The 288,358-nt window shown below is 43.0% G+C and overlaps 2 protein-coding genes and 1 long non-coding RNA gene across 5 annotated transcripts in view; 2 read left to right on the top strand and 1 right to left on the bottom strand.

The window, feature by feature from the left end:
- LOC144805509 (membrane-spanning 4-domains subfamily A member 4A-like) overlaps positions 1-141,270 on the top strand; it is a 157,928-nt gene extending 16,658 nt beyond the window's left edge. Inside the window, exons 2-7 of the mRNA XM_078672054.1 lie at positions 8,639-8,798; positions 14,840-14,950; positions 95,447-95,503; positions 134,055-134,216; positions 139,366-139,491; positions 140,582-141,270. Coding sequence (XP_078528180.1) covers positions 8,652-8,798; positions 14,840-14,950; positions 95,447-95,503; positions 134,055-134,216; positions 139,366-139,491; positions 140,582-140,809 — 831 coding nt within the window. The 5' untranslated portion in view covers positions 8,639-8,651 and the 3' untranslated portion in view covers positions 140,810-141,270. The remainder of the gene's footprint in view (positions 1-8,638; positions 8,799-14,839; positions 14,951-95,446; positions 95,504-134,054; positions 134,217-139,365; positions 139,492-140,581) is intronic.
- On the bottom strand, positions 96,887-134,048 carry LOC144805521 (uncharacterized). Its single transcript, XR_013605532.1, has 2 exons — positions 130,556-134,048; positions 96,887-97,957 (listed from the first exon to the last, which is right to left on the bottom strand). It is a non-coding gene; the product is annotated as an uncharacterized LOC144805521 (long non-coding RNA).
- A 4,416-nt stretch (positions 141,271-145,686) lies between the features above and the next one.
- LOC144805445 (membrane-spanning 4-domains subfamily A member 4A-like) lies at positions 145,687-280,398 on the top strand. Of its 3 annotated transcripts, none has more exons than XM_078672010.1 (7): positions 145,687-145,802; positions 191,467-191,626; positions 212,598-212,711; positions 222,767-222,823; positions 267,072-267,245; positions 269,312-269,437; positions 279,774-280,398. In XM_078672010.1, exons 2-7 carry the CDS (start codon positions 191,480-191,482, stop codon positions 279,984-279,986), a joined length of 831 nt encoding a protein of 276 aa, XP_078528136.1. In that variant the 5' UTR covers positions 145,687-145,802; positions 191,467-191,479; the 3' UTR covers positions 279,987-280,398. The 3 variants fall into 3 exon arrangements, with proteins under 3 accessions (XP_078528136.1, XP_078528125.1, XP_078528131.1); XM_078671999.1 differs by having other exon boundaries at positions 145,692-145,870; positions 191,419-191,626; XM_078672005.1 differs by having other exon boundaries at positions 145,700-145,828.
- The last annotated feature ends 7,960 nt before the right edge of the window (positions 280,399-288,358 follow it).

The raw sequence follows: 288,358 nt of genomic DNA, 5'->3' as shown, positions 1-288,358 counted from the left end.
GCGCCCCCAAATTTCATGCATGATTTAACAAAGGATATCTTCTTTTCCTAAGGCATACAGCTGCGACTAGAAAACTAGCAATATTAATAATATCCCATGTATTATTAAGCATTTGAAGATAAAGTAATGCTGGTCTAACCTGTAAAAACCCCTTTCCCCTCAATAGCGGGACCAAAAACATAGGATTTTAGTGGCATATTTATGAGAAAATGTCAGAGAGCGGAGCTTAGCCTAATTTGTCAGCACTGCGCTACAACATTTTTAAAATGCAGGGATGCACTGTACTCACAAGAATAAGGCGTACTCGAGTGTTTTTCCTAGCACGGCCGCTAAATGTAGTTATCTAGAGCCAATGAAGGGACCCTTGCACCATAGTGCAAGGGTGCCTGCATTGCAGGGAAGGTGTCCCTTTGTTGCAGGGAAGGTGTCCCTTCCTACACATAAACAATCACTAATGGCAATTTGTTACTTATGTACGCTGCATAGAAACAGCAAGTCATTATGTAATGATTGTTTATCTGCAGATAGGGATACCTTCTGCACATAAACAATAATTAGTGCCATTTTACGCCTTCTATGTGTGCGGCAGAATGCGGCACACATAGAAAAAGGAAAAAAAGTAGAAATAAAAGTATTTCTCCTTGTTACGCCATTCTAGTGCCTGCTCTTGCATGGTGCTTGTTTTTGGTGCTGCCTCAGATTTACACCTCCTTGTAAAAAATAAATTAAATGCAACGTCCCTGCTGGATTTAAAATCTGGGACAGCGTCAAAAGCAATGGGAGTTGCAACGGAATGCCCACAGCAACACCCATTGCACGCCTCTTTCACGCTAATGAAACGTGATGCTTCTAAAAAGGCCTTATTTACAAGGTGGTGTTAAGCCACAAAAAGTGGCTTAATGTTGCTTTGTAAATATGGAGAAGGGCATATGTAAATGTAAATGTATTTCGACTTATATAGCGCACGAATCACCCAGAGGTCTCAAGGCGCTTGCTTAGGGAACCCGTCCTGGTATTCCCCTGTGAGATACCCCGGCAGGGTATCCACAAGGTGAAAGCCAGGCATCCCGCCGCGAGGGGCTGTAGTGGAGATTAAGCAAGCTATTGCCCAGAGTCGCAGAGTGTGACCCCGTGAGTTGAGTAGGCACCGGAGCGAGAATTGTCAAGTCTGTGGAATTTTGAGCCCGAGACGGGGTATCGAACCCTGGTCCACGGCCGATCTCAGCTTCCGGGTCTGCCGCCTCTAACCACTGAGCCACACTTCTCCACGCATATTCACCAGAACATCGGTAAAAGTGTTGTTCTGCTGGCAATATCCCCTTGTAAATATGCCCCCAAGAGGCTCGTGTGCAACAGTAGTGATGTTGTGGGAGTGATGCAAGGAATGCAAAGCTGTGTGCAGGTGCCCCACAACCTTCAGATCTTTTTCTCAGACATTTACACTTTACGGTCCCAACATTGGCTACTGTTCCAGGGATATGAAGAGTTGTGTTCTCAAAAACATACACCTCATCACAATACACCCCGAGCCTTCTGCCTCATGATTGCAAATTTAAGAATGATATGAGTGAAAAAGTTAAGATTGGTCATGTGGATGCTATGATGCACAGTGAGGAGGGCGGATTACTGACATAATATCGGAGCCAACAATATTGTGCAACAGACGTATCGTGTAAATAAAAGCACTTCCAAAAATATTGTTTCCCTATCCATAAGATGCTAATTACATTAGGAAAAAAATAGTTTCACACAAATATGATTATTAACCTACCCAAATATTGTTTCCTAAGATATATATATAGTTTAAAGTAGTATATCTTAAATATTTTAATATATACAATTAATTAACTTGGGGGTGTTATTCGATCAAGCCTTGACTTTTAAACATCATGTCAACCAAGTTGCTGGCACATGCTTTAGGGCCATTGGACTATTGAAAAGGGTTTTCCCCTATATACCTGATAGTCACAGGAAAACCCTAGTCCAGGCACTAGTGATCAGTAGATTGGGCTACTGTAATGGCCTTCTATTGTCAGCTAATGAAGGCCAATTAAACAAATTACAAGTGGTCCAAAATACGGCGGCGAGGTTAGTCCTCAATGTTCCATCTAGAACTCCCTCCCGCCCTCTACTAGCCAAACTTCACTGGCTGCCAGTGCGGCAACGCACCAAGTTCAAAATTCTGTGTACCATTCATAGATGCCTGACAGGAAAGGGTCCCAAATATCTGACCAAAGCTTTTCAACCCTATGTTCCAGGCCGATCACTTCGATCGAGCAATCTTCAATTATTACAGGTCCCTAAAATAAAAAAATCTCGTCAGGGAGGTTGTGCTTTGGCACATACAGGACCTGCTCTCTGGAACTCCCTTCCCCTTAAAATCAAACTCATCACTAATCATTTATCCTTTCGTAAAACCCTTAAGACCCACCTTTTTACTATTAACTAATCAGCTTTGATTTACTACCTCTGTAAATGACCAGGTATGGAACAAATCTCCATATTTTAGAACAAGCGCGGAGATACCCCTTCAGGGATTTATTCAGGCGCTATAAAAGCACATAAATAAAATAAATAAAATAAAATATGATGTTAGTCAAATACATTTCACTAATATTTAATAGTATATATCACTATATACTTATATAAACAGACATACATACATGTGTGTGTAATACATAAATACCTAAATACATATACATTATATGTAACACAAATGTTATAAATATATATTTTACATTCGATTTTTTGTTGTTAAATTATTTACATGTACTATTATAAAAAGCACATCATATATATATATATATATATATATATATGTATATAAATATATATCTTATTTTTACATGATTCATAAAACATATTAAGAAATTCATAAACATTATGCAAGTTAATAACCAAATAAAATCAAAAAACAAAAAGACAGCTGCATAAAATATTAAACAAATTGAGAAAAAAACATAACAAATATTATAACATTAAAATTATGAACACATTAATCACCCTTAAGGGCCTCAAGGCGCTGGGGACTGCTGAGAAGTTTAAGCTAGCTATTGCCCAGAGTTGCATGGTGCTGGGCTGAGCTGCCCCCGGCCCCGGGGATCAAACCGCAAACCACGTCCTTTGGAGTCAGCCGCCCTGGCCGCTGCACCAGGGCAGCTGACTCCGCTATACTATGTTATGCTTTAACAATGTACAAAGCATCGATCTAAAAGTTGTTACCAAAATAATTGTTATGTACACATGTTAAATAGTTAAATATTAGTTAAAATATAAATAATTAATATTTATTTTTAAAACTTTGTAGTTAATTACCACCCCAGCCTTTATCCATACAAATTTATCAACACACTCCAAGTATATACATGTAAAAATTATTCTTTTCATCATTTTCATAATTAAATCTCAATTATACACGTATTATTAATAATTAATGAATAATACTGTATTAATATTTTATTAAATTCCCACCATTTACTCCTACAAATTCAACAACTGACATCTAATATATAATAAATAAAACAATGTATTTACATAGTTAACATACTTATTTATAATTTCTATAATTATTTTATTATTTAGTATAATTAATTTCCTACACACACTTTACACATACAAAACAACAACTCACACCCCAAAAAACAATTAATCTATTACACACTTTGCATAATTATTTGTGATTTAAAGAATTAATATTATTTAAAATGTAATTATAAGGAAAAAATGTATTACCAAATAATTCTAATTTAGGGCCTGATTATGATTGAGTAAATAAGCCCAAAACCTTTGTTCTAGCCACCGCCCTCTAAAAGAATCCCATCTTTCCATATTGGAAGTCAAAAGTGGAAGTAGTGGAGACTTTTCCCTACCCAGGGGTATCTTTTGACCATAAACCATCTTGGTCACACATGGTGAATAACAGGGCATTAATAATTGAGCAAACAATGGTTGCGATTTACAGTTATATCAAGGAATTGGGCTCAAAACCTATTGCCACCATAAACAAGATCTATAGTTCTAAAACAATCTAGGCCACAACATATGGGGCAGGTCTGTGGGGAACAGCATCATTAGATTCTCTCCTAAAGTTAGAGGTTGTTTTTTTCAAGAGGGTAGTTTCTCTCCCTGGTTCATTTTTTAACTATGTCTGCCACTTACAATTAAACTTACCCTAAGTGACTGACATTATAAGAATTGCCCCTATTATTGTATGGTACTCAATATGGAAAAGAGGCACAGTAGACCTAACTCAGACTATCATAAAAAAAATTCTGTTCCTGAATAAGGCACAGATAATATTCTGGTTGCAGTATGTTCAATCTACGCTGTTATCCTCAGATGTACCTGAATTGATTACAAATCAGAGTTCCTGCTCTAAATTTCCCAAAATTGAGTCAACGTACTATTACTAGCAAAGGGAGCTTATGAAAGAAAGGAAAGGTATCATGCAAAATCCAACTGACTCCGCACCCAACAGAGGGCGAGTTTTGAGGCATTTACAGCACAGATTCATTCTTATGAGGTTTCACATTAATTTAATTCCTTTGATGCTTGGTTTCCCTGCTATGAAGTACTCCTTTAATGATCTGACACCCTGCGTTTCTGATAATTCCACTAAACTATCCGACCTTCAAGTCCTTTTTTCTGTCACTTTTATAAATAACAAAGATCTAGATCTACTCTCCAGCTCTTAAAACAATAATATACATTTGCACAATGTCACATTGCCCTGTTTTCTTGAAAAAGCGTAATGATCACTTTGTCTGTTTCTCTGTCCCCTCATTTCTTTGGGCTTATAAAGCGAAGGAGAGAATCTATAAAATTAAGAGCCGTCTAAATTTAAATAACTAATTAACTGTGTAGTTTTATGATCTATGCTTTTTAACTAGATTGACTAAAGACGTTTTTGTGATTGTTGTCTTTGATAGTGGTTGGCCTTTTGTCCGACCGCCATCCTGGTGGGGAACGGGACCGCCTGACTAGCTCTCGGCATTCCCATAATAGTAATTACAATGTGACAGCCTTCAAGATAGTTGCAAAGTGTATCTTTTGTATTGCGGTGTGTGCTGCGGGCTGCAGCACACGCCGAAGTACAAAAGATACACTTTGTGCATATCCCTGCACTAAGTTGCAGGCACCATGTGGTGCATGCTAGATGGTGCAGGGATATGTAGTTGCCCCCAGGGGCCATTTCATGGGTCCAGAGTGGAAGGAGGGAAGGGGGCCCAGCCGAGTTAACTCGCATGAAACGGCCGGGGGAAAGGGACATTGTAATCCCTACGGCTGTGCCTGAGCAGGCATGACCACTGTTGTAGGGATACAACTCACTTAGATACACCAACAGGCTTCTTGACTGCCAGTTAGTCTCTCCTACCGCCAGATATCAGCCAGCCACAGCCCGCCATCCTAATATGGCGGGTGGTAAACACTATTACAATGGCGGTGGGACTGCCACCTGGTGGTCTCACCATCATCGTAATCAGGCCCTCAGTTACATCCCACCCTATATCCCATATAAAACCCACAACTCGCTCCTAAGATTTAACACAAAAAATTATTTACTCAATTAACATAAATAATTATCAATTAAATAATTACTAATAATTCAAAACAAATTATTATTTAATTGTAATTGAATTACTTCCCAACCTGTATCCTTATAAACCTGCAACCCGCTTCAGTACTGAATATCACAAAAATGTATTACATTTAATTGAATAACTACTACAAATTTAACAACTATATTAAAAAACATAAACAATAAATCTACAAAACATTTACAACATATGCATTCAATTATATACCAGAATGCTTAACAATAATTAAAAAACGTTATTAACAACTATATTTTTGTAAACAATATTAATGACTTAAATATTTTCAAAATCAATATTACTTACCTTAAATCGATATTCTTGTCAACAATATTCTTGCAGATGATATTTCCATATCACAATACTTTGGTGACACAATATTTTTGTTTCGATATTTTGTCTGAATACCCCCTTGCTTAATAAAATTATTTTGGTGGATTAGACGGTCTCTTTTGTAATAGTAGTGCTCTAGGTGGGAAGGATCTTGTTCAATTAGATTTTATATAGACAGCATGGATTCATTTGCTATTTACTTGCACTGGCTATATGCAGCTTGAGATGAGCAGAAAGTATTTAATGCAGCCCTGCCAAGTGCCACACATCCAGTGCTAAACTAACCCAAATTAGAAATATTTTTACCATTATTGTGTAAAATAGGTCGCACATATGAGGTGAGTTGAGCTGACAGTATCTGCCTCGTAATTCGGGCACTGGTATGTGGGATCATGTTCCCTTAGGGTGTCTTGTGCACTGCTGCTCACACCAAGGTGTGTGTTGTGACTATATCTCCCAATGCCAGCCACCAAATAGCACCTCAACTCAGAACCTATAACTCACCATGCACTGCACCAGCCAAGGTGAGGCTTCTCTGATCTCTCTGAGAGACCTCTACCAACTTGGCTGAGTCATGAAAGTCTTAAAACTTCTTTCCCCTTTCCTCTTTGGGCATCTAGGTTAAATGCAGACTTACTCACCACTGGGAAGGACTTCAGAAGGCTTCTCCTGGCTTAGCATATCTACACCTAAGATCCTCCATTCTCCTTGCTAGCTTGTAGACTGATGTGATCATTTAGTAACAGGTGGTACATCAATAATCAGCAGAGAGATCAGCTGGCAAACTAAGTTTATCTGACAATGTCTGGCAGCTATTCAGTGCAACAAGCATGTCAATACTAGTGCATGATGAGGTACTCAGGCCAAATCTCTAGAGTCACTTCAGTAACCACTGTTAATGTCCTTGGGGCCATATGCCAGTCCATCTTTATTTTGCATACCATGCAACCTCAGTTTGGACTCAGCCATATGCAAATCAGTCTTGACACTGCTTTAATTGGAACAGTGCAGCCCAAACTGCCAGACCAGGTCCACTGTGAACCGGAAACAAGCAACCCAAGACCAGTATCCCCTTGATTGAAGCTCTTGAGTGGGGTTAACTTGGTTTCAGTTGAGCAGGATCAAGATTAATTAGCGTATAGCTAGGTCTAATGTGAGGTGGCACGATAAGCGAAGAAAAGATGGACTGGAAGTGGCCCGAGATTAATTTAGGCATTCCATCTAACACTTTTTTGATGCTAAACATTGTTAAATAAAAAATACTTTCTGATTTATTCACCGCATGAAAAAGAGAAATGGGAAATACATTATCTATTGCTGAATGACATGCATTTCAAGTAACCTATTAATTTTCCAAACTTAAGGGGCCGATTATGATAGAGGATTTTCCGCCTCCTCCGGGCCGGCGGAAGCCACCTCCGGCCCGGAGGAGGCGGAAAATCCTCTGCGGAGTCACCAAAGACCCACCGCCGCATTACGATGGCTGGTGGGTCTTGGATTCTGTCCGCTGCTTTTCCGCCGCGGTCGGATTACAACCGCGGCGGAAAAGCTCTCATTTGGTTGGCAGTGTCTATCAGACACCGCCAGCCAAATTAGGAAGCATTAGTAAACATGCTTTTCCGCGGCGGTTTTTCCGCCATGGAAAAGCATGTGTACTTTTGCTTTTGGGGGCCCGTTGCGGGCCCCCAGGGCGTAGGCGGGTGGGGGGTGCACATGGGGGGTACCTATGGTACCCCCCAGCATTTACATGCACAAAGCGGCAGGCACCGCGCGGTGCCTGCCGCTTTGTGCATGTAAATGTTACACATGCACTTTTAACATTGCGGCAGGTGCTGCTTGAAGCAGCACCCGCCGCAATGTTAAATATCCAGGATGTGACCGCCAGGGTGGCGGTTACATCCTGATTTGCACGGAGGGACCTCCGCAGTCCATGCGGACGGTCCCTCCACCTCTGGGATGGCGGACGGACGCAAGTCCGTCCGCCATCCTAATCGGCCCCTTAAGTGACACAAAAGTAATGCTATATCTAGAGACACTGTGTGGGCGATGGGGGCAGGTGCCCTTTTGGGGAAATGTTACCAGTCCTGAAGAATTCACACTTGAATAGTTCTTGGTGTTGAAAAGGCAAGACCTATGCTATGGGGAAATTATGACATTTCACTGTATAGGTAATTGATTACATTTTCAATATAGGGCCTCATTACGATGTTGGGCGGCAAGCCACCGCCCGACAGTTGGAATTATGATTACAATGTTCACAGTTGGATTGTAAACCATGGGGTGCCTGCTACAGGGTGCAGGGTTTTACAGACAAACCTCAGTTCCCCATTGGAGCCTGCTTTCTCAGGCGGAACACGGGCTCCCCTAGGGAAAAATGGGGCTCTGACCCAACAGTGTTCGGTCGCATTGCAATCAAATAGGCGGTTCCCACATCCGAAATGGTGTTGGGCGCAAAGTTTCAGCCCAACATTGTATTTTGGCCCATAGTGTCACTCAATGTTTTACACCTAAGACAGGGAAATAGCACACGTTACCACAATTCATATAAGTGCCACACAAAGCAGCCTGGAAACTTGACAGCCCTTTGTGCATACATAAATGTGTACATTTTGCTCTTTGCATGCCTATCCATTGTTGTGAACTAATCACCTAGGTTGTGAGGAACCAAATATTTAAATAGGTTTTCACTAATGTTTTTATTCCTTTAATAGGATCCTTAACAAGATGGCAGCACCATCAGGCAACGGCATATTTGTGGTGACGCAGTACATCCCTGCTGCTAGTTCCAGTCCACTCCACCCGGGGTCACTGACGAGCCAAACACCATGCTTCCTGCAGAAGTTCATTAAAGGAGAACCAAAGGCTTTGGGAGTAATTTATTTATGATAGCCATAGCTCATTTATGCTTAGCAGAAAATGCCAACTAATTTAAATTGTTTACAAGGCAAACAACATACTTTAAATTACTGTTTTAAATATGCACTTGAAGCTTCCTCTTAGAAAATGTGGTCCACTGGCTTAAAATGTTCATGGTCTGGGCATGGTAATGTTTTACTTTATGTACTCTTTCCTCCCCTCTTTTAAAGAGCAGACATTGAAGCATTAGCTTTAGTCACTCTATGGTCTGTATCACTTGTGAGAGAGCACTGCAAGTTCTATACACCGTTTTAGAATGAGTCATGTCTTAAGTTGTTGAAGAGCTGGGGATGTGCTGTTTCAGTGCCTCTTGCAGTGGTAAATGGTTGCTTGTCTCTTGAACTTTAAAAGATTGTGCTACATTTAACTGCACATACAGCGGCATTTGTTGACGTACCTAAGTATATAACAGAACATAAAACGAAACCATACACACAGGAAAATAACAACATAGTTAAAACATGATACGGCAAAACACTACAGGAATCACTTCGCAACACAAGTTCAGACTTGGTGATATACAAATCAGTCTTGACCCTATGCCTCATAGGATCAGTCCAGTCTGAACTGCCACACCAGGTCTTCCCTGGACCAGAAACAAAGAAGCATCCTAGGACCAGTTTCAGAGTAGCATCAGTCATCAGCCAGGCTAGCTGGACTGCAGTGGCAAAGTGAGCAAGAGACCCATGTCTGGGTATACCCTGCCAACTTAGGGCAAACAAAGCAAACACAAGGAGATGATGAGTTTACTTTTAGAAAGTTGGTATATTCCTGCCATTTGGTGCCTGCGGCCTGTTGACTGGGCATAGTTGGCAGTTGGACTTTGTGACTTCCTCCCAGACAATCACACAATAGAGGGATTAGCTATTCCTGACTAGGCCATCTGCAATCAGGAAGGGCGGAGCTGGGCACAGCCCCAATTGCAACTGAACACACAAGGGGCTTGTCACCACCTCATTGCCAATGAAGCCAGCCTGGAGCCAGGGCAGGTGACTCAGGAAATTTGAATCACTTCAAAGAGAAACCTGTAGAAACTTCTTCAAAGAAAGCACCAAGTATAAAAATGAGACCCTCAGAGTTACTCTTCAGTTCAAATTCTGGACCTGTGGAAGGACTCTCAGAAGTCTGTCTGCGGCTGTGGCCTTCTGTGTTCTCCACAAGACTCATGTGCTGCACCAGGAAGGACTACTTTGCTGCCTTGAGTCTGCCTTGAACCCTTCACCCACTGAACCCACGACAACCAAAGTGACTCAAAGTGATAGTTTGCTGGCCTTCTGTTCAGAACCATAGGGACATAACAGGCACCAACCACCTTGAACCTAGACCTGGACTGAGTGAGTCATAACCCCCCAAGTGCTGTCCCTCCAGTTTTGGACCCTTGATGGTAGGGCTAAATTTGCCCAGATTGCCAAAATCCAAACCTTAGAATTTAATAAATTTTTTACTAAAAACTGCTCTGAGAACCAAGGGAAGACAATGACCAACCTCTTTGTCGATTTGCCAGAGGTGCATTGCCAGTCAGAATGACTTTGTGGTAGCTCCCACTACATTCTTATACACAGCAGCAAATCCTGTTTAGAAGTTCTACACCAAAGGGGGATCCTGCCTTCTGGTACTTTCATTGGCTACAGCCTCCTCCCTCATCCCTATGGATATTTTCTAATTCCATAAATGTGACGAAGTCCGAATGTAGAAATCTTCACTGCCACTACCAGTGGCTCCTCGGTGACGAAGCTCTGTCATTGGACAAGACCTGCAGCATTGCCCCGCTGAACGTTACCTTCTCAGAACATTTATCTTTAAATTCCTTCTGAGTCTAAAGGTAAGTGTCCACCTGCGCATCTACTTTTTGTATTGACACCACACTCCATTGTGGTCGGCCATATTTTTCGACTTTGACCCATTCTAAATTAGATGTCTGCAGTTGGCTCTTTCATCTTTTAGGCAATGCTTTTTGCTTAAAACTTTTTAAAAATTCTGCGGATTGGTTTCTTTTTGTTTTGGTATCAAATAATGCATTTTCTAAATTGGTGTGGGATTTCTCTTGTGTTCTGTTTTTACATTATTACTGTTTGTGTGCTGCTTAAATACTTTACTCATTGCCTCTAAGTTAAGCCTGACTGCTTTTTGTGCCAAGCTACCCACGGTTAAGCACAGGTTAATTTACTGACTTTCTGTGGTTCACCGTGTTAGGGACTGTGGCTGGTGCTTTACCAGGATTCGCACCCCAGTCAACTAACACCCATTTCCCACAGATAGATATTTCCACATTTTGCTGCACCCACTATGTTTGAGAAGCCGGACCCTGACCTTGGGGTGTCCTGCTAGGTTCCATCATATGTCTACTGCTATTCAATATCTTTATGATCCTACTGGCTTACTTAATCCAGCCATTTGGAATCAGCCTTTTCTATATGCTGATGGTACCCAAATAATTGATAGGGTTGCTGGGGATACTCACCACAAGGCTTGAGAATTGTCTAAGTGCCTCTCTAAAGTGGAATGCTTGATGTCATAGCCACCTAAATGGTGACAATAGCAAAATATTCGGTCCTATGGAACCCCTATTCAAACTGTGGCTTACATCCCTAAATCCCAAGCATACACTTGTGCTGGTTGTTAAAAATGTTAGGCATAAAAATTGGCTCAGCCTTGATCATGACCATGAGAGATCCGATTACAACAGTTGTCAAAGCATGTTACTTCCAACTTCATTCAGTGCAATGAATTGTTTTTCTTTTTTATTATTTTTTTGCAAAAATATACAGCTTTTAAATGAGCCAACAAGTGTGAGCTACTGCAATGCCATCTGCCTTTATCTACCTGCATATTTGATCCTTAAATTGCAGTGTATGCCTAAAGAATCAAGCAACCGCTGCACTGATGCTTCTTCAATCAATCAATCAATCATTTGCAGAGCACGCTACTCACCCGTAAGGGTCTCAAGGCGCTGGGGGGGGGGGGGGGAGGGACTGCTGCTACTGCTCAATCAGCCAGGTCTTGAGTAGCCTCCTGAAGGTCAGAAGGTATTCGGTCTGCTGCAGGAGGATGGGGAGGGCTTGCCTTCAATAAACAAATTGTTTTTAAGTCAATGTACCTGGGACAAACTGTGTTTTTACTCCTCATCAATTACTATTGAGCCATCACTAATACTGTCCTTACCATGAACTGAGTTCCAGCAATAAATTTCTGCTGGATGTACCTAGAGTTCCTTTAAAGGAAGCCTGTGGTCAAGCCTTGAAGTGGAATTCATCCCGTTCCCTTGTTCAAGTGTTTACTCTGCCTAAACCGTGCAATCAGAAACAAGAACCGTCATCTCTTCAGAAGGTTATGGAGATTATGTGTGACAATTCTGCACATATATTTTCCACGTTCAATAGCAGACTGACGCAGGCATTGATAAGTAGACCTGAGGTTCATGCTACAAAGCTAAATGCTCTTTGCTTTGGTAACGGGTGAGGGGCACTCATTACATGCTTCTTCTAGAATTCATCAGCAAGGAGGAATCACTCGAAATACATTGCAGTGATTTTGATAGAGGCTGATCCATTTGGCAAAGCAGCAATACAAAAATGTCATTACATTTAAGAAGCAACTAAACAAAAAAATCTGAGAGGGGTGCTCCATCAAAAGGATTTTCTACAATTGCGTTGAGGATGAAATGTCCTCACTTTCAACATTGCGGTGGTAATTCTCAGAAAGTCAATGTTTCATCCTCGACAGTCAAGTGGTTAAAAATGTACAAGATCGTAACTATATGTTGGAGCAATTTGGTCTGAATAATTAATTTAATAAGTGACCACTGGCGCTCACCTGAATAGGCGCAGGACATGTACAGACATAGCCCTGTGTCAGGGTCAACGTACTTTCATTTTGTATCACCTTGGATTTCATAATACAATATAGATTTCCTAACGCCAAAAGACACCCCTGCCCCAGGCACCCCACGGCCCCCTGTGCCCCATTCCTGGGTGTCCACCCCATCTCCAGCTTCCCAACTTACCTCTCGAAGTGGTGGTCGCACCTGAAGCATCTCTTTCCCGAGCCTGCAGCCTTTGTTCACTTTTCAAAATCTCCATTGGATAACATTGAGCGCCCGATGGCTCAAAAGCACCCTGCACCCAGATTCCCGAGCGCCCCTGGCCGTGCACCCTTGGTCCTATCCCACTTCCCCATTTGCCCTGAGCAAGTGACCAGGTGCCCAGCTCTCACAGCCACGTGGCCTGCTAGCCAGCAGCCACCAACTACGGCCCCCTGCCTCCCATTGGATAATATTGGACCTAACTACCTAGGCACCCGGCTGCCCCTGTGCCGCTGAGAGTGTACCAACTGTACCTACCTGACCCTGGGAGACCCCTCAGTCTATACCCAGCACCTTAACTCTGCCAGTCGAGTACTTTCCTAAAAGCCGATAACTCATTTTTCTTCCATAGGCTAACGTTGACTGTTTCACTCAGAAATCCTTCGAAGTGTGGAGTTTTGGAACTTTAAAATATACATCTAAAATCTGCAGATTAACGAATTCCAATGTACTCACCTGTGATCAGAAGAGAAGCCAGTACTGTGCCTTTTAGCCCAGAACTGAACCGCAAAAGTAATCCTAACGTGTTTACTGGTAACCTAAATTTTCTTCCATAGGAAACCATTTTCTGTGAAATTTCTTCTAAGTGTCGATTTTTGCAAACTACAAATATTCTTTAAAAATTGTACCAACTACTAAAACGTAATTACTTGCCAGTCTTAGGGAGGGGTCCCAGTGTTGAACTTAGGAGACCAGTACTGGATTACAAAAGTAACGAGAACGTACTTTACCTGTGATTTGAATTTCCTTCCATAGGATAACATTGCTTGGTTTTCACTGAAAAGTGTCAACTTTGAAAGTACATTTATATTCTTTAAAAATTGATACTGTAACTAAAACGTTTTTACCTAACTGTTTACAGCATAGGTCCCGGGACTGAATCCAGGATCTAGTCCTGGGGTACGAAAAGTAATCCTTAAAGTAATCTACTGCATTTATCTAGCAAAACCCATTGAGCTCAATGTTATATTGTGTTTGAAATTGTGTTGCCTATTTGAAACCACTGTAACTATTGCATTTACAAAGCCTATTGCCTTTCTGCAAAGTACTGACCTAAAGTCACTCATATTGGGAAAAGTATATTTTGATACCTTGATGGTTCTAAAATGAAACAACTATATCTTTTGATACAAAACAATTGGCCTAGAGTTCAGTTCTTGAGTGTGTGAAACCTTTTGCTGACTGAGTGGGAACAACAAATGCTTTGCATGACCTTCTGATACTGCCTTAATGCTCGACCAAGCTACCACTTTGGGGAGTAAGGTTATATCTAACTTTAAACTCTGCCATACCGCTGGGGACTGGGGACTCTATACACACTGTACCTTACTTTGGTCCAGAATATATAGAGCCACTTACCTACATCCTTGATACGACGTGCGATGTAATGCCATGGGTGGTAACAACGCGGACGATATAACGTCCAGGTTGTTATCAACCCACGTGGTATTGCCAGCGTTGTAAGCGCTGTCTCCCATCATCTAACCATATAATGACAGATTGCTCCTCTTTACCAGCTTTTGAGAGTTGCCCACTCTAGAGGAGATGTACAAACATCTGTAGACCCTTCTATAATTCCACAGTGTTGCAATGCTGTAGAAAGCAGGTACATGGGTGTTGTGATCCGAGGGCACTCAGTGTAATACAGCCCCTGTGCATTATCTAGTCATCGTGGGCAAAGCAGATCTGTAATTGCTACGTTTATTTTCACATAGACTCTAAGGATACCTTGGGAAATTGCCTTAGCACATTTCCAAACATTCTCATTTCATAGAGCTCACCAAATGTGCTTGCTGTGTGAATTACAGTGTTGTAGTTCCCAACAAAATGGCTGATCAACAATAGAGACACACCACACCCGGCACATGGTTTGGACCTTGCTATTTCTCTAACGCTCCCTTGTCTTCTCTCATAGGTGGTGCAGATCATGATTGGAATAGTCAGTATCTGCTTGGGTGGCATTCTGTCCACAAATTTTGCAGTGGTGATTGTTGTCAGCGGTGTACCATTCTGGGGTGCTGTGTTTGTAAGTATCTTTCAACCAGAACCTGTGTAAAGCTTCCTGAAATGAATTCTTGAAAGATACATTTTCATTTTTGACAGACCCCTACCACTAAATTCTCCTGATATCTAAATGGAATATTTTTTTTTTCCTTGTGGCAGACCTCTGGTCTGTAATTGGTTAGAACTAAATAGTGAAAATGGAGAACCTGGAGAAGCTGAGCTACAAGGTCACAGGAAATGTTTTCTTAAACACAGCTGGGTCCTTTAGGAGTCTATAACCCCATGGGAACTGAAAAAGGCGCATATAACAAAGTGTTGGAAGCAAAATAATAGTGCATACTCTAGTGTATGAAATAATACTCACAACAACCACACAATATTGTCAGGCAGAAAACCTAGCCCTCCTGTGGCCTGGAAGTGCTGCCTTTCATCCAACAGCACTGTGTCATGACTCTCTCCACCGCCCAAAGCCTCCATGGCTCCATTAGCCATCTTGACCATCAGCAGGAGCCTCTCGCTCACACAGAATCCATGGACTCATGTGTGAATGTGTGCTTGCTGATGTTGCTGACATGTCTCTGTTCCCCAGCACTGTCCCACCTCCATTCATGTAGGACAGGCCAGCTGACTTTCTGCCCCTATCTGAGATTTCCTGAAACTCCTTTTTGATGCATGGACTCCCTTCAAACATTTTAGGCACTGTTCACACTTTTGAATTCTGTGCTTTCTTAACCTATGCTCCCTACACACCGGCATGCAGTTGCATATTCCAGCTTCATGCCCCATTTCAATGGAGTGCTCATCTGCTCAATCTTAGAGCTACATATCCTCTCCTGCAACCAGAACTGTGAGTTTTCCCTTTATTAGCTTCCTACTTTTACTAATGTAATCTCATACTACTCCTCCCCACCCCTACACTTCCAAGAATCAAGGAATACTATATAATATATATCACCTTCATGGTAGTACTCTTGTGATCTATGATATTGACCCACTATTCTCATTATCTTCATTTACAGAGTTTCTGTCCACTTTCAGCTGAAACCATTCCTACTTAAAATGTATAATGAAAATACTATATTAGGTACAGAGCATCCTTTGTCAATTCTAAATTTACTACCAGATGCAAAATTAATCATTACGTGTACTGCAGAAGGTTTGCAGCCTCTTTGCAATAAAGAAAGCTTTAATACCATTAAAATCATTCCATCATAATGGTATACATTGCTCTCCAGTGAAAGTAGACTTCAATGTGAAGATTAACTCAACACAGATTGATAGTGAAAGAGAACTCTACATAGAAGTAATGTTACCCCAATCACCACCAATGCCAATTCATGATTCTGGCCCACGCCCACAAAGCCCTACACAACCAAGGAACAGCATACATCAACCACTGTGTGAGATCCAACAACTCTCAAGACTCCTGCTCTCTGCCTCCCTCTCCCTCGCTCACACCCTCCACAGAAGCAACAGTGGAGGGCACACATTCTCCTTCCTCATTGTACAGTCTTGGAACAGCCTCCCCCTCCATCCCCGGACCTCACCCTCTCATCAGGAATTCAGAATGAAACTCAAGACCTGGCTACTCTACTGATGCCACCAGAGCATCTCAGTGCATGGATACCCTGGGTGATTTTCTGCACTTTATAAATCCTATTTGATTGATTGACCACCATTACATCCACCATCATTATTAACACTATTACGACAATTTAAATTACCACCACAAGTGGCATAAAAACCATCAGATTTTTTTTATGAAGAGTACCACTAGCAATATCACTATCAGATCTTTGTAGTAAAGACTAAAGTAGCATGACTTCAGAGTAAAGAACATTCAAATTCAGAGTATAGTGTTCTCTAGTAGAACTTGGCAGTGAGGAATATCCTGAGAGAGCTTTACAATGAAGCGTACCCTAACAGATCTGTTCTGAATAAATGACGACTGGTCCATGTAGAGTTTAGGTTGGTTTATTAAGATAAATGTCATCATCTTGAGCCCCACCAGGAGCAGCCTTCCTGCTGCTCAGCCCGTCCTCCAACTGACTCTCACTCACTAACATTCCACAACATCCTCACACGCCAGCATTCCACCACCACAGGCACACTGGCTGAGCAGCAGGTATAACAAGATCGTAATAGAGCACACCAACAGATAACCTTACAATGAAGAGTATACAACCACAGCTTTATAGTAAATATTTCACTAACAGTGTAGTGTAGTTCCTATATTCCCAATAGGCTCTGCGCATTGGAATAATAAAAACAGCAGTGTAGACGTAGGACTGAGGTCGACTAGGTCTCTACTGACTATATTAGACTTAATTAGTTTTGCCAGCTAGCTCAGAGGTCACTAGAAAATTTCTCGAATAAACAAGGAGGAGTTTAACTTCCCTGGATAGACAAGAAGGGAATAGCTTCTGACAACCATTAAACATGACAACTTTGCTCCCTCAGAATAAGAGTGTATCTCTAGAGTCGTGTGAAAACAATAGACAGCTATTTTACTCAGTCAATCGTGCATAGTTAGTTTCACCAGAGTGCAGAGAAAAGAGAGACGGGCGTTTTCAATAAAAGGTGTTATTTATTGAGCAGTCTTCTTTCTCATGCAAGAGAAATGAATTGCAATACTTAGAGTAAAGTAAAGTGCGTACAGTAAAAGGAGTATTATGAAATAATACTGTAAAAGCATTGATATGGTTTCTTAGCCATATGTTACTTTAAAATAGATAAAATATATACATACACATATACATTGACTAACGTACTCAACTGGTGCTTCTAAATACGCCTACCTCGGTGTACCTGACCTAAGCCTAATACGTGGGAAGGAGTAAGTAAGTAGCAGTTTAAGTTAAGTTGGTTTTGCCAAGGAATCTGAATCAAGAATTCTCTTTAAGGGTTTAGTCAGCTCCGTACCTGGGTATTAGAAAACAGAAGGTCTGGTATCTCTCTCTCAGTACTCGATATCCCAGTAACCCGCGAGGGTATCTGGAAACACCGGAGCTGGATTTCTCAACAGGAGAAAAGACAGCGTCTCTCTCAGTGGGTCAAAGGGGAGGGGCGGCGTCCGTGGGCTCTCACATCAGCTGGGCTCTCGGGCAAGTAGATAGCCGCTCTGCTCTAAAACCACCGTGTGTTTGCTTAAGGCAACGTTGGTATATTTATACCTGAAAGGTGCCGGGTTTGACGTAAGGTTGGACATAAGACGTCAATAAAGATGTCGCTAAGAACTGGCCGTTCTTACAGTGCTCACAGGAGTTCTAGGACGAAATCAAAACAAAAGCAATGGGGTATTCCCAAGTTGCTGGAGGTTTGGCTTTTTTACAGAACTCGTTGTACTTTCTAGGAGCCTGGGGAAGTAGCCTTGCTTGATTTGGACAGCATGGGCTATGATTAAATATGGCTATGATTCTTATGCCTTTATAAGGATATTATTTATTATAACCACATAAGGGCATAAAACAGAAATATTGAATTAGGGTCCTAAATAGAATTACAACAACAGAGCTTTACAATTAGAGATACATTGATATTTTTAAAGGAAAATACTCTACCTCTAATGTAGTATCTTTGTTGAAACCTGGTAAGGACTCCAGGTCCCCCGGCTCTTATCGGACACGATTGCAATCTTGAACACAGATTATAAGATCCTGGCAAAAGTCCTGGCCAATCGACTGGCCCCTCTTTTCCCTGATTTAGTACATGCTGATCAGAGTGCCTTCATTCCACAGCGTACTACTGCCTTGAACATACAACGCTACTTGGGTGGCGGAATATGCCTCCATTGATTGGCCAATCTTGGGCTGCATTGTGTTGGACCTTGAGAAGACCTTCGATTCACTGGATGGAATTTCCTCTTTGCCGTTCTGGCCCGTTTTGGGGTTGGTCCCTACTTCCTTAGTCTAGTACGACTGCTGTATCGTAATTCATCTGTCCGGATTTGGATGGGCCCTATGTTTCAGACCCAATCCAGGTATGACGTGGAACCCCAAAGGGATGCCCATTGTTCCTGCTTTTGTTTGCGTTGGCAGTGGAACCGCTAGCGGTCCATGTTTGCACTCATGTTGACATAGGGATTAAGCTGGGAGATGGCACTCACACCATTTCGCTATATGCCGATGACCTGCTGTTATGTGCTCGAGACCTCCATAATATCCCCTCCTCACTTGATCGGGCCCCTAGCCATTTTTTACGTGCCTCTGGACTATGAGTAAATGCAGCAAACTCTATACAATCTCTATTTTTGAAGGATACTCCTGATCCGGAATACGTGCTGGGGGGACACCTGTTGCCTGGTGCATAGACCCGTTTTGCTATTTAGGGGTCCGAGTTTATCGTACCAGAGTTGATCTTTTCGATGGGAACATGCTCCGGCCAGCCACAGTGATTCGGTCACAGATGGGTTTCTGGAAGACTTTCCCATAGGCACTCTCTGGGAGGATTGCCCTTGTCAAAACGGTGGTCCTTCCCCGCCTCTACTACTTCACCACTCTACCACTCATCATCTCTCCCCCTTTCTTCAGACAGTTGGAAATGGTTGTGCGGGACTTCATATGGGGGACATCACACCACACAGTGTCCATGAGAAAATTTTAACTGCCTACCAAGCTGGGTGGCCTGGCAGTACCTAACTTCAAGCATTACTTCCTAGCCTTCCAAATGCAATGGATTGCCAGGTGGAATCCTCCCGTTACTTACCAGACACGGCTCCTTTGCAGCCTCCGCTGACGCAGAGTAGCCTTTTACACATTTTCCACCCTTGCTCCAAGTCCAGACCCCCAATACACTTCTACTCGTAGTGTACAAGTGCTTCCATAGGTGTCTTTTTCTCACTAGAACCACCATTCCAAATGCACCCGCGATCCCATTGCTGGGAACTCCACGACGGGACACCTACACGATGATGACTGAGTTGCATCACTGGGCCTCGGAGGGAATACAGGATGTGGGAGACCTTTTCCAGGACAGCACTCTCAACCCATACCAGGAACTCATAGCGGAAGGGAACCTGCACCCTGGGCAGTTTCTACTACATAGAACATTCATAGCTTCATTATCGTCTAAATGGGATACACTCACTCAGGAATTTCCCATGCACCCCACTTTGCAAAACCTTCACGTGATGGGCACAGGAAGACACCTCACGTGCTGGTTCGCATCTTCCCTCCAGCAACATACGGAGGTGGACCTCACTCAGCTTCAACATCATTGGGAGGGGCCCTGGGGAGGGCATTAACAGATAGAGAGTGGGCTGTCATCCTGGGCAGCCCGACCTACATTCCCTGTAATCAACAGTTCAAACAAATTCAATTCTTTGTACTACATTGGGCTTCCCTTACTCCAGCTCAAATCAACAGGTACTTCCTCCGCACAGATGCAGCTTGTCTCCACTGCCGGCAGTTAGATGCCGACATTCTCCATATGCTCTGGTGTTGTCCAGTCTTGATTGACTACTGGAACAATGTGACAAAAACCCTAGCAACTTACACCTCCCGAGCCATTCCCCCTAATTGGGAAGCCCATGTATTGCACCTCTTAAGCAGAAAACAAAAACTATAGAGCTGCCATACTATTTCTATTAATAAGGGCCAAATGATTGATCACCAAGCAATGGAAATCCCCTCTGTGCCTCATCCGTTTGCCTGGTGTAGATCCCTGCTTAACTGGGCTAAGGTGGAGGGTGTGGCTCTACGTAGAGAGGATCTACTTGGCATTCGTAAATTCCCCCTAGCACCTAGATATGTTCTATCGATTTAAAAAAAAAAAATATATATCGAAGTTAGAAATATCGAGTAGTTGATATCGACTGTTAAAATAACGTTTTTTTGTTAGTTAAAAATATTGAAACTTAAAATATAGAGTGTTAGAATATCGAAAGGCAAAATATAGAGTGTCAGAATATCAATCTCTGAAATATAGACTGTTTAGACAAATTTTATGTTTTAGGGGCGGGTTGTGGGTTTTTAGGGTAATAGGGTGGGGAGTGTTTTAAAAATGTGAATTTGGATTTTTTTTTAAATGGAATTATAAATATGTTTTAGTGGCGGGTTGTGGATTTTTAGGGGAATAGGGTGGTGATTTTTAAAATGTTTATAAAAAAATGTCTATATTTTAGGAGTGAGATGTGTGTTTTAGAGGAAATGGGTGGGGTGGGGAGTGTGTTAGAATATGTGTTTTAAAAAAAACACAATTGAAATTCGTTTTTGTTTTAGGTGTGGTATTTCTGTTTTTAGGTGTGTAGGGTGTGTATTTTCTTTAAATTTGAAATTTCATTTGTATTTTTTATTTTTTTTATCAAACAATTTTATTTAGAAATTTTAAATTTGGAAATGTGACTTTTAATTATAAATTAAAAATGTTTTCGCAATAATTTTTTTTAAAATAATTTAAAAATAAAATGTTGACATTTATTTGGGAGTTTTGTGTGTTTTTGTGTGATAGTGTATTTTTTTATTACATTTTCACATTTAATTTAAACATTTTTAAATTATAAATACTTTTAACAAAAATTAAAAAATTTAAATTATCAAATATACAAATTCATTTTAGTGTGAATAAAGTATTATGTTTTTAAGAATTGTGTAATAATTGAGAATAATTTAACATATTTATTTTTTTGTTAAGTTTTGAGAAAAAGAATCTTATTATGTATTTTAAATGTTAACAAATTTTACAATATTGTTTGTAATTAAATAAAGAGGTACAAAGTATTAAGAAATCATGTACAATTATTTGAAATATATTTATAAATATAATACAAATTATAATAATAATACAAAATTAGAAAATGTATGTTAATTTTTATTTTTAAGTGTGAATTTTAATTATGTTTAATATCTTTAAAAAATTGTGATTTAAGATGTATGTAATATTTATGAATGTTCATTATATGGGTACTTAGAGTATATACTTGGTGGAGTTGGAAATAGTAAATTATATGGTTTTACTGTCTAGCAGCTTACTAGAGTATATAGTAGTTGGAGTGGAAATACTAATCTATATGTGTTTACTATGTAGTACCTTTGCAGAGTTTATACATGTTGGAGTGGGAATAGTAATTTATATGGGTGTAGTGTCAAGCACTTTCTCAGAGTATATTCTTGATGTCAATTATATGGGTTTAGCGTCCAGCAGTTTCCCTAACTTTATACTTGGTGGAGTGGGAATAGTAATTTATATGGGTTGACTGTCAAGCACCTTGCCAGAGTATATACTTGGTGGAGTAGGAATAGTAATTTAAATGGGTTTAGTGTCCAGCACCTTCCCTGATTTTATACTTGGTGGAGTGGGAATAGTAAATCATATGGGTTGACTGTCCAGCACCTTCCCAGACTTCATACTTGGTGGAGTGAGAATAGTAAATTATATAGGTTGACTGTCCAGCACCTTCCTTGACTTTATACTTGGTGGAGTGGGAATAGTACATTATATGGGTTTAGTGTCCAGTACCTTCCCTGACTTTATACTTGGTGGAGTGGGAATAGTAAATTATATGGGTTGACTGGGCAGCACCTTGCCAGAGTATATACTTGGTGGAGTGGGAATAGTAAATTATATGGGTTTAGTGTCCAGCACCTTCCCTGACTTTATACTTGGTGGAGTGGGAATAGTAAATTATATGGTTTTAGTGTCAAGCACCTTCCCTGACTTTATACTTGGTGGAGTGGGAATAGTAAATTATATGGGTTTAGAGTCCAGCACCTTCCCTGACTTTATAATCGGTGGAGTGGGAATAGTAATTTATATGGGTTGACTGTCCAGCACCTTGCCAGAATATATACTTGGTGGAGTGGGAATAGTAATTTATATGGGTTGACTGTCCAGCACCTTGCCAGAGTATATACTTGGTGGAGTGGGAATAGTAATTTAGATGGGTTTAGTGTCCAGCACCTTCCCTGACTTTATACTTGGTGGAGTGGGAATAGTAAATTATATGGGTTTAGTGTCCAGCACCTTCCCTGACTTTATACTTGGTGCAGTGGGAATAGTAAATTATATGGGTTTAGCGTCCAGCACCTTCCCTGACTTTATACTTGGTGGAGTGGGAATAGTAATTTATATGGGTTGACTGTCCAGCACCTTGCCAGAGTATATACTTGATGGAGTGGGAATAGTAATTTATATGGGTTGACTGTCCAGCACCTTGCCAGAGTATATACTTGGTGGAGTGGGAATAGTAAATTATATGGGTTTATCGTCCAGCACCTTGCCAGAGTATATACTTGGTGGAGTGGGAATAGTAATTTATATGGGTTGACTGTCCAGCACCTTGCCAGAGTATATACTTGGTGGAGTGGGAATAGTAATTTAGATAGGTTTAGTGTCTAGCACCTTCCCTGACTTTATACTTAGTGGAGTGGGAGTAGTAAATTATATGGGTTTAGTGTCCAGCACCTTCCCTGACTTTATACTTGGTGGAGTGGGATTAGTAATGTATATGGGTTGACTGTACAGCACTTTGTCAGAGTATATACAATGATATTTACAGTATTTAAATACATAACATACAGTAAAATATATACAAACAATATGAATGATTTATTATAATTGACAGTAAGTGAAATTAAATTATTCATACTCAAAGCATGTTATAAAGATTTTATTATGTCCAAAGAGGGTAATAAAATGAGAAAATAATTTTATTGACATTTTTCAATGTTAATTACACATTTCTATTTTGATGATATATAGTGTAGTAACATATTTGCATTATAGTTACAGTTGTATATTGGTCACATTTTTATTGTAAACAAATTTTTAATACAATCATTTTTAAGAAAAGTATCATTTATTCAGTGTACATTTGTTTGTTTAATTCAGATTTATTACTGTAAAAATAAACATTAATTTTACAAGTCATATAGAACAATTTTGTTTTATAATTTTATAATACCGTGTTTGTATATTTAAAAAATTTTTAAGCAAACATATTTATATATATATCAGGAAAAAAAGTAGGTATTGTTGACATTGATATATAATTTACAATTGTATTTTTTTGCAAGAAAGGATTATTATTAATATATAAACTATTAATAATAATAATTTTTACAGCGGTAAAGAATTATTACCCAGATAATGTTTTTAGGTACATTATTTGTACATATAAAGAGTATATAATAGTAACATGTATTACAGTATTTCATATTCATACAGTCATGTAAGTATTGTTTATTAAAGTAAATGTTTGTTTAATTAATATAAAGTATTTCAGAATAACATATAGGACAATGTAAAAACATTTGATAACATTGTTAGATTTTCTTTTAATTAAAAAAATATAATAGTTAGATAATATTGACTGAAACATATATTAAAGAATTTTAGAATGTTATTTAATGTTAATATGAATGGGACTATTTGTTTGTGAGGGACTATTTTGTAACCGCGTTATGTTATTTTGGGTCATTTCGACTTGAAAAAGCTTGCGGTTGGAGGCTGCGTCGCGTATGGAAGGGTAAGTTTAATTTTAAGTATTTTATTTAAGTTAGATATATAGTTTGAGTGTTTGTGGCGTGTGTATAGGTTTTCTAGTGTTGGGTACTTGTAGGATGTGTGTGTTTTAGGTGGTAGTTACGGTTTTCGCTTGGTTCCGTTTTACTCATTTTGGGCCTACTACGTTGAGGTAGAAATAGGGTTAGAAATGTTAATTAAATATATATGTATAATGTTTAATAATGTTTGAAAATGTATGTTGGAGTGCATTGTGTGTGGGTGGGTAGAATATTATTTATTCTTTTTTAAACACGCTTTCTTACATTTTCACGTTTTCAAGGAGTGTTTCTTTAATTTTTAAACTATTTTCGGGTTTTTAATGGTTTATCGTTGGATCGATTTTGGAGAAGAATTGTTATGGATGTGTTTTTATTTTTACTTTTTACATCTGGTTTCCTTGGAGCATGTTTAAAATTGTTGATAACTATATTCGGGTTTTTAGGGGTTTTCGACTGGATGGTATTGGAGAAGAATCATTTTGGATTTGTTTGCATTTTTGCATTTTTTTATTGGGTTCTTTTGGATTGTTTGGATGGCTTACTACTATGGAAGGATTTATTCCGTTAGAAAGGTTTGTCTTCAGCAACAAAGTGAGTACGTTTTATTTATTTCTTTTTTGGGTGGGATTGTAATTTTATTTGTTTAATTATTTTATGTTATATGTTAGAAATTATAAGAAAACTGTTCAGATATATTTAAATACATTTTATTAAATATATTTGACAATTTTGTTACAGTTTCTAACATGTATCTAATATATATATTTTATGTTTAGTATTTGCTCAGTATAGGTATGTTAGATATGTTCAAAGAATTGTTTTTGTAATCATAGACAGATATTGTAGGCCTCTCGTAGTTGGGCATAGGGTTACTTGGTCTTGTAAGGTATTATACATTTTTTAGTTTGTTTAGTTAGCTTAGGGCCAATTAGTGTTACAGATTGCTCCATTCGGAGTTCTTGGTAACTGTGTTCCTTTTGTAATGATTGGAGTAGTTTCTGTAGTGTAGGGGTACCTCTGCCTGTAGTTGCTTGGAAAGCATTGTGCCATCCTTCAACTGCGTTGTTACTTTTAGCCTGTTTATTTAAGGTACTTAGGTAGACGTTCCACTAGGAAATTTGAAATTTAGGTTGTCTTCTGTGTCCTGATCTGTGTAGCCTTCCTTCCCATGTGTCTTGGAAGTAATCTAATAGAGGGCTTAATTTTGTTTCTTTTTTTTTATAATAGTAGGTTGTAATGTTCTGCTACATCTGTTACAGGACATAGGCTAGGGCAATTCATTTTTTTACCTGGTAGGCAAAAGTGCTGTCATTGCAGTATTGGGAGCTTAGGGCAGATTTTTGTATATGTTTCGATATACATTTGTTGAAGTGGTAGTAGCAACCTTGGGTTGCTGTGTGAGGGTAGGTTAATAGAATTGAATTTAGCATTGCTTTCTCAAAGTCAATGATAATTTTTTGTGGTAAGTAATTATTGGTTTGTTCTTTTATTTTATTTAGGAGCTCAACATAGGTTGTTTGCTGTTTGTTGGGTAGTAGGCTATATATGAATGGAATATTGCAGTTCTGATAGTGTCCATGGATGGTGTATAGTTGATAGAAAGGTTTAGGGCATACTGAGAATGTACCATCCATCATCCATGTTTCACATTGGTGTAATTTCACCATATTGTCTGCTGTAGCAAACATTATAATTCTTTTTTCATCAGATGCATTGTTGTATAGGATGAAAGGTTCGTCACTATGAGTTATTCTCAGTTCAGGGTGAATTTGGACTTGCTCAAAGGTTTTTGGGGCAGGTGGAGTAGCGGAAGTTGTTCTTTTTTGCCTAGCTATTGTCCTTTTTAGAGATTCGATGGAAGGTATCAATCAATCAGTGACACTTATAAAGCGCGCTACATACCCGTAGGGTCTCAAGGCGCTGGGGGGGGGGGTGCCGCTACTGCTCGAACAGCCAGGTCTTCAGCTTCTTCCTGAAGGAGAGGTGGTCTTGGGTCAGGCGCAGGTCGGACGGGAGGGAGTTCCAGGTCTTGGCGGCCAGGTAGGAGAAGGACCTTCCTCCTGTAGTCGCTCTTCGGATGCGGGGGACGGCGGCGAGGGCGTGGTTGGCTGATCGGAGGTGGCGTTTGGGAGCGTAGAAGTTGACTCGGCTGTTGAGGTAGCTCGGGCCTTGGTCGTGTAGGGCTTTGTGTGCGTGGGTGAGGAGGCGGAAGGTGATTCTCTTGTTGACGGGGAGCCAGTGAAGGTCTCTCAGATGTCCGGAGATGTGGCTGGATCGTGGGATGTCGAGGATGAGTCTGGCTGAGGCGTTTTGGATCCGCTGGAGTCTCTTCTGGAGCTTGGCGGTGGTCCCGGCGTAGAGGGCGTTGCCGTAGTCCAGTCGGCTGGTGACGAGGGCCTGGGTGACGGTCTTCCTGGTCTCTGTGGGGATCCACCAGAAGATCTTCCGTAGCATGCGTAGGATGTTGAAGCACGCCGAGGAGACGCTGTTGACTTGCCTGGTCATGGAGAGGGAGGAGTCCAGGATGAAGCCCAGGTTTCGTGCATGGTCTGTCGGTTTGGGTGCGGTGCCCAGGGCGGGAGGCCACCAGGAGTCGTCCCAGGCGGAGGGTGAGGAGCCCAGGATGAGGACCTCCGTCTTGTCCGAGTTCAGTTTCAGGCGGCTGGTCGTCATCCACTCGGCTACCTCTTTCATCCCTTCGTGCAGGTTGGCTCTGGCGGCGGCGGGGTCGTTGGTCAGGGAGAGGATCAGCTGGGTGTCGTCGGCGTAGGAGATTATGCTGAGGTGGTGTTTGCGTACGATGGCCGCGAGGGGGCTCATGTAGACGTTGAAGAGGGTGGGGCTCAGGGATGATCCTTGGGGGACGCCGCAGATGACTTCGGAGGCCTCTGACTTGTACGGTGGTAGGCGGACTCTCTGTGTTCTTCCGTCGAGGAAGGAGATGATCCATTCCAGCGCCTTGTCCTGGATTCCGACGTTGCTGAGGCGCTGTACTAGGGTGCGGTGGCAGACAGTGTCGAATGCCGCGGAGAGGTCTAGGAGGATGAGGGCCGCTGTTTCTCCGTTGTCCATCAGGGCTCGGATGTCATCGGTGGCGGCGATGAGGGCGGTCTCGGTGCTGTGATTGGCTCGGAAGCCGGACTGTGAGGGGTCGAGGGACCCATTCGTCTCGAGGAAGGCGGCCATCTGCTTGTTGACGGTCTTCTCGATGACTTTGGCTGGAAACGGGAGAAGCGAGATGGGGCGGTAATTCTTGAGGTCGGTGGGGTCCGCTGTTGGTTTCTTGAGTAGAGCGCTGAGTTCGGCGTGTTTCCAGCTTTCAGGGAAGATGGCGGTGTCGAAGGAGGTGTTGATGATGTCTCGCAGGTGGGGTGCGATGAAAGCGTCGGCCTTGTTGAAGACGTGGTGAGGGCAGGGGTCGGTCGGTGATCCGGAGTGGATGGAGTTCATCGTGCGGATGGTGTCTTCGGTGCTGATCGGGGTCCAGGCGTGGAGGGTGGTGGTGGGGGGGGGTGGCTGGTCGGTCGTGGTGTGCGTTGGTTGGTTGTTGAAGCTGCTGTGTATGTCCGTGATCTTGTTGTGGAAGTATGAGGCGAGGGAGTTGCAGAGGTCTTGCGATGGGGTGATGTCGTTGTTTCCTGCGCTGGGGTTGGAAAGCTCTTTCACGATGTTGAAGAGTTCCTTGCAGTTGTGTGCGTTGTTGTCCAACCGGTCCTTGAAAGCTGTTTTCTTGGCGGCGCGGATCAGCTGGTGGTGTTTCCGGGTGGCAAGTTTGTAGGAGGTCCTGTTGTCCGGTGTCGGTTCCCGTAATTGGCCTGATGCATGTTGGGGGAGAACGTTTAAGTCTTCTTTAAGGATAGTTGTAGAAGGTAGGTCTGTGCTAGTACTTGCTTCTTTTAGTGAGTCAAGCATTTGTCTAATTTCTATTCCTGTCACGTTGGGAGGGTGGTTATGTTCTTTTGTATTGGTTACAGTTGTTTTGTGTGTTATAGCTCGACCATAACATTTGTTAGAGTAATATTTGCTGCATTTCCAAAACACTTTCAGTTCATGCTGCTTTTCTTGTGTATATGTATAGCCCATATAACATAAAAGCATTTTTCCTTTCTGTGAAGTTATAAATTTGGCTCCTTCAGTCATTTTTCTTTTTTCTTTCTACAGTAAATAAATGTTGCATAGAGATATTTAGTATGGTTTCTAGGTTAATGATTTGCATTTATTAAATTTTAACTATATATTTACCTTTTTCTTAGTTGTTAGGAGGGCTGTACTGTGTGTTTGGATGCTTTACTTCTCTTTATTTTGTCGATGGTTCTGTTGGGAAAAGAAAATTAGAGTTATTGTATATGTTTTATTTTGTATTACTGGATTTCTTTGCATAAGGACGTTTTCTTGATAGTTTTTCCTTTAAAAGTTGTCTCTGTTATTTTAGTTTATATACTTACTTTTGTTTTAGAGTTGATAGAGTTGTAAAAGTTGGCCTTTTTTCGGTAATTTTGATATATCTGCAAGACATGGTAAGAAGGAAAGAAAATGTTTCAGTTGTTGTCTAATTTTTCATTTTTAGTTTTTAGTGCTAAGTTTAGTAGATATTATAAGGTAGTGGCACTTAGTTTTCTTATGTGTAGCCTTTTTTTGAATGAAGCAGGTATCTCTTCTGGTGAAAATCTGGCAGAGTTTCCCCTTCACGTTTTGTGGCGTAAGGTGTTATCTAGTTGTGTATTTTCTTTATTTTTTAGTGTTTTTATAATGTGTTGGTTGTTTTCATTGGTCTGCATAATTATTTGGTGTTTTTATATATGTGCTTTATATGGAAGATGCCAATTAATGTTTTTTTAGGTCTCGCTGGCGTTGCAGCGCGAAGCGCTGCGGCCAACGAGACTTATAGCCGCCTTGCTAGGTCGCAAGGGAGTCAGAGCTGTGCACGAGCCGCTCCAGACCTGGGCACGAGCCGACTCAGGTCTGTGAACGCCAACGTGCACGCTCACGGCGTCCTCCCGCGTCTCTTCCGAGGCGCGCTCCACGCTGACTTGCGGTATGCGTGCTCCAGCGTTTCTGTGGCCGGAGGTAGACGGCATCTGGTAAGTGAGGGCCGGGGGGGTTTGTTTGCTTGTTTAATTCAGGAAATTGTTTTATTGGCGCGCACCCGCCACCCCCTCCCGCTCCAACATAGCCTGTCATAAATTTGCTAAACATGTGAAATCCACGCCTGGGTTTTCAAATCACCCGGTTGAAGTAAGGAAAGCAGCCCTTTCAGCAAACGCCAGGTAGTAATGGTGGGCGTGGCTAGGACGACGTTCGTTGGATCCATTTTGACCAGTCAAGTTCAACAAACGCTGACCTCCCCGGCCACATCAGATGTTGGAAAACGCCTGTGGTTTCTTTGTCAGCCCGAAGGGTGAAGGTTGGATCATCTGCATATTGCACCTTGCTTTCATGCTCAAATGGTATCCAAAACGCTCCGAAGGCTTCTTTCTGTGTGCTGTTCCTGCATGTACTGCCTCTGATGTACGTCGCTCTTTAGAGCTTCCTGAAGCCAGACTTGGCTTTAACTTCAGCTCCAGGAACTCGAGTTAATAAGGGCTGCTGCACTCATCAGGTATGAATTTCCATTAATCGAACTGTCCTTGGCTGTTCATCTTCTGTTTCTTTGTAGCTCCTTTTACGCTCGTCGGCCTCTCTCCTTGCTCTCTTATGATGCTTCTGCCTCCCCTTGTACTTTACAATCCACGGGCAGCTGTTGCTTGCCTTGAGCTGGTTATGACAGCGTTCAGACTCGGCAGGGATTAAACACGTTTACTGAGTTTGAAGTGTCACCTTACAGCTGTAGCTACACCCGAGACCGGTGGTCAGTCTGTGAGAATTTTACACATTTAATGCAAACCTCAGTCATTAAGTATATCAGCAGTGTGAGAGACATGTACAGAAAAGTGTGTTGTTCCTCTTAAGAAAATCCTTTTAGCACCAGTCAGCCATGTTATCAGCCAATTCACTACCTATTTACATTATTCCAATCTAGATCAATTGTATATGCATTTGTTATGTGGTTTTGCGAAATATAAGGCATGGTTCCCGTCTACAAGGGTCAGAGCAGGACACTCTCAGAAACTAGAGATGGGTTCAGAAGTCAAACTGCTTTAAGTTGTTCTGTGACAGAGAAATGCCCCATTTTATCAGACCAACTATATTTCCAGTGAGGATTTCAACCATTTGAAAACAGAAGGCGGTGCTTTGAAATGTAATACTTTAATTAACTTAATAGTTTTGGCATTAATGGTTTTGGAGTATCTTTAGCACGCGATTTTCCACATGTCGGGCCTCTGTGTCTTTTTTTCCCATGTAGCAGAACTTTTGTACAGCTCATAATAGGCAGTTCTAGGTGCCTGGTCTTCGTCATTGTGTGATATGCCTGAGTGAGATTTCAGAAAACTCACACACGGCTCATGTTGCATGCTGTGTGAAACACAAGATTCTAGCCCCCATGTTTTAGGCCGTTTACAGATATAAACATTCGGTCAAAATAGGAGGTCTTGGGTTGAGACGCACGAGGTTCACTCATGACGTCCTACAACTGTCCACACCCTCATGCTCTTCCTCATTAAACCATCTGCTTATTGTACTGCACATGTGCAACTATTTGGTTAATTTTGAATACTTGAGCTCATTTCCCATATACATGTAAATGCAGATATTTTGGTTGTATTTTTAAGGTATAGTCTTTTGCCCCAATGGTGGTGGTGGTGGTCCAGCTTTACGCAGCTAGCCCTTTTCATCAGGCACCAGCGATGCTTCATCATTCATGCAGTTACATTGTTGAGGTGGGGGGCTTTGGTGGGGAGCCGATCTATGAATTTCTTTTTGTTATTTTTGTGCAGTATTTAACTTTTTTTTCTCTCACAGTGAATGTCTTTTTGGGGCAGTGAGTTCTGTAGCTATTAGCTTTTTCCCCATTAAGGGCTTTAAAGAGAGGATGACTTTCAGAGTCTGACCAATATCTTCAACTTTATTTCAGTTTGGCTGAGAATGTCTGTTGCAGAGGGTACTACTGAAGGATATTTGTCCAGTTTAGAAAACTCGATTGATGGTGAAGATGGGTTTCCTCCCCAAAAAACAGAGAGCATTGCCAGGAAGGAAGTGGTCAGACTATTAAGACGAAGATGTTGGATGACGCAGCAAAAAACATAACAAACTTTCAACCAGCTTGGGGTAAAGAGTACCCGATCTGTAGAAAGAATAATGATAATAATAATATGAAACTTATAATGCGCTCAGCTTACCCTGGGGCATCCCGGCGCAGCATCCCGACGCATGATCCGTTTTCATACAAGTGTCTTACTTGCCTAAAAATAATGAAATGTGGACATCAATGAGTCAGGGACGTACAAGTGCACTGTAGTTCGGAGGGTCATAGAAATCGAGTAACTGCAATGAAATCACAGCAAAAACTGCAACGTGGTGTTAGTGCGGCTGCCAATGACCTAGATAGAAAAGTACTCAGGCTGAAGTAAAAGTTGCATACAAACAGCAAGGAACTACAGAGGGAAACAATCCAACCAGGTCGCCCTCCACACAACGACCGATATCAATACATTAAGACCTGGTCTGCAAGGCACCTCTCTTGAGGCCAAACATATAAGCGGAGGTACGGATTCACAAACAATTGTTTCCCATATACGCCTCTTTTCTTTTACAAGGTAGTAACCTCCTGCTTTATTGCCCTAAACTTTTAAATTAGTCTCATTTTTACAAATGGTAGTCACCGCACTATGTTGCCCCTGACCAATGTACAGGAGTGTCACTGTGAATAGTGCATAAAAATTAAACATCACAATCAAAAAATGGCGAAAGGGCAAGATGATACCTCACATGCGCACCACAGGGGCGTAACACAGGCCCACGCAGGTTCCACGGTGCGGGATGGCCTCTAGCTCCAAGGGGCCCCCTCGGAACTGCACTGTGGCCCGGAGAGCTCCTGATTGAGCCGGAGAGGGCCCCTCTAAGTACAGTGCAGGGAGGCCCCCTCACTTTTCGTTACGCCAGTAGCGCACCACCAATAGAGCATGCTGGTTGGTACTCACCAGCTATGCCCACTTTTTTCATCATTGGTAGCTATCTTGCCTTAAAAAATAATGTGTAGTGTCCAAAACAAACACAAAGTGGTGCTGAGAAATAAGTGAAGTGAATAAATCACATCCCACAAATGCGACCATGTGAAAGTAAAATTGAAATAAGTTGCACTTTGATCGATACCAACTTTATTATTCACTGTGCACTTATTCAAATTAAAAACGGTTGCCAATCATGCATACTGCTTCATACTGAGCTGACATTTTTCATTGCCACCACAATTTCAATGCAATTTCATCAGGGCAGTGAGGTCGCCTGGCACCAGTACTGGACACTGAAATTATCTTTTTCTTTTACAGGGACATAAATGAGCCGCGGTCCTTCATACCAGCTCTTTTCTTATGTCACGCATGAGACACATCTCCATTCAGGAGTCCTCTCAGTGGGTTTATACTCGGCTGTAGTGTCAATCGCACAAGTCCTCGCTCCATGAGGCGATTCCGCTTGGCGATTCCCTTGCGGGAGCAAGGTTTGGTGCCATGTGTTAGCAATTATCGCTCCTGGAGCTGTTCGCTCACGCAAGGGAAACACTTTCACTTTTGCCGATACTTTTTACTTTTAGCGTGAGGCACGCACGCTTTGTTGCTCATGCAGAAAACTGGTAGCACGAGGCTGGATTTACCAGCGAGAAGTATCTAGAGAAGACCACATTTTACTTGGTAGATGACTAAACGCATATCTTTTTAAAGCAGAAATCAAGATTAACCCAATCCTGCCTCCAAAACTCTAAAAAGGTACACAGTTTAGGCTAGAAGGGCTGCAAACATAGGTTTAGAAATCTAACATTACTCTTGACCTAAGGTTACTCCCAGGGCAACGTATCCCCTAGTTGCTGATGCAGAAAACTGGTAGCACGGGGCTGTATTTACCAGCGAGAAGTATCTAGAGAAGACCACATTTTACTTGGTAGATGACGAAACGCATATCTTTTTAAAGCAGAAATCAAGATTAACCCAATCCTGCCTCCAAAACTCTAAAAAGGTACACAGTTTAGGCTAGTAGGGCTGCAAACATAGGTTTAGAAATCTAACATTACTCTTGACCTAAGGTTACTCCAAGGGCAACGTATCCCCTATCTTTTTCGTCATTGAATTAAGACGATGCACCCCCCACACTGGAATCCTGCGCGGAGCCTGACTCACCTCCCTGCTTGGCATCGTTCATTCTGCGCGCTCCTTGCAAACAGTCAAAAAGTCCAGGTTCAGTCAGTCAGAGCTGATTGGGATGCATCTGTGAATGGGCATGTGCGCCCTTTGCTTGCGGGGGCCCTCTGCCCCTGCTGTGTGTTCCAGAAGAACCGCTTGTCTCGCAGGGCAGTGTGCGCAGACCCCCTTTGTTGCAGCAGAGATAAGGCAGCAGCAGCTTCTCACAGTTAGTAAGCTTGTCTTGCATCCTCCCTCCTCTCCCCCCTCTCTCCACAGGGCTCCCTCATCGTACCTGCGTACACCCAATACACACAGGCCATGCTTCCAGACTCAGAGGGGATGGAAGGGGCAGTGAGGAGAGAGGGAGAACATCTGTGAGGGTGAGAGAAAACGCTTGTACTTCAAATTAATGTTCAGATAACCTCCACGTTCAAGAAGATGCAACTGGGGTGCTTTAGACTTTTTAATTTAGCGTGGACATGGCCCAATGGCATCAGAGCGCTTTATAACAGTAGCAGGACACATGGGTTACAGCGACTTCCAGTTACAGTCAGGGCTTTAAGTGTGATGAAAAAACTGGGGAGTCTCGCAAAGGAGCGAGGTCAATGTAATTAAGGGCATGGCTTAAAAACACATAGGCTAAAAGTTTGTGCTTAGCATAATGTGCCACCTGACTGGTGTTTTGCTGTTTCTGTCATTGCATCCAGATATATATGATACAACAAGTAACATGGCACCTACAAGTCAGGACTATTGGCTTTGTCAATAGTTGTTAGTTGCATAAGATAAATAAGCAGCAACTATGGCTTGTATATAATATTGATAAAGCTTCCTCTTAAAGCCCTGGTGACACCACGACAATGTTGCTGCTCCTGAGTTCCAACAAGCATTGGCATAGCCAATAGGTCTCCCTTTGGGAACTTATAAGTGATAAGTAATCCAGCACAATATCCTTGGTGCAGCAACATCAACTGTTGCATGACTAAACACGTATAAGGTCCCAAAGGCGAGACCTATTGGCTATGTCAATGCTTGTTTTATGATGGAGCCGTTTTTTTCCATCTTTTTTTTAATAATTATTTGATAGTGTGAGATGTATAATGTTTTATATAATAATATGATGTGAAAGTATTATATTTTCGAATTTTTAGTGTTTATAATTTTCTTGATGTTTATTTACTTAGTGATTATAATATATTTAATTTTATATAATAATAGTGAGTTATGTTACCATTTACCATGTTTTTTTCGTTATATATTGTGTTATTTATGACGTATGGAGAAGTCGATAGAATGTTTTTTGCAATATTTTAGTAGTCTACCTTTTTGTTTTCGATATTTTAGCTTATGTCTTTATATGTGTTGAAAGTCAATATATATTGTTAGCGAAATTTTTTTGGTTCGATAATGTTATCGATTTATTTTAGTTGCGATATTGTAAAGTCGATATTTGTGTAGTTACTTGTTTAAGTATTGGTAGTCGATATTTTTGTAGTCGATAATTTTGCTTCGATATTTTGGGTAGTCGATATGCGGTCTGTCAATATTGTTTCAGTGATCCGTTGATATCAATGGCTGTTCTCTATTTGCCTGGGATACCTTTAATGATCACCCACTCATTCTATGGGTTATTCACACTGGCAAAAATGGAAAAAAAATAAGCGCGGGCTCCCACGCTTCGTTTTTTAAAGCCCCTCGGGTGGGCCGGGTCCCGGGGGCAATCCTCATTATTGTAGTGGGGGCCTGCAGGTGCCCCCGCAGCCCCGGGGACCAACACCTCCCAGGGGCTTTAAAAAAAACTTATGTCCCACCCCCCACTACGCTGCCCCGGGGACCGCCACCTCCCTGAGACTTCATTAAATAAGGATGGGGGCCTTGTGGACCCCCACAGCCCCGGGGACTGCAACCTCCCGGGACTTCATTAAATAAGGATGGGGCCTCATGGGCCCCCCCAAGCCCCGGGGACCACAACCTCACCGGGGCTTTAAACAATGGAAAGGGGGCTGCTTGGCCCCCCACCTGGAGCCCTTGATGGCCCTGGGAACTGCCACCCCAGGGCCGGCTCCTGCAGTGTCCCAGGGTGCCCACCCCCGGGACACTGCTGTTTGCTCTGGCAGGGCAGGAGCCGCTCTGCTGTAGCAAACTCTGCTTTGCTTCATTGAACCGAGAGCAGGGAAACCTGCTCTCGCTTCAATGAAGCAAAGCAGGATTGTTTTTCCACAAGGGGAGCTGCATGTCAGCAGCTCCCCTTGTGGAAAACCAATGTTGGCTCCCGCAGGAGGCGAGGAGCAGGCAGGACTGTGGGGCATTGGGGCTCCCCCCACAGGCCCCAACACAAAGGGCCGGCCCCGGGGGATGGGGTCCCTGGGGCCTGAAGTGGCCCTCCATCAATAAAACTAAATAAATAAAAGTAAGAGGCACAGCCCCGGCGGATGGGGTCCCCGGGGCCTATAGAGCCCTCATGAGGGAGGCGAAGCAACCCCCCTCCTTAAAAAAAAAATATATATGTGGCCATGAGGGAGGCGAAGCAGCCCCCCTCCTTTAAAAAAAAATATATATATGTGGCCATGCCCCGGGGGATGGGGCCACCTTCCCTTTTTTTTTAAAAGAAAAAAATGGGTCAGGCCCTGGGGAATGGGGTCCCCAGGGCCCTAAATATTGTAAGAAAAGGGGGGCCACACAGCCCCCCATCTGAAAAAAAGAAAAAAGCTGGCATCGCTCCAGAGGCCCCGCTCCCTCCCTGCAGCACTCTGCTAACGTGCTCCCGGGTGCATTGTAAGTTGGGGAATGAATTCCCCTTGAATACTGAGGGGCCCTGGTGGCCAATTAGCCCACCAGGTACCTCCAGTATGCACCAGTGAGCTGCATTGCAGAGAGGTGGTCCAAGGCCATGCCCACTTTTTACACCACTCTGCAACGCAGCTCTGTGGCGCTTACTGGAGGTACATGGTGAGCTAGTTGACCCCGAGGACCCTCAGGACTCAAGGTGACTTATTCACCAATTTACAATGCACCAGGGGGCGCGTTTGCACAGTAGTGCAGGGAGGGGCCGGGCCTGATATTACAAGTGTGCAAACACACCCACTGGCGCTTTGTAAATTGGGGGATTTAGTCCCCTTGAATCCTGAGGGCCCAGGGGCCAACTAGCCCACCAGGTACCTCCAGTAAGCGCCACAGAGCTGCATCACAGAGAGGTGGTCTGAGGCCACGCCCCTATTTCACCTCTATGCAACGCAGCTCTGTGACGCTTACTGGAGGTACCTGCTGGGCTAGTTGGCCTTCAAGGACCCTCAGAAATCAAGGGACTTAATCTCCCAACTTACAACTTGCCAGGGGATGCATTTACACAGTGGTGCAGGGAGGGGGCGGGGCCTGATATTACAAGTGTGCAAACACACCCTTTGGCGCATTGTAAATTGGGCAATTAGGTCCCCTTGAGTCCTGAGGGTCCCTGAGGGCCTAGTAGCCCACCAGGTAACTCCAGTAAGCACCACAGAGCTGCGTTGCAGAGAGGAGGTCCGAGGCCATGCCCCTTTTTACATCTCTCTGCAACGCAGCTCTGTGGCGCTTACTGGAGGTACCTGGTGAACTAGTTGGCCCCCAGGGACCCTCAGGATTCAAGGGGACTTAATCCCCCAACTTACAACATGCCAGGGGGCGTGTTTGCACCGTGATGCAGGGAGGGGTGGGGCCTGATATTACAAGTGTGCCAACACACCCCCCTGGCGTGTTGTAAATTAGGGGATTAAGTTCCCTTGAATCGTGAGGGTCCCTGGGGGCCAAGTAGCCCACCAGGAACCTCCAGTAAGCGCCACAGAGCTGCGTTGCAGGGAGGTGGTCCGAGGCCATGCCCCTTTTTACACCACTCTGCAAAAGTGCCTTCTGGTGCACTGCTGGTGGGGCGATGAGGTCCTCTTGTGTCCTGAGGACTAAGGATACAAGTGGACTTCATCCATCAAGCAGCAGTGAACCAGAAGCTGCGTTTGCAGTGCGGTTTAAAAAGGGGCATGGCCTCTGAACACCTCTCTGCAACGCAGCTCTGTGGCGCTTACTAGAGGTACCTGGTGGGCTACTTGGCCACCGGGGGCCTTCAGGATTCAACGGGGCTTAATAGAGATGTTATAGTTATAAATTAGCATTTAAAAACCTTAGAAATTCACTGAAAAAAACATCGTTTTGAGGCACATTATAATTAGAAATTTTTATTTAAAAACCATTGAAATTCACTGAAAAAACATAGGTTTCAGGCTTTTTATAGTTTTATAGTCACGCTACGCAAAGCTCTACGAAATGGGAAAAAATTTGTGTGATCACGCAAAAGTTCCGCCAACACGCGGAATTGCTTGTTTCGCCCGTTCGCGATGCTTTATTCCTGTTCGCAAACGCTGTTTGTGTGCTCGGGTGGAAATATCTCGCGGACATGCTTTTCGAAAGCGCGCACAATTAAAAAATTCCGAGAAGCTGCGGATCACGAAATGTTTGGCAATTTCGTGTTCTCCGCAGAACGTGAAATTACCCAAATTTCGCAAATTCTGAAAGTGGAACAGAATTAACTGCCCAATTGTAGTGTAGTTCCTATTTTCCCAATAGGCTCTGCGCATTGGAATAATACCTACAGCAGTAAAGGCCTAGACCAGACGTTAACTAGGTCTACTACTGTCGATACTAGACTTAAGTTTTGGGTTTGCCAGCGTAGCTCAGAGTTCGCTAGAAACTTTCTCGAATGTTCAAGGAGGAAGTAACTTCCCTGATTAGACAAGAAGGGATTTAGTTTCTGACAACCATAGAACATGACAACTTTGCTCTCCCCTAATCAAGAGTCAATCTCGAGAGTCGTGTGAGCACAAGGCAATTATTTTACTCAGTCAGTACGTGCATTCTTAGTCTCATCAGATTGTAGAGAAAAGGAGGAGACGGGCGTGTTCAATAAAAAGGTGTTATTTATTGATCAGTCTCTTTTCTCGTACAAGAGAAATGGATCGATATTATTGCAATACTTATAGTTAAGTAAAGTGCATACATTAAAAGCAATAGTATAAAATAATACTGTAAAAACATTGATATGGTTTCTGAGCCATATGATGTTTAAAATGATTAAAATATATTTACATACACATATACATTTGACTAAACGTACTCAACTGGTGTTTCTAAATACGCCTACCCCGTGTACCTGACCTAAGTCTAATGCGTGGGCGGGAATAGAAAGTTACAGTTTAAGTTAAGTTTGTTTTTGCCAAGTGAATAACTAAAGAATTCTCTGTGAGGGGTTATTCAGTTCTGTACCTGGAAGTTAGGATGAATGAGGAATGGTATCTCTTTCTCTGCTCTCGATATTCCAGGCTGCCTGCGAGGGCTGCCCAGAAGCGCCGGTGCTGGGTCTCTCGGCTTGAGATAGCAGCGCGTCTCTCAGCGCGTCAGGAAGGCGGGGCTGCTGCCAGCGGGGTCTGCTCCTGCTCTCGGCTTCGGCAAGTGTGGCTGCTCCGTCTCGTCACCACGCGTGTGTTTGCATAGGGCAAGATCGGCAATATTTATACCTTAAAGGTGCCGAGATTGACGTAAGGATGGACATAGATACGTCAATAAAGATGTCATACGACTTGCTCGTTAGCACATTCTTTACTAAAGTTCTCTGTGAAATCAAAACAATGGCCGCACGGATTTTCCAGGTTGTCATAGGTTTGATTTGTTATGAGAACGTCGTATGCCTTATCAGGGGCTGGAGGAATGTCGCTTGTCTAATTAGATCTCAAGCGTTATGACCTAATCAGATAACACGTTCCTGTGCCGTAGTGTGACTGCGTCAGATAACGGTATTTGCATCACGGGGGCTTTTCTTGCCTCATGGGCTGACTGTTAGTTAACTTGATAGTTAGTTTAACCAGAATAGGGTCAGGAATAGGGGGATTGATTCAGAACCTATAGGAATACATGACACCCACTCCACGCTAACTATGGTCATATTTACTAATCTATGCATAGTATAACATAGTACAACATACTATAGAGTATAGTGTATACCTTACCACCCCAAAATACATAAATGCATTTTGAAATTTTCAAATATACTGAAAAATTGCAGTCATATATATTGTATGCACTTAAGCTATGAATTAAACGCTAAAGTAAACACGCATTTGTAGACATTATTGCTTATTCGGTATATGAGAAATACACATGAAATGGCTCTTAATATGGCTATACAGAAAGAAAGTTCGAGACCATTTCATCACATAATAAAATATTTGTGAACATCCCAGCGGGCAACTAAAGTTCATAAAGTATCTAAAAATAGAAATCTTAGTTCTCTAGGAATAGTTTCTTACTTTAAGCAGAAGATAAGTGTCCCGAAAAATTTGTGAAAAATAATTTGGGGCTGCTAAAAAATTGTTGTCCGTGAACTGGTGGGAAGAATTGTTCATGTGACTTTATTTTTAAAGTTGAAGGCCGAATTCAGGGAACGCCGTGTGCGAGCTTGCTCAAAAGTCTCTATTTCTGTTCCGGAGAGAACATCATATCATTAAGGCTTTCGAAAAAACTGTCAACAGCTTCATGGGAAAGTTCCACTAAGTCGGAAATAGGGGTAACCATGCATTCGTGCGCATGATTGTCTGCATTGACATTCTGTATCGCATTGCTGACAGAAGGTCGTACCTGTTCAATGCTGCTTTCATCTTGAACTTCACTACTCTTCAATCGTAGTGGTGAAGATTCCAGGAATGCCGTCATCAGGATTGGCAGCCTTTGAGGGCAGCACAAAGCGTGAACCTTGGTAGGAACCAACAATGTATCCGCATCCACTGGCGCATCCGATTGTAGCGTCAGACAGGTGTCTAACACGCATTCTTCTCCGCATAGCAGACATCTCAATACAGGTAAAACACATCTTTGCCACATTGGTCGAAATGATAGAAACCAAGTCATGTTCAGGTCTCTAAGCCGGGATAGTCCCAGGATTTTTGATATCCGGTCCCGGTATCCAATGGCTAGGATCGTTTCTTCCATTGTCGCGAGAGTTTGATCTGTGACATGGGTTGCCATAACGAAAAATAAGGACTAAGAATAGGATTCCTGCAATTAGTCCCAGGATCAGGGGAAGTCCGCCAAAAATCGAATGGACGAAATCTGGAAAAATACCCAGTATGGCTTTGAATGGTGTTAATGCCATCGAAAATACTGTCTTAAATACCTTTGAGACCCCAGTGGTATCAGAAATATTTAAGATTTCGCTCAGGATTTCCGCGAAATGTACGGGGGAATTAGTTGATAATAATGTATGTATCTCTGCAGTCGTCCTTGCGACTTGTAGATCATACGTTTCTTTTGATGACGTGAGCCTTGTCGGCGTCTGAAGAAGCACTGTTTTCATTCTGCTTAAAGTATCTATTCGAATAGAAGTAATTTTCAAACTGGGCCATGCCCTTGCCTCCCTGTCTGGAAAGGAGCTGGGGAATAAAGAACGTCCACAGCACTTGACCTTCGCCGTCGTAGTGACTAGATAAGGAGTCCCGGGCATAAGACTACAACATCTGCGGTCTACAATAAGAATGTAACTCCCATTATAGAGTCTTTGAAAGAATGGTTCTATTTCAGTTGCAGGTGCGCCTTGCTGGTGACATGAAAGGTTGTATGAATTCCCTTCACAGGCTCCATGAAAACTAATTCCGTTACACAGAAGCGTGCCGCTTAGTGACATAGCACAATTGTTGCCACTAAGAAACACTTTCTGTCCTTTATTACTGACACATGCATGTGAATAGGGCAGGTTCCAAGTTGTTTTAAGGTACCCCTTTCCCAATTTCTCGTACATGCCAGCCTGTATATATTTTTGGCAGTATTGAAACCTGAAGGTTGAGATTGGAATATTTATGATTCCGTGGATTATCCATTCACTGACAGGTCGTTCTGACATTGTCATTGGTAATCTTTCTAGTTTTTCAATGCTCAAGATTGTATAATCAGCACCCTTTTGCGCCATACCGATTTGTCTATCAGTAAGGTTAAAGATTTGGAATAGTGACGTTGTGTTGATTAAACGCCAAGGCACATAGCCTGAACGCAGATTTTGCAACGTCCAGCCAAGCTGTACAATAGAACGCAATTGTGACTGACCATGTTGTAATAACAGTAAGTCTTGCGATAATATATCGATTGCTGACGACACAATGCTGTCCAAAGAAAAAATTCTGGAGGACAGAGTCATTAACCCATTGTCCACTACAGAAAGTGATTTTTCCAAATTAATACGGTCAATTTCCCGTATTCTCTCTGCTGTTTCAATTTGAGTAACCTTCCAGGCCTCATTGTATGCTGCATATACAGAGGCTGCTATGAAACGCTTTTGACGCTGTTTGCGTGGTCCCATTATGAAATCACGCAAGTCAGCACCATCAGTAAGTAAAGTTAGGTGTTGCTTAATTTCGGACAGTGTGGAAGTTTGTAGCCATTGAAGGCATAATTTGCCCACACTGTAGGTTGTTATTATCCCTGGGTGATGTCTTTGGGGATATCTAGGGTCTGGCCTGGTCATTTTGAAACCCTGTGTTTTATTCAGGAATCTATCTTGACAGTTATTTGTATCTGTGGGCCAGATCAACCATTGTTTCCAATCAGGATGTGTTCTGTTTTGGTTTAATATATGGTTTACGTCCATCTCTTCATCTGTATCAGAGTTATTGCTAAACATTATTGGCTTTGGAATAGACGGTTTATTTAAATCTTTGATTTTGGCTAAGCCAAGACAGGTGGTTTGTTGAACAGTGTCATTTAAAAATATCATTTGTTCTGGGATCATGCAGGCTCTAAACAAAGCTTCTATACCCTGTACTTGCCAATCTTTTGTACCCCAAACACTTTTCAAATCAACATTTTTGTCCCAATAATCAAATCCAAAAGTATTCATTTTTTCGAAGAATGAATCTGAATATATCAACTTTGTGTTGGTTATCATGGTTTTCATCCCTGTCTTGTTTGACATTTTATAATAAAATGTTTCAGCATTACTTGTGTTAAAACCTGAAAAATATGAATATTTGTCGTAAACAGTTCTTGAGCTCCCTTTTGGAGGTGTTGCACAATGTTCCCATTGATTATAATTTAAAACATTTCTAGGTTGTGCAGATTTATGTAAAAAATGGTTACCATAGTGGTTATAGCAATACATACTATCATAATTTGTAGAACCTTGCAAATAATCATGTTTTGTAAATTTAGCAGACATTACTAGATCAGACATCATGTTGTTAATGCTTTCGAAGTCCCAATCATCAGCAAATGAGTTTGGTTTTGCAAAGTCACTCAAGGAGATCTTGATTTGGTGTGGATATTTCAGGATCTCGACCGGACCATAAATTTCATAGTCAGTGTTGTCCCATGCTACCCCACCAGGTATCGGATTGGCTGTGAAGTTGGCTGAAGAAAGTTCTCTTTTCACGACGTGTGAAGATGTGTGTGGTTTGAGGACCAAGTTGATGTTCTGGCTTGCTGTGTCCATTTTAGCATATTTTCCCTCAATGAAGCGTCCCAAAGTAAATACCATGATGAGCCAAAGTATGAGGATAAATGCACCAAAACCCACCCAAAATTCAATCCATGGAGAAATCAGATATGTTTCTTTCAGTTGTTTCAAAAGTTCCTTAGCTTTGTCTTTAAAGGATTTTGATGATGGCTGTGTCTTTGATTCACTGAAGCCTTCAGAGGAATCATCGAAGTTGATGAAGTACCCGGATGCAGTTCTGTCAATTGTTCCAATTGCTCAGGATTTTTGTTTCTTGCATTGTCACTTGGTACTTCATTGTAGATTGGTGTGTCTCTGCTAAATGTTTTTATTTGGGTTGTCAGAGGTCTGAGTTCTATTGCTTTGTTGCATAGTCCTTGTTGTTCTTCTGTAGGCGTCTCGAATGTGATGAGCCTCTTTGTTAGGACCTCTGTACTGGTAGCAAACCTTGGTGTTCTGCTACTTATTGGGAGTCCACTTGGCCTACTGTTTGTTATCGGCCACATGTTGTGGTTTTACCAGGTCGATGGATACAACTCTGTTCTCCTTTTTACCAGCAAGTGGCGGTAGTACAACTGATCTTGTCCCGTTGACAGACAAGACAGGAACTGCTTTTCTGTAAGAAGGCCCAAATTCCTTCTTTACCGCGATCTTCTCCCTGACTAGATCCCCTACTTTTGGAATCCAGACAGGTCTTGCTGGGACAGGTGGTGATTCTTCAGTGGTTGTTGGCTGTTGTTTCAACTGTATGTTGCTCAGGTCTTTTCTTGTTTTGTTTAAGTCCTGCAAAATAGCCAAACGGTCTTTGACATCAAAGCTTTTTTCTTTAACCACTGAAGTCTGACTATCAAGGTCAGAGATTATCATTCTAGTTCCAAATAATAATTCGTACGGACTGAATCCCTTCAGAGAATTTCTTGGCAAGTTATTTAGACTACGTTGGACACTTATTAGATGTTTGACCCACCCAGCTCCCGAACCTAATATCCTTTCCATTATAGATTGCTTTCTGCCTTGGTTTTTTCTTTACACCATCCCGTACCCTCAGGAAGGAAGTGAGAAGATTCCCGCTGGACTGTGCTCATTCGGCCATGTTTCCCCCCAGGCTGGTGGGCTTGAGTGAAAACAATGGTCAAACGTAACATGCTCTTAGCGTATATGCCATTTAGACTCGCAAATCTTTGTATAACAGTCCGGACGTCAGCCGAGTGCTGAGGATCGACATTATAAGTGGAAACTAGCCTGTATATGTTAATCGCAAGCCCTGCTTTTTACTGGTGATATTATCTGCCTTGATACGATGAGGTATTAAACTGTTTCTCTCCCCACTGCGATCTCTGTTGCAGTTTGGGCAGTTTTTTACAAACATGGTGTAATGCAGGCTCATGCCTGGCCACCAGTACCGTGATTGTAATTCTTCCAGAGAATCTTTCAGTTTGAGGTGTCTGAGACCCTCGCCCATATGTGCGTCTGCGATTAACAAGCTTCTCCTGTCCATGTTTGGAATCACTCTATCCCCCACTCCAGGGATTCGAGCAAAAGGGACGGAGTTTGCATCGATTATGTATGTATAATTGAGTGGATAGTTGATCGGTAACGCTGAGCAGTCGCCTTTTGATGACGTTTTCACCGCCAGCATTGTTTCACCGTCAATGTATTTTAATGTACGCTTTTTTCGATCTACGGGAGCCGGTATAGTGGCTGCCGCTGCGGCTGTTTCAGCCAATGAATTCCCTACAACGTGAACGCCATCACGCTGATGACTCAGTGAGTGTGTCACGTGAGTCTTTGGTAGTTCTTTTTGTAAAAGAGCTATTTGTTCCCAGAGCAATTTCTGCTTTATTGGTGCATCTGTGTCATCTTTGTAACCGTTCTGAATCCATGTCTGCAAATCCTTGTTATATGCTTTGACGCAGTAATATGAATCTGACACTATAAGTGTCGGGAATTCGCGATCCGCATTATCTAGCGCCATTTTCAAAGCTATTATTTCAGTTTGTTGTTCTGAATTAGTTTCTACTGAGTGCGATTTTGTTAATAGAGGTCTTAGTTTACCTCCGCGCCACACTTCTTTTGTAATCTCACATGTGGGGTTGTATGCATGTTCTCCCCAAACGGAGGGTTGAGCATGTCCGTCTGTATAGATTACACAGGCGTAATGTCGTAGAGGCAGAATGTCGATTGGCAGAGGATACGTCTTTTCATACTTTAGATTTTTTAATTCTTCTAGTTCTGGATCAAAGTAGTAGTATACTTTGTCCGTTGTGATTGAATTCACCCATTGTATCCATTCCGGATTCAATGTTGTTGTTGGTAAATTACACGGTGTTGTTAGTGCCTCAAAGGCTGATTCTGCTGTTCTGACTGTGATATGTCTACCGTCAGCTATGTCTTTTTCTCTAGCTATTGCGGTTTGAACTGCTCGAATGATTTTTTCTGTATTACTGAATTTCTGTTCAGCTTCTGTGTACAAGTGTGATTTGAATGCAATTGGTACCTTTTCTCCTTCATTAGAAGTCAGGTATGTGAATCCGCATCTCCCTGGGATGACTCGAATCACAAGATTGCGTGTGTTATCACGTGTTTCTAATTTTGTTTTAATTAGTATGTCTGTTTGTAAGGATCTCAAAATTTCTGTGTGTGTTTGAGTCCAATTGGATCTTTTAAAGTCTGGTTTAATTAGATCATAAAGGGGTTTGACCCTTTCTGCGTAATTTGCAATGTATGTTCTTCCGAAATTTAGGAAGCCTAGAATTGACTGTAGGTTTTTTAGTGTTTTAGGAGCTTGGATTACGGCACATTTCTCTAGGAAATTGTCTGCCAGGCTTTTACCTTCACTTGATAACTCATATCCTAAGAATAAGACTGTCAGATGGGCAATTCTGGACTTTTTAAAGTTGAATTTGTAACCCTCTGCTGCGAACCCAAGTATTATGGTGTTCACTCTTTTCAAGTGAGTATCCAAGTCATCATCTGTTAAGTAAATGTCATCGACATAAGATAATGCTTCATTATCATATAGCTGTAGTAATTCTCTTACTCTCGCTGAGAATACCCCCGGGCTGTTCTTGTACCCCTGGGCTAACCGACAGAATTGTTTTTGAGTGCCATTTACTGAGAATGCAGTTAAATATCTGCTCTCTGGTGCTATGTTTTGACAAAAGAATCCATTGGAGATGTCCAAGGTTGTTTTGTATTTTTTGCGCACTATGTTATTCATTAGTGCAGCACTGTGTGAGTTTTGCACTGCAAAGGTTTTGCAACATGTGTTAAGGTGTCGGTAATCCAAAACTAGACGATATGAATTGTCTGGTTTGGAGACCGGAAACAAAGGGTTGTTCATTTGTGAGGTGCAAGTTTCAATCACCCCCTGGTATTCTAGCTGATCTAGTATTTCATTTACTTGTTTTTTAGCTTCTTGCTTAATTGGGTACTGCCTTTGTGCAGTAGGTTGTGATTTTAACTGGATTTTGTGAGGAGGAGAATCCTCATCCCATCCTACATGATTTTTATATAAAGCAGGTGCTAAGGCCACTGCCCACTTTCTAGCAAGTGTGTATTTTTTATGAATCAGGATTTGATTCGAGAAGGCAGGCATAATTACTTCTTCGCCATGAGGGCACTCCCTGACAAACTCTGGTGGCCAGTCTGTTTCAGCTAGAAGGATATCATAGCCCTTGGAGAGGTTATCCCAAAATAGTCCCCTTATTTTCCTAGTCTTATCTCCCTCTATACGTAATGTTATCTCGTATATCTTGTGGGGCTTGCTAACTCTGGTGTCTGCAGTTTCCACTTGAAGGTATTTATTCGTGTCCACTGTCTCCAGATGATTCATAAGGACTTTGCGAGCTATGCTCACCTCTGCTGTGCTCTCTAGCATTGTCTGAGCCCATTCTCCGTTTTTCAGTTGTGTCCTCAGTATTCTCGGCATTTTTAACTACCTTGATACTGGCTACCTTCTTTTTTGGAAATTGTAATTTCTTTTTTAGCTGAGCAGGTTCCTTGTCTTTGGACTTGGTGTGCTCTTCTCTTTGTTCTGATCGTCCTCTTCTTTCCGATTTCTGCGAGGAATTCTGAAAAGATTGAGAGGGACGTGTATCAATGTCTTGATATCTATCAGGTTTTTTAATATTATCCCTATTTCTAAGGTTATATCTATTCCCACAGGGGTCACTCTGCGGTGACCTCTGTCTTCGGTTTTGAGATTTCTCCCTTCGCCTAGGAGACCTTCCTCGGGACTGGAATTTCTTTTCTTTTGGATTGGATTGTTTGTTTCCATCCCAGTTCTTTTTTGGTGAATTATTATTAAAAAATATTTTTTCTGGACTTTCAGTCAGTTGCGGTTTTACTGGTATTCCACCTAAACTATCTCTACCTAGTTCCTCATAGGATTTTTCTATGATTCTGGCAATTTCAGCTGGTTGGTCTGCTATATCTGTCTCTTTTAACCTCTGGCGGATTGCCACGTTTGCTGCTTCACCTTTTATGTTGGCTAATAATATAGCCGAGACCTGCTTGAAGTCTTTCAGTAATTTCATACCAAGAGTTAAAGCTGGTTCTGGACCGTATTCATCTTGAATTTGTTTTAGCACATCTGGTATCACCGAAATGGATGGAACACCGTGCGTTTTTGTGTAGATGGAAGCAAAGACTGTACCCCAAGTGTCACAGTCCTCTATGTGTGGTGCGATTCCCATTGGGAGACATATAATCAGAATCCTGTGTTTTTCTATCGAGGTGGTATCAGGAAACACCGCCTCTATTTGGGTGATTTTCTGTGCCAACCAGAATGGTATCTGTTCCCGTTTAGCCGTAACTTTACCTAGGCAGGATTGGATGTTCTGTGGTGTGATTTTATTTGTGTTCCCCTGGTGAGGGGTCAGCTGTGGAAGTTTAATCGCTGGCTGAATTGTTGAAGTCCGCATTACATACTGAACTAATTGTCTATGAATTTTTAGTAATTGTTTTAGCTGTATTAACAGCTCTCCTGTAGACATTCCTTCGATGTCTGGGCGTGGTGTGTATCCGGCCAAGACCGGCCACGTTGCTCCTGGTCTACCTAAAGGACCGAGCCTTGTAATGTGATTGTTATGTTTTAGGGCGCCATCAAATAAGAGCAAATGCTCTTGGAATTTGAGTGGTACTTCCACCTCCTCGAAAGGAGTGTACTCATTAGGAGGTTCCTCTATTTTGTAATAGTGGAAGTACTTTGTTACAGCATTTGCTGCTGGAAAATGTATCCATGAATAGTATACCTCTGTCTGCCGATATTCGTGTGCCTCAATTACGAATATGACTGTGCCACCTCTAGGTGTCAGTCCATTTTCTATAAGTTTTAGAGTTATAGATTTTCTTTTGATGACCGGAATGAGTATTATATCCGCGTCTGCTGCTTGCATGGTAGCATCAGCATCTGCGATTTCAGTTGCTAATCTAACTGCCTCTCTTTCTTCATCACTTTCTGACATTTTACTGTTCGAAAGGTTATTTTGTTTATTTGCAGATCAGGTTTCTCAATGGAATAAAGATTAGATGCACAATATTTTGGAACAGTGTATCCTTCAACGTTGACTAAACCAAGAACCTTACATAGGAGTTCCCTCCTGCGAGGTTTTGGAGGATATTACCTTTCACCCACTCCAGACGTCTTTGGAGTATTTGGGAAAAGGGGTCTGAGTGAGAAAGCACGACTGAGTTACTCTAAATGTCTTACGTTAGTTTTATCGCCCTTTCCAAACGCGTTGGGCGCCATGTAGTGTAGTTCCTATTTTCCCAATGGGCTCTGCGCATTGGAATAATACCTACAGCAGTAAAGGCCTAGACCAGACGTTAACTAGGTCTACTACTGTCGATACTAGACTTAAGTTTTGGGTTTGCCAGCGTAGCTCAGAGTTCGCTAGAAACTTTCTCGAATGTTCAAGGAGGAATTAACTTCCCTGATTAGACAAGAAGGGATTTAGTTTCTGACAACCATAGAACATGACAACTTTGCTCTCCCCTAATCAAGAGTCAATCTCGAGAGTCGTGTGAGCACAAGGCAATTATTTTACTCAGTCAGTACGTGCATTCTTAGTCTCATCAGATTGTAGAGAAAAGGAGGAGACGGGCGTGTTCAATAAAAAGGTGTTATTTATTGATCAGTCTCTTTTCTCGTACAAGAGAAATGGATCGATATTATTGCAATACTTATAGTTAAGTAAAGTGCATACATTAAAAGCAATAGTATAAAATAATACTGTAAAAACATTGATATGGTTTCTGAGCCATATGATGTTTAAAATGATTAAAATATATTTACATACACATATACATTTGACTAAACGTACTCAACTGGTGTTTCTAAATACGCCTACCCCGTGTACCTGACCTAAGTCTAATGCGTGGGCGGGAATAGAAAGTTACAGTTTAAGTTAAGTTTGTTTTTGCCAAGTGAATAACTAAAGAATTCTCTGTGAGGGGTTATTCAGTTCTGTACCTGGAAGTTAGGATGAATGAGGAATGGTATCTCTTTCTCTGCTCTCGATATTCCAGGCTGCCTGCGAGGGCTGCCCAGAAGCGCCGGTGCTGGGTCTCTCGGCTTGAGATAGCAGCGCGTCTCTCAGCGCGTCAGGAAGGCGGGGCTGCTGCCAGCGGGGTCTGCTCCTGCTCTCGGCTTCGGCAAGTGTGGCTGCTCCGTCTCGTCACCACGCGTGTGTTTGCATAGGGCAAGATCGGCAATATTTATACCTTAAAGGTGCCGAGATTGATGTAAGGATGGACATAGATACGTCAATAAAGATGTCATACGACTTGCTCGTTAGCACATTCTTTACTAAAGTTCTCTGTGAAATCAAAACAATGGCCGCACGGATTTTCCAGGTTGTCATAGGTTTGATTTGTTATGAGAACGTCGTATGCCTTATCAGGGGCTGGAGGAATGTCGCTTGTCTAATTAGATCTCAAGCGTTATGACCTAATCAGATAACACGTTCCTGTGCCATAGTGTGACTGCGTCAGATAACGGTATCTGCATCATGGGGGCTTTTCTTGCCTCATGGGCTGACTGTTAGTTAACTTGATAGTTAGTTTAACCAGAATAGGGTCAGGAATAGGGGGATTGATTCAGAACCTATAGGAATACATGACACAATCCTTGTTATAGTTAGAAATTAGCATTTAGAAAACCTTTCAAATTCACTGAAAAAAACAGGTTTCAGGGACATTATAGTTTTTTTTTAAAACTTTATTTACCAGTTACAATAATAACACATCGCCAGTTTCAGCTCCAATACAATACAGATATGAGAGTTCTTGTTATATCAATACCTTGCAGCAGAACTCTGGTGCAAAACCAGTCGCACAGCTTCTACAGAGCACGTCACAATCTTATTTTGATTAAAGTTTGCTTTTATTCTGTCGTTTTTTCACATATAATCAAGCTTTTCTTGCTTAAACACGATGAAAACAGTCCACATATCCTTTAGCTTCACATAAAATAGTTGTGCCCATCCAGGCCTTGTGCTACTTCACGTCAAGAACATGTAATTCATGAAAGACGGCTATCTTTATATTCCCAATGCATTTCGGGCCTTTTTTGGCCCTTCGTCAGGGGAAGCTGTTCAGATCAAAAAAATAAGAAAAATTAAGAAGAAGAAACCCCGTGTTAGTCCTCAGTACCACAACAGTTTCACTATTTATACCCCAATATCTTATTCACATTGTGATTTATAAATCTTCTAAACTTGCCCACCGAGCAATCAACAAACCCACTGTGTTGTTCTCTAAATATGCAGAGTTTACCGAACGCGATAACCTCCCCCACTCCTTCCTCGATGTAAAACCTGCCCGTATGTTCGCGTTACAAAGTAAACACTAGCTACCCCATTTGTATAAACAAAGCAAACATGCATTCACCTCACACCCTTTGTGCAAAACTGCTTAACCAAAATCCTCTCCCCAACACTCAACCTATTTCTTTATCCACTCGTTCCATCTCCCAGATTTAAAAGAAACTCCCACCTACCTCCTTTCTAACACTACCGGCACACCATCAGTGTTGCGACATTCGTCTAGCTTTCAAGCAGCGTTGATGCAGTTAGCTGTGTGATTTAAACACTCCTGTTCGCGCCACTCTCTCCAATTATGCTAATCACCTCGACTAGATCACTTCTAATTGAATGTTGGAAACCCGTGCCTCCTTCCGATGGCCTCACACTCCTTCCTATTTCCTTTCCAAAACTACACCTCCCATAATCCTGTGTTAATGTGCAAAACCCTATGAGCGATACAAGAATGATACAGAAATATATTGACATGACAAAGAAACAATTAATATGCTAAAATACTGTCATAATCAAATATAAACATGTGAATGATTCATGCTAAATAAAACGGACTTGCAAGGAAAATAATAAATGCATTTTCGTAATTGTACAAACTGAAAATCCAGTCATTGTTCGTATAGTTAATGCGTTGTGATAAAGTGAAACAACTTAATGTGGGTAAATTCATCAGTCTCTTATTTTCATCCATGAATGATCGTGATTTCCATCGTGTGGATGTTACTTTTCATTTTTGTTCAACTCGTTTCCTCGCGGGTGCATTCTGCTTGTGAGGCAAGCAAATCATTGAGAATGTACAAAAAGGAGCAGTTGCACACCTGTTTTTGTTATATGACAGCTCCACTTAACTATGTGTACCCATGACAACTGACATACTGCAAATCCCACACAATTCTCCTTTCTAACAATACATTTCTGTATCATCGCCAAATCCCAATGCAGGAAAAATGTACAAGCTATATGGTAAAATTCAAACTGCAAACACCTAAGTCATTGTTGCAGAAGTCAGTCAATACCGGCAGGTTCTTGCTCATGGGTTGATCATGGATGAGGTTATGAATGAGTGGTAGCCATGTATCCTTTAAAAGTGCCCCAAATATCCCGCGGACGGGATGCACTGGGCAGCGTGGTAGCGTATAAACCATAGTTGAGGTTGCAATAAGCCAGACTATTTAACCAGTCTTTGCATTGTGGCACTGCCCTCCACCCCATTTAAGTGCAATCTCCCTTTTTACCAACAGCAATTCTAAAGCCGTAAATTTCCGGACCGGTTTGGGGATGTTACTCACGTACCCCAACAGGGCTAAGGCAGGTGTTGGGTCAATGTCAAATTCAACCATGTCCCCCAGTGTGTGAAAAATATCAGACGAAAACCTTCCAATCGTGTGACAAGTCCAAGCCAGATGCGCAAAATCCCCATGTGGGGCCTTGAATTTGAGGCAGCAATGCGGTCTATCAGTGTCTATTTTGTGTGATATCTCTGGTGTAATGTAAACTCTACATAAGAATTTGAAGTGTAGAAGCTTATGGTGGCTGTTCAACAAAACCTCCGTAGTCTGTAAACAACATGCAGCCCACTGGTCATCAGTTATTGGATCACCTAGATCTGCCTCCCAAGCAGACTTTATCTTGGTGTCCTGGAGTGGAATTATCTCCACACAAGCCTTGTATAGCTTCGAGACAAGTTAGACCCCCCTGCTGCTATCTATAACCATGGACAGAGGAATAAAAGGGTCCAGTTCAATCGGAAAGCCAGGAACCTTAGCTCGTAAGGCCGCTCACAGATGGGTAAGCACAAATGTGTCCATAGAGGACGCATCTTGTAGCCTGTCCCCGCCAGAGACTGAGAAGGCCTGGCCATCTATGTAGAACTATTTTGGTCATGCCAAACCGATTAAGAGTGCGCTGCACTATTCTTTCCCTGGTTATTGGTATCCAGTGTGGATACGGATGCGGCAAACTTGGGGAATTCAGAAATGGCGATCCCAGCACCCTGATCAGTTTTTGCCAGGCCGAGCTGGTGGTGGAGACTGTTTGACACCCAGAGGGTTGTGTGGGAAGCCCAACGGCAACACGGTGCTCAATGTGGCCGACAGGACCAAGTCTGCCTCAGGTCTTAAATAGGGGATTCTAGTATTGGGATGAAACCAAGAGTGAGCATAACTGCACTGTGCAATTAAATAATATAACTGAAAATTAGGAACTCCTAGGCCCCCTCTGTGATATGGGAGGGTCATAACCTCCCAGCGGACCCTGGGGTGTTCACCCCCCAAGTCAGCCAAATAAGGTGGGGTTGTATAGTCTTGAAGAAGTAGTTAGTATGCAGAATAGGGATATTGTTAAACAGGTAAAAAAAATTGGGCAGAACGATCATCTGTATCTGAGCCCTTCGACACACGATCGAGTGTGGCAGCCTCAGCCACCTGTCCACTTCTTGTCCCAGATTGTGTATTGCCGTGCCATAGTTTAATAATTAAATGTTGGTGGAATTTATATGTACCCACAGGTATGTGACGGAGTTGGTACACCAGGTCAATGGATATTCGCAGTCCCATCTAGTTGTGCCTGAAGTAAGGGGAAACATCATAGATTTGTTCCAATTGATGCCCAAGCTGCCAAACCTGCCAAACTGAATTATTTCTCTGTTAAAGGGGGCTAAGTTGTTTCGAGGGTCCCTGACATACAGTATAACGTTGTCTGCATATAATGACACCAGTAATGGTCCCGTGTTAAATTGGATTCCCCTGTGTAGATGATGTTCCTGAAAGTGTCCTATGCGTGGGTCCATTGCTAGAATAAATAGCAGTGGAGGCAAGGGGCAGCCCTGTCTCGTGCCCTGGGATAATGTAAAAGAGCGGGAAAGTGTACCGTTTAAGCGCAGTCTTGCAGTTGGGGCCGAATACAGCAGCGCAGTAAAATTGGCAAGCCATACAGGCATGCCCAACCACCTTATAACCGTCCATATAAATGGCCACTTCACAGAACCAAACGCTTATTCTGTGTCTAGCAGCACTGCTGCTGCTGGTGTGGCCGGGTCAATTCGGTGCAAGACTGAGACGAGAGTACACAAGTTTAGGGAGGTAGATCTGTGGGGTACAAATCCCGACTGGACTGGGGATATTATTTTATCTAGTAGCAGGGCAAGGTGAACCGAGATCATTTTTGCTAATATTTTATAATCAAATTTAACAGTGATAGAGGTATATATGACCCGCCTTGTAAGGGATCCTTGCCACGTTTGGATAGTAAACAGATTACTGCTTCTCCTAAAGTTGGTGGGAGCTGATTACGCTCCAGAGATTTATGATATACTTCCAGGAGCTTAGGCGCCAATATATCTTTGTATCTTTATTAGAAATGGCCCGTAAAGCCATCTAGGCCAGGGGCAGATGCACCATTTAATGCATCGAGCGCATCAATTATTTTGCCCTTTGAAAATGGCTCCCCAAGAAAATCTTGCATATATTTATCCATATATACCAATGCGATTTCTGTAAAATAATCATCCCGCTCGGTGGCGGTGTGCACAGTTTTGAAAGTGTACAGCTGTTCGTAATACACCACAAATGCGTCTCGGATATCAGATGTTACCGTTAATTGGATTTCAGAGTCTGGACAAAAGGCTCTGACATAGGACTTGGAAGAGGGAGTCTCAGTAGTTGCGCTACCGTGCACCCGGTCCTTTCACCTTCGCCATTTTTTTCGTGCCACCCCATATTTGCTGAGGAAATGAGTTTATCTTTCTGCGGCTTCTCGAAATTCTACCAAACTGTAGTGTAGTTCCTATATTCCCAAAAGGCTCTGCGCATTGCAATAATTTAAACAGCAGTTTAGACGTAGGACTGAGGTCATCTAGGTCTCTACTGACTATATTAGACTTAATTAGTTTTGCCAGCTAGCTCAGAGGTCACTAGAAACGTTCTCGAGTAAACAAGGATGAGTTAACTTCCCTGAATAGACAAGAAGGGATTAATTTCTGACAACCGCATAAACATGACAACTTTGCTCCCTCAGAATAAAGAGTATATCTCTAGAGTCGTGTGAAAACAATGGACAACTATTTCACTCAGTCAATCGTGCATGCTTAGTCTCACCAGAGTGCAGAGAAATAGAGAGATGGGCGTTTTCAATAAAAGTTGTTATTTATTGAGCAGTCTTCTTTCACATGCAAGAGAAATGAGTTGCCACAGTTGTAAAACTTATCATGAAGTAAAGTGCGTACAGTAAAAGGAGTATTATGAAATAATACTGCAAAAGCATTGATATGGTTTCTTAGCCATATGATACTTTAAAACGGATAAAATATATACATACATAAAAACATTGACTAACATGCTCAACTGGTGCTTCTAATATATGCCTACCCCGGTGTACCTGACCTAAGCCTAATACGTGGGAAGGAGTAAGAAAGTTGCAGTTTAAGTTAAGTTGGTTTTTTTTGCCAAGAATCTGAATCAAGAATTCTCTTAAGGGTTTAGTCAGCTCCGTACCTTGGTAATAGAATGAAGGAGGTCTTGTATCTCGTGTCTCAGGACTCGATCTCCCAGCAACCCGCAAGGGTGACTGGAAACACCGGAGCTGGAATTTCTCAGCAGGAGAAAAGACAGTGTCTCTCTCAGTGCGTCAAATGGGAGGGTCGGCTTCCTTCAGCTCTCGTATCAGCTGGGCTTCGGGCAAGTAGATAGCCGCTCTGCTCCAAACCACCGTGTGTTTGCTTAAGGCAACGTTGGTATATTTATACCTGAAAGGTGCCGTGTTTGACGTAAGGTTGGACATAAGACGTCACTAAGAACTAACAGTTCTTTCTGGACTCCAGGAGTTCTTGTGCAAATCAAAACAATAGCAGGGGGAATTCCCGGGCTGCTGGAGGCTTGGTTTGTTTAAAGAACGCGTTGTACTTTTTAGGAGTCTAAGGGAGTAGCCTTGCCGTATTTGGACTGCATGGGCTATGACTAAATATGGACATGATTCGTATGCCTTTATAAGGATATGTTTTATTATAACCACATAAGGGCATGAATCGGGGATATCTAATTAGTGTCCTAGATAGATTCACAACAAAACAATGCCAAGCGTCTCTGCTCTCCCTCTGCAGCATCCTGGGAGTCAATCAGAGACACTTCCAAAGCAGTCAATTGCTGCTCAGTATTTGCTAGGGTGTCCCTTAGGTCTTGCAGTACCCTTGCATGTATTGAGATGGCAATGCCCCTAATGTATGCCTTAAAGGCCTCCCATAACTTAGCCCATGTGTCCAGTGACCCCGTATTTAATTAAAAATAATCTTCAATAGCTTCCCTAATTTCGGTGTCAAATAGGTCATCATTTAACGCCCTGCCCGGGAACCGCCACTGGTTCTCATGTCCCTGGGAATGCGTAGATTTAACAGGATGGGAGCATGATCAGAGTAAGTCCGGGGGAGAACCACAATGTCCTTGTACCATGTGTGTGGGATCGGGATGAGCAGCCATACATCCATTCTGGCCCAGGTGTTGTGTTGTGATGAATAATGAGTGTATCCCAGGTTCGCTGGATAGCGGACTCTCCAAATATCAGAGAGTTTGAATGACTCGCACGTGTGCAACAACACCTGATGAGCCCTGGGCTTGGAATCCGCTGCCCTAGAGGAGCAGTCTCTAGCACCGTCTAAAAGTAAGTAGAAGCCCCCACCCAGTGGTACACTACCTGTGCCTATACGTAAAAGCGCAGCGTCAAGCTCTTGGAAAAATTCAGGGCTGTCAGTATTCGGGGCGTAAACACATACATGAGTAACAGTGTGACCCATCAGTCTGCCCACCACTATTGTGTACCGGCCCTCTCAATCAGTGTGGCAGCAAGTCAAGGAGAATGTGAGTCTTTTATGTATTAAAACTGCAGTGTCCCGGGCATATGTGCTGTAGTTAGGAAATAATCTGTGCGCACCCCAACCCCCCATCTGGTCACAAAATGTGTGGAATCAGACCTGGGTAAATGTGTTTGTTGCAGGAAGGCAATGTCTACCATTTTTTAGGAATATTAAGTCCCCGGACATTCCAGGATAAGAGAGACAGATTCTCCTGCTCGGCCAAGTCAGGGGCAGTTGAAATAGGTGTTGTGCAGGAAAATAATGAAGGTGTGGAGCGTGAAGAGTGACAACTGGAAGGCCATGTGTGGCACTGGTAAAGAAATAACAACTAATAATTTGAGAAAATACCCCTACCCCCTCCCACCTCCCAACCTCGCGTCCCATTACGGAAGGCAAAACCCCATTAACCAATTACCTAATGCATTCCAATAACACTTCAATGGGAGAAACAGCGTCAAAGACTGATGCCCTATAATCTGAGAGTTCAACAGTGTGCTACTCACCTAGGGGGGTGGCAACACTGCAATGGCTCCCAGCATTACTGATACAGTACAAAATGAAACAATAGTCATGCTGTCTCAATTACTATAATAGCACAATTATTATACATTATCTATAATGTTGTGAAATAGAGCATAATAATTACAAAACGATATGAGGGTCATTCACAAGAAAAAAGTCCAACACTGGCATCAGAACCGCTATGGGGGAAGAAGAGTCATTACCAAAATCTCTCCGCTGATTTTCAGAGTTTTTATAGGATTTGCAAAAAGCTTGCGCTTTAGTGGGGCTATCAAAAATGCCGGACCGCCCATTCACATCTACCCTTAGCTGTGCCGGGTACAGCATGCCATATCTGAGGCCTAGATTTCTCAGTGCTGCTTTGACACCAATGAACTTGCGGCAGGCTTCCGGAACCATGATTGTAAGGTCTGGGAATAACGACACAGTGGAGCCCTGCCATGTGAGCCCGCCACGTTCTCAACCAGGCGTGGAGCCGTGTCTCTATCTTGAAAGTTCATTATGCGAATGATGATTGAGCAAGGCGGGCACCCGGGATTAGGACAGGGGCCTGCCGATCGATGAGCCCGCTCCACCACAAATCCAGAAGTGAACACTTCCTTACCAAAAATTTCAACCATCAGCAATTCCACCAAGGTATCCATTCTACCCGTGTTTGTTGACCAGTACCCCAATGATACGCAGTTTGTTGCGGCGGCTGCAAGCTTCCAAATCCTCGTTTTTAATAGCAATGTCTTTCAAGATCTTCTCCATGCGATCCAGGCGTTTTGTTGATTGAGCAGCGCTGTCTTCAAGATCCGAGATGAGTCCTTCTGCTGTATCTAACCATTTATCGTGAACGTCCAGTTTCCCCCCAAGTGAGTCCAAGCGCTTGTCAAGCGTGTCAAATCTGTTGTCAATCGATTTCAACCTTGACCAGAGTTCTGGCAGAAGATCAGTGTGAGAGGAAGCAGCCCCCAGCACCGCAGCCGGACCCTGGTAACCATCCGACAGAGTGACGTTACTATCCTGTGCTTTTTCTGTGGTGAGGGGAAGTGTGAGCACTCTCTGCTTGTGGTCTTTTTTGCCCATACTTGTGTGCCCGTGGCTAGAAGATTCGGGGGCTGCGACCCCAAACAGAAAAACAAGCAGAGATGAGGACACGTGATCTCGATGACAAAACTAGACTCAGAGGGGCACTCCGGTCTTCACATGGAGAAGCACTGGGCAAAGGCTGTTTGGGAACACTGCATCCACAGCAGTGACCAGTCGCTAATTCAGGCCCCCATCATAGCCACAGAGGCACCTGGATCAGGAGACCGTTGGAGATTGAACCTGCCTAAAATGGGCCTGATGGATCGGTTCCACAATAGAGTACTGGCCTGAGCAAAGGAGCAAGTCGCTGGCTGAGATCTCACAAAGTGCAGGAAGGGGCCGCTATGTCCCAGCCGGTCACAAAGCTATCCCCAATGCAGCTAAGGGCAAGGTCATCCCTTATAACGGAGTGTGACTCCCAGGCGATTATCACCTTTCATGCAGTGTAATCTGGTCACACTCGGGGCATCTCTAGGCCAAAGGCGAGCTCCAAAGACAGGCCCCCAGGCAGAACCTCTACTACCAGGCCTCCATCTGGCAGATTGTAGGGACATCAGCATTCTAACCCCCCCTCAGCCATCACCCACAGCCGGATGGCTGTCTCCCTGGCACACCCGAGGACTCTGATTCCTTGGGGGCTTACGGGAGCATCGACGGAGCAATATGCAGCCCCCCATCAGCCTGCAAAGGGGGGGTGACCCATGATGGCTGCCAGGGCAATTGACTGGGGGGGGTGATCAACCGAAGTACTCACCACTGCCCAAATTCCACAGCGGGGATCCTGTGTACCATCAGTGCACTCCCACAGGCCATAGGCTGGCTGCTCCAGCAGACCGCATCATAGGCCGCAGCTGGCTCTGCCCCCTCACATCTCTGAGTAGATTTCAGTGCGCTGGAAGCAGATTTAAGGGACAAAAAATATCACTGCTGCCGCTCCATCGGGTACAGTTCAATTGCCTTGTGTTGTGGAATGGTAACAAGACCGTTCAGCAGAGACAGCTGGATTAATGTCGGGCGAACATTTGAAGCCTCAATGCCGCGCGGCCATCTCAGTCCGTGGCTTGGCCACGCACCCCAGGGACATTATAGTTAGTTGGACATTTAACTCATACAAAACCATGAAAATTCCGCCGTTATAGTTAGTTCAGCTTACTATCACTCATGACCCCACAATGCACGTCTGATGACGTCACATATTACATCATTCATGCCATGGTCAGTGACATCACTGATGACATCACTGATGACATCTCAAATGACATCACACATCATTGATGACATTACTGATGACATCATCCAAGTGAAAATCTGATGCATCTCCTTACACTCTAATATAACCTTTGATACACCCACTGTAAAATACAGGCTACCATTTTCTAAACCATCAACACACCAATACCAGTTACTAAGTATGGGCGGATTTTGCGGATTGGCAATCCGCGAACTTGCGTATTTACGGATTCGCAATCCGCAAAATCCGCGAACTCCCGCGAATTTGCGGATTTTTTTTTTTTGTATTCGCAAGGGTTTATGCCAGTTCGAGAGGTTTGTGTACCAGTTCGCAATTGCGAACTTACTTGTCGGCTCGCAACGGCCGCGACTATGTTGTTTCTACGTCTGGTTCATCATCACAGGTTTGCGAAGTTACCCTAGCGGTCGTACATGGGCGCGGCCATCTTGTTTGCGTGACGTAATTCCGTTTCCGGGCGCTATGTGTAATCTCGCAAAGTGTGCGGCTTGCTAGTACAATTTCGCGTGTGATCGCGAGGAAAATCTCGCGCGAACTTACCCACGCGGTCGTGAACGGGCGCGGCCATCTTGTTTCTCATTCATTGCTATGGTTCTGGGCATGCTTTCTGTATCCTCTCTGAATCTCTGCCATCCTTTGCTTGTTTGAAGTTTTTTTTAATCTATTTTACTTATTATCTATCCCTCTATTTTTCTAGCTCTTTCTATTTCATCTTTATTATTTAGCTTCCTTTCTGCCCAGACCATGGTAAAGGGAGTCGGGAAGTTGCCCGCGAAGGGGAAGGGTCCAGCACCCTGTGCCCGGCTCCCGTGCGGGCGTTTGAGGGGGGAGAATGTCACGCCCCGGGAGATCTTCAGCGCGGAGGAGGTGGTCGCACTAGTTTTTTATGTTCAGCGCCGCCTCCCCAGGACCATCATGGCAGGCGGCAAGATCGCTAGCGGTTACGGGGTCCGGGAGCGCCGGAAGCGGTGGGAGAAGGTGTGCCGGTCCATGTACCAACAATCTCGGGTCCGGCGCACCTACAACCAAGTCACCCACCGTTGGACGGATATCCTGGACCGGGAACGCGATCTGCTGGACCTGCTCGGCTTTGAGATCCCCGGGCTTGGTGAGTAGTAGTAGCTATTTCTTTACTACTCTGTTTTCTCCTGCTCTGTGTGTTATCATCTTGCAAATTGTTGTTTTTTACCAAGAGCAATAATGCTGCTGATTACATTGTAGGTAAATTATATTTCAAAATCTTCTGTGCATTTCAGGTGCACTGCTCTCCTTCTCAGTAGCGCTGCTACTATGCTTATTTGTTTTCGATTTTGTGTTCATTTCATTGGCCTGTGAAATTATGCATGAGTGTAGTTTAAAGAACTGTGTAATGCTAGACACTAAGGGTCAGATATTTAATTACCGGCGCATCCCTGCAAAGAAGCAGGGATGCGCCAGTAATTGTGCGCCTCGCCACCACCACCCATGGTGCACCGTATTTACAATGCGGTGCACCATGTGCCCAAAACGTCACCGAAGCATTACGCTTCTGTGCCGTAAAGGCGGCGCATTGCTGGAGTTGCGTCGCAACGATGGTGCAGCTCCAGCAATGCTCTGGGGTGCTCTATCTCCCCAATGCTGTGGCAAGCCGTACGTCTGCTACAAGCAGGCGCAGGGTTTGAGTCACGCATCATTGTCCTCAAAGTGACCGATTAAAATCTTGTAGATGTCACTCAGCCACTTTTAGGATGCGTTCCTGCGCAGGAACGCCCTCCCTTGCGCCGGAATGCCCCCTGATGGCGCAGGGCTTTACAGCGTGATGCATCTCCCATATGCGTCACGTTGTTAATATACGCCGCACCATGGCGCCTCTTTTGTCCTGCCGCTGCGTCACAAAAGTCACGCAACAATGGAGCAAAAGAGCCGCAAGGGGCTTCTAAATCCGCCCCTACAGACTCAAGTCCAGTCCTTCCTTTGTACACATGGCGATAAGAAGAAATAGTGGTGGAGGATTGATAGTGTGAGTATTTTAATGACTGGTTAATGTAGTAGGAAACTTTTTAGTGTTGTCGCTGATCTGCAATCACGATGGACTTTGTCTGTCACTTTGCGTGCTGCGGACTGCTGCCTGCCAGTCCTAGGCGAACCTTTTTAGTAGTTTGTTTAGTGAATTACATAAGAACTTTCCAAGTCCACGGTCCGCAAATCAAGCAATACTAATAACGTAGTAGACCACATGGGATCGGTCAATATATCCCGTGGAATAGTTGTCTATTTGCTATTTCGCCAAAATATTTTGTTATTGTACTTTTGAAATGTTTGATTTGGTTGACAACAATCATCCAAGTTTTCGTGTCTTTCTTTCTTTCATGTTGTACATCAGCTCCCCCCAGGGGCAAGAGGACAGAGGAGGAGGTGGTTGCTGCTGCTGCTGTAGAAGGCCAGGATCGGCCAGGCGAGGGCTCCTTTGCTGGCACCAGTAAGTTTTCATTTTAATATAGAGTACCTATTTTTTCCTAGCGTTCCTCATTCGATTTTTTCTAAATCGTCTTTGATCTTCTTGTAGACTGTATCTAAATTCTTATCCTGCCTCGACTATGACTCCCTGTGGTATTACTAGATTATTCTTATTAGTCTGTCTATGTAGCTAACTAAGATTGCACATTTGGCAATTCCATTGGACTCCCATTCTAGTCAGCAATAGCTCTATGCACTGAGCCTTCCCTGGAAAAAGGAACATTTTTACTTTAGATTAGACAGTCACAAATTATTACATTGTTTTCTGGTTTTTTTCACATTTCTTTATTCCTAGACCAAATATTATATAGTAGTGAGTGGTGTATTCTAACAATCTTAAATGTACTTTGTAGGTGGAACATCTGGTGGCGGGGCCAGCGGGGAGGTGGTGGTACTGGATGAGGACAGTTCTGGGGAGGAGGCGGTGCAAGTGCCGGACGACACCAATGTGCCTGTGAGGGTTCACACGGTGGTGGCGGGCAGAGGTAAGCTATATATTCCTTACTTATTGAGATTGAAGACTGCAGAGTGTGCTTTCTGCACGGGTGTATTATAAATCAACTAGGTAGTAGCCTCCTCTAAATGTACTTCGACTTAGCTGTGAAGTTTTTGGAGAGAAGAATCCCAATCAGATCTGAGATGAACTTGATGGATGGGATGAACGAAAAGCGAAAGAAGGGTGTAAGTAAGTGTGGAAGGACGAGAAATTTAATGATGACTGGCAAAGAAGAATGATATGTGTTTGCTTAGTCCCCGAGGTGGCTGTGAAGGAAAGAATATGGTATGGTGCATGGCTGGGTGAATGATGAAGCAAGGATGGGTGGAAGGAGAACAGCCTTGGTGGGTGTAACAGAAACTGTATGTGTGCATATACTTTGAATGGATGGATGCCTGGAACATGGTACTATCTGACTCTTAGATAGCATATATGTATCTAGAGAGAGTAGATGGTCACTGGATGAACTAAGTGTTACTTTTAAGAGCATGTAACACCGCACCCGCACGTCCGTTCCAGTGTAGGAAAGGCAAGGAAAAGAATTTGTAATTTTGTCCAAATACTACCATGAATAGTAGCAGTAGTTTGTATTGCAACTGCAAGCACAGCATATATCCGGTTATTACGGTGGATACTCCCTACCTCTCTTAATAATTTTAGTTTAGTAGTAGTACGTCATTCATGTGTGGGTGTATCACCGTTCACTCAATAAAAAGCAAAGCAGCTAAAGTCATCCCATATGTAATCAAATACATCCCATGTGAAGTGATAGATAATCAGATTATTTAGTTTCTTCTTTTTCCTTCTCTAGTACTCATTTGCATTGTAGGGTGAAGGTTAAATTAATTAGGCAGTAGCCCTTTTAACAGAGTATTCTCAGTGCCACCTGTAATAGAAAAATATGAGCTTCACCACCTGCATGTACTGTACCGGTACAGTAACGCAAGTCTGTCTCACTCATCATGGTGTGCGTCTGTTTTTCTCGGGTGCAAGTTCACTGCGCTGGCATTATGCCGGCTTGCAGAAGATAACGTACCAATTTTCCTAAACAAGAGAGAAGAAGAAGAATAAGACTGGTGTACTGTCATAGTCGACTGTAATGGAAGTCCATAGTGCTCGTGGAATTTGTTCCTTAAACTCCCACTAATGTTAGAGCAAGGATGAAGAAGTGGGAGGTTAGATAGATACTGGCCTCAATAGTTATGTACTGTGCTTTCAAGTTACTAGTTGTACTGTGACACAACTTTCTGCTCAATCATTTTGTGTTAATCTTAAGAGCATTGGTTACAGACTATGTCTTTCTTTCTTTATATAGTTGCTCCTTCCAAATCCAACAAACCATCAAGGAAGGAGCAGGCTCGAATGGCCCGGCAACGGAGGCTGGATGCCACTGTCGCAGAATATCGGCGGCTGCTGGCCCTGGAGGAGGAGGACACGCAGTCTACTAGTACATCTACTGCGACAGCTGCATCCTCCTCCGGGCCCACACGGGCAGCCAGACAGCGCAGTGCTCCAGCGGTACGGAGCCGGGCTACCAAAACCCACCGCCACCGCCGAGCAGCAAAGACATCAGCTGCCCCCCACAGGAGTTGCAAGGCATGCCAGCGCCGCTTATGCCTCAGAGTGTCCTACCTGGAGCAGGAGGTCTTAACTTATAAGTACTTGGTGGAGGGCCTCCGCTCCGACCATGCCACCCTCCGCAAGGAGTATGATGCCCTGGCCGCTACAGTGAACAGCATCCTGCCGTAGTGTCCCTTGCCCCTTTTTTAGAAACTTTTGGGGGGTGGGAATTGGGAGTAGGGTTCTTTTTGGGACTTTTGAAGGACAATTGTTGGGGTTAGGGAGCGTCTTGCGGGAGATTATTTTGTTAGGGCTACAGAAATATACTTTTTGAAACTTTATCTGAGCATACCTGTTTTTTACTGCTTTTGAGTCTGGTGGGTGGGGGTTTAACAGTAAGTTTGTTTTCCTGAAACTTAAGTCTGTGTCATTTTCTTCCTTTAAATTTCAATGGCTAAATGTTTTCAACACTAAGTGCTCTCACAGAGTAAGTGATCCCCCCTTTCCCACCATGGATTTTCTTCAAATCACTTGCAACCAAAATTACACATTCCCACGAGTGCTCTAAGACCCCAGAACTCAGTTGCAAAAATCAAGAACACCCCGAAACACATGCAATCCTGCTGCTAGGGCTAACCCTAACGAACCCTACGTTACAAAAAGTGCCAAAAGGCTTTTCCTCATGGATGTTGTCCAAACCAGTTTTATCCGGTATTAGACCTCCCCAGCAATGGCCCCAGAGCCGTCAACCCAGGTGAAAACCAGTGGAAGACCCCCAAACAGCCAAAAAGCAAAAGTACTAAAATGTGGACTTTGTCACTTTCCTGAAAATTTGCAAAATCACTCAGTGCGCGCTCTGTAGCTAGGCCCTAACTCCCCTCTGCCTCCATGGATTTCCTTCAAACCTCGTGCTATCTAAACTATCCATACCCAGTAGTGCTCCCAGACCCCGAAACCCACCCACAAACACCAGGAAGGCCCCAAACAGGCCCCCGAAAACGCTACATTGAGCAAAATGTCAGAAAATGCAAAACCTTTTTCATCATGGATGTTGTTAAAAGCAGTTTTATCCGGTATTAGACCTTCCCAGCAATGGCCCCAGAGCCGTCAACCCAGGCGAAAACAAGTAGAAGACCCCCAAACAGCCAGGTGAAAACAAGTAGAAGACCCCCAAACAGCCAAAAAGCAAAAATACAGGTGATTAAAGTTTTAATTATATTAACTGTGCAAAACAAAGAAAGACAGAAACACAGGAATAAAAGTGAATAAGTACGAAAAAGAAAGTTCTTGATTCATTGGCTCATTTTCAGGGCTCGGTGTCAGGGAAGAAGAGTTCGTCCTCATACTGCGAATTCAGGCAGGAGTAGGTCAGTGTCACCTAACACAGAAGAAATTCCCTTGCTGTCCTGCTCGTCTTCTTCCGTCGTGTAATCTGGTACTTTGTAATCTGGTGGTATGAGGTGCTTATTCATCTTGATCATTGTTAACCTCTCCACATTTTTGGGCGAGAGGCGGGTCCGTTTGCAAGTTACAATGCCACCAGCAGCGCCGAAAACACGTTCAGAAGACACGCTAGCGAGTGGGCAAGACAAGTAATTTATAGCCAGGTTGGTGATCTCTTGCCACAATTCTTTTTTCCCATGCCAATGGGTCAGCATTAACATAGACCTCTGTTGAGTCATTCAGATAGTTCTGCACCATCGACTCAAGGTTCTCCACGGTTCCTCCACTTTGCTTACTTTTTGCTCGGACCTTTGGAGAACCAAACCCAAGCTCAGCTAGCCAATCCTCTTCACTATCATCACCCGATATTTCTGTTGTGTCTGGTGCAGATGATCCGTGACTTTAACGGCTGAGAGGTCACTTCTGCCACAGCCACAGGTGCAGAAGTGGAGTCTTTTGACTGGGGATGGTCTGCTGATGCCGATGTACTGCCTTTTCCTTCAATTTTCTGCCGTTCTCTTTCAAACCTCATGGCTGACAAGGCTAGCCAATGTTTGTACTTTGTAACATCTTCATCACCAAAAGGAAAGAAATAATGCACTGCCTGCCAGCGCCTTTTTGTAGCGAGGATGCAGAATAGTTGCACAAATGTAATGCTGTTCTGAGTGGATCTTTTGAAGACGTTCATCGCCAAGTAGACGCTCTAATAATTTCTCTGCCAAAACAAAAGCTTCTTGCTTTTCTTCATCTTTTTGAAACTTAGAAGACACCGCCTTCAGTTTGTGCTCCAGCATGCGCAACAATGGGATAGCTTTTCCCAAATTACAGTCCTTCCTGCTGACTGCACGTGTGAAGACCTCAAAAGGACGAAGCATGTCTGTCAGGCTTTTAACTAGCTCCCATTGCTCCGCATGTAACCTCAGGTCCTTCACAGCTGTACCCAGTGTAAGGAAATACTGATCGAGTACCGTAAACTGCTCATACAGACGCTCAAGCATGTAGAAGGTTGAGTTCCAACGTGTTGGCACCTCCTGGATGAGTGCTTTCACTGGCATTCGACGTTTCTGTAGCAGGCGCTTCAGATTCTTCCGAGCTTTAAAAGAATGGCTGAAATGGTTGCACATTTTTCGGCAGGTGACCACTAACTCGCATGCTGGACTGTCTTTATCCAAGAATTTTTTTACCACCAGGTTTATACAGTGCGCCAAACACGGCACTTTGAAATAGTTACCCAGATCCATGGCCTTAACTACATTGGCGCCATTATCCGTGGAAACATAACCAATCTCGCATTTTTTTGGGGACAGCCAGTGAAAGACCTTTGTGTTAAACTCATTCAAAATGTTTTCTGCTGTATGACGTTTCTCCAAGCCAAACATGGCTAGTGTTGCATGTTTCCGAGCATCTTTAAAAACTTGGTCCAGGTCAACACCTGCGTTTAGCTTTGCTTTAACCCCTGAAAAAGAGACCCAGTGTGCAGTGATGCACATGTAATCAGTGCCTGCGCCACTGGTCCACATGTCTGTTGTCAGATGTATAGTGTGAACAGCACTCTTCTGCAAAGCTGCCCCAATCACCTCCAGCAAATCTTGATGTAGTGCTGGAACCGCAACTCTGGCAAAATAGTACCGGCTAGGAACCTTCCGTTTAGGACAGAGCGCTGCCACTAATTCTAGAAAACCAACACCTTCTACAAAAGAAAAAGGGAGAAGATCCAGCGCTAGCATTTTAGCCAGTTTAGTGTTATACAGACGCGCCGTTGGGTGGTTGCGTTCATATGGCGCGTCTGAAAACAACATGGTTTTAATGTTGCCCTGGACCATTTTACGGGATGATGATGATGACTTCTTCGACCCAGTTACGCTCGCTGATGAACTTTTTCGCCTTGGTGTCTCACTCTGTCCCACACTCTTAGTGTGGCTCACAGGGGGTGTGCTGATAGGGGTACTGGGTGTAAATGAAGTGTGTGACGCTTCTTCCTCCTCGTCATCATCAGATGGAACATCAACGTTTGCTCGACTTGCAATTCGGGCTTCGTTGATCTCCTCTAGGTGCGCAAACCATTGGACAGTGTGCTGTCTCTCAAGATGACCTCTCTGGCCTCCAGTCCCATAGTTGGTACCAAGCTTACCACGACTAACTGCAAGCTTACAAATGCTACAAATGACTCGGTTTTCCTATTTTGGGCAAATACTAAAGAAGTCCCAAACTGCGGACTTGAAATGTCTGGGGGGGCCGGAGGAGGCGATACTGGTGGTGGTCATGCTGCTAATGCCAGATGAAGTGGAGGATGCGTATTGATGAACTTTACTACGTTGTGCACTTTGCCCACCACTAATTGAGGTCGAGGTGGATGGAGGTCCCTTCTGGCGAGGAAGAAATATGGAAGCGGTAGGTGGTGGTGTACTAGTTAACTTCAATGATTGTGGTGTTCCCATTGCCTCCTCGTCGACTTCATCATGACGCTCAGCAGCTTGTCGGGCTAGGGTCAAAATGTCTGTTTGCTGCATGCCCGCTGGGGCTTCAGTGACGTTAGTGATGACTGCGTCGTCGTCCTCAGAGTCATCAGCAGCAGGAGTATACGCCACTTCTTGTTGAGCATCATCACACTCCATAACTATGAGAGTTTCAACGACCTTCTTTTTACGCTTAGCTACCTTTGTCAGATCATGGTGTGCCTCAGCCTCACTCTCAGACGGCAGTGGTGCTGGTTCCCAAGTAAGATCCATATCATCAGAAGGAGGTGGGCTTGAAGAAGATGTAGACACCACCCTTGATCTTTTCCTTGCTAGGGATCTGGAAGACAATGAATGATCATCAGGAGGAGTGGCTTCCTCGAATGATACCTCGGCTTGATTGTCGATTTCCAGATGTGCCCCTACTTCTGGAGGAACAACTACTGTGGGCACTTGTTGTGCCCCTCCATGCACCTCTGCTTGCTCCTCTCCTTGCGCCGCCTCTCCTTCCACATGTACTTGGGCTTGTACTTGCACATGTGGTTGTTGTTGCGGCTGTGGTTGTTCAACACTCGTCAGATGAGTTACAACAACCTGTGTTGATTGAGGGACATTGCTGCTACTTTCTTGCGATGATCCAACATCACTGGTCGATGGTGATTGAACAAGTAGACTGGCTGCCTCTGCAGCACTCAAGAGCTTGGACTTAAGTTGGCGTGGGGGTGGTGGCACTGAGCCCAATGGAGCGGGGGTGCTGCTCCCAGCTTGGTCCCCAGCAGATCCCGCTGCTGCTGCAGGCGTACTTTTTTTTTATTCCCAAAAAATGTGGCGGGCAGCACACCACTTTGCTTGGTAACTTGCTTCTTCTGCTCCTTTCTGGCATCTTTCTTGCTAGAGGAGCTACGGGGAACTTTTTTTGGGGCCATCTTCTTCAGATGTCACTCAGAACAGCAGGCCGCAGTTGCACAAGTTGCAGAGTTGTCTGTGGCCACACGTGACGTTGTGCTGCACACACCGCAGCAGGACTTCTTCCTGGCACTGGTGGTTCTCTTGTGCACCTAAAAGCAATGGAAGACAGAGGAACATCAGTTATACACCCCAAAAAATTGTCAAAAACCACAAAATTCAGCACAATCCCAGCCCACCCATGCACTCAATGATGTTTAAATTCAAGAAGACACCCCACAGAAAGACTAGGCCCATGCACCACTCACTGCCCCTGGGCATAATGGATGAAAGCTATGCAAAATGGGTGCACCCCAAGCACATGTTGCCTGTACAAGCACTCAAAATGGCCACCACCACCCACATGGCCAGTCCCCATCAACAGTAGACCCCAAAAAAAATGAAAAACACACAAAAATCACCACAATCCAATGCCATCCAGGATGTTTACATTAAAGAGACCCCACAGACAGACTCAGTCCATGCACCACTCACTACCCCTGGGCAAAAGGTCACAACAGCAGCCCCAAAAAAATCGACAAAAACCACAAAATTCAGCACAATCCCGGCCCACCCATGCCCTCAATGATGTTTAAATTCAAGAAGACACCCCACAGAAAGACTAGGCCCATGCACCACTCACTACCCCTGGGCATAATGGATGAAAGTTATGCAAAATGGGTGCACCCCAAGCACATGTTGCCTGTACCAGCACTCAAGATGGCCACCACCACCCACATGGCCAGTCCACATCAACAGTACACCCCAAAAAAAACAAAAAACACACAAAAATCACCACAATCCAATGCCATCCAGGATGTTTACATTAAAGAGAGTGAGAGCCCACAGGCAGACTCAGTCCATGCACCACTCACTACCCCTGGGCAAAAGGTCACAACAGCAGCCCCCAAAAAATCGACAAAAACCACAAAATTCAGCACAATCCCGGCCCACCCATGCCCTCAATGATGTTTAAATTCAAGAAGCCACCCCACAGAAAGACTAGGCCCATGCACCACTCACTACCCCTGGGCATAATGGATGAAAGTTATGCAAAATGAGTGCACCCCAAGCACATGTTGCCTGTACCAGCACTCAAGATGGCCACCACCACCCACATGGCCAGTCCACATCAACAGTACACCCCAAAAAAAACAAAAAACACACAAAAATCACCACAATCCAATGCCATCCAGGATGTTTACATTAAAGAGAGTGAGAGCCCACAGGCAGACTCAGTCCATGCACCACTCACTACCCCTGGGCAAAAGGTCACAACAGCAGCCCCCAAAAAATCGACAAAAACCACAAAATTCAGCACAATCCCGGCCCACCCATGCCCTCAATGATGTTTAAATTCAAGAAGACACCCCACAGAAAGACTAGGCCCATGCACCACTCACTACCCCTGGGCATAATGGACGAAAGTCATGCAAAATGGGTGCACCCCAAGCACATGTTGCCTGTACCAGCACTCAAGATGGCCACCACCACCCACATGGCCAGTCCACATCAACAGTACACCCCAAAAAAAACGAAATACACACAAAAATCACCACAATCCAATGCCATCCAGGATGTTTACATTAAAGAGAGTGAGAGCCCACAGGCAGACTCAGTCCATGCACCACTCACTACCCCTGGGCAAAAGGCCCCACCAGCAGCCCCAAATAAATCGACAAAATCCACAAAATTCAGCACAATCCCAGCCCACCCATGGCCTCAATGATGTTTAAATTCAAGAAGACACCCCACAGAAAGACGAGGCCCATGCACCACTCACTACCCCTGGGCATAATGTGTGAAAGCTAGGCAAAATGGGTGCAGGCCTCAGACACTGCCTGTCTTCAAAATGGCCCCTTGCACCCCAAGCACATGTGGAGGGCCTGCCTGTACCAGCACTCAAAATGGCCACCACCCACATGGCCAGTCCCCATCAACAGTAGACCCCCAAGAAAACGAAAAACACACAAAAATCACCGCAATCCAATGCCATCCAGGATGTTTACATTAAAGAGACCCCACAGGCAGACTCAGTCCATGCACCACTCACTACCCCTGGGCAAAAGGTCACAACAGCAGCCCCAAAAAAATCGACAAAAAACACAAAATTCAGCACAATCCCAGCCCATGCATGGCCTCAATGATGTTTAAATTCAACAAAACAGTTGTATCATGCACCCATAACTAACCCTGGTCCTACTGGATACTGTGGCTACCCACAATATATTTTATTTAATGTTCTGAAAAAGTTCCAAAATTGTAGTTGCAGCAACTGTAATGCCCCAAACAAACTTACTTGTGAAAGTTGATTTCTAATCCAAAAGTGATCCAAAGAAAGTCAAAAAGGCCTTAAATCCAAATATCCAGCAGCATCCACAAAGAGTAATCCTTCCAGGTCAAGGTCCAAATGAAAGTGACCAGCACATGAAGAAAGCACTGGGAGGAGCCTGCTGGACAGGAGCAGGAAGTTGGAGACTGTGGGGCACTTCCTTCCAAAATCGACTCTTTGCTAAAAAAAGTGCAGGCAAATGTCAACCTGAGGAGTAATTCTGATAAAAAATCATCATTTTCTGAAGGTTTATGCTGTTTGCTGGTGGATTTCTTGTGCAGAATTGTAAAATCTGTATTTCGCGAGTGCGAGATTGTTGCTGCCTGCCGTACCTACGTGTTCGCAATTGCGAACTCTCGCGATGCGTGCTGTGCAAGGTGGCAAGGCGCGATGACGTAATCGCGGTCGACAAACTCCCGCGGGATCCCGCAGCAAGATCCAAAATGGCGCAGCACTCGCAAAATATCTGAAAAACAACTCTGTAAACGCTGAATGACGGAAAGTGAACGCCGCTCGCCGCAAAATTGTATCACCAAGAAGAAAAAATCCGCCGCGTGCCAATTTACGGATTTTCGGCAAATTCGCTAGCGTTCGGGGATTGCGAATTTGTCGAAAATCTGCAAATTCCGCGAGCGGAACGGATTTTACGCCCATGCTTACCAGTTACTACATACTCACTCATTGATTCCTAGGTCTACACACACATCCACTCATTCACCCATAAAATCATTTATTAATGCAGTTATTCATCATTACAACCCTATCATATGCACTCATACACCTATACAGACACTCACACACCACCAGTCATCCAGAGTTACTCACACACCTAGTCAGTCATGCAAAGAATCAATCACCCTTCCATTTACTGACCTATACAGTTATACACACAGCACATAACGTATTCTAACAGAAACAAACACATACTTACTCACTTATACAAACACTGATACAAGTACACACTCACCCATATAGCCACTCTCACAATGACTCTCACGTATAGTTATTCATATACTCCAACTCTCACATATACTACCTTTTGCATATGTAGTTACTTGGACACGTACCACTGAGACATCCATTCACTCACCAACACACCCATACACACACTCACCCATCCATATTGCTGTTTCCACAAGCACTTTTGAACCGAGTGAATCAACCACTCACATCTATGCACAATCACATACCTCCCACTCACCCACACACACACACTCAGGCACCCATACAAATACTCAGGCAACCAATCGATAACCCATATAGACACTCATGTAGCTACTGAGCAACCCATGCAGCAGCTTATACAACAAAAGAAAGACTGATACAGACATTTACACAGTTTACTCACTAACCTATGCATTCACTAGGACACATTTATTCTCTCTCTTAAACAGTCAGTCACGCACCTACTAAATCCAACATCTAGACACTTATACCCTCACTCATTCTTCAATACAACTTGGCATATTTATAATACATATTTAACATTATAAGAAACACACAGTCACTGGAGGATGTCATCAGTGATGTCATTTGAGATGTCATCAGTGATGTAATCAGTGATGTCACTGGCCATGTCATGAATTTTGTAATATGTGACATCATCAGCAGTGCATTTTGGGGGCGAGTGAAATGTCCAACGAACTATAATGTCCTTGAAACCTATGGTTTTTTCAGTGAATTTGTAAGGTTTTTTAAATGCTAATTTCTAACTATATTGTGCCTGAAACCTATGTTTTTTTCAATGAAAAAAAAAATATATATATATATATATATAACCAAACAATCATAAGGTTTAAAACCAAGCAGCCGGCTGGCCTGAACGGCGATGAAGAACTATATGTCCATTTATAATGCAGTAATACTGATAATTTTGAAAATGCTTGTCTGCTATAACAGTGAACTGTTATCGTTGAAATCATACCTGCGTTATTAATTAACTGCTTCTAGTGATAGACCGAAAATGTTGAATATGGGAACTTATAGTCAATGACTACATGAAAATACATAATGTGGGTCATGGCATAACAGCGGGGACGTAGGGCACTCAGCCCTAAATTGTAAATGGACATTATGTCCAAAGTTACGCACAAAATCAATCATCAGGTACTATGATTGTTGATTTAACATGCACGTGCGCAGCACGAGCGTCAAGAAAGCGATGGTTCCTTTTAAGATAGGCACGCTTTCCATGTAGTAACATATACAGTCCTCGCTGACATGCACAATCCACATCTTGTAATGCATGATGAAATGCATATCGGACTATCTAATTGTTGAAACTACAAGTTCCATCATGCCCTAGAAAATGAAAGGGGTGTGTAGTAGTATAAATGTAGAAAGGGAAAAGGGACTAATCACTAATACTACCGTGAACAGGAACTACGGTTCGAAACGCGTAGGAGGTGTTGTATCACGTTTGAATAAAAACTGCGAGAAAACTGAGAAGTGTGCCGCGATATTCTTCTTTTTTGTATTGGATATATATATATATATATATATATATATATATATATATATATATATATATATATATACTGGAGTGTCCCTGTGGCTGCAGTACGTGGGAATTACCAAGCTACAGGTCCACAAGAGGATACTCCAGCACATGAGGGCTATTAACAATGGTGATGTGACGTGCCACGTTGACAGACACTTTCAAGAGTTCCACACAAAGAAATCACAAGAGCTCATATATTCTGTTGTGGACTCTGTGCCACCACCGAGAAGGGGAGGTGACCCAGAGGCTCTTTTAAGGAAGCTCGAGACCAGGTACATATTAGAAATGGACTGCAAGACACCTCATGGTCTTAATTCTAGTGAGGATTTTTATATGTGCCTATTATACTCTGGTTTTTGAGCACTCATGAAATTGTTCAACTTGCCACCGCCTCAGCATTGTTTTTAACTTCATTATATATTTTTTATATGCACATTTGCACATTAGAACTTTTTTATGGTTCTTGTAGGTGACACTTTAGTTGCACTGTCACTTTATCAATATTAGGTGTGGAGTAACGGTCTAGGCCCACTTGGGCCTAATTTTTCGACCATCTGTTAAGATAATATCTTTGGTAATAGATTAGTTATATATTTTTTATGAACCCATTTATGTCTGGATCGCGCAATTTTACATAACAAAAAGTTTATATTGGTTTTACTTTTTAACCTGCATTTTATCCAGTACGATGGTTTTTCTAATCTTGTATCCAATTTTTGGTACCTTTGTATATGACAGTTGTATATTTATTTAAATATTTACTTATTTATTTACATATTTATTGATATTTATATCAAATACTGTTGCATATGCACTTTACTGATCTCTCTTACATTTTACTTTCACGATATCAATGTTGAAGTTGAGAGTCAGACCAAAACTCCTCTATGTCTATGATTGTTTTAGGTCACGTTATTGAGCACTTTCACTTTAAATGTTGTAGTCACTCCACCAGCGTGTCATGTGATCAAGGCCCATGAGGGCTGAAATGCGTTATGGCGGCGGTGCAGGGCACTAAATAAATGATTTGCACCATATCTTGGGTCCGCATCATCTGTTCCTGTTGAAAGGGAGTGCAAGGTGGATGTACCCAATATATATATACATATATAACTAAGCAAATCCATTTCAAATAAATAAACAGGTCCTAACACGCACAGGTTCACTTCTTCAGTTTATTGTGGCCTGGGGTGATGCGTTTCGACCGTCTCTGCGGTCTTTCTCACAACAATGCCCCAACATCATTTTGTGCATTAGATAACAACACAATCCTTAAAGTGACAGAGCAATTTTGTTAACATTCTCACCAACAATAAAGTTTTTCAATGTCAAATACACATCAACAAAAGTATTATCTGTTCCAAAATACATGGCCTAAAATTGCACTAGTTTGATCAAACACTGAGCTTAATTAATCACTCCAAATTAGACCTATAATAGCGACGTTGTCATATCCACCGACCTTGTCTCAAAGCAAATTTTGTGTTTAAAAAATCTGTGCATAAGCAAAAAATATATTATGATCTGTTGTTATTATGAGCTGCATTAGAGGATCGAAGTAGTAACATTCCAAGAATCAAGTTACACATATCAACTTGAGTAATAGCCCTTTGCACTATCTTTTTTATGAGGGTTAGAATGTAATCATATGTTAAAAAATTAAAGTAATATTGCCACATTCGAATATTTTTTTTTAAAGTGCATAGTGCCAATGAACCCATCTCGCATTTAAACCTGCTAATAGGGAATAAACACTGGATTCTCCTCATAACGGCCCAGTGCATTATCTTCAAGAATGCATAGTGTGTAATAACACATTTGTTTACCTCTAGATAAAAAGCAACCTCAATCACTGAAGTTCTATTGCACCTACAGATATTGCACCTATTGCTAGCAACCCTATGTTCTTCCTCGCAGAATCTGAATGTACACATCTACACATAAGTAAAGTGCCTATATCTGAATGTAAACATATACACATAAATAAAGTGCAGGTAGCAGAGTCTTGCGCAACAAAGTGCAATATGCAGGAAAACATTGTTGTAAAAAGCAATTATGAATTGGAAATAAATGTAGCGCTGCTAAAATAAATAGGTCAATGTGCTATCTTCTAAAAAGGTGGAAAGTATAAACTTCATATATTCGTTGGTATATTCGGCACGTGCCCCAAAGTGCAATGTGCCTTCTGTCTGTTACCTTTAACTGCTCTATTAATTCACCTTATTTCATCTAAAGTGCCCTGTGCTCAAAGTTAAAACCATTACCTCCTTCTCTTCAAATCGTTTTACGGACTAGCTTTACTATTGAGTTCATCTCAAAGAAATCCTGAATTAGAATTGACCGTGAAGGTCCTCTTCAATATTAATTCCTGCGGGAACCTTTGTGTTGAATCTTAGAATGTATTTTGACTCCGACTTTCTCAAACAGCGCTCCCTGCTTCTACCGCTGCTGCGAATGGGTACCTGATCTATGGCAAAGTACTGTAGATTATCCAAAATGCCGCCATGCACTTGCTCAAAGTGCCTTGACACTGGATACGTGGGGTCTTTGTTCACAATTGCTCTGATGTATTGCAGAATTCTTAGGTGCAAACTCAGAATAGTGCTAACTATATACAATTTCTGTCCACTGCAGCTAAGAACATAAACCACATGATCACTCATATATATATATATATATATATATCAGCCACGGCCCATGCAGTTAAGAGCGTGGGGCGGTGGGGCCGAGTGGGGGGGTGATTTCGATGGACGATGATAATTGAAAATGAAATAATGAATTAATTTTCCCTTGTCATGGAGTGGATGTTATGTTCAAGCTGCCTGTGCTGAAAACTGACACACCCTTTCATTCTGGTGCACCGCAGCTATGGGTTTTGCTGGACTGCTGTATATAATACATGCCGTGGAGCCCCCGACTAAGGAGAGTGAGTAGGGGTGGCGATGTGCCTGGTGTGTCCAAAGACCCTGGTGAGCACGCCAAGCTGCCCCTCATTATGTCAATGTATTGGGGAGAGAGGAAGGCTATATTGTACTTCACAACAGAAGCCAAAGTCAGCCACTGAAGACCTGGAAGCATTAATGGGTGTATAAGTGTTTGAATGGATGATTTAGTAAGTGCATGACTGTCTGTATAAGTGAGTAATTAAACGTGTCTCAGTGAATGAATGAGTTTGTCACTAAACTATGTAAATGTCTGCATCAGTCTGTCAGTTGGTGTGTAAGCAGTTGCATGGGTTGGTGAGTAACTAAATGATGGTCTATATGGGTTATTGATTGGTTGTCTGAGTATCGGTATGGGTGCCTATGTGGGTGGGTGTGGGGTGTGTGACTCCGTGCATGGCTATACAAGTGGGTGATTCAGTGGGTGTATGGGTTGAAGAGTGCATCTGTGAAGGGCGGTATGGATGGGTGAGTGTGTGTGTATGGTTGTGTTTATGAGTGAATGGATGTCTCAGTGGTACATGTGTAAGTAACTACATATGTGAACAGCAGTAAATGGGAGTGATAGAGTTTATAAATGAACTATATGTGAAAGTGAGTGATTGTGAGGGTGGCTGTATGGATGAGTGTGTGGTTGTATCAGTGATTTTATAAGAGAGTAAGTATGCATTTGTGTCTGTATGAATAAGGGAGCTTGTTTTTCAATAAATGTATAGGTGTGTGAATGGAAGTGTGATTGATCTTTTGTATGACTGACTAGGTGTGTGAGTAAAACTATGGATGAGTGGCGGTGTGTGAGTGTCTATATAGGTGTATGAGTACATATGATAGTGCTGTATTAATGAGTGACTGCATGTATGAGTGACTGTAGGGGTGAATGAGTGGATGTGTGTGAAGACCTAGGAATCAGTGAGTGGGTATTTAGTAACTGGTATTGGTGTGTCTATGGTTTCGAAAATGGTAGTCTGTATTTTAGAGTAGGTGTTTCAAAGTTTATATTAGGGTGTGAGGAGGTGCTTCAGATTATCATATGGATGATGTCATCAGTGATATAATCAGTGATGTAATTTGAGATGTCATCAGTGATGTCATCAGTGATGTCACTGATCATGTCATGAATGATGTAATATGTGACGTCATGAGCAGTGCATTGCAGGTGCGCGACTTATAGTTAGCTGAACTAACTATAACAGTAGAATATCTATGGTTTTATAAGGGTGAAATGTCCAGCTAACTATAACGTCCCTAAAACCTATGGTTTTTTCAGTGAATTTCTAAGGTTTTTTAAATGCTAATTTCTAACTATAACGTACCTGAAACCTATGTTTTTTTCAGTGAATTTCAATGTTTTTTAAAATGCTAATTTCTAACTATGACATTCCTATTAAGTTCCCTTGAATCCTGATGGTCACTGATCATGTCATGAATGATGTAATATGTGACGTCATGAGCAGTGCATTGCGGGTGCGTGAGTTTTAGTTAGCTGAACTAACTATAACAGTAGAATGTCTATGGTTTTATAAGGGTGAAATGTCCGGCTAACTATAACGTACCTGTAACCTATGTTTTTTTCAGTGAATTTCAATGTTTTTTTACATGCTAATTTCTAACTATGACATTCCTATTAAGTTCCCTTGAATCCTGATGGTCACCGATCATGTCATGAATGATGTAATATGTGACTTCATGAGCAGTGCATTGCGGGTGCATGAGTTTTAGTTAGCTGAACTAACTATAACAGTAGAATGTCTATGGTTTTATAAAGGTGAAATGTCCGGCTAACTATAACGTACCTGAAACCTATGTTTTTTCAGTGAATTTCAATGTTTTTTTAAATGCTAATTTCTAACTATGACATTCTTATTAAGTCCCCTTGAATCCTGATGGTCCCTGGTGGCCAAGTAGTCCACCAGGTACCTCTTGTAAACGCCACAGAGCTGTGTTTCAGAGAGGTGTTCTGAGGCAACCCCTGCGGTTGCACTGTGGTGCAGGGAGGGGGCAGGGCCTGATGTGAAAAGTGTGGAAACGAGCCCTGTGGCAGGTGAAAAGTTGGACGACTTTATTAACAGGCTTCAATCTGGAAGCTAGCATCTTTTAATAAGTTGGAGGACATCCCTTTTGACTATTGTAACTATTTTACAATACCATTACATCACCTTTGATTGGGCATGAAAGAACTACCCCATGTTCAGGGGGGTCAGAATGAATTTAACCCCTTCGCTGCTAGGCCTTTTCCCCTCCTGTGCTAAGCCTTTTTTTGGCGATTTCGGGTAGTGCACGCTTAGGCCCCTGTAACTTTTTGACCACATAAGGTATCCAAGCCAAATTTGCGTCCTTTTCTTCCAACATGATGTGGATTCTAAAGGTGCCCAGGGTTTGTGGATTCCCTTGCGGGGTCCCAGAAATTAGGCAAAATACAGTAAAAAATTTGTTTTTTTCAGGGGAAAACGGGCTGCAAATGAAAGCCTCTGGGTTTTTCCTTGCAAATATTATCAAAAAAGGGTTTGTGGGGCTGAAATCTCCATTTTCTCAGCTTTTAGTGAATGACAGTCTTTTGTCAGAGAACCAACATTTTTCACACAGTTTTGGCATTTTTCTGGGACATAGCCTATTTTTGCTATTTTTAGAGCTTTCAACCTCCTTCCAGTTAATGGTAGAAATTAGTTTGAAAGCAATAATGGATCCTGGAAAGCTATACACTTTCGCAAAGTAGAAGAAATTCTAAATTCAGAAAGGGGTCATTTGTCTAAATCCATGAAGGTTTCATTATAGAAACTAACAGTTAAATATTGGAATAATTGAAAATTAGTTGAAAAAAACAGCCTTTTGTCTTAATGTTTTCACCTGTAACTTATTGTAATTTTGACAGCTCTTTGAAAGCAATATACCGTTACATTCGTTTGACCTTCCTCATTGTGGGGATATATAGGACTTGTAGTTTCACCAAGAACCCGACGAACCCCGAGCCAAAAACTGAGCAGCAACTTGCAATGGTATTTTATTATTTACCGGGTATAGAGCAATTATTCTTGGAAAATGTATACATGGAAAAATCGGTATGAAAGACACCTATGTATTTCTGAATTGGGTACAAATTATAGAGTTTAGAAACAGTATATATTTGCACATTTTCAAAATTGGGAATACTCATACTAGCATGAGAATTATTAGTCATTTTTCAAAATGATTTCTTTTTTACAGAATGTCTTTCATTGGGAAGGGATAAATGCATGAAAACTCAATAGGTAATAACAGTTGATTTACAAATCTGATTTACTCTAAGTCTCCCGATAAAAACGGTACCTCACTTGTGTGAGTCGGCCTTGTGCCTGCGACAGGAAACGGCGCAAAATGCAACATGGTCACACCTCAATTTTGCAATTAAAAATTGACCCTTTTATGGCAAAGTGCCTAGCTGTAGTTTTTGCACCCTAGCTCTGCCGGCACCTAGGGAAACGTAGCAAACCTATACATTTTTGAAAACTAGACACCCAGGGGAATTCAGGATGGGGTGACTCAACTGCCTCCCACCAGGTTCTGTTACCCAGAATCCCTTGCAAAGCTAAATAATTGACAAAAAAATGCATTTTCCTCACATTTCTGTGGTGAAAAGTTCCGGAATCTGCGTGGATAAACGAATTTACACCCACCCTGCATTCCTCCAGGTCTCCCGAAAAAAATGGTACCTCACTTGCCTGGGTCTGCCTAGTGCCTGCGACAGGAAACAGCCCAAAACGCAACGTGGTCACACCTCAATTTCGCAATGAAAACGGGCCCTTTTTTGGCAAAGTGCCTACCTTTCGTTTTTGAACCCTAGCTCTGCCGGCACCTAGGGAAACCTAGTAAACCTATACATTTTTTAAAACTAGACACCCCGGGGAATTCAGGATGGGGTGAATCAACTGCCTCCCACCAGGTTCTGTTACCCAGAATCCCTTGCAAAGCTAAAAAATTGACAACAAACGCATTTTCCTCACATTTCTTTGGTGGAAAGTTCTGGAATCTGCGTGGATCAACGAATTTCCACTCACCCCGCGTTCCCCCAGGTCTCCCGAAAATAATGGTACCTTACTTGCCTGGGTCTGCCTAGTGCCTGTGACAGGAAACAGTGCAAAACGCAACGTGGTTGCACCTCAATTTCGCAGTGAAAACGGGCCCTTTTTTGGCAAAGTGCCTACCTTTGATTTTGAACCCTAGCTCTGCCGGCACCTAGCGAAACCTAGCAAACCTATGCATTTTTTAAAACTAGACACCCAGGAGAATTCAGGATGGGGTGACTCAACTGCCTCCCACCAGGTTCCGTTACCCAGAATCGCTTGCAAAGCTAAAAAATTGACCAATAAAATGCATTTTCCTCACATTTCTGTGGTGGAAAGTTCTGGAATCTGTGTGGATCAACACATTTCTACCCACCCCACGTTCCCCCAGGTATCCCAAAAAAAATTGTACCTCACTTGCCTGGGTCTGCCTAGTGCCTGCGACATAAAACAGCGCAAAACGCAACGTGGTTGCACCTCAATTTCGCAGTCAAAACTGGCCCTTTTTTGGCAAAGTGCCTACCTTTTGTTTTTGAATCCTAGCTCTGCCGGGACCTAGGGAAACCTAGCAAACCTATACATTTTTAAAAAGTAGACACCCAGGGAAACTCAGGATGGGGTGATTCAACTGCCTCCCACCAGGTTCTGTTACCCAGAATCCCTTGCAAAGCAAAATAATTGACAAAAAAAACGCATTTTCCTCACATTTCTGTGGTGGAAAGTTCTGGAATCTGCGTGGATCAACAAATTTCCACCCACCCCGCATTTCCACAGGTCTCTCAAAAAAAATGGTACCTCACTTGCCTGGGTCTGCCTAGTGCCTGCGACAGGAAACAGCGCAAAACGCAACGTGGTTGCACCTCAATTTCGCAGTGAAAACCGGCCCTTTTTTGGCAAAGTGCCTACCTTTCGTTTTTGAACCCTAGCTCTGCCGGCACCTAGGGAAACGTAGCAAACCTATACATTTCTGAAAACTAGACACCAAGGGCAACTCAGGATGGGGTGACTCAACTGCCTCCCACCAGTTTCTGTAACCCAGAATCCCTTGCAAAGCGAACAACTTGACAAAAAAAACGCATTTTCCTCACATTTCTGTGGTGAAAAGTTCTGGAATCTGTGCGGAACAACACATTTCCACCCACCCAGCGTTCCCCCAGGTCTCCCGAGAAAAATGGTACCTCACTTGCCTGGGTCTGCCTAGTGCCTGCGACAGGAAACAGTGCAAAACGCAACGTGGTCGCACCTCAATTTCGTACCTTTCGTTTTTGAACCCTAGCTCTGCCGGCACCTAGGGAAACCTAGCAAACCTATAAATTTTTTAAGACTAGACACCCAGGGAAATTCAGGATGGGGTGACTCAACTGCCTCCCACCAGGTTCTGTTACCCAGAATCCCTTGCAAAGCAAACTAATTGAAAAAAAAAACGCATTTTCCTCACATTTCTGTGGTGGAAAGTTCTGGAATCTGCGTGGATCAACAAATTTCCACCCACCCAGCATTCCACCAGGTCTCTCGATAAAAATCGTACCTCACTTGCGTGGGGAGGCATAGTGGCTGCAACAGGAAAAAGCCCAAATCGTACGGTGGAGCCTTAAAAATAACCTATAGCAAAACTACCTTATTTTTTTTGGGGGGGGGCACCTGAGTATTTGGCCCGGGGCTCGGCAGCCAACTTTTGAAACTACCAAACTGAAACAGTTCTGAAAACTAGACACCCGGGGGAGTCCAGCGAGGTATGGCATGCTTGGGTTGCTCAACGTTTTCCTACTCAGAATTCACTGCAAACCTTAAAATTAGGTTAAAAAAACACTTTTCCATATATGTTTGCGTGGGATCTCCGTGCCGGCACAAATGACCTACCACCCAGCGTTCCTCTTGTTCTCCCGAGTAAAATGATACCTCACATGTGTGGGTGGGCCAAAGGCCTGTGACTAGGATGACCCCAAAACAGTAGAATTCGTGGTGCTTTCTTGTAAATACCGAATTCTACAATATTTTAAAAATACATTTTTGGCCTGTTCTGCTTTGGCCCACCCACACAAGTGACTTATCATTTTACTCGGGAGAACAAGGGGAACACTGGGTGGTAGGACATTGGTGCCGGCACAGATAACCCACGCAAAAATGTTTGAAAAAGTGTTTTATGAACCTAATTTTAAGGTTTGCAGGGAATTCTGGGTAGGAAAACGTGGGGGGACCCACGCATGCCATACCTCTATGGACTCCCCCGGGTGTCTAGTTTTCAGAACTGTTTGGGTTTGGTACTTTTCCTAAGATGGCCGCCAAGCCTGGGGCAAAAAACACAGGTGCCCCCCCCCACAAAATAAGGTAGATTTGCTGTAGGTAATTTTTAAGTCTCCACCGTACGATTCCAGTTGCAGCAACTATGCCTACCCACGCAAGTGAGGTACCATTTTCAGCGGGACACCTGGGGGAACGCTGGGTGGGAGGATATTTGAGGATCCACGCAGATTCCACAACTTCACCACATAGAAATGTGAGAAAAAAGCAATTTGTTTTACAAAAATTGAGAATGATGAGGGACCCACGCAAGCCATACCTCACTGGAGTCCCCCGGGTGTCTAGTTTCCAGAAATGTGTGGGTTAGATAGGTTTCCCTAGATGGCCGCCGAGCCCCGGTCCAAAAACTCATGGGAACCTCCTTGCAAAACCAAATTGTTTTGACTGAATTAAGTTTTCAATCCGAGAGCGTGAGATTCTTGGGACAATATTGCATGGAAATTGTGACAGACAAGTTTGCAGGACATTGTGGATAAAAAAAACAATAGAATTCACAAGAAAGACATGACCATATACTCCCATGGTTTAACAATAATATCTACATTTAGTAAGTTATTTATAGATGTAATGTACACCTTAACAGAGTTACTCAAAAGTCAAACATTCCAGCACGGCTATCTGTTCCTGAAACACATACACATACAGGTTGATTTGGCACGAGGGCGAGTGAAGGTTCAGTACATAAAATTGTATTAACAAGATATTTCAACGAAATGAAATGCTCTGTCAATAAATAAATGCATAAAAATCGAACCAGTGACTCGCAACTCGTGAGCTGTAAAGCCACGCCAAGGCACCAACCGTTTTACAGGCCATTCACGCACCTTTCATACCTGATACACACCAGACCATTGACACCACCCAGAAGGAAAAGCAACATATTACAACATTCACAAAAAGGGACAAGGTACACCCTACTTCAGAAAGAGAAAAAAGACAAATATTACTGCACAGCCATCTAATCCGCAAGCACACACACATACTGGTTGGATTTGGCACGAGGGTGAGTGATGATTCAGTACATACAATTGTATTCGCAAGTTATTTCACAAAATGAAATGCACTGCGAATAATTGAAAGTATGAGAAACTGAACCACTGACTCACAGCTCGTGAGCTGTAAAGCCACGTCAAGGCACCAACCTCTTTACAGGCCATTCATACACCTTTCATACGTGTGACACATACAAAACATTCACACCGCCAGCCGCGGACCCATCACATTACAACACTCACACCAGCAGACAGCGCCATTCAAGGGCCCATTACTTTCACACGCCCACATTCCTGACACTGCAACTACACAAAATGATGGACTGCGTGGAGTGTCACTCAACTAGCAGTGTGTGTAGTGACCAACAGAAAGTAACTACTCACACACCGCCAGCCAAGCGCCAGTCCACCCACACCACCATCCACGCACCAGGCCAAGCACACCGCCAGCCAAGCACCACTCCGCGTACACCGACAGCCAAGTACCACTCCACGCACACCACCAGCCAAGCGCCACTCCACGCACACCACCAGCCAAGCACCACTCCACGCACACCGCCAGCAAAGCGCCACTCCACGCACACCACCAGCCAAACGCCACTCCACGCACACCACCAGCCAAGCACCACTCCACGCACACCGCCAGCCAAGCGCCACTCCACACATACCACCAGCCAAATACCACTCCACGCACACCGACAGCCAAGTACCACTCCACGCACACCACCAGCCAAACGCCACTCCACGCACACCACCAGCCAAGCACCACTCCACGCACACCGCCAGCCAAGCGCCACTCCACACATACCACCAGCCAAATACCACTCCACGCACACCTCCAGCCAAACACCACTCCACGCACACCGCCAGCCAAGCGTCACTCCACGCACACCGCCAGCCAAGCACCACTCCACGCACACCTCCAGCCAAGCACCACTCCACGCACACTGACAGCCAAGCACCACTCCACGCACACCTCCAGCCAAAAGCCACTCCACGCACACCGACAGCCAAGCACCACTCCACGCACACCGCCAGCTAAGCACCACTCTGCCCACACCACCAGCCAAGCGCCAGCCTACGCACACCGCCATCACATTTTGAATTTTTTTTAACAAAACAAACAAAATAATTGCAAATAGATAAAAATCTAGTAACACAAAATCTGTAACTAAATACATTGCACAAATGCCAACCTTAAAAAAGAATACAAATTATTTAAAAAACACAGACCAGGCAGTACATTTTACCACTCATGGATACTCCCCAAAAATCTTTTGTGTGTGGTAAGCTCTATAACAAGCAAGCACACACAGCCCAGGGTTAGAAGGACACCCAGGGCAGTAAAGACGAGTCTCCTTCCGCAAACCTCTTCGCCAACAGACTCTACATCTCCTAGTGGGAAAGTCTTTTGTAGATGTGGGAGGAATGTAATCAGGAAAGTGGCGATCTTTCAATCGAGCCACATCCTCCACCACTCCAAATCTAGGAACACTTACTTGCTCCACAACAACAAGGCTAGATAGCACAGAGTGCTGAAACTGAAGAAAGGTCACCTTTGACCCAGGAGAACACTCCTTGAACACAATAAAAGCATTGAAAGTTGCTAAGTTGAAAAAATGGATGGCCAACTTCTTATACCAAACATAAGCCTTCCGAATAGCAGTGTAAGGTTCCAACCTCTGATCTACTCTGTCAACACCACACATGTGCTTTTTGTAGTCCAGAATGCACACAGGTTTGTGCACTTCAGCAACCTGACCCCAAACTGGCAGAGGTGAAGTACTCTCATCATGGATGTTACTCAGCATGTACACATACCTCCTGTCCACAAATTTCACAGCTAGTAGTTCGCCACAACATAAGAAACTGACCCCTCTGAAGTTTCTTGCAAACAAGCTCCTTTGGAAAACCTTTGCGGTTAGAGCGGATTGTGCCACATGCAAAAGTGTCCACTTTAAACAATTCCTTAAACAATTGCACAGCAATATAGAAGTTATCAAGGTACAAATGGTGGCCTCTGTTGAACAGTCTTCTAGCAATATCCCACACAATTTTCTGTGACACTACAAAAGTGGACGGACAACCAGGGGGGGCAATAGTGGAATCTCTACCAGTGTACACACGAAAATTAAAAACATACCCTGTCTTACTCTCAGACAACATATACAGTTTAATTCCATAGCGTGCCATCTGCTAGGGATGTACTGCCTAAAAACCAAACGACCCTTGAACAAAACCAAAGACTCATCAATAGAAATGTATTTCCCAGGAATGTAAATCTCTGAAAATTGATCAACAAAGTGATCAAGAACAGGCAGAATCTTAAAAAGACGGTTACAGTCAGGGTGACTAAGTGGCAACAGAATTATCCACAAAATGCAACATGCGTAGCGTAGCAAAAGTAAATACCGATCACAAGTCATAACAGCTGGAAATATGGCTGTTGCCATCAAAGGACTGGTAGACCAATATGAAGCCAGCTTCAGCTTCTTTAACAAACCCATCAATAAAGTCAATCCCAAAAACTTCTTCAACTCTTCCAGATTTGTGGGAGTCTACCGGGTAGCTCTAGAGTGGGGCCTAAGTTTGTCACTGTTGACTCTCAAAAACTGTTCAGCATACAAATTAGTCTGCTCAATAATCTCACCCAAAAACACATCATCCATAAATAGCTGAAAATACTATATAGGCAAAAAGTTTTCACAATCCACTCTACACCCTGCATCACCGCTAAAGGCAGGCAACACCGGCTGCACCATGTTAGGATCAACCCAGATTCCAACACTTCCAGTAGGAAGACTAGCAGCCTCAGGCTGCAATCCAGCTGCCTCTTGCACCATCGGCACAGCAGTGTCCTCCTCTAACACAGGCCCTTCATCTGCACTGAGAATACCTTCATCATCCGATGATTCCATGTGGAGAGAAAACTCACTGCCAGAATCTTCCCCTCCCTCCTCTCCCTCAGACGCACTGTCAGTGTCATAATCCGGCTCAGAGGAAGATTCAAGAAGCATACCTACCACCTGCTGAGCAGTCATTCTACGGCTAGCCATAATGATTACTAACAAAGGTAACTTGACACACAAGTCAACAACTACAATCACTATGTGAAATAAGCAATGAACAAAATTCACCTTTATCAAAAATAACTACACAGTGCAAAAGAATACCACTCACTTGCCAGAAGCAACTAAACTCACCACCACGTAGTCTGCACTGACACAGTATGGATCAACAACATCCCACTAAAAAAGGAAGAGAAAAAAATAGACATAAGACAATGCAAAACACATCACAAAAATGTTCATGCTCAAAACACTAGCTAAATGCCACTAAGACACCACTTACAAAATCCAAACATTGCAATATTACTTATTTGGAGTACATACAACAAAATAATTTTCTTACCTACAAAAAAGCAAATACACAAAACTGCAGAACAACCACTGTTGAAACCGCAAACAGGAATCAAAAGCTTTAGACTAGATTTAAAAAGAAGAAAAAAAAACATTAGATTCACATACACAAAAAATACACTAGTCCAACATGCAAAGTTAAGGGGTAGGTGGGCTTAACAGTATAACATCAATAGGGGAGCAACCCTTGCCCTTGAGGCCACCCCCAAAAAGACAAAAATTTAAAAAATTCTGGTGTCTACTGGCTTCTGCCCCCCTTGGGAACAGATGGGACTGCTACTCTGCCACTCAAAGAGGGCAGAAAAGGCCACAATCATCCTCCCATAAAGGAAGGGGAACAACCCATGACTACGGGGCGGATCACCAAAATAAAAATAAACCCTGGTGCCCTAGTGGCCCTACACAAAAGAAAACAGCAGAACTGCCCTTCCAGGTGACACCAAAGGGGATGATGGACGGAGCGCATGCGCAAATCTAACACTCACCCCCAGGCAACTGATCTTGAATTAATCCTTCATCTTTGTTTAGCTCACTTCACCAACCCAGTTCAGACATGGCCATATGCAAATCAGACTGACCCTGTGCCCTTTGATTGCCCTAAGTTGGCAGACGTGGGTATCTTGCTCACTTTGGCACTGCACTCAAGCTAACCTGGCTGATAACGGCTGATTAGACAGTAACCGGTCCCATTATGGTTATTTTTCTAAAAATTTACCGTCCCTTGTCCAAGGGGACGCTCCCAAAAACAAAAATAAACAAAAGGGCTGCACGAAATGGCCCCCATTATGAGAGTGACCCTTGCCCAAGTAGCCACTCCCCGAATGAACACTGCCCCAAAATGCAGATTTTTTTTTAATTTAGGCAAATTTTGCCCCCCCCCCCCGTGGCCAGACAAAGCAAAACAATTTGCCCCCAAATGTGGGAGCGAACCTTGCCCAAGGGGCTGCTCCCCGTAGGCACACACAGTCAATTCCACAAAAAAAAATCCCTGGTGTCTAGTGGGCATTCCTGCTGCACGATCGCACGGAATGCTCTAAAGAGGCATTGAGGGAAAGGAAAACCCTTTCCTTTCCCCCGATGCCTCTTTAGTTTAAATCCCACCCCAAACTTACCTCTTTCTCCTCCGACGCGCAGGAAGCAAATGGCTTCCCTGCGTGTCGGGGGAGAAAGGGAACCTCCAATGACGTCAGCGCGCCTCGCGCGCTGACGTCATTGATGACGCGGGCGGGGGGCGGGGTGAGGCAGTGTCAGAAACTTAGAAAATCGGGCACCCGCTGGCGCTCCCCCCGCGGGAGGGGCTCATGACGAGCACAGCTCTTCATGAGCATCCGAGCACTGTATGCCATGACGAGCTCAGCTCGCCATGAGCATACAAGGGGTTAATAAAATCTATCCGCAAATACACTTGTGCACAATTTTGTATTAGCTTCTACACATTCGTTCTGGGGGGGCACCCATATGGGATGTGAATGGCCTTAGGGTACAGGGAAGACGGGCAAAAATATTACAATATTTTAAAGATTGCCCTTCCCAGATTATTATTGTGCAGGAGACACATTTGACAGAAAAAGAAAATGTTGAGCTTTTCAAAGCTAACAAGTGGATCTCCCACGTAGTTTGTACAACCCAATCAGCTGTTACAAAATGGGTGGTGATTTTAGTGAAAAGAGGGGCAGAAATCAGTATAGGGGCCTAGGTTTCAGATAAAGCTCGAAGATGGCTAGTTGTTAAACTGAAGATATTGGGTCATGGCTTTACTCTAGCAGGTATTATGGCCCAAATCAAGATGCTGTCTCTCCTTTAGGTGAACTGCTGGCCGAATTATTAAATTCATCTGATCCCAATATTTTGGCAAGAGATTTCAATGCTGTCCTAGATCACACCCTAGATAGAACCTCACATAGTAGAGCACTTGTACATCCTAGAATGTCAGGGCTTATTAAGCAAATGATGGTCCAACTAGGCCTGTGTGATATATGGCGTCAGAAGGCAGGGCCAAAAAAAGGCTTTACATTTTACAACCAAAAATACAGACATTAGTTGAGGATTGATTATATCCTCATTGACAGCAACTTGGAAGAATGGGTTCAACGAGTTGAACATATGGGAGTTCATCTATCAGATCACTTGGCAGTGATATTGCATTTCAATTTCCATGAAGGGGGCACTCAATCTAGATGGACCTTATATTGCACGATCCTGCAGGAAGAAGGAGTCGTAGAAGCCCTGAGTAGAGACACCAAAGAGTTTTTTGAGTTTAACTGGGGTTCGGCTGCATCTGGAATGATCTGGGATGCTTATAATGCCTTCTTAAGGGGAAGATTAGGGGTACTGGCTGCAGAAAAAAGGCAGAGATACTATGAAGACGTGTCTGCAGTAGAGGAGCAGGTTTGTTCTTTAGAAAAAGATCTGATTGATGCTAGGGCAGATGAAGAAGATCGGTCAAGGTTGCTACAGGAAGTGTTGGAGGCAAATCAAAACTGGCAGCAATACTACAAGATAGGGTCAGGAAAAAGTGGGAGGTCAGTCACTTGGCTCATTTCGAGTCCAGTGAGGGGTGTAGCAAGCTGTTGGCATGGAAGGTAAAAAGAGAGCAGGTGAGAAATAGGATAGATCAGGTCAATTGCGCTCACGCAGGAGACATAATTGGAGATAATAAGGGTACTGAGCATGCCTTCCACAGTTATTACAGTGAGGTTTACCAAGAAGAGTACAACTTACTGAAGTAGAGGTGGAAGCATGGCTGGGGCAAGGCTGTATAAACCCCCTTTCATTAGATGAGAGCAGGCAGTTGAATGGGGAAATTAATGAGAGGGAAGTAGATCTCGCATTAAGACAGGGCAAGAGAGGTAATGCTCCTGGACCTGATGGTTTGCCTATTGAAGTTTACAAAGCTTTGGCAAATGTATTAATCCCTATTATTGTTAAAAAAATGTATGACCCATATGTTGATGGGGCCGAAATGCCTGCCTCATGGAAGGACACTACCATCTGTCTAATTTTGAAGACTGGAAAGTGCCCCAAAAATTGTGATTCATACCGGCCAATATCGTTGCTAAATTGCGACCGTAAGGTTTTTGCAAAAACATTGGCCGATAGATTAAATTAGTCTGTGGCGGAACTGGTACATGTAGAGCAAAATCATTGCAAGAGCTGACATAGTCATTGATAGGCTCTATAGACCCGGTGACTGTTTACAAGCTCCCATTGGCGGTGATAGCATTAGATGCCACTAAAGCATTCGACCGGGTCATTGGGTCTAATACAAGGTGTGGCAAAGTCTCTAAATCTCGGGTTTAATTTCTGCGGAGCACTAGCAGGTTTTTATATGGCACCAAAAGCCAGAGTTCTGATCGTTGGCTCTTTGACAGACCCTGTCCTTTTCACCAGGGGTATGAGACAGGGCTGTCCCTTATTGCCACTTTTATTCAATCTATATTTAGAGCCCCTCGCTAGGAACATCAGGGAGGATCCAGGCATTGTATCTTTTCAGTATGGCTGGAGTGAGAAACTGGGTCTATATGCGGACGATATTCTCATTTACACAACCAACCTACAAAATACCTTGAGTCGTATCATTACCTTGATGACAGAATTTGGCAACATTTTTGGTTATCAAAATAACAAGAACTAGACGGAGGTTATGTCTTGGAACTTGGGAATAGGAGATGAGATATTTGAGAGTAATGATACCACAGGACATTACTGGAATAACTAAAGTAAACTTTGAAAAGGTTAAGAAAGAAGTCACTGGACTCCTAAAAATCTGGGTGCATGTTCAGCTTACTCTGTTGGGTCGTGTAAACCTAGTAAAAATGATGATATTTCCTTTTGGTTGACGCTATTCCCCTGTGTTTTGAAAAGGAATGGCTTAAAAAGATGCAAAGTGAGATCAGTAGTTTTATCTGGTCAAGCAAAGGACCCAGAATAGCTTGGAAGAAATTGAGAATGAGGGTGGAGAAGGGAGGTTTAGCACTGCCAGGCTTGTTGTTTTACTCATGGGCTTTTTTATTGAAGAATGGGAAAATGCTGTTGAATATATCCACACCATCCGAGATTGGGAGATTATTGGGAGTAATGGCACGGCTGGAGTCAGGGGGTAATTTTGGTTTCATGTGTAAATATGCAGACCCCAAGTACTTTAAAAAAGTCAGGTTAAAGACCTTGAGGGAGCTGGCCGAGACTTGGTATAAGGTTAAAAAAAATCAAAATACCATATTATAGTCTAATGCCTCCTATTTGGGACTCTCCTGGCTCACCAGAATGGACAAAAGATTTACTTGGTAGACCACTGAAAGAGGCAGGTTTAACAAGATGGGACCACACAATTCGAGACCGACACTTGATAAATTGGTAAACATTTAAACAACTATCAGATCATAAATTGTCCAGGTTCAAATATCTGCAAATGCAGAGTTGGTTTCAAGATCCAGGCACGATAATAGGAAAAGAAAAACGAGCTTGAAGACAGACTAATGCATGGGGCAGTACTTAAGTAGGAGCTTGCAACAATCTATTGGCTGATGGTGGAATTGGAAGATGGAGTCTTCATATTGCCAACGGAATTGTGGGGAAGATGCTTGCCGAAGACTTTGCTGGAATATCAATAACAAGTATCTATGTCTATGTTTTTTAAAACAGTCAAACCTGCACACCTGAGAAGAAATCATATTTTCTCCATGCTGCTGGAGCTGGGGATCGAACTGTGATCCCCAGCGTCCAGCGTCAGTCGCCCTGGCCCCGGCACCACACCTCTCTTCCCACTGAGCCACACCTCTCCACGTCAAATATGATGCCAGATTGGATATGATGGGGTTTAGAAAGCATGATTTATGGCTGCCTATTTTGAATTGGTGTGAGCAACAGACTAATGAAGTCCAATGATTAAGCCTTCTCTGCCTCATCTGGCTATCTGTCCTCCATTTTTCCCCCTCTTCTCAATATGGTGGGGAAGGGGAGTGATAGAAAGGGAATTCCGAACAGGACGGAGTTTCAAACAAACAAGGGTGGTAAAGGGTGAAACCCCATCCTCTCTTCTTTCCTGCTTCCAGCACATAAGGGCATGGTACTCCATTCAAAGGTGCAAGTGGAATGGTGTTTTTTAGAGGCAAATGAGGACAAAAAAAAAACCACTGTGTGATTCTGGGCAAATCATTTACTCTCTTGGTGCCTGCATGAAAGAATGTGGCCTTAACTGGTGTTCATAAAAACCATGGTGTTGATAATTAAGTGCCGGGGATGAGCTCCGGAATTCACCGGCTCAAATTAAGCACTGGTTATAACATCCAGCAAACAGACTGAGATATGATGCTGGGTGACTTCTTTTGTCCATTTACCTAAGAGTTACAGAAATAAGTACTTACCGATGAAAAACATTGACATTTGAGCATAAATGCACTTATCTTGACGCATCAGACAGATGGAAGGGGCAGGGCATTAAAAAGTTCACAGTTTGGCTTCTTTGTTTAAATAAAGAAACTGTAGATAGAATTGTTATATTGCTGGCTCTACACACTGTTTACTGAGCTGATGATTCATATGTAACTGTGTATTTACTATGTACATGCCACGTGAATTTTTAATGTGCAATTACCGTCCATTTTTTTTGACCAATTCCTAGTGGGTCACAATTCGACCTACCTCATGAGTATTAATGGGGTAGTTCACAAATTATGACTCACTAGGAATTGCAGCCTTCACAGGGTTATTTGCCTGCTGTGATCAGCGAATCACCATGCCTGTGCTAACTTTTAAATTAAGCAGTTTTTAAAAAATTTAACTTGTTTTCCTTAAAAGAAAACACAATCTGTTTAAAATCAAAAAATGAAAAGTGTAAGTTTCATTTTTTAAGAGTAGGCAGTGGTCTATTGGACCACTTCCTACTCTTAAAAATATTTAGGTTATCTTTCACTAAGGGACCACTTCCTATTTGCAAATGGCTTACCACCTTCTTCGAGAAGGTGGTAAAAGATTGTTTTGTGGTCGTAATTTAATTGCAAAACGTTAATACATACCAATATGATTCAGTATTTGAAGGGACAGCCTAAAAAACAGCCCTTCAAAATACCAAACTGGTACTGGGCCACAAACCCAAATTGCAATTTGGTACCTTGTTACTGAATCACAATTTGAGGTTTGTACACAAGAAAAGGCATTTTTGCGACTGAATAAATGCTTCGTACATCATGCCATAAGGTAAATAGTCACACAGGGCCCGATTCACAGAATGAACTTAAGACTCAATCCTAAACTTACTACTATTTTGGTATTCACAGAATGCACTTACTATTTTTGGTATTCACAGACTGAACTTACTACTTTTGGTATTCACAGAAGTTAGGATTTTGTCTTAAGTTTGTCTTAAGTCTGTCTTAAGTTTGTCTTAAGACAAACAAGACAAAATCCTAACTTCTGTGAATACCAAAAGTAGTAAATTCATTCTGTGAATGCCAAAAGTAGTAAGTGCATTCTGTGAATACCAAAATAGTAGTAAGTTTAGGATAGATTCTTAAGTTCATTCTGTGAATCGGGCCCCTAGTTTTGATTCCCACATTTAAAATCAAAGGAATGATTTTTCTGTTCTCTGCAATATTTCAGGGTAGCTAGGAATTTGCATACAGATTGACTTTGCTTCCCTGTGCAGCCTCATAAATGAACACATTAACAATTGTACTGTTGTCTGTTGTGTGCAACAACTGCAAGAATGTGATAGGATCCAACTTCCTCCATGAACACTAATTGATTAAAAATGTGAAAAAGACCCTAGTGACTGAGGAGAAATTACCGGTAGCTGGAGAGAAGCTTAAACTGGGCTCGGGTTTGAGGCCTGTTGACTTTCAGGTATGCAGAGAAACAATATGACTCAGCAAGTATGATATTTAATTGAATTCAGCAAGCTGTACACCGACTTAATTTAATAGAATTGTACATTTCATTAATAGGATTAATGATTGTGTCGCTGCGTACTATTAGTGTAATAATTTGTATTCTTCTGATTTATAAGAGCATAATATACAATAGAATGCATTAACTAATAACACAATGTGTATGTGTATTAATTCTGGGGTTTAGACTAAGGCTTTGTTATTGCCCTGCAGAGGTAAGAGATTCTCTGTTAGCCCTTCCCTGACTCCTACCTTCCTAGGAGCATCATTCAGAGGTAGGGCTGACAGACAGCTGCCAGTCTTTCTATTCTCTGAATAGGCCTCAGTTTCCTTTTCCTTAGGAAATCTGGGGCATATTACCAACGGTTAGCGATATTTATCGCTAACTAGGCTTAGCAACAAATTTTTTATCGCTAAGCATCGCCGGAAATTATCGCTGAGATAACGTGCTATTGGCAACGTTTATCTCCAAAGCGATACATTTTCCGGCGATAGCGTGAATATCGCTGAGAATACTGCTTTCAGTCGCTAACAGGTTGGGTACGCCCACTTTGCATGTCATTAGCGATAAATATCGCTGACATGCAAAGCGGGACCCAAACCGCTCGCTATCGCCTAAAGCTGTCGCTAACTGCTGTTAGGGACCGCTTGCTAATAGAGCGACAGAATTATCGCCGCTTAGCGGGCGAAAATGGCAGCGAAAGCGGCGATAATTGCCCATCGCCCTGCTTGGTAATATGCCCATCTATACGGAGTCACTACTAAAATTTCTAGGTAATGTGGCACGATGGTAAAGAGTCGCTGGTAGACAGCCACCATTTGTACAACCAGTGATATGTGCTTGTTTTTAATAGATGAATGGTAAATAAAAAATGACTCAGCAGTCACTGACTGATAATTGTTGATTGCTGATATAAGGTATGTTTCCTTCTTCCCTCAGTACTTTATCTCCGGGGGCCTGTCCATCTCTGCAGAGAAAAGGGGAACTCGCTGTTTGGTGAGTAGAGTCTTTGAGCCTTGAGCATTGAATATAGTTAGTTGAGTATCTGTATATTTATTAGTCACATAACCCGCTTATTTATGTTCAGTATGACAAAGGCCTAATAGCTCAAGCTTTAATGCACTTGCATTAGGTATGCTGCTATATAATAAATGAGGCATCAACTGTACCCACCGATTTAACCCCTGGAACTTGCCCTGAAGAGCTAACACTGAAACCAACTTAAAACTAAACCAACCTATTTCAGTAATTCAGAATGTCATATGACTGCACCATGTACCACGGACCCATAGAATAAGTCCCTACATACAATAACTTCATATGACTGGCATGTACCTGCTAATGCTCCTGTAAAAAATTACAAGCCAGAATGCTTAGATGTATCAATAAAAGTTTAAATGATTAATTTGCATCAGTAAACCAACAATATTTTTTGATGCCTATTTACAAGTAATAGGAAAATGAAAAATATATTTTTCTTGCAGTGACCCTTGCTCAATTTATGTTATAGAATTTCACCTCACAATGCTTGTAAATAAAATATAATGGTTCCAAGGGTTTCTTAAAGTACTTTGCATTGAAATGGATTTTGCTTACATGAGGAAAAAATTGTGCATGATTCAGTACTTTTTTAATATCGGCTGTATCTGGCGGTGACTGTCTGACAATGAGTCGGTGGTCGGGTCTGCCCGATTATGTTAGGACCGCTGGTACAGGCGATCGTAAAGTGCTCTTTTCTAGTGCGGCTTGTGCTGTGGCCCAGAAAAAGGGCTGGAGCACAAGCCACAGTAGAAAAAGGCGCTTTGGGCACATCAATTCACCATGTGGTGCCTGGAACACGGTGCATGGATGTGTTTGGGGCACTACATGGGCCTCAATGGTTACTCAACAGTAGGGCCCCCAAAATCACTTTTCGCCTGCCTTTTCATGGCAGTGAGACTGCCATTAACAGGCAGGCAGAAAAGGATATTCTAATCTATACAGAAGTGCCTGTGCATGCATCGCCTCCATTGAAGGGTTAGGAATCTGACCGCCATCCCGATGGGATTGCTCCAGCGGAACTCCAAAAATCATCTCTAATCAGCACTTACCATTTGCCTGAAACCTCCGAACACACTCACATTCATCAGTGGGGCCCATAACACTGTACATTTACTCTGTTCTCTTATTCTGGTTTAAGGGATTTTTAATAAAACACAATGGAATAACGCTGTAGCATTTGGTGGAGTGTCTAAATCCTATTTAAAAACTACAATTTGTACCTACAGTTTCTATATTTACCATGGTTTAATCAAACATGAATTTTATTCAGACACACCACCATAGTGGCAATGGATCTACTAGAACTAAAATTAGGCGTAGGAAAATCACAAGACCAGCTTTTAAAATTCCATTTTCCCAATCTTTATTAAAAGTAAAACTTTAATATGTCTGACATTTAGGCATGGATTAATTCTTTATTCAGTAAAATCTTAAACTTTATTTCAAAATGATCATTTTATTTAGAGCTCAGAAATTAGTCGCTTATTTAGAAATCAGTAAAGTTTAGCAAAGAACAGATAGTACCAAAATCATTCTCTCCTAGCATCTCTAACTAACACCCTCATCTTATCCTTCAATCCTGCAAAGCAAACAAATAAAGTTCAAAGAGTTCTTAGGTCCAGGAATCAATCTTCAATCCGACAGCACTTCGAGAGGAAATCGAAAAGGCGACCCCTTCTAAGCAAAATAAGGGGTTTTTATACATTAATTTCCTAGCTTAATCTATCTAAAAAGTATCCAACATAACCAATTCGGGTTCTGATTGGACAAAATCGGGGTGGGTGAGCATCTCCTCACCATTATAACATCATTTTCACAGTGAATCAGCGAAATTATAAGGAACCATTGTTTCGGACATTCTTTAGCCTGGTCACTTCCTTAACTCGCAACTCTGGCTTTCGTTCCCACATTTGAAACACTTGACCGTCCATGTTTTGGCAATCATCCTAGCTTCAGGGCAAAGCAACCTTGAACCTTTCATCCAAGTACAGGCAGCTCGCTCTCGCTGGCAGGCTTTGGGCACGCATGCGCAATCCAGCTCTTACTCACAGTTAGCCAGAGCAGCCATTTTCTCTTAGGCCTCAGAGGCCTCTTTTGGAACTATCATAGAAACAAACACAAATTCATTTTAAATATTGAACTAAAGCCCTTCTGTTTACCTCTCACCATGCTAATGTTTCCCTATTAGTTATTACCTAGCAGGTAAGCCACATAAATGCGTTTCATACTTACATACCCGACGACTTTTAGCACAATAACGTGTACAATAAGCACATTCATATTGCGTTTATTTAATTTTTTAAACTGTGCATTAGTTTCACGACACAATAACAATACAAATTAGTTAATTATGTTGCTTCATGCAGAGCAAAATTAGTATTCCCCGTGTTCATGTGTGTGCATCTAATACTATTGTTGGTTAATACAACACAATACATTATTAGCAAATGTTAAGGTTAAGGAAGACTGACTTCACAAGGGGTACACAAAATTTTGTCTTGCCACCTTGCTCCATCAATTCCCTCATCTGGTGATTCTATCACCAAATATCTCCCAAAACTTGGGGAACTTTAGCAGAACATTTTTCGAATTCTTTTATATTAGTATCATCTAAACTCTAGAATCTTTTTTTTGAGTCTTTGAAAATCTTCTCTCTAACTTCTTCCATTTCTATCTCATTCTTTTCTCTTACCCTTGCCATCTGTTCTTCCTTTCTTTTCTTTATTGCTTGTCTAACATTTCTCCTACCTTTGTATATACAACATAATCTTATCAGGAAAATCAATATTACTAATATTGTTATCGGAATTAGTATCTTACCTATAATTGAACTACCTATTTCTTGAAACCAATGCTTTATTGGTAGGAAACTTTTACCTAATTTGTCAAGGACACCTTCAACCTCCAGTGGTTCAATTTCTTTGTGTAAATCTGTAATATTTCCAATATACTTTTCAATATTCTGACTTTTATCTGGGATATAAGTACAACAATGTTGCACCTTTAAAATCCCACAGACTCCTCCCTCTTTTGCAAAAATTATATCAAGGGCAAGTCGATTTTGCATTACCATAGCTCTCATGGCAATCATTTCAGTGTTCACCATCAGGAATCCTCCTGCAGTGTCTGTTGACAATCGATCAACAATTGTAGACAATTTTCTTATCCTGTTTGCATTAAATGAAATTCCCACTGCTGGTATCAGTGCTCCAAATACAACACCTATTATTTCTAACACACTCTCTCTTCTTTTTTGACTTAGAACTTTACCTATCTCATGATTTCCATTAGTACCTCTATCTACATGAAAGATTTTTGGAAAGACCAAACCCACATAGCAGGTCCCATACCAGTGGTTAGGCAGCCTATAGTAGGCTCTATTCCCACAGATAATATAAATTCCCGGAAAAACAGAATTATCTCCTCCTTTAAATCCCCAACCCCCTATAATTCTATAAGTGTCTCTACATTGACTTGCACCCACAAAATAATTATCATACATCGAATTATCTCTTCTAATACAAAATTTCCCTAACATTGGAGTATCCATCTTTAAAGCCACATTCACATTTTTATCAAGATTTTCATCATCTAATGTCCAGTATTTTGATTTTGCATGGTTCACTTTCTCATTTCTTTTGTAAGCAACTGTTGGATAATAAGCAGGAACACTTGCTTGAAGTAAAGAGGATTTATTTATCGCGGTACAGCAACAGATGAGAACAACCACCATGCAATCAGGATCATCAAACTGACCCTGATACCTAGCAGCTGCATAGAGTTCTAAATAGAATTCTTACATACAAAAACATACAAGAGCATTTAAAGGTACAAAGCAAGAATATACATGTGATTGAGAATGTAACACATCTCCCTTCATTAAGAACAAATGGAAAATAAAGATACAAAGCACAAGCATAAGAAAACAACCTGTGGAAAGTAATATAGTTATGAAACATAGTCAGCAAATTTCCTGGGAACACATTTAGGACGAGCAAATGATTTAAGCCTAGATGCAATAGACTCCATTGTTTTCTGTTGTAAATCAGCAGGCTTAGTATCATGAACCACAGAACATTTGGCAACTCGTTTAATGTTCCACAACTTAACATCTTGAGTGATGACAGAGTTAGTGAAAACTTTAACCAATTTTATAAGTTTACTAAATTTATCTGAACATTTAGTTAGAAAACCTGGCCTCCTAATCCTAACCCAATCACCCACAGACAAATCAGAAACTTTAGTATTCCATTTACTATCATACCACTCCTTCGCTTTAGCTTGTTTGAATTCCACTTTGTTGGAAACATCCTTAACAAGCTCCTTTGAAAACACATTATTAGAACATTTGTCTCTGAACCACCAAGGACAAATATTAGAAGCAGGATCACGTCCTTTAAGAAGAGGGAAGGGACTAACCTCAGTAGTTGAGTGAGGGGTTATGCGATAAGACCAAAGCTTTTCTCGCAAAAGATTTTTCCAATTGCACCATAACTTGACCACATCAGATACGAACCCTTTCAACACCCTGTTGAAACGTTCAACTAAACCGTTTTCATGGGGTTCATAGACAGACACCGTATGGTGTAAAATGTTCTGTCGTTTAAGGAAATCCTCCATTTCTATTGAGGTAAGTTGAACCCCATTGTCAGTGACAAGTGTGGAAGGATAACCTTCTCTTGAAAACACTTCTTTAAAAAACTCCATGACCATATTGGTGGAAGCAGAGGAAACAAACTTTACTTCCGGACACTTGGAGTGGTAGTCAATAAGAACAAAAGCATAACGAGAATCATTGGGAAGACACATGAATGGCCCTGAGATATCAAATGCTAATTTTTTCCAAGGATCAGTTGGCCAGGGTGTAGTCTTCAACGGAGGAACATTCACTTTTAACATTTTCTCACTGCTCATACAAACCACACATTCTCTTACTTTGCGATCAACCATCCTGTCTCAACCTGGCCACCAAAAATAATTCCTTATTAACCGTTTCATGGAAGACATTCCTGGATGTGTCTTGTGAGCAAGCTCTAAAATGACATTTTGCATATCAAAAGGTGGTACACATTTTCCAGATTTAAAAATTAAATTATTTTCTAATTCTAATTCATTATAAACCTTGAACATAGGCATGCAATTTTGAGTTAAATTCTTCTTGTCAGGCCAACCCTCCAAAATATATTTTTTTATAGTCTGCAAAGAAAGATCTTGATTATCAGCAAGAATCCAAGACCCTTTAGAAATATCTTCAAAAGAACTCAATAAAACGTCTTGTAAACAAGTAACTACATCAGTATCATTAGAAATGTTGTTGACAGAGCTTTTACAAGGAAGGCGAGACACGCCCCCCCCACAGGTACAAATAGTGCGCGCTGAATACGAGCGCTGCACTGTCAAACTGAGATTCTCCTGAGGCGGAAAGCCGGGAGCTTTGTCTACTGATTTGCTCACTAATTTTTAATCTGTGATACTGTGTTTTTACTATCATTGCACTGACCCCCCTGGCACTTACCTAAATTGCTAGCAAGCAGCTGACTGAACGCTGCTCCGTCCAAACGCTCGCTTTTGGCGCCATTACCTGGTTGAGGGAAGCCACGAGACACGCCCCCCTCGGTCGGCCACGCCCCCCCCCCCACAGATACAAATAGTGCGCGCTGAATACGAGCGCTGCACTGTCAAACTGAGATTCTCCTGAGGTGGAAAGCCGGGAGCTTTGTCTACTGATTTGCTCACTAATTTTTAATCTGTGATACTGTGTTTTTACTATCATTGCACTGACACCCCTCGCACTTACCTAAATTGCTAGCAAGCAGCTGACTGAACGCTGCTCCGTCCAAAACGCTCGCTTTTGGCACCATTACCTGGTTGAGGGAAGCCACGAGACACGCCCCCCTCGGTCGGCCACGCCCCCCCCCACAGGTACAAATAGTGCGCGCTGAATACGAGCGCTACACTGTCAAACTGAGATTCTCCTGAGGCGGAAAGCCGGGAGCTTTGTCTACTGATTTGCTCACTAATTTTTAATCTGTGATACTGTGTTTTTACTATCATTGCACTGACCCCCCTGGCACTTACCTAAATTGCTAGCAAGCAGCTGACTGAACGCTGCTCCGTCCAAAACGCTCGCTTTTGGCGCCATTACCTGGTTGAGGGAAGCCACGAGACACGCCCCCCTCGGTCGGCCACGCCCCCCCCACAGGTACAAATAGTGCGCGCTGAATACGAGCGCTGCACTGTCAAACTGAGATTCTCCTGGGGCGGAAAGCCGGGAGCTTTGTCTACTCATTTGCTCACTAATTTTTAATCTGTGATACTGTGTTTTTACTATCATTGCACTGACCCCCCTGGCACTTACCTAAATTGCTAGCAAGCAGCTGACTGAACGCTGCTCCGTCCAAAACGCTCGCTTTTGGCGCCATTACCTGGTTGAGGGAAGCCACGAGACACGCCCCCCTCGGTTGGCCACGCCCCCCCCTACGCCCAGGGCCTCCACCATAAATCATGAGCCTCTGTCGGAAGTGCAGCGGTCGAGCGCAGCGGGCGCGACGATGGCGCGCCAAAGGCGCGCTTAAGGCAAGCTCGTCTGCGCTCGTCCGCGATCAGGACGCGACAAACGAGGGTCACTCTGCTCAGATCCTCACAAGGCCTAGGGCCCCCACCCCGCTGTATACTCGTGAGACCTTGCTTAATCTGAGAGAGTCTGCGCACGAAGGCCATCTCACCTTTACTGACACTGCCTTTCCATTGCACGATTTCGCTAGTAGGGGTCTGATCCTGGGAGGTCTTCTCAATGTCAGATCCTTGCCTAAACACGCGAACGAAATTCAGTTACTTATTGATAACCATCATTTAGATGTTCTTTTCCTAACCGAGACGTGGACCCACGCCGACTGCGATATCGAATTAGACTGGGCCTGTCCTCAGGACTACAAAATCCTGCATCTTCCTAGACCCAAAGGCCGCGGTGGTGGTGTCGGTATTATCCACAGAGCCTCATGGCTCATCAACATCTTAGACATGGATCCGGTCGCTGTGACCGAGCTCCTCGGCCTCTCCATTAATTGTCACACTGGAGCCACGTTCACGGCCATTATTTGTTATCGCCCTCCGGGGTCCTTTAGTTCCCAACAACAACAATCGTTACTCACCACCTTTACAAACATGGCAACCTCCCACAGCAAGTTAATCATCTTAGGTGATTTCAATCTCTGGCCGAACGGTAGTCTGGACACTGGACTGCACAATCTCCTGCTCTCTTGTGAAAGCGTGGGACTCTATCAACTGGTCAAAGAACCCACTCACAAAGCAGGTCACATACTCGACCTTATTTTTTCCACCCCTCAGCTAGTACACCTGAACGATATCCTGCCTATGGGATGGACTGATCATGCTCTTCTCAAATTTTATATTACCACCAATGGGACCAGAATGCCGGCACATGGCACCTTCTCTGAATTTCTGTACAGAGACTGGAAAGCTCTGGAAAGGCTGAGCTCCACCGATGCAGTGTTCCATGTGAAAGACAGCTTTTCCCCCGCCAATCCGGTAGAGGATAATTACGAGGCCTTTTGTACAAGGATATCCTCTACGTTGGACTCCTACGCTCCCTTAAAAAGATGCAAACCCAAGGGCAGACCTTCAGCCCCTTGGTTTGACGACTCTCTGAAAACCCTCAAATCAGCCTGTAAACAAGCCGAGAGGAAATGGAGGCAAGGTTACTCCGACACAAACAAGTCACTTTGGAAAATTAAACTTCAGGAATACAAATCTGCAATTGTTAAAAGTAAATCTACCTACTTCTGCTCCAAATAGTGCCGCTAATAGCTCTAAAAGCATTTTTCAGATCCTCAACAACCTCATCCACCCTGACTGTGCTTAAAAAACTATCCCTCCTACACAAGCACTCTGCGATAATCTCGCACAGTTCTTCAAAGACAAAATTGAGACTATTATCCACAACCTGAATACTTCTCCCTCTCTGGATAGTCTCCCCGGGACTGTCTCCTCTGACCCTGAGTCAGCAAACCTAGAGAACATGCCCATGGTACGTTTGCGGGACTTTCCCCCCATTTCGGAAGCGGATTTTGTGAGACTGACGCATGGGATCACCTCGGTCTCCCCTCTCGACCCTCTGCCTCCCAAAATATGGAAAGCTTTTGGAACAGAGCTCTTCTGCACCCTCCGCAAGATATGTAACCAATCCCTGCGTTGCGGACTTGTTCCGACTCCCTGGAAGCAGGCTCTTATCACCCCGCTGCTGAAGAAACCCTCCTTGAACGCCGAGTGCTTACTAAACTATCGGCCTATCTCCCTCTTGCCATTCCCGGCAAAGATTGCCGAGCGCTGGGTGAGCTCCTGTCTCTCTATACATCTGGAGCAAAATCACATGCTGGACGACATTCAATTTGGCTTTCGTCCAGCTCACGGTACTGAAACAGCTGTCCTCTCGGCCATGGAAGATCTTCGTATGCGTGCAGACAGTGGCCAAGCAGTAGCTCTGATCTTATTGGACCTGTCTGCCGCATTCGACACGGTCAATCATGTGATTCTGCTGAAAAGACCTAGGGAGGCTGGGATTGATGGCACTGCCCTGCTTTGGTTCCAGTCTTACTTGAGAGATAGGAAGCAGGCTGTGTCCCTTCCTCCGTTCCAATCCGCCTTCTCCTCAGTGCCCCATGGGGTGCCCCAGGGCTCATCCATCAGCCCCATTCTTTTTAATGTCTACCTCAAACCTTTGGTCACATTAATAAAATCCCATGGACTCCAAGCCATAAACTACGCGGATGACACACAGCTCATTCTCTCTTGGGAGGGGGAAGATTCCACCCCTCTAGAATCATTTCATGATTGCCTGAGAGATACCGCTGGGTGGCTGCACAAAAACTCCTTGCAATTTAACTCCGCCAAAACTGAGGTTCTGTTCTGCGCAGGAAGTAAGATTCCTCGCCCGTTCCCGTCCGAGTTTTGGCCCCCAGAGGCTCCGGAAAAACCACCGCCGGTCACTACTGTCCGCAACCTGGGTGTCATGTTGAACAACAAACTTAGCATGGAGACTCAGGTTGCGAGAACTGTGTCCACCTGCTCGGCCATATTGCGCTCTCTACGCAAGATCATGCCACTCCTCCCCGTACAGGCCCGAGCGTTAATAGTCAGGTGTACTATTCTTAGTTGCCTTGACTACTGTAACGCTTTGCTGCTCGAGTCCCCAGCTGTACTGTTAGATCGACTCCAAAGGGTTCAGACGGCCGCCGCCAAATTAGCCCTTGGCTGGACCAGGAGATCCTCGGCCTCAGCGGCCTTAGCCGAATTGCACTGGCTCCCTCTGAAGCAACGAGTGGCTTTTAAAGCACTCTGTCTTGTGTTCAAAGCACTGCACGGAGCCGGGCCTAGACCCTTGCAAGCTATGTTCACTTGGTACACCCCTACTAGAGCCCTCCGCTCAGCATCAGCCTACCTTGTCACAGTACCAAGATTCAACAAGGTCAGGACTGGGGGAAGATCCTTCAGAGTTGCAGCGGCAAAACTATGGAACAGATTGCCCCTGGACATTCGCCAAACACCGCATCTCCTTCCTTTCAGAAAACGTATCAAGACCTGGCTCTTCCCCTAATTATTTACTTTAGTTGCCTCCTTCAGTTTCCCTACATTTCCACCTGAGGAGTAAGTTCTCTGTTTAGCGCCAGGATGCCTGCAAGGTGACAGCCGTGCTATATAAATGTTTTAAATAAATAAATAAATAAATAAAATCAGCAACCACATTTTTTTTACCAGGTACAAATTCAGGTGCGAAACAATATTCATGTAGTCTTGATGTAAGTCTAGCAACGCGTGCAGTTGAATTCCATCCCCCTCCTGGAGAAAGAATGTTAACTAACGGTTTATAATCCATTCTCAGGACAAATTTACTTCCCCAAATGTAGTTTCTGAAATGTTCAATCGCCCAGACACAGGCTAGCAATTCTTTTTCAATTACAGCATATCTGCGTTCGCTTTCATTTAAAGTACGTGATGCAAAACACACATTCCACTCTTCTTTACCAGATGTCTGAGATAAAACAGAGCCAATACCATACATGCTCGCATCAACAGTGATGATGCATGTTTTGTTCAAACAAAAAGGCTTAAGTATGGGGCCATGTAAAATCTCTGACTTAATATGTTCAAAAGCAGACTGTTGTTCTTTACCGCAGTCAAAAGAATTCCCATGCCTAAGAAGCTTTCTAATGGGTTCCAATTTGGCAGCAAAATTATTAACAAATTCACTATAATACTCGCACATACCGGCGAAAGAAAGTAACTGTTCCTTATTGCAAGGAGAGGGGGCATCACTAATACCTTCCACATTTGACCTCTTAGGAACCACACCATCACCATCATGACAGTCTTCAATAATAGCTGAATTTAAAGCCCTGAGATCGACACACATCCTCAAAGTTGTATCCAGTTTCCTCACCAAAACAATGGGAGAAACCCATTCTGCAGAATCTATCGGTTCAATAATTCCCTCTAATACTAATTCATTCAAATTATTCTTCAGTTCTTCTCTAACATTAATTGGTACCCCTCTCAACCTCTGTTTAACAGGAAAAACACCTGATTTGAGCTACATTTAATGAGAAAAGTTCTGAATCATGCCCAACTTATCTGAAAAAAAACGTCTCTGAACTCAAACTTGATAACATCAAAATTCTTCTCAGATATAATAGAAGAAATTTTATCAAAGACAAGTGTTTCATCCAACATAACAGGGTCTTTGGCACAAGGATTAAGAATAATCCCAAATTTACATTGATCCTTCCACCCTACAACATTTACACCTTTAACCGCTACATATAGTTTTACTCTAACACACCTAGATCTGAAAGTAAGATCAACAGGAAAAAAAACAAGCATATCAATTTTAGAACCATTAAAGCTCAGAGGACAAACATCAGATGGTAAAATATCACCAAAATTCAAAACAGAACCAAGACGCTCATCAAAATACTCTTTAGTGATTATTGTCCAAGGCGACCCCAAATCTGCCATTAGGTCAATCCTAAAACCCAAAACAAACATCTCACATATAGGTTTCTTAATTAAGCCATCTCCATTAGAATCATTGAGACTAGAAATACCTTCACTAAGGAAAACAACAAACCCTTTCTTTTCTTCACTACAGGAAGAACCAGTAACACAAGAACATTTACATACCTTGGGTGTTTCTTCGGTAACATAAGCTATTTTGCTTCTGGGATTAGGTATACATTTCCGACATCTCTACAAACTGTAGAAAAATGTCCCAACCTCCCACATTTTCTGCACTCCTTGTTAAATGCAGGACACCCAGCGTATGAAGCCACATGTCCTTTACTACCACATTTAAAACATGTAATACTTTTGTCAAACTTCTTAAATTGCCCCACATTATTTGTTCTAGAGTAAGGCTGTTGAAAATGTGAATTATCAGCAACTTGGCCATCCGAATGCTTAATAACACAAACTTCATCCCCAGACTCAGATTTATGTTCACTATGTTTTTTGACTGTTAACATCCATTTTTCAGATTGTTCCATGGATTTAGCTATGGCAATTGCTTCCGACAATTTAGGATCCCCCAACTCCCATAGGCGTTCCTGCGTTTTCTTATTCTCAACATGCACAATGATTTGGTCCCTCAGCATTTCATCACACATATTACCAAAATTGCAATGTAGAGACAAAGACCTTAAAGCAATGATGAAATCATCAAATGACTCCATGTCATGTTGTGCACGTGTATAAAATTTATACCTGTTTAAAGCAATGTTAGAGACAGGTTTGAATCTTTTTTCAATCCTAAGTAACGCTTCCTTATAAACATTGAAGCCTTCACCCTCACCTTCCGCAGGTGGAATGGGAGGTAAAGCCCTAAAAACCATCTGTCCCTCTGACCCTAAACAATGCAATAAAATACTTTTTTTTCTCTCCGAACCCATTCGTTCTCAATCAATTGCCTTCATGTCATTGAAAAATTCCTCTTTCCATCGTGTCCAAATAAATTGTCGGATCGCCCTTATTCTGTAGAAATTTCTCTGGTGGATCAAATTGCATTTCTAGAAGCGCCGATAACTGTCAATCTCCAGAAAAAGTAATACAAGAAAGTTACTATATCTTCAATTGCTTCTTTATAGCTACTAAATGCTTCCTTGTAGTTACTGTATTTTTAATAAATGCTGTATGTTCCTCTTTTCTTTTAAAATAAACGTTGAATGTTTTTAAAATATAAGCAAAGAAGAATATTGATGTAGTAAATGACCAAAAAAAAAAAAAAAAAAAAAACGATTTCCAAATTAAATTATGGTTCCTCTCGTAAAGTAAATGACACTTACATCAAATACGTTTCCCAAAAGAACGAGACAGAGTTTCCTTTTTCATGTACTCATCATGCAAATAAAATCACACGATTGGTAAATGATACCATGGAAACCGAAAATTTCCACAAAATGGCCGACACGTTGACGCCGTCACGTTACGTTTTAACGTGATGATGCTGGACGACCTCACGTCACTGTAGACACGCACGGCTCCGACGTCAGAGTTATCTTGTCAGGCAAGTGTAGGCTCGCTCCGGTCCGCTCGCTCCGGTCTTCACGCTCCACAACAAAGGGATGCGTCCGCCGCTCCAGCTGCCGGTGAGGTGAATTCAAAAATACACAAGGCTTATTTTTCTCAAAGTGATTAAAATTGCTTCACTCACTGTTGGTAGGACATAGATCGTCAGGATTTTCGACAAACGGAGTAAACGTTGCTCCTGCAAAGTGTATGCACATCCGTCTAGTTTTGCCAAAATCCAATGACTTCCTCGAATTTTAAAATTTTCACAAAAGAAATATCGAAACTCCACACCTGTGCCGCTAAGTTTGTTCTTCTCCCTCGTCGCCATATTTTGTTGGATAATAAGCAGAAATACTTGCTTGAAGTAAAGAGGATTTATTTATCGCGGCACAGCAACAGATGAGAACAACCACCATGCAATCAGCATCATCAAACTGACCCTGATACCTAGCAGCTGCATAGAGTTCTAAATAGAATTCTTACATACAAAAACATACAAGAGCATTTAAAGGTACAAAGCAAGAATATACATGTGATTGAGAATGTAACAGCAACTCTCCTTTCCTCTACCATATTAAGAAAAGCTTTCTCTTCAATTCTCATTTTACATGTTAAATTATTATTAAAAGCATACTCGTGTTAACTCATCTAATTCTAGGAAATATTCTCCCATCACTTTTGCTGGTTTCTTTTTGTTCAAAGCACTATCAATTTTTAATTTCACAAAGATTTCATCTACATTTGAATAATGATATTCTAACTTTCAAGTCTGATAAAAAAACTTGCAATCACACTACAATTCACTCCATATGTAAGAGGAAGGTGGTGATACGTCACCCCTTCTGAAACAGAAGCTGGTAATTTTACACAAACATAACAGTCATTGACATTCATGGTCTTAATATACTAGCGCGGACTGGTTGATATGTAATTCCCTCTAGTTCAATGGATCTAAAACTGAAGTGCTGTATTGCTCTTTGGACCGAACCCCTCGCCCCCTGCCGTCCGGTTTTTGGCCAGCCTCGTCTTTGGGCACGGTTTAGGCAGCGGATGCTGCTCGCAACTTGGGCGCCACGTTCGGCCTAAATTTACAGCTGGACACCTTTGTAAATAAGACAATTGCCACATGGATGATGCTGCTACATACATTGCGTAAGATCCTTCCCTTGCTTCCGGCACCTGCTAGACCGGAAGTAGTGCGCAGTATCATTTTTAGCAGGCTTGATTACTGCAACGCACTACTTCTGGGTGCCCCCAGCACCTTGATTAGTAAGTTGCAGCGCATACAGAATATGGCAGCTAAGCTGGCTCTTTCTCGGATGCGCTCGGCCTCTTCTTCTTTGGCGTTAAAAGACCTTCACTAGTTACCTGTCCATCAGCGTATCTGTTTTAAGGCGTCTTGCATATTCTTCAGGGCTCTCCACGGACAGGGGCCTGCTGCGCTGCAAGATCTTTTCTCATGGTATTCAGCAGCTAGACCTCTACGGTCCTCCTCTGCCTGCTTGGTGACAGTTCCTAGGATTCAGAGGATTCGGATGGGCGGCTGTTCCTTTGGCTTTACTGCTGCCAAGCTTTGGAATTCTCTTCCCCTGTTTTTGAGGAGCCTGAAGAAACTTCCCTCTTTTAAAAAAGGGCTGAAGTCTTACTTTTTTCCCAGGGCCGTGTAATTTTGTGATTGCTGTAGCTAGGTAGAGTCAAAGCGCCAGGATACCTTCTTGGTGACAGTTCGCGCTATAAAAGTATGCGATACATACATACATACATACTCAAGTAATAATTTTGGAAAGGTATTCTTCGTGTAATCACTAATATAATTATCCTGATGCACCTCTGGCTTGTAAACATTGGTCTCATGAACTTCTTTCTCACTTTGTTTGGTTTGACTCACATTCGGTTTTAATTTTGTTAAGCTGTCTTGAAAAGGAATAACGATCACTAAAATTATCCACAATACATATTGAACAGCACCTACACCATTTCTAAAAATAGAACATTTTGTCTTGTGGTTGTTCATTGCCATTTTCTCTAACACAATTTCTTCGACTTTATGTCACCTATAAGCTGTATACCACTCGATTCTACTAACAAGTTTTCTTCGACCTTATGTCAATACTATTCTAGGTTAAACTATAGTTAAGTTTTTCTAACAAGATTTCCTCGGCCTTATGTCAACTCTGACCTCTTCTATATTTACAAATCCGGCTCACAGGACTTCAGAAGTTTTAATTAATATCATATAGTTTTGAGCACCTTTCTCTTTTCTCTTAGCTGACTTCTTTTACTCACTTTTCTCAATCATCTTTGGGCAGAACAAATTTTCTTGACTGCTGTTAACCTCAACAATTGGTGGTAGAACAATGTATGTCCACTCGGGTGATATATATTTCTGATTTGGTCGTCTTACTCTTTTCGGTCCTAGAACAACTTCTATTTTCTTTCCCAAATTTTCTTTTTGGCTAGTGATCTCATTTACCTGCTCTTCTGGCTCTTTTGCTCTGTTGACCAGTTTAACTCTAAACTTTCCAGCTTCTTTAGGCCAATTATCTCTTTTACAGACTTTCTTGGTCTTTGGTTCGATTGTGTTATACTCTTCTCTCCATGCTCTCTTTCTTGGGCTTTTTCTTAATGGTGCTCCATCTGAACTGTCATCAGTTTCACTTTCAGTGTCTTCAACTGTATCATTGATTATGATTTTCACAATGTCCGTATCTTCATCTGATTCAGCTTTCTTCTCTGTTACTCTGTTATGAACACCTTCATAACTGGTACTTGGAATCTCATCCTTATGAAGAATTGCTTCCTTTTCTCCAGGCTCAGGATTTCCGTTCCTACTTTCAGAGATTTCAGAATGCTCTTTAGTTGTCTCTTCTTCAACAATTGTGTCTTCTTTTCCCTTTGCGTCTTTACTGGTGTCTTTCTTTACCAATTCTCGACCTTCAGATTGATCTTCCGAATCTGGTATCTCAACAATTTCCCTTTCACCTTCACCTTCAGACGCAGAACTGGCTTCTGATACTTCCAGATGTCGACGTTCTTGTCGATCTTCAGTATCTGGATACTTTTCTGGTTCAACTTCAGAATCAGAGTCAGTTGTACTTTCACCGTTGTACGGGTACTGAGGTTCAGGTACACGAATGGTATGGCTTGCATGCACCCACCTCTTCAATCCAGCACACTTGACTGCAGTAGTGCTAACTGGGATTACCTGGTGTGGTCTCTGCCACCGAGGTACCAAGCAATTTCTCCTGCGATGCACCCTTCACTCTAACCCAGTCTCCAGGGACTAGATCATGAGCTGGATTTTTCTCTTTGGAATATGACTCAGTTCTTACCTGGTGGAGCACAGAAGTTACCACATCAGAGAGATTCTTGCAGTAATCCAGTATGATGTCATCATTAATTGTTAACAGTTTATCAACTGGTACATAGGCCTGTCTCATCACCCTGCTCATTAAAATCTCAAGTGAACTTAGTCCAGTTTTCCTGTCAGGTATGCTTCTTAATGTCATCAAAACAAGTGGCAAAGCATCAGGCCACTTAAATCCTGTTGCTAGACACATTTTTGCAATTCTGTTTTTGATTGTTCCATTTACCTGCTCCACTACTCCTGAAGCCTCAGGTCTGTAAGCACAATGCAACTTCTGACGAATGTCTAGAGCTTCACAAATCATCTGCATGAGCTCATTTTGAAAATGCGGTCCCCGGTCAGACTCAATTGTGACTGGGAAACCGAACCTTGGGATTATCTCACGCAAACATTTTTTAGCTACAGTCAGACCATCATTTCTTCTTGTGAGGAAAGATTCCACCCATCGGGAGAATAAGCAGATTATCACAAGAATATACTTAAGTCTGTTACAGGGGGGCAATTCCACAAAATCCATCTGAACCCTTGTGAATGGACCTCCCTCCCGTCCTATGGTTCCCAGGCTTACAATGGTTCTCCAGTTTGGATTGAACTGCTGACACACCAGACATCTTTGACACAGGCTTTCTCCAATCATTCTGAATTTGGGATTGTACCAAGTCTGTCTAAATAGACAAATCATAGCATCTCTCCCAATGTGAGCCTGACCATGTTACATTCGGGCCATGTCTGATATCATGCCATCGGGCATTACTGGTCTTTCATCTTTGTAAACCCAAATTTCATCTTCCTCTCTTTGTCTGCATCCTGCTTTTAACCAAATATCTTTTTCTCCTGCTCCTGCCTCTTCCTGCATCTGTTTGACTTCCTGCCAAGTCTCAACTACAGTGGTTAGCATTAAAGGACTCGGAACATGTTCTTTTGATTTTTCTCGATTGATTGAAATTTATTTTTGGCACAATGTTTTGCAATTGCATCAGCGTAATTATTTCTACTGGCAATATTATCTTCACTCTTTTTATGGGCTGAACATTTCACTACAGCTAATTTTTCAGGCAATTAAATCACATCTATTAGGGTTTTCATAAATTCAGCATTCCGGATAGGTGTTTCTGCAGAAGTCAAATAACCTCTTTGGGGCCAAAGTTGAACAACTCCGTAACCATATTGATTATCAGTCACTATAGTTACTTTCACCTCTTTTCCCAATTCACATGCTCGTATCAAAGCAACCAATTCCGCTATTCAAGCAGAATGAATTCCTTTCAGACAAGATGCTTCCAATACCTCTGCCATTGTGCAAACAGCATAGGCAGCACTCAGAACACCACTCTCTGTTCTCAGGCATGATCCATCCACAAACATCACAAAATCTGATTCAGGTAAGGGCTCATCTTTAATGTCTGGTCTGGGCTTTGTGCAGTACTCAAGAACATCCAAACATTTGTGATCAAGCTCAACCTTTTACTTCTGCTTCAATAGTGTCAGGTAATAATGTGGAAGGATTAACATTCACACATCTGGTGATGGTCACATTTTCAGCTCCCAAAATATTTTTTCATATCGAGTCATTCTGCTGTTGGTCATATACTGTGTTTTGGCTCTAGTGAGGAGAATCTCCACAGAATGAGGTACATACACCCTCACAGGAAATCCCATCACTATTCCTTCACTTTGTTCCAAACTCACACTTGTGGCTGCTACTGCTTTCAGACAACCTGGCAAAACTTTTGCAACAGGGTCCAAAACAGCTGAGAAATACGCAATTGGTTTGTCTCAGTTTTCCATGTGTCTAAATCAATACCGACAATGCACATCCTTCTCGTTCATTGCAATACAGTTCAAATTCTTTCTCCTAATCAGGCATTCCTAATGCTGGTGCTTCACACAGTTTTGTTTTCAGCTGTTCAAATGCCTCCATTTCTGTTTTGGTCAGAATAATGGGGTCTTTGATATCTGCTTTTGTCAGTCTCTGTAATGGTTTTGCAATCAATGAAAATCCACTAATCCACTGTCTACAATAACCTACCATTCCCAGGAACATTCTCACCTGTCTTTGGTTTTTAGTTGGCTGCATTCCTTGTATCATTCTGATTCTTTCTATTGTGACTTGTCTGATCCCTTTAGCAATCTTGTGACCTAAATACTGTACTTCATTTTAACAAAACTGCAATTTTGACGGAGACACTTTATGTCCCTCTTCTGCCAAATGATTCAACAATGCTATAGTGTCAGTTATACATGCATCCTTCATTTTTGATGCAATCAATAGATCATCAATGTATTGAACTAACACAGATTCTCCAGGCATGCTCAATGTCTACAAAGATTTCTTTAACAACTGATTAAAAATCGATGGACTCTCAGTGCACCCTTGTGCACTGAAAGTCCATCGATCCTTGTGGAATTCTACACCATGCTAGGATACGATTTTGGAACCGAAATGCAAAAATTGGTTGGCTTTCTGGATGCAATGGAACAGTAAAGAAGGCATTGCACAGATCAATCACAGTGTACCATTCTGCATCATGTGGAATCTGGTATAAAATCACAGCTGGATTGGGAACAATCGGACGACATGGGACAACAACTTTATTAACCTTTCTAAGGTCTTGCACAATTCTAAATGTTCTGTTTGGCTTTTTCAATCCCACAATTGGTGAATTCCATGGACTGATTTCTATTTCTCTCAGTATTCCTTGTTCAATCATTTTGTCAATCACTGGAGTTATCCCTTCAATTACTTCTGCAGACATCTTATATTGAGGTATATTTGGGTAACTCGCACCTTCTTTTATTGTCACTTTCACTGGATCAACACCTTTCATTAAACCTATCTCTTTTCCAGTGAAATCCCACACCTTTTCTTTCACTGCTTCTTTTAATTCAACAGGAATCTTTTATTTGTCAAAAACAGGAACCAACTTGCTCTGCTCTGCCTCCATCATAAGCATTGTCATTTTATACAAGCTATCTTCAGCTGGGGTTTGTAACTCTATACCATCTGGTGAACAATAAATGGCACAGTTCATCTTACACAAAATATCCCTGCCTAACAAATTAACAGGACTACTGTCACATACCACAAATCGATGGATATCTTTGAATGTTCCAATTTCTACTTCAAGTGGGTTTGTCAAGGGAGTTTTTATTTGCCTATTTGCTACACCTACAACTTGAATTGACTCTCCAGAGAGAGGAAGATTTTGAGCTTCCACTGATCTGACAGTAGAATGGGTAGCACCATTGTCCACTAGATATGTTATTTCCACATCATTCACCTTTCCGCTCACAAATAGACCTGACTGATCTACCTCAAGAGTGGCTCCAAGCATACACTCTTCTTCCTCTCTCAGGCACCGTCAGAAACTTTCATCCGTCTCACTGCCATTTTCCTCTTGCAACCAATACTGAGGACACGCATTTACTCTTTGCGGTCTTTTTACCGGCTCACCACTGCTGAATCCTGTCTCTGCACTGTATCTCTGTTGGTTTCCATTGCATGGCAGTGGTGGTTGCGGCACCTGACTTTGCTGATTTGCTATCTGCTGTAGTTGCGGTTGCTGCTGATTTAACTCAAACTGCACTTGCGCATATGACGTATGTTCCCCATTAAGTCTAGGCGGACATTTACACTCTTGTTTCCAATGCCCTAACTTGCCGCAATTAAAACATGGCATTTTCTTTTTCAATTCATCAATATTCCCTACTAATTTAGGTTTACCTTTAAAGCTACTTTGATCTCCTGCATTCTTACTCTCTATTTGTGCTGCTTGTTGTTCTGCTACCTTAACTTGTCCCCACATGGCTTTTTCTTTTAGCTTTTTCTGTTTTGCATCAATCTCTTCACTGCAGTATTTTGCCTGTCTCAGTACTTTATCTACTGAGCTCGACTGCCAGCCTATCATGCTGTGTCTAATCATATCTGAAATTTCAGGTCTCAAACCATATACAAATCTATATATACATGGCTCATGTCCCTTTCACTCAGTTCCTCATAACCACTGTACTGTTTGAAAACTAACAACAATCTCTCATAAAATGAATGTACAGTTTCTTTCGGCTCTTGGGTTGTCCTGTCTATTTTTACCCAATCAGTTTCTTTTGGTGGTATTTTATTTTTCAGCCATACTATCACCTGATCATACTTCCTCATTACATCTGGTGATGGAGCTCCTGTTGCTTTTGTAGTGTAGTTCCTATTTTCCCAATAGGCTCTGCGCATTGGAATAATACCTACAGCAGTAAAGGCCTAGACCAGACGTTAACTAGGTCTACTACTGTCGATACTAGACTTAATTTTTGGGTTTGCCAGCGTAGCTCAGAGTTCGCTAGAAACTTTCTCGAATGTTCAGGAAAGAATTAACCCCCCTGATTAGACAAGAAGGGATTTAGTTTCTGACAACCATAGAACATGACAACTTTGCTCTCCCCTAATCAAGAGTCAATCTCGAGAGTCGTGTGAGCACAAGGCAATTATTTTACTCAGTCAGTACGTGCATTCTTAGTCTCATCAGATTGTAGAGAAAAGGAAGAGACGGGCGTGTTCAATAAAAAGGTGTTATTTATTGATCAGTCTCTTTTCTCGTACAAGAGAAATGGATCGATATTATTGCAATACTTATAGTTAAGTAAAGTGCATACATTAAAAGCAATAGTATAAAATAATACTGTAAAAACATTGATATGGTTTCTGAGCCATATGATGTTTGAAATGATTAAAATATATTTACATACACATATACATTTGACTAAACGTACTCAACTGGTGTTTCTAAATACGCCTACCCCGTGTACCTGACCTAAGTCTAATGCGTGGGCGGGAATAGAAAGTTACAGTTTAAGTTAAGTTTGTTTTTGCCAAGTGAATAACTAAAGAATTCTCTGTGAGGGGTTATTCAGTTCTGTACCTGGAATTTAGGATGAATGAGGAATGGTATCTCTTTCTCTGCTCTCGATATTCCAGGCTGCCTGCGAGGGCTGCCCAGAAACGCCGGTGCTGGGTCTCTCGGCTTGAGATAGCAGCGCGTCTCTCAGCGCGTCAGGAAGGCGGGGCTGCGCCAGCGGGGTCTGCTTCTGCTCTCGGCTTCGGCAAGTATGGCTGCTCCGTCTTGTCACCACGCGTGTGTTTGCATAGGGCAAGATCGGCAATATTTATACCTTAAAGGTTCCGAGATTGACGTAAGGATGGACATAGATACGTCAATAAAGATGTCATACGACTTGCTCGTTAGCACATTCTTTTACTGAAGTTCTCTGTGAAATCAAAACAATGGCCGCACGGATTTTCCAGGTTGTCATAGGTTTGATTTGTTATGAGAACGTCGTATGCCTTATCAGGGGCTGGAGGAATGTCGCTTGTCTAATTAGATCTCAAGCGTTATGACCTAATCAGATAACACGTTCCTGTGCCGTAGTGTGACTGCGTCAGATAACGGTATCTGCATCATGGGGGCTGTTCTTGCCTCATGGGCTGACTGTTAGTTAACTTGATAGTTAGTTTAACCAGAATAGGGTCAGGAATAGGGGGATCGATTCAGAACCTATAGGAATACATGACACCCACTCCACGCTAACTATGGTCATATTTACTAATCTATGCATAGTATAACATAGTACAACATACTATAGAGTATAGTGTATACCTTACCACCCCAAAATACATAAATGCATTTTGAAATTTTCAAATATACTGAAAAATTGCAGTCATATATATTGTATGCACTTAAGCTATGAATTAAATGCAAAAGTAAACACGCATTTGTATGCATTATTGCTTATTTGGTATATGAGAAATACACATGAAATGGCTCTTAATATGGCTATACAGAAAGGAAGTTCGAGACCATCTCATCACATAATAAAATATTTGTGAACATCCCAACGGGCAACTAAAGTTTATAAAGTATCTAAAAATAGAAATCTTAGTTCTCTAGGAATAGTTTCTTACTTTAAGCAGAAGATAAGTGTCCCGAAAAATTTGTGAAAAATAATTTGGGGCTGCTAAAAAATTGTTGTCCATGAACTGGTGGGAAGAATTGTTCATGTGACTTTATTTTTAAAGTTGAAGGCCGAATTCAGGGAACGCCGTGTGCGAGTTTACTCAAAAGTCTCTATTTCTGTTCTGGAGAGAACATCATATCATTCAGGCTTTCGAAAAAACTGTCAACAGCTTCATGGGAAAGTTCCACTAAGTCGGAAATAGGGGTAACCATGCATTCGTGCGCATGATTGTCTCCATTGACATTCTGATTCGCATTGCTGACAGAAGGTCGTACCTGATCGATGCTGCTTTCATCTTGAACTTCACTACTCTTCAATCGTAGTGGTGAAGACTCCACGAATGCCGTCATCAGGATTGGCAGCCTTTGAGGGCAGCACAAAGCGTGAACCTTGGTAGGAACCAACAATGTATCTGCATCCACTGGCGCATCCGATTGTAGCGTCAGACAGGTGTCTAACACGCATTCTTCTCCGCATAGCAGACATCTCAATACAGGTAAAACACATCTTTGCCACATTGGTCGAAATGATAGAAACCAAGTCATGTTCAGGTCTCTAAGCCGGGATAGTCCCAGGATTTTTGATATCCGGTCCCGGTATCCAATGGCTAGGATCGTATCTTCCATTGTCGCGAGAGTTTGATCTGTGACATGGGTTGCCATAACGAAAAATAAGGACTAAGAATAGGATTCCTGCAATTAGTCCCAGGATCAGGGGAAGTCCGCCAAAAATCGAATGGACGAAATCTGGAAAAATACCCAGTATGGCTTTGAATGGTGTTAATGCCATCGAAAATACTGTCTTAAATACCTTTGAGACCCCAGTGGTATCAGAAATATTTAAGATTTCGCTCAGGATTTCCGCGAAATGTACGGGGGAATTAGTTGATAATAATGTATGTATCTCTGCAGTCGTCCTTGCGACTTGTAGATCATACGTTTCTTTTGATGACGTGAGCCTTGTAGGCGTCTGAAGAAGCACTGTTTTCATTCTGCTTAAAGTATCTATTCGAATAGAAGTAATTTTCAAATTGGGCCATGCCCTTGCCTCCCTGTCTGGAAAGGAGCTGGGGAATAAAGAGCGTCCACAGCACTTGACCTTTGCCGTCGTAGTGACTAGATAAGGAGTCCCGGGCATAAGACTACAACATCTGCGGTCTACAATAAGAATGTAACTCCCATTATAGAGTCTTTGAAAGAATGGTTCTATTTCAGTTGCAGGTGCGCCTTGCTGGTGACATGAAAGGTTGTATGAATTCCCTTCACAGGCTCCGTGCAAACTAATACCGTTACACAGAAGCGTGCCGCTTAGTGACATAGCACAATTGTTGCCACTAAGAAACACTTTCTGTCCTTTATTACTGACACATGCATGTGAATAGGGCAGGTTCCAAGTTGTTTTAAGGTACCCCTTTCCCAATTTCTCGTACATGCCAGCCTGTATATATTTTTGGCAGTATTGAAACCTGAAGGTTGAGATTGGAATATTTATGATTCCGTGTATTATCCATTCACTGACAGGTCGTTCTGACATTGTCATTGGTAATCTTTCTAGTTTTTCAATGCTCAAGATTGTATAATCAGCACCCTTTTGCGCCATACCGATTTGTCTATCAGTAAGGTTAAAGATTTGGAATAGTGACGTTGTGTTGATTAAACGCCAAGGCACATAGCCTGAACGCAGATTTTGTAACGTCCAGCCAAGCTGTACAATAGAACGCAATTGTGACTGACCATGTTGTAATAACAGTAAGTCTTGCGATAATATATCGATTGCTGACGACACAATGCTGTCCAATGAAAAAATTCTGGAGGACAGAGTCATTAACCCATTGTCCACTACAGAAAGTGATTTTTCCAAATTTATACGGTCAATTTCCCGTATTCTTTCTGCTGTCTCAATTTGAGTAACCTTCCAGGCCTCATTGTATGCTGCATATACAGAGGCTGCTATGAAACGCTTTTGACGCTGTTTGTGTGGTCCCATTATGAAATCACGCAAGTCAGCACCATCAGTAAGTAAAGTTAGGTGTTGCTTAATTTCAGGCAGTGTGGAAGTTTGTAGCCATTGAAGGCATAATTTGCCCACACTGTAGGTTGTTATTATCCCTGGGTGATGTATTTGGGGATATCTAGGGTCTGGCCTGGTCATTTTGAAACCCTGTGTTTTATTCAGGAATCTATCTTGACAGTTATTTGTATCTGTGGGCCAGATCAACCATTGTTTCCAATCAGGATGTGTTCTGTTTTGGTTTAATGTATGGTTTACATCTATCTCTTCATCTGTATCAGAGCTATTGCTAAACATTGTTGGCTTTGGAATAGACGGTTTATTTAAATCTTTGATTTTGGCTAAGCCAAGACAGGTGGTTTGTTGAACAGTGTCATTTAAAAATATCATTTGTTCTGGGATCATGCAGGCTCTAAACAAAGCTTCTATACCCTGTACTTGCCATTCTTTTGTACCCCAAACACTTTTCAAATCAACATTTTTGTCCCAATAATCAAATCCAAAAGTATTCATTTGTTCAAAGAATGAGTCTGAATAAATCAATTTTGTGTTGGTTATCATGGTTTTCATCCCTGTCTTATTTGACAATTTAAAATAAAATGTTTCAGCATTACTTATGTTAAAACCTGAAAAATATGAATATTTGTCATATACGGTTCTAGAGCTCCCTTTTGGAGGTGTAGCACAATGTTCCCATTGATTATAATTTAAAACATTTCTAGGTTGTGCAGATTTATGTAAAAAATGGTTACCATAATGGTTATAGCAATACATACTATCATAATTTGTAGAACCTTGCAAATAATCATGTTTTGTAAATTTAGCAGACATTACTAAGTCAGACATCATGTTGTTAATGTTTTCGAAGTCCCAATCATCAGCAAATGAGTTTGGTTTTGCAAAATCACTCAAGGAGATCTTGATTTGGTGTGGATATTTCAGGATCTCGACCGGACCATAAATTTCATAGTCAGTGTTGTCCCAGGCTACCCCACCAAGTATCGGATTGGCTGTGAAGTTGGCTGAAGAAAGTTCTGAAGAAAGTTCTCTTTTCTCGACGTGTGAAGATGTGTGTGGTTTGAGGACCAAGTTGATGTTCTGACTTGCTGTGTCCATTTTAGCATATTTTCCCTCAATGAAGCGTCCCAAAATAAATACCATGATGAGCCAAAGTATGAGGATAAATGCACCAAAACCCACCCAAAATTCAATCCATGGAGAAACCAGATATGTTTCTTTCAGTTGTTTCAAAAGTTCCTTCGCTTTGTCTTTAAAGGATTTTGATGATGGCTGTGTCTTTGATTCACTGAAGTCTTCAGAGGAATCATCGAAGTTGATGAAGTACCCGGATGCAGTTCTGTCAATTGTTCCAATTGCTTCAGGATTTTTGTTTCTTGCATTTTCACTTGGTACTTCATTGTAGATTGGTGTGTCTCTGCTAAATGTTTTTATTTGGGTTGTCAGAGGTCTGAGTTCTATTGCATTGTTGCATAGTCCTTGTTGTTCTTCTGTAGGCGTTTCAAATGTGATGAGCCTCTTCGTTAGGACCTCTGTACTGGTAGCAAACCTTGGTGTTCTGCTACTTATTGGGAGTCCACTTGGCCTACTGTTTGTTATCGGCCACATGTTGTGGTTTTACCAGGTCGATGGATACAACTCGGTTCTCCTTTTTTCCAGCAAGTGGCGGTAGTACAACTGATCTTGTCCCGTTGACAGACAAGACAGGAACTGCTTTTCTGTAGGAAGGCCCAAATTCCTTCTTTACCGCGATCTTTTCCCTGACTAGATCCCCGACTTTTGGAATCCAGACAGGTCTTGCTGGGACAGGTGGTGATTCTTCAGTGGTCGTTTGCTGTTGTTTCAACTGTATGTTGCTCAGGTCTTTTCTTGTTTTGTTTAAGTCCTGCAAAATAGCCAAACGGTCTTTGACATCAAAGGTTTTTTCTTTCACCACTGAAGTCTGACTATCAAGGTCAGAGATAATCATCCTAGTTCCAAATAATAATTCGTACGGACTGAATCCCTTCAGAGAATTTCTTGGCAAGTTATTTAGACTACGTTGGACACTTATTAGATGTTTGACCCACCCAGCTCCCGAACCTAATATCCTTTCCATTATAGATTGCTTTCTGCCTTGGTTTTTTCTTTACACCATCCCGTACCCTCAGGAAGGAAGTGAGAAGATTCCCGCTGGACTGTGCTCATTTGGCCACGTTTCACCCCAGGCTGGTATGCCTGAGTGAAAACAATGGTCAAACGTAACATGCTCTTAGCGTATATGCCATTTAGACTCGCAAATCTTGTATAATAGTCCGGACGTCAGCCGAGTGCTGGTGATCTACATTATAAGTGGAAACTAGCCTGTATATGTTAATCGCAAGCCATTCTTTTTGCTGGTAATATTATCTGCCTTGATACGACGAGGTATTAAACTGTTTCTCTCCCCACTGCGATCTCTGTTGCAGTTTGGGCAGTTTTTTACAAACATGGTGTAGTGCAGGCTCATGCCTGGCCACCAGTACCGTGATTGTAATTCTTCCAGAGAATCTTTTAATTTAAGATGTCTGAGACCCTCGCCCATGTGTGCGTCTGCGATTAACAAGCTTCTCCTGTCCTTGTTTGGAATCACTCTATCCCCCACTCCAGGGATTCGAGCAAAAGGGACGGAGTTCGCATCGATTATGTATGTATAATTGAGTGGATAGTTGATCGGTAACGCTGAGCAGTCGCCTTTTGATGACGTTTTCACCGCCAGCATTGTTTCACCGTCAATGTATTTTAATGTACGCTTTTTTCGATCTACGGGAGCCGGTTTAGTGGCTGCCGCTGCGGCTGCTTCAGCCAATGAATTCCCCACAACGTGAACGCCATCACGCTGATGACTCAGTGAGTGTGTCACGTGAGTCTTTGGTAGGTCTTTTTGTAAAAGAGCTACTTGTTCCCAGAGCAGTTTCTGCTTTATTGGTGCATCTGTGTCATCTTTGTAACCGTTCTGAATCCATGTCTGCAAATCCTTGTTATATGCTTTGACGCAGTAATATGAATCTGACACTATAAGCGTCGGGAATTCGCGATCCGCATTATCTAGCGCCATTTTCAAAGCTATTATTTCAGTTTGTAGTTCTGAATTAGTTTCTACTGAGTGTGATTTTGTTAATAGAGGTCTTAGTTTACCTCCGCGCCACACTTCTTTTGTAATCTCACATGTGGGGTTGTATGCATGTTCTCCCCAAACGGAGGGTTGAGCATGTCCGTCTGTATAGATTACACAGGCGTAGTGTCGTAGAGGAAGAATGTCGATTGGCAGAGGATACGTCTTTTCATATTTTAGATTTTTTAATTCCTCTAGTTCTGGATCAAAGTAGTAGTATACTTTGTCCGTTGTGATTGAATTCACCCATTGTATCCATTCCGGATTCAATGTTGTTGTTGGTAAATTACAAGGTGTTGTTAGTGCTTCAAAGGCTGATTCTGCTGTTCTGACTGTGATATGTCTACCGTCAGCTATGTCTTTTTCTCTAGCTATTGCGGTTTGAACTGCACGAATGATTTTTTCTGTATTACTGAATTTCTGTTCAGCTTCTGTGTACAAGTGTGATTTGAATGCAATTGGTACCTTTTCTCCTTCATTAGAAGTCAGGTATGTGAATCCGCATCTCCCTGGGATGACTCGAATCACAAGATTGCGTGTGTTATCACGTGTTTCTAATTTTGTTTTAATTAGCATATCTGTTTGTAAGGATCTCAAAATTTCTGTGTGTGTTTGAGTCCAACTGGATCTTTTAAAGTCTGGTTTAATTAGATCATAAAGGGGTTTGACCCTTTCTGCGTAATTTGCAATGTATGTTCTTCCGAAATTTAGGAAACCTAGAATCGACTGTAAGTTTTTTAGTGTTCTAGGCGCTTGGATTACGGCACATTTCTCTAGGAAATTGTCTGCCAGGCTTTTGCCTTCACTTGATAACTCATATCCTAAGAATAGGACCGTCAGATGGGCAATTCTGGACTTTTTAAAGTTGAATTTGTAACCCTCTGCAGCGAACCCAAGTATTATGGTTTTCACCCTTTTCAAGTGAGTATCCAAGTCATCATCTGTTAAGTAAATGTCATCGACATAAGATAATGCTTCATCATCATATAGTTGTAGTAATTCTGTTACTCTCGCTGAGAATACCCCCGGGCTGTTCTTGTACCCCTGGGCTAACCGACAGAATTGTTTTTGAGTGCCATTTACTGAGAATGCAGTTAAATATCTGCTCTCTGGTGCTATGTTTTGACAAAAGAATCCATTGGAGATGTCCAAGGTTGTTTTGTATTTTTTGCGCACTATGTTATTCATTAGTGCAGCACTGTGTGAGTTTTGCACTGCAAAGGTTTTGCAACATGTGTTAAGGTGTCGGTAATCCAAAACTAGACGATATGAATTGTCTGGTTTGGAGACCGGAAACAAAGGGTTGTTCATTTGTGAGGTGCAAGTTTCAATCACCCCCTGGTATTCTAGCTGATCTAGTATTTCATTTACTTGTTTTTTAGCTTCTTGCTTAATTGGGTACTGCCTTTGTGCAGTAGGTTGTGATTTTAACTGGATTTTGTGAGGAGGAAAATCCTCATCCCATCCTACATGATTTTTATATAAAGCAGGTGCTAGAGCCACTGCCCACTTTCTAGCAAGTGTATATTTTTTATGAATCGGGATTTGATTCGAGAAGGCAGGCATAATTACTTCTTCGCCATGAGGGCACTCCCTGACAAACTCTGGTGGCCAGTCTTTTTCAGCTAGTAGGATATCATAGCCCTTGGAGAGATTATCCCAAAATAGTCCCCTTATTTTCCTAGTCTTATCTCCCTCTATACGTAATGTTATCTCGTATATCTTGTGGGGCTTGCTAACTCTGGTGTCTGCAGTTTCCACTTGAAGGTATTCATTCGTGTCCACTGTCTCCAGATGATTCATAAGGACTTTGCGAGCTATGCTCACCTCTGCTGCGCTGTCTAGCATTGTCTGAGCCCATTCTCCGTTTTTCAGTTGTGTCCTCAGTATTCTCGGCATTTTTAACTACCTTGATACTGGCTACCTTCTTTTTTGGAAATTGTAATTTCTTTTTTAGCTGAGCAGGTTCCTTGTCTTTGGACTTGGCGTGCTCTTCTGATCGTCCTCTTCTTTCCGATTTCTGCGAGGAAGTCTGAAAAGATTGAGAGGGACGGGTATCAATGTCTTGATATCTATCAGGTTTTTTAATATTATCCCTATTTCTAAGGTTATATCTATTCCCAGAGGGGTCACTCTGCGGTGACCTCTGTCTTTGGTTTGGAGATTTCTCTCTTCGCCTAGGAGACCTCCCTCGGGACTGGAATTTCTTTTCTTTAGGATTGGATTGTTTGTTTCCATCCCAGTTCTTTTTTGGTGAATTATTATTAAAAAGTATTTTTTCTGGACTTGTAGTCAGTTGCGGTTTTACTGGTATTCCACCTAGACTATCTCTGCCTAGTTCTTCATAGGATTTTTCTATGATTCTGGCAATTTCAGCTGGTTGGTCTGCTATATCTGTCTCTTTTAACCTCTGGCGGATCGCCACGTTTGCTGCTTCACCTTTTATGTTGGCTAATAATATAGCCGAGACCTGCTTGAAGTCTTTTAGTAATTTCATACCAAGAGTTAAAGCAGGTTCTGGACCGTATTCATCTTGAATTTGTTTTAGCACATCTGGTATTACCGAAATGGATGGAACACCGTGCGTTTTTGTGTAGATGGAAGCAAAGACTGTACCCCAAGTGTCACAGTCCTCAATGTGTGGTGCGATTCCCATTGGGAGACATATAGTCAGAATCCTGTGTTTTTCTAATGGGGTGGTGTCAGGAAACACCGCCTCTATTTGGGTAATTTTCTGTGCCAACCAGAATGGTATTTGTTCCCGTTTAGCTGGAACTTTACCTAGGCAGGATTGGATGTTCTGTGGTGTAATTTTATTTGTGTTCCCCTGGTGAGGGGTCAGCTGTGGAAGTTTAATCGCTGGCTGAATTGTTGAAGTCCGCATTACATACTGAACTAATTGTCTATGAATTTTTAGTAGTTGTTTTAGCTGTATTAACAGCTCTGCTGCAGGCATTCTTTCGATGTCTGGATGTGGTGTGTATCCGGCTAAGACCGGCCACGTTGCTCCTGGTCTTCCTAAAGGACCGAGCCTTGTAATGTGATTGTTATGTATTAGGGCGCCATCAAATAAGAGCAAATGCTCTTGGAATTTGAGTGGTACTTCCACCTCCTCGAAAGGAGTGTACGTTTCAGGAGGTTCCTCTACTTTGTAATAGTGGAAGTACTTTGTTACAGCATTTGCTGCTGGAAAATGTATCCATGAATAGTATACCTCTGTCTGCCGATATTCGTGTGCCTCGATTACGAATATGACTGTGCCACCTCTAGGTGTCAGTCCATTTTCTATAAGTTTTAAGGTTATAGATCTCCTTTTAATGACCGGAATGAGTGTTATATTCGGGTCTGCTGCTTGCATGGTAGCATCAGCATCTGCGAGTTCAGTTGCTAATCTAACTGCCTCTCTTTCATCATCACTCTCTGCCATTTTACAGACAGGATGGTATTATGTTTGTTTGCAGATCAGGTTTCTTTATGGAAACAGAGATTAGATGCACAATATTTTGGGACTGTTTTTATCCTTCAACGTTGACTATACCAAGAACCATACATAGGAGTTCCCTCCTGCGAGGTTTTGGAGGATATTACCTTTCACCCACTCCAGACGTCTTTGGAGTATAATGGGAAAAGGGGTCTGAGTGAGAAAGCACGACTGAGTTACTCTAAATGTCTTACGTTAGTTTTATCGCCCTTTCCAAACGCGTTGGGCGCCATGTAGTGTAGTTCCTATTTTCCCAATAGGCTCTGCGCATTGGAATAATACCTACAGCAGTAAAGGCCTAGACCAGACGTTAACTAGGTCTACTACTGTCGATACTAGACTTAATTTTTGGGTTTGCCAGCGTAGCTCAGAGTTCGCTAGAAACTTTCTCGAATGTTCAGGAAAGAATTAACTCCCCTGATTAGACAAGAAGGGATTTAGTTTCTGACAACCATAGAACATGACAACTTTGCTCTCCCCTAATCAAGAGTCAATCTCGAGAGTCGTGTGAGCACAAGGCAATTATTTTACTCAGTCAGTACGTGCATTCTTAGTCTCATCAGATTGTAGAGAAAAGGAAGAGACGGGCGTGTTCAATAAAAAGGTGTTATTTATTGATCAGTCTCTTTTCTCGTACAAGAGAAATGGATCGATATTATTGCAATACTTATAGTTAAGTAAAGTGCATACATTAAAAGCAATAGTATAAAATAATACTGTAAAAACATTGATATGGTTTCTGAGCCATATGATGTTTGAAATGATTAAAATATATTTACATACACATATACATTTGACTAAACGTACTCAACTGGTGTTTCTAAATACGCCTACCCCGTGTACCTGACCTAAGTCTAATGCGTGGGCGGGAATAGAAAGTTACAGTTTAAGTTAAGTTTGTTTTTGCCAAGTGAATAACTAAAGAATTCTCTGTGAGGGGTTATTCAGTTCTGTACCTGGAATTTAGGATGAATGAGGAATGGTATCTCTTTCTCTGCTCTCGATATTCCAGGCTGCCTGCGAGGGCTGCCCAGAAACGCCGGTGCTGGGTCTCTCGGCTTGAGATAGCAGCGCGTCTCTCAGCGCGTCAGGAAGGCGGGGCTGCGCCAGCGGGGTCTGCTTCTGCTCTCGGCTTCGGCAAGTATGGCTGCTCCGTCTTGTCACCACGCGTGTGTTTGCATAGGGCAAGATCGGCAATATTTATACCTTAAAGGTGCCGAGATTGACGTAAGGATGGACATAGATACGTCAATAAAGATGTCATACGACTTGCTCGTTAGCACATTCTTTTACTGAAGTTCTCTGTGAAATCAAAACAATGGCCGCACGGATTTTCCAGGTTGTCATAGGTTTGATTTGTTATGAGAACGTCGTATGCCTTATCAGGGGCTGGAGGAATGTCGCTTGTCTAATTAGATCTCAAGCGTTATGACCTAATCAGATAACACGTTCCTGTGCCGTAGTGTGACTGCGTCAGATAACGGTATCTGCATCATGGGGGCTGTTCTTGCCTCATGGGCTGACTGTTAGTTAACTTGATAGTTAGTTTAACCAGAATAGGGTCAGGAATAGGGGGATCGATTCAGAACCTATAGGAATACATGACACTTTGTCCCTAGGATACTCCTCCCTCCTTCATCATTTTGTCTCTCAAATTTCTCAAAATTGCCATATCAAAGGATCCTCCTTCCAGGAAGGCTAACACACCATCATCCTTGGTATACCGTACCCAATTTTCCAACCAAACACACGTATGGTAACCATATTTTGTCAACATCAGAGAAGAGGCGTTTTCGGCGAAGGAAGTATTTTTCCCTCCCTCGTGACCACTTCTTTGTCCTTTACAAACATATATTTCAATCTTTTAAACCATGAAGGTTTCTGTTTGTCTTCATAATAATCATAGTATGACATTTTCAGTAAATGTCCTGCTTTCAAAAGATAGTGCACTACTCTGTTGCTGTTTCCGTAACACCAACCTATGTGGTTAGCACTAATGTACCAATTAGAACACGATACGTCACTGTAGTGCTTAACCAATAGCTTCTGCTGCTTTTCGTGATGCACCAATCACCCTCTACTCCGTCCTGGTCACGAGGTCCAATCCCAGCGCGACACTATTGATGTCATCAGCGCTCCGGCTTCTGCAGCGCTAGCTGACCCCTCCTTTACAGAGTTTTTTTCAAGAAGCCTTATTTACAAGACATTTTATAATATCCATTAGTAACTTACACAAAACAATATCATTCGCCTGTTTCGCTGATAAAGTGATAGATTACTCAATCACACAAGTATTCTGTAACCGGAGTAGACAACGCTTACCTCCTCAGACTTTTTAGACTCGTCGATAAATTAGCCCTACCCTCTACCTTACCCTTCTATCATGCAATAACTAACTTGTTTCTCCAGGAAAGCACATACAGAGATCTTTTTCACCTCCTTAGAGACATCCCAGAGTTACACCAGAACGCGTATTGCAATTTCATTTACACACGTTCATACAGAAAACCCTATTCATATACACATGAACTCTGTATCTCCAGTAGGCAGCGCTTACCTCTAGCCCACTACAGAATTCCTCTATTGTTAGTAAAAAGAGACACCACTCCTTTACCCTTCAATCAAGCTCGGGTTAAGTTCTACTACTCTCCCAGCAGTAAGTTTTAATCAGGATACGCAATGATCCCTGTGCTTGACGGCTAAGATTTTATAGACTGTCCTCACTATAAATGTATCCTTTCACACCGAAGGTCCCTAAACAGTGATATACGACAATACCACCACAGTATACGACGATACTCCTTTTTTTTAAAAACAGACCAATGCACTGTGCGACTTCACTTACCACACTTCCTCTGCCTGCAGACAGAGGCACTAGCTTCACGCAACACTTGGAAGCTTTTTTTTAGAACTATATATAACATAATACAAACTCAACAGATGTTAGTCATAATTCTGTACATTAAATTCTATATAGTACTTTATACATAACCCTAGCTACATTTCCTTAGTAACCACTACTCTGCTACCAGTGGAACTCCATAAATTATCTCTAATCAGCACTTACCATTTCCCTGAAACCTCCGAACACACTCTCATTCATCAGAGGGGCCCATAACACTGCACATTTATTCTGTTCTCTTATTCTGGCTTCAGGGTTTTCTAATAGAACACAATGGAATAACGCTGTAGCATTTGGCGGAGTGTCTTAAACCTATTTAATAACTACTATTTGTACCTACAGTTTCTATATTTACCATGGTTTAATCAAACAAGAATTTTATTCAGACACACCACCATAGTGGCAATGGATCTACTAGAATGAAAATTAGGCGTAGGAAAATCACAAGACCAGCTTTTAAAATTCCATTTTCCCAATCTTTATTAAAAGTAAAACTTTAATATGGCTGACATTTAGACATGGATTAATTCTTTATTCAGTAAAATCTTAAACTTTATTTCAAAATTATCATTTTATTTAGAGCTCAGAAATTAGTCGCTTATTTAGAAATCAGTAAAGTTTAGCAAAGACCTTATAGTACCAAAAACATTCTCTCCTAGCATCCCTAACACCCTCATCTTATCCTTCAATCCTGCAAAGCAAACAAATAAAGTTCAAAGACTTCTTACGTCCAGGAATCGATCTTCAATCTGACAGCACTTCGAGAGGAAATCGAAAAGGCGACCCCTTCTAAGCATAATCAGGGGTTTTTATAATTTCCTAGCTTAATCTATCTAAAAAGTATCTAACATAACCAATTCGGGTTCTGATTGGACAAAATCGGGGTGGTTGAGCATCTCCTCACCACTACAACATAATTTTCACAGTGAATCAGCGAAATTATAAGGAACCATTGTGTCGGACAGTCTTTAGCCTGGTCACATCCTTAACTCGGAACTCTGGCTTTCGTTCCCACGTTTGAAACATTTGACCGTCCATGTTTTGGCAATCATCCTAGCTTCAGGGCAAAGCAACCTTGAACCTTTCATCCAAGTACAGGCAGCTCGCTCTCGCTGGCAGACTTTGGGCACGCATGCGCAATCCAGCTCTTGCTCACAGTTAGCCAGAGCAACCATTTTCTCTTAGGCCTCAGAGGCCTCTTTTGGAACTATGATAGAAACAAACACAAATTCATGTTAAATATTGAACTAAAGCCCTTCTGTTTACCTCCCACCATGCTAATGTTTCCCTATTATTTATTACCTAGCAGTTAAGCCACATAAATGCGTTTCATACTTACATATCCGATGACTTTTAGCACAATAACGTGTACAATAAGCACATTCATATTGCGTTTATTTATTTTTTTAAGCTGTGCATTAGTTTCACGACACAATACAAATTAGTTAATGATGTTCCTTCATGCAGAGCAAAATTAGTATTATTTCCCATGTTCATGTGTGTGCATCTAATACTATTGTTGGTTAATACAACACAATACATCATTAGCAAATGTTAAGGTTATGGAAGATTGACTTCACAAGGGGTACACAAAATGTTGTTTTGCCACCTTGCTCCATCAGGATCTTTGATCCTGTCAATGGTGGGGTTCCTACCTCCGACCTCTGCGGCTGCATTGTAGTGAAGGGTTTAGACTGATGCCTTGGATGGCAGGCAGACTGTCAGTGGCGGTCTGCCCACCATCGTAATGAGGGCCTTTTTATGAGGTAGGCAACCAATCATTACTTTGACTCTATATTAGGTTGGGAAGCAGTCATCTCATGATTATGGTAAGTCATGTCAGGCTGTCCAGACCATAAATCATAGCCTTACCATGAGTTGATCATGACATCACTGAGACAATTCAAATGACACCTTTGATAGCAATATTCATGACTGACTAGGATGACACACTACCCAAAGCAGTGTGCATGTGTTTCTCACCGGTTGGGTGGTAAGAGATCAGCTGAGCATAGCATTTGGCTATGCGAGGGCGCCCCAGATTATTTTCCCACAAAAAATTTGATTTTGATTTTTTTTGGGTGTGCCCTGTCCCATGCTTCCAATTGCTGGGGGAAGCTGAGGGTGCCCATCTCTCGCTGCTCCAGCGGCATCCACATGGGCAGCACATCGGTGTGAGGCTGCAGCAGCTGGCACCTTCTCTTTCTCTGACTGCTTTGCAGACAGAGATCTCCTTTGTTCGAGGTGGCCACCCACTTTCCCCAGACATGGGTACGGGGAGCAGGGCGGGGCTCACCACTATGGGGGGCGATGGCGCTCTGCCTTTTCCTCCTGCTCACAGAGGTCCAGGATGGGGTATCTGGCCCCCTTCTTGGTGACTACAGCCAGCAGGATGAGGTCATTGAGCCAAGGAAAGTGTCTGAGGAGAGTGCCTTACCCATGCCCTCTCCCTGGAAAAATAGAAAGTGTCAGACCCAGAGGAGAAGTGGCCCCCAGGGGGAAAGAATGAGCCTGGGGAGGGGGTCCCATGCACAACCCCTCCCTGGGTGAAGATGAATGAATAAATCTTGCCCCAATCCCCTGGGCCCTAGCCCACCCCAGGGGTATTTGTAGGAAATGCACCTAAGCCCCACACGCTCTGTTCTGTAAAACAAGGTGAGGTCACCAATATTCAAAATGTCATAACTCAGACATCACTTCCAGGGCCTTTCCCACTAAATCTTCAAAAGAAAGCCCACTGCTGTGTTGGCTCAGGAGATCTGGGTGTCCCCCTTTGTTCAGTGGGCTTGGGTAAGCCCATCCTGGGTACAGTATGACAGGGGATTGATTGATGCAGATCCTTGAGCCTACCCCTTTCCTCCTCAGGAGCTCAGTGAAGCACTCTTAATTGCTCCCTTTGTGTGGGGAGGCCTTTGTTCCTGCTGTGGGAGAGAAATGTAAATTACCTGGCCCAGCAGGGGGATAAAAGGCCTGGACTCTGATCTTGAGCTGTGCCGAGTAAACATGACACTGCTGGACGGCCCGTATCCTATAAGGTGTTGTTGGAGCTAGATGGTGTTCAGGCCTTGAATTAGACAAATCCGGTAGTCACTAACTTAGGCACTCCCATAGAGCTATGTTTGCAATGAGAATGGCCCAAAAACAAAATTTGCTAGTGTGAGACACTAAGGGCCTGATTGAGATATCGGCGAACTGGTTACTCCATCACAACGGTGACGCATATCCCCTGTGCCGAAATATAAATTCCATAGGATATAATGGGATTTATATTTTGACAGACAGGGTATCCGTCACTGTTGTGACAGAGTAACCCGTCCGCCAAGATCTAAATCAGGCAATAAGTCACAAAACAAGATACTGTATGACTTTCCAATGCAAATTCAGCTGCAGCTGGGAGACACTCCATCACCCTCATTCCAAGCTAACACTCAGGAGACTGGAATGGCAATGCCTTACATTGTATCTCTCCCTCTCCTCTATAATTTATTAAAGTGCAGAACATCATTTCCCTATCAAAAAAATATCTCAGTGTAAAGAACATTGCATTATGCACCATCCCAAATTTACACCTATGACAGATACTTGTAATCACTTACTACTAGCTAGCTCTGTCTCCTGAAACAAGAAACTGCATTACCATACAATAACAATTCTACCTTCAGCTGAGAATCACTGCATCAACTGTCTATAACAAGATGACGTCAGGCTAAGAGTCACTGCATCACCTCCCATTCCAATGCGGTCCCCATTTGAGATCCATAGCATCACCATCTATAACAATTCTATCTTCAGCTAAGAGTTACTACATCAGCTCCCAGTCCAAAGAAATTTCCATTTGCGACCCACTTGATCAATTACTATTCAAACTCTGTCTCCATCTGAGTCACACTGCATCACTTACTATACTAACTCTGTCTCCATCTGAGTCACACTGCATCACTTACTATACTAACTCTGTCTCCATCTGAGTCACACTGCATCACTTACTATACTAACTCTGTCTCCATCTGAGTCACACTGCATCACTTACTATACTAACTCTGTCTCCATCTGAGTCACACTGCACCACTTACTATACTAACTCGGTCTCCATCTGAGACACACTGCACCAGTTACTATTCTAACTCTGTCTCCATTTGGGACACACTAAATCACTTACTATTTTAACTCTCGCCATCTGAGATCCATTGCATCACTTACTATTCTAACTGTCTCCATCTAGGACAATCTTCATCAGCTATTATTCTAAATCTTCATCTGAGATCCTTTTTACACACTATTCAAACTCCATCTCAATCTATGGTACATTGCATAGCCTCTAAATCTTAACCTGCCTCTATTTCAGATGCACTGCATTACCTGCCATTCCAACTCTGTCCCCATTTATGTTACACTACTAGCATTACTTGTTCTGCCTATTGAGTAGACAACACTCAGAGGCTGCCTTTCTGTTGCTGCTCTCCTAAATAACCAAAACCTTCTGCATAATTTGGCATTCTAACAAAACCACTGTGAAGCATCCCACTGCATTTATACCTTTAGTTAATGGACATTCTAGTTTTGCTGCAACCCAAAGCATCCCATTACAATCACACCTTCAGTTGAGGTACACTTTAGTCAAGCCCACCCCAAATCATGCAGTACAAACACACCTTCAGTTGTGGGGCAAACTAGTCCAACTTAAACCCAAGACATCCCACTGCAATCACACTTTCAGTTAATGGGCACTATAATCAAACCCAGCCCAAAGCATCCCAGTGCAATCACACCCTCAATAGAGGGACACTGTAGTCCACCCCCAACCTTGAAGCTCCACATCATCTCCTTTCCATCTCTAAGCTCAAAGTGTGGACATGGCTTTCAATACAAGCTCTTCCTCCAAGTCAAGAGACATGTTATGGCATCCCCCGCACAAACAGTCAACCCTTTTTTGATGGCAATTGCAAATCTTTCTCAGACCCTATACTTACTGAATAAAACACTCTTCCAACTCTACATCTTTTTGCTCTTCAGGTGATCGGCAGTCTAGTGATGAATATCTTCAGCTCCATCGCTGCAGGAATCAGCATCATTTTCTGCTGCGTGGATCTTGGATTTTATGAATCTTATGATGACTGTTATAATGATCATAACAGTATCCAGAATGAGTGCTGGTACTACAAGGATGCTTTCAATGTAAGTATACAGGACCTTGAGACACAGTAAGATTGGTACCTATCCTGTGAGACCAAGAAGAGACAGTTGTATTTCACAAAAGACTGTCATCCAACACTTTAGAGTCGTTCCCTTAGCTCTAGGACTGTTTTGATTGGAGAAGCCCAGGGGCATATTATCAAGGACCGGTGTTAAAATTATCGCCGTTTTATCGACAGGAAACTACCGATAAAGCGGCGATAATGGGCTTGATAATACACACTTGTTAAATCCCATAGAAGCCCATGTTAACATCAGAACATGGGCTTCTATGGGAATTAACAAGGGCGTATTATCGAGCCCATTATTGCCATTTTATCGGCAGTTTCCTGCCGATAAAACGGCGATAATTTTAACAACGGTCCTTGATAATATGCCCCCAAGTTTGTTAAACCATTAGGGGGAAGGGCATGTAATGGCATCCTAGTTTCTGGTGGGTATGGGGTATCTGTGAAGTGCGAGGCTGTCCTCCCTGTGGAGGGCAGCGCTGTCAGCCTGGCCCCAATTTATGAATGACTGCATCCAGGCTACGAGGTGCGTAGGGTCCGGTGATTTCCATCTGTAAATGATCAGCTGTTCTGCTAACAATAGGCCCAAGTCAATGAACCTAGACATGAGATTCTGTTTCTTGCTCCTGCCATATCATCCCACAACGCATGCCAGTACAATGCACTAGGCGGCTCATCACTCCCCACCAGTAGGTGAACATTACGTTTTATAAATACATGTTATATTATGGGCAAGTTTTGTTTGTGTTTACATGAATTGCCAACTATGGACCCACAGAAGAGGGGGAGGGGGAGGGGCAGGGTCGGACTGCCCGGCAGGGCAATACAGCAGCGCCCAATGAGCAGGTCCAACAGATCAGCGTGTAGGCTGCTTTTTTGACTGGATATGGGCCTATTTTATGGTCTGCTGGGCCAGGTTTTGCTGCTAATTTCTCTGATATTAAAACAAACATTGCCTGCAGCAATCATAAATTTATGCAGCCCCCCTTAACTTGCAAAACACTTACACAGCATGTATTTAGAAGTTCATAATTACACCAATTTACAAGCACTAGCCACTTTCTTAACTATTTAATTCACTAGTGGGGGCCAATTTTATTTCAATGCCTGGGTCTATTTTCTTTCTCAATCCGAAGAGGGGAGAGATGATCGTTCTGCACTATCTGTCTTTGCCTGCCAATGGGGTTTCCTCATCGAGCTCTCTCAGGTTTGGCCCTGCTCGTGTCTGATACTTCCTCACTCTGGATGGTTCTCTGTGTGGGGTAGCTGGCTTTAATGTTACAGCTCCGCAAGCTGCCAGCCACTCTTGCTGAGGCATTCATCACATTCGGATGTTGGACTGCTGTTTTAGGGGTCACTTCTGGAGCCAAATTACCACCGTATGCTAAAATTGTTTTGCCTCTTTGCTAGACTTTTCATTCAAAGGGAGATTCCTTCTGGCTGGGATGCAGGCTGAGTCCTTGGTGACTCAGAGGATGCACAGAGTTACAGAACTTGAAGAAGAACAGGGACAAAGATGGAGCAGGAATCTTCCTACTAGAGCAGTCTTGTCTTTGATCAAGGCTCAAAGAACAGCAGAGTAACAGTGTCCACCAAATGAATAGTCTTTGGACAGTCTTCACAGGAGAGGCAGTCAGATGTAGGAGTTGTAGTCAGGAGGAATCTAAGGAATTACCCTCAGGGGAGACCTTAAGTAACCCTAAAATGGGGAAGGACCACTTCTGTCATGACCCACCTATCAGAGGGGGTCAGCAATGCTACTCAACTGTCCTAGGCAGTCAGATGCTCCCAAGGGCCAAGATTTAACATAACACATTCAAGTGACCACCAGGAGGAGCGCTGGGCACCTCCCTAAGGAGAAGCTGGACATCGTGATGGACACTCCACTGTGCTTTGTGTGGTTTCTCACCAGAGCCGGAGCCAAGGGCTCCTGAAATGGCCAAAACTGGTTTACGAATGGAGAGCACTTCAATGCAGTCTGGTGGCACTCCGAATCCTCACCCAACTGAATTCTAAAGAAGAGGTGGTCACACCTCTCCTTCACAGGAAATCCTTTGTTCAGCTTCCCCTGCCCGAGTTAAGCTCATCAGCACAGGGACAGAACACTTTCTAGGGCCAGCAGCAGTGCAGGCTGGCAGGCAGACCCTGTAAGGATATACAGGTAGGCATTGGAGCATTCTCTAAGGAGCCCCCCAGTGCATGGTATCATTCAACTAACACTTGAATCAGTGTAGTTGTTTGATTCTAACATGTTTGATACCAAAAATGACCAGGTTTGGAGCAGCAATTATGTAGTTGGACATGTGAACTTGCCAGTGACCACTACATACTTTATAATGGCTGCCCCACACTTACAAAGCACAGACAATTGAATCTGTGGTTTGTAGGGCTACCTTTGCTCATGCAGGAGTATCCATACACTTAGAACCATGCACCCTGCACTTGGACTGGTGGGCTTACCTTAGTGGTGACTAATAGGTTAAAAGTGCATTGACCGGGATATAAGGGAAACCTTATATTCATAGTGAAAGGTTCAATCACCATTTCACACAAACTGCAATGGCAGCTCTGCAGACACAGTTTGAAAGGGCTCCCAAGGATGGTATAATATATGCTGCAGTCCATGGGAGACCCATGGTGTACCAATGCCTTGGGTACCTCAGTATCATATACTAGGGACTTATAATGGTACCCCAGTTTGCCAATTATGGGGTGTACAAAGTACTTACCAGAGAATTTAGAGGCAAGAGCACTGCCCCTGTGGTCCTGGTTAGCAGGTTCCCTGTGAACTATAAAACACACTGACACCTGCAAAAAGTGAGGGTATCTATGCCAGAAAGATCCTACTTTCCTACAATGGTGAGGGAAGGATATGTGGGCAAGGGGGACCGGAGAACGTAAGAAGCGCAAGAAAGGTAGAATCAGGTTCCTGGGCAGCCCTATGAAGCAGGAGCCTAAAATGCAACAAAGATAATGAAAAAGCTAATGGAAGATTGGTTGGAAAGAAGGTACAAAATTGAAATGGAGAGTTATTTTAGAGGCATGGAGAGGAGAGATGGATATTTAATGAGTGGGTGAAAGTTGGTTTTAAAGGTGCAGGATGAGTGATGAATATGTAGGAAGCAGAGATAACTAGTGGTGAGGGAAGGTAGGGGTAGGAGTATGCAGGTAAAATGAAGAAGGTGGGAGGATAATAAGCTGGGAGACAGGAGAGGTATCTGGGGAAGAAGTGAATGTTTTACAGTTTGTAGATGGAGACTGAAGTACCAAATGGCATCTGATAACCTGGTAAGAGATGCTGATGACTAAGCAGAGCAGTCGCAATGAACCAAACCTCTTCAGTCAGGTTGAAAGTGACTGTCCATCAAGAGATTTTAAGGTAAGTATTTATGCGGCTTCAAATGGAAGTACCTCCTGGTATGTTGTGCTTCAGTCCACTACTGGTCATACTGTGCAGTTTCATACTACAACATAGGCTGTTTTCCATATCACAATAGAAAAAAGGTATTTATTTTAGCCATTGTCTCTTTGCAGCTTATCTCATCCAGTGTCTTTGTAGCACTATGGTGAACCAGTTAATTCTATTGAGAACTTTTGTCTACAAAGGAACTGATTTGAATCTTGGTGGTTCATGTACACCGTCAGAAAAGTGATGGAGTATACATACTGTCAAGACTGTAGCCCAACCATCAAATTTAATGCGTGCAGGCTATTGCATTGGTTTAATCATGACAGAGACTACTTTGTCACAGCCATGATTAAATCCCTCTAACAGCACATGGGGGCAGGGCCATTATAGGCAGACCTCTCATTCTGACCCCCCTGACTTAAATGGGTGGAATTAGAGGTCAGTTTTCACTGCCCATCACTGCCAGGAAATTCCTGGCGGTAGGAGGCAGCGAAACCTGCTCAATGCTCTCCTCGCCATGGGAAAGGACTACGACAGCGAGGGGAGCATTTGTTTTTTATTTTCAAAAAAAAATTTCCACGTTGGGTTTTCTTTTTGAAAGCAAAAATAGAAAACACTTTGTTGCATGACTCTGTCATAAGTATGGAGCCCTGCACCAAACTTCAAAAAGCATTGACAGGAGCCACGGTAAAAGCACTTCCTGCCAGTGCTTTAACAAATGACAGCCTGCTTGTTTGTAATTTCTCAGTTTGGCGGCTGGCACTTCTGTCAGGGCAGCAGAGTAATCTACTCTGACGGAGAATTGTGCCACCCAACATATAATAAATCAGGCTCAAAGTGTCTACGTATGAAGAAGGTAAGGTAATCTATGTTTGGAACACTACAAGCTTATGAGCACCCATCACAAATGGGGTAAAGACAAGATGAAAAGAATGAGGAATTGGACTGAAAAATAAGAACTATGTGGCCGATTACGATGGCAGGAAATCCGAGCCCGCCGGGCCGGCGGCCCCCACCGCCAGGCCGGCGGGCGCGGATTTCACGCCATAGTCCTGATTATTCCCACCGCCAAATTAGGATGGCGGTGAGAATAGGAAAAGTACCGCGGTGGACTGAAAGATCGTCTGCCGCTTTTACGCCGGTCGACGAGTCGACCGTTCAGAAAAAGGGGTTTAATATGGTGGCAATGTCTGGAAGACACCGCCATCCATATTATGATGCAGGCTCAGAGCAGCCTTTCCATTGCTGCATTGCTGCCATGGAAAGGCTGGCGGTTCCTGCTGTTGGGGGCCTGTTGTGGGCCCCCAGGGTGTGGGGTGCACATGGGGGGTACCTGTGGTACCCCCCTGCTTTTACATGTACAATGTGGCAGGCACCGCGCGGTGCCTGTCACGTTGTGCATGTAAAAGCACAACAGGTATATTTTACGTTGCGGAGGGTGCTGCTAGCAGCACCGCCCGCCGCAATGTAAAATATACAGGATGCCCCCGCCACACTGGCGGGCCCATCATAATTGAATTGGTGGGACCGTCGCAACTATTGCGGGCAGTCCCTTTAGGAGGTGCGATGACGGGCGGACTTTGTCAGCCTGCCATCGTAATCGGCCCCTATATTTATTGAATAATTGCACTACTCAAAGTCAGATCTTCGCTGTAAGAATGTTACATCACATCACAGTGCTAACTCTTTCTTTGCTCTGCATTGCCTTTTGCAGATTTACCGATGCAGTCTTTTGGGAGTTCTTCTGCTGCTCTCATTCCTGGAGTTCTTTGTTTCTGTTGCTGTCTCTTGTTTTGGTTGCAAATCGGTGTGCAATTCTTCCTCCCCAAGTGTGGCCCAGGTAAGCCAGTTGTTGACATCCATTTCTCTCGTCTATGCTCTGTGGGCCAGGTAGATAATGTGTGTTCTCTTGTTGACCAAAGGCGTAATGCTCATAGTGCTTGGTGTAGATTATCTGTTTATTTGGGCAGATATATGTTCACCTATTTAATATTTGAGTATGAAGAATCTACTTTGGGCCATATGTAACAAGCTAAATTGCGATTGCAAATTGTGAAATTAGCCGAATTTTAGCGTTTGCAATCGCAATTTAGCAGTGTGCAATGTATCACACAAAAACCCACTCGCAAAATAAGGACTAGCAAAATTTGCGATTCCCTATTTTGCGAATACATTTAAGGAATCGCAAATTGTGATTCCTTAAATGCAATGTAAGAAGCACAAAAAGTGCAATTTGGCTTAAGGAATCACAAATTACCACTAACTTCAAGTTGGTGGTAATTTGTGGTTTTCTTAAAAAAATTACTTTTTTGATTTTTTTAAAGTGCCATAAGTCACACATACATGCCCTTAGGGCATGTATGTGCACAAAATGTGCCCACATGAATATATCAGGGGTGAAACAGGGTGTCCTCTTGCAACCTTGAAATTTCATTCTCAATTTGCGATTCTCTAATTGCTAATCGCAAATTGAGAATGTCTTCCTATTCAGTCCTATGGGCCTCCTAGCCCATAGGAATGAATAGGAAGGTATTCCTTATTTGCGAATCTCAATTTGCGATCTGCAAATAAGGAATATGTAGGATTTGAAAATATTTTTGCAAATCCTACATACATTGCATTTTTGCGATTCTCTAATTGCAATTCATAAAAAATCGCAATTAGAGATTTACAAAATTTGTTTTTGATACATATAGCCCTTTGTTAAAGAGGTTTTAACATTTTGAGACATTGAATACTGTTGTGTATGCAATTATCAGTCATAAATAATGCTATTCTAGGAACACTAACGTGGTTTGATGGGCTTGATGTTCATGATGATTTTTATAGCCACTTTGTGGTTAATGTCTGTCTTTAAATTGTGCATACAGCAGTGTTGGTTCTGTTTCAAAACAGTGATTGCTTTTTATTAACATACCCTTCTTTTCTAGCCTTTGTTTGTGGTTCAAAATGCCGGCAGTCAAGACCCAAGAGTCCTTCCAATGCAAGCAACAGGCGTACCACTGACCATAGGACAAGGGATGCCCTTGATGCAAGGAATGCCAATGCCGTATGGACTATCAACCGCGCCAGCTGCACAGGGTGTGACGTCAGCACCCACCGCTGTACCACCTCCATTCTACTACAAGGATGTGCCTGGTGATGCCTTTCAACCATAAGAGAATGATGCACCTAAGGACTCACCTATGAAGATGATATATTTTAATTTCTACAGTAAACAAATGATGAAACAGAAAGACATCCTTTAATTCTTTCAACCAATTCAAATTTCTCCTTAATAATGCAGTCTCCAGCTGCCCTCAGTTTGTGCTGTTTTCATATGTTTGCTGGATGCCTTCCTCTCCCCTGTCTTTAGTGCATTTGTGACTTGTCTCCTAATCACTTGACCATTCTATCTCTTTCTGATCCCTCAGCCAAAACGTTTACCTCATTTTGCTATCTTCTAAAAGATGATCAGCTGACTGGGCCTCTCCCTCCTACCCCCCCCCCCGCCATTATGATGATTCAATTAATATTTTGATTATTATCACTGTGTTCTCTTGTTGTTTGTATTCATGTACAACATGTTGACATTTAAAAAAAAAAGAAATAAAAATCAAGTACACGGAAGCAATTACAATGATGTTGAATAAACATTACATTAATGAATTGAATAACATAATAAGACATTTCCGTAGTACTTGGGCAGGACTGGCCGTAGCGGGCAGAAGACATTTTCCTGCTGGGCCGGACGGGTGGGGGCCGGTTTTTGACCCGTGGGGGGGGGGTTCTGTTACTGGGGGCCGGTTTTGCAGCAGTGCTGCAATATTGTCCCCCTATAACAAAAGTGGTAGCGGTGCTTGACACTAGCACCCCCCCATCCTCCTGGTTCTCAGTAGCACCCCCCTCATGCCCTTGCCAACCCCGCAAGGCCCCCACCACCACAACCCCGCCGGGCCACTCGGTTGGAATTGCCAGAGCTGGTTTTTGTTCCCAGTCTGGCCCTGCTTGCTTGATACAATCTAAAATTACTACTCTGTTGACACTGGGGACCTGATTTCACAAAGGCAAACTTACAAGTTTGTCTATTTTATATTTTTGGGGTATTTACAAGCTACAACTTTAACTTTCCTAATGAAAATTTATGACTACGGAATCTCTGCACTCCTGGCAGAGACGTCGCATATAGAAAGATAGGCCTGGCCTATCTCTGTATGTCTGGAGCCTCCACAGTCGTAAAATTACTATTAGTAACACTGAACTCATAGTTTCTGAATACAAAAAAAGAGTAAGCATGTACAAAAGTGTAAGTTTACCTTTGTGAATCAGGCCCTTTGAGCCTCCAACAAGCCTTTCCATCCAAGGTGCTCCTGCCATGTATGAATCCCTGCCCACCCTTCAGTCATTTATCTTCAGCTGTGTGATCAGGAGGCCATCTTGGTGAAAAACTTCCTTTATACAACATGATTCTGGTAATACCACAAGGGATACCTTCTGAGGCAGAGTCTAGTGTTGATGGCCAGCAAGAGTACACATTTACCACACAGAGACTTTCCTACCTCTGATTCAAATCCCTAGTGGAAATGGACCTCAAGGCTTGTATCTGCAGATGGCTTTCTGGGTCCACACTGCCTGGCTATACCTTGCCCTGGTGATGAATCTCAGGTACCGGGTTGAGAGTGCTGTGCCGGGAATGGAGGGACATGAGGGGGTAGGAGTTTGAGGGAAAGACGACACAAGCAATAAGGCAGGAGTAGAGTCACAAAAAATAAATAGAACAGGCATAAACTATCAGAAAACATGAGTTGCTTTAACAATAGCCAATACTTTTCAAGGCACTACCTGAAGTTCTCTGACTTCTACCAAAAAGACCTCATAGTACAAAAAGTGTGATCCACACCCAGAAGCAGTGTTCACTAACCTGTGTAATAAACAATAGTAACAATGGGGTCTGGAGGTGAAGCTTGATAAGTGAATTAAAACAGAGAAGTAATATGAGACCTAATGTAGAGAGAATGGTAAAGAGATAACATATTGTAGAGATGTGAACTTGAAAGAGAAAGATGATGGAAAGACTATATAGTCAAGGAGCACCTGAAGGGAAAGAAAGGTGAGATGGGGTTTAGATTAGAGATGTAGCAGGAAAGAGGACAGAGTAATATGCAGTGTTTCCAACAGGTGCTACAAGACTCTTGTCTGTCATTACAAGGTTACAAAGCAGTCAACCAACCCATCAGCAGCTGCATTTATGATCAGATACCAGTAACAGTGAAAAACATCCAATATGTAATATAATCTGTGCATTGATGTTCTGTCTGGTGTGTACACTGTATAGTGGTTATGCCTTACCTTGGTATCCATATTTCCAGCTCTGCTGATGGTTCCACAAAAGCAGCTTTGAGATAATTTTCAATGTCACATAAGTCATTGGACCTAGGTAGTGATAACAGAACATATACTGTTCTGATTCTGTATTTTGCTTCCCCTCACTCAAGACTGTGGTTAACTCCTGGCATTGATCTGTCACTGTGAAAACATGGCCTGCTTTCGATACTAACCTAGTAATTCAAGAGGTCATGAACTCTCCCCTTCCAGCAACCTGCCAGTCACAGCAGCTTAGGTAGTTGTCTTCTTGAAGATGTGAACCACTTAAATGAGATGAAAGTGCATGGCAGGCTACAGAAGACGTGTGTAAGGGGGCGCAAAACCAAAGTGACATTTCTCAAGCTAACTTGCGACCCCTGCATGGCTTGATAAATCTAGATGATGCAAGGCAGCACAACTCACGTTACACTGCCCCATGGAGGCGTTCCATAGCTGGAGTGTGGGTGTTCTCAGGCATCCACCCATGGATTTTGGTGCATTCCCAGATTTGCCATTAGTAGAAGACCTGTGGAATCCATTTTATTTCAGGTTCCATTTTATGACACTCAATAGGAGCAAGCCTACATGAGGTGTGCATGCCGTTGGCCTTTAAGGGTACTTAACCTGTCTGTACTTTTGCTGTCACCGCAAGTCCTTGAGAAGTGACCAAGTCACAAGTGGAGGGGACAAGCTATTGCTATGCTTCTCATACGTTCATGCTCATGGATAACTAAGGACCTTTTTCTGATTAATGATTGGATAAATGAGTGGAAAACCCGTACTGTTTCACTGATCAACTGGCTGTCATTGGCTGTGTATTGTTAATGCAACACCTCTGTATCAATTTATGATTTATAAAAATCCACAAGCAACTTCTGTATTGTGAGACCAGTCTATGCTGGCACCTGGCTCCTCGCAGCTGCCGAATAATAAGATAAAGAACAAATCTAACCTCCACAATATTACAGTATAGGGCCAGGTACACTTACAATCCCTGCTTTAAGATTGCTCAGTAGAAATACCTACAGAGAGTTTACTTCACTTATCTAGTCCACATAGTGTGAATAAATGTGCCATCTAGTGTAATAATATACTGTTGTTTCTGGAACACTGTGGTTAACAGGCAAAGGCAGGTAGTAGTAACATGGCTGTATATTCTCTGTATCATTGGACAACTTGCCTTATTTAAAAGAAGAAAATTAGTTTACAGATTTGTAGCCTTGGGTTTGTTGTTAGCAAAATGAAATATAACAATCCAGTGGTTGCAACTAAATGGCCATGTGTTTGAGTAATGGGAAAAAAGGGTTAATGAATGGGCAACAAGCGAGGAAAGGAGAATGTTATGGGTCTGCATGGCTGATGAGGGATGTTACACCGCAACCGGTCCCAGGATGCTTGTTTCCGGTCCATGGAGGACCTGGCTTGGCATTCGGGCTGGACTGTTCCCATGAGGAAAAGGGTCAAGACTGCTTTGCATATGTCTTAGTCTAATCTTGAGTGCCATGGAGAGCAAACAAACAATGGATTTAGGCCCAGATCTCTGTACTGGGGTAAATGTATGGCATTGTTCAGCATAATGTTCTTTTTCTGGGGGCGGACAAAGAGGTAATCCGTAAATTGCAGACGGTTCAGAACATGGCAGTCCATCTGCTATATAAACTACCCTACAAGTCTTCTACCTCCCCTTACCGCCGTAGCCTTCATTGGCTTTGCATTGACAGTCGCTGTAAATTTAAGGCTCTCTGTTTTATACACAAAATTAATACTGGCAAGGCCCCTCAATATCTGAGATCTTTGATTCATCTGTACTCTCCCTCCCGCACTCTTCGTTCATCCAATCAACACAAACTCCAGATTCCCAGGATTATGAGAGCCAGAATGGGTGGTCGCTCTTTTGCTTTTCTGGCCCCATCCCTGTGGAACTCTCTCCCTCTATCCCTTCGGATTGAACCATATTACCTAAAGTTCCGCAGGGATTTAAAAACTTGGTTATTCAATCAATAAACTATTTCGGCAGGCTCACCTCCCTTGTTGGTTTAGCGCCGGGAAACCTCCGGGTAGCTGAGCGCTCTATAAAATTAAATATATTAATAATAATAATAATTCTGTCCATCAATGGTTCTTTTTGCATGATACATTTATTTTTGGCTGTACATGAATACAAATAAAATAATGTTGAGGCAACCCTTCAAAGACCCTAACACCCCACCAGACAGGTTCCTACACTCTTTGAATTCTAGACAATATGTTTGGGAAAATGCACCTTGAAATACCAAAAATTAGTTTGAAGAAATAACTCCTTAAAGCCGCCCTGCCCCTGAACCATGCATTACTTCAGGAGGGCTTGTTCGAGTGACTTTGCTCAAAATTATGATTCTCACAGATACTCATGGGCGTTGGGCTGAATGAGGGTCCAATGAAGGATTGGGGGGCCCTTGAAAGGCTGAAGTCCCCCTCAACACCACAGGGTTGCAGGTGCCTGCATTAAGTCACTGGCTTGCTCTCATGGCTCATGATTCATTGGCTGGTCAACACCCCTGAGGTTCTGTAGAAATGACAACATTGTTGCCTGGAGTGATAAAAGGTCCTGAGTCTGCATACAATCAATAGCATTCTTAGTCTCTCCCTATATTTAGCTAATTATTGCTCTGCATGGAGCAAAGGGTCAAAGGTACATCTTGCTTGTACCTCTGTCCCTTGTGAATGTTAACTTTTTATGACACAAGTGTGAAGGGACAGAGAGCTGCAGCGTGAGTGGAGGGAAGGAGAACAAGCACCAAGGAGAAGTCTGCACAGCCAGGACTGAGGGTGAGCCCATCAGCACCACCAAAGCTGTTTTTTTTTATAAACAATGTTTGTTTTTGAGGGATCTCTGAGTACTGACCTATTTAATCTGCCACACCTCATTTTATTGATGCCTACTGAAAAAATGTAAGAGCTTGAGTGGGGTGTGGGGCTGGACTGCTGTGTTATGTTAGAGGCATTTGTATAGAGCACATTCTGCTACAGGTATGGCCTTGTGCCCCTCATTCTGTGACATCAGGACATGGTACCACTAGGGATATTTACCCAGCGGCCTGTGATTTTTTACATCTCTCTCCTGAATGTACTTTCTACGTAGTAATCCTAGTGGATGTGCTCCCAATTGCTTCCAATCAAAAAGTATCTTTGGTGTAAACTAATTGCTTTTTGGTGATATTCAATTATAAATATTGACATGTGTATGTATGGTATGTGTGAGAATGTGAGATTGGAATGTTGATCAACGATGTATGAAAGCTAATGAGGTAGTGTGTATTTTATGAAACTGTCATTTTTATGAAATTGTATCTTTGTATTGTTTGTCCTATATGATTTTTTTAATTTGGTGAATTGCAACCAACATAAAATTGAGAAAAATATATGAATAATAAAAGTGATTAATTCTGACTGATCTCAAAGTCTATAACTCACACTAAGTTTAATTCTTCTTGTGCAGAAACCGAAGGTCTGTTAATTAGGAGCTACAGTGTTGGCACTTGTTTAGTTGTTCTTGTATTGAGAGGCTTGGCCTTACTGTGGGAAGCCCACACCCAGTGTTGTTTTCCCCCAATTGCTTCCAACATTCATTAGGGTTTCTTTCAGCTCAAGAACGAGGTGTCCCACTGGTTGTCCAAGAAGAAGGGCGGACAATGCTATTCATGGCCAGATAAACATGGTCCGTAGAACAGGGCAGGTTGGTTGTGGTCCTAAGTCAATTAGAGGGGATTGCATGGTTGTAAATGTAAACAATAGGTGGTCTGCCACCAGAATTCTGGCTTCCTCCCAGCGCCTAGGGGACTTGGGTAATTGGGTGCGTCCACTGGGGTTTTTCTACAAGCCAAGGTTGGGCCATGTAAAAAGTTGCCCTCCCTCCTCCCAATGCCCTGGTGGCCCAGACCTTTTCAGCCACTCCAAATATATCCACCCAGGAGCAATACACTGGTCCTATTTTCTTCGCTTTAGGGGAAAATAGGCTCCGACATCCTGAGGCCCCTCATTGCCCACTTCTGTTCTACGGTGGGTCCTTAGGGGTGATCCTTGCTCCCTTGCCCATCTCTAATAGATTTGAAACTATGGGCACTCTGGAGGGGGTAGATTGACTACCTAGTATTGCATGTGTGGCTGAGGAGAAATTGATGGAAACAGAGGTGGGAGGTGGTACATCAGATCCTCATATCTAGAGACTAGTTGGGGGTACTATCATGGAACATAGTTGGGCTAGATGCTAAGATTAGGGACCCAAATTGGCTACATGTTATAAAATCCTATCAAGTCCTAGCTTTTCAAGAAACATAGCCCCTCAATACCACCCCTTTTGTAGATCATTTTCTCACTTATTCTGGCCAGCGATACATTCTCCCTCTGGGCGATTCAAGGCCAGGTTGTGCATTTTAATCTCTCTAGCATTATCTTGTTCGGCGACCAAGGTGGAAACAGACTGCCCTTATGTAGAAGCCACCTTAAATACTTTTCCTGACAAGTCGCTGGTGTTAATTGTGAATGTAGACAACCCTAATGGTCGCTCCCCATATTCTGAAGCCATTCTTAAGACTGGCTCGGTTATAGAGACAATTAAGAATGCATTGGTCCCTTGTGAGCCGTTAGGGCAAGACAGTGGTTGATAATGTTTATCTTTGACTTCAATATCCATCCTTGCCAAGGACCCTATTTTGCTTTTAAGGACCCTTTGGCTGATGAAGATTCTCCACTCCCCCATTTCAAACACTCCTCTCAAGAAGAGCAGTTAAATTGTCTGATCCATTCTCAGAACCCGATTATCCCTAGTGTCCAGGCTGCTCTCATGTACGGCAGCAGAGGAGCAGAATAATTTGTTGATCACATCTTGATCTCAACGTTACTCTTTAATTCTCTGGGGAACTTCGACATCAAAAGGATTTCAAGTTGTTTCCAAACTCTCCTCACCATTGGTCATGAGTTTGAAAAAACATTTGTCAGGATTTCTGTGACTATGTAGCATCTTTCTTTCTGAATAAAGTGGAAGTCATCTTTAATAAATTCACTTTGATAACTGTAATACAACCTTTGGGGTATGATATTTTCATAGCAACGTTAATAAGCGGAGGTTCTCTGAATTTAATTTTCTCTCAGTTGACTGAGTCAGATGATTGATTCTATTTAAAAAATAAGGCTCCCCTAATGATCCTTGTACTCTGAAAATAATATATCTAATACCTGACCTGGTTGCTGCCCAACTGACATCCATCTTTAACGTAGTACTTTAGACTGGTGTCTTTCCAAAAGCTTGGAAAACTGTCTCTACTCTTCCGTTGCTTAAGAAAGCTAACTAGAGCACCCTTGACCCTAACTGCCAGTCTGGCTTTCCCTGTAAAGATATAAGAGAAAGAAATGAATCTTCAATTATCGACTTTCCTGAATAGTAATCGATTGCTGAATGATTCCCAATTTGGGTTGCGCAGTGGGCATTCTATGGAATCAGCTCTCATTGCAGCCACAGAAATGGTCAGGGCTACAGTTGATAGTGGGGCTGTGCTGCCCTTATCCATCTCAATTTGGCGACAGCTTTTGATATTGTCAATCATGACCTACTGATACACAGTTGGCGGAATTGGGTGTTGATTGGGTAGTCTTGGCCCTTTTTGAATCCTCTCTGGCAGAGCGAACCCAGACAGTAGCCTTGGGTAACTTCACTTCAAAACATTTTCGCTGCTGTATGGTGTTCCCCAGGGCTCTGCAATGAGTCCAACTCTTTTTAATATCTATGTAACACCGCTGGCTGCCTTGGTGAAATCATTTGGGTTCTCGACTTTTTCATATGCAGATGACACCCAAATTGTCATATACTTCTCCAGAAGTGGTCCGTATATGAGTGAGTCATTCCAGGTGAGTATGCGAGAGGTCGGTGCCTGGATGATGTGAACTGCCTCAAGCTGAACTCTGCAAAGACGGAGGTTATTCTTTGTGGTAATAATACTTCAGTTTGGAATCCCTCCTGGTGGCCGGAGGATTTGGGTTCTCTCCCGGTTCCTGCGAACAGGATGAAAATTCTGGGTATCTTGGTAGATGTCCAACTTACTTACAAAGAACAGGTTAATAAGGTAGTTTCTACATCCTTCCTCATGCTGCACACGATTAGGAAAATAGCTCAGTTTCTTCTGCCTATTTATTGAATACAGTGGTCCTCTGCCTTGTAATCTCCAGGATTGACTATTGTAATGGTCTTTATGTCAACCTACCCAAGGTCCATCTGAAAAAATTGCAGATTCTACAAAACAGAGCAGCAATATTGCTAATGGAAATCCCAAGGTTCCAGTCTTTGGTAAAACTGCATTAGCTGCCTGCTTAACAAAGAATTCTCTTTGAAGCGCTTTGAGTAACTTATAAAGCGCTCAAGTGTCAAGGTCCAGCCTTCTTAGGGGAAAGCTTAGTAGTTATGTGCCTAACAGGACACTTAGGTCTACTTCAGCTATGCATCTGGTGATGCCCTATTAAAAGCTCTCTTCCAGGGGAGGTAGGAGCTTTCTGGTCTGTACAACTCAAATCTGGTGCAAGCTTCCTTTGGCAATTACATCAGCCCTCTCTCTCTGGAATTTACACAAGCTCTTAAAAACCTGGCTTTTCACTTTAATCTAATTTTATTCTATTTGTCCTTCCACATGTTAGAGCCTTGTAATTGTTTGCGCTCTATAAAAATCAATTCAAATCAAATCAAATGGACAGGGTGGAGTGATCACAACTCTCTGACACTAGTGCTAAAATACCAGAGTCAAGGTTGTTCCTCACCTACTCCTTGCTTGCAACACTTGACCACTTGGCCGGGTCGGTGTCTCAGTGGACTAATTCATCCACTGCTGGGGCCTGTGTTTGAACTCATAGTCACAGGTTCAAATCCTGGCGAGTCCACTCAGCCTTTCATCCATCTGAGGTCGATAAAATGAGTACCATTGAGCTGGGTAACAATAAACATCTGTTATTCAGTGCCAAGACATCCAAGGGTGAACGTGCGCTTTACAAATACACATCTTATGTTATGTTACTACAGACCAAGGTAGATGCTTAAGGTAGTATAAAATTAACACAGAGGAACTTTGTGGGACTCAGTTTAGCCCAGAGGTTGAATGTTGTCTTGACCCGGATCTGTGTCCCAAGAACGTTCTTATTGCATTCTCAGCACTTCGCTCCAGGGTCATCTACCCTTGCTGCCCCCAGTCGTGGCCCTCCTGCCTCTACTACACCACAGTGGTTTAACAAAGCATGCTCGAAAGCCCATTGTGCATTGAAAAGAGCTCTTAAGCGCCGCCCGAGATTCAGGATGGAGATACAGAGTGCTACATCAAGCTATAAGATGTCGCTGAAAGCGAAGAAAGACTTCCTTAAGGTTGACATTTGGGATCAGTTAGTCTGCGATAGCAATTCTAATGACCATGCAGCATTTTGGATAACTGTAAATGACCCCTTCCTGACTAAGGATACCATGTCTAGTTTGAATACCCCTATCCTGGAAGCCAATTGGTTTATCCATTAAACTCGAATCTATTCTATCAGTGACACAAACCAGTCAATGACCTCTAACTCTGGTAGGAAAATAGTTAGTTCCCCTTGCCTGTCCTTCTCTATCGTGAAAGTTTCTAGTGCCATTAGATGTCTGTCCTGCAATAAGTCTCGTGGGCCAGATGGTGTGCCAATATCTTCCAGAGTGATGTTGCCACCTGGGGGCCCTTGCTGACAATCATCCCAAATGCTGCAACTTCCATTGGCCCTTTAAATTCTTGGTTGCAATCCATCATAGTGCGGGTTTTCAAAAAGGGCAACTGGGGGTAGCCAAAAAGTTACAGGCCAATCTCACTCATTGATGCTGCAGTAAAGGTTTTGGGTCAAACTATTTTAACAAGGCTTAAGCTTAATCCTGACAAAATTGAGCTGGTCCTCACTGGGACTTCAGCTAACCCTTGGAACTCCAATTTCTGGCCCCAATCACTGGGATGTCCACACTCCCCAGTCAGTTCGGTCAAAAGCCTAGGCATCACAATTAGCAGTGACTTCACCAAAAAGGCCCAGATTAATTCAGTGGTCTCCACTTGTTTCTTCCACTTGGGGAGAATTCGTAAAATTAGTAGACTCCTATCCACTGAAGCACTGATCCAAGTCACCCTGGCCCTTGTAATGTCGCACATCGACTATGCCAACTCTCTGTACACTGGAATTTCTGCATACCAATCACGCTGTTTACAATTGGTACAGAATCAAGCCGCTAGGCTTGTTTACGGTCAGCCAAAATCCCATCATGCCAAACCCCTGCTTTAGAGTCTCCATTGACTCCCCGTGACCCAGCTGCCTGTTTAAACTTGGCTGTCTGATCCACAGAACCTTGTCGTCCCATGGACCTTTCTTCATCGCCCCTAAAATACATCGATATGCCCCCTCTCGTGAGCTACGCTCTTCCAGCTCGAATCTACTGACCCCCTGCTCATTCAAATGAAAAAAACAAGGTGGTTTAAGATTCTCGGCCTTGGCGTCACGATTCTGGAATACCCTCCCCTCTGAATTGCGCCACATTCCCTCCTATTCTCAGTTTAGGAAATCCCTCAACACGTGGCTCTTTGCCCAGGCCTATAATTAATTCATTCTCACTGTGTCTGTCTTTGCACCTCCGCCTAAGCGCCAAGAAACCGTTGGTGAACGTGCGCTCAAGAAATAATTTTATCATATCATCATATCAATTCATGTCAAGGCTGCCAAACTGGGCAAAGAGAAGAACAGTGTCACTGTCAGGGGTGTATGTTGGCCTCCTTCCTCGTTACTATGTATATTAATGGCCTAGACATTGCTGGAAGTACAAGGATACTCCCCTCAGGCAGGCTCTCGGGCGTTACCAGTCCTTTTATATGGTGACAATGCTGTCCTTATGTCAAGGCGACATCTAGACCCTTATGTTAGGTTGATGGAGGGTCTGGATCTTTCAGTTAACACTTCCAAATCTTTCTGGTGGACTTAGGGAGCACGAAAAACACGAGTCATTCGTGCCCTAAAGTTAAAAAATCATGCAAGTTTGCTCTTTTAATCAGTGTATCCAGTTCGATGATAGGTCTTTCTGGGGCACTCCCATCTAGTCAAAAAGGCTCTCCTTAGCCATACTGTCACAGCACTACTATCTGGGGAATTCAAGATACTGTCCCCTTCAGCTAGAGGAAAATACATTTTTCAGGCGATTGCTGAGGGTGCCCCAAAGCTCACCTACATTTACGGTATAGAAGGAACTTGGCCTATGGTACATTTTGGACATTATTAAACTTAGCCCTATATTACTCCGGCTGACGATATGGTACAAAAGCCAACTCTTAACATGCTTATTATCCGGGATTGTCTTTCTTTATCCAGCTCCACAGCAATCCCCTGGTTATATTAAATCCAGTGTGTACTGACCTCTTTCGGCCAGAATTTTTACACAGCCTGAGGCAATTGTTAAGGTTGACTACCTTTGGGTCAAAAAATATTTCTTACCTCGTATTTTTATATTTAGGGAGCATCAGGTATTTGTAAGCCAGCTATCCGAGCTTACTATCTGATTAAAACGGTTTACCTCCTTGAACCGTGCCTGACCTGGTTTAATAATGTTTACCATCGTCAGCTACTACATAGGTTCTGACTGAATTTCTTCCTTCCATTGGTCAGTTTTCTCAAAGGCTGGGGTGCTGTTGCCTCCTTAGGTCCTTTTGATGGAGAAAAAGTTTCTGCTCAGTCCATGTTACATGTTGAAATGTTCTGTAGCTTATACCCTCCTATATGCCCAGATGTGGGTCCCTTGCTCACTTTGCCACTGGATTCAAGCTAGCCTGGCTGATGAAGGGTGTTACCCAGAAACCGGTCCCAGGATGCTTGTTTCCGGTTCAGGAAAGGACTGGCTTGGTAGTTTGGGCTGGACTGTTCCCATGAGGCACAGGGTCAAGGCTGATTTGAATATAGCTGGGTCTGAACTGAGGTGGCGAAGTGAGCTAAAGAATGATGATGGATTTAACCCAGATCTGTGACTGGGGGTGAGTGTCTGAAAAACCTCAGCACTCCGACCATCATTTCTTGTGTTTGCTTTGTTCGCCCTAAGTTGGCAGGGTATGCCCAGACTTGCGTCCCTTGCTCACTTTGCCTCTGGATTCAAGCTAGCCTGGCTGATGAACAGTGTTACCCAGAAACCGATCCCAGTATGCTTGTTTCCTGTTCAGGTAAGATCTGGTTTGGCAGTTTGGGCTGGACTGTTCCCATGAGGTACAGGGTCAAAGCCGATTTGCATATAGCTGGGTCTGAACTGAGGTGGCGAATTGAGCTAAAGAATGATGATGGATTCAATCCAGACCTGTGACTGGGGGTGAGTGTCTGAAAAGTCTCAGCACTCCATCCATCATTTCCTTGTGTTTGCTTTTACCCAAGGAAAATGTTCCTGCTTCTCATTTAGAGAGGCCCAGTTTTCACGTTAGGTCAGCAATGATGTTCCTCTTCATGATGGGGAAGATATATACCTGTATATACATGGGTAATTTTTTGAGTACCATGGTTAAGATCCGAGGAGCTTGGCCTTAGATTTTCACACTAATCAACTATATTTTATTGTTGCTGACACATGCAGTAACTGTACCTGTTCTCTCTTTTATTTATGGTTTACAGTCTGCATGTCATGTATTTCATCTGTTTGTGAATAGGTTTGTATGTTTTATGAGATTTTATCTGTTTTATATATTTTATGGTTATTTATTTAACCGAATAAAGAGATTTTACTACTACTGTTAATACCACTGAATAAATATTCTGTTATTTTATGGAAATTATTCAATATTTCATCTTCTATGTAGCTGATGCGAGATAATGTGAACATAACACGAGGTTCGTATGCGGTGATTTACAAATAATAATGATTTGGAAGGAGGTAAACTAAAATATACCTATCATGCTGATGACAAGTTAATGCAGATCATTGTGTGGTTGGCCTCATTAAGGCCCTGAATCCAAATAATGTATTTAGGGCCTTTATTCAACTGGTATATCCCTTGGCAGCAAGCACTAAGGCTCTATTGTAGGTCGGGAGTTAATGCAAAAAGGTGACAAGGAACCCTTTCCTTTTCAACTCTGAAAACTAATTATAGGCCCAAGCTACGGGCGCAGGCCAATAACAAAAAAAAGGCCATAAACAACCGATGTAGCCTGAGGCAGATGGGCTTTAAGTCTTTTAGAACATTCTACCAACAGAAAAAGACAGACAAAGCTTGGAATGTTGGAACAGAAAGTGCATGTAAGCCACACAAAGCTCTGACCCTCTTCATTGTCTTCAATGAAGCTCTCAGCATTCCAATGTTCTGATATAGCCTTAGAACCCGCTGCAGCTGGCTCTACCGGCCATTAAAAGGCCACTCTAGCATTAAAGACCAGATCCGAAGGCGCAGGCCTTTAATGGCCAGTAGAGCCCGCTACGGAGGGCTCTAAGTCTATTAGTACATTCCACCCCTAGAGGGAAGAATGTTCTAATTTGTAAAACAAAGGCCTTCAAATCTCTTTTGGCTTCATTAGGGCCTTTGTCATAGCTACAGCTGTGAACACACATTGGAATGTTGGTGTTCTGAACTTCTACCAGCCATTAGAAGCCCAGAGCACTCTGATGTTTACAATGGAGCTCCCAACATTTCAATGTTCTAATATACATTTAAACCTTGTATAGGAGACCAAAGGGCAATTTATTAGGAGAGATTTTAAAGAGCAACAAGAAGTTGAACAATATTGCTGAGATTGGATTTTTTAAAATACCGGTAACAACTATTGTTACTGTTAAAAGGCCATCGGCCTCGGCATGCATCAAGAGCCATGGAAGTGAGTGACTTTGACCTACACGTCAGCAAAAAAATATCTAAGGTTGTGAAATCCTTAAAGTATCTACTGTGGCAGAAAACAATTGCCTCGTCCATGATGACAGGCCACCGCACCTTGGAGCCTTTACTTCTTTGTGCCTACACCGCGTCAAAGCCATGAACATTGTCCTGCTTGCGGATGCCATCAGCAAGTGATAAGTCAGTCAAAGCCATCTTCAAGTTGCACAAATGGAAGATTATCACTTGTTTAAAATGGAGTTTCTAGTTGGCTAAGGTATACACCCAGGCCAGGTAGAATTCACCACTCTAGTCAGGGCAAGCTAGGTACGCATCTGTGATAACCTGTGCTAACCCTCTGGTATCCTGGCACAGAGCAGGCAGGCTTATCAAAGGAGGCAATTTATACTTTTCAAGTTATTGTAATAAAATCACAGTGCTACAGATACATCTGCTTCTTTTAGGTTTTTTACGGTAAAACTAAAAAGAAGACAAATTAATGCTCTCACAGTGGTGAGTACCAGGTTAGTACTCCGCAGAGTACTCAAAGAAGAGGTCTCTAATCGGTCCCTCATGACCGGATTACTTTTAATTCACCCCCAGCCGCCAGCACTGTCACCTAGGCTGGCTTGTAGAGACCTTACAGGTCTCGGGAATCACAGTACCCTCCTTATGCAAGTTATACTGCGGCTCCTTCGTTGATGTAGGCAGGGCACAACATTGTCCTCCAGCACTCTGCATCAGGAGAGATGCAGGTGAGTCCTGGGTCATCAAGGCAATGCGTGCCGATGGGCTGTGAGTCACGCTGGAGGGTCTGCCCATGGTGCTGCGACATCTTGTGTAGGAGCAGGGCGCTCTGGCTTGCACGGAGTGAGATGCTCAATCTCAAGTGGGCTGCACTGGAAGGGCTTCCTTCAGTGTTGCGGGGTCTGTGTCAGAAGCAGGGTGCTCACTCTTTATACAAGGTAGGCTGATGATCAGACATGCACTGATCACTGTCACACAAGTACAGCGGCTGAACTCTTGAGTGTCAGAGTCCCATGACAGCGTGGTATACACCCGTTACAACGGATCTTTTACTCCGCACTACCATTACAACGCCACCATTACTCCGCATACCATTACAACGCATTGCGCTGGGGGGCGCTCTAGGATAGGGAATAAGTATAATTTACTATCCAACACCTTCCCTAGGGTCCACGGGGACTGGAGTTAGAATAGTAAATTATACTTACCACTATCCAGCGCCCCAAGGCGCTATGCGTTGTAACGGTATGCGGAGTAAAAGTCGCGTTGTAATGGTCTGCGGAGTAATAGTATGCGTTATAACGTCATACATCCGACAGAGGTAGCCAGATTAACTCTTTGATGGTCCTGAGACTTCACGAACACGGAACAAGCCAACAAGCCCTTGGAGAGCACTCTGCAGCACACAAAAGGTAGCAGGCCAGCACAACAAGGCAGGTAGCAAACTGACAGTCCCTCCTGCAGCATAGCAAGAAGCAAGAAGCAGACCAATAGAGTAGAGCAGTGAGCAGAGTGTCAGTCTCTCCTGGCAGCACAGCAGTCCTTCTGGCAATGTGCAGATGTAGAACGAGCCCCATCTGGTTATAGGTCCAAAAAGTGTCTGATTTCAGGAGTCAATGACCAAGTATGTATACCCAAAGATTCCTTTAATTTAGGGGGTGACTTCTGAAGAACTCTCTGAAGTGCACAAGGATACCTTTCAACCCAGTCTTACCTGCCAGGTTAACCCTGGGAGCGGGTATATCAGTGCTTTGTGTATGGACACTGATGGAGCGAGATAGAAAACAAAATTTTGTTTAATCTCGTGAAGTCATATTTCCATAACATGAATAATAATATTAATGATTTGTGATATGTTGTGCTAATACAACTTAGATTAAACTTTACACATGGGGGGACTAACATGTGTGCTCATAAACGTGCATTATTGTTGCATCTTTTTGTTCGTGCAAAATAATAAAATAATTTATTGTTTTCGTTTTTGTCATTACTAACTGCTGCAAACTTAAAAGAAGCATGTGCTTGTTTTGCTTTTCCTTGTCTGTGTGATGTCATTTCTACTATTCTAGGTGCATTTAAGTCTCATGGAATAACGGAGACTGGTAGATATAAACGCTGCTTTATTTGTTTGCATTGGCTAGGTAACATTTTGATTAATCGGGTGGGTTAATTAATTAGTAAATGCTGGGGTGGATACAGAATCTACATTATTTCTTACATTAATACTTTTCTTGTGTTTGTTTTATACTAGAAAGCTTAAGTTGCCTGCCTTTGGGCCTAGTCACTTGAGTCGCAGAAAAGAGCTGACTTGTAATTCTGCAAAAGCATGAGACGCCCATTCTGAAATAAATTATTCGTCAAAAGCTGCGTTCACAAGGCAAAAACTAATGTGCTGTCATCATTCTGTCGGACATGGCCAAGGTCGAAAAAGAACATTTTGTCAGTCCTTAACTTGGCATCCGCGGAAGTCAATTGAAAGTCAATGGACGCTGCGAGAATGACTTTATACATTTGTTGCAAACTCAGGAAGCTTCTGGTTTCACGTGGAAGAGACAATGGTCTCTAAGAAAAGTGATTTAATAGAACTTTTGAAAAGTGGGTGACATGTCACTTGTCACTCTCAGCCAATGGGACGTCGAAGATTTCTGAAAACTTTCCTTTGCGTAGTTTAGTTAGCGTAGAAAGGTATAAAAAGTCATGTTCCTAGGGATGGGCTGGCTGCTGCTTTCTGACTTTCCGATGAGGGTGAAGTGCTGACGGACTTTGCGTGGAGCACGTAAGAATCCTCAAAGAACTTTTCTTTAAATTCTATCTATTTAGCTCAGTTAGGGAATTAGGTTTTAGAAATGCTAAACTTTATATATTTACTTTAAATTTGATTCACTTGCTTAAATTGTATTTTCTCTTATTTCTTTACAATCATGCTTGCTTTATTGCTAATAAAATTCATTTATAAAACTATCAATTTATATACCATAATTTAGTAAATAAAATCTTACTTTTGACAAATAAGCTGGTCTTAGTTATTCAGAAGTGTAGGTTACTATTAGCTAGATCACGTCGCCAATAGTGGTCGTTTAAATGGTCAAAGTTTTATTCTAATGACAATATTCTTTCCGCAGATGTATAAATATGTATATAGTTTGTAGATAATGTGTATATAGATTTAATCTGACCACCTGATTCAGTAGGCCCAAAATATGTCAGGTTTATAAATGGGTCCATATTTAGTATAGAATTTTGTTTATAGGTTATGAAGTTGGGTAGCGTTGTTTATGATATATTTTCTATAGGCCGCTGGATCAATTCTCTGGTAGCAGAAATTGATGGTTGCTAAGGGTAACCAAGGTAATATGTTGGTTGCTAAGGGTTACTAAAGTGTTATGGTATGGAAATAGGATCGATGTTTTAACACATGTTAAGTTCGTTTTTCGTGCTATCTGTAAGCTATACCGGTATAGATTGTGTGGCGAGAAATTAGTCACGCAAGCCATCTGTTCTGTTTGTAGTGATATCGCCGAGTATCACAAGAGGTATCGCCGTGTACCATAGTGTTGTCGCCGAGCAGCACAGTTTTAGGGCTAGGTCTGAATCTTGTATAGTGAGGGTTTTCTAAGAAATTAAAGCAGCATGAGAATAGGGACAAAGCGCCTTCCATAAAACTCACTGTGATAAAAGTATTAGTTATATCCGAGCTTGAGTGAAGGGTAAATTAGCGTCGGTGCATGATTATCTATAAACAGGTTAGAGTCCTGTACGGGTACATGTTTCATATCTATAAACAGGTGAGAGCCCTGTACGGATAACGTCGTTATTTTGCTAACGGTGCATGATTTTTATAAACAGGTGAGAGTCCTGTACGGATTTCATGTGTGTTTGAAATTAGGGAAATTTCAGTGTGAAAGTGCGAGTTTGAATTGTATTTTATGTTCAAGTGGAACTCTTAGAACTTACACTTCGCGGTGGGTTCAGAGCAAAGCGAGTTCATAATTATACGTGTTAGAAGGGTGGGGTAAGGTTACTCTACTGACAATTGAATATTATCCTTAGTGTGAATAGCGCCGTCTATTCCGAAGTGTGGATACTTGAATGTATGTAAACTATCCTAAATAGTGAAACGAACAGATGTTGTCCTTATAGTCATCGTTAAGAATTAATTTACACTGAAAAGTGTTCTTAAAATGGCGCTGTGAAAAGATTTTGTGAAGGAGGGGTAAGCGCCAGGAGTGAGAAACGAGAAACCGCAGCTGCTGTGTACGTCACAGAGCCGCGCTGGGATTGGGTGACCTACGTCACAAGCTATATTCTGATTGGCTCTTGAGTCTCTGACGGCCTGTGAGCTGATTGGTCCTTCGGAAAAACTCCAAATTTATTGGTTGAGCAGAAAAGTGACGTAGCTCAACTGTCATTGGCTTGTTGGTGTGTTTCGCGCACGGATTGGTTGTTTTACGGAACATCCCGGAAATATTTACGAACGATTTTGTGAATTAGATTTAACTCTTAAAAATGAGTTATCATTTTAAACATGTTGAGAAAAAGCCAACATTATTTCAGAAGTTTAAGAATTTATTTTCACCTGACAAGAAAATCGAAACGCGAGGTGGTAAACTACTTCATAAGTATAAAACACCTGCAGCGTATATGGAAGGTGAATATGGATATCATACTGTCTTATGGTTCGATAGTTGGAAACGCTATACTAAAAACGACGGTGTTTTAACTTGGCCTGATGATGGTTCATTTAATGTAAAAGTTTTAAGAAATTTACGAGAGAAAATGAATGCTCTAGTTCCGAAACCGAGACCAACTCAATTTGAAGCTTTAGTTGAGTGGGAAGATGAGATGTATCAGTTACAAAGAGAAGCTAGTGGAATTAAAAGACCTTCTAAAAATCCACCTTGGAAAAGAGAAACTCATGAAGATAGATTACGAATGTGGAGACAGGGAAACATGAGTGAAGGATTGTATTTAATTCATGAAATGGTAATGGGTACTCCTACAGGGAAATCTATGGAAAGTGAATCTGAGGATGCAGTTATGGAAGAAATATATACAACTGCTAGAAAGAATCAGCCTTTGAGACCTCCTAGATCATGGTCTACTCCGGTGGTTTCTACTGAAACTTCACCGAGTGCACCTCCAATTAATGAAGCTCCTAAACTTTATCCAAATAATTGTGAAATCATTGAAACTCCTAGAAGACCAGAATTCGAGAATGCTCGAAATGAAGGTAGACATTTTACAATGGCTCCAAGAGCAAGAGAACCTCCAAAAGATTATACAAGAGAGGCAAGAAATGTTGAAGATGTTGATTATAATGAGTATTTAAGATCAAAAGAAGAATTAATAAAAAGAATGACAAAAGGCATGGAAGCTGTGACAGTTCCAGTAACAATTGGTCCTGTTCAGCCCGTATTTGACCAAAAGGAAACAAACAAAACTGGACTAACTATTCCTTTAAATACAGAAATTCAAAAAGCTGCTGAAAAATTTTATTCAGACTTATCTGAAATAAACTCTTCTAAATCGAGAATGCCTGATTTAACCTTTAATGAGGATTTATCTCCAAAAACACCAATGGGTGCTATATCAGATATAGGGAGTCCTGAAGTCAGGGTAACCACACCAAAACTTGATGTGGCCAAATTAAAAGCGAATATCGAAGAATTAATAATTGGAACAATTGGTCCAGATAGTTTAAATTACTATCGAGATGATGAACTACTGTTCATTTGCAAAAGCATTCAGTGGAAAACGAAAAACAAATATGATCAACTAGAGGACCTAGCAGCTGAACTTGAAATCGATGTGAGTAAACAAAAGAATTTTGCAAAACATTACAGATTAGACTTTTCAGAAAGTGACATTGAGAGTTTGAACTCAATGGGAAGAATAGTTCACATTAAAGATTTGATTGTCTATATCAAAAAGCTAGGAGAACTGAATAAATGGAGAGTAAAATGGACGAAAAAGAAGGAAGATGAAAGATTGGAAAAATTGTCAAAACAATTTCCAATGAGAGAAATTGCAGGTGGAGGATATGTTCATGTCCCTTGGTCGAGACAGGACATTCTGTTATTTACAAATGACTTTCCAAAATTGAGGGAAAAACCAGTTGAGTGGTACAGGCAAGTCGATAGATTCATCAAAGTGTCAAAAGTTCTGTGGATTGATTTAGATGGATTTTTTGATATTGTTGTTCCATCAGATCTTTGGACAGAATGTAAAATATCGATTAGTTGGCCAAAAACAGAACCTGAGAGAATTAAAGAAACAGGTGCTCCAAATCCACTTGTAATGGATTTTTATGAAAAAGTAATTGTTTGGATGAAAAATAAAATTCCACCCAAAGAAGTCGATTGGGTTAAAATAGAAAGGACAGAACAGGAAACAAAAGAATCAGTTCATTCTTTTTATGAAAGACTACTGTTAATCTTTAAACAATACAGTGGTTATGAAAAATTAGATGAAAAAGATATGAGCCATTTTGTCTATAGATTTGTTTATGGACTAAAACCTGAAATTGGAGAAATGATCAGAAATAGTATTGTCGGATGGCAATCACTATCTGTAGATGATATTCTAAGAAAAGCAAAATATTGTAGCGATGAAATAGAAGTAAAACAGAAGAAGCTGAAGGAGAAAGCCATGTGGGCTCAGGTAAAGGTGGCTGAGCAACAGATTGCCAGCATGGGTAATAAGAACACTAATTTCGTTCAAACTGGAAATACAAACCAGATACAAGGAAAGTTTAAAAATAATAATTTCCCAAAGAAATTTAGCCCAAAGATTGAGGAGCTGAAGCAAAGATTACCTTGTTTTAATTGTGGCGAAATTGGACATTGGAGAGACGAGTGTCCTCATCCTCCTAAAAACTTAAAGAATCCCTTATTGAATCCACAGATGCAGAATGGTGTTGACCTGCAGCGACAGCTACAGATACAACAAGGGTTAAACGAATTTAATATTCAGCGACAGTTACAGCAACAACAACAACAACAGGTGAATAATCGTCAAGATCAATTGCCACAACCACCTTTTCCGAATTGTGGGGGAGTTCAAAAATATAATCCAAACGTGGGATTTCAGGGAAGTGAACAGGTAATAAAACCACAAAAACAGCAAAAGCAGCAAAGGGTTCAAATGCAAAATGCTTCACAACAATTTTTATTAGCAGAAAGTCAAGACAGCGATTCTGATGATTATTGTTGACGGTGCCCGAGAGAGGAGGAAGAGTGTGTTGTTGGAGCCACTCTTGAGGTTGACCAGTCTGGTCCTTTTGTAAACGGGAAAGTTAATGATGTAGACATCACTTTTCTAGTGGACACTGGTGCTACCCGTTCTACTGTTAGATCAGTGGAAATTGAAAACCTACCTCTCTCTGGGGATACCATCCAAGTTGTTGGAGTAAGTAATCAACAAATTAAAACTGACTTAACTGATCCAGTACCAGTTGAAATTGGAAATTACAGAGACAAACACAGATTTGTGGTTTGTAATAGTAGTCCAGTGAATCTATTAGGCAGAGACATCCTATGTAAAATGAATTGTAGAATATATTGTTCTCCTGATGGAGTTGAGTTACAAACAATGGAGGAAGATGGTTTATACAGAATGACAATGATGATGATGGAAGCAGAAGAAACAAAATTGTTTCCTGCCTTTGAAGAAAAAGATTTACCTGAAGAACTCAAAGAAACAGTGAAATCTGAAATATGGGATTTTACTGGAAATGAGATGGGTCTGATGAAAAACGTAGATCCAGTAAAAATTACATTGAAACAGGGAATAGAATTTCCAAACACTCCACAATATAAAATGAAAACAGAAACAATTGAAGGTATTACACCTATAATTGAAAAATTAATCAAGCAAGGTGTATTAAAAGAAATGGAGAGTAGCTCTTGTAATTCACCAATTATGGGAGTTAAAAAGTCTAACGGAACATTTAGAATTGTACAAGATTTGAGAAAGGTTAATCAAATTGTCGTTCCATGTTGTCCTGTGGTTCCAAATCCAGCAGTAATTTTATTTCAGATTCCACATGATGCTGAATGGTATACAGTCATTGACCTTTGCAATGCATTCTTTACTGTTCCCTTACATCCAGACAGTTATGAAATTTTTGCTTTCAGATTCCAAGGTAAGACCCTCGGATGGTCAAGAATCCCTCAGGGCTATACAGAAAGTCCTTCAATCTTTAACGAATTGTTAAAAAGATCATTAGAAGACCTAGACTTACCTGGCAGGTCTACGCTAGTGCAGTATATTGATGATTTGTTAATTGCTGCAAAGACAAGAGAAAATTGTGTAACAGACACAATAATTCTGTTAAATCGCCTTGCAGAAGAAGGACATAAAGTGTCCCCAGCAAAACTACAGTTTTGCAAACAAGAAGTAAAATATCTTGGTCACAGAATTGCAAAGGGAAAAAGACAAGTAACAATAGAGAGAATAAAAATGATTCAAGCAATGTTACCACCAAGAACACAAAGACAGGTCAGAATGTTCTTGGGAATGGTTGGTTACTGTCGACAATGGATAAGTGGATTTTCAGTAATTGCAAAACCACTACAAAGACTGACAAAGTCAGATGTAAAAGATCCAATTATTCTCAATGATGCTGAGATGGATTCTTTTGAGAACCTGAAAAAGAGCTTATGCCAAGCTCCTGCTTTAGGTATGCCAAATTATGAGAAAGATTTTGAACTGTATTGCAGTGAGAGAGAAGGATGTGCATTATCTGTGTTAATTCAGAGACATGGAAATTTAAAGAAACCTATTGCATACTTCTCTGCAGTTCTTGATCCAATTGCAAAAGCATTACCAGGTTGTTTGAAAGCAGTTGCAGCTACAAGTATCAGCCTCGAACAAAGTGAGGGGATCATTATGGGATTTCCTGTGAAAGTTTTTGTGCCTCATTCAGTTGAAATATTACTGACAAGAGGTAAGACTCAACATTTAACAAGTAGCAGATTGACAAAGTATGAGAAAATCATACTGGGAGCAGATAATGTTTCGATTTCAAGATGTTTAAATCTGAATCCTTCTACATTACTGCCTGATTCTGAAATTGTTGATAACATTGAAACAGAACATGAATGTTTAGATGTCATGGAATTCTGCACAAAACCAAGAAAAGACATCAAAGACAGACCTTTGTCTGAATCGGATTTTGTCTACTTTGTAGATGGGTCATGCTTGAGATCCGAAGGAGGTGTCTTAAAAGCTTCATATTCAGTTTGTACAGTCGTAGATATTGAAGAAGCATCATGTCTTGAAGGAGTTCGTTCAGCACAAGTGGCTGAATTGATTGCTTTAATTCGTGCATGTGAAATATCAAAGGATATAAGAGTTACCATCATTACTGATAGTCAGTATGGGTACGGAGTTGTGCATGATTATGGACAACTCTGGTCACAGAGAGGATACATGACATCAGCAGGATCACCAATTAAAAATGCAGTTTTCATTAGGAGATTAATTGAAGCAATACAATTGCCAAAAGAAATTGCCATTGTTAAGTGTGCAGCGCACACTAGAGGAACTGATTATATTTCCAAGGGAAATGCCTTCGCAGATGAAACAGCTAAATACTGCGCAAGGAAAAATTATTCATACAATCGGGAGAGGAGTAAAGAAACTGATTCAAATTCATTAATGCTAACAACTGTTGTAGAAACATGGCATGAGATTAGAGATTTACAAAATGAAGCAGAAGATGAAGAAAAAGACTTATGGTTAAGATCAGATTGTAGACCACGTGAAGAAGATGGAGTGTGGGTTTACAAAGATGGCAGAGTAGTCTTACCAAATTGCTTGATTGCTGACATGGCCAGATTATATCATGGTCCAGCACATCTCGGAAGAGATTCTATGGTTAGACTTTTCAGAGAAACATGGTTCAATACCAAGTTTAGAACTATTGCTGAATCTTTTTGTCAAAGGTGTTTGTCATGCCAACAAATGAATCCAAACAGAAAATCAGTGGTGGGGACAGGAATAATTGGTCGAGAAGGTGGTCCCTTTACCAGATTACAAATGGATTTCATTGAAATGCCCTTACACAATTGTTTGAAATATGTACTTGTAATTGTGTGCTTATTTTCGAGATGGGTAGAGGCTTTCCCTACACGACATTGTGATTCAATTACAGTGGCAAAACTAATGCTCAGAGAAATCATCCCAAGGTACGGTTTTCCAGTCACTATTGAGAGTGATGGAGGAAGCCATTTTGATAACAAACTGATGAAGTTAATTTGCGAAGCTTTGAGCATTGAGCAGAAAATACACTGTGCATACAGACCAGAGGCATCAGGAGTAGTTGAACAAATAAATGGGACAATTAAAAACAGAATTGGAAAAATGTGTCTTGAAACAGGTATAAAATGGACTGATGCTCTTCCACTTGTTTTGATGTCATTAAGAAGTACACCAGATAAAAAGACAGGTTTGAGTCCTCATGAAATTTTAATGGGAAGAGTTATGAGGCAAGCTTTTGTACCTGTAGGTAAACTGTTGAGCATAAATGACAGTGCAATTTTGGATTACTGTAAAAGGTTATCTGATATGGTAACTTCTGTGTCTAATCAGGTGGGAACTGAAGCTCAATCAGATGAAAAGGTTTTGACACATGATCTGAGACCTGGCGATTGGGTCAGAACGAAAGTACATCGGAGAAGGAATTGTCTAGCTCCTAGATGGCAGAAACCTAGGCAGATAATTTTGATCACTACTAATGCTGTAAAGTGCAGAGGATTGAAACGTTGGATTCATCCTAGTCATACTATTCCAGTACCAACTCCTGAGAGTTCAGATGTTGAAAGTGATACCACAGACGATTCTGATTCTGAGGCAGAAGGCAAAACAGAAGGTGAAATAATTCCAGATTCTGAAGATCGACAAGAAAGTCGACATCTGGAAACTGTGCCAGTGAATGGAAATTTGACAAGAAAAGACTTGGAAATAATTGAAATAGATTCTGAAGGTGAAGAGAATCTGTTAAAAGGAAAGATAACTGAAGATTCGGTTATCTCCATTGAAGACAAAGAAGCTGAACAAAAAGAAGTTTCAGACCAGGAGAGTATCGAAAGGCAGAGAACAAACTCTGAAGTAAGGAACAAAAATCCGAAATCTGGGAAGTTGGAGGTAATTGAGGAAGAGGAGGAAAACGAATTACCGAGTACCAGTGATGGAAGACAAAGTGAAGTTCCTGAAGGAGTAAAATTGCCGAATAGAGAAGTTCCTGAGTCAATTGAAATTTCAGACTACGAAACTGAAGAAAGTGACGTGGAAGGTGAAAGTGAAAACAGAAAGAAAAGGACTTGGAAGTCAGAATCAAATAATTCTGAACCAAAGAAGAAGTACGTGAGAAAAGCAGACTACTGGCCAGGTGGAAGATTGAGAGTCAGGTTGATCAAAAAGCCAAAAGAACAAGTTGAAGAAATCAGTAGTCAAAAGAGTCCTGGAAAAGAAGTTGGAGTTGGAAGAAAAATTGAAGTGATATCGAGAAAAGGGAAGAGAATAATAAGACCAAACCAAAAATACAAGTCTCCTGAGTGGACTTACTTAGTAATTCCACCTGTTATTGACATATATGATAGTAGTGAAGAAGAAAACGAAATCCAAGAAATTAGTGACAATGATTGAAGTACAGAAATATTAAATTGGCAGAAGGCTGAAGAAAATTTGTTAGTTGACACAAGGTCGAAGAAAAACTGTTTAGTTGAAGAAAACTTATGTATGACATAAGGTCGAAGAAATCTTGTTTAGGGTTTTAAAAAAAAAAAAAATAAAAAAAAAAAAAATATTTTAAAAGGGGGGTGTATATAAATTTAGAATTTTAAAATTTATTTTTATTTTTTTAGGCTAAAATTAACCAAGAATGCCTTATGTTAAGGAGAGCACTTCAAAGTGTTCTGTTTTTAAAAGATGCTGTAAGATGACTGGTGTGTCTGCTCATTTTAATTCTGCTCTGGTTGGTTCTAGCTGTAATTATCCCTTTGGAAATGAATAGAGAATTACACAAAGTTAACATAACAAGCAAAGCTCTGGTTAGCCAAACTAAACATAGTGCGTCTGCAAAAGTTATTGATCATCAGCCTAACATTCATCAAGATAAATCAATTGGTGATTTTTCAAGTAATACATTCACAAAACTATTGAGTGAATATGTTAAGGTAATGGATGCAAAAGACTGCTATGTCTGCGTTAAGTTACCTGCTTCTGTTTCTGAGGGAGTAACATATAATATGCTTCCTCTCACTTATGCTGTAACATGTAGTGTATTAACTAGTTTATTTTATCAAACTGGACGTTTAGAATATTACTATTCAAATTATGATGAAATTTTTGCAAATATTAAGATTGATAATGCTTTAAATAAGCATAAGAAAGCAAAACAAATGAGAGAATTTTTCCTTGTTACTAATGAACTCACTTACGAGTATGCTTACAAGAATAATCTAACATGTAAATTAAGTGCTGAAGGAAAGAAATTTTTGAATATGGTTGAGGAGAGAAGAGCAATTTATAAGAGGAATGAATTAGTCAAGCAGACTAAGTCAGCTTTCTGGCAAAAAGAGGATGAGAAATTAAATGGCAAAATGCTTGAAAATATTGCAATTCACATAGACAAACCAGTTAGTGGAAAACTTTGCATTAGAAGAGATAATACACTTTTTGATAATTATTTTGTAGGTGCAAGTAACTGTGAAGATACTTATCAGATTTTGGGAGGTTGGGGATTTAAAGGTGGAAAAGATCCTATCTTTCCTGGGATTTATTTTGTCTGTGGTGACAAAGCCTACTACAACCTTCCAGACCACTGGTATGGAACTTGTTATGTGGGAATTGTTTTTCCTAAAGTGTTTCATGTTGACAGAGATTCAGAAGGATTGTTTAAAATTCATAATTATGTAAATAGAGTTAAAAGAGAAACTTTTACTGAAGTTCTGGGAGATATTTTTCAAGCTGTAATACCTTTTGTTGGTATAACCCTAAATGCAGGGAGAATCAGAAAATTGTCCACTATAGTTGATAGATTGTCAACTGACACAGCTGATGGATTTCAATTAGTGAATGTTGAAGTTATTGCAATTAGATCTATGGTAATACAAGACCGCCTTGCTTTAGACATACTCCTAGCAAAAGAGGGAGGAGTCTGTGGCATTTTACATGTACAACATTGTTGTACATATATACCTGATGAAAGTAAGAATATTGAAATGTATATTAAGAATATTACACAAATGCATTCAGAGATAATTCCTTTAGAAGAAGATGATTTTACAGGGAAACTTTCAAAAAGGTTTCAAGCAATTAAAAACTGGTTTCATAATATCGGAAGTTCAATTCTTGGCAAGATTCTGGCACCTTTGATTATAATAGTATTCATTTTTATTTTGACCAAAATAGGTTGTTTGTTACATAAAAGAAAGAAACAGTTGAAAGAAAAGAAAAGAATCTATAAACTCAGAAAAGAAGAAGAAAGAGAGATCGAATTACAGGAGTTACATAGAGAGCGTTATGCTAATTCCAAAGATTATGCAGAAACAGACTTTTAGGTTTACTGATACAAATGAATTTGAATCGATTTCTTAGAAATTTAAATTATCAAAATTTTGAGTGCTGGTGTGGTGATTTGTTAATCACCAGATGAGGGAGTTGATGGAGCGAGATAGAAAACAAAATTTTGTTTAATCTCGTGAAGTCATATTTCCATAACATGAATAATAATATTAATGATTTGTGATATGTTGTGCTAATACAACTTAGATTAAACTTTACACATGGGGGGACTAACATGTGTGCTCATAAACGTGCATTATTGTTGCATCTTTTTGTTCGTGCAAAATAATAAAATAATTTATTGTTTTCGTTTTTGTCATTACTAACTGCTGCAAACTTAAAAGAAGCATGTGCTTGTTTTGCTTTTCCTTGTCTGTGTGATGTCATTTCTACTATTCTAGGTGCATTTAAGTCTCATGGAATAACGGAGACTGGTAGATATAAACGCTGCTTTATTTGTTTGCATTGGCTAGGTAACATTTTGATTAATCGGGTGGGTTAATTAATTAGTAAATCCTGGGGTGGATACAGAATCTACATTATTTCTTACATTAATACTTTTCTTGTGTTTGTTTTATACTAGAAAGCTTAAGTTGCCTGCCTTTGGGCCTAGTCACTTGAGTCGCAGAAAAGAGCTGACTTGTAATTCTGCAAAAGCATGAGACGCCCATTCTGAAATAAATTATTCGTCAAAAGCTGCGTTCACAAGGCAAAAACTAATGTGCTGTCATCATTCTGTCGGACATGGCCAAGGTCGAAAAAGAACATTTTGTCAGTCCTTAACTTGGCATCCGCGGAAGTCAATTGAAAGTCAATGGACGCTGCGAGAATGACTTTATACATTTGTTGCAAACTCAGGAAGCTTCTGGTTTCACGTGGAAGAGACAATGGTCTCTAAGAAAAGTGATTTAATAGAACTTTTGAAAAGTGGGTGACATGTCACTTGTCACTCTCAGCCAATGGGACGTCGAAGATTTCTGAAAACTTTCCTTTGCGTAGTTTAGTTAGCGTAGAAAGGTATAAAAAGTCATGTTCCTAGGGATGGGCTGGCTGCTGCTTTCTGACTTTCCGATGAGGGTGAAGTGCTGACGGACTTTGCGTGGAGCACGTAAGAATCCTCAAAGAACTTTTCTTTAAATTCTATCTATTTAGCTCAGTTAGGGAATTAGGTTTTAGAAATGCTAAACTTTATATATTTACTTTAAATTTGATTCACTTGCTTAAATTGTATTTTCTCTTATTTCTTTACAATCATGCTTGCTTTATTGCTAATAAAATTCATTTATAAAACTATCAATTTATATACCATAATTTAGTAAATAAAATCTTACTTTTGACAAATAAGCTGGTCTTAGTTATTCAGAAGTGTAGGTTACTATTAGCTAGATCACGTCGCCAATAGTGGTCGTTTAAATGGTCAAAGTTTTATTCTAATGACAATATTCTTTCCGCAGATGTATAAATATGTATATAGTTTGTAGATAATGTGTATATAGATTTAATCTGACCACCTGATTCAGTAGGCCCAAAATATGTCAGGTTTATAAATGGGTCCATATTTAGTATAGAATTTTGTTTATAGGTTATGAAGTTGGGTAGCGTTGTTTATGATATATTTTCTATAGGCCGCTGGATCAACACGACACTACATATTGAAGTGTAAGTGTCAGCCCCTCCCATTTCTCCCAGCCCAGGAAGACCCATCAGAATGCAGATGAATGCGGATGAGTATTCCTAATACAGATGAGCCTCACCTTCATGTGCTGGTGGTTGTCTAGTAGGAATAAACAAAGTGTAGCTGTCACCCAACCCAGACATAAATTGGAGGCAAGCTGTCTGTCACAAAAAGCAGTAAGTTTAGAGAAATGTCCTCTTTCCAAAAATGGCATTTCGAAAACTGTAATGTTATATCCAATTTTACCAGCAAAGAAGATTTTATCATTACCATTCCAAACATATCAACCATGAAAAAGCTACTCCTCTCCGATCAGGAATTATAGCTTTAAAGTATATTGAGGAATATCCAATGCTGGCCTATGAGAGGGGTAGACCTCACAGAAGTAAAAAACAAAATAGGTTGTTTGTCACTACCAGGACATGTAAAACGTAACAGTGCTTGTCCTACTTTTTACTTAGCATTTTTCCTTTAGGGTTACTTAGGGCCTACCTTACTGGTGACATATGTAACAAAAGGGGAGTTTAAGGCTTGGCAAGTAGTTTTAAACACGAAGTCGTAGTGGCAGTAAACTGCACACACAGGCATTGAAGTGTCAGGCCTGAGACAGGTTTGAAAAGCTACTTGTGTGGGTGGCACTATGAGTGCTGCAGACACACTAGCAGCATTTAAAGAACAGGCACTGGAAATATGGTATACAACTTTACAAGGGACTTACGAATACAACAAACATGCCCATTAGGTATACACCAATGTCATCATGTTTAGGCGATAATCACATGCACTTAAGCACTGCGATCAGTGTTAAAGTTCTCAGAGTCCTACAGCCAAAAAAAAGAGTTAAGCAAAAAAGGAGGAGGAAAGCAGCATGTTTGGGTGACCCTTCAGAGAGGACCATATTCCAACATCACTTCTGGCCTGAAGAGACTCCAGTGGCTACAGGTGCCAATGAGAATTGAATTTAAGGTTGGCATTTATGGTGCAGTGTCTAGTAAATAATATGCAGTCAAAGTCCTGGCCTGCTGTGGAGGAAACGTGCGTATTATCCATCCCTCATTTTGAGGTCCTGGTACTATCTGCAACTATTAGTCCCTTGATTCAGAGAGATGAAGGTGTGCGGTGGCTTTGCAGTGGCTCGAGAGTCTGGAATGACCTACAATCATCACCACAATAGGAGTCTGCCCACTGGAGAATCTCTATCATGCTCAGTTCTTTACCACAACCAGCAGGACAACAATCTTGCATCTTCCTCCTTCACGTTCACTATTCCATCCTCTGGGCTTCTGCTGTTATACATCCTAGAGTAATGGAAAGAAAGAATGACAGGTGGGAGACACTGTGTGCACACTGCTCACCTATCAACAAAATCAAAAACAGAGATTAAGAAGGTAGAAGATGAAGGAAGTCAGCACAAAGGAAAAAAGCCAAATCACACAAAAACGCTTCCAAGATGCACCAACAGAAAACCACAAGGTCAACACACATGCACCTGGTTCCTCCTAGATCACAATGTAGTTCCAGTACCAAAGGGATGCTCACCAAAGCTCTAAGCATAGTTTAGTGCCAACTCATTTATGTTTTTTCTTGTTGGACATGTCCCTTTGTCACTAGTCTACCCATAGTATAGATGCAAAGAGACTGTAAAGCGCTGATTGGCTTCCAACTTCACCTGCATGCATACACCCATGCCACAGGACGTAGTGCACCCTACATCATTACAACAATGAATCAACTCACTGGTCAGATACATATCAGCTATATGATGTAATTCACCTTCTCCTTCTAAGATCCCCCTGACAGCCCCACGTTAGCACAGTTGGTTGCAAAGTTTTCCAGGATACGCCTTTCCCAATGTCTCCTGAGTGTTGTTGTACTTGACATATACTGCTTGTTATGACAGTCACTACTGCTATTGATTTTCTGACCAGAAGATAGAACTCAAAGTGTAATTCCAATATTTTTGCATAATAAAATAGAGTGACATTTTCAAGGCCTCTCTGCAACTTAAAATCATTAACATTGAGCCAGTGAACCTAGCTATGATACTATTAAGTGTAGGGATAGCAGACATTCAGTAGGTGTACAGCCCACACTCGTACTTCTGATATCTATTTCCATACTAAGCAAACCTCAGCTCTTTTCTTACGGGACAATAACAGAACTGTTCAGTGGGCCTTCTCTATCCCAGCCTAGGCCTCAACTCCTCTCTTCCTCCTTCATTTGTTTATAGGTTCACTTCTTTCCCTTGTCTATTTTCTCTCTGGGTCCGCTCTCTGGTTGTTACTCTCTATTCTTTTCCATGTTCCTTGATCTCTTTTATCTTCTACATCATTGCTACTTTTGGCCTATTTTCATTTCTCTTGTGTGTCACTCCTTTCTCTCACTAGATGTGTTCCATGATCTCATGCCTCAGTCCTCTGTCAGGTTTGCAGTAACATTATGCACAGGATACAAGATGAGTGACGCTCTCTTCTGCTTCTCAACACTTGCAACAGACACCATATCTATTTGGAACTATGAGGGCCAATAGAAGAGGCAGGGAAAGGGGAATAAGAGAAGAGAGAAAACAGTCATCAAGACCCACCACTTCTGCCTCGTCTCTCGGCTGGTCAATGAGGTCTATTGAATGTAGTGAATTCCTACAAGGCAGAGAGACATCTTAAGAGTTTAATCATTCTGAGAAATAAAGATAACTGCAATGTACCTGAACCCTATCTCTGTGTATCCAACTCTCGGTAGTACAAAATGAAACTGCTAATTCATGAAAACTAAACACAAGAATTATCTCAAAAGTAACAGAAGAATGTAAATATCTCTCTATGATGATTATAATTTTCTTGTTGTCAGTTCATACTCTGTCATGAAGATGCTTAAGAATCTCCAATTACTGGAAAGAGAACCAATATTATTAACAGACTGCTGCTCCTAAATCTGACAATGATATCTTCTGATTGAAACTAAAATGACTTTCTGAGGATATTTATGACAATAAATAAACACACATATATAATATATATGAATATATTTATGTATATTTTGTATATTTTGATACATACATTCACTAAAAAACCAAGGACTAAAGTGACGTTATAGTTAGGCCTTGTAATAATATTTAAAAAACAAAAAAAATTTAAGAATAAAGCACAAACTCATAATTTAAAATTTACTAAGCTAATTATAACTTTCACCTCTGCCATCCACTACTTATGACCTCACATACTACATTAAATTACTTATGACATTTTCAATGACATCATTGATAATATCATTGATGACATCATTGATGACATCCTCAAATGAATGTGATGGCTTAGTACATACATGTATGCATATATGCATATATGTACTAAGCTGTCACATTCAATTGAGGATGTCATCAGTGATGTCATCAATATGATATATTCACTGAAAAAAATAAAGGTAAAAGGGACGTTATAGCTAGGTAAAAATGTCAGTTAAAACACACTGTTTTAAACATACAAACCCACAGAAATTCACAGTTATAGTTATGTCAAGCAACTATACGTCTATATTGGGGTCCCGAGGCATGAAGTGACTCACAGAGGGGTGCCAGGCACCACCCTCCCCTTAATATAAAAAAAGGCCTTGGAAATTAAGTTCTCAAAGCCCTTATTGTCCCGGGGAGGTTGTCCAAGCAACCCCTCCCTTTAAAAACAGCCCAAGGGGATGGAGTTTCTGGGGTACTCAGTAGCTCCTTTGAGAAGGCCACGTGCTCCCCTTCTACTTAGTACAAAAATAAATATCCCCTACCCTGAAACAAAAAACAAAGGTCACCGTGACCTGAAGTGGATCAGGGAAGGGAGGCTGAACACCCACCTCTCCTTAATAAAAAAGCCCCAGGAGATGGTGTGCCTTGGGGAGGGGGAAGTTGTGTCACTGGGCTAGATGGAGGGCCGGTTCGCTGGCCAGGCCCTGAGGCTAACTCCAAACCACACATGGCCTTTGGCAATGTTGGCTTCTCGCAGGTGTTGGATGCAGGGCCTGGCCACAGGCCAGCCCCGTGGTCAACCGCAAGGGCTTCTGGCCATGCACGGCCTCAGGTGGTTGCCTGTGGGGGTGTTCGCCATAAGGTAGGGGTTTGGCTTTACATATGGTTATAAAGTATTACTCTACGTAAAAAAACAAACTGGAAATTTACTGAAAAAACAAAGATTAAAATCACTTTACAGTTCGGAATTGCATTTGTGGCTTTATTTAGTTAAAAAAACTTAAACATTCACAAAAAAAACAAAGCTTAAAGGGACGTTATAGTTAGGTTCAAATGTCAGTTAAAACAAACTGTTTAAAACAAAAGAAACACAGAAATTCACCTGTTATATTTATCTCAAGAAACTATAACTCATGCCCATAAATGCCTATAACTCGTGTTCTCAATATGCACTACTGATTACCCCATTTATTACAGCACTTTTACCATAATCTATTACACCATTAATAGCATCACTGCTAGATCAAAAATTATATAATTGATGACAACAGTGTGCATGGCAGTGGCATCAGTTATAGTTATGATTGGGCACAGCACGTCTCTCTCGTAACCTACTCTAACCCAATCTCTCTAATGCCTTGCTTTTCCAAATCCTTACCTATGACCCAGTTGTTTCAACTCTGAATACCTCTGGTGTTTCTTCCCCACTCCCTTGTACCTACGTCCCTACCACTGTACTGTACTGTGTTGGAGTCTGAGGTTATGCCTTCCTCAAAACAATTTATTTTATTGTATTAATAGTATTTATAGAGTGCATACACTCTTCGCCTAAGGGATATCATGGTGCTATAGCAGGCACAGATTGTGTATGTGAGTCACTGGGGGAAAGGCCATATGGGGTGAAAACAGTTATATGTCCAAAGCTTCTGGCTTTTTTATGACACGTATTTAGCTAAGGCTAGGTTTGCGGCTTTTAGGATTCTTGAAGGTGTATAGAACTCCAAGTTATCACGAAGGATCATAGGGACAGAATCATGAAGCACCTTGTGTGCGTGGCAGAGAAGCTTGAATTTTGTTCTTTTTCAGACAGGTAGCCAGTGAAGAGTTTTTAGGTAGGCCAAGTGGAGCTTTATCTGTCTTTGTTGCATATCACCTGTGCACCCATATTTTGTATCACCTGCAATCAGGTGAAAATGTAGTCAGCCATCCCCATATATATGACATTGGCGTAGTCCAATCAACTGATTACTATGGCTTGGACTATGCTCCTATGCCAAATCACTGAATCCAGTAAATTAGTCTCTTCAGGAGTTTGAGCTGACCATAATATTTGCCATACATGGCAATGACTTGCCCCTGCATGGTTAAGGACTCAGCAATCAGGAAACCCAGGTTTTATGCTGCTTTTTTTGACTTAGGTGCCAGTTCCAAAGACTATGGCCAACATGATGACTCCCAAATCTGGTGGGCATCTCTGAATGATAGAATTTCATATTTTTTAGCTGTGAGCATTAGACAGTGTGCTGGTGAACTCAGCAAGGGAACTAGTGAGATCTTGTTTGGTAGCTTCAAGTTTATCACAAATCAAGATGATAAGTTGAGTGTCATCAGTGTATGAGCATATTTGGTATCCCCACTTGCGTACCAGCTTAGCAAGGGGTGTGAAGTACACATTAAAAAGAGTTGAGCTTAGAGAAGAGCTTTGCGCTACCCCGCACTTGGCATTGTGGGGAGATGATCTTACTATATTCAACTGCACAGACTGGGTCCTATTATTCAGAAAAGACCTAACCCAGCCTAAGGCAGTAGAGTGAAGCTCGGTCTCATGGAGATTATTTACAATTTGACATTGTGAACCAGTGTCAAATACTGCAAAGAGATGAAGCAGAATCTGCTCTATGTCAAGTCTTATGTTGACCAGCACTGCCAGAAGAGTGGATTCTGTGCTGTTCATAGCTCTATAACCGGTCTGGGAGGAGTCCAAAATGTTTTTATCTTCTAGGAATGCTGTAAACTGACAGTTGGCAAGTCCTTCAAGTACCTTGGACATATACGGAAGCAGGGGGATTGGGTTGTAGTTCAATAAAACTGAGGCATCTAAATCTGCATTTTTGGCTACAGGGAGGATAAGTGCTTGCTTCCACATATCCGGATACTCAGCATTTGACAGGAAGGCATTAAAAATATGAATCAGATGATGGCTTAGAACAGGGGAAAGATGAGGAAAGATAAAATGAGGGCTGGGGCCAAGAGGGGAGCCAGATTTAACTTCCAACATCAGCTTCTCCACCTGTTCTCTAGTCATACTAGCAAAGGTTCCTGGATGAGCTTTGGCATCTGGGTGCAGTCCTAATTGGTTCCAGGAGGGTTGAGCATCAAAACTGGATAAATATTGTCAATTTTCTCACTGAAGTAGCTTGCTATTGCTTCACAGTGGGGGACTGAGGGGAGATGACTTGAGAAAGGCTGGTTGACTGGGAAAGTTCTTTAATAATTTCAATAAGTTATCTACAGGAGCCGCTGTTTTCCTCTAGGTTTTTATGAAGTGATTTTTTTAGCTCTTTTCAGCAGACTCTGAAATATATTTAGTTGTTGCTTACATGGGTTTTTACAGTGTCTCCACGTTCTATCTCCTGCTTTGCATTCCCTTTTTATTGAGTCTTAACTCAGGAGAGTACCAGTCTTGGGATGAATTTTGTCTGCGGTATGTTTTGGTTTTGAGGGGTGCAGATGTCTACGACGGAAGCTATCAGGATGGGTGACTCAGTTAGGCTCAGTGGAAATAAATAGGTCTGAAATGAATCAGTGCTAACACTGCGGGTAGTCCTAGAAGATGGCTTTTGCGTGGAGGGAAGCAAGATACAAAAACTAATACTGGAATGGTCTGACCAATTTAGTGGGGCGATAGCAGATCGACCGCGATTGCCACTGCTGCTCGGTCTGTAAAGGAAACAAACGCCATTGAGCGGACGCCATTGAGTGGACCTTCACACGAGCCATTGGGCTCTTCTTTCGATCCTTGCAGGGGCAACAGTGTGCCTTGCTACCCGAAAACAAAGTTTGACCGAGCCTATCCCGGAATACGGCTACATTAAGTCTCTACTTAGTATTGTGACTTAAGGCTTAGTGTAAATATAATGGTTAAGACAACAACTATCATTTTTTGTCCTGATGATGATGCCCTAGACTAAAATACGGCATCAAAACGTCGTCGACCTCTGAACCCCCAAATGCAATATGTGACTGAAATATTATCATTTGCAGTGGAGTGTTGTAATGAAATTTAAAATCTGTAACAACTGATTAATAGTATACAGATGCAATTTTTTGCTTTGCCCTCTTGGCCACTATTGTTGTGTTGTCTTGTCTTGTCTTATATTGTATGGGTCACGGCTGTGCCCACTTGATACCAAATGGTTCTTCCATCTTTATAATTAACGTTCTAAATCAAATATAAAATAAAAATTCTTGTCCGGCTGGACAAAAGTCATTTCACCTATCAAGTGTATGAAAATTGTTTTGTCTGTCCTCACAGACTATTTGGTTTCCAAAAATAGGGACCACTGTCTTGTAAAATATGCTACTGCTCATGGTCCCTATACTATACCTTCTGGGTTCCCTTGTTTGTCTGTAAAAAAAACAACAAAAAAAACGATGTGGAGTCTGGCATCGTCATTGAGACTACTGTTAATGTGGGATGCAGGTGCCTGGGGCGGGATGCTTCATGCAGCAGTCGTTCCTATGAGGCGATAGGATGCAATGCAATGTGAATCTTTGCAACGGAGACCATCCACTGGTGTTCAGGGTTGCTCTGAGCAGCAGAAGAGATGCATTTGTTCTGCTGAATCCACAGACTCTTGCAGAGCACCTTATTCCTACTTCCAACGGTCCAGGACCGGGGTGGCACCACTGAGCAGGGTAGACTCACAGATGGCAGACTCCAGGTGCTGGGGTCGAGGTTGTTGGAGGCTTTTGTCACTTAGGCTCAAATCAGGAGGCCAGCCAACTAGCCCTTGGAGTCACTTTGGGGTCCTGAGTTCAACAGATGCAGGTACAGTCCTTCTCACCCAGTTGAGAGGGTTGAGAACCGGGCCCTTACGGGCCTGGCGGCGCAGGGCACGCCTTAAATCTCCGAGTTCACCTGCCTTGTCAGACATAGACACGAAACAATCTGTTAGGAGTAGAAAACCAGGTTTATTAGCTGCAGCTAAGCACAGTTGTCCCAGAAGTACAGAATAGGTTCTCAGGAGACTGCCACGTCATTCTGTAGCGCACAATATTTTATAGCACACATATTTACAACGTATACTCCCAATACATATAATGCTGACCAATAGGAAAAAATGGAAAACAAGCTATCAAGTATCTCGAGTACGCCCTTCCTTCAGACCCCATGTTCACTCCTCCCCTCAAGTTAATCAGTGCTGGTGCCTACAATCCAATTTGCAGGTGGCAGGACGTATTTGTGTGCCTCAAAGGATAGTTGTGTAACAAGAGAATACAAGGAGAGAATAGTGAAGGTCAGTCGGATAAGATAGAGTAAGGAAAGAATAGGGAGACCCAAACAGTCAGTTGAGGCAGGGATCAATCAGTCTAGACATGGATTAGTGAACTCGGCCAGACCCTGACATCGGTTTCGTAAACAAGGGCAGGGGGTTACTTTTTAACAGGAGAGACACGTAGCAGCTGGAAAAGGTAAAAACACTCCGTTTGCCGTGCTGCCTTAGTGAGGGCGACACAAAATGGTGACGGAACATAAAATGGCGGCCAAATACGGGACGAAGTCGAAAACCGAAGAACCTCAAACCCTCCTTTTGTCATTACTCATGCAAAACACAAAGGACTCAAGTTAGTCTGAGTCGATGTCAATGGTTATGAGGTCATCAAGCTGTTGCTGCAACATCATTTTAATGTTCTCTGTTTTCTGTGACACAGGCCTTGGGACACAGATGGCAGGACCACACTGTAAACAAAGACAACAAGAAACAATGATGGCCAAAACCATTCCAAGGAAGGTTAACACCTTCCGTCCCCATGTGGACAGTAGTCCCCAAAACCATCCCATCACAGACCAACCTCCTGTGTCCTGATGAATAGACTCGGAAATTACGTACAATTTAGAGATGGCTTGGTATACCGTAGTGGCATTATTGGGAATATAAATGCAGCAACTAGACCCGATCAATTTACAGACTCCTCCACGATCTGCAAGGTCAATGTCTAAAACCATTCGGGTCTGCAAAGTCATAAGGCGGTCCGCCTGAAGTCCGGCTGTTAAATTACTCAAGGCTCCAGAAGTCACATTTATTGTAGCCTCAACACCACAAACTAACGGTCTAATGTTTCTGCTATTGGCCATCGGGCCCCAGAAAGGAAGAAACCCTTTAATAAAGTCTCCTCCCTCTTGTCCTGCCGTGTCTCCGGAATCAATAACCCCTCTGCCATATCTTTTTCTGTGATGACCTTAAAGAGCAGTGTATGTCGGAGGAAGAAGAAAAGCCACATAACACGTTCCTGAAAAATAGGTGGGAAGCCACGTGTAGGCTTTGTCGTGACAGACAAAATATGTGCCTTGAGATGGCACTAATGGTGGAGAAATCTGGGGTGAATAGATGTATGTACGAGAACAAACACTCTTTTCCTGTTGGTTTTTAATATTTTGACCATTTATCTGCAGACATAAATTACCTCGATGAGGTACGGTCCAAATTAGTGGGGATCTTCTTCGTCTAGCCTTATCTGTGAGGCTAGTAACGTAACGAGTCACGTTCCAACCATCATACGCTCGTTTCTCATCAACGGGAATCTTACCAATTTCTGCAATTTTAGGTAGGCCTTGCAGTAGTGAAACACAAATTTAAGAGTTTTTCACAACTGGAACTTGCAAAACTTAAACGTACATGTCCAACTTTTAAAATACACTGCCCCTACCCTCTTGGCTGTGTGGGGTAACTTATGTGTATTAAACAGGAGAGATTGGGCAGTGCAATGGGTTTATTTTTCAAGGTTGAAATGGCAGCTTACAACTGCACCCACAGGCTGTAGTGGTAGGTATGAGAAATGTATAAGGGGCTACTAAAGTGGGTGTCACAAAAAGTGTTGTAGGCTCACTTGTAGCATTTCATTTACAGACCCTGGGCACATGTAGCACCACTTAACTAGGGAATCACTAGTAAATTAAATGTGCCAATTGGGGATAAACCAATATTATCATGTTTTTAAGTAGTGAGAACATGCACTTCAGCACTGGTTAGTAGTGGTAAACTGTGCAGAGTCCTGAAGTCAGCAAAAACGAGATCAGCAGAAAATATGGAGAAGGAGAGCAAACTGTTTCAGGGAAGACCACCCTTAGGCTGACAGGTCTAATAGTACTTCTATAGCACAAATGTAGCCATAATGCAGTGGAGTGTTGTAAAGGGTAAAAAACAATGTAAAGTCATCCAGTGAGTGGGGAGGTAGCTGTTTTGTGGACAGTCTATTCATTGTAATGTTGCGTTCTTTAAAGAGTTGTGTCTTCTTCAACTCTTTCCTAAAGCGTGGGGTGCTTTCAAAAGTGTGTTCTACACAGACGAGAGGAGCGTTCCTATTGTTCAAGGTTCTCCACATTTGGTATTCAACCCCTATTGGTATGCAAGGCAGGGCTGCTTCCTCATTCAAACTACTTGCATTGAGTCCAATGGGAGTGTGACCTGATGCATGTGCAGTGGAGTGTGGCAGTGTAGGAAGAATACACAAAGTCCAACTGCCAAGTACACCCTGTCAGGTCACCCAGAGAAAGACTGCGGGCACCAAATTGCTAGGGCAGGAAAATGCCAACTAGACCTTGGCCGCTACCAGACAAGTATTCGGGCTATGAACTATGACCTTGTTAGCCAGTTTGCATGACTGATGGAGGAGAATGGCAGCCTCATTTTCTGCACTCAAACCCTGTATTCTTCACTGGAGACAAATGGCAAACTCTAATGAATGGTTCTTAGGACTGTCTCGCATCGCATCCTATGAGAGTGTAATAAATAGGGTCAATGACAGACTGGTCGTCTTCAACCAGATTTGGGGGCCTCTCTTGATGAATGTGAATGCAATTTACAACTTTCACAGCCTCCTTATGGCCTCCCATACAGTGCCTGCTATGGTGTCAACACGGATCATTTGCTCTAGTGGCAATTAGTTATACAGTTGCATCGCCTGGACCTCTTTTCTCTGTCCCTTTGTGAGGTGTGCTGCGACCCTCTACAAAACGCAAATGTGAGAGTTGCCCTGATATCACATGGTGGATATGGCACCTGTGACTCCATCACTCCTCCAGCATTGGTATGGACCTGGTACAATTTTCCCAAAAACAGGACGTCCAGATTACAATAGTTCACAATTATAACTGTAGTCCTCAATTAAAATACATACCAGTCTAGATACTGGTGTGCAGTTATAAGTACACTGCATTTTGTGCATACTAAAAAGAGGATATATCTGATAAAGTACCCCTGCAGTATAATATACGATCATTGCAAGCCCCTGAGGAGTTCCATGACATGTAGGGAAACAAGGCTGAAGAATGAGTTCCTATATTTGGTTATTGAACTCCAAGGTGACTTGCAATAAACTTATCATGTATGCCAGGGGGTACTTTACTCCTTATAATTCATGGACACACCATCAACTTTCCCACAAACTACTTAAATCCTTGGTGTGTTCTTCTTTCATACAAAGGAGAGAGCATTATGCAAATATGAAGAATAAAAATATAACCTCTAGTTCAAAATTAAACACATCAAAAAAAGTGCTGGATTTTTGTTACAATTATTTTTTTAAAGGTGCATTTGCTCAAAATATGTAGAAACATGTAGAGAGATTGTAACTCTACTATTATTAATTAAGGAGAGCAAAATATAAAAATCTCGGTTCTGCGTGTCACTGTTCGACTGGGAAAACAGAACAGAAGAAAGAAAAGCCATGTTTTGTTTTCATTCTTTATCTGCTGCTTCACTTACAGTCCCTGGCCTGCCTTTCCCCTGGCTGTTGGCTATGGCAGCAGACATTGTGATATCAAAACTCAACTGTAATAAGTTATTACTTTTGAGCAGATTTATCATAGAGTCTAGGTGCGTCATAAGTCGCCTATTATACAGAAATTGAAGACAGGTTTTTATACAGGGACAGCAGAATTCCATGTATTTTAACTTAAACAGTTTCAAATACACATAATCCGGTATACTGTGAAATATCAGCAGTCAGATACACTAAGGCCACTAAATAGGGAATTTACAAAATCATTAGTTGGAGTCAGGAACTAAGGGGCATATTACCAAGCAATAGCGATAATTATCGCTATTGCTTGGTTAGAGACAAATATTTACCGCTGAGCTGCAGCGATTTTTATCGCAGATAAACCTTGGTATTACCAAGGATTATCGCAAATGCGATAAAAAATCGGCCGCAATGCATGAATATCGCTGAAAAGTCAGCGATATTCATGCATTACCGAGCTAAAGCTCTTAGCCATGTTATCCACCTCCCATTGGATAACATGGCTAACAACTGCTCAGGGCAGGTGTTAGCTTTTGGAGATATTCGCGCTTAGCGCGAATATCTCCAAAAGTTGGTAATAGGAGATAGCGATGTTAGCGGCTGTTTCCAGTCGCTAACATCTTGACACTCCCACTTTGCATGTCATTAGTGATAAATATCACTGACATGCAAAGTGGGGCCCAAGATGGTTGCTATCTCCTACTAGCTGTCGCTAACTGGTGTTAGCGACATCTAGATAATAGGGAGATCATTTTATCTCCGCTTTCTTGGCTTTTAAAGCCAAAAAAGCGGAGATAAACCCCCTTGATAATATGCCCCTAAGAAAGCTGCAATGTGCCCTGTGCTCACATCAAACTGAAGAACTGGTAGAAAGGCAATCATATGAGCCTCTAAACACAAAGGCAATACTAAAGTAATAAAATAAAAATAAAAACACAGCTGCACCTCAAGGAACTACCTTATGTACTGATGTCTTTCTTCTGAAAGAGTACAATGCAGTCAATCAAAGTGAAGTTAGTCAGTGGCTGATGTAGGCTGAACAATTGTGTCATGCTGTATACTGTTGTGGGCAGAATCAACATCTGATTGACACAACAGACCAATAGATGAAGAACACTGGCTGAAGGCTCCTTTAAAAAAGTATCTTATTGCCCTGATTCTGAAGTTACCGTAAATTTCGTTTTATATACTGATCTGTGGATTTAAAACCCTATAAAGAAGTATTGCATAAACAAATAGAAGGTAAGGCGCTGCGGCATGATGGCCTCTGTTGCCGACCGTGGAATTGGGAAAGCAGGTTTCAGTCTTGGGGTCGGCTCAACAAGTGAACCTGTGATTCTGGGGAAATCACTTGGTCGGTCTGCGCCCAAAATAAAAATTTCTGATCTTTTGTAATAATCTGTTGCCCATATAATGCACTCTAATGCCCTTTGGGCCATAGAAAACTTCAAATAAAAGATGCAAAAGTACTTTTGGCCAGCATGCTTTTGCACTCTATGCTCAGTGAATGACTGGTCACCTTCACTGCATGGATCACTCTGGTGTCTCTGGGATCAGTCACCCAAAGAACTATTGTGCGAGCTGCCAGGAGCAACAGGCATAAAGAGGGCGACAAGAGAAGAATCCAGCACTGTGTGAAGAATGTTAAACTTTGAGTTCATTTTTTTCATTTGCCAAATAAATGCCATGAGTTGCAGGAACGTGGTGTGGACAATCAGTATAAATTGCCCATTCCAAGATGGTGCTCCGAGGTTCACAATCCAAGATGAACTACAGCCTTTTTGTGATGTCAGATCCGGTTTGAATCACTTGCATTTTCAAAGTAAAGTGCGATGTACCAGATTTTTTTTCCGTGTAAACCTGGTGAACATTTTTCAAAATGTTATATGGTCCACAAGTTTACCGGAGGTTCCAAAAATTAAACAGAGAAAAAAAAGTCGTTACAGCAGGATTTGAACACTGCATTCAGCAAAAAATGACTAGCAGGAGAATTTACTGCAAAAAAGTTTTCAATTTTGCAAAACGCTGAATGCGAAATTTAAATTCCAGTCACCTTTCAAAACAGAAAAACCTTTAGATGCGTGTGTAATTTAAGGCATATTGGCCCAAACCCACTCTTATTTCTGGGCGCTAGGTCTGCAATTAAGTTATAAAGATTAAAATAATATGCTGACAATGTGAGTCATGTTTACATGGCAACAAAGAGCTGATTGTGAAGCTAATTTATTACATGCCAAAGTACACAAGGTGAGGCGCTCACCAAGCCTTTTAAGGTCGTGATTGATATTTACCAGACATTAAGGATTAGGGAAATTGATCTATGTAATGTGTTAACCAACACGTCGACGTATTTCGGTGAGTTTGTGAACATTTCATAATTAATTGTCAGTTTCTCCTTTGCAATTGCCCGCATGCGAAATGTCGGTCAGAATGCATCACCACCAGGCCCAATGCCATAGTCGGGATATACGTTCTATATTGTCAATGCCCTATGTATAGCGCACAGACTGCCATACATATGGCTACCTAGAACTGTCAGCTGTCTGGCTAAGCCTCAGCACACAATACTGAGGTTTGTACTACAAAGTTTGAGTGTAGGAAGCTGGCTCTGTATATACTATACGAAAGTGCGGTATAGTGTGCCCAAAGGTAGGCAGAGGTAAAGTTAGATAGTACCTTACTCTCTATTTGTGGTAGGGTAAGTAAGTAAGTAATAGTTTATTTGCATAGTTAATTAGAACTATTGCAATACAAGCTTTAAAATTTACGTCTACATGTAAAAAATAATATATCACTACAACCTTTAAATTTCATCTATATACACAAACAATTTATCACCACACACACTTTTTCCTTTCCAATTAAATCACAAGATCTCTGGGGCAGATTTACAAGCCCCTTGAGCCTCTTTTACGCTGCCGTTGCATCATTTTTGTGATGCAGCGGCGGCGCAAAGCCAGGGCCCTGCTGCAGGGTATTTACATCGTGAAGCATCTGGGAGATGCATCACGTTGTAAAGCCCAGCGCCACATGTAGGCGTTGTGGCGCAGGGGAGCGTTCCGGGGCAAGAACGCCTCCTAAACGTGGCTGAGTGAAATCTACAAGATTTCACTCAGTCGCTTTTAGGGCCATGCTGTGTCAAAACCCTGCACCCGCTTGAAGCAGGCGTAAGGACTGGCGCAGCATGTTAGAGATAGAGCTCCAGCAACGCGCCGCATTTCCGCCATGGATGCGTCACGCGTCTGCCCATCCAAGCGACACGGTGGACCGCATTGTAAATGCGCCGCATTAGTGGTGGCACACGGGTGGGCAGATGTGTCGCAACTCTTCTGGCGCATCTCTGCTGATTAGCAGAAATGCACCTGAAGTCATAAATCTGCCTCTCAAGAGCCGAGAATAGATATAAGTTCTGTCATAATTTTGTTTTTAAGATAATTAAGAATCAAGTCTTGACAGTTTCTTTTCCTCTGCCTTCATGAACTTCACAAGACTACAGTTCATCTGAGGATCGTGGGGTATAAAATGTATCTAGAAAACAATCACGAAACCAGTCTTAACATTTTCAATTTCTGCTACCTTCATGAACTTCACAAAACTACAGTTCAGCTGAGACTCATGGGATGCAAAGAATATCTGAACGACGGTTAAGAGTCAAGTCTTGGTATTTTCTTTTCCACTGCTTTCATGAACCTCACAAGACTACAATTCAGCCGAGGGGTGCGAAGCAGGCAAGGACTGCTTGTCTTCGTGAGCGAATTCCTCGTCGGTTGAAATGGTATTTTAGCAGATTCTTTCGTTCTTCCAGCAATTTATAAAAGGAAAACAGCAAATGCGGCATGTCCTCTGGCGCTGTTCCGCATAAGCGACAGAGGGAGCCCGCCTTTTCCTTTAACCAGTGTGGAAGGTTCATAATACAGGGTAACAGACCCAGCCTGTAATTTAAAAATTTCATTTTAACTATTTTTGAGTAGCACAAATCAAGGTAGCTCTGCGGTGCCTGTGTAGAATACGTGTTCAGGATCATCCAGCCGTGTGACCTTTTTGCAAGTGATGCCCTGTCTATTTATGGTAGTGTGGTCGAGCATTAAGGCATTATCAGAGGACAGTGTTAAGCATTTGATGTACACACTCAGTCAGCAAATGAATTCACACACTCAAAGACTAAACTTCAGACCAATTGTTTTTGTATGAAAATATACTTTTAGTTATTTTATTTTCTAGAACCAAGCAAGCTTGGCACAGGTAAGCAATAAATACTTTATAGTAGTAATGCAGTTTGTAAACAGTTTGAATTGTAATTGTATGTGCACTTTGTTTTGACTTACAGTATGGTTGCAGAGAAATGCAATACTTTGTAAATACAGTAGAAAGACTTGAATGGGTTTTTCAGTAAAATACCAGGTAAGTTACTTTTTAGATAACTTTTCTTACTCAGAGTAGTATACCTGGATACTACTCTGGGACATTTCCTGTAAACAGGTAAGTAAATAATTTTAGTTAAATAGTACAATTTTAAAGAATTTACCAGGGGCTGACCTGTGGCCAGAGATGCCAATTGGGTTTAGGCTTCAATGTAGTTTTAGGGAAAGAACATAGGCCCTGGGTACATGGGTTAGCAGGAGACCAGGGCACACTCAGTCAAAGCACATCCGCAACTCTGAAAAAAGTGGGGGCAACCATGCAGAAAGAGGGCACTTTCTCACACGGAGTCACTCTCTGAAGAGAAGTCCTAGGTATTTAGTTTTGGCCTGTCTGTGTTTGGGTGATGTTTTTTTCAGTGATTTGTTAATGTTGGTGTCTGAGTGATATTCTAGAGAGCATTTAGTGATTGATTGTGTATTTCCTTGGACTGTAACATCAATGGCAAAGTGATTTTAGTTCCTTTTGTGGGGAGGCCACTGTACCACAGCCAAAACTGGTTGGTCATCTGACAAAGATATATATAATGATAGTTAGGCTGACATTTGACTTGTACAAAACCATAGAAATTCAGCCGTTATAATTAGCCGACCTATCTATAACTTACACCCATGCAATGCACAGCTTATGACCTTGTTTATTACATCACTCATGACATGGTCAGTGACAACACTCATGCCATCTCAAATGACATCACTGATGACATCTTAGATGACATCACTGATTACATCACTGAAGAAATCCTACAGTAATTAAGGGTATTTTCTAAAGGTTACTGAGCATTAAACATATTCACTAAGGTAAGTGGCTGTTGGAGTTTCTATATGGGTGAATGACAGGGTGTCTTGCTTTGCCTTTCAGATAATACAGAATCTCCCACATAGAATGGAATGGTGATATCTTAAATGCTTCACACTCATGTCTCCTAAGTTAGGCCTGACTGCTTGTTGTCAGCTACCACGGGTTGAGCAAGTAGCTAATTTACTAACCCCCAGATTCATCATAGTCATGTTTTGCGAGTCCTTAATAGCGAATTTTAAGGATTCGCTATTAAAGTCTCGCAAAACGGGATGCATGTACAAATCGCAATATTTTTAGCGATTTCTACTGCTTCCTTATTTGCGATTCGTTAATTGCTAATCGCAAATAAGGAATGGCTTTCCCATTCATTCCTATGGACCTAAAGGCCCATAGGAATGAATGGGGAGTCATTCCTTATTTGCGATTGCTAATCGCAAATAAGGAATGGCTTTCCCATTCATTCCTATGGGCTTAAATGCCCATAGGATTGAATGGGGAGTCATTACATATTTGCGATTAGCAATTAGCGAATCACAAATAAGGAAGCAATTTCAAGGGTGTCAGGGTGTCCAAAGGACACCCTGTTGCACCCCTGAAATGGTAATGTACACTGGTGTTGCGCACACACATGTCCCAAGGACATGTCTGTGTGTAACATACAACTTAGAAAAATGCACTAAAGTGCATTTTTCTAGGTTTTTGCTATTTACCACGTAGTTAGACTTCGCGGTAAATAGCGGCCCCAGATTGCAAATTCGCAATTTTAAAATGGTTCATGAATTGCATTTAAGGAATCTCAAATTGAGATTTCTTAAATGCAAATAATCGCAATTTAGCGATTTCTAGAATTGCGATTTTTGCATTTGGTATGAACCATCCCAAATCCAAAAATAGCGCTCGCAAAGGGCCAGATTCTCAGAATCTGGCCCTTTGCGAGCCGATTTTGCTTTCATGAATCTGGCTGAAAGACCTTTACTGGACCCCTTACTGTGTTGGTGGCCTTATTACTAGCGGTAGGTCACCAAGAATTGTTTAATGTTGTGCAGAGCTGAAGGGAGTGCAGCTGCCCCCAGCCACACTAAATGAGCAGCAATTCACTGGGTCATTCAATCCATGACTTCACGTTATTTAAAAACTCTATTAGCTGTAACTCTGGTTTTCAGCTGGAGTGCAATACCATCTTGTGGTTGTTTTTATGATTGCAATTTTGAGCTGAAAAATGGAAAAAGAAAAACTCAGAGACATGTTGAGTTTTTTAAATTAAAACTTTATTAAACATGTTAAGAAAATCACTGTTATTGCATATTGATTTGTGCGAATTGCTCAAATATACATTTGATTAATATTGGTGATTTTTTTATAACGACGAGAGATCGAATCCATACTAATATTATAAAGAGAGAGCCCAAACCTTTGAGGTGGGTAATCTCAGTAACCACAGCACCAATCACAACACCCAATACAGCGTTGGAAAGGGCAGTTGCAGTAGAAGGACATAGGCTATGCAGACGGCCACAATATACATTTAAAAGGTAAAAGAACTGTGCCACCAAAGTAGTCCCTTGTTGGCGTGTCTGCGTTGTGCTTTCAGCGTGGGCTGGGGGGCGTGACTAACCCTGGGGGCGTGTGGTACGGCCATCATATTGTGGGCTGTGGGCGTGTGCTGGGGCGTAACATACGCTGGGGGCGTGACAAGCGCTGGGGGCCTGTGTCCGCCCTTCATGCCATATGAGTCGTACATACGACCATATGAGTCGTACATACGAGCGCCAATTACGTTGCGGCGCAGCATCAAGGGGCACGCTGGGAGCGTGACACACTGGGGCGTGAGAAACGCTGGGGGCGTGTGTCCGGCCTTCATGCCATGTGAACACAATTGCGCCGCATCAAGGGGCACGGTGGGGGTGTGTGCTACGTTCCGCCCTTCATGCCATGTGGGTCGTACATTAATCAGAAGATCGTCTGCTGTGGCCGTGTGCTGGGGGCGTGACAAATGCGTTCAGCTGGAGGCGTGGTAAGTAACGTTACTGCAGCCTCTCCTGCGCGCTGTTACTGAACTCTCTTATTCAACGAAATTACACCGTCAACCAGGGCTCTAGCCGGGCTCAGGCGGCAGGTCAGTACACTAATTACACGCACCTGATAACATCACCTAGGGCTGCAGCTGGGCCTCAAGCGGGGAACACGCGCCTGCTAACATCAAACAGGCCTGCATCTGGGCCTCAAGCGGGGAAACATGCAAATGAGCGTGTCTGTGGGGACAATTACTGCAGCCTCTCCTACTCGCTGTCACTCAACTCTCTCATTAAACGGATTTACCCGCGGCTGATAACTCTCTCATTCAACGAAATTACACGCGCCTGCTAACATCAACCAGGACTGTAGCCGGGCTCAGGCGGCGGATCACAACACCAATTACACGCGCCTGTTAACATCAACCAGGGCTGCAGCTGGGCCTTCCTGGTCCCGATTCTAATGAAACAAAACATTTTGTCTACCGTGAGATTTTAAAATAAATTGCCCTTGCCAAATACACACATTACACACATTCTATTTCATACCCGGACAACGTCGGGACGGGCTGCTAGTTTATATATATTGATAGCTTACCCCTAGATAAAGACTAATGGACTAATATTTTTGTATTGTGACTCTGACAAAGCAACTAAATCTTCCAGGGTACAGTTGTGACCTGCACGACCAACTGTAAATGCCAGAAGGATGTGTGTGATGGTTGGTAAGGAGCTTGTAGGAGGTGGGGCCCTCGGCCTGGTGGCCAGGCCTTGCTCCCAACCCCAGGCTGTGCACAGCTAAAGGCCATGGTCATCATGTGGTAGGGAGCTCGCAGGGAGTTGAAAACAGTTGTGCCAAAGGCTGAAGGCTATGCACAGCGGGGACTTGCCGTGTGCGGTGGGGACTTGCCTGCCCGTGGGGGCTCGATGCCGGTCCTGGCCCCAGGCTAGTCAGTCATGTGAAATATGGGGTTGGCTTTACATATGGTAATGAAGTTTCACTTTACATTAAGCAACCTAGACATCCACTGAATAAACCACAGGTTAAAGTGACATTATAGTTAGGAATTGTAGTTTGATCTTACTTTACATTAATCACTATAGTTAGATGAACATTTCAGTGACAATGTAATGTTATAAACTAGAACAACATCTGAAATTCACCAGTTTTATATATCTCAAGTAACTGTAACTCATGCCCTAAAGCAGGGGTATTCAAACTGGGAGACGGGCCCCCTAGGGGGGCATCAAGTGATACCAGGGGGTGCCCCAGGCTCTAGCCAAAGGAAACATTTTAGAGATTTGGATGGTGCAGGAGAAGCCTCATAGTAGTATTGCTGGGGTAGGGCATTAGGGAGATGTGGACATAGGTCCAGGAATGAAAACACAGAGGTACAGCTAGGGGGAAAGAAATGTTTTGGAGAAAGAAACATTGGGAAGGAGTAGCACAGGTGGTTTAGGTGAGGAATCAACTGTTTCAGAGTGGGAGAGTTGGGGAGGTAGGTAACTACATAGGGGCAGAGGAAAGTTAGAGGGAAGAGGAGGCAATCAGTGATAAGCATGCCTTAGGGACTGAGAGATGTTTGAGAGGAGGCAGGAGGGGGAGTTAACATTGGGCAAGAGCAAGAGATAAGAAAGAGCCTAGATGGAGAGAGCCAGGTGTGTGCATAGCTGTACAAAAGGAAATGAGAGCTAGAAGCAGTGAGTTTAGCTCACCCTGTCTAATTGGACACTGGCTTGCCTCCAGCTCGCAGAGGTTAACGGGAGGCATAGTGCTTCCACATAAATAATTAAAGACATCAATAAAGTAATCAACAAGGAAATATAAACAAATAGCCTGCTTGTTCACGTGATCCATACATGGCACCAGACCCAATTCAGGGGGGGGGACTCATGATTTTGTAAGACAAAAATAGCTTAATTTGGGCTGTCTCCCACCTAATATTGCTTCTGCTTCAAAATACTTCAATACGATAAATACATTCTCCCAATTCTTTAAAAAAAATCTCTTTTTCCTCTTCTAAAATGCTATCATGTATGGTGACCCTATTTCATTTGTATCCCGCCAAATTCTTTAAAGTAGTCTTGCAGAAAGAAATAGAATGGTATGGTGATATCTACAAAAGTATTTTCTGTTCTTTCCACATAGCTTGGAATAGACAATGGCAACTACACCGGCAGGAAACGGAGTGTTTGTGATGACACAGTATATCCCAACGACCAACTCTACTGCAAACCACCAGAGGGCAACAGTGAGTCAACCTGCACATTTACAAAAGGTCACTAAGGGAGAAACAAAATCTATGGGGGTAAGTGATGGTGCACGTTACCTTATTTAGTCTCCTTGTATAATGATGGGAAGTGAACCTATGCTATGGTAATTCCCCTATTCCGAAAAAGATGACTATATTCCTGAAAGAAAGAATACTGGTGTGGAATTAAACCAAAATAAGGCGTATCAAGAGAGAAATATTGCTTTGGTACCCACAATATTACAGAGACCTATTTGCAAGTTTTTCCTTTCAATGCACTGATAGAGAGATGAGGTATGCACGGAAGTGACAACACTCTCTCTGTAATGCAGTGAAGGGCTTTCTGCAGAGGACACGAGCCACACAGAAGAAGGCAAACACCCACTCCCGCCACCACCACACCAAGAACCTCGGGAACGTCAACAACAAACTTGAAATGACTGCCCAAGTCAACGCCGTCACTGAGTCATGTTTCCATACCCTGTAGATATTGAGGAAGATGTTCAAATGGCTCCCAATCAGCATCTGTAAAACCCTCATGCACACCCTGGTCACAAGCCAGCTGGACTATTGGAACACCGTCTATGCTGGGATCAACAAAAAGCTAACCAGAAGGCTGTGGACTGTTCAGAATTCAGAACCAGAATCACTTCCACCTCCCATGCCGCACTCACATTACACCACACCTACAGGAGCTCCACTGGCTCCTCACTCACAAACGAGCACAATTCAAACTCCTCACCCACACTTTCAAGGCACTACATAACACTGGCTCAGAATACCTCAACAATCACATCTGCTTTCACAAGCCTTCCAGACAACTCCACTCGGCTGGACTCTTACTTTCTCACATTCCGCTCATACAGCATACCAAATCCGGCATCAAGCCTTCTGCTATGTCACTTCTACGACCAAGAACTACACATACGAGCCTGCGCGTTACTTCTTGATTTCTTCCAGAAGCTGAAGACCTGGCTTTTCAAGTAATCCTACTAGGCTTTAGATTTCGCTTTGCTCACACATCCTAGGATACCTTCCCAGGTAATAGTGCACTCTATTAATCTGCATAATAGAACGGATGCACGGATGCGTAAAAGCGCAGTGCGCATTCTCCACTGTCTCCAGACAGGGACCTAATTCAGGGCCTGGATAAAAGCAGGTAAGTTTAAATTCAGGTATATAGGGACGGTGCACCAAAAGGAGTACTCGAAAGCTCCAGATCTTATTCCAAAAGTTCTTTTATTTTATTTAATTTTCATAAAAACAGACTCCTCAGCCAACGCGTTTCGTTCACATTGAACTTCGTCAGGGCTGAAACAATTAAAAATGTGCAATCAATACACAGCTTGAAAAAAGGTACAATAGAAAAACACCAACTTACAAAACACTACATTAAAAACAAATATTTACATACGCCTTAATCACATAATGTAATAGTGGTTCCTAGTTTGGAAGGAAACCCCAAGAAACACAGTAAATACCAGAAAGGACAATCTCTAATTAATTATTCTAAATTATGAGATTATATATATATATCTCATCACGCAGATACGAAGGAACACAGAGTCTGCACCTTCATGGATTCTAAATAACAACCAGTGTCGACATATTTAAAAAAACATATATAGTCTGTCCATTGCTCCCTAAAGTCTTACATTGATCTCCTATTTCCGACCACCAATAACATAAATTGTATGAAAAAGAAAAAGAAAAAGAAAGAAAGAAAGAAAGAATAAGACAGAAGGGGGGGGAGAAAGGGAAGGGAAAGCATTTGTGTTTTGCATTTTGGAGACTATGGAAGTGGCCACAAAACCAAGTCCCCACCCAGAAATGCTCCATTAAATATATAGTTCTCACCTATTAAAGTGAATGAGCAAATCCGCTGTGTTTAACTTGTCCTAAAGTTGTTGCGATCGTTTCAAAGATGAGAATTTCAATTTTGACATTACAATAGTAAATCACTTTGCTAGCAATAGAGTGCACCTGCGTTCTGTGAACAAAAGGAACTAATTATAATAAAGTTTCTTTATACCATTATTATTTAAGATCCGAACATTTAAATTGACCATGGTTCACACAAGTTATAAATCCCTTGGGGATATTTATGGTCAGGGTTGGATATCAACCGTATCGCCTCTGTATAAAAAGCGAGAGAGTCTTACCTCACCCAATCAGAGTAACTGGTTTGGTCCCAAACGCTTAATAACTTGGAGAGGGTCCCACCAAAAATCCTTGGCCGCCCGTTCTGACGCAAAGGTCGAGAGCAAACAAAAAACAAAAGGGAGCACCCATTAGGATCAATCTATGCCACCCATGGATGTAGATAAAATGGTGAAGGAAAAAAGGTGGGGGGCGGGGAGAGGAAGAAACGTGAATCTTCATAAAGCAATACTGTTGGCAGCGGGACAACCAAAGTAGATCCCAAAACCAACATACATAGATATGTGTATATCAAAGACCCGGGTATTGAGCTGGGAGATCTCAAAGGGAAACCCCCCAGGCCCCTCCTTCCCACTCACCGAATAATTCGCCGTGTCGCGGATGAAACAAATCGCAAGCCGAGCCGTGGTAGTTCCTTGGTTTAAATATCCTAGCTAGCCCCGCGGCTCGGCTTGCGATTTGTTTCATCCGCGACACGGCCGCTCGTGAATAGACGCTGCTGTTGCCTGCTTCGTTTATCGTCTGCTACTGGAGTAGCCCTTCATTATTGAAAGCTGTTGTCTGACTTGGCTGTAACACCCCTGTGGCCGCAGAGGAGGGAGAGGAGCCGGCCCCGGGACTGCGAGGACCAGCATGCAACACCTTCAGCTGGTCCTCTTCCCGTGTGAGCCGCGCCCCCTCCCAGTGCCACGCCCCCAACCAAGAGCCGATAACTTCTCGCGGCCCCCGCTTCGCAGGAGCCGCTCGTGAATAGACGCTGCTGTTGCCTGCTTCGTTTATCGTCTGCTACTGGAGTAGCCCTTCATTATTGAAAGCTGTTGTCTGACTTGGCTGTAACACCCCTGTGGCCGCAGAGGAGGGAGAGGCGCCGGCCCCGGGACTGCGAGGACCAGCATACAACACCTTCAGCTGGTCCTCTTCCCGCGTGAGCCGCGCCCCCTCCCAGTGCCACGCCCCCAACCAAGAGCCGATAACTTCTCGCGGCCCCCGCTTCACGGGAGCCGCTCGTGAATAGACGCTGCTGTTGCCTGCTTCGTTTATCGTCTGCTACTGGAGTAGCCCTTCATTATTGAAAGCTGTTGTCTGACTTGGCTGTAACACCCCTGTGACCGCAGAGGAGGGAGAGGCGCCGGCCCCGGGACTGCGAGAACCAGCATACAACACCTTCAGCTGGTCCTCTTCCCGCGTGAGCCGCGCCCCCTCCCAGTGCCACGCCCCCAACCAAGAGCCGATAACTTCTCGCGGCCCCCGCTTCGCGGGAGCCGCTCGTGAATAGACGCTGCTGTTGCCTGCTTCGTTTATCGTCTGCTACTGGAGTAGCCCTTCATTATTGAAAGCTGTTGTCTGACTTGGCTGTAACACCCCTGTGGCCGCAGAGGAGGGAGAGGCGCCGGCCCCGGGACTGCGAGGACCAGCATACAACACCTTCAGCTGGTCCTCTTCCCGCGTGAGCCGCGCCCCCTCCCAGTGCCACGCCCCTACAACCCGACACATTACTTAATTAAAACCTGCAACGCGCATCGCGGTACGCGCGCGGGTCGGAGCACGGGGCGAAGCCCGGGCTAAGGGCGGGCCGTCTGTGGCCGTCCGGGGACGTACAAGGACGGGACGGGCCACCCCACTTACATTTTCCTTCCAGACCTCCGGCAACCGGGTATCAGGTACTGATCCTATAAGGTATGTAGTGGAGTTATTCTATTGGACCACTAAGTAAAGGAACGGAAATAGGAGCTCGGAGTTGTTATTCTTCTCCGTGAAATCTAAAACCTTCGTTTCCTAAAAACTTCAATATAGCTCCCAAACGAACACCTCACAATCAATTTATCTGAGAAGGAGTCAAATTCATATTCAATAGGAGGACTCTAGTTACGTATATGGCACTAAAAAAGTTACGATCACGTACAATATTTATGAAACGTATGGGTACCGAGGAAGCAGTTAGGAAATCCACAGAGAAATTAATAAAACACGGTCAGATAATCCAGACTCCCGCAATAAGCAAGTACTTCTCTGCCCTATCACCAAAAAAACTATCACCTACTCTCGCCTTGGAAGAAGGTAATATCCTCGACCATATGGAAACTAAGGAGGAAAAACATCTCTCCTCTCCAATCCACCATTCCACTCAAAACTTAAGTGACGCACATCTTGAAGACATTATAAAAACTATACCATCATCAGAGGATGCACTAATTCCAGAACAAAAGGAATTGCATCTAACAACCTTAACTCCGATTAATACTTCAGGAAGTCAAGTTTGTACTGAGGATCCCGTTGGTATTGACACAAAATCACCAAACAATAAATCAGATCTATTCCTATGTATCGACAAATTACCCACTAGTTCTCCGGAAAAATCATCAGAGCACGATCCATTACTTGATTCCTTCCCTGACACTTTTTTTCCCAATACACATTCTGCAAATACGGTAACACCTTTGTCAAAAGCTCTTTTTACTTTGCAGGACATTTTAGAATCAGTCCTTACCTTTTTAGGTCAAATTCTAGCTAACTCAGATGATACCCATGATGTACAAATTGGTATTCTAAAATTTTTATTAGAAGAAAAAAGGAAAAAAGAATCAGTGGAAGTACCAATAAAACAACAAGAATCAGACATGGTGCAATATCAGGAAGGTCACTTAACTAACTTCAATCAAAATAAACAAATTCAGAGTAAATGTGATACAAGTGCTCAAACCTCTGAAGTAATAATAATAGAAAGAAAAACAAAGGTTCCTAGAAAAAACACAAATCCTCTACTATATATTCACTGAAGAAACTCTTCAAAGAAGTAACACCGAAAACTCCGAAACTATATTCTATATTTTCGAATTCTATCAAAGAAACAGTTCCACATAAAACCGGGTGCGAGAAAGACTCCACGGATATCACCTTCAAAAACGCACCCGCAGTAGTAGATCACGTGGTAAAGATCTCCAAAATTAAAGATACTAATGAAGTAGGGACGAAAAAAAGGAGGAGAAAGCCTCAAAGAAGAATTCACAAAAAACAAGTGCGCAAACTTAAATTTCAAAAATCAACTACTCCTCTAAAAAGCGAAATGCGCGAAGAGTCCTTAACAATTCTCAATACCCCCACATTAGGGGGAACCAGAGTTACTAAAACCATATTGAATGAGAAATCTCTGAACCCAAAAGCTGAGGAATATTATCCCCATACATTAAACATTAAAACAGGGTTGAAAGTTAATGAAACAAGTGAAGATGATGACAGGATACGTAGCTCCAAGGAGGGACCAATGTCAAAGCATTTAATGATTGAAGAACTATTTCCCACTGACAACACGCCACTAAATCGAGGTAGAATAATGAACATACTCCAACAAATACCATCTCTAAAATCTATCACAAGTTATGAAATAGACTTGGTGCTCTTCCCCATAAAAGATAATAACAAACTAGCGGTGATATCTTTCTGGTCAACAGTACTACCCGGGATAATTCTCAGAGACAAGGAAATACTACACAAAAGCGGGTATGACGTAATTGAAAAGCCAGAACCAAGGAAAAATAAATCTAATAAAGGATACAATGGTCTTTTCAGTTTACTCACAGATACATTGAGTAAACATCAGTACAAAAACACCACCAATCTGGAAGAGTCGGGATTTAACGGTATAGGAAATGACACAATAATAATCGAAGTGAACAATGGTGAACGAGTAGTATGGAGCCATGACTCTCCGCGCCTGCCACTGCAGCCCCTGCTTACCTGCTGACAGAGTTCCTTCGCCCTCTCCGCGCCTGCCACTGCAGCCCCTCCTTACCTGCTGACGGAGTTCCTTCGCCGACGCCGCCAGCAGCGCCCCAGCCGCCGCTGGGCCGCCCGCTCTGCCGGTCCCGTTCCCGCGCCTCCTGCCTGCGGCCCCGCCCCCCCGCCACACGATTGGTTAACCCCTTCCCGCCTCCCAGCGGACCCGCCCTCCCTGCTCCCCTCTTAAGGGGACCTCGCCTGCTTCTAGGGAGCGACCACTGCGCCTCTGGCCTGGTCGCCCCCCTGCTCCTCTCCGCGCCTGCCACTGCAGCCCCTGCTTACCTGCTGACAGAGTTCCTTCGCCGACGCCGCCAGCAGCGCCCCAGCCGCCGCTGGGCCGCCCGCTCTGCCGGTCCCGTTCCCGCGCCCCCGCCCCCGCCACACGATTGGTTAACCCCTTCCCGCCTCCCAGCGGACCTGCCCTCCCTGCTCCCCTCTTATGACGCCCCCTCAGCGACCGCGCAGCGGACGCGCGCAGCGGGAGCACCGATTGAGCGCCGAAGGTGCGCCAAAGGTAAGCCCGTCTGCGCCCGTCCGCGCCTGGACCGCGCCCAGTGCCAGGACCCCTGGCCCCCGCAGACCCCAGCCCACCCGCCGGACGTACGACGCCGCCACCCTCAACGCACTCAACGCCGACCGAACCCCTGGATGCTACCGAGCCACCCCGAGACGCACCCACGGACCCTTCATCTGCCAGGCCTGCAAGTTCTCCTGCACCCGGACCTGCACTGCACCAGCACCCACCCAGCCGAACTCCAGCAGCAGCCACCTGAAGTGCATCCTGCTCAACACCCGCTCCGTCCACAGACACGCCGTCGAGCTCTGGAACCTGCTCGACACCACAGCCCCAGACGTCGCCTTCCTCACGGAAACCTGGATGAACGCCTCCTCAGCACCCGACATCGCCATCGCCATCCCGGACGGCTACAAGATCATCCGGAGAGACCGCGTCAACCAGACAGGAGGAGGCATCGCCATCATTCACAGGAACACCATCCGCATCACGACCAACACCGACGACACCATCGCACCCGCCGAACACCTGCACTTCCAGATCCACGTCAACCCCAAGACCACCCTCAGAGGCACCCTCATCTACAGACCCCCGGGACCACGCACACAATTCAGCGAGGACATCGCCGACTTCATCAGCCCGCTCGCCCTCCCCTCAGCCGACTACATCCTCCTCGGGGACCTCAACTTCCACCTGGAGAACAACGACGACCGCAACACCACCACCGTGCTGGAAAACCTCGCAAACCTGGGACTCAAGCAACTGGTGACCACCCGCACCCACCTCGCCGGACACACACTCGACGCCGTCTTCTCATCCAGCAAAGACATCGCCTTCAGCCACGCCACAGGACTCCACTGGACGGACCACAGCTGCGTCCACTTCACCTTCAGAAGAACGACGACCCACCACCACCAGCAACAGGTTGCCCGAAGAAGCTGGAACAAGATCACAGCCGACCAGCTCGCCGCTTCCCTGAGTCAGCACCCTCCCGCCAGCTCAGCGAACCCCAGCCAGGCCGCCGACAACCTCACGAAGTGGATCAGCAACTGCGCGGACGAACTCGCCCCTCTGAGGACCCCGCCCAGCAGACCCGGCAGCAAGAAAGCCCCATGGTTCACCGACGAACTCAAGAGCTCCAAGAAGAACTGCCGAGCCCTCGAGAAAGTCTGGAGAAGGGAACCAACACCGGACAACATGACCACCCTCAAGCTTGCCACCCGGAAGCACCACCAACTGATCCGCGCCACCAAGAAAACTGCATTCAAGGACCGACTGGACAACAACGCACACAACTGCAAGGAACTCTTCAACATCGTGAAAGAGCTCTCCAACCCCAACGCCGGAAACAACGACATCACCCCATCGCAAGACCTCTGCAACTCCCTCGCCTCCTACTTCCACAACAAGATCGCGGACATACACAACAGCTTCAGCAGTCACACCATCGCACACAGCGACCGCAGCAACGCCACCCACCACCACCCTCCGCGCCTGGACTCCGATCAGCACCGATGACACCGTCCACATGATGAACTCCATCCACTCCGGATCTCCGACCGACCCCTGCCCTCACCACGTCTTCAACAAGGCCGACACTGTCATCGCACCCCACCTGCGGGACATCATCAACACCTCCTTCGACACCGCCACCTTCCCGGAGAGCTGGAAGCACGCCGAACTCAGCGCTCTACTAAAGAAACCAACAGCGGACCCCACCGAACTCAAGAACTACCGCCCCATCTCGCTCCTCCCGTTTCCAGCCAAAGTAATCGAGAAGACCGTCAACAAACAGCTGGCCGCCTTCCTCGAGGCGAATGGATCCCTCGACCCCTCACAGTCTGGCTTCCGAGCCAACCACAGCACCGAGACCGCCCTCATCGCTGCCACCGATGACATCCGAGCCCTGATGGACAACGGAGAAACAGCGGCCCTCATCCTCCTAGACCTCTCCGCGGCATTCGACACTGTCTGCCACCGCACCCTAGTGCAGCGCCTCAGCAACGTCGGAATTCAAGAGAAGGCACTGGAATGGATCGTCTCCTTCCTCGACGGAAGAACACAGAGAGTCCGTCTACCACCGTACAAGTCAGAGGCCACCGAAGTCATCTGCGGCGTCCCTCAAGGATCCTCGCTGAGCCCCACCCTCTTCAACGTCTACATGAGACCCCTCGCGCCCATCGCACGCCAACACAACCTGAACATCATCTCCTACGCCGATGACACCCAGCTGATCCTCTCACTGACCAACGACCCCGCCGCTTCCAGAGCCAACCTTCACGAAGGGATGAAAGATGTAGCCGAATGGATGACGACCAGCCTCCTGAAACTGAACTCAGACAAGACGGAAGTCCGCATCCTGGGCTCCTCGCCCTCCGCCTGGGACGACTCCTGGTGGCCCCCCGCCCTGGGCACCGCACCCACACCGACAGACCACGCACGCAACCTGGGCTTCATCCTGGACTCCTCCCTCTCCATGACCAGACAAGTCAACGCCGTCTCCTCGTCATGCTTCAACATCCTGCGTATGCTACGAAAGATCTTCCGGTGGATCCCCACCGAGACCAGGAAGACGGTCACCCAGGCCCTCGTCACCAGCCGACTGGACTACGGCAACGCCCTCTACGCCGGAACCACCGCCAAGCTCCAGAAGAGACTCCAGCGGATCCAGAACGCCTCAGCCAGACTCATCCTCGACATCCCCCGACGCAGCCACATCTCCGGACATCTGAGAGACCTGCACTGGCTCCCCGTCAACAAGAGAATCACCTTCCGTCTCCTCACCCACGCACACAAAGCCGTACACGACCAAGGCCCGAGCTACCTCAACAACCGCATCAACTTCTACGCTCCCAAACGCCACCTCCGATCAGCCAGTCACGCCCTCGCCGCCGTCCCCCGCATCCGAAGATCGACAACAGGAGGAAGGTCCTTCTCCCACCTGGCCGCCAAGACCTGGAACTCCCTCCCGACCGACCTGCGCCTGACCCAAGACCACCTTTCCTTCAGGAAGAAGCTCAAGACCTGGCTGTTCGAGCAGTAGCAGCACCCCCCCCCCCCCAAGCGCCTTGAGACCCTCCGGGTAAGTAGTGCGCTATATAAATGTCCATGATTGATTGATTGATTGATTGAATGACTCAGGAGAAAGCGAATCCAAAAAAACAACTAAATCTTGGGCCTGGATAGCGGAAACGCTAAACAGCAAAAAATCTACTAACTTTTACCAATACACTGTTTAGTAATGGCTTGGAGATCACCTCATGGAATATGGCTGGGATAACTCATAATAAAATGATCGAAGCAACCAAAAATCAACCCGACATCCTGGCCCTACAGGAAACTTGGGCAACAAAATCTTTCATTCAGCAAGGATATTATGTTTATGACATCCCTGCAAAAGAATCCAATCGGGGCCACGCAAAGGGCTGCTTGGCAATCTTATTAAGAGAGGAATATTTATGGTCCCAAGAAATCGTTGAAACCAAATCAAAAAACCTTCAATGCATCATGGTGGCAGTGAAAATACATAATACAGCTTCCCAAAAGGCAATGCTGTTATTCAACATATACGCCCCTCCAGGTAATACCCAAGACGCCCTGTTCGAGGATATAATGGAATCTATTATTCGAATATTAGATCATCGATATAACACGCCATTTGTAATTATGGGAGATCTGAACGGAAAAATCTCTAACACCGAAATTGGAAAATGGGTAAAATTATACCAAGAAGAAGCAGTGGAAATGTCCATCCCAATATTTCGTAAGGGAAATAAATCAGATAAGAGAGGCAGGTCTTTACTATCTTTTCTGCCAAGTTTAAATGGGACAATTTTGAACGGTAGCATGCAAGGAGATATACCGGCATCTTATACCAGACGGGGAAACAGTACTTCCTCAACTATTGATTATATAATTTGCAGAATGGACCTCACGGAGACAGTCACGAATCTACAAATAAATTTTACAGATGAGAGCGATCACGCTCTTTTACACTTTTCAACCCTCTGGAGGGCCATTCCTTCTCTTACAAGTAAGATAATATTCCAAAACACTACAACTGAAGTAAATATCAACCAGAGGCGGATCTATTGGAACTCATCCACATTGGACAAAATAACTGCACTGGTTGAATATACACAACTCCTCACTATCAAATATTCTGATGACCCAATAAAGGATTTTGAAAATACAGTCAAAAACATCAAGCACGTGTTCTCTAACCATTCACAACTGACTACAACAGGAGAAAGTAAAAACAATAAAACCAACAAAAACCGGAATTCGCATATCGCAAAAAAACTGAATAAACTCATCAGAGCCCAACACTTGGATATCTCAATATCAACTAAAGCTGAAATTAATAGACTAAAAAACCAAGTATGAAGAGAGAAAAATAACCCAAAAAAAACGGTACAGGATCGTAACTGGGTAGATATTCAAATAGCAGCTAACCAACATAATCAACGCAAATATTGGTCCTTAATTGCCAAAATGACTGGATCAAAAAAGAAACTCCAAGCTATCCCAGTCTCACCCCAGGACTGGGAAACTTATTTGAGTGACTTATACAAAACAAATTCCATCGTACCTGAAAAAAAAGGATCCCGAAACCAATTTGGTCAAGAACTCCACTAACATCAGTAACATCTCTGCAATCTCCATTGCCACGCATATTCGAAAAGCTAGGATCACGGGAGCTTCAGGCCCGGACCAAATACCCATCAAGGTCCTTCAAACAGATCCCAAAAAATGGAGCCAGATGCTCTCCCCCCTTTTTAATTACCTAATGAAAACCGGAAAAATACCCAAGTCATGGCAGGGAAGCATCATCATTCCCATTCACAAAAAGGGGAACAAAAATGTAGCCGGCAACTATCGGCAAATAGCGTTGATGGACACTACCGGGAAAATCTTTGCCGCAGAAGTACTGGACAGACTAAAAGCCTGGGCTTTTTCGCAGGGTTTAATACCAATGTTTCAGGCAGGTTTTCGATCCAACCATTCTGTCATAGATAACACAGCAACACTTCAGACCATCCTAGATAAATATACTGCAGGCAGATCTCAGACAATATACGCAGCATTTATCGACTATTCAACTGCTTTCGATCGAGTTGATAGACCGACTCTCTGGAACAAGCTGAGGAGGTTAGGTATCCCTGATCAACTACTCCAGGTTGTTATAAATCTCCATACCACGACATGGTGTCAAGTCCAAATGGGGCATGAAAAAGATCTGACTAAAGTAATCCACACGATGAACGGCCTTAAACAAGGATGCCTTTTAGCGCCGTTATTATTTTCATTGTATCTCAGCGACCTGCCCTTCCATCTGCAACAAGGTAATAGCTTGCCTCCAAAGCTCGCCGCACAAAGTATACACTCCTTGTTATACGCTGATGATATCGTGATGCTGGACCTCACGCCTTTTGGTTTACAAATACTTCTTGACATCCTACACAAATATTCAAAAGACAATTACTTAATCTCCAACTTAAATAAAACTAAAATTGTATCTTTCTCTGGTAGGAAACAAAGTTGCAAGTATTGTTGGAAGCTAGGCGGAGAAAAAGTTGAAGAGGTGGAGGAATATACCTACCTCGGAAGGATTTTCACAAAGAACTTGCAAAATACTAAGCAAATTAACCATCTAACAAAGAAATCTGAAATACATGCTGGGGCTCTTTTAAGACTGTATTCGGCCACTGGGAACAGGCATTTCTCTACATTGCTAAAAGTATACAGATCAAAGATTCCTCCAGTTTTATCCTATGCCACTGAATATATTCCAATAAAACAGTGGTCCTATATGGATATAAAGGAAGGGAAAATATTAAAGAAAATTCTGAAGGTCTCTGAATCCACACCGGTCCAAGCAATAAGACTCGAATTTTCGATCACTAGTTCCTACAATCTTCTCCACGCTAAAGGAAAATCATTACGAACTTTGTTAAAGATCGAGACTTTTGACCGAGACGCCTCAAACTTAACATTCTTCAGAAATATGAAAGACGTGCTAAAATTAGTACTGAACTCTTGTTAACCTGGTCTCCATCACAACTTAAACTTTTTTTTAAATGTTTTACACCTAAATTGAGTTACGAACTTGATTATCAACATTGTAACAAATTATCCTTATACAAATTATATGTTGAGTCATTGGAATATAAGCAGGCACAGCTTTACCTTGAGTTCTCTCTTTCACACGGCGCAAGGAGGGCAATTACACTGTTACGTTTAGGTATCCTACCTGTGTCATCAGTCACATTTAAATGGTCTCCAGGTGGATCACCTTTATGTACCCTCTGTCAGGGGGGCAATCAGACCATTGAGCACCTTCTATTTATATGCCCAAATGCTAAAGTAGTAATAGCACGGTTAAGATATCTGGTCCCCATATATCGGAAATGTAGAATTTTAACCACAAAAGAAATGCTATTTCTGTGCAAACATCCCCCCAATGAATTTGTATGCTATCATTTTTATAAATTTTTAAAAATTTTCCTGATATTATACTAAAGTGTAACAAATTGTGTTTATAATATTTGTGGTCCTCAGTAGAGTACCAAACAAATAAAATCTTTTGACTTTTTTTTTTGACAACAAACCCTAATCCGACCAAAAAAAAAAAAAACTAGACCGCCAATCTAAACAGATGAGTTTTTAGCGCTTTTTAAAAAGCAGTAAAGTCAGCAATGCCACGCAAAGAACAAGGGAGCGCGTTCCAAGCAGAAGCGGCCTTCACCGCCACAGACTGCCCTCCCAACCGGACACGCCGGAAGCGAGGAACCTGCAACAGATGTTGAGCTGCTGAACGCAATTCACGGTTGGGGGAGTACCGAATGAATTGTTTCTTCAGATAGGCGGGGCCCCGCCCATTGATGGCTTTATGAGCCAGAGTTAGAATTTTAAAAGTAATCCTATGCGGCACCGGCAACCAATGCAGGCTCTCCAGGTAATTCCTGACGCTAATCTGCCTGGAGATATTCCCCAGCAATCTGGCGGTAGCGTTCTGGACAACCTGGAGCCGCTTTACCAGGTAGGCCGGAGAGCCACTAAGCAGAGCATTGGCATAGTCCAGGCGCGAGAGGATCAAAGCTCTCGCGACTGACTCACGAGCCGAGGCGGGCAAATAGGGAAAAAACTTTCTAAGGGACTTCAAGGTCCCAAAGCAGCCTCCAGTTAGCTTCTTAATATGCCCCTCAAATCGGAGATCTTCCCCAAACCAAACCCCAAGGTTCTTGGCCAGGGTGTTCGAGGCACAAGGCATGGGGAAGCCGGCCGGCCACAGTAGGTCCCTAAAATCAGGGGGGAACTGGCCGTAGAGCAGAATCTCAGTCTTATCCTCATTGCATTTCAATTGGGATGACGCTAACCAATTGAAAACTGAGGACAGACAGTTCTGAATCTGCTCTGTGTCCAGAGTCTCCCCCGGCCAGGTGAACAACAGCTGCGTGTCATCGGCGTATGCTATAATTTTGGCTCCCAAATGTTCGGCTAAGACAATCAGGGGGGTCAGATAAACATTAAAAAGCAGAGGGCTCAAAGTCCTGAGAGGTCTAGCCGATGATGAAAAAGGAGGGAGCCATACCTGCTGAGATCTAGACGTCAAAAATGAGCTCAGCCAATCTAATGCGAGATTATTGACTCCAATGTCGGCGAGCCGGGCAAGGAGACGTTGGTGGGGTACCGTGTCGAACGCGGCAGAGAGGTCCAATAAAATTAGAGCCGCTCTGCCGCCTCCGTCCAAACATTCCCTGACTGCTTCCGAAATCTCCACCAGTGCCGACTCCGTGCTGTGAGCAGCACGGAACCCGGATTGGGCCTCGTGAAGAGCTCTGGATCTTTCCACAAACTCATTGAGCTGCTGGAAAGCCAATTTCTCGCCTATTTTAGCCAAAGCAGGAAGCAATGAAATAGGCCGATAGTTGGTCAGCACAGCAGGGTCAGCCCCGGCCTTTTTGAGCAGAGGCAGGAGCTTAGCCTGTTTCCACTCTGGAGGCACAGTGGCTGATTTAAAAGAAAGACCGACTAAGTGTGTCACCTCCTGAACAACTACATCGGCAACAGCTGCCAACACCCTTGCCGGACATGGGTCGGATGGTGATCCAGATTTCAAAGATTTGATCACAGCAAGGGTGTCTGTAGTTGTAGGAGGGACGAACTCCGTCAACCTGGCCGATGGAACCCTCAAAGGAAGAGAAAAATCCTGCGTGGCATCTGATAGGCTGATAGCAGCAAAATTTAGCTGAATAGCCGCTATTTTGTCCTCAAAGAACCTGGACAAACTCTCGCACCAGGCCTTTGAAGCTGGAACTATCCGCTGCTCAGCGCAAGGGGCAAGAAAGCTATTCACAATTGAGAAAATCTCTCGGCTGCTATTGTTGGCTTTAGCAATTCGATTGGCATAATAGACACCTTTGGCCCTTTTAATACCAGCGTAGTAACTTCTCTGTTCTCTACGTAGAATTTCCTTGGCCAAAGGGCAATAGAATTGACGCCAAGCCCGCTCGAGTTTTTTACAGGTCTGCTTGTGAACACGCAGCTCCGGGGAAAACCAAGGTTTAGAGGGAGTGGATCGCAATCTGCCACACCTCCCTTTAGAGGAGACCGAAACACCCGCCTCCATCCAATCGTTGAAGGACCACACCGCTGTGGTAAGATCACTGCACAGCGCGGGCCGACACTCAATCAGGGTGGCAGCCAGAGTCTCATTATTAATTTTTCTTGCGCAGACTGATTTAGCCCTCCCAGTGGGAACACCCAAAGTTGATCATGCAAATCTGATCAGCTGATGGTCTGACCACGTCAAAACTTGAGGGACATCAATCTGGAGAGAAAAATTGGAGCAAATCACATCCAGGGTGTGCCCTCCCGAATGCGTGGGTAAAGAGACCCACTGAGACAAGTGCGCTAGGTCCAGGAAATCATGCAAGCTTTTACTTTCTGGAAGATCAGCTTCCTCGACATGAATGTTGAAGTCACCCAGAAGTAAAAAATGAGGGAATCTAAGGGCTCGCGGGGCAATAAAATCCATCAAAGCCGTAAGAAACGAACCAGCCGATCCCAGAGGCCTATATATTAGGGTACCCCCAAGAGTGAAGTGAGGGGAAAGGACCACAGAGAAATTCAACACTTCGCCATCACCTAAGATTACCGGGGGATCTACCTGAAGGGTCAGTGAATCTCTCAGAATAATTGCGACATCCCCAACTCTTCCTAGAGCTCTATCCCTCCTATATATTTTGTAGCCTCGGGGGACAGCTAACTCGACATCCGGAGCACTGGCCGCCGTGAGCCAAGTTTCCGTCACAAACAAAAAGTCGAGCGAGCTGTCAGCAAGAAGCTCAAAAATGTCCGCCGCATGTTTGCCCATCGAGCGCGCGTTAACTAAGGCAGCGGAGAAAACATGAGAGGCCGGCTTCGGGGGTGAGGGGCCAGGGAGTGTTTCCACACAGCAAAAACCGCAGATCAAACAAGGGGTAAGCCATGGACAATTCCCCACATCACCACCGACATTCGGACACCCTGCAGAGCGCAAAGATAGCAGCTGCTCCCTAGAGTACATAAACGTGGCACTAGCCACATTCCGAGGCTGTAAGGCAGCCCATCCTGCGTCCGTCACGGCCGAGGCACGGACGGGCGCAGACGGGCTGACATTTGGCTTACCTTTGGCGCGCCTAAGGCGCACCCGCCACGCGTGACCGCTGCGCGTCAGAAAAGGCATGGTGTTTTTATAGGAGCGCGTCACTCCCCGAGCTAGACCGCTGCCACAGGTTCTGCCGGGGAGAGGACTCCTAGGAAGATGGCCGCCCGCGATGGACCGGCGATACGGAGGCGATACGGTTGATATCCAACCTTGACCATAAATATCCCCAAGGGATTTATAACTTGTATGAACCATGGTCAATTTAAATGTTCGGATCTTAAATAATAATGGTATAAAGAAACTTTATTATAATTAGTTCCTTTCGTTCACAGAACGGAGGTGCACTCTATTGCTAGCAATGTGACTTACTATTGTAATGTCAAAATTGAAATTCTCGTCTTTGAAACGATCGCAACAACTTTAGGACAAGTTAAACACAGCGGATTTGCTCATTCACTTTAATAGGTGAGAACTATATATTTAATGGGGCATTTCTGGGTGAGGACTTTGTTTTGTGGCCACTTCCATAGTCTCCAAAATGCAAAACACAATTGCTTTCCCTTGCCTTTCTTCCCCCCTTCTGTCTTATTCTTTCTTTCTTTCTTTCTTTTTCTTTTTCTTTTTCTTTTTCTTTTTCATACAATTTATGTTTTTGGTGGTCGGAAACTGGAGATCAATGTAAGACTTTAGGAAGCAATGGACAGACTATATATGTTTTTTTAAATATGTCGACACTGGTTGTTATTTAGATTCCATGAAGGTGCAGACTCTGTATTCCTTCGTATCTGCGTGATGAGATATATATAATCTCATAATTTAGAATAATTAATTAGAGATTGTCCTTTCTGGTATATACTGTGTTTCTTGGGGTTTCCTTCCAAACTAGGAACCAAGGTTACATTATGTGATTAAGGCGTATGTAAATATTTGTTTTTAATGTAGTGTTCTGTAAGTTGGTGTTTTTCTATTGTACCTTTTTTCAAGCTATGTATTGACTGCACATTTTTAATTGTTTCAGCCCTGACGAAGTTCAATGTGAACGAAACGCGTTGGCTGAGGAGTCTGTTTTTATGAAAATTAAATAAAATAAAAGAACTTTTGGAATAAGATCTGGAGCTTTCGAGAACTCCTTTTGGTGCACCGTCCCTATATACATGAACTTTGGGATCTGCTTTGCAAGAGAGTATTGGTGCAGCATACTCTGGACGTCTTGTGCACAATCCTTGGACTTTGATTTCATACTTTGAAATACTATGTGCATAACTTGAGTCAGACGCTCTTTCTTTTTCAATTGAAGTTTAAATTCAGAAAAGTATTTGGGGCACTACTAATCAGAGCAACAGGCTGTTTTCATGCTAGCCCCAGCCCTGCCAAGGGTCACTCATCAGGTGTTAAACTAACGCATATTTGTTATTGGTACTGCCTTGCCGCAATATAATACTTTGCCACCACAGCTCCTATTACTTGTTTGAATTACTATTTCCGTTTGATCATGTGCATTGCAAGCATGGAGACTAATCCAGTTTGTGTTTCTTCTGTGGCTCTGTGACCATGTCCAGGACTGAGGAGAGCTCATGGGTTATCAGCTGTTTACAAATCACAGACTTGTTTTGTCTGGAGCGCTTTCCATACCGGTTAGAATTGGTTCCTGACACACACCCTTTGTAAGCATGCAACGAAACAAGCCCTATTAGCCAGAGAGAGTGATTTGGTGGTTTACCCCTGTGCTTAATTTGCAAAAGAATGAGAGCTGGTGGTCAAAGCTGTGATAAAAAACACATGTGCTCACCGAATACCAAGTCAGCTTATTCTTGAATTGATGTCAGGTCTCTCAACAACATTTACAACCCTTTTAAATGGCTTTGGTTTTCTGCCTGGATTATTAGAAAAAACATAGTGGACCTCATTTACAAATAATTGGAGTAGGTCAGTGCCACAAGCCTTTTTGCTGCACTGCCCTATGCCAAATCGAAAGGACAGGAATGTGCGGTATTGACGAATATGGTGCATTCCTGTCCTTTTTGTGAGCACGCAATTTGATGTCTAGCGCCAACGCAGGCACCCTTGCACCATGGTGCAAGAGTGTCTGAGTTTTTGGGATGATTATTTTTGTGCATGAAGGGACACGTTCCTGCACAAAAACAATCAATGGAAGCGTTTTTCTCTTTCTATGTGTGTTGCAAAATGCAGCACATGTAGAAAGAGGAAAAAACAAGGAGAAATATAATTATTTCTCCTCGTTATGCCTCCCCTGGGGAGGCACACAGTTGTGACGCATTCCCAGGATTACAGATCCTTGTAAAACTGGATAAGTGTCAAAATCCTTGGGTGTTGCGTGAGAACACCCACAGCAATGATCATGGAACGCCTCCTTGAGGTAGCGTAAGGGAACGCATCATTTTGAGCTGCCTTGCCTTACTCCATATCTAGGAGGCCATTCAAAGCCACTTAGGGCAGCTTGGCGTCGCCTCATAGTTATGATTGACAGGCCTGCGCCACCACAGCATCAGAACAAGTGGCGCTCCGGCGGCACAGCCTCTTGTAAACGAGGGCCAAGATGTTTTGTGACCCCGAGGCCTGTAATACCACAGAGCGGTATTGCTCATCTGAATGTTTTCACTAATCACACTACTAAAATCGTTATATTTTAAGAAAAAATAAAGGTTTCAGTTTTGTTGTTTAGATGTGTCTACATTCTGGGCAATTCAAGTTTACCCAGTAATGGCACCATAGAAAATGGTGGGTTTGTACAAATAATCTAATGTGTTTTGTGCTGAAAGAGGCAAGAACATTGTAGTGTTTCAAACTCCATATGTTGGACTCTAAATAGGCAATTCTGAATTTTGAGTCACTGCCACTTGCATGTTGGAGCTGGAAAGCCTGTTCTTTGAATGGGAAAACCAAAGCTAAGTGTGTGTCTATTTCTTATATCAATCTCATTATATGTACATAACGGTTTGTTCTGCTCGCATTAAAGAGCCACTCAGAAGCTTCACACTTTATTAGAATGTCACACACAAACACAATGAAAACATGGAAATGTCACGCAAAGGCAAACTCAAAGCTTGGCAGCTATGTAGCCCGAGGTGCTTTCATTGTCTATTTATTTAAACTGGAAATGTACTTTAGTGCAGTCTGACCCTTCCCAAGATTGTAGGACGACATCCATCCTACTCAGTGCCTTCACGGGTGCCAACGTGGAGCAAAGCGACAATATTCTGCCCAAGAAACTGTGATCTGCCCAGAATAGATTCTGAACTCCAGGTGAGGACCATGAGAACGGTGGGAAAGGTGGAAGCAGATAGAACTAAAAAGAAACCTTAGACCCTGGGATTGAAGTATCCAGAAGGGAATTCCAAGGCTCCCACAGAGAAGAACTTCTCAAGACCCTCTGCTCTTGGAACTAATCCCTGACCCTGTGGGCTAGATGGTTCATAAAATCTCAATTAGCAAGTAACAAGAGATGCAAACCCAGAACTAGCAACCAGATGGTTTTATGCAGCCGGTCATCTACTGTGAGCTGGAGCACCAATGACCACTCTCCTCGTCAGGTGATGCAATGACTTCCTCTACATTGTTCAATGCTATAGTCAGCACATCTTAGCAACTGGAAAATTGCTAAAGGAGCCACTATATGTCCTAGGTGAGTACCATGTCAGGATTATGCTCACTTTCTGATCTCTTTAGAGGTGTGGGTTCTCTTCTTCATGCTGGGCTGCTGACATCTAATGCAAAGCAACAGGCTCAGAGGGATCAATCAATCAGAACATTTATAGAGCGCGCTACTCACCCGTGAGGGTCTCAAGGTACTTGCGCTTGAGGGATCAGCTGGCTTTGGTCATGTTGTCTCTGATCATATTAATGGCTGGTGCAACATCAGACTGTTTGGTTTCTCTGTTGTCTTCCAGGCATACAGGTAGGTGGATTTAGAGTTGCCAAAGGTGCCATCATGTGTTCCTCAAAACTCTTCAGTATTTCTTGACCTTGTCCAATTCTCATGTCTGTGTTCTGATATGGATCCCTGCACAGACCTGTCATCGCCTAAAGATGTTTCTGCACTTACCTTTTAGTAACGGACTGCTTGCATTTGACCCCCAAATGCCACGCTCTCACTTCGAGAGGTAACGTTTTGGTTTTAAGTTTAACTGAGACCAAATGTCTTCAGACTTTTGGTCTCAGTTAAACTTACGACCAAAACTTATATTTAACTGAGACAAGGGTCTAACTTTACTACCCGTAAATGCCCTTTGAGAATACCGAAAGTCGTAAAGTTAGACTTGCGTCTCAGTTTACCTTTGTAGATCGGGCCCAGTGTTGGGAGACTATGCAGAAATGGTGAAAACAGGAGGTTCTGGGTTAGTGTTGGCAAAACGACATGAATCCCCGTCACAGATGCTATCATGGATGTTACACAGCTGGAGCATTTATTCAGGCATTGCCTGTGTTTGAAAAGCACATTTAAAAACTCTCTAAATGCCTTACGACTGTGATCTTAGTTTGGATTGCGAACGGTAAGTGTAGCTAAAGTACTGGCCAAAATTCACTGAATTGTAGAAAGGAACTGAAGGGAGGAGTGCATTATGTACCTGCAAAATGTCGTCGACGTTTATTTGATGTTTAATTATTTACTCATAACAATAGTCCATATAGTTTTGAAAAAAAGTGATTTTGGGATCCTCTTTGTAACCTTTGATGCCTTTGAACATTCGTTCCCAAATTTAGCACACTACATGGATGGATCATGAACACTATTTGACCTGAGGGATTAGTTTAAATTGGTTAAATGGGATACATTTATATGTGCAAAAGTAGGATTTTCCATGAAGTGTGGTGTCAACCCTGACTAGAATGGGAGAGCTGCATTGCTGTAGTATGGAAAACCTTCTTTCTGTGTCTCTCACCCACAACCCCCTCTTCTGCCACAGGTGGTGCAGATCATGATTGGACTCATCAGTGTCTTCTTGGGAGGAATTCTCTCCTTCACTGGTCTCCACAGCATCGCAGCGTACACCGGCGTAAGCTTCTGGGCTGCAGTGTTTGTAAGTATCAAACATCAAATGCCTGTCTATCTCAGAAAGAACTGATACAGAGAATTAAAGGAACCCTTGGGAGAAAAACACTGCAATCCCTCATCCCTGGCTCACAAACTACACCAGATCTTCTTGCATTCGTGCCTGCTTCCTGCCAGAAAGTCCTCACCTTTAATGCTAAAGACAAGTCAGGGTGATTGGCAATGTTTGCTCTCCACTGGGTCATCTTCTGTCATGTTCAGTGTCTCCCAGGTAGAGACATTTCCTCTATTACTTGAAGGGTCGGTGCAGCAGGGCTCAGAAGGCTCCACATAGCAAACAAGAACAAGGATGGGACGCAGCAACACAAAAAGCATGTCCTAAACCCTTTTAGAGGTATGAGATCCTTCTGAAATATACAAATGTTCTAGATAGGCTGAGCAGGGTCTTTGTGGGAGCCCCGGAGGCTCTCAATTAGCAGGTCTTTCTTGACTTTTCATTTATTTCATGCCAACCCATGTGCTAACCTGCTGCTGATGCCACCACAGCCTGCTCATTGTAGTGTTTAGAGTGGGTGAAGTGGGAAAGTAAGGAGATCAGGCAAGGAGAGGTGGTGCTAACAGCTCCCTGATGTGGGATAAGGATGTGTATTGTGATTAGTGAATCGCTGTAGTAGTGTGGAGCCAGGGAAAGGGCTGTGATATCCCCTGACCCATGTCACACAGGGGCGGTGAATGGGCTGGATGGGTGGAGCCACAGTGTAGGAAGGTGGCTACCTGACTATGGTTACCCCTGATTTTTTGCCTGTGTTTAGCTGGTTTTTTGACTTAGTTGACCTGGTTCCCTGCTAATCAGGGCCCCAGGCCATCTGCTCTCTCTGTAAAATGGATTCCATGTACCCTAGGTACATACCCCAATTGGAAATGGACCCCTTGTCAGCCCCTGTATAATGCACTATAGGTGCCCAGGGCATAGGGGCCACCAAGGCCTACCAGGGGCTGTAGCATATCTTTTGCCACCCCTGGCTGGTTCTTAAATTGACACAACTGGCTGATCACTCAGCTGGGGTAAGGTGGTGTAATCACCCCTTGCTTAGATGTAGTATACCTATATCTAAACCTATATCTGGACACATATTAACCTGTGAGCCACTCCTATGGAAGGCCTCATCAATCCTGGAGGCAGAGTGCGTGGTTTCATGTGAGATGGAGCTCTAGCATGAGCTGAGCCTGTCTGCAGCTGTCGGGAACAACTCCCTAAGCTGTTTCAGGATAATGCCATACCATATACTCTTAAGTGCCTTATAATCCTCGCGGTTATATAGCAACTTTGGTTTGGCTTTATCAAAACATGTCGTGTAAGGTGTCATACGATTTGGAATACTATCCCCCTCGCCAGTTCTGGCGACGGGGATAGCATTCCACCCCTCTAGAGGGGTAAGACATGTTACTTTGCTTAAATGCGGTTGATTTCTCCAAAGACCTTAGATCCACAAAATGGATGCCTCTGCCACAGACAAATGTCTGGACCCCTGCAGTTGACTGAAACTCGACCAAAGGGGTCCTGGACAAAGGGTTTCCTGTCACAGGAGGGTGTCACCACCCTCCAGACAGGAGATAGTGGATTGTAGCAGGGAGGTTTGAAAGAAACCAGACAGTGCCTGGGGAGCACAAGGCTTCCCCTTGCATAATCCGGTCAAACCGGTTCTGGGGCAGCCCAGCCCCAGCTCCAGTGAGACCTGGACAAAGGAAAGGGGGTGTAACCACCCCCCTTCCTGGTCCCACCCATAGGGAGGGACCTAGCCGGAGATCCACCCCTCAGATTGGAATAAGAGTGGGAGCAGTGCCCTAGCACAGCAGATCATCCTGAAATCACCTTTAAACTAAGAATACGACTGGACTTCGACATTCTGATGAACAGAAGACTGAAGAGCATCTCCCTTGTGGCCTAGGAGGGGCCACCCTGTGAACACAGGCACCACCCAGCACCTCGACGTCTGCTTTGCCGCCGCCTCCCGCCGGAGCCCGAGTGCAGAGCCTGACAAGACCCAGCTTCCCAGACTTCTCCCAGCCCGATCCACAGTCCCTGCAAAGAAGGGACCCGTGGAGGCACCGAGAGACGTGGGAGCGGACATCTTGAAAGACCCCTGAGACGCTGACTGCGCAGCACCCGAGGCACCCTCGACTCTGTGCTTTAGGGTTTAAGAAGCCCCACAATCGAGCAGCATTTGCACCAAAGATCAGCCCTCCAGCATCTCCACGATCTGCGTGGGGCCCTTTTGCTTTGGCCACTCGACTCGCCATCCCGGCCGCTTGTCACGTGGTCAGCGGCCATCTTGGCGACGAAACCTACGATTTACACTATGGGTCTGGTTGCTCCAGACCTGCCCTCGCTCCTGTAGAAAGGAGTACCCGCTCTGCCCTTGCTGGTCCGAGTAATAAGCCTTTTTCACTTTCCCCGTGGCTTGCATTAGCCAAGGCTTGTTTGCTTCCATCGAGTTGCCGACACCGCCATCAGCTAGAGCCTTCAAGGGACAGCTCGTGATCGACTCCTGGACGTCCTTGACCTCTTCGTGTCCACGTAGCTGCAGAGAGAAGCAACACCTCATCACCTGTTTGCACCCGACTTTGCCTGGTTCCAATCTGGTTCCACGGTGGTCACTGGTCAGTGACTTTGAACACTGTCCCCTCTGCTTTCAGGTCTTCACCACTTCAGATCCACCCTTGGATCCACCGGACACTTCTCCTTCACATCGCCTGCAGCATCTTCAGCTTAAAGCGCCAAGAACCTGCGTGTCAAAACCCGACGCCACTTCGACCCTGTGCACCCACTTCCTGTGGGTGAGGTAACTTTGCTCCACCGGTGTTCCCACACTGGTGCACATCTCTAGGGTCTGTGTGTTAAGTTTTGTTCCTCTAGGTTCAGCGGAAGTGTCCTTTAACTTTAACTTTACAACTTTTACGCACCATTGGTTAACATTGGTGCGAGCGTGCGCTTTCCGCACATCTCCCGAATCCCGAGGGCCATTCCCGACTTCAGCATTGCTTGTCCTGACTGCTCCCAGTGATTCCCTAGGCCCTAGGCCTAACCACTGCTCGAGTGGCATCTCTTATACCACTTGTTTAGTATATGGTTTGAGTGGCCCCCTGCCCTCATCCATAATTGTGCAACTTTGTATGTTTAAACAGTGCTTTTGATTTAACGCTTGTGCCCCTTTATTCATAAAGAATACTGGGGATTGTTTTTAGTAATAAATACATATATTTTTATAATATATACTTGTGTGGTGTCCTTTCATTTGGTACTACAGGATTGTATGTGGTAAAACAGCTCGCTTAACACGACCTCTTAAGTTAAGCCTTTAGGCTGCATAGTCCATGCTACCCCTAGGATAGCTTGTCTAATAAGGTTGACTTACAACCAGACACCATAAGGGATTGTTTGGTCTGATAATAGGTGGTTCCAGAATTGGAAACATCACCTATCAGGCCAACTTCTCACATTGGTGAGCAGCGGTGCGGATTTGAGCTTGCTGTTGTTTTACCATTGCAATCTTTATATCAAATTGAAAGATCACATCAAGTACCTCTAGGTACATATAAAATCAAAAGCTTAGCATATTAAGTTCTACTGAACTTAGTAGTTGTAGGTTGAAGGGAGTAGCACACCCCTGACTACAACTCACTAGCAAGGTCCAGTAGGAAAACACTTAGTGTAGGTAAGTGCACCACTTACACCTCACTAGTAACCATGTCTGACACAGGAAAAGCCTCAGGGTCTACTCCTGTGACAGTTGACCTTACCCAGGCAACTTTTGGATATGACAAGTTAACCCGCAGAGACTTGATTGCCTTGTGCAAAGCAAGAGGGTTAAAAAGGGGCAGAAGCCCCACCTGCCTAATCCTGGTAGAAATCCTAGAACAGGATGACTTAGAGAAGGCAAAAGCAGCTTCCCTAGACACAGGAAATGGAGGGAACCCCCCTGTAATTGATCCCCCTGAAGAGGAGGATGATGATGACTTAGATGAGGACTCAGATGTTGAGGACTTAGGAGTACAGGATCAGGGTAGCCAGGTTCCAGTTGGTAGGCTTAGCCAGGCCAACTTGGACCTACTGGGGAATGGAGAGGGCCAGCACCTCCCCAGAACCCAACATGTTATTCTCCCAGGCAACAGAAGAGTGAGATCCCCCTCAGGGGACTCTCATATTTCTAGTGCCTCCAGAGAATCACAGAGAAGCATGGGTGCTTCTCAAAAGCTAGAGCATAGGGCCAGAATGAGGGCTGTCAAACTCCAGATAGAGAGGGAGGAGGTAGCCTTGGCTCAAGCTAAACTTGCCTTGGCAAGAGAGCAGAGATTGTGTGGCTTAGATGCCACTGGTGGCAGCAATATTCCTAAAGAGAAACCCAGGTCCTATGATAGTAGAAACCTGACAAAGATTGTGCCCCCCTACAAGGAAGGGGATGACATCCACAAGTGGATAACTGCTCTTGAGAGAGCCTGCATGGTACAGCAGGTTCCTGAGGAACAGTGGGCAGCAATCTTATGGTACTCCTTTTCAGAGAAAGGGAGAGATAAGCTCCTCACTGTTAGACATGAGGATGCAAACAATTACAAAGTCCTGAAGAGTGTTCTGATAGATGGGTTTGGCTTAACCACTGAACAGTACAGGTTGAAGTTCAGAGACACCCAGAAGACACAGACTCAGGACTGGACTGATTTTGTTGATTGTGCAACTAAGGCTCTGGAGGGTTGGCTACATGGCAGCAAAGTACATGACTTTACAGGATTGTATAATTTGATTATGAGGGAGCAGATCCTAAGTAATTGTCAGAACCAGCTCTTACACCAGCACCTGGTGGACTCTGATCTGACCTCTCCCCAAGAATTGGGAAAGAAGGCAGACAAATGGGTCAGAACCAGGATTAGGCCTAAGAATCAGGACAGTAACCAGAAGAAGGAGTCTACCAAGCCTCAAGATAAGGGTGGGGATAAAAGTAAAGAAAAGACTTCCCCAGGGCCCCAAAACTCCAAGAATGGGGGTGGGTCCCAAGACACTTCTTCAACTGAGAAAAAGCCGTATTGTTATGCCTGTAAACAGGTGGGGCATTACAAAACAGATAACTGTTGTCCCAAGAATAACAATAAAGAAAATATACCTCCAAAGCCAGCTTCAACACCTCCTGTTACTGTCAGCAGTAATCCCCCAGGAAGTGGAAGCACACCCAGGAATCTGGGTGGGTTTACTGTTGGAGCTCAGGTGGACCCTGGCCTATCCAGGTCCCCATCACCCAATGATCTTGTTTATGAGACTGGCATGGGGTTTGCCAACTTCTCTGCTTGCCCAAATACTTTGAGCAAGTATAGACAAGAACCCATCATCAATGGTTTGAAAGTTGAAGCTTTTAGAGACACAGGGGCTAGCATCACCATGGTGGCTGACTGTATAGTCCCCTCTAAGCAACTTTTACCTGGTGCCACATACCAGGTTACAAACATTGATGGAATCCAAACAAATCATCCCATGGCAGTAGTAAGTCTCAGCTGGGGAGGTGTCATTGGCCCAAAGAGAGTGGCAGTGTCACCCAACTTGCCTGTAGACTGCCTACTTGGTAATGATTTGGAGATCTCAGCCTGGGCTGAGGTTGAACAGGAAACCCATTCTAGAATGGTGAATTCCAATGGAAAGGTTAGTGGGGCTGTAATGGCTACAGCCCCAATTCAAGATGTCCTTCCTGAAAAGGTTGGTAGGGCTGAGAAACTCTCTGCCCCATCTTTAGCAAAAGCTCTTCCTGAACAGAATAGCAAAGCTGTTATGATAACAGCAGAAACCCAAACTGAGTCTCCTCCTGAAAAGGTTGGTGGGGCTGTGATGGCCACAGCCCAAACTCAAACTGACATGTGCGTTGTGAAACCTGAAATGATGGATAACTCCACACAAACTGAGAGCATGGAGGAGGAAGAGAAATCTCCCCCTCACCAGACTTTAGGACAGGATCAGCCTCCTCAGGGAACTGATCTTACCCCTGATGAAGGAACTGCCCCAGAGGTTGTTAGGCCTGGCCTGACAGAGCCTCTGATGGCGGTGGACCCTTCTCAGGTGGGACCCAGTCTGGAGCAGGTAACCTGCCCCTCTCTACCTTGCCTTAGTCAGCCCAGGGCTGCAGAGGACAAGAAGGACAGTGAGACCCAGAGGGCCCCCTGTCAAATAAAGCACCCCCATCAAAAGATTAGGTGCACCAAAACTAGTAGCCCTAGTAAGGTGAAAACTTTAAAAACTCCTGAGGGAGCCCCCTTAAAAACAGTTAGGGACCTCCCACAGATGGATTCTGTTGGGCACAGCCAAACCTGGGACCCAAAGGGCCCAAACCTGAACTGTCCCTCCAGCAAGCCAAACAGAGGGACCCAGCCTCCAGCTTTAGGTAGCCAGAGGTTGACCCTGAGAGCACAGTGCAACTCAGTTAAAGAAAGAAAGGCACACATGGTGGAAGATAATTGGAGGAAGCCAAGCCCTAACTTAGTAGAGCCTCACTTCAATACTCCATATCCAAACCAGCCTTTAACTTTGCATAAACACACCCAAGGTAGTGATTCCCTATGGTGGAGACCCTCTGATACCCCAAGGGTGAGGGACTGCTTAGTGGACCATGAGACAGGGGGTACCCATGCTAGTGCAGGTACTTCCTTATATGGCCACTCAGGCAATATAGGCTTACCTGGCCAAGGATAGCCTTATCTCCTTTCGTTTGGGGGGGGGTTATGTAGGAAGGTGGCTACCTGACTATGGTTACCCCTGATTTTTTGCCTGTGTTTAGCTGGTTTTTTGACTTAGTTGACCTGGTTCCCTGCTAATCAGGGCCCCAGGCCATCTGCTCTCTCTGTAAAATGGATTCCATGTACCCTAGGTACATACCCCAATTGGAAATGGACCCCTTGTCAGCCCCTGTATAATGCACTATAGGTGCCCAGGGCATAGGGGCCACCAAGGCCTACCAGGGGCTGTAGCATATCTTTTGCCACCCCTGGCTGGTTCTTAAATTGACACAACTGGCTGATCACTCAGCTGGGGTAAGGTGGTGTAATCACCCCTTGCTTAGATGTAGTATACCTATATCTAAACCTATATCTGGACACATATTAACCTGTGAGCCACTCCTATGGAAGGCCTCATCAATCCTGGAGGCAGAGTGCGTGGTTTCATGTGAGATGGAGCTCTAGCATGAGCTGAGCCTGTCTGCAGCTGTCGGGAACAACTCCCTAAGCTGTTTCAGGATAATGCCATACCATATACTCTTAAGTGCCTTATAATCCTCGCGGTTATATAGCAACTTTGGTTTGGCTTTATCAAAACATGTCGTGTAAGGTGTCATACGATTTGGAATACGATCCCCTCGCCAGTTCTGGCGACGGGGATAGCATTCCACCCCTCTAGAGGGGTAAGACATGTTACTTTGCTTAAATGCGGTTGATTTCTCCAAAGACCTTAGATCCACAAAATGGATGCCTCTGCCACAGACAAATGTCTGGACCCCTGCAGTTGACTGAAACTCGACCAAAGGGGTCCTGGACAAAGGGTTTCCTGTCACAGGAGGGTGTCACCACCCTCCAGACAGGAGATAGTGGATTGTAGCAGGGAGGTTTGAAAGAAACCAGACAGTGCCTGGGGAGCACAAGGCTTCCCCTTGCATAATCCGGTCAAACCGGTTCTGGGGCAGCCCAGCCCCAGCTCCAGTGAGACCTGGACAAAGGAAAGGGGGTGTAACCACCCCCCTTCCTGGTCCCACCCATAGGGAGGGACCTAGCCGGAGATCCACCCCTCAGATTGGAATAAGAGTGGGAGCAGTGCCCTAGCACAGCAGATCATCCTGAAATCACCTTTAAACTAAGAAGACGACTGGACTTCGACATTCTGATGAACAGAAGACTGAAGAGCATCTCCCTTGTGGCCTAGGAGGGGCCACCCTGTGAACACAGGCACCACCCAGCACCTCGACGTCTGCATTGCCGCCGCCTCCCGCCGGAGCCCTTGTGCAGAGCCTGACAAGACCCAGCTTCCCAGACTTCTCCCAGCCCGATCCACAGTCCCTGCAAAGAAGGGACCCGTGGAGGCACCGAGAGACGTGGGAGCGGACATCTTGAAAGACCCCCGAGACGCTGACTGCGCAGCACCCCAGGCACCCTCGACTCTGTGCTTTGGGGTTTAAGAAGCCCCACAATCGAGCAGCATTTGCACCAAAGATCAGCCCTCCAGCATCTCCACGATCTGCGTGGGGCCCTTTTGCTTTGTGCCACTCGACTCGCCATCCCGGCCGCTTGTCACGTGGTCAGCGGCCATCTTGGCGACGAAACCTACGATTTACACTGTGGGTCTAGTTGCTCCAGACCTGCCCTCGCTCCTGTAGAAAGGAGTACCCGCTCTGCCCTTGCTGGTCCGAGTAATAAGCCTTTTTCACTTTCCCCGTGGCTTGCATTAGCCAAGGCTTGTTTGCTTCCATCGAGTTGCCGACACCGCCATCAGCTAGAGCCTTCAAGGGACAGCTCGTGATCGACTCCTGGACGTCCTTGACCTCTTCGTGTCCACTTAGCTGCAGAGAGAAGCAACACCTCATCACCTGTTTGCACCCGACTTTGCCTGGTTACAATCTGGTTCCACGGTGGTCACTGGTCAGTGACTTTGAACACTGTCCCCTCTGCTTTCAGGTCTTCACCACTTCAGATCCACCCTTGGATCCACCGGACACTTCTCCTTCACATCGCCTGCAGCATCTTCAGCTTCAAGCGCCAAGAACCTGCGTGTCAAAACCCGACGCCACTTCGACCCTGTGCACCCACTTCCTGTGGGTGAGGTAACTTTGCTCCACCGGTGTTCCCACACTGGTGCACATCTCTAGGGTCTGTGTGTTAAGTTTTGTTCCTCTAGGTTCAGCGGAAGTGTCCTTTAACTTTAACTTTACAACTTTTACGCACCATTGGTTAACATTGGTGCGTGCGTGCGCTTTCCGCACATCTCCCGAATCCCGAGGGCCATTCCCGACTTCAGCATTGCTTGTCCTGACTGCTCCCAGCGATTCCCTAGGCCCTAGGCCTAACCACTGCTCGAGTGGCATCTCTTATACCACTTGTTTAGTATATGGTTTGAGTGGCCCCCTGCCCTCATCCATAATTGTGCAACTTTGTATGTTTAAACAGTGCTTTTGATTTAACGCTTGTGCCCCTTTATTCATAAAGAATACTGGGGATTGTTTTTAGTAATAATACATATATTTTTATAATATATACTTGTGTGGTGTCCTTTCATTTGGTACTACAGGATTGTATGTGGTAAAACAGCTCGCTTAACACGACCTCTTAAGTTAAGCCTTTAGGCTGCATAGTCCATGCTACCCCTAGGATAGCTTGTCTAATAAGGTTGACTTACAACCAGACACCATAAGGGATTGTTTGGTCTGATAATAGGTGGTTCCAGAATTGGAAACATCACCTATCAGGCCAACTTCTCACACACAGCTACCCTGCGCGAGCAGCAGCCCTCGGTGCAAACAACCAGTCCTACCTCCAGTCTGGACTACCGAAGGGAGTAGTGTCAGACCTTTCAATAGTACACCCCCGAAATGTAGACAAAAGTTTCTGGAAGGAGCTGAGGATGGTTTGTAAAGTTCACGCATGTGTCATGGAGCGGAGCCAGGATGAGCACCCCGGAACAGAACTGCGCCTGCCGGAAACCTTGATACCCAATGGTGAGCCTATTCAACAGCTGCCGCGCACAGGAAAGTAGTGAACCTGTGCCTGCGCACTAAAATGGGGCGGGATGCTCTGTGGTCTTTGTCATGGATACAGCTAAGATGATTCCTAGCTCATCAGAACCTCAAGTTGTGAAACAATTAGTTCCTATGAGTATCTAGCAGTAAAAGGAGGTATCCTTTAAATCCAAAAGTTACAATGGTGTACATAGCTATAAAATGTGGTGGAGATGTATAACGGTACATAATAGTAGAGGAACTCAGTTCCCCTTCGTTCCCATTCACTTTGCCCCCACTGTGCAGAGTCTTTGAGTGATTGTCGGTAACTCTCCTCTTTCTCCCTCAGTTCTTCATCTCTGGAGGGCTCTCGATCTCAGCAGAGAAGAAAGGAACTCGCTGCCTGGTGAGTACTGCTTGCACCAATCTGGTCTCTCTTCTTCACCCCTCCAGTCCACATCTCAGTCATAACATTGCATATTGTCTCCATCCGCCCTGCATTGTCACTATTATCACCGCTTCATAAAACCAACCAGTGTCTTTTACAGACCCACTCCTTTTTTGCTTTAATTTGTGGTATACCTTTATTTATGCAAAAGAAACAAAGGGTAAAGTTTAAAGCACAACCATATCCATCCCCAACAGCACTTTTCCCACTGAGTTAAGCCCTCACAGCTGGCATCATCTGCAATTTCTAAATCACAAGTTAGAACCTTGACAGGGCCAACTCAGGGTTTCATGCTTCGGAGGCTGATTAATTGAGAAGTGGGCAATAGAAGCCCCTGTTATTTACAACGTTTTGAAATGGCAAAAGGGCAGTTTGAAGCACTTTCCTCTCCCTTTTCTCCAGTGCAAAGATGCTCCTTTTTTCTATTTCAGATATTCCCCTTTCCTGGCATCTGCTGTACAATTACCTAGTGCTATGACTGAACTTAACAGACAAAAGGGGATGGCTAGCTGGATAAATAACATTTCTCAGTCTCCTCACTATATTATGAAACTTAAGACAGAACAGGAATCTTTGAAGTCTGTCTACAGTTTTACAAAGTTGGTCAAGTCATTTGATCTGCAGTGATTTCTCTCTTCCTGCCCAACATCTGGCTGACAATAAGCCTGTGTACACATAAGAATTATATGGTGATGGGAGTGCAGCAGATGTTTAACATGCCACTAGATTATGTGAAATCAGGGAGGGTCGATGGCAGTGGTGCTCTCTAAACTGTTTTTTGGCGAAAAAGCAACATTGGGGACTACAAATTAAGATATTAAGCTGAAGAATTTTGGTGAAAGATCAAAATGTGTAAAAGAATTATGTGCAAAAATCAAACAACAGTCAGGGAAAAGAAGTACCAAACCTAAAGTCAGAACACGGTCCAGGATTAGAAGTCAATACATGTAAAACTTTGTAGAGTTTGTCAATAGTTAGGAGTTTTAAATATATCCAGTCCATTATTTAAAGGGCAGAACCCGGGTTTGTGATAATAGAATAGTAAATAAAATGAACAGGCTCATTAGTCTCTTTTCTATATCTGGCATACATCAAGAGAAAGGAGGAATGGACAACATACTCCTGGGGGGTAGTACAATACCAGCTAAAACATAAGAAATAGTGTCAAGAGTGACCGGAAAAGGGCAGGGATCATTGTATTGGGATTGTGGATAAAGTCACAACGGTTTAAGAACAATATAGGGAAAGGTCAAATAAATAACAGTCATTGGCAAAACCAACAGATTTGGCTATCACACAAGAGAAAGCGATTCCCCATTGATTCGCAAATTTGTGTGTGTTATTGTGTTGATGGATGAGTTGGTGAATGTGGTAATCAACAGGTGGATAAATGAATGAATAAATAAGTAAGTATGTGACTAAGTGCATGAATAATGGGAGGATAAGTTCTTAGCTTCATTGATAGATGGACAGATGACTTGGTGAGTGCATGAATGGATTAATGAGTGAATGTATGGGTGAATGCCGACAGATTAGACCAATCATACAGGTTGAGGCTTTAGAGAGCAGCAGTAATAGGGTTAAGCAGTAATAGGGGAATACAAATGCCAAAGTTCACTGTTATTATACCACGGGTGGGAACTTGGCAAAAATATGCAAAGAATTTTCACAATTTTACCAGTGCATCTAACAAGCTCATCGAGGTATCTTTCTAAACAGAACTGATAAAAACAAAGGATTATTTAATAGTGCCCCAATGGGCAGAAAATGCTCCTACAATTACCAACAGCATCAGAAAATAGAAGTCAAAACATATTTTTCCTAATTTAGGTCTCAGTGGTAACAATCAGTGCTCAGATCACTCAGCGAACAATAAACAACTGTGGAAGGAGTTTATATACGAATCCAAGCACTCAGTGGAGAAGAACTGTAATCAGATCAATCGATTATCACACAATAAGTCCTAATATTTAGTTTTGACAAAGCTTCAAACTCATTAAATGAATTTATGGGTCATCATCAGGATATGGAGGACAGGAAACCAGGTGTATACATTTACAAAACGGGGGGGGGGGGGTTGATTTATTCACAATAGTGAAAATTTACTTGAGCACTGGTAGAAGACGCTCAGACAACTGAAAAAGTAGGAGTAATTCTGAAGGGAAAAGGCTACAAAGGGGTGCAAAGAAGAGATTTGGGAAGCCAATTAGAACTAGAACACTGGGAACAAATAATTTACTATAGCAAAATTAAGGTAGAAAGATAAAGGTGTGCATGCAGGTATTAAAAGCCAGAGGGGGCGGGTTTAATAGAAGACTGTATGAGTCAGTGAACATCTCCACATCCGAGTGTAAGGCGCGCAGAGGCGGAACCTTAAATAAATAAAAAAAATAGCTGCTGCGTCGCTCATACTGTGCAGTGGAGACAAACATGGCTGACGCGTTACGCAAGCAGCGTCAAGAGTGACGTGAAAACTGAGCCTAATTAAGCAATTTCAACAGCAGGGGGAGAGTAGTATAATCTAGTCACTGTTACGGGTCAAAATCAAAAATACAAATGAAACACCAGGAATAGTGGTTATTCAAATAAAAAAAAAACGAGTTACAATATCATTGCATCATGCATAGCAATTAATAAAAATAGTAGCAACAAAAAGAAAATTGTGAGGTAATTTTAGAATAAAGTCAGATATCAAACAAGAGATGGCCAATAGAGATTTCTCAGAAATCAGTAGACATTCTGAGTTTAGCAATAGTAAAGTTAGGATTTTGTCTTAAGTTTGAATTAAGACAGACTTAAGACAGACTTAAGACAAACTTAAGACAAACTTAGGACAGACTTAAGACAGACGTAAGACAAAATCCTAACTTTACTACTACTAAATGCCTTCTGTGAATACCAAAAGTAGTACATTTAGGATTTTGTCTCAGATTACTTCTGTGAATCGGGCCCTTAAACCTCAAACAAAGCCAAATTAAAATATTGACTTCAGTTTGACCACTATTTTATTCATGTAAAAAGCACTTTTTTATAATTGCATTATGACAGATCATTACAACATTTTTTGGATCCCTTTTTCACTTCATGATGCTACATTTACAGCCCAATCAGGATAAAAAATCAGTTACCTAATGCACTTTATGGGAAACTACTAAAGGCAAGGAGACTGTGTAGAGGGAATGGGGTTAACAGGGAGGCACGTGAGATAGGAAATAGGTTCACAGAAAGAGGATATAGTAAGAAAATTATTAGGAAGGCGAAGGATAAGCACAAAAAGGTAAAAGAGAAGATCTACAGTAAGAGAATAAGACTGCATCTAGCATTGTGGAGACCGGTGGGGTGAAGGTTGAAGGAGGTCACTGAATCGTACCCCTATTGTGTCATTATAAGGCTTTCTACCCCTAAAAAAATACTCTCAATCTAAATTGAAGCAATTCCATCTGCAAGTTTAAAAGGACAGCTGTCCTTTCCATAGTACAAAGCACAGACCCTTACACACAATAGACACCTCGGGAGATGAATGTGTCTGGGCAGATTACAAATGGAAATAGTTATATAATAGGTTTTGGTGCAGAGTCATCTGAAGGGTTTTAGTGGGGTCCAGGAAAGATATGTTTTGGGAGCCCAAGTTCGGATCAACATTGAATTTTATTATCCATTTTATGCTAATTATGTCAATCAAACTTTCAGAAATTGGGTCACAGACTCGAGGTGAGAGATAGGCAGATAGAAGGAGAGAGGTTGATAAATAGACAAAGTTGAGATGGAAAGAGAGAAAGTTCTCTTTCTGAGGGGAGCTTGGAAATTGGAGCTCGTTTGCTCCCTGATGGGCTATTCAAGTCTGTGAATCAACAGCTGTGTTTATGACACCGGTGTTCCTAGCAGGTGTAACTGGGCTACTCATGTTGAATATTAATGATTAAACTCGTGCAATCATTACACCAAGGGTGAGCACAAATGTTCCAAGAGTGCCTACAAAATATGTACTGATAGCAGTACTACCATTATGTATGTTCCGATGCCCCATCATTCCATAATCCCTAATGCATATCAGGATTTGCACCATCACTCGTTTATCCTAGCCGCTTGTTAGATTTGCCCCATTCCCCTTTAACCTTTAGAGTCCTGTTAAATTTGCCTCATTTCTCAGAAATCCTAAGTGCATCTCTATATGTGTGTGATCATCTGTTCATGGTCAATGCCTGAGCAGATTTGTGTTTCAAAATCTTGAGTGTCAGGTCAATTTGCACCATTACTTAAAATACTTGACTTCATGGGCAGGCACATTTGCACCATCACTCTTTCATGTTCAAATTTGCACCATCAGTCAGTAATTATAGAATGCACATATGTTGTGTTTGTATAGTGCAAACCGAGCTGAAAAGTTACAACCAATGTGTGATTGGAGTGGTAGCTAGTTTCTAACAGCTAGAGAAGACTGTTACAGCATTATCAATCAATCAAGCAGGATTTATATAGTACTGCTAATCACCGTGATGGTATCCAGTCGCTGGGAGCCCCGCTGCTTGGATGGAATCTGTTAAACTTCCAGGTCTTGAATCCCTTCCTGAATTCATGAAGGAAGGGTGCAGTCTGGAGGCGGAGGCTGTTCCGGGACTTCACAGGGAGGTAGGAGAAGGAGTGTCCTCCACTGTAGCTTTGGTGGATGCAGTGGGTGTGAGCGAGGTAGAGGGAGGTAGAGCACAGGCGTCTGGAGGGCTGGTGGAAGCTCAGACGGTGGTTGATGTATGCCGGTCCTTGATTGTGCAGGGCTTCATAAGCATCTTGAATTGACAATTCTTGTGGACGGGGAGGCAGTGTAGTTTTGTGAGGTGTGGGGTGATATGCGTCCATTTAGGGAGGTCAAGGATGAGTCTGGGCACCCAATTCTGTATGGTCTGCAGTCTCTTTAGGAGGCACTTACACTGCAGGACACACTCTTGACCTTATCTTCACCAGAGGAAACAACATTTGCTTCAGTTCAGTTACCACCATTGCACCCAAACTACAACAAGCGATCAACTTCTCCCTTGAGACAACCACATTCCCCGATGACGGGAAATGCGACAAAGTCAAACCCCTCCTCAAGAAGCCCTCCACAAACCCAACAGACCTCAAGAACGTCAGGCCCATCTCTCTTCTCCCCTTCACCCCCAAAGTCATCGAAAAGGCTGTCAACTCCCAGCTAGCGCAATTCATAGAAACCAAAAACATCCTCGACACCTCTCAATCCGAATTCCATGGCAACCACAGCACCAAGACCCCCTCATTACCGCAACTGATGATATACGCTTCCTCCTCTACCAAGGTCACACAGCAGCCCTCATCCTCCTAGACCTCTCGGCAGCCTTCAACACCTTCTACCACTGCACACTAGCCGCCAGACTCCATGACGCTGGAATCCAGGAACTACCTTAGACTGGATTTGATCTTTCCTCTCAGGCAGAACACAAAGAATAAGTCCCCCTCCCTTCCTCTCCAAACCTACAGAGATCAGATGCAGAGTACCCCAAGGATCCTCCCTTAGCCCCACGCCCTTCAATGTCTACATGGCCCCCCTCGCAACCATTGTCAGAAAACATGGACTCAACATAGTCTAATACGCAGATGACACCCAACTCATCCTTTCCCTCACCAAGGAACCAGACATCACCAGGCACAGTTTCCAAGAAGAGGTGAAGGACATCGCAACCTGGATGAGCAGCAGCTGCCTGAAGCTCAGCTCGGAAAAAACGGAAGTCCTCATCCTCAGGTCCACCCCCTACGCATAGGACAACACCTGATGGCCCCAAGCCCTCAGAAACCCACCCAACCTACGGACCACACTTGCAACCTTGACATCATACTCAACTCTTCACTCACCATGAACTGCCAGATCAACGCTGTATCCTCCACATGCTTCAACACCCTCCGCATACTCCCAAAAACGTTCAAATGGATCCCCCGACTCAAGAAAGACCGTCACCCATGCACTTATCACCAGTAGACTGGACTACGGAAATGCATTTTATGCCGGAATCAACAAAACTCCACAGCCAAACGCCTCCTCAACATCCCACGACATGACCACATCACCCAACACCTCTGCGACCTCCACTGGCTCCCAGTCGAAAAAAGAATAACCTTCATACTACTCACACATGCCTACAAAGCTCTCCACAATTCTGGACCCCAGTACCTCAATGACAGAATCTCCTTCCATGCCCCTAACAGAAACCTCCGCTCTGCTGACCTAGCCATAGCCATCGTCCCCCGCATCCACAGGGCCAGAGCGTGTGGCTTATCTTTCTCCTACATCACCGCCAAGACATGAAACAAACTCCCCCTCCGCTACAGACGAAACCCAAGACTGCACCTATTGAGAAAGGATCTCAAGACCTGGCTCTATGGATGACCACGGAGCTGCCAGACCCCCCCCCCCCAGCTTGAGACCCTCATGGATGAGTAGTGCGCTTCAAAAACCCTGATTGATTGATGATTGAGGTGTGTGGTAATTCTTGTGTATTTTGTGTTGCCATAGTCCAAGAGTATAGTGACGAGGGCTTGAGTGACGGTACGTCTGGTGAAGACTTGGAGCCATTTGAAGAATTTTCAGAGCATGCGAAGAGTGAGGAAGCAGGTGCAGGAGACTGTTTTGATCTGGTCTTTCATGGTGAGCTTGCTGTCCAGGATGATGTCAAGGTTCTGGGGGTGGTCTGAAGAAGTGGATGAGGGTTCTAATTCAGCAGGCCACCACATGTTTTCCCATGGGTAGGTGTTGTTCCCGAAGAACAGTACTTCTGTTTTGTCTGTGTCCAGTTTGAGGTAGATGTTTTGCATCCAGTTGCTGATGATGGTCATGCACAGGTGGAAGTTGGCCTTCAGGATGGGTCTTCAGATAGAGAGAGGATGAGCTGGGTGTCGTCTGTGTAGGATATGATGTTCAGTCCAAAGTTTCCGACGATGTTGACCAGGGGTTCATGTAGGCATTGTTAGGAGTAGGGCTGAGGAATGAGCCTTGAGGTACCCCACAGATGATTTTCTTAGGTTCAGAGGAGAAAGATGGCATGCAGATTCTCTGGGTTCTTCCGGTGGGGAAGGATGCAATCCATTTGAGGGTGTCTTCTTGAATTCCGATCTGATGAAGCCTCTTGATCAGGGTCTGGTGGAAAACGGTGTTGAAGGCTGCTGAGAGGTTGAGGAGGATCAGGGTGGCCTTTTCTTCCCGATCTAGGAGGGTTCTGATGTCGTTGATGGCTGTGATTAGGGCATGTTCAAGGCTGTGGTTTGTACAGAATCCTAATTGGGATGGGTTCAGAAGATTGTTGATCTCCAGTCATCAACTTGACATTAGATGGGATAACATCTTGCACCCTTCAATTATTGAGGTTCTGAATTTGAAACCAAACCATCCCTGTTATGGCCAAATTACTGTTTCCTATTGAATCTTTGCCAGCATGACCTCAGTCTTTCTTGAAGGAGGTCGAGACACTCAACCATTCAAAGACAAGATAACTTTTTGTTCCAAGCCATTCAGGATCTATTCCTTCTCTGACTCTGGGAGGAATTCCCATCTAGAATCCTAAGCCTCAGTGGCGTCCACAAACTCTAAGTAGTATTTGGGAAGCCAGACGTTTCTTGGAGCACCACAACAGGGGATACATAGGAATCCTGGTTGAGGTAAGACTTGCAGCACTACTGTCACAGGATACATCTCCCTAACAACTCTTGGGTGTGATTGTTGGTGGCCGCTAGTTATGGTGTACAGATCGTTCTATCTGCACCCCAGGTTGAGGAAGTATATTTGAGTTATTCTGGAAACCACCCAAAAGATCATGGGCCCGATTCACAAAATTAACTTAAGACAAAATCCTAAACTTACTACTTTTGGTGTTCACAGAATGCACTTACTACTTTTGGTATTCACTGAATGTACTTACTACTTTTGGTATTCACAGAATGGATTTACGACTACTAACTTTATGTCCGCACTCGGGCTGGAATCTCCAAAGCGGGGGCGGAGTTTCTGGCCCAGAGGCGGTGCTTCCGGGCCCGAGGCAGAGCTTGCAGGCTGGAGGCGGAGCTTGCGGCTCAAAGGTGGGGATTTAGTCAGGGGCGAAATCTCCACCTTCGGGCTGGAAGCTCCCCCTCTGGCCCGCAAGCTCCACCTCTGGGCCGGAAGCTCCGGCCCGAGTGCGGACATAAAGTTAGTAGTCGTAAATCCATTCTATGCATACCAAAAGTAGTAAGTGCATTCTGTGAATACCAAAAGTAGTAAGTGCATTCTGTGAATACCAAAAGTAGTAAGTTTAGGATTTTGTATTAAATTAGTTCTGTGAATTGGCCCCATGTGTTTATCAAGTTGTTTTGCTACATTAATTTGAAATTAGATTGCTCTCATTAAGAAGATCATATATATCAATATGATCATTTGAATGTAGTATGCTTGTGTAATGTATGAATGCGGTCAGAATGTTGTTTAATTGTCAGTCTCTGTTGGACCTTTTTCTATATGTGTGTTTCATATTTATCAAAATAACTTTGAAGTCTAATAAATTATGTTTGTGCTTTTCTAATCATTAGTGTCACTATTGTTTTTTACCTTACTATGTTTTGAGATAATTATTTTCTGAAATAGCCATAGATTATTTACATTAATGTATTTCCCTGTCTAGGTGTACTTCACATTAGTATCAGGGGGCCCCTTTTCTTTGCATGAGGAAGTATCTTGTGCAGTCTGACATTACTGGGCTCCCTTAAGCCCCTCGGGTGTGAGTGGTGCATCTGTAGTGTGATCATGGTGTACAAGATTGTTCGGTAACCCTTTGTGTGAGAAGCTCTGTGGATTGTCGCATAACATCATCAAAAGTTGTAAGCATTATGGATAATGGTAGGTAGCTTGACTATAAGCTGCACTTGTGAGCTAGAACTGCAGGTTACATGTTTGCTCCATTCAAAGTTATGCACAGTTGTAAAGCAGATTGGCCCAAGGGCAAAATACAATAATGACTTCACTCCTCCAAAAGTCAGGGATGTACTACAGTTCTGAGGAATTGGGGCTGATGTAACTTGAGGTAAAGAAAGGAGACTAACATGATTTCCACCTGCTAGCCCCGATAGTCTTATGGTGGTCTTCTCCCAACTATTTACCTGCCTCCCTCCATTGTTCTGACCTTGTTTTTGCTGACTTTAGGACTCTGCACACTTTACCACTGCTGAACAGTGCTAAAGTGCTTTTGCTCTCCCCTAGTCATGGTAATTTTGGTTTATCCCCACTTGTCCTATTTAGATTACTTATACGTCGCTGGTAAAGTGCCCTGGGCCTGTAAATTAAAGGCCATCATTGGGCCTGCAGCATTGATTGTGCCACACACACAAGTAAAGTGTAGCAAAAACGAGAGTGACCCTTTTAACCAACCAGGGGATTAGGGTACTATTCAGTAGTAGAATCAAAGGATCCCTTGGCAGACAAATTGATTGTTGTCAATCAATCAATACACATAAATAGCCCATGTATTAGAACTCTACTGCATGTTACAAAACATTTGTTCAACAAAACAATAATACTATAAACAATTTGTATATATCACATCATTTATTAAAAAAAAGGATTACATAACCTCCTGCTTGCAAGCAGATTTGCAATTAATTGTTAAAATTGATTCCATTAAAAAACACCAAAAATCCTGGTATATGCTGTGGTCACTCGAGAGACACACTGCTTTTAAAATAACACAAAAAACTAAATCTGACTTTCAATATACACTATATTGCTATACAAAGTAAAAAAGAGATAAACAAGAGGAAAATAGGAGAGACAAAAAACAGACACCACAATTTGTCATACAGTTACACATCCAGGATTACACTATTCTTGCTAATCCTTATACCAATTAATTTGTGTTTTTAAAGGATCAACTGATTTCCCACGATTGTGTTATGAAGCATCGAAGCGTTTCGATGGTTTTAAAGAAAATAGTCCATCTTAAGACATTCATATGTGTCTCTCTCTCAAATTATAAGGCACTGATTGGTTGCCACTTTGATTTATACTTTATAACATGTTATTCATTTCTCATGGGTACGTCCCCTTTTCCTCAGAATTCTTCAGCCTTTCCACTTTTTCATTTCCAGGCTGCTTCTTTTTTTCTTTGCAGCAGGTTTAACTAGTTGTACACTCCTTCAGTGCTTGTCGTTTGATAGATTTAAAAATTGAGCACGAGACTCCAAATAGTTTCTGCCTCCTATTGTTGCCTCCCCGTCCTGCGCATTTTTATTTATTTCTGTTCCTACGGGGCCGTGTCAGTGGTTGGTTTGTCTCCAGTCAGAACCTCTGTTTCTATTTATAAATCAAGTAGCAGAGGTAAACGTCCCCCAGCCTTGAAAGTTGTCCACGTGGTTACTCTTTTTTATGTGCTGCGCTGTCCGGTATATCGGTACAGGTGGATTTAACTATCCTCTTCCTGCTGTCCCGCGGGACGCGTGCAGGCGCGCGCCGGGCAAAGCCCGGGCCAAGGGCGGGCCCGTTTGAGTCCGTTCGAGAACGTTTGAGGACGGGGCACTCCTCTAACATCTTTTACTGGAAGGTTAGAGCAAGCTTAATCCACGCTGTTAGCTCTTATTGCATTATAGTAGTTTAGTACCCTCTAAGGCATCGACTGTACTCTGTATTGCGTTATGTCATCTACCATGGGTAGGAAAGGAAGAAAATCTATTGTTGATGGCTCCATTGTGGGAACTCTTGATCAATTCCTAATAAGAGTGTCTTCGATCCATCCGAGCCCATGAAATTGTACAGACTGAAAAAAGACTTTCACTGGATATTGCCTTTGAAAAACGTTCATCATTGGGTACCCTGGCCCAGGCACATTCACTGCTACAATCTCATGCTCCAGATCTTACTGGGCCAGGCTGTAACAACGAAGGGCAGGGGCAAAGTGTACCATATCTGTCAGAAAGCCAGCCTTGCCCCCCTGTAACTTTTGATGTAGACGCGAGATGTAGAGATGTACTGAACCCACCCCCTACTACGCTCCCGGCATTATTGGCACTACGTGTTAAGACCCGTTCCGCATGTAGCTCTGAACAGGGGTGGATCCAACCTATGATAAGTCAAACTCTTAAAAAGAAACGTGGGGGTGTAAATGCTAAAGGAAAAAATGCCAAAAACTGGACAATTAATGCAGTCGACAAGGATGTTGGATTATCAGTGCTCCATAGCCCGGATCCAGGCTTACCTCCTAGCGAAGCGAAAACCATGTCCTCGACTCCTGGTGACGAGCAACCTGCCGAGCTAAGGTTGGATTTCTGGACTAAACTGGAATCTATCTTTAAAAAAACGTACCTTCCTAGCTATGATAGGCTTGACATCATTGAAAATAGACTAGTATGCCTTGAACTGTCATTTGCCTCGGCACAGGCACAGACTATACCCCGGGCCAAAGGACTTAATGCTACCCAACCAATTTTGTCTTATGTTTCGAATGTGATTGGCCACTCTAAGGGCCAATTGACTATAAGTAAATCTGTTGAGCTTGTTGATCCCGTTGTCCCACTACATATTCCCCTTCTACCATTGTTGGGAAACCAAGATGTATCTAGTCAACCTGTTATGAGTGGTGGGGTTGTGACAGGGGGAGCCAAAGGGCTGATCCCAAGCAAATCTGGGTACACCCAGTGTGCACCTAGTAAAAAGATTACTGTGTATTGATCTTCCCCCAGAATCCATCCCTTACGTGGTGGAGCTTGCGGGGGTTCCTCCACTAAGTCAGGAAAAAAGGGAGGAGATAGGGATCTAAAGAACAAGTGTATTCACTGGCTCAATTTCAATCGCCCATTGCCCGTGAATGTATCGGCGGAAGTTCTTTTCGCAAGGCGTGTAGACTGGGTGGGTCCACAGAAAAAGTCAATAGAGGGAGACTGCATAATTGTCAACTTTAGGGATAGAAGGGCTGCGGAACACATTTGTCACTGGCTTGGGGTAAGCACAGCTACGACAATACGCCCCCTATCCCTTACCTACTTTTATCGAGCATTGTATAAGCCCTTTGGAAATATGCTACCTGCTAGAGAGATAGAGTATAGGGGTAATGAAGGGGGTATATGGTTGTCTAATAGATTTGAAAGGTTGTCTGGGTTGGAGGATTGCGATTGACAGTCCCCTTTGTTTAGGGATGGGATAGTCCACATGGAGCCCAGTCAGGGAGGATTAAGTATTGGATTAGACCTTCCTGCAGGCAGTGCTAATGGCCATGTTGATAGAGTAGCCCCTCACCCCAGTGGAATTGAACCAAAAATTGGTAATACCAATCAGGATCATATGTGTGTAGTAAGATCACCATATACACGCACAGGGGAAACAACAACTGTGACTCTACCCTCTGGACCTGGCAATGCAAACAGTCAATGTGACTTTTTTGGTAGTCCGGCCTCTAGTGCTGGTTTGTCTCGTATGAATGGGAGTACGTCGATGATATCCTGGAATCTAGCGGGCCTGGGTCCTAAACTAGCGTCACCTGAGTGGTCTGATTTTATCGAAAAATTTGACAACTGTCTCTTTCAGGAGACATGGTCAGCAGACCCTGTTTTCCGCTTGTGCTATCTTAATTTGTATGTCCCAGCGGTTAAGAAAGATAGGGGTCGTCCAGCTGGTGGGCTAGTTATATGGGTTAGGCAGGACCTGAACTGTAATATCGAACAACACCCAGCATGTAGCAATGATATCCTCGTAGAGAGACTTAGAACTCCATCAGGTAATAGTCTAGACATTTTTATTGTCTATGCTCGAGGCAACCCTGGGGGAAAAAAAATGTGAGGTGTTAACCGCCCTAGAAGAGTTGCTGGTGATCATGCCCTCTAGCACCTTACCTCTTATAGCAAGGGATTGTAATACTACTTTAGAGCCTTTAGGGCATGATGACCAGCGTCTCACAGAGCAGAAAGATTCTAGGTGGAATATTCCCCATCTGGAATTGACACCCATAAAAAAATGGACTGAGGCGGCCATTTAACTGAAAGGCTTGTGCTTGGGTAACCACTTGAGGGCTGATAATGAACGTACACTATCAGACAAGTTGGAGTCCAGTGATGCTGGAGTGGATTCCCGTTCCTTTGTGTCTGATGTCTACACAAAACTTTTTGATCGCTTAAAATCCTACTTTGGTAAGTCTAGTACAGGAAAGATCAAAAATTGCTAAAAACCTGCGGGATGGTATAATGAGACATGTCGAAAAGCTCGGATTAGTCTCGGTAGGGCCTTAAGAACAGGGGACACATCTAAAGTAAGGGCAGCTCGGGGTTGTTACAGGATGTCTCAGGCGGAGGCAAAAAAGTCCTGGGAGGATGATAAGTGGCAGGAACTTAAAGATGCCTGTGTGGCTAAGAACCTCAAACAGTTCTGGGATATATTCAAATGGGATAGGGGAGGTTGCCCGGATCGTCCTCAGAATAATGTGGCCCAGCATGCTTGGGTTGATTATTTTAAACCGCAGTATGCCATGGGTAGCGATGAAGAGTCCCATGGTCCATTTGAATATACCTACTATGATGGAGTGGTCTTTACTCCGGAAGATATCGACAAGGCACTAGGGGCCAGATGTAGGTAATCCCAGGTTACCGAATCATACCGATTCGGTATTTAAGAACTGGCAATCGGGATGTAGGTATGTTTACCGATTCAATTAGCAAATCGGTAAAAATCGGTAATTACCGAATCGGTATTTACAGATTCGGTAGTTGCCATTGATTCCTATGGGCCTTGAGGCCCATTGGAATCAATGGCAATTACCGAATCGGTAAATACCGATTCGGTAAAATTACCGAATTTACAAGGGTGTCACTTTGACATCCTGTTGCACCCCAGATTCTGGCTTGTGTGCAATGTGACACACATACATGTCCTCAGGGCATGTATGTGTGCCACATGGCACTGGTGTACATGCACAGATGTGCATGTACACAGAAATTTATAATTTACCGCCAAATATTATTTGGTGGTAAATTATGAATCGGTATTGGCCTGTGGCACTGTTTAAAGTGCCACCTACATCTGGATTTACCGATTCGGTAACATTACCGATTCGGTATTTTACCGAATCGATAAATTTACCGAATCGGTACAATTCAGGCCACCTACATGTCAAATCCCAAATACCGGTCGGTAACGGCCGAAATCGGCCGTTACCGACCGGTATTTGGCGACCTACATCTGGCCCTAGATGTGGTAGCAGGGGGTAGAGCCCCGGGTATGGACTGTATTCCGGCTGATCTTTTTGTAAATGATAGACAAACCTGGCCCATATTGCAAATGCAATTGCCCAGGGAGCCGATGTTCCCCCCTCATGGAAGGGGGCAGAAATTATTCCAGTGTTTAAAAAGGGAGACAAGTCCGTAGCAGGCAATTATAGGCCAATCAGCCTAATTGACTCGGTACAGAAGATTATGGGCAGACTGGTTTTGTGTAAGGTGCAGGCCTGGATTGATGAAAACGATATCTTGAGCCCAATGCAGGCTGGCTTTCGCCGCCTAACTAGCACGGATGACCAAGTTTTTTGTTTTATCACTCTGTTTTGGAGGACAGTGTTACTGGGAAAGAGGGCTTTGTATAGAAAACTATGGCAGGTCTTGAGAGAGATGGGGATGGCCCCGGAGCTGTTGTCTCTTATCATCCGGCTTCATGAGGATAATTTTGCCCGGGTCCGGAGGGGGGCACAGGGTGAGGTTACGGAAATCCCGGTGTTGGCAGGCACCAGAATTCCAATCCTCATGTTTGCGGATGATACGTTGATTATTTCAAAGACTCCGAGTGGCCTCCAGAAGGCCCTCCAGCGATTCAAAGAATTTTGCCATCTGCGCGGCCTAGAAATAAACACTGCCAAGACCAAGTTCATGTCCTTTAATGAACATAAATCATTCAGAGGCAGCGTGTACATGAACAATTCACCCCTGGAACAGGTCGAATCTTTCACATATCTGGGTGTTACTTTGCAGAAGGATATGCGTTGGAAAAGCAAACTTGATCGGGCAGTTTTGACGCATAAGCCGCAAGCGGGTATCCTTCTAGCAAAATTCAAAACCTCTTTAACTAAACCAATTAGCCCAATGTTAGATATCTATGGAATGAAGGTGCTGAGCTCGGCCCTATATGGAGCAGAGCTGAGGGGGCTTGAAAATCTAAAATGCTTGACTGTGTTGGAGAATGCGTTCTTACGCAAAGTTACTAGTCTCCCCAAAAGAACCCCCCTAGGGCCTTTATTCTTCGACCTCGGAAAAAAACCTGTGGTATATCTAGCAAATTTTCGCCCTCTATTATACTGGCGTAGGCTATGGTGTACAGAGGAACTCTCACACTACGCCAAGGGCCTTATGGACGTTATAGAAACCGATTCCTTTCACAAAATCAAATGGCTGAAGGATATTCGATCCCTGTTAGTGAAGTCTGGGATGTCTGAACTTTGGGAAGATCCCCTAAATGCAATATTTCCCTCTAAAAAAATTCTGAAAGACAGGTATTGGGAACTGGTATTGACGTCAGCGATTCAACAAGGTCTTTCTACCCACCTTACTGGTCGCTTTCTAGAATACAAGTCCTGCCCACAGTTTGAGAAATATTGGGAGAAACCATATGATCGCAAACTGTATTTTCAATTCAGGGTGGGTGCTCTCCCAACCCGCGAATTTACTTCAAAATGAAGGGGTATTATCAATGACAGATGTGGCAAGTGTTTGGACCAACGTGAAACAGTAGGTCACATTCTGTTTATTTGCTCACTATATGCCACACCGAGGAGCATGTGGATAAAGCCTATCTGTGAATTGATGGGCACCAGAAGATATGCTGTAGCCCTACGGATTTTGAGCTCTGACCCTGCCCCTCCCGTAGCTATTGCTGTGGTGAGGTTTTTGACCTGGGCATGGTCAATTCGTTCAAAAATGTTGTCCCAAATAGCTAGTGATTGACTGCTCATGACTTTGCCAAGCAATATGATGCTTCTGTGTTATTATCGCTCTGTCAACTGACTGAATGTGTTGAGTCTCCATTGTCAAAGCTTGATTTTGGCTCCTCTTCTGGAGTTATATTTTAATGGTATAATGAATTTCTGATTGTTTTACATATTTTTATTGAAATAGAGTAATCACTTTTAAAAATGTATTCAATAGTTATCACAGGATTTAATTGTATCTTAAACATTTATATAATTGGTTCTAAAAGGAAAAAAGTGTGTTTTATATTGTACTTTTATGACTTAACTGTTGAATAAAGTTTATGAATCGAATCGGAACAGAAATAAATGAAAATGCGCAGGACGGGGATGCAACAATAGGAGGCAGAAACTATTTGGAGTCTCGTGCTCAATTTTTAAATCTATCAAACGACAAGCACTGAAGGAGTGTACAACTAGTTAAACCTGCTGCAAAGAAAAAAAGAAGCAGCCTGGAAATGAAAAAGTGGAAACACTGAAGAATGCTGGGGAAAAGGGGACGTACCCATGAGAAATGAATAACATGATATAAGGTATAAATCAAAGTGGCAACCAATCAGTGCCTTATAATTTGAGAGAGAGACACAAATGAAAAGATGGACTATTTTCTTTAAAACCATCGAAACGCGTCGACGCTTCATAACACAATCGTGGGAAATCAGCTCATCCTTAAAAAACACAAATTAATTGGTATAAGGATTAGCAAGAATAGTGTAATTCCGGATGTGTAACTGTATGACAAATTGTGGTGTCTGTTTATTGTCTCTCTTATTTTCCTCTTGTTTATCTCTTTTTTACTTTGTATAGCAATATAGTGTATATTGAAGTCAGATTTAGTTTTTTTGTGTTATTTTAAAGCAGTGTGTCTCTCGAGTGACCACAGCATATACCAGGATTGTTGGTATTTTTTTATGGAATTCATTTTAACAATTAATTGCAAATCTGCTTGCAAGCAGGAGGTTATGTAATCCTTTTTTTTAAATAAATGATGTGATATATACAAATTGTGTTTTTTTTTTTTAATTTCTTTATTCGCAGATAGGGTAACCACTCAGTATCGTGTGCATAACATATACAAACAATATGCAACATAAACAATAGCAATGTTATAACCAATATACGTATGTGGTGGTATCGAGCATAATGCAATAGTCTTCATATTTTCATACTTTCTCCCCCAAAAAAAAGAAAAAGCAAGAAAAGGTATACAATAACTTGTGAGAGTATCAAAGCAAGTGTACAGACACAAAAATTACCATACCAAATAAAGAAACCCCTAATCAAGCGTGAAAGCGGTGGAGAACACAAGAGAGCAGTGCAGCCAGAACAACAAATGCAGATTTACCACACTAGCACCCAGGTGGTGTAAGCAAAATCACGGTTCGTGTCAAGCCAGGTCGTGTTACATTCAGGTTATGCAAGAAACAACGGCCACAGTAATACCAAACGCATCACAGTGTGCCACCCAGACAACCATGCATCACAAGGCTCACAGTCGCTGCATCGCAGCAGGCGGTGGTCTAATGTCCGGCCACATGGCAATAGTGGATCACGGAGCGGTGCAACAGGTGTGACATGCTAGCCCACCCCCTCTTTTACAATGGAGTTAATCACCTGTGACTGCTATGCCCGCGTGATCTTCTCGATGTATGTGCGAAATGGCCCCCAGATGTCAAGCGGCCGTGAAGCCATGGGACCTGCTCGGAGTACTCTACACTGTTTACATTGCAGTGTGACATGCTGCGGAGCCAAGCCTGCGCACTGGGAGCATGTCTGGCCCCCCATAGTAATGCGACCTCCCTCTTCGCAAGAAGCAAGCCGATTGCAGCCAGCTTGCGTGCAGGACGCGGGAAATTAACCACATAGCCAAGCAGCGCAACTTCAGGAGTCGGCATCAACTCCAATTCCACATATCCCCCAGTATTCGGTGTACCTGAAGCCAGTATTCATGAAATCACGGACATGTCCAAGAAAGATGGGCAAAGTCAGCCTGCGGCGCCCGGCATTTAGGACAAGCGTGCGACCTATTTGGGTCAATCTTGTGTGCAAGAACAGGGGTGTAATACATACGTCTCAGGAATTTAAAATGTATAAGCTTGTGCCTACTATTCAGGGACACGGTCCTAGTGACCGCACAGCACGCTGCCCATTGATCGTCGGTTATGGGATTACCCAGATCATTCTCCCATGCAGCGCGTACCTGTGCATCCCACGAAGGGAGAGCGGACAGACATAGCTTATAGTTTAGAGAAAACATGTGAGCCCGTCTGGCTCTGTATTATGAATGTGAGCATCGCAGCCTCTTCAGGGGGCAGTGGAAATGTGTTAAATTCTGCTCGGAGCATAGATCTAAGTCTGGTCAGCGTGAAAGAGTCCATGAAGGTACGGTCCGCAAAGCGCAGATCCTCCGTTACAGAAAAAGCATGCCCTTCCGGGAAAAGATCCCCAATAGTGTCCAACTGAAATTTGGATAATGTGCGCTGCACCACCTTTTCGTTGGTGATAGGCAGCCAGTGTGAGTTGGGCAGTGGAACGGCAGGAGAGTAAAGCGTGTCTATGTGTAGCAGTCTGCACAATTTATCCCAAGCCCAGCACATGGTGGACACCGTCTGTATGTCCTGTGGGTCCCGGGGAAAGCCTTTGGGGCGGAGTGTCTGAAGAGAAACCGGCAACACAAGGTCGGCCTCCGGATTTAAGTGTAGAATCCTGGCATCAGGGTGGAACCAATAATAAGCATAAGAGGACTGCGCAGCTAAATAATATAAGTAGAAATCGGGCATGCCGAATCCACCACGCTCATAGGGGAGCGTCAAGGTATGCCAGGACACACGTGGGTTCCTGCCACCCCACACCAACCTCAACAACAGTGTGCGAAGATGCTTGAAAAAAATCTTGGTCAGGGGTATCGGGATATTGTTGAACAGGTACAAAAACCGTGGAAGTACCATCATCTTTATGATGGCAATCCGGCCCGCCATAGACAAAGGAAGACGGAGCCATCGCTCCATATGATCCTCTAAAAAGTCCAGCGCGCGCCCATAGTTCAAACGGACGATGGACACAGTGTCGAGGTGCACATGAATCCCCAGATATTTGACGGAGTCCGTGTTCCACTCCAAAGGAAAGGTGCATGCCCATTCGGAGGTGGAGGGAGTGAGCGGGAAAATGACCGATTTGAGCCAGTTTATGCGGAGGCCAGAGTATTCCCCAAAACGGGCTATTTCCAACAGTAGTGGCTCTAGGTTAGTCTGCGGCCTACGGACATACAATATCGTGTCGTCTGCATAAAGGTAGACGAGGAGAGGGCCAGTACGAAACTGAAGTCCTCTGTGCAGATGTTTCTCCTGAAAATGCTGCACCAAAGGGTCCATCGCCAGGATGAACAGCAGCGGAGATAATGGGCATCCTTGCTGGGTGCCCCGCGAAAGTGAAAAACTGTCCGTGATGGCGCCGTTCAGACGTATTCGTGCGGTGGGTGCCGTATATAATAACTCCACCGTAGCCACAAACATCGCAGGCATCCCCATTCGCCTCATGATGGACAAAAAAAAGGGCCACTCCAGTGTATCAAACGCTTTTTCTGCGTCAAGAAACACAGCTGCAGCAGGGAGCGATGGGTCCATCCGGTGGATGACGGAGAACAGCGTTCTCAAATTAAGAGAGGTGGACCTATGTGGAAAAAATCCGGACTGTGCCGGGGAAATGATGGACTCCAGCAGAAGCGACAACCGAATCGCAAGAACCTTGGCAAGAATCTTATAATCCAGGTTCAATAGGGACAGAGGTCTGTATGACCCACAAGACGAGGGGTCACGCCCCTCCTTCGGGAGCAGCACAATCACCGCATCTCTAAGTGTAGGGGGCAGCGTGCCGGCCTCTAGAGCCTCTGCATAGACCTCGACCAGTCTGGGCACCAACTCCTCTTTGTACTCCTTGTAAAAGTCGGCTGAAAAACCATCTAGTCCCGGAGCCGAAGAGCCCCTAAGAGAATCAATGGCTTCTACTATAGCGTCCGGGGTGATTGGAGAAGCAAGAAAGTCCTGCATATACTTCTCCAAATACACCATGGCAACCTCGTTCAAATAGGGCCCAGGGTTGCGGTGTTCGCCTGTAAGTGTTGACTCGTAAAGAGTTCAGTAGTATGACAAAAATGTGCTGCAAACCTCGGGAGTGGAGTGATGGTGTGAGCCCTGCGTATCCACTATATCTGTAATGTAAGCCGCTTGTCGAGGGGGGCGAAGCATCTGCGCAAGGAGCCTCCCTGGTCTATCTCCCTCCCCGTACTGACGCGCTGTGTGATATTTACCCATAAATTTCAACTCCCTATCAGCAGTATCCCTGTATTCCAGCAGCAATTCCAACCGCTTGGCCTCCGCCATCTCAGTCGGGCCCCCATGCAGCTCCCTATCAATCTCAGCAATGTCCCTTTCCAGACGGGTAAGAGTGTTACGAATCTCCCTCAGGACACCCACGTGTTTGTCGATGCACACCCCTCGTATAGTGGCCTTGAATCCCTAACACAGCGTGGCCCAAGTGCTTACAGAACCAGTATTGATATCAAAGTATTCCTCAATAGCGCTGCGGATATCTTCCTTAAAAACCGGGTCTAGCAGGGTCCTTCCCGGGAATCGCCACTGTGTCTCATGACCACCCAGTCTGGGAATCAGCAAAGTCAATACAATGGGGGAATGGTCCGATAAAGTCTGTGGTAGTGTAGAAATGGCATCCACCCAGCCAGCGATTCCCGGAGAGAGCAGCCAATAATCTATTCTAGTGCTAGTTCCGTGGAACCCAGAGTGATGTGTAAACTCCGGCGCATTGGGGTGCATCCTGGCTTCTATGTCTATCAGGGAGAAGTGCGCACAAATATCAGCAAGCAATTTTCTGGACCGGGCCTTAGAGTCTGGGGAGGTGGAAGTACTATCCCTGTCCGGGTTCAGCACTACATTAAAATCGCCCCCCATGACCAGCAGTTCTATGTCAGAGTTGAGGAGTAGCAAGTGAAGCTCCTGAAAAAAGGCGGGGGAATCAATATTAGGCCCGTAGACTCCAACCATAGCGATCTTGAACCCCATCAACACTCCAGTCAGCCACACATATCTCCCCTCCTTGTCCGTTACATTGCCAGTTAGCACAAATGGAACACGCTTATGTATTAAGATTGCAACACCCCTAGCATAACTGCTAAAATTGGAAAAAATTCTGTGTGTACCCCAACTCCTAGCCGCCGAGGCGTTAGCCGAAGGTGCCAGGTGTGTCTCCTGAAGGAAGAGGACATCCATCCCGTGTCGCACTGCATAATTCAATACCTGCTTGCGTTTCCGCGTGGTATTCAAGCCCCGAACATTCCAAGACATCAACGTGAGTCTGGACGGGCCAGACTGCCTACCTATCCTGGCCATAGCACAAAACCAAAGATTCTGTCCAGCAACAATGATCCCAGCATCTCGCTCCCAGCATTCTCACAGTTACTCACACAAAAAAAGCTCGAAAAGCATAACATACCCTTCCCCCCACCCACCACCCAGCCTCCCAACAGCCCAGGAGAGGCAATCCCCAATTGCGCACAATCGTAACCAGCAAATCGTCAAGAACAATGACCCAGTCTTAAAACAATAACATTTCCAATAAAAGATAACCCCAGGAAAGGAAAACAATAAGGCATGAGCCATAGGGGCGAGCAACGCCACCCCATGCGGGCAAACCAGCTAGGCCGCTCGATCGGCATCGGCCATTTGACTATCCACTGGTAAATCACATCAACTTTGGAACAACAGCAGCGAAGTCAAGCCATGGAGCACGTGACTATTATCAGCCCAGACCAGTTTCTACAAAAAGGTCCACACTGTTCTGCGTGTCCACTCGAGGAGGGGAGTGCGGTGCATTATTGGAGGCGGAAGGCAAGCCTTGTTTCTTGTAGCCGTGACAAAAGTCTTGGGCATCTGCGGGGGACTCAAAAATGCGATACTTGCCATTCACCTCCACCTTCAATCTAGCGGGATACAACAATCCATATTTCAAACCAAGATTGCGCAGAGTCGCCTTGACGCCGTTGAACTTGCGCCTCGCCTCCTGCACCATCATCGTAAAGTCTGGAAAGAAGGATAGAGTGCCACCTTGCCATCTCACTTCTCCCGCCTCCCGCGCAGCGCGGAGCGCGGCACCCCGGTCGCGGAAGTTCATGATCCTGGCAATTATGGGGCGTGGAGCTGAGGTAACGGGTTTTTAGGAACCCGTTTGGTGCCAGGGGATAACACCCGAAGACCTCTGAGTTCTCCCTGTTCCGGACCACAGAAACACGGAGTCTTCTAGTCGCAGTCAGAGATCAAGTTTTATTGGTAGCTACCAAGTAACAGGTGTCCTAGAAGCACGACATACACGGGTCATGTGTTCTCAGGAGACCGTTCGTTTTTACAGAACCAGCCTTCTCCTTATATACAGAAATAATAGCTGCAAGCAAGAATTCTTGAGTTTATGATATGGCTATACACATACTTCTACAATAATACAAAAGAGCGAAGTCATGTAGGCAAACCCGTATTTTAGATGTCCAAGTCGTGATAGATTACCTAGCCAGGCCCGGAACTCCCATCAGATATCGGTGAAGCCCCAATAAAAGAAGGCACCTCCTAGTCATAAAACTGGCCATAAACAGGGAGCGTGGACAGGTGTGTATGTGTGTAGAAAACATGATCTGTACGCGGTGAATGGTTTGTGGTATGTTGTGCATTGATGCTATCGTGTTTGGCCACTGGGCGAGGAGCTGCCCAAACAGGTTTGGCTGGAGGCAGGGGAGTCAGTTGGGACAGGTCAGGGGGGGAGTCAGGGAAGGTGGACGTGTCCTTTGAGATCAAGCTCGACCTTTAATTGACTTATCATGAGGGCAAGACACAAGATGGATACCGTTTACAAAATGGAGTCTGAGGGGTCGGGACGGAAACTACGATTCAGGGGTGTTAGCATGTCTCGATCATGACGCAAATGCATAGGAATGATGTCCTAATCATTATCGGTTCGTCGACACCAAATTCGTCATGGTACGTTGATGTTTCGGGACACGGGTATCGGACCTCGATACCGGGACAACAGTAGGGTCCAGAATTTCAGAACCACAGACCCTCCTTTTGCCCTCATATAAGGCAATAATTCATGTTAATCCGAGTCTAAGTCTGTATGAAGGAATTCGTGGAGATGCTGCTGTAGCATCATTCTGTTGCTCAGTTCGTCCCTTGACACAGAGGCCACATAGTGCAGGAGCGCACTGTACACACAGGCAGAACATAAACAGAAGTGCTAAGATCATCCCAATGAAGATTAGTGTTTTCCATCCCCAGGTAGCGATCAGTTCCCAGAACCACCCTAGTAAGGACCAGTCCCCTTTTTCTACGTGAAGGGAACCAGATATCTCGTGTAGCTTAGAGATGGCCTGGTACACTGTCGGTGCGTTATCAGGGATGAAAATGCAACAACTGGATTGGATCACTCTACACACACCACCACGATCGGCGAGTATGATATCTAGGGCAACTCGGTTCTGAAGGGTCATAAGTCGATCCGACTGAAGTTCGGTCGTCAAATTGCCAAGGGCTCCGGCCGTTGTAATCACGGCGGATTCAACTATCCTCGATAACTGGCGAATATTCCTGCTGTTCACCATAGGCCCCCAAAATGGCAGAAAACCCTTTGCGAAGTCAGCGAATTCCTGACCCGCGGTGTCGTCTTTACTCACGACCCCTCTAGCTGTCCTTGTCCGATGGTAATCTGCTCTGGCCGTGTAGGTGGGGGGCAGCAGAAATGAGATAAAACATGTACCTGAGAAGTCAGGGGGCAACCAGGTGTAGGCTTTGTCATGGCAGACGAAATATGTGCCTTTGGCTGCTAATAGTATGGGGGAAGTTCGGGAAGCGAACACATAGGTTTCCGTGCATATACTCTTTCCTAATTGTGCTTTGGGATCCCTGCCGATACCTTGTAAACATAAGTGACCTCGGTTGGGTACTATCCAAACTGGGCGGGATTTCTTTGCTGTCTGGCTCTTACTCAGGTAAACCCCATATTTAGTTACGTTCCAACGAGTGTACGGAGTGAGTTCATCTTTGGGAATCGTAAGATAGGTGTCGAACTCTCTACTCATATTTCTTATCCCTGCTACTAGTGCCTTGTTACTGGAATCACTCTCAGTAGAACGGGTCGGGTATGGTTCTAGGGCGAATAGGAACATGGTCTGGAAAGCCCACAGAGAACCATAATAACTGAATGGCAGAATGAAGTATGGGATACCCTTATCAGTCGTGTGCGGCATGAGTCCGCATACCCAACAGTTCGATGTGTTCATTATGGACTGGTGTTGGTGTAGAAGTTGAATGAATGAGTTATTTACAAATTCGAGTCTTCTGGCAGACTCGTGTTCAGGTAGAGGGTGAAAGTAGTGTGGAGAGATAGTAGGAGGAGGCGGTGGCCGGGTGTCATTTGAAAAAGTAACTTGGAATACGAATAGAGTATAACCAGTCAAAAACATTGTTATGCTACACAACATTAAAATACACGTTATCAAAAACCTTCTTTTGGCCAGTACAGTGCATAATTGTCTTTCAAAGTTCGTGAGTCTGGTAGGTCTCTTTACCCTAGGAAACTCCATCCTCTAGTTGCTGCCCGCGGTGGTAGGTTGGTTCTGCCAGGGAGTGCGCTCTGTTCAGTCCGGGGTAACTCCCTTGGACCAACCAGAACCGTTGACCTAGACGTCCCCAGTTGCACTCCAAAGACTTCAACCGCGACCCTAGCAGCAGAACCGGATGGCGGTTCGAAAATCAAAAATGAGCAAGTTTCCTGAGAGTGAGAGAGCTGAAAAAATCAAAAAAATATTTCTTGGGGGAAGGGAAATCACATTAGTTTGCCTTTTATTAGTCTCTTTGTCTTGACCTTAGATTATATTGTTGTTTCCCAGGTACGGTGTGGTCTTCGAACAATGTCTCAGGTTCGGTAGTGTCTAACTGCATTGACGGTGGCACAAGTCCTTGTAAAATATGATCACTCTCCTTTTCGGTACTAGTTTCTTTTAAACGTGCATCGCTGAAAGGGATGAAGCGAGGTATGGATTCTGTCTCGGAGTCGGCAATTCCTTCGTTGACCCACCGGTCGTATGGAAGGGGCAGAGGGACCCGTTTACAATGGGTCCCGTGCACCCAGTTCTTTTTGCCTTCTACCCGAACAGCTGATCTCGTGGAAAGAAGTACCAGGTACGGTCCGGTCCACCTCGGCTGTCCGTTGTTTGTGCGCTGGAAATTCCGCACCAAGACCCACGTGCCGGGTTCGATGGAGTGACCTGGATCGTCTGAGGCTGGCGGAGAGGAACTGTGAACCTGTTGGTGTAAAACACGCAATTTAGTTGTTAATTCGCACAAATAGTCAAGCAGTACGGGGTGCTCTATTTCGCTGAGTTTCTTTGGCCTTGGCACGCCCCAGACGTTGGCTGGGCGGCCAAACACTATCTCATGGGGGCTAAGTCCTAACCTGGAATGGACGGTCATTCTGGTTGACAAGAGTGCTAGGGGCAAGGCGTCAGGCCATTTAAGACCTGTACAGGCTTGGATCTTGGCTAATTTGAGCTTTAAAGTGCCATTGTAGCATTCTACTAATCCAGCTGATTGGGGGTGATTCGTAGAGTGGAACTTTTGTTGTATGCCTAAACACTCACACACTCTCTTCATCACGCGTCCTACGAATTCACTTCCATTATCACTCCAGACGATTCTAGGCATGCCGAATCTCGGGAAGAACTCTTTGACAAGGGCTTTGGCAGTTGACAAGGCAGTATTGTCCTTAAGGGGGTATGCTTCCACCCACCTGGAGAAAGCGCAAACAACAACGAGCACATACTTCAGATTGTTGCATCTCTCCATGTGAATGAAATCGAGCTGCAAAACCTCGAACGGATACGTTGGAGGCGCAAAATGACCAGCTGGAGTTGGGGTTCCGCTACCGGGATTGTACTTCAAACACACCATACAGTTTCTGACCACATTCTCTGCATATTTCGGGATATTGCTATTTTGCCATACTGGGGCCAATAGCTTACATATTCCTTTCGAACTGATGTGCGCAAATCCATGAGCCATTGTTACTACTGCAAGTACATAGGCGTTAGGTAATAGCCATCGCTGGTGTTCTGACAATTCGACCCAACAACCATTCGCATCTAACCTACCCTTACTTTCTCTCCATTCATTCACCTCTTTCTCAGTTGCCTCGGCTTGTATAGATTTCACGCTTTCGATGGTGTCCTCACACATTCCCACATCAGTAATCCATCTAGCGGGACCTACAACATACATCCGACTCATTGTGTTCCTTGCAGTCTCTTTCGCAACCTCGTCTGCAAATGCATTCCCGCGGCCAACATCATCCTGAATCTTTTTGTGTGCACTGCATTTTACAATTGCAACTTGTAGTGGCAAGGTCAGTGACTCGAGGAGTTCATTAACTAACTGACCATGTTGTATCTTTGCACCATGTGACGTAAGAAACCCACGTTCACGCCACAATCTCCTAAAACTGTGAGCCACACCAAAGGCGTATTGGCTGTCAGTGTACACATTCACTCGCTTTCCTTTCGCTAACACACATGCTCTGTTAAGCGCAATTAGCTCTGCAGCTTGTGCAGAATTATGGGAAATGCGCGCGGTCTCTATAATGGTGTGTAATGTCGTTACGGCATATGCTGCAGTCGTATCACCATTCGGCAGCTTGAAACATGAACCATCAACCCATAAAGTATCGTTGCATTCAGGAAGGGGAGTGTCCTGTAAGTCTACTCTCCCTTTTGTCTCTTCTTCTGTCCTAAAACAGCAGTCATGGTTATCAATCTTGTCTGTTTCTGTCGGAATGGGTAATAACGTTGCGGGATTCAGTGCATCACACCTCTTTATGTGGATGTGACTTGCTAGCAGTGTAAGTTCGTAACTGGATAGTCGAGCGCTAGTAAGGTGTTGTGTCTTCGTCCTGTTTAGTAAAATGTCTACTGCATGCGGAACCATAACGATCAGAGTATTGTTTATGACTAATCCAGCGGATTGTCGGATGCAGACAGCTGCTGCGGCGGTAGCCCTCAGACAACTTGGTAGGGCTTTAGCCACAGGGTCTAGAGTTGCCGAAAAATACGCGCATGGGCGCTGTCTGTCCCCAAAATGTTGTGTTAAAACTGATAATGCACAACCTTCCTTCTCATGGACATATAATGTAAAAGGCTTACTGTAGTTGGGGTTTCCCAACACAGGAGCCGAACATAATGCATCACGCAACTCGTGGAAACTCGTCTAACAATCTTCAGACCAGGGCATAGGATTTGGCGTGTCTTTACAGAGTAGTGCCAGCAAGGGTTTGGCTAGTAGTGAGAAATTCGGTATCCATTGTCTACAGTACGATGTAATGCCCAAGAAGGCTCGAACCTCTCTCTGTGTCCTTGGGGCACTCAGTTCTGCAATTGCCTGTATTCTTTCTGGTGTCAGTCTCCTTCCCTCCTTCGACAAGATGTGACCTAAGTAGGTTACTTCTTGTCGGCAAAATTGTAGTTTGGAAAGAGAGACTTTGTGCTTCATGTCACATAAGTTACGTAATAATGATAACGTAGCTTTCTTGCAAATCTCTTCAGTGTCTGCAGCGATCAGCAGATCGTCTACGTACTGAATCAGAGTTGAACCATTCGGTAGAATAATCGTGTCTAGTTGTGTTTTCAGGGCCTGACTGAATATTGATGGGCTTTCGCAGTAGCCTTGAGGAGGGCACTTGAAGCGGAAGCTTCGTCCTCCTAAATTGAATCCAAAAATATCTCTACTCTCCTCGGCAATCGGGATGCTGAAGAAAGCGTTCTTCAGGTCGATCACCGAGAACCAATTTGCTGAAGCTGGAACCATCGTCAATAAAGCAGTAATGTCGGGGACAACTGGAAACTGTAGGATAACTATCTTGTTCACTTCTCTGAGGTCGATCACGAACCTGTACACAGGCTGTTGTAAAGGATCAGTACGCTTTAAGACGGGCAGAACTGGACTGTTACAAACATTTCCTGTTGTTTCTTCGATGACGTCTTTATCAATCAGGTCATAAACAATCGTCAATAATGCATTTTCGCATTCGCTAGATATTTTGTATTGGGGAATACGTGGCAACCTAACGTTGGCTTTCAATGTTATGACATACGGTGCTATCTCCAAACGACCTACATCATTAGAGCCATTAGCCCAAAGTATATCAGGAAGTGATGACAATTCAGTCGGAATATTGTCCTTTGACAAATACATTGGAGAAATGACTTTCTTACCTAAAGTAAGTTGTACTCCCAAGGGGGAACAGTACAAAGTCGCATATAACCTTTTTAGCAAATCCAAACCTAACAAATTTTCACCGCAACCTGTTGTAAGAATGAGGGGTGCTTCTAATTCGCACGGGCCAATAGAAAGAGATATAGGACTGGAGATCGGGTTTCTAACAGGGGCGCCAGAGAAACCTACTGAAACATTCATTTCGCCAGACAAAGGTGCGCCAGGAAGTTTCAAGTGCATGATAGAACTTTTTGTAGCACCAGTATCCAGCAGAAATGGCTCTGACACTCCTGAGGTAATTACCTTGACATAAGGTCCATTCTGATCTACTGGAACTGAAACAACTCCCTCTCTTTGTCCATGGCTGTCCTAGCAATCATTACCCTCATTTTCGTGTTCGGTGTAATAGTCGTCAGCATAGTACTGAGCTGACCTGGACGACGCATTATTCTGTTGGTCAAAGCTGTTCATCGAATTCTGAGGCGGAAAGGAAGTTGTATTCTGGGTGAAATTTCCACGGCCCCTACCTCTAGGGGCATGTTGAACACCCCTTCCCCTTACACCTGAAGCACCGCTCGAACATCGCGCAAGAGCCGGACAATTACCTTTAAAGTGACCCTCTTCTTTGCAATACGCACATTGATTCGGGCCATAAGCAATACGCTGATGGGTAAACTCGTTTCCTTGCGCGTTTCTCGAATACTGCTGTTGTTGTTGGTAATTGGGCTGACTAGCCGTACGAGGCGGATAGGCTTGCTGGAGAAGAACTTTAGTTTTTAAATCTTTTGTCTTTTTGTCGACTTTATCTAGCTCGTCTTTGCGCCTATTTTCATAGTACTGGGCGGTAGCTAAAATTTGCGCTGACGTAGAGACAGCCCAAGCACTCTCTGAATCTTTCAGTTTATTACACAGTTCAGGGATTAAATTATGTGCGAATTTGTCTACAAACAATCTTTGACCACCCTCGGTAGCCATATCCTGACCACTATGATCGGTGAAAGTCTCCTCAAATCTTGTGAAAAAGTCAGACACATTCTCATCTTTCTTCTGCTTGCACGCAGATAGCTTGTCCCAGTTTACGCGTACTTCAGGCATTATCGTCTTCATGTACGCGATAATTCTACCGGGAAGTTCAGCTATTAACGGCTCAGGTTTAGAACCACCAATTTGTCTAGCATCTATAGCGGCAATGTTCGCCCATGAGTCACCTAGTTCTTGGTCATGGTTCGTATGACGTATTTTGCTCCATAGAGGATGTGGAACAACGTTCCCAAACAACATGTCGATATCCGCTAAATTCATTATACATGAGCTTGCAGTTTGTGATAACTCCTTATAATACCCAGTCGGGTTTTTACGAGGATCAGGCAGTGTCTGCTTGAGTGCTAAGACATCGGATCTTTTCCAGGGGACATGTACCCATACACGCTGGAAATGAGGCAGAATTGGTGGATTCGCATTCGCATCACCTTCCCTCCAAACCGGAGGAACCTCTCTCATGGGGTACTGTCTCGCTCTTTTCCCGCCTGGTGCATCGTCTTCGTGACATGATCTAGAGACGTTTCCCTTACTCCTATAAGAGAGTAATAACTCTATCGCTTTCTCAACATCTGCACCTATAATCATACCTTCATAGAACTTAAAGCGTGTACGCCATAGTTCGTTCATTGTGTATTTGGGATCATTTGTCTTCACATCTTCGCCCAGATATACACACATTTCTTCGAATACGTATCTCTGAGTGGGTGCATTCCATTGACGGAAAACTTCCATAACAGACTGAACATCATATCTAACAGTATCCGTAATCCATCGGCGTGCTAGTTCATTCAGCACTTTTCTTTCCTCGTAATCAGGCAGTTGACTACGTAACTGTCTATCTTCTGTTTTAGGGGTCGTTTTAGGCGACCCGAAGAAAGGTGAAAGCAGACCAGTGACGGTACCTGTCACTCTTTGTCTAATAGAAGGAGAACCTTGCGGAGGAGCAAGTGCATCGGAAAAAACAGGCTGAGGCAAAGAAGAAGTAGAGGCAATAGCAGAGGAAGTTGAAGTAGTAGCAGACGTAGTATCATAGACAATAGCTGGAGCTGTAGGCAAAGTCGTAGAAGTAGATGGAGTAGGTAGCAAAGATGGCGGCCCTTGAGAAGGCTGCGCCGGAGAAGTAGAAACCAGCTGAAGAGGAGCTGGCGTTCGTGCAAGAGCTGGATTACGTGCGCCGGGGCGCGGTATAGTAAAATGCTTTGGCGTTGTAGTAGTGTCTAACGCATACGGTGGAGGTGAGCTTAATAAGTGGGACATTAATGGATCTTTCTCGGATCTCTCCTCTTGACCTTGTCCCTTATTTGGTAACATCGGGTAGCATTTATCTACTGCTAGTTTCTTGCTCCTAAGTATTTGTTCGCTTTCTTGCTCTTCCTCGTTATCCCTGTATGCAACGGCAGCTTGCACCATTGACATACCTCTTTTATTCCTTTTTGCTAATTTTATATCTTTCTGTTTGGCTTCTTTGCGCCATAAGCGGAAAGAGTCAAACATCGCCGGCCGGGCTTTTCTCTTAAATAATTTGACCTCTAGGTTATCTAATATTTCTGAGTCGAAACTACCATATTGGGGCCATTTTAAAACACCATCCTTGCGGGTGTATTTTATCCACACTTCATTATATGTGATAGGACCTACACCGTGCTTTACATAGAGCTCATATGTTGGAGTTCCAATCGGAGGAACCGGACAGGAATCCTCTAATCGGGAGTCCTTACTATAACCAAGACAAAACAAGTTTCCAAGTCTGCTAAAACCAGGCATCTTTGCTCACTAGTCTAGCTTCAAACTTCAAAGGATTATCTGTTATGATATTTCTCGTGAATACACAAGTCCTTCGGCTTTGGGGCTTGCAAGTACCAAATCAAAGCGTATCTCAAGGATACCAAAAACTAAGGACAAACTAAGGACTGGGAGACGCTCCACTTATACTTAACTGAAGTATTTGAAGATCGGTGACGTCGCTAGAAGACTCGTCTATCGTTTCGCTCTACCAAGGATCACTGGGTCCAAAACAAGGCGATAGTCAGGGCAGCAGTCCTTCGTAGCCGTCGGGACGCGGGGAACCTCGCAGCAAAGACCTTCGGAACCACGTCGACATACAGGGGTCGCTGAAGTGGCTGGCCGTCCTCTGGAATTTTCACACGAAGCTCCTCACGAACATCTGGCTTGGACCGTCGCCGCTTGATACCGCCCCGAGTTGGGCGCCAACTGAGGTAACGGGTTTTTAGGAACCCGTTTGGTGCCAGGGGATAACACCCGAAGACCTCTGAGTTCTCCCTGTTCCGGACCACAGAAACACGGAGTCTTCTAGTCGCAGTCAGAGATCAAGTTTTATTGGTAGCTACCAAGTAACAGGTGTCCTAGAAGCACGACAAACACGGGTCATGTGTTCTCAGGAGACCGTTCGTTTTTACAGAACCAGCCTTCTCCTTATATACAGAAATAATAGCTGCAAGCAAGAATTCTTGAGTTTATGATATGGCTATACACATACTTCTACAATAATACAAAAGAGCGAAGTCATGTAGGCAAACCCGTATTTTAGATGTCCAAGTCGTGATAGATTACCTAGCCAGGCCCGGAACTCCCATCAGATATCGGTGAAGCCCCAATAAAAGAAGGCACCTCCTAGTCATAAAACTGGCCATAAACAGGGAGCGTGGACAGGTGTGTATGTGTGTAGAAAACATGATCTGTACGCGGTGAATGGTTTGTGGTATGTTGTGCATTGATGCTATCGTGTTTGGCCACTGGGCGAGGAGCTGCCCAAACAGGTTTGGCTGGAGGCAAGGGAGTCAGTTGGGACAGGTCAGGGGGGGAGTCAGGGAAGGTGGACGTGTCCTTTGAGATCAAGCTCGACCTTTAATTGACTTATCATGAGGGCAAGACACAAGATGGATACCGTTTACAAAATGGAGTCTGAGGGGTCGGGACGGAAACTACGATTCAGGGGTGTTAGCATGTCTCGATCATGACGCAAATGCATAGGAATGATGTCCTAATCATTATCGGTTCGTCGACACCAAATTCGTCATGGTACGTTGATGTTTCGGGACACGGGTATCGGACCTCGATACCGGGACAACAGTAGGGTCCAGAATTTCAGAACCACAGAGCCTGACCGGTGCAAGGTCTAGGTCCCAGTGACCTGTGGGCACGCTCTACAACAAAGCAATCTGTAAATGTGTCCCATCCGAACAGTTCTATAAGCAAATTGTTCAACAAAAGTGTCAAAACGCCCCGTCGCTGTCGTCTCCACCACACCAATTATACGTAGATTGTTGCGCCGGCTACGCACTTCCAAATCCTCATATTTGATTGCCACACCTTTGAGAATTTTCTCCACACGTTCCAGCCTCTTAAGCGCTTTGGCCGCGCCGTCCTCAATGTCTGAGACCCTGGATTCCACCACATCAAGGGGGCTGTCATGGGCCTGCACCAAGGAGCCCATATCCGCAAGTTTTTGTTCTAGGGTGTCAAAGCACGTATCAAGAGCCTTGAAGCCCGCGCGCATTTCACCCATCATGATGGCAACCATAGCAGCGGCATCCCCTCTCTCCGGTGCGCTTGCCGCCCCGGCAGCGGAACTAGGCGGAGGGTCCGTCACCAAGAGCGAAGTCTTGTCAAAGCTTAGCTTCCTCTGGTTAGGATCTCTTTTCCCCATGGTCAAATCCAATGAAATCGCAATATTTTAAAAAGCGCGACACCAGCACGGGTCTCGTGTGCGGCAGGGAACCAGGCGGAGCACAAGCAGGGTGCAAGACTAGACGCCTATGTGGAGCGTAGGACCAAATCGGATCCAATGTGCAGGGCGTCACCAGGCCACGCAGTTCAGGGAAAGGGAAATGAGCGTTTCCAATCACGCGTCCGTCCTGAAAGTACCACTCGTGGCGTGCACCAGGCAGGGGCCACACCTGCAGGGGGCAGCAGTCGGAGGGTCAATCCGCTATTAGGGAGCACATAACTTCAGCACTCCATGGCGGTGACCAAAATGTGCGTCTCCATGGTCTGCACCTTCGCCAACACCGCGGGAGCAAAGGGCGGAATGCACAGGTTGCTCGTGTGTCACGCGGGCGGGGCCGCCAATGATACCAGGGAGGCCCCCCCAGAGCCCCCACCACCCACAGCCCCCCCCGCCAAACAAGCACCCCATCCGCCGCGTTGGCCCCACCGCAAGCCTCCAAATTGAGGCCCCGGCTCCAGGTCGCGCCCAGGCCCGAAAAGCACCGGCAACGCACCAGAGCCCGGAACCACAACCCGAAGGCCCACGGAGCACCCACCGCGAACGCGTGAGCCCGCAGGCGGAGCGATGAGGGCTCGCAGGGTCGGCGGCGCAGCCCAGAGAGGGACTCACCCGATATCTGGCGCAGAAAGGGAAAGATGGCGCCGAGGCCCGCCGGCCGCAGCTCCCCTCCACCGTTGCATCCTGACCAGCCTGTCTCCCCTTCTATGGAGCCGCCCAGATGGACAGGGCGGCTCTAGCTGTCGGATGTGCTGTTGCTGTGGGGCCGAGGAGCGGTTGTTACGGCATTTTCAGCCGCCTGCCGGAGCCCGCATGGAGGAGCTTCACAGCGAATCAGCCATTCCGGTCGCCGCCGTGGCCACGCCCCCCATATATACAAATTGTTTATAGTATTATTGTTTTGTTTTGTATCATGCCGTAGAGTTCTAATACATGGGCTATTTATGTGTAATGATTGATTGACAACAATCAATTTGTCTGCCAAGGGATCCTTTGATTCTACTACACACACAAGTAACCCTTTAACGGTGTCTTAGGCCTGCCATTACAAGGCCTATGTGTGCATTTCACTGCCGTTCGACTTGGTATTCAAAGCAACTTGCCAAGCCTTAAACTCCCCTTCTATTTGGCCCTAGGTAGCCCTTGGAGAGGGTGCTGGGTAAGTACAAGGTAGGACATGTGCTGTTAACATTTATATGTCCTGGTAGTGACAAACTGCTCCATTTGTTTTAACAACTGTGAGGTCTACTTGTCTCATGGGGTAACTTTGGGAATTCCATAATAAACTTTTAATAAATCCTCTTTCCAGGTGTAGTTGGATTTAACATTGCCATTTTAGAAATGCCACTTTTAGAAAGCTGGAATTTCTCTCCTCCTAGCTCTCTGTGCCTTGCAGCCTGTCTCCAATACACGGCTGGGATGCGCGACAGCTACACTTTTAGCATTCCCTTTAGACAGCCAAAAACACAGGAAGGTTAGCTGTGTCTGAGTACTGATCTACAAACATCGACATTCTGATGGCTCTTCCTGGGCAGGAAGGGAGAGAGGAGCTGACACCTACATTTCATTAGTTAGTGGCCTGACCCCACACAAAAATTGATCAATTCCTACTGATAGTCTGGAGCCCAGGCTGGAAATAAAGGAACGTGTGCACTTCACAGACCCTTCTTTGAAGTCATCCCCACTTCAAAGGCACATTTGGGTATAAGTACTGAGTTTCTTACCCTTCTAATGTAGTTTACTTTTGGACCTGTGACCACTCTACCAGAAAGAAGAAGAACTGCTGTGCTGCTAAAGGACTGCCACTATAGTGGATCCACTGTTTGCTATGCTCTTCCCTTGCTGTGTTGCCCTGCTGCTGCCGCTCTCTCCTCTGGGTGAGAAGAACTTGACCTGCATCACTTAAAGCTAGAGTGACTCCAATGGTTTGCTAGCTTGCCTTCTGTTGCCTAAATTTCAGGGACACAAAACACTTATAGCTCTCTTTTTCCAACCCTTGGGCTGATCGTCTGGTGAGTCTGTCCTGCCAAGAGGTTCCAACCCAGTCCTGGACCCTTGGATGTGGACCTAGGAGTCTGCTGCAGTGTTTTCAGCATATTGTATGCCTTCACTAGAAATGGATCAGCGCATCGCACCAGAGCCATCTTGTTGCACTCAGACCTGCTACACTTTGGGACCGACGCTTCGCTGACAGCCTTCGTCACACCGCCACTGCTTCATTGGGATCATCGAAGCATCGCTCAGATGGACCCCACCTCTGTCGACCAAACCTAGTATCAAGGTACTTTGTTAAGCGTATCTAAGATGGTCCCTGTATCCGGCACACGCTCCCTCGCGGTTTGCCTGAACTCTTGATTTTGTTCCTGTCTGGCGCAATCAGTTAACCCTTTAAGGGCTATTTGCTTCTAAGCGCTACTGTGACAATAATTCCTTCAGAAGTCGTATCTCAACTTCTACATATCTACATATTGGATTGCCTATGGTGTTTTCACTGTTTAAGTGTGGCACAAATAGCTTACACATTGCATCTTACGTTAAGCCTGACTGCTCTGTGCTAAGCTACCAGAAGGTGAGCACAGGATCATTAAGGTTGTGTAGTGACTAACCCTGACTAGGAGTACGGCTCTTGCTTGGACAGGGTGCATACTCTGCCAACCAGAAACCCAATTTCTAACACCACCTTATAATCAACTTCCAAAATATCATGCTACCAAAATCTCACAGACAAAATATGGAGGACGAAAGTAAAAATCCAACCGGGTAAGTATATCCAGGCAGGTATATATTAAACTCCACATATATGTATCTTCAAGGTCTGTAGAAATGGAGTTTAGAATAGTAAACCTGGCCAAGATTTTTTTGTAACACGCTTCAATTGTCAATATTTTCACTTATAACCAAATGACGTGTTAGACCTAGCATCTTTGATATGTTTTTTCTCTGTCTTTTTTGCTTCTGACCTCCTGTTTTTGATTGTGAGCTGCATTTAATTTTTGCTGGTTTAAAACTCTGAGCTCTTTATCACTACTGATCTGACGCCTCCTAATCATCTACCAATACTGGGTCACTACGATTCTCTGCAATTTCCTTATCGTAATCCGCACCACACTGTCCCAAGACAGTATGTAAACAGGTTTCCCCCCTCTTTCCCACCTCAGCGCTCAAATAGGTTCTTCCTTCCTCCTGGCAATAGATATCCTCCCACTAATCGAAACGAGTACTGGAATATCCCACTACAAAATTTTTGAACCCCTCTCTGGCTTAGATACAAACGAATGACTTATTTCATCTGCTCCCGAAGTAGGAAGCATCGAAGTGTGGTCGGATAACTGTAAAATAGTTAATGAACTATCTAGTGTTAGTTCTATTTCCACAAACAGGTCACCTAAGCCCACACAAGAAATGAGGGGGGATCACAGTGTATTAACCTAACTGTGAACCCAGGGACCGGTACTGAGCCCTCGAATCCCACAACATTGCGAGATACTGTGCTGTACCCATCTCAGCATGAGGAAAACAACGCTCGCCTCGAGGGGTGCAACTCTTTACACAATAATACTACTATTTTGACTAGCTTTGGTAAGCCTAGCCCTGGAAACTCCCCATATGTCCCATTAGGGGTCCATACTACGAAAGGTTTGAGAGTTACATTCTGGAATATAGCGGGGCTATGCTCTAAGATAAACAACCCAATCTGGGTAGATTTCATTAAAGATGTAGACATATTATGCTTGCAAGAGACTTGGACCCTTGAGGAAATTTTCATAGATGGTTTTAAAACATATCCAGCAGGTTCATTTAGTCATGGGAGAAGTAAAGGGGGCTTAGTGTGTATGCAACAAACCTATTGGGGGTAGTATCACTGAAAATGCTGAGGTCATGTAGCAATTATCAAATTATTGTAATACAGGTGTCCCCTAAGGTTGAGATAATTATTATTAATATGTACAATAATTTAGAAAAGAGCTTAGTAAGTGATATGGTAAATACCCTTAATAAGGAGGTAAGGATCTTGACGGAAAAATTGGGGAGGGATTCCATCCTTATATGGGGAGGCGACTTCAACCACAATATTTGTAAACAGATTCAAAGTGGATGTGGAGTTCAAGAGGCAGACAATTTCGAGTACCAACCCCATTTTTCTCATAAAAATGGTGGCGATTCCTTTAATGAGATGATGGCCTCATATAATTTGGGTTTTGCTAATATGCTATGTACACCTATAGTGGAGTTTAGCCCAACATATATGGGGAGAGGGTATAGTACGCTGATCGATTTTATTACCATCTCAAATACCCATGCAACCTGGTTAACTGACTTTGTAACCCATACGATAGGAATAAGTGATCACTTCCCACTTAGCTTTTGTATTCAACTTCCCAAAACTAAAGAATGTACATTGGTAGAAAGGTTGGCAAGGTCCACTAATTGCACAGTGAGTAGACAAAATGGTAACGCTCTTAAATGGTCAAATAGTAATCCGGAGGCGACTAGTACAAAAATTATAAAACAAGCCCTAGCATTATTGTATTAAATGCCTCCAGGACGAGGTTACACACACAGAAGTATTAGATTCTTTTGATGATATCACAAGGATTATTCAAGCGCATTTAGAGCGCCCCAACAGAGGCAAGAAACCTTGTAAAAATGGGTGGTTTGATACAATCTGCACAAAGACCCATGCACAATTAATGAGGGCCCTGCATAAAAATCCGAGAAATCAGGACGAAATAAAAAAATGTAGGCATGAGTACAATTTAGCAAGAAAGTCCTGTAAAAGTAAAATCAAAAATGCCGCATGGGGGAACCTATACGAGGCCTCGCTGAAAAGGGATAGTTCCTCATTTTGGGAAGCAGTCAAGGCACCGTTCTTTACCACTGGGGACATGGCGAGAATGGAAGTGGCAATAACTGAAGGTTCCTGGATAGACTTCTTTGCGCAAGTCTATAATCCAGGTGGGGCAAACAAAATTGCAGTCATGGGGACAAAAACTTATGGGCATCGGGAAAAATTTGTCCCAATTGATTTAGAGATCACTGTAAAGGAAATTTCAGAGGCTATTATACAGAGTAAGGGAAATAAAGCCCCAGGAGCGGATGGCGTTCCCATAGATGTATTCAAATATTCGAGCGAGCTATGGTCCCCGTTACTTACACGCGTCCTTAAGGCAAGCTGTAAATTGGGCTTCATTAATACTTGGTTTGATTCAATAATTATCGCGATATTTAAAAAAGGGGACCTGGAAAATCCTTCTTGTTATCGTCCTATATCCCTCCTGGATTCTTTTATGAAAATTACAGGGAGGGTAATCTTGAACCGCCTGCAACAATGGGCTGAAGATGCTAATATTTTATCCCCCGTACAATACGGTTTCAGGGAGGGACGGGGTACTATTGAACAGGTTTTAAATTTCACGATGCTTTTAGGGAAATACACACAGGCTAAGGATGGTATACTTTATGCAGTGTTTGCCGATCTAAGCGCTGCATTTGACTGTGTAATCCATAGTCGTCTATGGCAGATTTTAAAGGACCTGAAGGTGGATGAGGTGCTAATTTCCTTCCTAAGGCAACTTTATGTAGGAGCCAGGGCGCAAGTGAGATACGGTAATAATGGGGAATGCACTAAATCGTTTAATGTAATGCGGGGAGTAAGGCAAGGATGCGTACTCGCCCCTTTTCTTTTCAATTTATATAATAATGATTTGGAAAAGGAACTGGAGGCTGAAGTTCGCGATTCCCCGCAGGTTAACCATAAACAAATTGTGTCTCTTTTGTATGCAGATGATGCCATGATCATGGCACGTACACAAAGAGGCTTACAAACGGCATTGGATACTTACTTAAATTTTATGGATAACAGGGGTCTGAAACTTAATGTAACAAAAACTTTTATTATGACCTGTGGTAGACATAAGAAGAGAGAGTGCCGTCTATCTGCTGGGAAGGAAAAAATTGCCCCAACAAAAACTTTTTCCTATCTGGGCATTGTTGTAGAAGAAACTGGGTCCTGGGGGCCTGCCATTAGGAATAGGACAATGATTTTCAAAAGAGCCACGGCAGCACTGATGTGTTTCTCTAATAAAATGGGAAAAAGACCTCCCGAAATCCTGATAAAAATTTACTAGGCTAAGTGCATTAGTACAGCCATTTACGGGGCAGGTGTGTGGGGTATATCTGATTCTACCCCTATTCAGAAGGTAGAGAATGCTTTTTTAAGATTTATCCTGGCTACCCCCCAAAGTTCATCAGTGCTTAACTGTCACTCAGAGTTGGGTATTCGGTATGTGAGTGATCTCATTTGTATGCAACCCCTATTGCTATGGCATAGAGTTTGGACATCACCGGATCTTATGCTCAACAGAGACATTATTACTGACTGCCTGGGTTTGGACAAGGCCATCAGGATACCCTGGTTGTCCTATATTTGTAAATTCACCATGGACCTAGGAAGACCGGAGTTTTTTAATCGCCCTGACTCTATGTGCACTATATCAAGGAAGGATTTGAAGCTGCTGTGCTGGCATCACCTAGAAGCTCTCAGACTAGGAGTACAATTATCCAAAAAAGCTGTAATGCAACACCAACTTACCCTAGTCTCTTATTCAATTCAGCCTTATTTAATCTGGTGTCTGGAGGGCTTTGATCGTTATCTATTGACAAGATTTAGGTTTGATGTCTTTTTTCGTTTAATTACATTTCCAAAACCAAATGACTGGAGCAGAATCCTTTGCAAGTGCCCGTGCGATAATTTGTCCAATCAATCCACACTGCATGTGATTTGTTTTTGTAAATTTTATGATGCAGAAAGGTCTAGGTGGATCAAACCACTTTTAAAAAAGCAAGGCACATGGCGTCAATGCCGTCCGGCACTATTGTTTTTATTATCTTTAAACGATGTACACTCTGTGGCTGTAATGACAGGCTTTTTAAAAAGCATTTTTTTAAAAAGGAAAAGCTTAATCAATTTTTTAAAATGATGCTTATATTCTCTAACTGTATATGTGTGGGATATATGTTTTGTGTATGAAATAAACTTGTTGCTTTTATGATTTTATGCATTTTGAAATGGAATAAAGCTTTCATTCATTCATTCACTACTGATCAGTGCTAAACTGCAAATGCTCCCTGTGTAAATTGTTTTTGTGCTTGGTTATCCATGATTGGCATATTTGATTTCCTGGTAAGTCCTTAGTAAAGTGCACCGTTTATGCCCAGAGCCTGTAAATCAAATGCTATGAGTGGGCCTGCAGCACTGATTGTGCCACCCACATGAGTATCCCTACAAACATGGCTCAGGCCTGGCCCTGTGGTGCCTGTGAGTGCAGTTTTAAACTGCCATGTCAACCAAACCTTCCCTTTTTCTACATGTGAGGTACCTCTAAGGTAGGGCCAAGGTAGCCCCATGGGCAGGGTGCAGTGTATGTACAAGGTAGGACATGTGCCTGTGTGTTTTACATGTCCTGATAGTTAAACGCTACCTTTTTCACTACTGCAAGGACTATCTCTCCCATTGGTTGTCATTAGAGTTGCTTTGTGTGTAACTTTCAATTGGGAAGAAATATAAATTTGGAGTTTGGGGTCACTGAACTCACAATTTAAAACTCAATATTTTAGTGAAGTTGGTTTTAAAATTGCGTGACTGAGATTTTACACCTGGGATCTGGTCAGTGGCTTTATTAACCCCCTAACTTACTCAGTGAAGGAATCCACATCATTCTCTAGGTACCAGAAAGATTCAAGCATCCAAGATGGCAGTAAGACCACCTCAGGAGCTATCTATGTGTTCAGGACTAGCCCTGAGTTGACCACTTTCTGCTGCTGTCAAGGATATGAAGCATAATCTGACTGACCTGTTTCATTTGTTCACTCTGATAAGGAAAAGTCCTAGATGGGGTCCCCAAATGTTCCTATTGCAATTGAGGCAGTAGCCCTTCCAACCAAAGGCATCTTGATGAATGACAGGCTACAAGGTTCTTGATTACCATTACAAGGGTGAAGCCCATTAGGGAGCTGCAAGTCCATTGTGCCTGTGAGCCAGACACCATTGTACTCCAATAATGTGGTGTTAAATTCACATACCTTCTTTCTTTATGTAAAGATAGGCCTGTATTCGCTCCCAGATATTCTTAGTTAACAGTAATCTATCTGCTCCTTCCCTGATAATGATTGGAGCCCCCCAGGAATCAACACTTTCCCCAACCCTCTTCAATCTCTACCTTGAACCGGTAGCTGAGTTACTACGTACCGCCAACATCTCCTTTCACATGTATGCCGATGATACTCAGATCTACATCAAATTCTCATCTCTAGAGGAGATCTACTCTTTGAATGAGGCCTTAAAGCTGACTGTTCATTGGCTCGCCTGCAACCAGCTCAAACTAAATGCACAAAAAACAGAGTTCCTTCTAATCCCCCCCCCCTAAAAGTAACAATGAAATTTGGGAATTGACCAAATCGATCACAGCACTAAACTGCACACCGACCATATTGGAATATGCCAAATCTCAGAATAATCCTAAACATCAACCTGAATATGCGACACCATATCAACTCGATAGCTAAAACTGCCAGGTTTTACCTGAGATACCTGTAGAAACTAAAACCTTTCCTTGATGCCACTGACCTAAAAATGGCAGTCCAGGCATTAGTTATCTCCAGATTCGAATATTTGGTGCTCAAGCCTTTCTGGCTTTCCCAAGATCTCCAGGGCCCCCCTGAAAGCTTGCCTCAACACTGCTGCGAGACTCTTAATAGGCTCAAAAGAATTCAACCACATCTCAACATATCTGAAGGCGCTAAACTGGCTTCCTTAGAAGCCAGAATCCAACTCAAACTGGCATGTATCACCCACCAGGGGCTACACATGAAATCCCCTGCATATCTGTTCCAGAAAATCAGGGTTTCCGGAGAAGCAAGAAACGCCCGGTCCACCAGAGACCTTGTGCTTCAGCCACCCCGCTTCTGAAAGGATAAAACTTACAATCGTGCCTTCTCTGTTGCCATCTTTCATCAGAATAATTCCCTCTCTGTCAACATTTAAAAAGGAAGCCAAATCCTTCCTAATTGGCAAGTTCCTCCCACAAATCAAGCAATGCACACAACGCTCTGCGGCTTTGCTTTATTTTTGTCGCTGCTACACTTTGTACTGACTGGCTGCTATCCATCTTATACTGACCTGATACTTCCACAATTGTATTTGCTGGATATCTCTGCATTATGATCTGAAAATTGTATATACCCTGTTTATCCCCTTTAGTGTTTCACTTCCTTCTATCCATACTTATGTTTTTTTTCTATTTCATATTTGTATACAACTTGTTATCTCTGTAAAGCATTCTGATACCCTAACGGGCCACGTTTGTGCTCTATAAAACACTAAATAAATAAATACATCCTACTTAATGAGTACATTTAGCAGTACTTACTTTGTGTTTTCTGAGTTTGTATTACACATTACCAAGTTCAAAGATGTTCTTCATTTCTATTTGTAAGGAACAAAACAATAGAGTTATATTCGATTTTCTGTCACATATAAAGGCTTAGTCATAATAATCCACTTTAGATCCACTGTTGCTAGATGCATTGCCTCTTTTATGTTATAAACCTATTCTTGAAGGGGTACATAGAATCAGAGCACTGGTGGCGGTGATGGTATTCCCAAGCAGGTGCGTATCATAGCGACATTTAAGACAGTTACATGGCAGCCTCAAAGACATTCTGCAAGCACTGTCCAATGGCAGTAAGAATTTCAGCCACAAGGTCATGAAGCGCTTGTATGTCACTGGTCACCCATGCTGCTTTTCTCCTCCTTTTTTTCTATTCAGAAAAGGAGACATGCTGAAATGTGTTGTGTTAATAATACAGTACTGGGAGACAAGTGGAATTGTAAAATATGAGAAAATAGTTCGTCTTTTAAAAAGGGGGGATAAAGAGAAAGGAAAGAATGTGTTTTCATTTTTTACATCAATGCCCTCTTCATTATTCACCTTTTATTTGCTAAAGGCCTGATTCATAAGGGTAACTTACACTTTTGGGTAAGTTTACACTTTTGAGAATGTTTTCTACTTTTCTATATTTACAAGCTGCACTTATGTATTAATTTTCCCTCTTATAGTAAGTCCAACACTACACGTGGCCAACCACTGGTACTGCAAGATCCTCCTGTAGAAAATAATGGAGTTAGGGACTTAACATAAAACACCATGAGATTTTTTTTTAAATTGAATTAACTTATTTAAAATAGTTAAAAATATAAATAAATATAGAGTTAAGTATCTCTTTCTTACTCTCATTCCATTATTTACATATGTTCCCATTAGTTCATTCTCTCATTACTAACCAATTTTACCGGTTTCTCTTCATTGAACCAACATCACAAATTACGACCAAAGGTAGATATCCAACTCTTTTCCCTCTCTTTTTTCTCTAGCTCACAATTTTAACTCTAATACCATCACACCTGTACTTCTGGATGCTTACCAGAGAATTTCGCTTCTTCCTCATTCGGTGACTGACTCTGATAGGCAATGCTGACTAGGTGGATTTGAATATCTGTACTACCTTTAAGGCCTTTCACTAAATAATTTGGTGTAACCAATCCGTCCTAAGTCACCCCCATGAGTAAAGCACTTTGATAATTCACCCTTGACTCTTTCTCTTCCCCTTGGTGTTCCGGCTTCATCTTTAGATACATAATTTCTTTGGTAGATCATTATTGCTAACACAGGAATATGTGACACTTGATATGGTGGCCAACTTACAGCCTTGATAAATTCATTGTAAGCGAAACACATGCGATGACTTATTATAAAGCCCAACATAAAACCTTATCTCTATGAACATTAATGAAGGAACTATTACAATATGTCTACACAGATGTGCTCCCTTCTGCTTGATATGTAGTTATGTTGTAAATAATTATCAGAGTCTATGCATTACTGATCCCTGATGTAACTAAGCAGCCACAAAGGCTTCTATGCTGTGGGTTTTCTTCACTCCTGAGCTCAAAGGCTCTGATTGAATCTCTTCCAGGTGAGAGATAGCATCAATCCTTCCATCTTGCAGTTGTGTCATTCACCATAGCTTCACTCTTAAGGCCCTACATTGCTAACTTTTCGGACCCTGTTCTCCTCTTTCTATAGGTGAACAGCAGTTTGGTGATGAACATCTTGAGCGCCCTTGTGGCCGCCATGGGCATCATCATCTATGCCTGTGACTTGGCTACCTACAAGGATTTCTCTGACTTTGATGAAGAAAATTGTGTGACGCGTGGCAAAAAACACAAGGAGTGCTTGAAGTTCAGAGAGACTCTCATTGTAAGTATTATGTGACTTGCAAGTTACTAGTGTAATCTCTTCATGCTATGGTACCTCAGCCATGTGTCTTCCCACAAGCTCCACCCCCAAGCCAGAAGCTCCGCCTCCGGGCCGGAATTTACAGACGTAAAGTTAGTAGTCTTAAATCTATTCTGTGAATAGCGAAAGTAGTAAGTTCATTCTGTGAATACTGAAAGTAGTAAGTTCACTCTGTGAATCCCGAAAGTAGTAAGTGCATTCTGTGAATACCAAACAGTAGTAAGTTTAGGATTTAGTCTTAAGTTCATTCTGTGAATCGGGCCCAGTATGTCTTGGGACAGCCCCCTGTGTGTATCTACATGGTAATAGTGGCAGGGGTTGTGCTGTATTGGTGTAAGTTGTATTACTCTGGGCTATCTGAGAGGTGCATTGATGCATGACTCTAGGAAACACAAAGAACATTTATGTTTGCGTAGTTGCATGACCTGCATGCATGACATGTTTGTATGTTCGCGTCTTTTGTCGCAGGGGCATGAGATTTCAGTGCATGTGATCTTCAATGTAAAGGACTTGCCAGGATATAAGTGTTAAAGATGGCTGTCTCTTCATTGGGCTTCAAGGGTGGTACCTGCATGAGGCAATGCCACACATGGTTTGCTGCAGGCGAAGGGATCCCTAGGTGTAGATGCATGCAAGCACAAGTGGTAGGGTAGAAGTGTGCAGGAGTGAGATAGGTCTAGGGGAGCCAAAAATCCAAGTGTGCTAATCTTGAGGGAGATATATATATTAAAGTAGCGGGCTTTGTCTTTGTGGTGGCTACAGTTCATGGGCAGAGAGTATGTAGGAGCAAGGAAGGGGAGTGTAGGATTCAAAGCAGAGATTGAGCAGCAAGGGTAACTGGGGTGGTGATGTGCAGGAAGATTGATAGACTTTGTATGTCTCGATGACAACAAGACATGGTAGCTGCAGATAAGTCAATGGGTCAATGCAGACACAATGATGAGCCCATGCGGAGAGGGAGAATTCATGCTCTAGTGATACACAGGGAAGAACTTGATGTCAAGATGCTTTAGCTCACTGTGATGGAGGGGGGAGTGTAACAAGGCAGCCTGGGAGGAGGAGAATGGATTAAGAGGGACAGGCTCTCACAGTGACTGATCTATAGGGCACTACAGGAAGAGGAGGCAGCTAGCACAGCATCCTCCAGGAGGAAGTCCCTAGGTGAGACATACTTCCTTGAAATTAAGCTCAAGAAAGTTGGAGTAAAGTAGGTGCAAAGTGCTAGTGGCACCACAGTCAAGGAGAGAGGAAGGCTCAATTCCCATCTGAAATAGCAGTGAGGTCACACTTAGGGGCTGCAGAGGGCTAAAGGCTCAAACAGGGGATATAGAGGCAGGGGTACACAGAGGGGCTACTAAAGGTTGGGACACATAGAAATTAAGCAGCGGCCAAGCAGGGTCTACTGGGAACAAGGACACATAATGAGGATGTAATTGGAGCTAGATAAAACAGAGCCAGAAGTGGCAGGTTAGCATACATGGGACTATGGGAGTATATGATCCAGTTTCGAGAGAACATGTGCTGCTATCCATAGGTGTTTTGTCCTATGGAATTACCACTCCCTCTAGAAGCCAGAACATTTATCATTCCAATATGGCTGTAAATCAGGCCTCTCATATCAACCTCTCCTACTGCTTTTGTGTTTTGCCTCTCCATCTGCCGTGTAGCCAGTTCAAAGCAAAGGGCCATATTCATCTACATCTTCTTCTAATGTAGCCCCAAATTGCAGAGAGGATAAAAGCCAACATATCAGCCCTAGTTTTGGAGGCTATCAATTAAATACATGGCCATGTAATTCCTGGAAATATGTATATTGTATCTGACCACACTTATGAGCACCAATGTTCCTTACTACGTCATTTTAGGGGACCTTATCCCTTTATCATGAAGAATGTTTAAATGGCAATAAAACATAGTGCTGAATTGGAACAAGAGTGAAATCTTGACCTTCAGCTCCTTCCTCAACCCTGATTAGTTCATCCTCTCAGTATTTTTACTAAACCATTGATTTCAATTCCCTGCTACAGAGTTACAGAGATGGCATGCTGGTGGTGCTTTTGCTGCTCTTGTTGCTGGAGTTTTTTATCTCAATCGTTGCCTCTTGCTATGGATGCAAATCTGCGTGCCGGTGTTCCAAGCCCGCAGCAGCTCAGGTAAACATGTTCTATCTATTCATGTGTTCTGTCTTCAATGCACATATGTGTTAACTCTTGGGGCCCTATTGACGATGGTGGTAATCTCACTGATTAGCACAACTATAATATCAGATGAATAGCGAGAGATTCCCATTTTATGGCGGGAATCACTTACTTAGAGTTAGTAACTTTGCCGATTGCCTATGCGCATTGTGGGATGGAAACTGTTGGAAATTGGGATAATGGTCATGAGTGCATGAACCCTAATCAAGCAGCAACCACAATTCTTGTCAGGGCGTTGCGTTACTCCATATTTGTAGAGACACGCAACGCTAAGCAAAGTGGTTTGCATGGCTTCAAAAATATGACTTAAGTTTTGCGTCACTCTTGCAACATGTTGCGTGTTGCAAGAGCGACACAAACTCGGTCATAATTATAGCCCGAATCCCTGCGAGACTAAAGGGTAGATTTAGGAAACAGTTGCATCTTAAATTTAATTTATTAATAACGCAACACAGCACTAATTTCTGAGGTGTGTTCTTCTGACCCAGGGAAGTGTTCCATGGGTGGAGCATGGATATTACCACGCATCAATCCATAGATTTTAGGGCATCCCCAGATTTACCATCAGTAGAACTGTGAATGTTTCAAAATTCTGTCACCCCAGGGGAGGTGCAACAAGATAAATATCTTTATTTTTTCTTATCACTTCCTCTTTCAATGTGTGCTGTATTTTGCAGCACACATAGAAAGCTGAGAACGCCTCTCAGCGTTGATTTTATGCAGGAAAAAAAATCCTGCTTACAACACAGATGCTATGATGCAAGGGTGCCTGAATTGTCACTAGTCAGCACATTGTGTGCCAGCACTGGGAAATGACAAGTAGTTGCCATATATTGTTCAGCACCCTGCATTCCTGCACTTTCCTTTTCACGCAGTGCAGCTAAGCAAGGTGGCTTGCATGATTATTTGTTAAATATGGTCCTTCATCTTCAATCATCAGGTCCACATAGTTTCCTGTCGCAACTTATTCTGACCCAGAGAACATCTTGGTGCACCATTGTCCTTTCCAGTACAGGCCGAATCCCCCTGTACTGGATGTATTGGAAATATTTCTACACAATATATGTAAGGGTCCATCATCACCCACATTATTACACCATTGTAATCATCCAAGACCTGAATCCAGGTTTGAATGCCCTCCCTTATTCCAGCCATCATCATGACTCTGGGGTTTATATTTTTTCACATCTCTCACGGCAAATACCATGTTCCTTCAGAAAACTCTGTCCAGAGCCACAACCTTGCATGCAAAGTTCAGGTGTCTAGGTACCTGCTTCATCTTCTTCGCCCTTAAAATGCCAATGTCAGCCTGCCCTGTGTAGGGTGACCAACTGGCATAGGTGCAAATTCAGGACAGTGAGTGTAAAAATCATGACATAGGATCAACAATCAGGACAAAAATTCAGGACAGACTGTCAAAATTCAGGACAAAAGTTTGGGACAAAAGGTAGGTTTTACAGACACATCAGAAGAGGTTGCACAATAGTACATATAGAAGTAAATAGACAACCAACATCAAAAAAAGTTTATATTAGGTTGAGACAATCGTGCATTTCACTTTCTCTCACCACTTTAGGCTACTTTGGCACACTTTTGCCCAACTCCCCACACCCACAGCTGCATCACAGTGATTATTCTGCTGTGTTTATTGTTATTCTGTCTTATGCTGACTTAAGAGCCATAGATCAAAGTCAGAAAGGGCCAATAAACACTTTTATCTGACCCCGTGGCACCCCCACGTAAGCAGATATACTAGGTGCTTCACTACCTCTTAGGCCCATTGTCATTCTTTATGTGATAATCATCCATAGTCAGATTGACAATGGGCCTGTCCACTGACTGAGCGAGGTCTGGGAGGTGCTGCTGCAGCCACTAGAGTTCAAAGAGAAGTGCGAGCTGGCTCCGATTGTCGTAGGGAAACAGTACAGCTTGCTGCCATCCCCAAAATTACAGACAAAATGCGTCTGTAAAAGCAATGATGATGGACAACCCACAAGAGGTCCATGAAATTTACGGACGATTGTTCACCCTAGCCCGGTGTCCTCTATCCGGCCTCTCTTAAAGAACTCCCGTCCCTCCCTTCAAGATCCACCATGGTGTCCACCAAGCAGCATCCAGCCAAAGCCCTATTCAATGGACATCCTGCATATCCATCTACAAGCAAAGGGATCCAGGGCAAGGAAGAGGTTTGCCTCGTTGCTTCACAGCTGTATTCCCACTGTATAAAGACCAACACATATAGCAACCAAAATGCACATTACAAAAACAATACATACTTGTCTCTCAAGCTTTCATAGACTATTCTTGATTTTTTAAATATGCAATATCTAAGAACAAAAGGGAACAACATTTATTCTTCCAAAGACTTCTTTTAATAAGATCCAAAAATCCTAAATGTACACATACAAAATGATGTATCTGATTATGTATCCAAGTTGTGAGCCCATCTCAGACTGGCTTGTGTTCAAAGCCCCTCTCAGACTGGCCTGTATTTGGAGCATCTCTAAGACTAACCTATGTTTAGTGCCTTCTCAGCCTATCCTGAGTTCAGAGCCTCTCTTAAACTGGTCTGTGTCCAGACCTCCCACAGATTGGGCTGTGATTAGAGCCTTTCTTTGGCTAGTCACTGTTTAGTGCCTATGTTAGACTATACAGTGTTCAGAATCTCATTTGGACTCGTCTGCGTTCAGAGTCTCTCTCCGACTGTCATGAGATCAGAGCTTTATTTAAACAGGGTTTTGTGCAGAGTCTGTCTTAGACTGGTCTGTGGCCAGAGCCTTTCTTAGACCGACCTGTGTTCAGAGCCCCTTTCAGTCTGGCCTGTGTTCAGAACTGCTCCTAGACTGCCCTGTGGTCAGAGCCTCTCTCAGACTGGCTTGCATTTAGAGCACCCCTTAGATTGGCTTGTGTTCAGAATCTTTCTGACTGGCTTGTGTACATGGTTTTTAGACTAACCTTTCTTCAGAACCTCTCTTAGATTGCCCTCTGGTTAGAGCCCCATTTCAGACTGGCCTGTTTTCAGGCTCATACTTAAACTGGCATGTTTTCAGACCCTCTCAGTCTGCCCTGTGTTCAGAGACCCTATCAGGCTGCCCTGTGTTTGTAGCCTATCTTAACCTGCTCTGAGTATAGGCATCTTTTAGAATTACCTTTGATGAGGCCTCTTTTAGAAGGCTCCGTGTTGCGAGCCCCTCTCAGCCTGGCCTGTGCTCAGAGCGATAGTGTCCTCTCCAGCCCGGGTACATGCAAATGATCATGGCACACACTGAGCTTGGCATTACACGTCTTTATTCCTCAGGCTGCTAACAGAACATTCTACATAATTTTTTCCACCACCCGTGCAGTTACATCACTGTTCAACAGAGTCCGGCAGAAAAGAAAAGGGTCCCATCATCTCTAACTCACAAGACACTACATTCCCCCTTTGTTAAATAAAAAGTACCAATAATACATGTATGCATTACAACTCTTCAATAAGTAATTTTGGAGCTCAAATCAATCGTCCTGATCTTGTCATGTGAGGCTGCGGAGATACCAGAGAAGTATCCATGACTAACATTAGTGATAGAGACATTCATACAGTCATTGTGGTCTCTGGATTCTCAAGTGGACAAGTCTCACTCCTGACTTCTGGAGTTGGCGAAGGTCGAGTCAGTTGCTTTAAATGTGAAGATGCTTGTAAAATGGACTTTCCAGGATGGTGAGCAGTCCTTTACTAGTGACAACCCTCAGTTGGTCAGCATCAAAAGGAGCATCAGACTTGCATTTCCATTTCTGACTGTCGATAACTTGGTTTCCGTTGTTGAACACAGTGTACCAAGCACAGCGGTGTCTATCTGCATAGGTCTTCATTTTGTGTTTGTGAGACTTATCAGCAGTGCAAAGTTCACCAATGTCAATAGATTTCTCAGTGGAAATAATGTGCCTATTGCTCGCACAAATGTTTAGGTGGCAGGGCTGTCACCTGTGATATATTGGGGAGTTGACCTGTATGCAGAAGCGTAGATTAAAGAACTAATTTGAGTTCAAGTTTTTTCAGCGCAGTGCGCTGAACAGTCTTCTTGAGGGTGCTTATAAATCTATCGGCCACACCATTCGCCTGTTGTCAGAGAGGTGTTCCCTTTTGATGCTTGGCATTTAAATAAGTGAGAAAGTCTTTAAGTCCTCACCTATTGGAGGGCCATTGTCAGATTTCAAAATCAAAGGAACACCCCATGTTGCAAAAATACTCTCTAGAGTCTCAATGACTGTCATGAGTAGCTGACAACAGACCTTCCACAAGGGGGAAATGGGAATATTAATTGACTATTACTAGTAGATGATGGCCATTGTCAAGGGGTCCAAGAAGTAAATTGCAATCTTCTCCCATGCATTCTTTGGGAGATAAGACATGTTTAATGAATGTGGGGTTGTCTTAGATGACAAACAGTTGCACAAATGACATGCCTTTAGCTATTTGTCAACTCTTTTATCAAGACGAGGCAACCACACTCGGTCTCGTAGATCTGGTTTTATAGCAACAACTCCATGGGGTCCCTCATGAATCCGTTCAATAACTTGTTATCTCACCCTCTTGGGTAAGACGAATGACGGTCCTTCGTAAGGTAACTGAAATTTCTTTCTAGGCATTTTTGAATTTCTAGTATTCAAGGTCATCATGAAGAGGTTGAGTATGTTTTCGCCACAATTGGTGTGTAATAATATCTTGGACTATTAACAAATCCCTGTCAGCACTTGTGGCAGTAATGATTTGTTCTACGGATATGGCTGCAGGGGTACTGGATTATACAATTAAGTTAACATAAGCATCAGTCACTTTAGAAGTAGTGCCATGACACTGTATTGGCACACGTGCCCAGTAGTCAGCAGTGTTTTGATGTTTTCCTGGTCAATGCACAATCATATAATCATACTCCTGCAGTAACAACCCCCACCTTTCAAAGCGAGGAGGCATCTTGGCTTTAGGATTGCCGAAAATGGTCAGCAGTGTTTGGTGGTCGGTGACAACTGTGAAATGTTTTCCATGTAGGAACACATAAAAATGCCCACACACACCAAAGTGAGGCTTTCTTTTTCAGGTTGTGAATAGGCATGTTCTGTTGAAGACACACTTTGGCTAGCATGAGCCACAATGTGTTTTGGGGCATTGGGATGTAAATTGGGCTTGGCATTGATAGCCCCCAACCCCACGGGCTAGCATCAACAACAACCTCCAACTGCAATTTTGGATCAAAGTATGCCATTTCAGTTGAGTTCTCAATTGCAAGCTACATTTTCTTGAAGTTTGTTCACATTCACTTGACCATTGAAATGGGACAGTTTGCTTTTCGTTAAGTCTGTCAATGGGGCACTTACAGTGGCAAGGTCATGCACGTACCTTGAAATGTAACGGGCCATATCAAGGGAGGATCGCAGCATAGTTACATCTTGGGAGGAACCAGTGAATGACAAGGCTTGTACTTTATTTGGATCCCGAGCCATTCCCCCTTTAGAAAAGATAGGACCAAAGAACTTGAGTTGGTTTGATGAAACAAATAGTTTGCCACATTTAAAGTGACACCTGCATCAGCAAGCATACTACACACTTGTCTAAGACCTTTATCATGTTCCTTTCGTGTGGCCCCAAAAAACTAGTATGTCATCACTGTAATTGAAAGCATTTGTGACCGAGGTGCAGCTTCAGGGTGTGTGTATGGGGTGCCACACAATCATAATACATATATTATTTAGCAAATAGTTGTGTACAGGAGCTTTCAGTTGGGCATGCTAAGGTGTCTGTTAGATTTCCCCTGGGATTTTTAAATGCTCACTTAGACAAAAACATGCATACAATTTTCTGTGTTCTAAGTACCCCTCACAATCCACACTCCTTTCCCTTTCCATTGGCTCTTAAACATCCCCTCATGCTCTACTTCTCTAATAAAAATTAACATGATATACCAGCGTGATTGTCAGAAAATCTGAAGCTTAGCTCCACCCCTCTAAACCTTACTGACCAACTACAGCCTCATTTGTGATTGACTGTATCATGCGGCGAGTGATATCCTGAAAAAGTTCTCCAACTGATTATACTCTGAAACTTAGCCTTTTATGTCTAAATAAAGCAACATGAGTCAAAAAGGCCAGTAGTGTACCAGCAATTTTCTTTCATTTTGAGTTGTTCATATCCCTTGTTCAAATCGAGCCAAGAAAACGGTGTGGCTACATTAAGCTACGTAATCATGTCTGTAATTTGCAGACTCGGATTTCGTTCTCTTTCAATTGCCTTTTTCCTTGGCGCATATAGATGCAGGTGCGCATGGCTCCCCCACTATCCTTTTTCGGCACTACCACTATGGATGATACTCATGGTATCAGACCAGTGCATTGCTCAATGATGTCATGCTTTAATAGTATCTCAAGTTATTTTTCAACAGCCTCTTGAAAAAGTAGTACTTTGGCATTAGCCACTCGCAAATTGTAAATGTAGAACAATTGGACGATCTCTTTGAGAAACAGGACAGATGTCCTCATATATCTTAAGTTGCACTTTCATAGTTTTAAGTCTTCCTAGTCCATTAAACAAAGATGAAACTGATTCACTATCTTATGATAGGAATTTACAGTGTTGTTTACAGAAATCAGCCCCATGTCAGTAGCAGTACAGAAACTGAGTAGACTTGCACTTAATGGAGTGCTTGGCAAGACATGCATTGGTGCTTGTACTTTCATCTTTTTATGCTTCACAGTTGCTTTGAATGACCCTTGACTTTTCAGTGGTGTCAAAGTGGCCCACGTATACACTTTGGTCTTCGATGGGGTTAAACAGGGCACTGGAGACAGTTCATTGTACTTTTCAACTGGCGTAATATCCAAATAAAGTTCACACTTTCACTTGTTGACCAAATTTCGATCGGTATTCTACCTTGCAAGAAGCTAATCCTACAAGTGAATGTCATCCAGCAGGCAACATTGACATCGCACACCCATCTTCCACAATGCCTCTTGATAATTACAAACTTTTAGACAAGGAATTTGACGTCAATCAATGTTGTACAATATCTTCTTGCATCAACTGGTCGCTCGGCCTTTTGTGTGTGTGTAGAGCATTGTGTCTGGAAGGTTCTGGTATCAGTCTGTTTCTTCGACGTAAGGCACTTGGGGGCAGATGTACGACCATTGGCATTAGCAACTTGCAAATTGCAAAAAATTGCCAGTCGCAATTTGCAATTCCCTAATGCCAATGTACAATGGTGTCAGAGACACTGTTTGCGATTCTCAATAGCGTCACAAATTGCAGGCCTAATCAATATACTTGAGGCACTCGCAATTTGCGACCCCATTGGAAATGGCTATCCCTCCCAGTTATGGTGGCCTGCTAGGTTCAGCAGACCTCCATGTCTGGGACTGCTTTTAAAATTAGCAGTTGAAACTAAAAAAATGTAATGAAGCCTGTTTCCCTTAAAGAAAAAAGGTCTGCATTTAAAAAAAGAAAAATTACATGTTTTTGTTTCATTTTTTAAGGGCAGGTAGTGGTCTCTGGGACCACTGCCTGCCCCCAAAAATATTTTCCCATGCATTCACAAAGGGGAAGGGTTCCCCTGGGGACCACTTCCCTTTTGCAAGTGCTTTACCACCCTCCTGAAAAAGGCGGTAAATTGTGAGAGTTTTGCGACCGCAATTGCGGTTGCAAAACATTCCTACATGGGGTAGCAAGTCGCTATTAGGAAGGGATGCCCTTCGAATGCCCCTTCCTAAAGTCGCAGGAAGTCGCAAATCCTATTTAGCGAGTCTAAAATAAATTGTGACTCGCTAAATAGAGTTTGTACATGGCCCTCTGGTATTTGTGCATGCGCAAATTGGTCGCAAACCTGTTTGGGCATGCAAATGATGGTCGTACATCTGGCCCTTGATCTTTCCTCCATTTTATTTTCTCAACGTGCTGCACTTGATCTTTCCCTCTCTTTGCAAATCATTACAAAATGGTTTTCTTTCCTGCATCCTTTGCATATCTGTCCAATGGCAGGACATTTACCTTCATGTGGAAAAAGAATTAACACAAAAAACGCAACTTCTTTTTCTTTGGAGACATTACTTTATGGCCTTCTACCTTGTATTTGACTTACTTTTCAAACTCAGTGCTGATTCATTTTGGGCTGGTGCTGCCTCCAGGTTAGCTGCTTGTCTGTCAGCTCCTTCTCCCGTTCTGGCAGCCATAAGTATTTGCTTCAAGCTGAATGTCTCTTTCAGGATTTGTTGTCTGAGGAAATCGGAGATGCAAACATCATGAACTCTTTCATCCACACCCACGAACTTACAGAGTCCATCAGGAACCAAAAGGATTCTGTCATCTCTAAATCACAAGACACTACAAGAGCATGTGTTTGATGGGGCCTTGTACAGAGCCTCTCTCAGCCTGGCCTGCAATGAGAGCCTTCCTTAGATTGGTGTGTTTTTTATAATAACGTTTATACAGAACCTCTTTTAGACGGCCCTATGCTCAGAGCCCTTCTCAGTCTGGCCAGTGTTTAGACCCTGTCTAAGTCAGGGCATCGTTCAGAGCCTTTCTCAGTCTAACCAGCATTCAGACCCTCTCTGAGATTAGCTGGTGGCAGAATCTTTCTCAGACTAGCCTGTGTACATGTCTCTTCTAGAATGATCTTTGTTTAGAACTTCTCCTAAACTGCCCTATGTTCAGAAGCTCACAAAGACTGTGTTTGGTGCCTGTGTTAGACGTGACTTTTTTCAGAATCTCTTTCCGACTGGTCTGTGTTCTAAGTCTCTCTTGGACTGGCCTGTGTTCAAAATATTTTTAGACTGGTCTGTGTTAAGAGCCTCTCTTGGACTGGCCTGTGTTCAGAATCTTTTTCAGACTGGTCTGGGTTTCTGACACTCTCTTGGGCTGGTCTGTGTTCAGAATCTTTTTCAGACGGGTCTGTGTTCAGAGACTCTCTTGGACTGGCCTGTGTTCAGAATCTTTTTCAGACTGGTCTGTGTTCAGAGACACTCTTGGACTGGCCTGTGTTCAGAATCTTTTTCAGACTGGTCTGTGTTCAGAGACTCTCTTGGACTGGCCTGTGTTCAGAATCTTTTTCAGACTGGTCTGTGTTCAGAGACTCTCTTTGACTGGCCTGTGTTCAGAATCTTTTTCAGACTGGTCTGGGTTTCTGACACTCTCTTGGACTGGTCTGTGTTCAGAATCTTTTTCAGACTGGTCTGTGTTCAGAGTCTCTCTTGGACTGGCCTGTGTTCAGAGCGTTTCTTGGATGGCCCTGTGTTTAGAGAATCTGTAAGAGTGGTTGAGTTCAGATCATGTCTCTCTCTGGACTGATTTTTAATTTATATCCAAGACATACAGCCCAATTATGTTATTGCTTTGTATTTATTATTTTCGTCTGGCCTTCTAATTTATCACCAATGATGCATTTTGGACTCATCAAACAGATAATCAATTGGAGATCTCCAAGGGGCAATTTCCTCTGAGCATTGACACATAAATGCATAAGCAAACCTATACATCAGTACTTTACAAATAATATAAGAAGTGCTGCAATGTTATCAACATTTTCTATTACAGAATCAATTAATCTCTCTCTTAAGTGACCGAGATAACCACACAATATTAACTAGCTACAAGCACAATTTAGGGCTAGGTTAGGGAGGTCAACTTCCAACCCTATATCTTGAGACTTTCGGCTTTTGCAAACAGTATAATAGGCCATCACTTAAGCTCTTTTGACCAGTCATGGTTATCATGGATTTAAAAGTGTTGTACAACCCTCAAAGTTATCAGATGTATGCTAAGATTCTTAAACATGTTTCCAAAGACTTATTAATACATTTGTAGACCAGTTCTGCCAGCAACTCAAGACCACTTGGTTCCAGGATGGCCAACGGGAATCTGGAACACCTGGACCCCTCTAAGAAAGGAAAAGTTATTATCCAAATAATTGAAGTGAGCCAGAATGAAGACTTTAAAAAACTACTGATGTCTTCCCCATCAAACAGATTCTGGTCATAGTAATTGCTACTCAATGCTTATCCCTCAAGCATTGTCTGCACCTTTGTGAACGTAGGATACCTGGACATTGTGAAATCAGAAAGAACAGAATTATTTATGATGATTTAGCGCTTAGAATGATTCAAAGTTTCAGTAGTTTTCTGTATGAAGTATTTGTGGATGTGCCAAATGATGGTTAGGTCTTGCATTACACTTTATGATCTCTATTATGCATCTTTACAGAGTTTCTTGATTGAATAGCTGCACAATTATAAGAATGACAAGAAAATGACAAAGTGCCTTTTCTTGCAGCCTTCGTTTGTAGCTGAAAATAATGGCACGGGAGACCCAAGAGTCCACTTGACACAAGCGAGCGGACTGCCAGTGTGCCATGGGATTCCCATGATGCAAGACATGTCAAAATTCTATGGAGTGCCACCAGTGCCAGGAGTGACATCAGAAGTCCCTACTGCACCACCACCAACTTACTACAAGGATGTTCCGGGTGATTCCAATGAGGTGTAGGAGGAAGGCATGGCCATTGCAGCTGCCAAGAGAGATGCTAGTACCTTAACAGATGAAGAACAGAGTTAGGTTTTCTGGACTACCTATATAATAACACACCAAACACCCTTGGAAATTTACTCACCATTCTCACATGTTTATACACCACTAGCAAGCTCAATGAGATAGCTGTAAGTATGTTAATACATGTAGAATCTCTCAGCAGACAAGTGAATCAGAAAGAGAATTGAGATAGCCCCACACAAAAATGGAATGCAAATATCATCCACTTCACAAATTTTACTAGTACACAGTAAAATGCATGCTCGCAAGATCATTCTGGAGAATGCAATGATTTTGTTAATTTAGAAAGTCTTTTGATGTATTTTCCCACTTGCTAATTTTTTATTAAAGTCAAATACAGTAAAACAAATTTCCTATTCTGAACACAGGATTTGCTGCGCAATTAAGGTTCTATAACAACCCCCTCCCTCTTCACACCCCTGGTACCCTATTCCTTTTTGGGAGAGGCTTTGTGCTTCATGAGCAGTCATGGTTGAGCAGGGGGATAGGGCTTGTGTGTTCCAGACAAGAGCTCTTCTACTGTGTCCACAGGCTACCCTAATACCAAGCCTTTTTAAGAGCTTTATAGCACTTCCAGTAACTTGGCATACATCCACAATGTTGTATTTTTGTGGTCTTCTGAAAGAGCCTGGAAGTGCAATAGTATAAATTACATTTTTTATTTTTTACTCCCACAATTATGTCCAACGGGAACACTGACTAAATATCGAGGGACAAAATATAGACTTCCCAAAATATAGATTCCAAAATATCGACAGACAAAATATCGAATTCCTATCTACAAACAGGTAAGTACCAAAATATCGACCCCAAAATATCGTTTATGTATATATATACATTATAAAAATATCAAATTTCTTAAAATTAATGTAAAATTTAAAAAATATTAAAAATAAATAGCTAAAATATACTTAAAAATACTTAAATTACCCTAAAATTATAAAATAACTAATTTAACTTATATAAAAAAATAATACAATCATATCTGTTAAAACATTTATATATTAACATATTATTAATAAAAAATACACAATATTATTACCGTAGGATAGCGGAGGTGTAAAAATTACTATTCACACTCCTGGAAGTGCAACAGTAGGGAAAGTGTTGGATAGCGTAGGGGTAAAAATTACTATTCCCACTCCAAAGAGTGCAACAGTAGGGAAAGCGTTGGATAGCGTAGGGGTAAAAATTACTATTCCCACTCCAGAGAGTGCAACAGTAGGGAAAGCGTTGGATAGCGTAGGGGTAAAAATTACTATTCCCACTCCAGAGAGTTCAACAGTAGGGAAAGCGTTGGATTGCGTAGGAGTAAAAATTACTATTCCCACTCCAGAGAGTGCAACAGTAGGGAAAGCGTTGGATAGCGTAGGGGTAAAAATTACTATTCCCACTCCAGAGAGTGCAACAGTAGGGAAAGCGTTGGATAGCGCAGGGGTAAAAATTACTATTCCCACTCCAGAGAGTGCAACAGTAGGGAAAGCGTTGGATAGCGTAGGGGTAAAAATTACCTTTCCCACTCCAGAGAGTGCAACAGTAGGGAAAGCGTTGGATAGCGCAGGGGTAAAAATTACTATTCCCACTCCAGAGAGTGCAACAGTAGGGAAAGCGTTGGATAGCGTAGGGGTAAAAATTACTATTCCCACTCCAGAGAGTGCAACAGTAGGGAAAGCGTTGGATAGCGTAGGGGTAAAAATTACTATTCACACTCCAGAGAGTGCAACAGTAGGGGACGTGTTGGATAGCGTAGGCGTAAAAATTACTATTCCCACTCCAGAGAGTGCAACAGTAGGGAAAGCGTTGGATAGCGTAGGAGTAAAAATTACTATTCCCACTCCAGAGAGTGCAACAGTAGGGAAAGCGTTGGATAGCGTAGGGGTAAAAAAATGTATTCCCACTCCAGAGAGTGCAACAGTAGGGAAAGCGTTGGATAGCGCAGGGGTAAAAATTACTATTCCCACTCCAGAGAGTGCAACAGTAGGGAAAGCGTTGGGTAGCGTAGGGGTAAAAATTACTATTCCCACTCCAGAGAGTGCAACAGTAGGGAAAGCGTTGGATAGCGCAGGGGTAAAAATTACTATTCCCACTCCAGAGAGTGCAACAGTAGGGAAAGCGTTGGATAGCGCAGGGGTAAAAATTACTATTCCCACTCCAGAGAGTGCAACAGTAGGGAAAGCGTTGGATAGCGCAGGGGTCAAAATTACTATTCCCACTCCAGAGAGTGCAACAGTAGGGAAAGCGTTGGATAGCATAGGGGTAAAAATTACTATTCCCACTCCAGAGAGTGCAACAGTGGGGAAAGCGTTGGATAGCGCAGGGGTAAAAATTACTATTCCCACTCCAGAGAGTGCAACAGTGGGGAAAGCGTTGGATAGCGTAGGGGTAAAAATTACTATTCCCACTCCAGAGAGTGCAACAGTAGGGAAAGCGTTGGATAGCGTAGGAGTAAAAATTACTATTCCCACTCCAGAGAGTGCAACAGTAGGGAAAGCGTTGGATAGCGTAGGGGTAAAAATTACTATTCCCACTCCAGAGAGTGCAACAGTAGGGAAAGCGTTGGATAGCGTAGGGGTAAAAATTACTATTCCCACTCCAGAGAGTGCAACAGTAGGGAAAGCGTTGGATAGCGTAGGAGTAAAAATTACTATTCCCACTCCAGAGAGTGCAACAGTAGGGAAAGCGTTGGATAGCGTAGGGGTAAATATTACTATTCCTACTCCAGAGAGTGCAACAGTAGTGAAAGCGTTTGATAGCATATGGGTAAATTTTACTATTCCCACTCTCGTGAAAATAAATAATATATTTCATATAATTATCAATTCATCAATTAATAAAAACTAATTATCAATTAATAATTAATTAATTATCAATTAAAAATTAATTAACAATTTGTTCAAAATAAATACCAATAACTTCATTAACATATTTAATTATTTATACATAAATTACTTCCCACCCTATTCCCCTATAAACCTATAACCCACTAGAGAAAATAAATTTATATTATTCACATCATTATCAATTAATCAATTATTAAAAAAAATCATTTAAGAATTAATTAATTACCAATTAAAAATTAATTAACAATTTAATCAAAATAAATACCAATTAATTAATTAACATATTTAATTAATTATAATTAAATTACTTCCCACCCTATTCCCCTATAAACCCACAACCCGCTACAGAAAATAAATTATTTTAATTCACATAATTATCAATTAATCAATTATTAAAAATTAATTATCAATTAAGAATTAATTAATTACCAATTAAAAATTAATTATCAATTTATTCTAAATAAATACCAATTAATTAACATATTTAATTAATTATAATTAAATTACTTCCCACCCTATTCCCCTATAAACCCACAACCCGCTACAGAAAATAAATAATTTTAATTCACATAATTATCAATTAATCAATTATTAAAAATTAATTAGCAATTAAGAATTAATTAATTACCAATTAAAAATTAATTATCAATTTATTCTAAATAAATACCAATTAATTAATTAACATATTTAATTAATTATAATTAAATTATTTCCCACCCTATTCCCCTATAAACCCACAACCCGCTACAGTTTTAAATTACACAATAGTTAAATAACATAAAATTAATTAATTAAAATAAATTACAAAAATATATACATTGTAAAATTTAAAAAATATTAAAAATAAATAGCTAAAATATACTTAAAAATACTTAAATTACCCTAAAATTATAAAATAGCTAATTTAAGTTATATAAAAAAATAATACAATCATATCTGTTAAAACATATATATATTAACATAATATTAATAAAAAATACACAATATTATTACCGTAGGATAGCGGAGGTGTAAAAATTACTATTCACACTCCTGGAAGTGCAACAGTAGGGAAAGTGTTGGATAGCGTAGGGGTAAAAATTACTATTCCCACTCCAAAGAGTGCAACAGTAGGGAAAGCGTTGGATAGCGTAGGGGTAAAAATTACTATTCCCACTCCAGAGAGTGCAACAGTAGGGAAAGCGTTGGATAGCGTAGGGGTAAAAATTACTATTCCCACTCCAGAGAGTTCAACAGTAGGGAAAGCGTTGGATAGCGTAGGAGTAAAAATTACTATTCCCACTCCAGAGAGTGCAACAGTAGGGAAAGCGTTGGATAGCGTAGGGGTAAAAATTACTATTCCCACTCCAGAGAGTGCAACAGTAGGGAAAGCGTTGGATAGCGTAGGAGTAAAAATTACTATTCCCACTCCAGAGACTGCAACAGTAGGGAAAGCGTTGGATAGCATAGGGGTAAAAATTACTATTCCTACTCCAGAGAGTGCAATAGTAGGGAAAGCGTTGGATAGCGTAGGGGTAAAAATTACTATTCCCACTCCAGAGAGTGCAACAGTAGGGAAAGCGTTGGATAGCGCAGGGGTAAAAATTACTATTCCCACTCCAGAGAGTGCAACAGTAGGGAAAGCGTTGGATAGCGTAGGGGTAAAAATTACCTTTCCCACTCCAGAGAGTGCAACAGTAGGGAAAGCGTTGGATAGCGCAGGGGTAAAATTACTATTCCCACTCCAGAGAGTGCAACAGTAGGGAAAGCGTTGGATAGCGTAGGGGTAAAAATTACTATTCCCACTCCAGAGAGTGCAACAGTAGGGAAAGCGTTGGATAGCGTAGGGGTAAAAATTACTATTCACACTCCAGAGAGTGCAACAGTAGGGGACGTGTTGGATAGCGTAGGCGTAAAAATTACTATTCCCACTCCAGAGAGTGCAACAGTAGGGAAAGCGTTGGATAGCGTAGGAGTAAAAATTACTATTCCCACTCCAGAGAGTGCAACAGTAGGGAAAGCGTTGGATAGCGTAGGGGTAAAAAAATGTATTCCCACTCCAGAGAGTGCAACAGTAGGGAAAGCGTTGGGTAGCGTAGGGGTAAAAATTACTATTCCCACTCCAGAGAGTGCAACAGTAGGGAAAGCGTTGGATAGCGCAGGGGTAAAAATTACTATTCCCACTCCAGAGAGTGCAACAGTAGGGAAAGCGTTGGATAGCGCAGGGGTAAACATTACTATTCCCACTCCAGAGAGTGCAACAGTAGGGAAAGCGTTGGATAGCGCAGAGGTCAAAATTACTATTCCCACTCCAGAGAGTGCAACAGTAGGGAAAGCGTTGGATAGCATAGGGATAAAAATTACTATTCCCACTCCAGAGAGTGCAACAGTGGGGAAAGCGTTGGATAGCGCAGGGGTAAAAATTACTATTCCCACTCCAGAGAGTGCAACAGTGGGGAAAGCGTTGGATAGCGTAGGGGTAAAAATTACTATTCCCACTCCAGAGAGTGCAACAGTAGGGAAAGCGTTGGATAGCGTAGGAGTAAAAATTACTATTCCCACTCCAGAGAGTGCAACAGTAGGGAAAGCGTTGGATAGCGTAGGGGTAAAAATTACTATTCCCACTCCAGAGAGTGCAACAGTAGGGAAAGCGTTGGATAGCGTAGGGGTAAAAATTACTATTCCCACTCCAGAGAGTGCAACAGTAGGGAAAGCGTTGGATAGCGTAGGAGTAAAAATTACTATTCCCACTCCAGAGAGTGCAACAGTAGGGAAAGCGTTTGATAGCGTAGGGGTAAATATTACTATTCCTACTCCAGAGAGTGCAACAGTAGTGAAAGCGTTTGATAGCATATGGGTACATTTTACTATTCCCACTCTCGTGAAAATAAATAATATATTTAATATAATTATCAATTCATCAATTAATAAAACGAATTATCAATTAATAATTAATTAATTATCAATTAAAATTAATTAACAACTTGTTCAAAATAAATACCAATAACTTCATTAACATATTTAATTATTTATACATAAATTACTTCCCACCCTATTCCCCTATAAACCTATAACCCAATAGAGAAAATAAATTTATATTATTCACATAATTATCAATTAATCAATTATTTAAAAAAATCATTTAAGAATTAATTAATTACCAATTAAAAATTAATTAACAATTTAATCAAAATAAATACCAATTAATTAATTAACATATTTAATTAATTATAATTAAATTACTTCCCACCCTATTCCCCTATAAACCCACAACCCGCTACAGAAAATAAATAATTTTTATTCACATAATTATCAATTAATCAATTATTAAAAATTAATTAGCAATTAAGAATTAATTAATTACCAATTAAAAATTAATTATCAATTTATTCTAAATAAATACCAATTAATTAATTAACATATTTAATTAATTATAATTAAATTATTTCCCACCCTATTCCCCTATAAACCCACAACCCGCTACAGTTTTAAATTACACAATAGTTAAATAACATAAAATTAATTAATTAAAATAAATTACAAAAATATATACAATGTAAAATTTAAAAAATATTAAAAATAAATAGCTAAAATATACTTAAAAATACTTAAATTACCCTAAAATTATAAAATAGCTAATTTAAGTTATATAAAAAAATAATACAATCATATCTGTTAAAACATATATATATTAACATAATATTAATAAAAAATACACAATATTATTACCGTAGGATAGCGGAGGTGTAAAAATTACTATTCACACTCCTGGAAGTGCAACAGTAGGGAAAGTGTTGGATAGCGTAGGGGTAAAAATTACTATTCCCACTCCAAAGAGTGCAACAGTAGGGAAAGCGTTGGATAGCGTAGGGGTAAAAATTACTATTCCCACTCCAGAGAGTGCAACAGTAGGGAAAGCGTTGGATAGCGTAGGGGTAAAAATTACTATTCCCACTCCAGAGAGTTCAACAGTAGGGAAAGCGTTGGATAGCGTAGGAGTAAAAATTACTATTCCCACTCCAGAGAGTGCAACAGTAGGGAAAGCGTTGGATAGCGTAGGGGTAAAAATTACTATTCCCACTCCAGAGAGTGCAACAGTAGGGAAAGCGTTGGATAGCGTAGGAGTAAAAATTACTATTCCCACTCCAGAGACTGCAACAGTAGGGAAAGCGTTGGATAGCGTAGGGGTAAAAATTACTATTCCTACTCCAGAGAGTGCAACAGTAGTGAAAGCGTTTGATAGCATATGGGTAAATTTTACTATTCCCACTCTCGTGAAAATAAATTAATATATTTCATATAATTATCAATTCATCAATTAATAAAAATGTATTATCAATTAATAATTAATTAATTATCAATTAAAAATTAATTAACAATTTGTTCAAAATAAATACCAATAACTTCATTAACATATTTAATTATTTATAAATAAATTACTTCCCACCCTATTCCCCTATAAACCTATAACCCACTAGAGAAAATAAATTTATATTTTTCACATAATTATCAATTAATCAATTATTTAAAAAAAATCATTTAAGAATTAATTAATTACCAACTAAAAATTAATTAACAATTTAATCAAAATAAATACCAATTAATTAATTAACATATTTAATTAATTATAATTAAATTACTTCCCACCCTATTCCCCTATAAACCCACAACCCGCTACAGAAAATAAATTATTTTAATTCACATAAGTATCAATTAATCAATTAATAAAAAATAATTATCAATTAATAATTAATTAATTACTAATTAAAAATTAATTATCAATTTATTCTAAATAAATACCAATTAATTAATTAACATATTTAATTAATTATAATTAAATTATTTCCCACCCTATTCCCCTATAAACCCACAACCCGCTACAGTTTTAAATGACACAATAGTTAAATAACATAAAATTAATTAATTAAAATAAATTACAAAAATATATACACTTTTCACACATATACTAACATATAAAACACTTTAAAAAATTCGAAATTATTAAAAATTCGATATTTTTAATAAACCATATTATGTACTTCGATATTTTGACTGTCTATATTTTTAAAATCGATATTACATTACTTACCTTCAAAACGATATTTTTGATGTCTATATTCTGTCCATTCGATATTTTGTCCATTCTATATTTTGGACACGATATTTTGGTTTGTCTATATTTTGGAATCGAAATTTTGACCATTTACCGTGTAACTTGTAAGTCCCTTCGCCCTTTCTTCTTTCAGGAGCTGATCACTTGAGAACCATTGAGCTAAATAATTTTGCCACACATGAACTGGCTCATGTAATCTGACTGATTAGACTGATGGCATTAACTACTGGCGTTTGCCTACTTTGTAGGTTCAGCTGCAGGACGGTGGAGCACAGACTGAACACTTTATTTACCTGTGTTGGTAAGATCAGGGAGCTAGATGTCATACTATATTGCCAAAAGACTACATAGTGTCAACTGTAAGTATTCCATTTTCT

Source organism: Lissotriton helveticus, chromosome 1_2 (assembly GCF_964261635.1).
Source record: "Lissotriton helveticus chromosome 1_2, aLisHel1.1, whole genome shotgun sequence".
NCBI lineage: Eukaryota > Metazoa > Chordata > Amphibia > Caudata > Salamandridae > Lissotriton > Lissotriton helveticus.
The sequence above is the reverse complement of the archived record's forward strand: the minus strand, read 5'-3'. Positions and strand labels throughout refer to the sequence as shown.

Excerpts from the sequence above, each read along its gene's own strand:
- LOC144805445 (XM_078672010.1), top strand. The coding sequence starts at position 191,480 with ATGGCAACTACACCGGCAGGAAACGGAGTGTTTGTGATGACACAGTAT. Across the intron at positions 212,712-222,766 it reads GCTTCTGGGCTGCAGTGTTT|TTCTTCATCTCTGGAGGGCT; the intron begins GTAAGTATCAAA and ends TTTCTCCCTCAG. Across the intron at positions 222,824-267,071 it reads AGAAAGGAACTCGCTGCCTG|GTGAACAGCAGTTTGGTGAT; the intron begins GTGAGTACTGCT and ends CTCTTTCTATAG.